The 288,358-nt window shown below is 35.5% G+C and overlaps 2 protein-coding genes and 1 long non-coding RNA gene across 13 annotated transcripts; 1 reads left to right on the top strand and 2 right to left on the bottom strand.

Moving 5' to 3' along the window:
* Positions 1-23,822: 23,822 nt before the first annotated feature.
* LOC130682701 (uncharacterized) lies at positions 23,823-34,664 on the bottom strand. The gene is made up of 3 exons (XR_008995991.1): positions 34,553-34,664; positions 28,697-28,780; positions 23,823-24,080 (listed from the first exon to the last, which is right to left on the bottom strand). It is a non-coding gene; the product is annotated as an uncharacterized LOC130682701 (long non-coding RNA).
* Positions 34,665-62,361: 27,697 nt separating this feature from the next.
* On the top strand, positions 62,362-176,936 carry RASA1 (RAS p21 protein activator 1). The gene is made up of 25 exons (XM_036888047.2): positions 62,362-63,348; positions 116,760-116,912; positions 117,894-118,029; positions 118,646-118,716; positions 121,896-122,013; positions 125,050-125,081; positions 128,952-129,004; positions 131,337-131,487; positions 135,426-135,504; positions 145,785-145,905; positions 146,672-146,828; positions 155,241-155,328; positions 157,322-157,399; positions 159,050-159,207; positions 159,689-159,765; positions 161,041-161,213; positions 161,538-161,697; positions 162,967-163,109; positions 164,514-164,629; positions 165,404-165,490; positions 169,208-169,275; positions 170,882-170,970; positions 172,439-172,516; positions 174,735-174,869; positions 175,806-176,936. Exons 1-25 carry the CDS (start codon positions 62,831-62,833, stop codon positions 175,887-175,889), a joined length of 3,123 nt encoding a protein of 1,040 aa, XP_036743942.2. The 5' UTR covers positions 62,362-62,830; the 3' UTR covers positions 175,890-176,936.
* CCNH (cyclin H) lies at positions 175,876-195,846 on the bottom strand. 11 transcript variants are annotated; one of them, XR_005025342.2, is made up of 11 exons: positions 195,604-195,846; positions 193,442-193,570; positions 191,350-191,423; positions 190,074-190,284; positions 186,480-186,643; positions 185,270-185,340; positions 182,618-182,729; positions 179,718-179,793; positions 179,066-179,155; positions 177,750-177,880; positions 175,876-176,013 (listed from the first exon to the last, which is right to left on the bottom strand). XR_005025342.2 is itself a non-coding variant. In XM_036888054.2 (10 exons), exons 3-10 carry the CDS (start codon positions 193,520-193,522, stop codon positions 179,117-179,119), a joined length of 828 nt encoding a protein of 275 aa, XP_036743949.1. In that variant the 5' UTR covers positions 193,523-193,570; positions 194,136-194,219; positions 195,604-195,736; the 3' UTR covers positions 178,998-179,116. The 11 variants fall into 11 exon arrangements, 6 of the variants coding, with proteins under 6 accessions (XP_036743949.1, XP_036743950.1, XP_036743944.1 ...); XR_005025341.2 differs by lacking the exon at positions 175,876-176,013 and having other exon boundaries at positions 176,241-177,880; XR_005025343.2 differs by lacking the exon at positions 175,876-176,013 and having other exon boundaries at positions 176,241-177,880; positions 179,733-179,793.
* Positions 195,847-288,358: the final 92,512 nt, after the last annotated feature.

Genomic DNA, 288,358 nt, shown 5'->3' with positions numbered 1-288,358 from the left:
TTATCCCTTTTGTGCTGTAACTGGTATCATTTTAGTTGCCCAAGGCTTTGTTTGTCCTCTTTCACAGTTGATGTTTTTAAGGATGGTCACTCTCACTCTATAGTTGAAAATTGGGCATACATTCTCTTTTCTCCTAGAAGGTCTATTACAAGGCTCTTCAGATTATTTCTTGTTAAAAACTTAGATGAATAAAACACAAAAGCTTTGGATTGTGTTACTTATCGAAACATATATGGTGTAACAGTGTCTGCCAAGATTTCTATCTGTTCTTAGAATTGATTTCTATTTGTAGAATTCTAGAGAAAATACTCTTTTGATTTTTATGGCATGTGCCTTTTGGTCAAATGCAGAAATTGTTTATACATATGAGAAATTTTATGGATTGAAATTTATATAAAATCATCTGTCCCTAAACATGCTTGTGTATTTGTCTTCATTACTAAAACATCCAGAATTTTTATCTCACCCACTGCTCCCCAGAGCTTCACCACACTTAGAACTGTCCTATTGATCACTCTTCACCATTAGGAATTTAATTATATCATGCCCCTAAATGGATCTTAAGAGTTTGGAGTTTTTAGGAAGGAAACTCCCCATTCCTAGGGAGCCCTTTTCTATCTGCCCCCAAATGTACTTGAAAAGAGAACCGTAGGAAACGGTGAGGTAGGAAACCTGTATCGACCAATTATCAGTTTGCAGACAGATGCCTTTATATTTTTATTCTATACTTAATTAGAGCCTTTCTTAGTATTAAAAATATAGGATTTGCAAGTTTAAAAGCATAAGAAGAGTGGAAATAAGTCAGACCAGAGAAACTTTAAGAATTTTTCAAATACACCATGGGAAGCTTCTTCTAGCCTTCCACCTCCACCTAGTCAATAACACAATCCAGATGAGCAAAAGGAAGAATAGGGGTCTTTGCTGTTGTTGGGAGACTATTTCATGATACTGATTTTCCTGTCACTATGAAATTCCATGGTGGCCAACCTCCTATCTGTAAGCTTGTGAAGTGGGCATTAACTCTACGTTTGTAAATAGGCAAGTAACCTGGCTTATTTAAGGCTGGGACATATGAATCCAAGTGAATTTTCTTCTTTGGCCAGAGTAATTCTTTCTTTCCTTCAACAAATAGTGACTAATAAACTTGAATAAATCATGGTCCCTGACCTGGAATACTTAACAATTTCATGAGGAAGACAAATGTGTGAATCAAATCAGGCAGATAATCTATTTTGAGCCTGGATCAAATAAGTGGAGGGAGAACAAATGTACTGTGATATGATCATTTTGATACTTTGGGCTCTCTTGAATCATTCCAAGGACAATATAGTTGTTATTGATGACTGTGTTTATACCAAGGCTGAATATACAGGCCTCACGACTAGCTTATGGCCAAGAAGTCAGGTGATGGGTGTACAGGTTTATTTACTCTGCATAGTTTGTGCATGTCTGAAATATTTCAGGAAAAAGGAAATAAAAGAAAAATATAATGTATTCTTTTTAAATCAAGACAAAACTCAATTTCAGTCTGCAACTTATTGGCTGTGGGACCATAACCAGCTACACCAGCCTGCACCACTGTATGGAGAATCACAGTTTCGGTGATTTCTCTGGAGGATATTCCCACATGCTATATTTGGCTCTCCAAATCACTTCAAAACCTGTTCTACTTATTCCTGCAATACCCAGGAGGTATTGCACCTGTGTTATGGACCAGGTCCTCTTATGTTTGACATGCACATTGCTGAGCATTTCTTCAGTTGAGGGTTTGGGATTTCTGAAACAGCCAGAAGCAGCCCATTGTCAGCACTTCCTGCCAGTGTGGCCCCCTGCGTTAATCAGTCGTGTTCACTGAAATAAAATTTGCTTTCCAAGTATTTCTTTTTTTTAATGAGTTCCGTACACTCTTATCCCCATATTCCAAGTTAGATCTGAATGAAAATCTAGTGGCCTCCTAAATAGAGGAAAAATTACTATGAAGCTGGAGAAAGTATAGTTTCAGGGACATTTGAAAGGCTCTGTACTAATTCTGTATTATTTTCGTAAAGAAGACCCCTGGGTCCAACCATGCTGTGGACTGAATTATGTACCACCCCCAGCCCCAAATTCATGTGTTGAAGTCCTAGCCTCTAATATGATTGGATTTGGAGATAGGGTTTTTAGGAGGTAACTAAGGTTAAACAAGTTTATGTGGCTGGGATCCTAGTCCAGTGAGATGGGTGGCCTCATAAGCAGAGGAAGAACACTTTCTCTCTCTCCATGCACACAAACCAAGAAAAGCCACATGGGACACAGTGAGAAGGCAGGCATCTCCAGCTCAAGAAGACGGCTCTCTCCAGAACCTAACCTTTGTTGAACCTCCAGAACTGTGAGGGAATATATATTTTTATGCTCAAGCATTCCTTCCTAAGAGATACTTGTCAGGCTTCAATGCTTTCCCTTTCCTAAATCAAGGGCAAGATTTGCTCAATTTCTTTTCCAAGATTACAAATTACATGAAAGACTATGTCTACTTTTGCTCACCATCATATCTCCAGTGCCTAGTAGAATGTCTGGTTCATATATGATACTCAATAAATATTTGTTAAATGAATAAACAAGTGAAGGAATGACCAGTAGGGAAGGGTTCCATCCATTTTGCTGTTCGATGTTGTCTTTACTCTTACTCTGACACAATATTTTCATCATTCCCTTAGGCCAATATGACCTGGGAAACATGAGTTATGGGTTTTGTAATTTTTCCTAAGTCATATTTAATTATCTACCTTTATTAAAATATTTAAAGCCACAATTAACAAACTTTATCTGAATGCCTGAATGCAAAGCAATATATACAAACAGTTTTCTTAAAGGTATAAAACTCAGCTGTACTCTCTACATTGAGTCTTGGACTCACATGAATCCTTAATTAAGACTCAGTTTCACTTGCAGGATTCCTGGAGCTACAAACATTCCCTTCATCAAACAAGTGCCAATATCAATCTTTGAAGATTTCAGAAAATAAAGTTTGCAACTGGAGATAGCTTTGATTGGTACGTACCATTTTTTTTTCCTGTAGTGCTGAGAAAAAGGAAAGGTATTATTTACTGAGCAGCACTTAGAAAAACATTTATTGAACAGAAAATATATTATTTTACCCTGTAAGGTATGATGATATGGATAAAGTTGTTTCCATATGTAGAAATGGGGACTTAAAAAAATGATTGTGATCAGATTGTCTCAGCTGATAATAGTAAAACTAGGTTTCAAAATTCCGGGTCTTTTGACTGTAAAGGATGGGCTCCTGGCATGCCATGTTGCCTCTGCCTTCAGGGTTGCCAAGAGTCATCTGCTGCCCACCTGGCCAGGAGGTAGGTATTCAACACCCTGTAAGAGCATGGCTTAGTGCTGTACAAGCTCGAAGATCCCTCCTTCCTACTCTCTGTGTCTGCCTTCCTTCCCTTCCTTCCTAGAGGAATTTCTGCAGTTATTTAAGATGAGTTTTCTCTCTCTTGCTGTTTATTTTTTCATGTATGATTTTCTTGTATATTATCTAGAGTTACATGACATTAAGAGATACTCAGGAATTGTGGATTTAATCCTTCATGCTTTTTACAAAATCCATTAGTATTCCAATTCTTTAACCCTGAAATCATTTTCTACTCCCTCCCAACCCCAAACCCTGAACAAATTGTGTGCGTGGGCACCTCAGTTATCTACACATGACCCCCCTCCCCATATTGATTTATTTAATTTTAATCCTGGAGTAAGATGGGAATGCATTACAACTTGGGTAAATAGTGATTTCATTGTTCCTTTCTCATATAATTTACTGAGGATTGGCACATCTTAGAGTAAATTGCAAAGATTAGAATTGGATTGAAGTGAAGAGCAGCTGTCACACTTCTGTGTACAGACAACTTCCAAATAACAGTCTGAATAGTTTTCCAACAGTGTTCTATGAACTCACCTGCAATTTTTCTCATTGCCCTGAGATGTAATTGAGCTGAGGTAAGAAGCTCAAACTCCATAGGCTGCTTTTTAAAAAACCTTAAAGTTATTTTTAAGATACAGAAAATGGCCTGAAGCTTGGTATATACACATGTATATATGACATTGATTTTTAAACTCTGTAATTTTTATTCCATTGTGTCAGTCTCACATGTCTCCTGGGATCCATCTGACATAGAATTTGTTGGTTTTCCAAACTGAAAATTACATATAAAATCTGAAGTCTAACTTGAAATATTTTATTTTGTCTTAATGATTATCTTTATAGCAATACTAATCATGGTAAAATTCTGAGATGTTACTCAGTTTATTTATGACTGTGCCAATAGCTCTATCTATATGTACAAACAGACATATCTAAATTCCATTTGTTTTAAACAGTCTAATTTAGCTAGGCTGTGAAATGGATTGAATTATTCTCATGTTTGTGAGTGTGTAGGCAGTGGGAGGTAGGGAGAAATAATGATCTTAGTGATCATTACAGATTGCATGACTGATACAGATAAAGAAAGTTTCATTAATTTTATCAGTGTTAACTGAGAACCTAATGGGCCCCCGTTACTGTAGTAGGGTGGGGACGGAAGAAATGAAAATGCTGTGTCCCACTCGGAGCGTTCAATTTCTTTAGGAGACAGCTACACAAATAAAGAGAAACCATGATGGCCGTTATAATAAATGTATGTACAAAATAATCATGAAATAGGAAAAGGATGACCTAATGACCTAATGTGGAGCTTTTAAGTTTTACTACATCTCCACTTCCATAAAAAATACTTTGGTAACATTTTACTTAACAACCCTCCTCTACATTTTAGTTTATTTCCACAGAATTAATTCCAAAAAATAGAATTGCTATGATAAAAGACAAAAAATTTTAAGGCCCTTCATAGATAATGCAAACTGCTTTCTTGACAGGATGCTGAATTTAGACTTTTGCTAGCAATTTATGAGAGTGTCCATTTTGCTATACCAGCAGGGTAGTAGACTGTCCTCTTTAAAATTACTCTCAGTTCCCTTCAGTGGAGACAACCACTGAAACATGTTTCTTGTATTTCTTTCCAAAAATACATTATCTGTATTTATAATTTTTTTAACATATGGAAGTGTACTTATTTTTATAAAGACAGATTCCTTATATAGTCAAATCTGTTAATAGTTTTCATGATATTTTTTTCTGGTGGCTTTCAAGGTACTGCACTTTTTATTTTCCTCTATCCTTTATAATTTATTAACTGTTTAATGTGATAATTTTGATCAAAGAAGAACTATAATTTTCCTAAAAAGTGGCAGAAGAAAATCGTGTTTGTATTTGCCTGATCCATTTCACTCATCTCAAGGGATCCCAAAGAGTGGCGCACACACAATTTAAAGTCCTGGGTTTTCCAGACAAAGAAGAAATATTCAGCTTGTTCTCCTCTGAGGAAAAGGCATCAGGAAAAGAAGTCTGTCTATTGCTTAGAAGTTTATAAAGTAATGACAATTCTATCCATTGCCATTAGAGAATATAGCATTTCCCATAAAGGAAGTTGTGTATGGGGAAGGAGTGATTGCATGAACAAAATGACGCAAACTGGTGGTAGAGACTAGGTAAAAATATACAAAACCATGAAGTTTCAGGGTTCTTTCCTTAAACTGCACCAATTAACAGCCACTACTTAGCAAAGAATGCCAGATCTCAAAGGCCTCCCTTATACTAGAATTCTGCAGTGACATGACCTTCTATTATGTGTAGGATTGCATCCATAGAAACCTGCCAAGGAGGAAGGTTGTTTTCTCTTTGTTCATTCTTCTTAAAACATTCTTTTAAGTTATTTTGACATTCAGCTACTTAAAAGTGGGATCCTAAACAAAATAATTTAGTGCCAGATCTATATGATGTCAGGATTTGGATAAAGTTAATTTTAAAAAAATCTATTTCCCTAAAGGGCTGTAAAACAGCAAAAATGATGTATTACAGACGGTGTTAGAATATAATAACTATTCAAAAACTTGCCCTAAAGATAATATAGTTCAAATTTTTAAAAATAATTATGTGATCCACATGAACTGGGGAGTGTGTAACAGCTAAGAAACACAATAGATTTCAATATACATCTGCTTTTGCTGAATTTGGGCGGTACAGAAACAAACTGGAAGCCACAGACTAGAGGGTTTTTTTTGTTTCCTGGGAGAAACACTGCCTAAAAACTGCTACTATTTCACTGTATTTCCCAAGATTAATAATATCTTGCATTTGGATGGTGCTTCTAAATTTTTTCTTGTAAGTCTGTGTTATGTTTGCTTGCTTTAATCCCTATTTATAATATATAAGAAAGCTACAGCTCGGAGAGGCCAAAACTTACCCAATGTGTCACATTCAGCAAATGTGACTTCACAGCAGGGTCCTCAGGCTTTCTAATTCCACCAGCTCTCTCTTCATGGGTGAGGGGTGGGAGAGGCTGAGAGAGAGAGACTGTGTATGGGAGAGTGTATGAGTTTGCTGGCTGTCATAGACCACGGTAAGAGGGCAGAACAGAGACAGACTGTTAGAGCTGAAGGAGAACAGTGATGTTTACAATATTCCACATTTATTGTTCAATATTCAAAACACGTTTTAAAAGCTTAAAATGATGTCTAAAGTATATTTCACAGTGCTCATTTGTGCTTTAAATGCCATAAAATTTTGACTTTGTAAGAGGATATATTATTATTTTCTCTGTTTTTTATCATTTAACTATAACCTGTTTAGAAAATTAAGGTCAATACTGAACTCTTGTTATTGTTTTTCAGTAGTTCTCAGCCCTCTAGCTATGGAATCTCAATATTAGATGGCAATTTTTGCTCTTTGTGTCATGTATTTGTCAGATATTTTATTTCTGGGATACACAGCTGTTCACTGCTTTTAAGCACTAACCTTCAATCATTTAGCCATTTCATTGCTGTTTTTTCCCCTAGCAGCTGTTCTATTGATTGTCTAGAAATTGTCCCTTCTATATTTAAAGTTAAAGCCAGAGGTGCAAATTAAAAAGTTATATGTAAAGATGGTAAAGTCATAAGAAAACCAAGTGTTGTGCTCTAAGAAACTGAAATGTGTATGTCCTGTAAACTTGCACACATGCACGCATGTATTTGGAATGCATATGTGTTCATTAATATTGGCCTTATTGAAATAATTCAGGAAAAATACCAAATACCTTAAGGGAATACTACATGCTTATTACTTTGCTAAGTGCTGAAACAGTTTCAGGAAGTAGGAGACCTCATTCAGGACAGCATGATTCTAATTTTAATAGTTAAATTTAGACTAAGATATTATTCTCCCACCTCTGTTAAACTCTAAGAGTCAGCCCTGAGTAGAGTATCTATATATTCTCTTTTTCTACCAGTACAACTCTAAGTTTATCCCCTGTGTTAAGATGACCAACCATCAGTTTGCCCAGGATTTAGGGCTTTTCAGGGATGCAGGCCATTCACTGCTCTAACCTGCACAGTTTGGGCAAACCAGGACACTTGGTCACCTTAAGTTTAGTTCCTATCCCAAGAAGGCAGGAGATTCCTACTGGGTAGGACCAGAGAAAATGTTGTCCCGGTGCCACCGAAACAGGGTGGCTGGCTGTAGTAGGTAATCCTCAGATCTGATTTCACTTAGAGCTATATCTTCTTCCTTAGACTCCTGAGAGATAAAGGAAGTCCACTGTTTGAAAGTTTGGAGCTCAGAGTGCCTGTATTAATTACAAAAACAAGTGGCAGGCCCACGGCTGTAATTTGCTGGTTTGATTTTTAAAGAAATTGCTTTAAATTACTATTTATTTTGATTACTGTGTCTGGGGTGCCCTTTTTTTTTACTCCTGAGGCAAATACCTCATTTGCTTCACCCAAGTCTAGCCCTACCAATAAGTAACAGGCTTAGACCTCAGATTCCAAGTAGTTCCTGGTTGCCAGTCACTGGCCCCCAGTAGTGCAGTATCAATCTCTCTCTCTCAAGTGCATCAAACCCTTAGTTAGACTAAACTAATGTGGGGTCCCACCAGCCTGCCAAATGTGCCCTGTAATATTCAAATACATAGTAGGTTAACGATGTGGTGCTTATGTTCTAGGACCCTTACCACGCTTGTGTAAAGTCAAATGATGGTGATTTGATTCTTAGAATATAAATGTACAGTATGTATTTTTAATTCCAGCAGAGGTGTATAATCTGATGCAAAAAACTGCATGGTGTTAGAAAGAGCTCAGTTCTTGAAATCCAGTGAGATGTCCGACATTAACAACTATAGTATCTTGGGCATGTTAATTAACTTTAATGAATGTTAGTTCTATTAACTGTAAAATAAAGATAATACCTACCTCACAGAGCTGTTTGTGAGGATTATATAAATTAACACATATAAAATGTTAGGCGGCCACCAGACACAGAGGGAGCACATTGTGAACGCAGTTCTTTCCTGCCCGGTCTCCTCACAGCTTCTCACCAAAGCCCTTTTTGTCACTTTCATGTTTGTAGAACTTGAGTTTTGTCCTAAGAAGTAAATTGGATGTATTTCCAAATATTTTTAGAAGGAAAACAGTTATTTTATCATTGTCCTATTAGGTTCAAAGTATAGTGTGCCTTGTATTCCCCTGAACTGTTTGATGTCTAAAAAGTAAACGATCAGGCCAAAGGCTGCTAAAATCCTGTATGACTTAAATATATATATATTTATTGAGTACAGCAGTTTTTCTCCTCATGCTCCCCGGATAATATGGGTGCCCTACCTCACAGTTTCCAATGAAGAATGTTAAGATTAGAATGCTGCTGTGCTCAGTGCTCTCAAACAAGAGCTACGCTTGGGCAAAAGGATTTTCTCCTTCACGCTTTCTCCTGCCCCTGAGCTCACTGTCTCCAGTTATTGCTTCCACAGTTATTTCTCTGCAAGTTAAAGCCTTTCCATCATTATCACATGGCAGAAAAATCGCTCACAGAATAATCGCAAGTATTTTCATACACATACATGTGTATATATATATAGATATGTTTATTTAAATATGTATTTTCATATATATATTTAAAAACCCAACAACTTGATTGAGAAAGTGTGTGATAAAAGAAGGTAGCAGTGAAATAGTGACTGCTTCTCGGCTACTACCTTATGCAGAATTTAAGGATACCTCTTATTTTTAACCTCTTGTGCCATAACAAAATCTTAAAGAACACTCCAAACTTATCATCTATTAATAAGGTCTACAGTGTGAAATATATTATGTTCAGAATATAGTTATTTTCTTATCATTCATTTCTTAATGAAATTCTGTTATCCTCCAGCAACTAATAGACTATATACCAAAGGACTGGTGCCATCAAATGCATTCTAGAAAATTACTATTCTATATGAGGGGTGTTATGCTATTTTAATTGATGGGGCTTGCATTAAATTATCAGGAAATAGATCTTTTTAAGGAACTAGTGATCATATGTTTGCATATATTTTTCCAAATTTATGTCATCAACTTTCAAATAACTTCTGTATGAGAAAGACATGTATAAGAGACCTCATTTTATCCTTGATTTAAGGATGAGGGATTAAAGCTAGAAGCGAGATCTTCTAGTTCAACACCTCATTTTACAGTGAACATTTTAATGACTTGCCCAAGGCCAAAAAGCCAGGGAGAAACAAATCCAGAGCTAAAGCCCCAATTTCCTGGTGTCCAGACCAGTGCTTGTTTCGCCCAACTATAACTCCATGCTTGCTGCATTGGCCTCCCTGCATCTTCCTATCCACAAAGGTGCTTATAAGATAAGGAGAATGAGCTACTCACATCATAGTCCCCTGCAAAAGGAAGGGGGACTGCGTGATAGCTTCAAAGTGGAAGGCTTAAAGAAATGAATTCTAATAAAATAGACAACACAAAATATAAATATTTTTTGAAATTTCGGGCAAGAAGACGGCCTCCTGTCTCTTTTTTCTTGTTCTCTTTAAGAAACAGAAAGAAAAGAAAAAATTCGAAATGTCTTGAGCTTCAGGAAAAATGCTCTATTAGTGAGTCAGACTCTCAAAATAATGTTAGCAAAGGAAGTGACTGTCAATGCGTGGGAGGGATTTTTTTTAGAAGTCACATGAAAAAAAATAGCTCTATGTGTACAGTTCTGAAACATTCTTCCTCTACTCTTCAGGGCTTCCTTGAATGTCCAAGCTGCCAAGGACTAATTTAGATTTATTTTGCTTTCTTCCCTCCTGTTTCATGTACCCCAAGATCTGGCTCAAGACACTCTTATTTTTTGCAGTAGTCCATCTACCTTAACACTTCCATAACTTTGCTATTACTCTTTCATTTGCCTGAAATGTATTTCCCACCTTCTCCTTGGGCATCCTTCAGTATCTGACTTAATATCACCTCCTCCTTGAAGCTTCTGCCAATCTGTAAATTAATCATTAGTGACTACTTCCCATAGCGCTTTTAGAGAGAGTACTTCTTAGAGAAATTAATTCAATCTGCCTCATTCTATAGAGTACATGGCTGTCTTCCCTGTTAAATTCAGATCTACTGAGACCTAGGAAAATACCTCATTTTTATTTTTACATATGCCGGGGACATGTTAAGTATCAGGGATTCCAGACTAAACACGAAAAAGCCCTTGGCTTCAAGAAACTATCTAAAATCTAGCGTGTAAATATAGCTGGTTATATTCTCCTGTCAGAAAGAAGACCTTGACTCAAGGATTTGGATGCAAGTCCAGTTGACATTTGTACAACACGAGTTTGAATTGCACAGGTCCACTTATATGTGGATTTTTTTCAGTAAAATATTGGAATTATTTTTGGAGATACACAATTTGAAAAGTTATATAACACATATAACATATAAAATATATATTAAACACATATAACATAGTAACACAAAATATTAACACATATAACATACAAAATACATATTAAACAACTGTTTATATTTTTGGTAAGGCTTCTCAGCAGCAGTAAGTTATTAGTTATATTTGGGGGAGTCAGAAGTTATACATGGATTTTCCACTGCACAGGAAACAATCCCCACATTGTTTAGGGGCCAACTGTAGTTTGAGAGGTAAGGAATGAGGAATTGAGATAGTAAAGGAAAGACAGCCAAAAGGGGGCCCATTGATAATGAGCAGGTTCCCATGGAGACAGAGTAGCCTGAGTGGTGTGGAAAATGAAGTGGTGTCAAAGGCTGTAAACTTCAGTTATAAGATGAATAAGTTCTGGGGATCTAATGTACAGCATGGTAACTATGGTTAATAGCACTATATTGTACACTTGAAATTTGCTAAGAGAGTAATCTTAAGCATCCTTGCCATATACACATACCCCAAAACAAGGTGACTATGAGAAGTAATGGATGTAATAATTAACTTGGTTGTGGTAATCATTTCACAGTGTATATGTGTACCAAATCATCACATTAACATTTTAAATACACACAATTTTATATGTCAATTATACCTTAATAAAAATGGGAAAAAATAATGAGCAGGTGTTACAGTGGGACCCAGTCCTGTTGAGAAGGCCATGTAGAACACACCTCAGATTATCCTGAGATGAGGACACTGGGGTGTAAATCCCTTGGTTCTACCCTCCTTGTTTGAGGGTTGCTCCTGGAGGGTTATCTCCAGCCAGCCCTATTCTTAGGCCAAGTATTTCCGCAAGAAGCCAGAGAAGTACCTGAGGCAGAGATGTAGGTGCTCCAGGCAGGAAGCTATTGGCAGGTCCTGCAATCCAGCCACCAAGGCTGCAGAGGACTGTCAGGACGGGCCAGGGGCATGTGGGCCAAGCAAGGAGAGCATCAACTACAGGCCGTAAATGGTCACTACTGAGTTCACGGAAACTGTTGCATTTAAATAAGTCTCTCTGCTACCACAAAGAACTGTAAATGCTGAGAAAGTACTGACTTTACTCTTTCTATGGAAACTAAGAGCATTTTTTAAGCATAATTTCCTTACCAACAAAATGTATATTAGATTTGATGTTCCATGAATTACTGAATTACAAAAAACATTTACTTTCATGAATAAATTAGACTGTTCTTGATACAGGCTACTCTCCAAGAGTAAGTTTGGAAACTCTTTCTTGTTACAAATATACTCTTTATTTTCCTTGAGATTTTACCTTTATCATTTTAAAGAGTAATCCATGCTAATTAAAGAAATTATAAAATACACAAGAAAAAAGAAAAGAAAAGAATTTATTGGTTCCACCAAATACTTGGACAGGAAAATAGCATGGAATCATCCCAACTACAGTGCCCAAGCATTTCCCTTACTGGGATTATCTACTAAACATTGCCTCACCAATGTTAGATTATGGATAAACTTGTAGTATTAAAAGACACACTTATTACCTGTCATGTTTTTGAAGACTTAAATTCCTTGAACAGAATCAGCAGACTAGAAAGAATATTTCTGCTTATCTTACAAACATAGAATTTTTAAAGTTATTCATTTGTTGCTGATTTCTAACTACCCCACACTTTAAGAGAGCATAGTCAGTCTGACGTTAATATTTTCAAAATGTTGAAGTTTCATCTTGGGACTGGTTCGTGACAATTTCTGTGACTATTCTATAGATTCTCAAAAAGGTTCTGCCATCTCAGGTTTTTTGAAGAATATGCTTGTGCTACCTTCTTCACACTGAAATCATGAGGATTTCTTAGGTGGCAGCATTGCATATTATCTTGCACATACACTTATTAATCAAATGCTTCTATGGTGTCCTATAAGTATACCAATTTGGTCAATTATGATCCCCTGAGAAAAGTCCTACTCTTTACAAATGTGAAGGAAGAAACTTCTCTAAATGTCATCCAAAACATGTCGAGACACAGATTTTTCCAGGAGGACAAGGGAATAGAGGAAATGTAGTTTCAGAATATATGCAGAGAAATATATGTTTTTAAATCCTTGTGCACACTGTGGAGGACACAGAGAACATGCTCTGTCAGAAGGATTCCTCTGACGAAGTGTATTGTTCAAAATCAAACCACACATTCACAAAGCATTCCTAATGTTTGTCATGAGGCCAACTGTATTCTTCTGGCAGCCCCATGCTCCCTAAAAGTGTACAGAGAACACAGTATTGGCAAATAAAGTTGCGAATGTAAGACAGTTACTCCTAGCCTCTTCTAGTCATCATCAAAAGGGGATGACACAAAAACTGGGAAATAATCTGTATCAAAGCATGCAGTTCGCTAGAAACATGCATTGTTGATAGTTTTCAGTAGATTTTTTATTACTTTCTCTGAAGAACCAAGAGCTTATAAATCCAGAAATGTCCCTGCTACTGTAAGAACAAAATTTCAAAGAAGAATATTTAAATGGAATGAACTTGGACCCTAGTGAAATATATCATTTGTGATACTACTAAAGGTAAAGCTGAATAGTAAGGTGGAACACATAGAGACCACAAGTGGATTTATGAACAAGACACTTTAAGTAGCAATGAAATTCAACTCCTATAGACAGTCAGTTACTTTCTGTTCTTTCTGGAAGGAAAATCTTTGTAGGACTTGACCTTGCTGGAACTCTGACAATGCCGTCTTTGCCCAGGTTTTACAACCACACTGCTGTCTATATGACAGAAAGCCCTATATTTAATTATTTTATCCTGAATACTTTAGCTATCTGTCACTAAAGATTTCCAATTTTACAACACATCTACTATTGGTCTTAATATTAGAAAATTGCTTCTCTCAGAATATATGTTTTCTTCACATTCACATAGCAAAGTCACAAACAAACTTCTGGACAGTAATCTGTAGTTAAATTGGGAACTGAGGATATTAATTTCATCAGACAGACAGAAATTTTTTCACTCAGGATAATAATGAGTCAGCAGATGACACTGCTTCATAGTTTAAGAAGCTGATTTCCTATCCTGAAAGAGTTAATTATTACAGTCTACTGCAAAATTCAGATTTCAAGAAGGTAATTTATAAATTAGAACACTCCCACCATTTTCTAACATAAAATCTGAGATACATTGTCCAAGGCCTATGGAAATTAGTATCTATGGGTTTGGGTGGGTGGGGAAACATATCCACCAATTTCTTAGACACACATATATGTATGTACATGCATAGTATATATACACACACACACACATGTTGCCAAAATGGAAAAAAAATTTTCTCTCCTGAAGAGCTGCAGCTTTCATCATGAGAGGCAGAGCGAGAGGCAATGAGAACTGGTTAAAATTTTCTCCTCTCTTGTATAATATTTTGCTATCACTGTGGGTTTAAGGAAGCTGTGCAACTCTTTTGCTCCAACAGCTTATATTCCAACGATGCCATGCTTAGGGAATGATTTCCTGGACCTAATTACCAAGAACATCAGAAGCAGTAGTTTGATTCATATCTAAAACACATAAGGTTTAGAACTGCAGAAGCAAACAAAACACACAAACAAAAAGCAATGATTAATGCAGTCATTTGCTTCAATCCAACAAGGTAAATTAAGAACATCCTGAATGCCCCCCCCCTTGTTCTACCTAAGCTTTCAAGGGTCCTGCAATGTTCCTGCTATAACCAACAACAATTTACATGAAAAATATCTAAATTTTTCCTTAAAGCTGAGGTAAAAGCATGGCTCATAAGGGGAAAATATGACTGAAAACAAAATATATCAACAATTAAATCCTGCTCTCAGTTATATTTAGTAGTTTAGAATGAAGAAATTCTTACTGCCTTTTCAAATTAACACTATTGAGAAGTTAGAGTGACATTCTTAAAAATTTCATTCTTAAAAATAAACTTATAAGTCTACATTATAGATCCTATAGGCTAAAAATCCCATGATTTAAGTAATTTGGCTAGTCTAATGTGTTCTATGGTCCAGAATATTCTGCTTCAGTTATACTTGCCATATTATTTTATTTACTCTGTATTTCCCCAAAATTCTAGGTATTATAAACAGGCATGTATAAGACACCTTATTAAGTCAGGTCCATTTAGTCAAAAATACTCACTGAGCATCTACCATGAGTCAGGCACAGTGACAAATCTCTTCAACTAAATATTGATCCAGAGGGTAACTTTGTATCATCAAATCGGCATTACACATAAGTATTTAGTATATATGTGTGTATACAGAGAAAATTCCATATGTATTAATTTGTATTCCCTTATACTCTACACACACACACACACACACAACATATATGTGTGTGTGTAGAGAGAGAGATGCAGCATATGCCAAAATAAATTTAAATTGAACAGTTTGAAATTACATTTTATTACCTTTCTGGAGAAAATACATGCTGTTATAATTTATTTCAGATAGATAAATCTTAATTTAAGAAATGCTCACTTTTCTATCACAAAGGTAGATTTTTATTCAATGAATTTTAAGTGATAATACTACATATTATATTGGTGTGACTTTAAGACACAAAACTTAAACAGAAAGTAAAATAACTTCTTATTAATATGTAATAAGTCTAAGCTCGGTTATTCAACAATATGTATTCAATGCATATTCTCTTCCAGGATTTGTGAGCCCTGAGAACGCAGCAGTTAACAAAGAGATTCCTGCCTTCACGGAGCATAGATGGCACTATTATGCAATACAGAGAATCAGTCTTCCATTTTCCTTATTCTCTTTATCATAAACTCTTAGAACTTTGATTACCCCATCTTAAAATCAGACCATATCCCACACTAACCAGACTGTTCATAAAATCAGTCAAGGAGACTTATAAGTCCTAAAGATGGAAAGCTTTCTATCCTATTTTTTATTAACTATACATGGTAATGCAGATTGACGACTGTGAGACTTGCATTATTAGAAGTGTTACTTGGTTTTATAGTAACAAAATTACATTATGAACTTTAAAAGTAAAAGAATCAGGCACCAGCGTAAGAAAATGGGTCTATCAAATGTATTCCCATGTGGTTGATTTATTTTACAAATAGATTTGTAATCTTTATAAAACCATTACTAATTGTCCAACTTGCATAACATGTAATTAGAAGGAAAGTTTATGGCTCCAACACTATTACAGTGCCAGAAAAAAATATCCAGCCATAGGGCTAAGAACTGGAAGTTGGCTTTGATTTGAACAATGATAATTATGCTACCAACATCTAGAAATAATACAGACTAAACTTGGAGCTTACTCATACTTAAAATGAATCATTATAGTTAATAACATTTTTTGAACACCAGCATTTCATGCACTGTGCATTTCATATACATGATCTTTAATCTTCACAGTAAGGCTCCTACATTACTGATAAGGGAACTGAAATGAGGGAGGGGAAGTCTCCTGACAGATTGCAAGGCAAAGACAGCACTCAGGATGTGCATTCTGAAGCACTGTATCATTTGCCCCCAAAAGTACTAACCTCACTGATACTTATTTAGTCTACTAGGCCCACTAAAGCAGGCCTAGAGGTCAAAGTATAAAGTCTGTAGTACAGTATATAATTCAGTGAACTAGAGCAATGCAAATAATTAATTTTTAATTTTAAGTATGTTAGGGTCCGAGACATTTAGATAAGGCCTAGCTGTTTCCTTAGCTTTCTAGTTTCTTTTCTTCACATTCATCCAAAAAAGGAATGAAACTAAAAGCACAAACAATCACTACTAAGTCATTGTTTTTTTGTTATGAATGTACTTGGATTCATTATTTATTATGAATGCCTGTCAAGTTCTCTGAGTTAGCTAAACAATTCCAGAAAATCCTATACTGTGACCAATGGTCAGAAATAAAAATAAAAAAATAATATCCATAAGCCATACTTGCAGTATCATCTTAAACTACAACTGAGTATAGCTGAGTAAGTGAGTGTAACAACAGTTTCCCAAATTCCACTTCTACCCTGCCTTGCAGCATCATACTTGCTACCCTAGTCCAGCTGTATATGTGAATCATTTACCCACAATGAAGTGAAAGTTTGGCATGATAGGATACATAAAAGGGAGGGAGGCTACTTTTTCCATTTATTGCCAGTGCTCTTTGGAGATTATTCTACTATAAATGTTTATTTTAGGTGATTTATATTTGCAATGTTTTTCTTAACTATGCCTGAAAATGCTCATAAGAAATGCTTATATGAAAATGTTCATAAAAATAATGGAGTATGCATAAGTCCTCACTGAAGTCTCATATTCTAGATTTTAGCAATTAAGTGGTGAGAAACAGGCTGAATTTAGACTGACAAATAGACAATGAAAAATTTGGCAGTAGACTTTACCATGGTATACATTCAAGACAGCAATTTCAAAATCCATCTGCCTTATTTTGCAAGAAGCCTTTGATGGAGCTATTTCAAAATGGGTGAAATTCATTTAAATCCTTTCCTCCACCCAAAGAACCTGACCTTGACAGACATGGACTAAACGAATCTAACCTGTTTTTCAATATCAGGAGCTCCTGGGAAGCTAGCCAACTAAGAAGAAATAACAACTGTCTAGTGTAGCAGAAACAAATCACATATAGTAGAGCCAAGTGAAAACAGAATCAAGGGAGACCATGCTGATCTCAGTTGAAATTTGTGCAAATACTCAGTCCCCAAACCAGTCTTTGACTAAGGGTGTGGAGGAAAGTAAAACGTGTATCTGGAAAGAAAAGAAAATTGGCCTTTCTTTAAATTGTTTAGAGAATCCTTCAGAGGTCTGGCTGAATGCCAGAAGCAACAAGGAAAATTTCTGGCAAATATTTTGCCATTCATACCCAAAGGCTGGTATACCTATGTGATGGGGCTGCCTTGGGATTAGCCTTGGGGCAGAGAGGGTTCTTTAAAATTAATAAATAAATAGGTTTGAGGCAGAAGTAGGGCCAGTACTGGAAATTCTATGTTAAAATGAAGTCAGGAAGAGAAATGATACTTTCATTTCCACTTTCTGATAAATACATATGAACCTTAACAATCTATCAGTAAGCTTTCAAAGAACTTGAACATCTAGAAAGCATGAAAATACCTTTGTATAAAGTCTAAAACCATGAGAATATAGTGGTTAACAAAACAAAGGGAAAAAAAGGCATTGCCTGAAAGAAGAGAGGGTATATGTTCTATTCTGAACCCAAAATCTTTCTTCTATTTAGAACCCAAGGTCTTTATAACTACATTGGTTTTCTCTTTGTCCTGTAATTAGATGAATTCAATTTTGTTAAATGTAAATGACATGGATAGTTGCCTAAATGTTATTTAGGAGTATTAGAAAAGCCACTCAAAATTTCTCTCAAGGCCTGATATTCCATTATTACAGTCATCCCTTGGTTTATTGGATTGTCATTCCTAAGGATACACAGTTAAAACACACTAATATTCCAGAGGAGGCTAACCCAATAAGCTGTTATGTGGCATGACCTTTCATTGGTGATGTATACATCAGACTGCATTCCATAGTAGCAGCTCTCTGGGAGGGAATTCAAGTGGTGGTAAGGTACAAGTAAACTCTGATTAGAAAGAAAAGGAAGGCAGAAGGTAGACTTGATCAACAGGACTCACTCTAAAATCAGGGATGAAAATACATATGCACATAATCTAACAGCCCTGAAAACACAATTCCTGCCAACAAAATGTAGCTTAACTCACCCTTAGCTTTCCTAATATTATAATTATATTCCAGGTTTTGTTGCTACAAAAGACCTTAGAGATTATCTACCCAAATTGTTCAAATAGAGGGTTGGGAAACTGGGACCCAAAAATGTTAAGCAATATGCCCACAGTTACTAGCCTCCTTAGTGGTAGAATCCCCTCCAGACAACTAGGCCAGCTTTCCTCCTGTCACTCTATGCCAGTGTTTGCCCATCTTCAGGCATTTCTATTTCTTCTTCACTTTTTGCCTCACCTTGGTATCACCAGGACTACCATATTTCTTTTATGAAATTCATTGTTTTTCACTTAATACATTTATATAAAATGAAATTTTATATGACTACCACAAATAGAAAACCAGAATCATTTGTCACAAATAGAAAGTAACAGTAAATACTAATACAATAGGTTCAAAATAACAATGCATGGTAATATATTTTATCCAGTGTCTAACGTGAAAACTCTTTGTCAGAGGCCTTGCTCTGCCTTGTTAAAATGGAGGATTTGAGAAATTTAGACACAGAATTACACCAAACTATGACTTTCTCCTTGATATATTGACAAGAACTGTTATATATTTGCAGAGAAAATAACATAGTTTTTATGTGATTCGATGCTAATAAATGCCATATCCATGAACCTTATGTCATGTCTGGTACCTTTTAATATCTCTTGGATATTATCAGTGGTAGATATCCCATACCTCCAGTAAATACTGCTTAGTTATATTTTGGATTGATAAACTGAATTATACAATACTGAAATTCCATAGGATAATTTTGATTGAATTTCAGTTCCAAAAAAACAATTACCTAATTTGAATGATCTGGAACTAACTTAAAATTTCTTAATTACCACCTGTGAAGGATTTAGGAAACATAGCTGTCTGGCTTGTTGGGATGATCAATATCTTTAGAACTGATTTATGGCCCTCAAGGCACCTAGCATGGAGGTACTTGGTCCAGGGGCCCCATCCTAGTGGGGTCATGGCTATTTACCAGGCCATGTCTGGAACAGAAATATACCCACATCCTAGGCTCTTATTCCACTTCTTCAAACAGAATTGTTTAAAATAATTTTCTTGAGCTTTGATAGAATACAACTTGTGAGCAATAGGCCAACAGACAGACAATAAAAAAGTAGATGATGTTTTAAAATACTGTTAATAAACTATATAATGAAAGAACTGAATTCATCCTTATAAATAATAAAACTCAGCAAACTCAGTCATTTCAATAATATAAATTAAGGAACTAGAGACTATTTGTAGCACAGTTACAGGTTTTGGGAGATAGGAAAGAATACTTCAGAACATCCTGGGAATGGCATATATATTTGGGGGTGTGTGTGTAAAAATATGTATACATGGAAATAATATGGACCAATCAAAGAAGAACATTTAGCCTAGTATAGTGTTACAATTGAGAACAGATTTTCTTATCCTATCTTAAATTATGTTCCATTGTCTTTTCTGATATTTAATACTTAGGCTTTAAAATACTTCTTAAAATTAAGTGTAAAAATATACTTCTATCCTGCAGCACCTTGGAATAAAACCCTTACAAAAAATCAAGAAATCTACTAATACTCCTTTTTTCCTGTGTAAACATCTCTTTTTGAATAACTGCTTATTAGACTCTAATTTTAATTTTCTCTTTGCATCAGCTCTTGTGTTTAAATCAACTCTATTGTTTTGTTTGAATTCCAAAGTTGAACAAATATACTTGTTAAAAGTATATTTAAATAACGCTTAAGTTTCTAGAGTGTTTCTCAAATTGTGTTTTGGCTGTTTTTCTTAGAATAATTGGAGTGATTGTTAAAAAGCAGTCTCCTGGACTCCACCACCTCAGTTTTACTGTGTTAGGCAGAATAATGGTCCCCTAAAGATGTCCACATCCTAATCCCAGTACTGTGTTATGTAACCTGGCAAGGGAGAATTAAAGTTGTGGAAGGAATTAAAGTTGCTTGTGAACTGACCGTAAAATATGCAGATCACCCTGGATCATCCAGGCAGGCCCAGTGTAATCAAAAGGGCCCTTAAAAAAGTGGAATGGCAGACAGGAGAGAAGAATCAGTCTGAGGAAAATATGACTACAGAAGACAGGCACAGAGAAATGCAGTGTTGTTGGTTTCGAAGACAGAGGATGGGGCCCTGAGCCCAAGAATGTGGGCAACCTCCAGAAACCAGAAAGGGCAAGGAAACAGAATCTCCTCTAGAGCGAAATGTAACCCTACTAAACACCTTGATTTTTTAACCCAGTTAAGATCTGTGTTGAATTTCTAACCTGCAGAACTGTAAGATAACTTTGTGTTGTTTAAGCCACTACATTTGTAGTAATTCATTATAATAGTAATAGGAAAATAATGTACCTACTAAATCAAAATCTCAGTATGAGGTTTAGGAATTTGTTTATCAGTCTCCTAGGTGATTCCTTTGAACTCTAACATTTGAAAACCCACTACCAGTTTTGAGTTCAAGTATAAGTCTCAAGTTCCTTTTTTAAAAATTGAAGACATCTAAAAGAAAGGTTGATTTCCCACCTGAGTCTTACAGGCAATAAAGAAGGAAAAGAATCATCAGACTTTTGTTTGAAAGACCTACAAAGTCAGAGAAGTTAAAAAATGACAAGTTAATCAATCAGTACAGTGATATATACTAAACACTCCTCAAAGGATTATTACACTTTTTTTTTAAGGATAGACATTATGGTTTCTCTCTTCAAGTCTCATAGGATTTAAAGAGAGAAAGGATTAATGTTGGTTGGAATAGATGGGAAGGATTAAGTGGATATTCAATGAGAAATGGAATTGAACATGTATGAAATGTTAGGGATGAGAGTACCTAGAAAAGCAAAGATATAATATTAAGAACTACAGTTGAACATTTTGAGGGACCATGAAACTAACTTGATTAATCTGTGGTGGGGGTGCAGGAATTGCTGTGAAGAAAAAGTATAGTAGGGAATTCTGGGAAATAAAGTCAGGTGGTTGCTGTGGATGCTGATTATAGAAAGCTTTATAAGTGAAAGATTTCTGCCCAAACTGTAGATAAATGTTATTGAATGAAATACTATTGGGCATTTCTAAGCAATCATTACCTAATAAAAGTGTTCTTTAAGGAAAATTGGTATACTAATGATATATACAATAAATACAGGACAGAGCCAGGCAATCACTCAGGAGGGTTTATAATGCCTAAGTCTGAATTTTTAAAAATGGCAGATACTAGTTTAGAGTTGGAGATGTATGAACTCATGTTTAGTTTAATATAGATACAGATGGATATATATATATATGGAAATGTTTATAGATATATATATATACATGAATAGTATACATACATATATTTCCTTGCTCTGTCAGTTTGAGAGGGTCTAAAAGCAGCAGTAGGCACACCTAGTGCCCAAATCTTGATCTCTAATACCATTTTCCAATAAACAGGACTAGAAATCCTTGGAAAAATGGTTGGGTCTATAATGGTGACAGGAAAAATCTATAATCTATAATATGTGATAGGAAGAATAATGCCCCCCCAAAAGATGTCTACATCGTAATTCCCAGAACCTGTGACTATGTTATTTTAAATGGTAAAGAGGAATTAAGGTAGCAGATGGGTTTAAAGTTCCTAATCAACTAACTCTACTATAGGGAGATCATCATGAATTTTCCAAGCAGGCTCAATGTAGTCACAAGGGTCCTTAAATGTAGAAGAGGGAGGCAAAAGAGAACCAGAGAAATGGCAGCATGAGAAGGAACTAAGCTGACATTGCTGGCTTTCAAGATATAGGCTGTGAGTCAAGGATGCCAGCAGACTCCAGAAGATGAAAAAGGCAAAAAAAAAAAAAACCTCTCCTAGAGCCTCTGGAAGGAATACAGTCCTGCCATTCCTCAATTTTAGTTCAATGAGACCCATCTTGGAATTCTGACCTCCAAAGTTACAATATAATAAATGTATATTATTTTAAGTCATTAAATTTGTAGTAAGTTTTTACAGTAGTAATGGGAAACTAATGTAGGCAGAAAATATACATGATGACCCTAGGGCATCTTATAGTGCCAGAAAGTAAGGAAGTGTTTAAAATGTGCAGCATGCACACACACCCCCCCCCCCCCCAAGGAAGTATATGTCAAATGGACATAAGAACTAAGTGAGAGATCTACCAATGGCTAAAGATGGAACAATTTGAACAATAAAATAAATAAATAGTATCCAAGAGACATGCTGGTATAAATAGATTAAATAAATAAATAAATTTTTTTTTTCCTACACTGCTGGTGGGAATGTAAGCTAGTTCAACCATTGTGGAAAGCAATATGGAGGTTCCTCAAAATGCTCAAAATAGAAATACCATTTGACCCAGGAATCCCACTCCTTGGAATTTATCCAAAGAATACAACTTCTCAGATTCAAAAAGACATATGCACTCCTATGTTTATCACAGCATTTTTTACAATAGCCAAGATATGGAAGCAACCTAAGTGTCCATCAGTAGATGAATGGAGAAAGAAGATGTGGTACATATACACAATGGAATACTATTCGTCCATAAGAAAGAAACAAATCCTACCATTTGCAACAACATGGATGGAGCTGGAGGACATTATACTCAGTGAAATAAGCCAGGCGGAGAAAGACAAGTGCCAAATGATTTCCCTCATTTGTGGAGTATAACAATAAAGCAAAACTGAAGGAACAAAAAATAGCAGCAGACTCAGAGACTCCAAGAAGGAACTAGTGGTTACCAAAGGGGAGGGTTGTGCAAGAGCAGGTAGGGAGGGAGGGAGAAGGGGATTGAGGGGCATTATGTTTAGTACACATGGTGTGGGGGATCACGGGGTAAACAATGTAGCACAGAGAAGGCAAATAGTGAATCTGTGGTATCTTACTACACTGATGGACAGTGACTGCATTGGGGTATGGGTGGGGACTTGATAATATGGGTAAATGTGGTAACCACATTGTTTTTTCATGTGAAACCTTCATAAGAGTGTATTTCAATAATACCTTAATGAAAAAAAAGAGTAGAGGCTGTCAGCAAGACTTGTTGTTGACAGTCTAATCAAGAGAAAAACTTTAGACAAACCCCAACTGAAGGGAATTCTACAAAATATCTGACAGTATTCCTCAAAACTGTCAGGGTCCTCAACAAGAAAAATGAGAAACTGTCACAGTCACAGGAACCTAAGGAGACATAACTAAACATAATGTGGTTTTTTGGATGGTGTCTTGCTTGAGGGTTTCAGCCCCAAGCAAGTTCACTATGGATTCGGTGAGACCAAGAAATGACAACAGAACATCCCTGGGGTAGAGGGTTTATACCTGGCTTTATTCTCATGGTAGTAGGTCAAGCACTAGAATCATGTCTACATCCAGCAGTCTGCAGGTCTGTAATCCACTTCTGTCTCTGCCTCCACCCAGAGCACTGGGTGGAGCTGCTTATATAGTGACTCAGTCAATAACAGCTCATTCCCTGTGGGTGTGGAAGCAGTAGGCCAGTTACATCATTTGTAGTTTAGGATCAGGTGAGGATCCTGGCCATGGAATTTCCATTTTCCCCACAGATGGGATTCTGAAACAGAAAAGACATTAGGTAAACAGAAAACCAAGGAAGTCTGAATAAAGTATAGACTTCAGTTAATAATAATACATCAATATTGTTTCATTATTTGTGCCAAATGTACCATACTGATGTAAGATGCTAATAATAGGGGAAACTGGATATAGAGTATAATGGAATTTTCTGGACTATCTTGGCAACTTTTCTGTAACTAAAGATATTCTAAGATTAAAATGGTGTTTTTTAAATGGTGGTGAGATTTCAGGGGGAGAAGTGTTTTATGCAAGATTTTAAAGTAAGTAACAACTGGTTTGATGGTTAATTGGATAAAGTAAATGAAAAAGTAATGAGTCACAGATAATGCCAAAGTTTTAGGCCAGAATGATCAGAAGAATGTAATGCCAGTGACAAAGAGGGAAAATGAGAGAGGAAGCTTGCTGGTGGTTGAGTGAATAAGTTTGGGACACAACTAATTTGAGACAAAAATGGATAATTCAAGTATAAATATAATCAGCAGCTGGAGATAAAGAATTTGATATTAGGCAAAAGTTCATGAATGGAAATTTAGATTTAGATTTAATTAATCAACCAGCAAATATACAAAGAACAATTGCTTATAAGGCCCAGTTTGGAGAAGGGGAAGGGAGTGTATAATGAAATGCAAATCCTTGAAGAGTAGTCAAGGTTTATTTACTAAAGATAACAACAGAAAAAAACGCACAGTGTCAAATGAGACACAGCAAAAATAAGCAGCAGAGGAGTTCAATATAGAGGCCGCAGCATGCACACTTTGACAGTATAAATGACATCACTGAGGAAACATATCGTGTTACAAACTCTGTCTACCAAGCCTCTCTCCCTCACCCCCAAATTCATGTGCTGAAGCCCTGTTACCCTGATATGGCTGTAGTTGGAGAAAGGATCACTAAGGAAATAATTAAGATTAAATGAGGTCCTAAGGGTCAGGCCCTGATCCAATAGGATTAGTATTTTCATAAGAGACACCAGAGTGCTCTTCCTCTCTCCCTCTCCCTGAGCATTCACCAAGTAAAAGCCATGTGAGGACATAGTGAGAAGGTAGCCATCTGCAAGCAAAGAATAGAGCTCTCACTAGAAGCCAAATCAACTGAAACCTTGATCTTAGACTTCCAGCCTCCAGAACTATAAGAAAATAGATTTCTGTTTAAACCTAAAGTATTTTGTTATGGCAGCCTGAGCAGACTAATACAGATTGTCATAAGAGGGCAAATGAGGAAATGTGAATAACAGAGTTGTAAGAAGAAAACCAAAATAATATAGCACCAAGGAAGCCAAGGAAAAACAAGTCTTCATTTATTTCTTCATAATACTTACTGAGAATTTGTCTTATGCTAAACACTGTATTATTAGATCCCAAGGATACATAATAAATAAGACACTTATGCTCTGTGATGAATCACAACCAAGAAATACTAGACAAACATATAAGCCAGAGATGCTAAGTGTACTAAGTGCTATGAAGGGAGATGCAAAAAAGGGTACATACGGTACAGGTACATCTTGTTCAGTCAAGGAAGAACTCTCTAGGGCGATAACATTTAAGCTGAGACCTACAGAATGAAAATGAGCCAGCTGTGCAAAATGCTGAGGTAAGAACTTTTGTAGGCAAAGAGAACAGGAAATGCAAAGGCTGTAGTATCAGAAAGCACTTGGGGAATTTGAGAAACAGAAGAAAGGCCAGTGGGATTGGCATATCATGATTAAGGGAGAACATGCGAGGTGACTTACGGGACAGCCTTAGAAATCTGGATCTATTTCCAAGACAGTGTGAAGTCACTGAATGAATCTAAGGAACAGGTGACATGGCCTAAAAACATGATGCATGTTTTTGAATGGTAGCTCTGATTGCTATGTAAAAATTATTTTTAAGTAAGAACAAAAGAAAGCATCTCAAGAGACCAGTTGGTAAGCTATTTCAAACACTACAGAAAAGAGATTATGGTGATTTAATTTAGATGGTGGAAAGTAGCAAAATCAGATTTTTTTTGGTGGTAGAAACAAAAAAACAATGATGGATTTGATGTAGGGAATTGCAGAAAGAGAGGATTAAAGCTAATATCTACATTTTATTTATGAAAATGAGTGAATATTGGTGCCAAATACTCAGATGAAGAATAGTGAAAGATTAGATTTATGAAGAAAATCAGAAGCTGCGTTTTGGGCATTGGGCTAGAAACTTAATTTTGAAAACTATTAGTATATACAAGATTCTTAAATCTATGAGACTGAGATCACTTACAGAGAAAGTTCTGGCAGAATTGAAAAGAGGGCTAGCTCTGAGCTTTGGCAAAGAGAAAGAACAACAGGGAGGTAAGAGGAAAACTGGGGAAGTGCTGTGTCACAGAGCCAAGGGAAGAAAAGATTCCAAGGAGAGCGTGGCTGTGTCAGAGGCTGTTAAGGCACCAGATGAGAGGACAGGAGTCAGGTCAGGCAATGCAGAGCTCGTGGGAGACGGTAACAAAGGGACTTTCAGTGCAGAGGTGGAAATGGAAGCTAGATCAGCATGGGGTGAAGAACTAATTGGGAAAAATAAAGAGGAGATGGTGAGCACTGAAAACATGTTCGGTATGTTTAATGGAAAGATGCACAGAAATTGGGCGGTATCTGAAAAGAGTGTGAAATCAACAGTAGTGTGTTTACTTTCTTTTTTTTTTAACATGGGCCATTGGTATGATCCAGTAGAAAGATTGAGAGTAGAGGAGATACAGATCTTGGTCCATGAGAAAGCAACAGGGATAAAATCCAGAGAAAAGTAGAAGGACTTGCATTTGATAGGAGCAGGGGTATTTCCTTGACTATAACTAACGGCACAGGTTCTGTTTGGTTAGATTTAGAGCAGGAAGATAAGGGAGTTTACCTTTGATGCCTCCTGTTTTCTCAGTCAGTTAAAGGGGGGGATGTTTAGGGTGAAGAGAAAGTTTGACACAGTCATCTGAGAAAGTGAAAAGCCAATTTACTAGGAAAAACATATAAGAGTACTAGGCAGTAGGGAATGGAGTTTTGGTTATGAATTTCAAGTATTATCAGTCAGTCAGGTGTTTTCCACCAATGTTTAGCTACCAGAGTGCAGACAGGCACAGGGGTCCATAGATTGGAGGTTATGGTGGCAGTTAAAGAACCACAGCAGTGGGAGACCAGGATGAGAAAGCTGGAAGAGGAGGTGATGGTCATAAAGTAGGATACTTTGAATAAAGACAGGAGATGGTTTCTTTACTGGTGATGTCAAATTCCAGTGCTTATGTGAGTAGGTGACCAAGGCTGAGTTGAGAAAGAGAGTGAAGAAGGAATAGTCAAGGAACAGAGGGGCTAAACCATAGAGTACTCATCCATACAATTCTTGCAGTCACTAAAGAACGATGACAGGAATTAAGATGTATAGGGAGACTGAGTTGGTTGTTCAAGTCTTAAGTGAATGAGGAGAAATGATTAGAAAGGTAGCTAGGAGTTACCACTGCAAAGAGGTCATTGGTAGTAACACTAGATAGGAATTCACAGAGTGCCTGTTCAGCTAGATATTGTCCTAAACACAATGCAGCACAGCTCTGTAAAGGAAAATATATATCCTATTTAATTAATAACAGTTTCTAAAACAAATGTCTTTTTTTAAATCACATACATGCCTATCGGTCAAGAATTTTGAGTAAAACATAAGCTACAATTATGCCTCTCTAAAGATATTCTATAAAATAAAATGTAAAGGATAAAAATATGTATGAAACCACATTTAAGCCTATTATTTAATTTTATTATTATTATAAAACTACTTGCTCTTACCAGAAAATTATTATTAATCATTTTACTATGGAAAAGACATTTTGCAATCCTGATTTCAACTTTGTAGCTGAGTGATTTCAAGATCTGGCAGTAAATTTAGCTTATAACAGTGAATAATTTTAATGCTCTCCTAACTGAAAAAGAAACCTCACAAAAAAATTTCTATTGAAATGATAGTAGTATATTGTTGACTGTGTTTACCAAATTCTGGAACTCATTTTCCCCATCCCATCTACAAAATATACAAAGGTTTTCAGTAACTTTTACACAGTAAATTTCAATTTACCCTGCTATCAATCAGCTTTCATAAATCAATCAAAAAGTATATTTTAAGAAGTGAAGTTTGTAAGAAATGAATTTAAAACTGACTTAAATTCTTTATTGAGATAATGTAGAGTAAGTTGAAAAATTCTTTTTAAATGTGCAGATAAGGGAGATATAGATGCTGTACTTAATCATTTTCAGTTATATCACATAAAGATGAAAATTTTCTAAAGGTTCGCATTCAAAATGTTTTCCCCACAACACAAATTTCTCTCAAAAACAAGTTACCACATAAGAAACTAACAAGTCTCTCACTAATTGCTAAAATACTATTTTTATCTTTAAGAAACAGATTAAATACAAGCTTTTTTTTCCCCCCCTAAAAAGCTACTAGGTAAAATGTACATTTGGAACATTTGTCTTTTTGTAATGGAAATTGATTTCCTAATGTGGGCTTTGCCAGTCTCATGGGCCTCTGTGCCCTTATTCCAGCAGCAATTCCAGCAATATGTTCCGTGGACCTCAACCAAATTCTTGTGGGTACAACCTACCAGCGTCTCTCTAGCCTTGTGATTCTCTTGAGATGTTGAAGCATCAGCTGCCATGCAGCTGCTCCACAGTCACACATGCACAAGCTAGAAGCAGGAGAAAATTAAAGCCCACAGCATGAATCTTTGTATGAGTTAGGGTTCTCCAGAGAAGTAGAATTAATGTATTTCATATATATATATAATATGTACATATAACTATATGTGTGTATTAATACCTATATTAATATATAACTATATTAAATGTTAATATTATAATTTAAAAAATAAGATTTAGTATAAGATACTCGCTTACATGATGATGGAGGCTAGGAAGTCCCATAATCTGCCATTTGCAAGCTGGAGATAGAGGAAAGCCAATGATGTGAGTTCAGTTTGAGTCTGAAGGCCTGAGAATGGGAGCATCAAGGGTAGTAGAAGATGGATGTCCCAACTCAAGTGCTCAGGTAAACAGCAAATTAAACCTTTATCTGCCTTCTGGCCCTACTGATTTGTAGTGCCCACACATTGGGGAAGACAGTTTGCTTTAACAGTCTAATTCAAATGCTAATCTTTTCTGGAAACACCTTCACAGACACACCCAGAAATAATGCTTAACCAGATAACTGGGTATCTGGTCAAATTGACAGATAAAATTAACCACCATAACCTTTGATTAACAGAAGGGGGCTAGAGGATTACTACTTCCCCATTTCTCCTCCCAAGGGACAATGGAGGGAAGATGACATCACTTATATAGTCTCATAGATGATCACCAAAGACTGGGCTGTGATATTTGATACTAATCGCAGAACTTGATAATGTCCCTGTATGTTGACTACCTGTCATCCCCTGCCATGCTCCCCTTTTCTATCACTCCTAGGCCTAGAAGATTGCATTGCTAGATGAAGATGTAACATGTAAGTTTTCCCTTCAGGTGCTGAACTTAACTAAGCTAATATTATTTTCCTGGGATAAGGTATGAACCTTTTATTTTACAAAATATGTTCATGGTAACACCTCCTCTAATTATATAATATTTCAGATAATAGAGAAGATACAATCATCTGGTCTATTGAACCAAGAATATATGAACTGCATTATGGGATAATATGTTCCTACACCAAGTGGGTGCCAGTGTAAAATCTTCCACACTGTGGTATTCTTTCCTTAGTCATATCTTACATACCATGTATAAAGTGCGAACATCTGACAAAAGATCTGATTATATAAAGTCATATCTGTTATGGGGTTGAGTTTATTCTCCTCAGTCTTGTCCCCGCTACAACAAAGAACTGAAAGGCAGAGACACAGTAGCAAAGCAGAATGAAAGTTTTATTGAATATACCCTCCAAGGGAGGAGCAGGCCAGAGTGAAAGTAAACAAAGGCAAGAAAGGGAAGCTCATCAAACTCCTACTTGGCATTGGGCAAATCCTTTACCAATTCCTAAAGCCAGGGTCACCTGGCATCCAGTGTCCACTTGAATCTGCACAGCATGGGAACTAAGTCCCAACCACCCAGGATTTGGGGGAGCCACAGAGCACTGGATGGAGTGAGATTATGTTCTGAGAACTTCCCAAAGGCAAAGAAAGGAATCTTTCAGGTAGGCTACTAAAGAGCATGATCCTACAAATGCAGTCCTGTCTGGGTCACCCAGGTGATGGGAACTTGCAAACCTAAATCAGTAGCCCCTCCCTACTTATCTGGAGTAGAACAGAGAGTAGACACACTCAAAGAAAGGGGTTTGTGGGCAACCTCAGAGAGGAGGTGTGCTTAAGGGTTTAGGGTTTGGGGTTTTATAGGGCTTTATAGGTAGGAATCAGCATAAGGCATGATATATACAGGTGACTTGTAATTCCTTTGAAGTTTTGTCTTAAGAATAGGGTTATTTAGATGACTGTGTTAGTCTGATCTCAGCATTCTTTATCCACATAGATTTATTTACACTTCGGAGGTCTGGCTGGTACAAAGTTGATTAATTAAGGGACTGGAAGAAGAGAAAAAACAGCATATAGATTAAGTTAAATAATAAACTGGACTTTTTTCACCCACTAAGTAAATTTTACAATGACAGGACCCTTGTCTTATTTCCCTGCTCTACCTCATGGGGTAGGACAGAGAAATCCATGATTGACTTTTCTCTATCTGAGGAATATCCAGACATTTCAACTCACTCCTGGCCTTTGAAACTTCAACTAATTAATGCATTAACTCTGTGAGTCCTTTCTGGTTTTCTGGTTTTTATTTTTCATATTCCTGATTACTGGCATATTTTCATAGTCTTTTGTATAGTCATTGCTGTTTCTTCTGTGAATTGCTTGTTTGTGTTCTTTGCCCATTTTTAATGAGTTATCTCTTTCTTGTTTATTTGTGGGTACTCTTTATGTAATATAGATACTAAAATTTGATAGCAATGTAGTACAAATATTTCTTTACACCTAATGCTTTGTCTTTCAAGTTTTTCAGTGATGTTTATCTTGCAGACATTCTAAATTTTATGTAATCAAATCTGTCAACATTTCCATTATTGTTTCTGGTTTCTGAGTCTGGCTTAATAAGGATTTCCCTACATAAAGATTATGAAAATAGTTTCCCATATATTCATCTATTTAATTTATTTGTTTTACTTAATGTTAATTTGTCCTGAAATATTTTTGCATCTGTATGGAGTAAAATATCTTCAGGATTTTTTATTCAGTTTCATTGATGTATTTACATATTTATGTAATAATTTCACACTTCTGTTTTTCCTTCACTTTTTAATTTTTAAATAATTTTATTTTTTATCAAAGTAATATATTCTCAATATAAAAAGTTTAAACATTAAAGTAGAAATAAAAATATCTCAGTTCCCATTGTCAACAAATTTTTACTGAGCACCCACTTTGTGCCAGGCACTGGACTAGACACTGAAGATCTAGCAGTGAACAAATCCAATAAATTTTCCTGCTCTAGTGGTGCTTATACTCTAGAGGGTCATAAATCATTTTTAACATTAGGGTAATAATCACTCTAGACATCTATTTACATAAATACACAGATAAAAGGATAGTTTGATACAGAGAAAAGTGTAATGGGATTACACCAGCTATTTCAAGTAAAAATACTGAAGTTAACTTTAATGGAACTTAACAAAGGTGAAAGGTACTGTGGTGACTAGAGTTAACATCAGATAGATGTTTCTTGATCTCCAAAGATATTAGGGGCATTTTAAAAATCATTCTAGCTTAAAGAAATAATATTAAGATCATTGAGCTTGAAGTCATTTTGTATTTTTTTAATTTCATGTTTCAATTTTAGCCATTGTTAATTGACTCCCTAGTAATAAATAGAGGAAAACAGGATGTCTGGAAGCCTCCTCCTTTCTCCCTTTTATCACCTCTCAATTCCTATTGGTGTTTACTTCAACTTGAATCATATCTACACTCTGTCCTCTGACATAATATCCACATTATTTAGTCTTAGTTCTATATTTAAATAGATTTAATATTCACTAGAATCCTTTTACTTCAATCTCCTCATTCTAAAACTTTCCTATCTGGTAATATGGCTCAGAGAGTGGGGACAAGACTGTCATGATGGAGTTAGACTAGTCATGAGTCAACATTGGAACTCACTTCTTTTTGTTCTGGACAAAATTGTGCTTGTATTCTTTAGGAAGAAAGAGGGATGGCTATTGCATTTGCAGCTAAGAGTATCTGCTACAGTGATTTTACAAATTCATGCTCCTGTTGGTAGATTTTGTGGTTTGGTTTGGTTTGGTTTCAAAGTGTGTCTGTTGTGTGTGTTTTACATGTTAATACTTTAAGGCTTTTTTCTTGTCATTTCAAATTTTGTGTATCTATCCTATCTATCCTGTGTTATATGTAAAGTCAAGTATTCATATGGCATTTTTCTGATTCTAAAATAGTTAAGCACTTGCTTAATAAATTTATTAGCCATCTGGGTCTCCTCTTCTGTAAACTGTTTGTTTTTGTCCCCTTTTGCTATTCATCTGTTTGAGAGCTCTTTATATTGTTTAGATATGAAGAATTTTATAAGTCACATATACACTGTAAATATTTCCTCCCTGTGTGTGATTTGTCTTTTAATTTTATTTTGATATCTTTTATGCAACATAGGTTTTTAATTTTATCAAACTGCCAATATTTTCCTGTATTGTGTCTGGTTTTTGAAATTCTTTCCTACCCTGAAGTCATAAACTCCCCTATAGTGTTCAAAAGTTTAAAAGTCTTCCTTTTTATATTTAAATCTTATTCATTTGAAACATATTTTATAAATAGTGTGAGGATGCATAGATTTAATTTTTCCCACGTGGCTAATAATTGTCCTGACATCATTTATTGAGTAGTCTTGTCTTTTAACCCTAAATTGTAATGCTGTGCCTGTCACACACCAAGTTCTCACATATTATATGTGTGTCTATTCCTGTTTCTGGGTTTTTTTTTATTGGTCTATTAATTTATTCCTAAAACAACAACACAGTTTTATTAATATAACTTTAGGATATCAATATTTAATATGGAAATATCAGTGAGCTGATTATGCATTGTGTGGAAAAACATTAACACCACAATTTATTAATAGAACTTTGGAATATCAATATTTAGTGTGGAAATATCACTGACACTGATAATGCATTGAATGGAAAAACATTAAGGCATCATGTCAGCCTCATTAGTGGCTGGCATACGGATATTCTAGTGAGTTTGGTATTTTATGTATCTAGTGAGTGCTGTTGTATGCAGAAACTTTAGTTAACTATTAGTTTTGGTTGTTTGGTTGTAGATTTTATTTGGATTTTCTAGGCAAATAATCTTCAACTAATAAATATTTGATTCTTCCTAATTCATTCAGCTGTTATTTCTTCCTTATTTTATTTCATTGGCTAGAACCTCCAGAGCAATGATGGTTATTAGCGGAGATAGTAAGCAATATTTTCTTGCTCCTAATACTAATGGGAATTTTATAATGCTCAAATATTATTCCTGGGTAAACCATCTTTGACCATAATGTATTTTTAAAAACACTGTTTTGATACAGTTTGTCAATACTTTAAGATATTTGCACATATACTCATAAGGGAGGTTAACCTACATTATTTCTTTCTCTAATTTGTTTTTCTACTTTGAGTATCTAGAATATATTAACCTTATAAAAGCTGCTATAGAATTCCCCTCTTTTTTGTATTTTTTGTAATATTTTGTACACAAGAGAAATATTTCTGTCCTTTGAAGTGCTGGTAAAACCTGCCTTTAAAACTGTCCAGTTTTGTGGTACCAATAGATTTTTCCTTGCTGATTCAATTTCTCTGATGGCTGTCTCCTCAGATATAGGTTTACTCTTCTTGAGTTAATTTAGGTAGTTAAAATTTTTATAGAAATTTTTCCAATTGAGTTAGTTTTAAGATTTATATTTATAAAATTTCATAAATATAAATGTTATAAATAATTTTCTTGTGACTTACGGTATTTTAATATATACTGCATCTGGAATTATTTTTATTCCTAGCATCCTCTCTTTGCATTATTGATCAGTCTTTCTGAGGAGTGTTATTACTCTTTGGGAAGAACCAGCTTTTGGTTTATTGACCAAAGCAATTAATCAAGAATCCAGCCATCTTTCTTCTTTGGGTACAAAATTTCATCATGTTGTCTCCAAGGTCACCCAAGAATGGAAACAGAAAATGAAGGATGGGACATATAAATGATTTTTATGCATCAGGACTAGATGTATCATGGATCACTTCTGTTCACATGACCCCAACCCAACTGTAAAATAATTGAGACATGTATTTGAACTAATTTATAGGAAGAAAAGGAAAAAAGCAAGGTTCTGTGATCATCTTATTCTCATTTCTACATGAAGAGTAAACTTACCTTCTCCCTAGGAAAGACAACCCGAAGTCCCTTCCAGTGAATTCAGCTCAAAGTCCAAGATATCCAAGGAATGTGAAGTCTTCTCCAATATGTGAATATTTGACTTCTCCTGAAATGAAGTCCTGTGAACTGAAGATACAATTTATCTTCACCACCACTTCCAAACACACATTTAATATAAAATAATAGATCACAGACAGAATAACTATAATAAAAACTCTGACCAGTAAGATGCAAAGAAGAAAGCATGTAGCAGAACCTAGAGCATATCCATCTTTAACATTTCTCCAAAATCACTGCAGAATGCGAGGAGAACCTCAAAGGTCACACATCCAAAGAGTTAACATGCCAGACCTGGAAGTGCCAAAGGTCTGTTGGACATATTCCATTGGTCAAAAATCAGATACAGGATCCCAATAAAATTATAAAAAGACTATGAAGTATTTTAGTTGTGTGCCAAGAAACAAGAGGAGAAAATCAATATTGATGAGTTCTAGCAGTTCTTGTCATCATGGTAAATTGGTCCTTTTATTAGTAAGTAAGCAATTTCTATAACCATAATAATAAATGATATTGCTATAAAATGTTTTTTCTAACATCGATATTACTCTATCAGGTTTATTTTGGTTGGATTCATTGTGTAATTTTTTCACCCATTACTCTTTCACTCCATTACTTTCAAACTTTTGAGATTATTTTGGGTGTGATTCTTGAAAGAAACATATATCTTAAACTGATATGTTTTTTAAATGCAAGCTGAGAATCTCTGTATTTTTCAAGTAAATTTAACCCAGTTTCATTTTTACAAGTTTGATGCTAGGAAACAAATATCTTCAGAAGATGGAACGATGCAAGATTTATTGTAAAATAAAGACATTTATCAGAAAAAGATTAAGTTTACCACTTGCAGACCCTCCTTAAAAGAACAGCTAAAGTATGTGATATGCAAGAAGCAATGTCTGAGTTTTTAAAAAATGGTAAGTCTGATTAAACACTGTAAAAAAATGACTAATTTGGGGGTACTTAAAAACAAGGAGGATTTAAAATAGAGTAGATTTATATCCAAGGAGGATTTAAAATCAAAGGTAGGAGTGAGATATCAAGCTTCAACTATTTCAGAGTACTTGAATTTGAGAAGGAACTGAACAGAAATATTTGTGAAAAATATGTGCTACAGGAACAGATTTGGCAACTATTAATAAAGAGAGAAGAAAATCACAGGAGTATTTTTGACAAATCACTCTCTAATAGATCATGAATCTAATTGTAGGTAATATAACAAAGTAGGCAAACATCTCTAATGAAAGGACTCAAAGTATACAGTGGCTCAAACAGAATAAAAATGTATTTTTCTCATATGTAAACAGCCCAAGACAGCTACAGGTCAGTAGGTAGAGCTGGAAGGGATTTTGTCCATACAGTTATTCAGGAACCCAGGTTGAAGAAGAGTTTTTCATGTCTTCCACTAATAGCTTCCAACATCACTCTGAGCATCATCATGTAGCCATTCAAAAGGAAAGGAGCATATCTGAGCATGTTGTGCCTTCTCAGTATATCACAGCAGGAGGCACATGATGTCGATATGTCTTATTACTGATAATACTAACTTTGAAACATAGCATCATGTACCTCCTGTTGTGATGCACTAAGAAGGGTGCATCACTTCTTTGTGATGCCAAATGCCTAAATTAAATGTAATCATGAGGAAACATCAGACAAACACAAACTGACCAGCACTCTTCAAAATTGCCAGTCATAAAGACAAGGAAAGACTGAGGAACTCTCATATTAGAGAAGACCAAGGAGACATGGCAACTAAATGCAATGTGTGATCAACTGCCGACACTGAGTAAGTTCTACAGATTAGTTAATAGTATCTTCTCAGTATTAATTTCCTGCTCTGTAATTGTCCTATTAAGATGTTAACATTTTCACCAGCTAGGTGAATACAGAACATCTTTGTAATGGCTAATAACTTTTTGTAATCCTAAAATTTGTTCACAATTAAAAGTTTTAAAAAGAAATGAATAAACAAATGAAGTCCCATTATCCTCCCACATAGATGGACCCGTGTTGCCAGAGATTTAAAGCATTCTGAAGACCACTCTGGTACCACTATCACATTTTTCATCCTATACCTAAAGTCTAATGAGATTAGCTCATGGGTGTAAATTTACTTATAACTAGGGCTCACCCTACCCTTTTTGGAGTGTAGCCAATATGTACATTTACCTGAGAGTATAAATGTTTAGTGCCCCCACCGTCCTGCAATAGCAGGCATCCAGATCACACATCTAACTTCTTGGAAGTTCCCACACTCTTCCAGCTGTGCCTCCAGTATTCCTCTCTTCAAAAGTGTATTGGAACACTCAGTTCTAGTTCCTGCTCTGCCGCTTAGTAACTATGAATTTTGACAAGTTAATGTATCTCTGCATATTTATTTATTCATCTGTAAAATGAGGATAACAAGACCTGCCTTGCCTTACCAGGGTGTTATGAGATAGAAATGAGGTGCTATATATGACAACTTTATAAATCACCACATAGATTACATTTTTACATGATCACTAGTGGTCTTAGGATCAGTAACAAGGAAACCCGGGTGTTTTCTTATTTCTGACATTACCTCATGCTCTTGGCCACAGTTGTTGACTTTCAGGGCATTGTGCCAGAGATACCTTTTTGTGTTTTTATTCCATTCCTGGTTTCCTGCTAGGATGTTTTTTTACTCTGTTTTTTTATGAAAAATTTCATTCTTTAGCAAATATGTTTCAGTTCAGTTGTAATTTTTGTTTTTTACACAATCAGAGCTTGGTCATATAAGTCTATTTTATTTAATTTAAAAATCAATTAATATAAAAAATGATTAGATAATTTTAAAACACTGATAGAAATGCTCAAAAGGATTTGCAGAAAAGGAAATCATTGCTGTGTCTCAATTATGAAAAACTGATAGTTTGACAAAATTTTGTTAATATGAAGACAAAAAATTGTAACGAAACAACTAAATTTCATCATATGATCAATAGTAACAAAAAATATGTATGCAAATCTAATGATTTATTATAAGGTAATGAAAAATGTATGAACATTGTTTTTCATACCCACAAATATTCCTTTATTTTCAGATCACTGCTGTAGAGTTACTGGTTTACTCAGACTTTCCCTAGGAAACAGTCACCATCTGCCTGATTAGTCTGTTTCCTTGGTATCCTGCCCATTCTAGCTATTTAAGTTTTTACACTATTTCAAGAAATGCACTCATTAGGATGGTCACATCTGTTATCATTTGCAGAGAACACATATTCAAAAACATATAATAGAACCTTGATATTTTATTAACTATAAACAGGAAAAGTCTCCTTCCAACTACCTTACCCTTGAATGCTAACAAAGGATGGCATGATCTTTAAGGTCCCTCCTTCAAATTCTATGAATCTAAGGTAAAAAAGGAGTGCTCAAATAGTACAATTTCAACTCAGACACATTGACAAGCATATACAGAAAAAAAAAACCATATTAAAGAGTTAATACTAGCAGAGAATAATAAATACAAAACAGGTATCTTAGCCTATTCTGATGACTATTTATATAAATTTTCCTGTAAACTTTCTAGAATGTATGCTCCACACGGACTGTATTTTTATTATTTTTTAAATCTAATGTGTCCCATATGATGAGACAGAGAGTAAATATCTGACTCTTAGGGAGAATTCTAAGATGGCCTTCCAAGATTCCTGGCTCCTGATGCACATAATCTCCTTCCACTTATTCAGCCAAACACTAATCTATATATTGCTGTGAAGGGATTTTACAGGTATATTAATATCCCAAATCAGTTGACCTTAAGATAGGGAAACCATCCTTGTTATGCCTGACTTGATTGTTAGTCTTTAAAAACTGAGAGTTTTCTCTGCTGATCACAGAAAAGGAAATTAAAGACACACATTCTGACTGGCCTAGGAGAATGCCGAAGACAGGCTGATAAGGTCATGTGATAGGGAGCAGTGGGCAGCTTCTAGGAGCTAAAAGCAGCACTGAGAGCCAGCAAGAAAATAGGGCTTCAGTCCTACAACAACAAGGAACTGAATTCTGCCAAAAACCTGAATGAGCTTGAATAAGAACCTGAACCCCAACATCACCTTGGCTTCAGTCCAGCAAGACCTGACCAGAGAATCAGTCGTGTAGTGCCTGGACTTCTGAAATACAAAACTGTGAGTCATAAATTTGTGTTATTTAAAGCTGCTAAATTGTGATAATGTATTATATAGCAATATAAAACTAATACATTGCCCTACAGTAGATATTCAGAAAATATTTGTGGAATGAAAGAATTAAATTTTGATAGGATACCTGGTAAACGTCAAATAATTTTGTAAAAAGGGCAAAGTGTGGGACTACATACATAAATAAAGTAATGAGTGAAGCCAGATGGGACAATGGAACAGCATCATGCCCCGAGCTGCCTCTATACCCCTCCCTCTCTGTGCCGCACTTATCCCTTTAGCTCAATGTACTGTGATAACTACTAACTCCAACTAGCAACTATACTGGAATCTGAGGAGGTTATAGTTGTAACTGCAGCCAGGCGAGGCAGGATACTCTCCATAATATTCTTGTGATTTTAGAACTAAGTTCCTGATTTTTTTTAGTAACCATACATCTTGTTATTCATATTCATTTATGTGACATTAATATGTTATATTTAAATAGAAAATAAATACTAAAACTAAAATACTAATGACGATGCAAGGAAAAGCATGTGTAAAACTAAGTACATCTCATTAATATTTCACACTTAAATGCAAAAAATATTAGGGTAAATGGGTCCACAAATCCATCTCAAATCTATTTTGAATATATGTGAGCTATAATTTATATATATTTGTACATAAAAAAGCATTTCATTTAGAATTACTATACTATTAAGTTTAAGGTTGAATTTGTAATTGATCTTATGGAGTTTTGCCCTTCTTTTCAAATATATGGCATATAAAATTGGAAAAGATTCAAGTAAATATACAATCCATGTTCTTAGTACTGTAAAGTTTCAAAAAGCTATCAGTGAAAGTTTGGCCACAGTTGGTTAGAACGAAATTAAATCAGTATGGTTATCTTGGTGCTACATAGAGAATAAGGTTACAGGATCCCAGGGGAAAATTTTTAATAATGATACATAGCCCTTTTTAAACATAATGGCTTCTGTAGTATTATGGTATTCTAAAAAATTAGTAATAAATTATTGGTCTTAACAATATTTATTTATATACCACTGTTTCCTAAAAAGTATTTGAGGGGACAAGATAAGTCATTTGTGAACTAAAACTTAATAAATATGTATGAAAAAATTAAAATGATAAGGAGAAGCCAAACTTTTCATTCAATGTCTAATATAGTAGCTATAATTGAGCATTAAGTGGCTCTGGATACATATGTTGTAAGGAAGGAGATATACTATGAAAATAATATTAAAGGGAAAATATAAGCAATCTAACAAGTTCTCTTTGATCTGGCCACTCTCATGATTTCTTTTTTTTTTTTTTTTTTAATAAGAAAGAGGTTACATCACCCTTGGCAAATATATTTTGGGCAACTTTATATGTAGCTATTCAAAGTAGAAGAGCATGTTATGCAGGTGTCAAAATGGTGCAATGAAAAATATTAAGAAAAGACCAAGGCAGGAAAAGAATTGTTAACATTCTGATAAGGGATATGGTTTACTTAGTCTTGCCCACTCTGACTACCAGAAGATTATCTTAATTGAATTATTTAACTAAAATAATAGCTTGCTGAATTCTTTAACTGTAATTTTTATAAAGGAAAAAGTACTTTTGAGAAGTGCTATATTAAGTCTTTTTTTCATTTATCATATTACCAGTCACTTTTTATGCATTCTGGATGTGAATTATTCTTAACTATGTAAACAGCAAATATATTTCCCACCCTATAGCTTGCCTTTTTACCCTCTTACTAGTGTCTGTCAACAAAGAGAAGTTTTAAACTTTAATGTAAGCCAATATATCTTTTTCTTCCTTTTATCACCTTTTGTGTCCCATTTAAGAAATCTTTGTCTTCTCCAAAAACATAAGATACTCTGTTTTCTTCTGTAAGCTTTATAATTTACCTTTCACATTATCTCTACAATTCACATGGGACTGATTTTGGTAGATAGCATTTTGGATATTCACATGAACATCATATCATCTGCAAGAAGAGATAATGTTATTTATTTCCCATCTTTGTGTCTTTTATTTACTTTTTTGCACAAGTACGTGAAAAGAATTTGTCTTCTGATGTCATTAGAGGCACTGTTCTGTTTATGCTAATTAGTTCAAGTTTAATTGTACTATTTAAATTTTCTGTACCCAGACTGATAATTTGCTATTTTTATTGACTTGAGAGGGATTTATTAAAGTGTCCTCTTATGCTTGTGACTTTGTATCCTCCTCCTTTGAGATTTGTCAATTTTTGCTTTATATATTTTAAACTATATTTTTAAGTGCATATGGTTTAGAATTATGATCTATTCCTTGGGGCTGATTATTTTACTGTTAGAAAATTTCCCTCTCTGTCTCTAGCAATGCTTCTTGCCTTTATATCCACTTTATTCTGATATTATTATAGGGGTGTTTTAGTTTCATTTCAGGATCTGTTTGATTTAGACTGTTTTAAGGCTAGATTCCCTCAATATGAAAGGTAAGTATGTTTCATGGTACTATGAGGCAACATAATATATTTAAGTGCAATGCTAATAATACCTTGTTTTACATGATGCTTTTAACTTTTTTCAAAATACTTTCATACACACTGTATTATCTTCATAACCTACCTTTCTAGGCCAGGTTTATTTGAAGATACTAATATCCAGTGACTATAGCCAATATACTTAACTATTAGTAATGCATGGATAACAACCAATCAGAACAGATATTGTTAAATAGAGCATAATGGTAGATGCAGACTGAATAACAGCTCAGGGTACACCTAAAACACCTTCTCTTCAATTATCAAGCACATGCTAGTAAAATAAAAGCAGTTTGAATATCTACATAATGAGAGATAAGATCAAGATAGGGAATTAACTGAAAGTGAATTAATGGAAGGTTATGGTATGAAAGGAGAAATTCAGAGAAGACCACAAGAAAAATTACCTTTATCTTAATGATAGATTTTCAGTGTTTTGTATTGAAGAGGACCCATTGGGTAGCCTTCATAAGCAATTTGCTTCATTCATATTTATATACACACATACAAACTACTTAATGAAATATGATTATTTTATATAGCTTAAGAAATCCTTAAGAAATCCTTTTTCCTTTATAAAAATTATAGTTAAAGAATTAAGCAAGCTATTATTTTAGTTAAATAATTCAATTAAGATAATCTGGTAGTCAGAGTGGGTAAGACTAGGTAAACCATATACCTTATCAGAATGTTGTTTAACAATTCTTTTTCTGCCTTGGTGTTTTCTTAACATTTTTCTTTGCACCATTTTGTCACCTTCATAGCATGTTCTTTGACTTCGAATAGCTACATATAAAGTTGCCCAAAACATATTTGCCAAGGGTGATATAGCCTCTTCATTGATTAAAAAAAAAAAAGTCATGAGTGTCCAGATCAAAGTGGCTGTTTCACTATCCAAATAGGCAATGAAATATGAAGAAAGGCAGCAACTTAATTATTTGTCAAGCTAAGGCACATTAAAACCATAAAGAGATTCTCCTCTATATCACTAACATTGCTAACATTAAAAAGGGACATTATCAAGTGCTGGTGAAAAAGTGGAACAACTGGAACACATACATGCTGCTGAGAGTGAAAACTGGAACAACCACATTAGAAAACTGTTTGGCAGCAATTACAAAAATTGAATATATACATACCGTATGTTCTAGGAGTTCGACCTCTTGGCATAAACACAACAGGATGTGTAGATATGTTCAACAAAAGACATGGGTCAAAATGTTTATAGTAGCACTACTTGTAATGACCAGAGCTGAGATCAAGCCAAATATCCACCTACAGTGATACATCATTGTATATTCATCCTATGGAAGACTATATCACAATAAAATGAATGAACCATAACTGCAACAACATAAACAAATCTCACAAACATAATGCTGGCTCCAGGTATTGAAGAGAATGTACGATATTAGTTCACAACAGTCAAAATGAATCTGTGGTGTTGGAAGTCATGTACCACTGGGGCAAGAGGTCTTGAACTTGGAGAAGGGTTTCTGAGATTCTTTTGTCCTATTGATTGATCTGGTTGGTGAATACTTGCAGTGCTCATTTGGTGGAAAAAACAACTGAGCAGTACGTTTATAATGTGTATACACTTCTGTGCATATGTTATATATCAGTAATATCTTAATAAAAAGAAAAACAAAGTCCCATGCACCTTGCCACCAAAAACCTCAACAAAATAGCACTCCTCTGACCTGTCTCTATGTACCTGAAAATGTAGATTAACTAAAAGTTAACACTTAAATGATTGTTAAGCCTGTTGCTAAACTTCAGATAAACTACATAAGCACTAAATATCCATTTGAAATCAAAAAGCATGCTAATAACTTATAGACATCACACATACACAGACATGTTTCATTCTTTTGTAATATCAAATATGATTACTTATAAGTGTTTAATATCCAACTATCAATTTGTATTTTTAACATGTGACTAAAAATATTATCAAATTGTATAATTGGCAAAAATTGAGGAGGAGGTTATGGCTCATCATTGATAATTAATCTTCCAATAAAATGTTTTAAAGATTAAAAATTAAAGTAATAATCCAGAAAGAATTTAGCTACTAATCCATGTAGTCTAAGATTTGAATAATTAAGGACAAAGAAATATATAAACTCGGGTCATCAGTGTCTTAAAATTCAAAAATAGGATACGATACAAATATTTAATGTAAGATAAAGAAACATAATGGATTATAATAAAGTCATAGATGCTGATTAGTTTTCTATTGCTGTATAACAAATTATCACAAATTAAGCTGCTTAAAAAGAGCAAAAATTTATTATATGACAGTTTTTATGGATCAGGAGTCCAGGTATAAGTTAACCAAGTCCTCAACTCAGGCTCTTAGTCTCACCTCAACTCAGAACAAGTACAGTGAACAAGAGAGTGGAAGCCCCTACCCTCAGGAAGCACATGTGTACTAGTGTGAAAAGGAAGATACCTATGTCAAGGAATATACCCTATAATAATATCTAGCAGTATAATTATTGTATAAATTCTGTTTTACTATGTCTCCCATATAGATCTTCATTTGTTCTTAATGCTTAAAATGTAAGTCCTTCTTCAATGTACTTTTTCCTCCTTTTCATGTTTTTTATAAATTACCCCCTTTATTTAGGCTAGTCTACTCAGTTCTTCATTTTACTGCTTCTAGGTCCATGCTTATCTTTTTTACCCTCTCTTCTGGCTTCCTTCTTACCCCCCAACTGATTCCATGTACACATTTACTGTAAAGTATTTTCTGACTAATTCAGCCCAAGGTGCTTTCCCTCTTCTGATCTTCCCATAGTATTTATTACTTGTAACAACTGTTTTTCTTTTTTGAAGCACATATTTTCTGGTAATAGAGTCAGCTGCTTTTTTGAAAGTATGTATACATTTCATATTTCCACAGATCCCCAGCTCCTTTAGAGCAAAAACTGGTCCTTTTTTTGTCTCAGTACCTTCGATACTCATTTTAACAAAGATATGGGTGAACTTTTGCTTCTTTCAAATTAGGTTAATTTCCCGTTCAATACATAGTCTCTTTAGACAGTGGTCATTCTTAGATAATTAAATTCTATTTTCAATTTTTATATTCATCTTATATACAATTTGTCTTCACAAATAGGGAAGAATATTTCATGTAAAGAAAAGAATTATAATCACTCATACAAAAATAGGACGTTTTTGAAAAAAAGTTCTGATAAATTCCTATAGAAAGTCTGCAAAAAGAGCAAGACCTCTGAGTCCAACTGTGTTTGCATTCACCAGAGTGCATCCTTTCCAGAGGTTTGTAATCTGCAAAGCACCATGGTTTTGACGCCGTATTCACTTACCGCATAATGACTCTATGTATTGAGCCCTAACTATGCCCATTTCACTTACAGGAAGATAGACTTCCATTACCAGCAACATGGCAACCTTTATCTGAAAAAAACTCCAAAAAAACTCCACAAGAGATCCTAGATAAAATACAACAAACATCCTTTTAAATGCATAGCTGAGCTTGCAAGAAAGAAAAGGAACCCCCCAGAGGGCAAACTTGAAAGCTAAAAACTAGAGCTGAAAGTGTGGACTAATGGTAGGGCTGTCTTAGGGTAGGGCACCGGTGGTTTATGCACCGTAAGTGTATATAGGGAGACAAGCCCTGGACCAGGCAAGGTGGGGGATTAGAATTGAGACGTTCTGCAGAAAAACAGACTCATTGCCATCCAGGAAAAGGGCGAAGAAGAAAAAAAATTAACTCAGTGATACCAAGAGGCGAAAAAGCTTGTCATCTCTCTGCATTCTGGTTCAGAAACAAAGTCTCCTTAGAATTTGCCTCAGGACAGCATTCAGATTTGAGATCAGAATTTATACTTTCTGTAGGGTCTGGAAACGTTTAAGCCAAGAAATTCTCTGCCTTGGTGCCAACTCCCTGCCTTTTGCTTATCTAAGGCCTACTCTCTTCTCCCTTGTGTCCATTAATACCAAAGTTAATAATATTCAAGGGGAGACTTGTAGAAGAAATGCCAAATAAGACTTAAAATGATTCTCTTTATTCTTGATAATATTCTTTGCTTTGGAATCTATTTTACCTGTTATTAATATAGCCACTCCAACTTTCTTTTAGTAAGTGTTGGCATGTTATGCTTTTTCTATCCTTTTAAAGTGTCTTATTACTTAAAGTGAGTATTTTATAGATAGTTTTTTTATAGATAGGTTTTGCTTTTTGACCCAATCTGTGAATCTCTGGCTTTTAATTAGGGTTTTTAGACTTAAGGAGACCCTCTATGTATGTATGTATGTATATAGTTCTCTCCTCCTTGATATTCTTATTTATAAACTCTAACCTCCTTGGCTTTTCCACATCCCCAGTTCCATCTTCTCACCTCAAAAAAGCTGCTGGGCTTCTCCTGTGTACCCTTTTGGATCATTGTCTTTGTTGATAAATGTTTGTTGTCTTTAAAGATTATTGTTTCATATATTTTGACCAGATACTTTTCATTTAAGGCAGGGGTAAATATAAATTTCTGTTACTCAGTCTTTCCTAGATGTTAAAGTACAAACCATTCTAGAAGGATACACCATGCAGGATTCCCACAAATAAAGCTCTAATTAAAATGTACTCACAAACCAAAATTGTAAAACACTCTATCCCAAGTTAAAGTCAACAAACAGCATGCTTGGACACAAGAACTTTATAAAGTAGAATTATTAGATATTGACTATAACATGTTTCAAATGATCAACACAGATATTTTTTTAAAACTGGAAAAAAACATGACATTCTCAAACAGCACAAGGCAAGTTTGAAAATTACCAAATACAATGTCTAAAACTAATAAATATAGTCACTGAAATTACGTATATGGAATAAAAGTTCATTAAGTTTGATTTGCCTCATGTCATTCAACTTAATATGTGGTGGATCTGAACTACAAGCTGTTCTAGGTAGAAACAATGCTGTGATCTTTTTGTTATACTCTATCCTGAAATTGGAAAAATGAATGAGCAACAAGGGCCTCCAAAATATAGTGTCTCCTCCCAGTCTTTTAATTTAACATTCACTAATATTTGAGTCATTGATAATGAAATTAATATCTTTATAATATTGACCTTAAGGAGCAGCATAAATGTACATGTTTTAGGATAACATAAGTGAAGCTCATTTTATTTAACTGAAATTTAATAAAACTGGGCCTACTTTATTTCAACTTTAGACCCATGTTAACTTGGAAACACATCCAAAATAGAGATTTGATTCTAATAGCAAATTATGTGCATTCCAATCACCCTCTGAAACTTCATAAAAACCTGCTTTACATGTCTTTCTTTCCCTTCTCACTCTGCTACCAAAATGAAACACACAATAATAAAATACAGCTCTCCTCCTCACCTACATACTGTTTTTTCCCTATCCCTTCCTTCTTTTGCCACTTCTTTATCACATAAAACAAGTCAGTCTTGTTATAGTTCTTCCCATTTGCACCTTTGTGACATGTTTGAAAACAGTTGAGTTTTGAATTTTCTTGGTCCCTTCCACCCCACTGTCTTCTTTTTTTATTTTTGGAGATGGAGATGAGAATAAACATAATTTAACTTCTGGCCTCAATCACGCAGAGGAGGGATCTGGCTTGGGAACAAACCACACCACATTCACCAACACTTTCTTGCTGTTTTGATTAACATTTTTACAGAAATGAATACTGATAAAAATGAAGCTATAACATTAGAAAAATTTGAGTGAGAATGCAATACAAATGTGACTTTAATGAACATCAAACTATTTCAGTCTTAGTTCATTTCAAATCAAAGAATATTTGCATCTTAAAATTGAAATGAAACCTCAGGAATTTCTATTGTGGTGTGTATATATGTTATACATATACATATATATAAAAAACATAATATATATATAAAACATATACATATATACATACATACACACACATTTGTACTTTATTCATTTTGGTCCTTACTAATATAAATGCCTACTGTTTTTATTTTAGATTCTAAATTTGCCTTAGCTTAAAACTTAGGGAAGAGAAAGACCCTTTGTTCACAATAGAAATAATAAATAGCTACAAAACTATGACATAATGTCCTAAAAGTTGGGGTGTGATATCAACTCATAACAACTAGTCAGCCACACTAGGGGAGTGTTGTAATACAAATTGAGTCTAATGGAAAGACATTGTGTTTTCAAGAATGGTAGATGTCTTCAGATACATTTTGTATTGTCCTCCTTTCAGGCTTTTCCTTCCTCTTGGTTGAGCAAATGCTTGAGAAATGATAACTTTATTTCCAATTGTTGATTTATATGAAAGCATCTCTCTGAGGTGAGATCTCCCAACCTTTTGCTAGAAATTCCTCCCATATTGTTCTAAGTATGTTTGTACAAAGAAAGGTATAAATGACTAACAGAAGTTTAAAATGTTATTCTTTTTTTTCATTATGTAACTTTTCAAACATACATAAAAGTACAATGAATAGGATAATAAGCCTCCAAGAATCACCATCACCCATCTTCAACACTTGCGTTTTGCCAGCTATATAAAAAGTTACCTTTTCTCAAATCTATTAATAAGGATGCATAATTCTTTATTTCAAAGGGGATCTTCCTATAAACCTATGTTCCCAAACTACATTATAACTATAAATGGCTATATTCAATTTCTATCTATAAAAAGAATCATGATCCATTCAAAGGTAAAGGGAATATTTGAAGCATATCTCCTCTATAGAAAGAGATTCCTTCCTTTGTTAAAAATACAATGTTTAACAGACCCCAAGAAGGGACTAGTGGTTACTAGGAGGAGGGAAAGGAGATGGGGAGGGCAGGCAGGAAGGGAGGGAGAAGGAGATTAAGGGGCATTATGATTAGCACACATAATGTAGGGGGGGCATGGGGAAGGCAGTATGGCACAGAGAAGACAAGTAGTGACTCTATAGCATCTTACTGCACTGATGGACAGTGACTGTAATGGGGTGCGTGTAGGGTACTTGATAATAGGGGGAACTGTAGTAATCACAATGTTGCTCATGTGAAACTTTCAAAAGATTGCATATTAATGATACCTTAATAAAAGAAAGTACAATGTTTAACTACAAAAGACCTTTGTTTAACTTTCAAAAAGTGTGGTACCAGAAGTCTTTTTGACACCCAAGAAATTTTCAACAAAATTTTGGGTAAATCATCATATTTCACATACATTTGTGGAAATTTCTCTTTTTTTTGTTGGCATTTTCACACTAAAGTGGATGTTTGTATAAGGTGGAGGAAGGAAGAGGTATTCCAAGCAGTTTGTTCTTAATCACTCATATGCAAACTTAAATATAATAGCAGTTTTCCCTGAATGCCAAAGATAATTAAAATATCAAAATCCTAAGCTTACTTCCTCCACTTAGTAGTACCTCACTCTGAGAGTTAAACATAGAAAATAAACTCACTCTGAGAGTTAAACATTTTTTTAACTCAGGGTAAGTATGTAATGGGAGAAAAGCTGAAGTAGAGACAATAACTAAGTATGTGAAAGGAGATATATTTAGAAAGAAAAAAATGGTTGACTACTTCACTCCTTATACCGAAATAAAGCCTAGATGAATTAAAGATTTAAACAACATGAAAACTGAAACCATAAAGGGGTGAGAAGAACTTGGGAAAATTTCCAAAAGTAGTCTTAGAGAAGATCTTTTTAACTAAGAGAAGATCCAGAAGCCATAAAGGAGCCCAACTGGATCACATGACTATGCTAAGTTGCAAAGGTGGCTGAGAAATTAACTGTCTGCCAAAAGGGAATAAGACTGAAGAGTCATTAGGGTTCATTGCTTAGGCTGGACGCATTGCCATCCTGAACAAGATCTGCCATAATCACTGGGTCCTTTCCCTGCAGAATCCTTAAATCTTTTCATAGCATTGCCTGATTTAATCTTCTCCTAACATTTTTATCTTAATTACGTAAGTAAAAATAAGTGTTAATTTATTAAAAAATATAAGAAAAATATAAATAATACTACTTTTGCTATGACAGAATATGACTAATATTATAGTTTTAGCAATAAGTACCATTGTTATAACATGGAACAACAATATACAGAATAGTCTTATTTAAAGGAAACATGTAGTATATATAAAATGAAAGAAAATGAAAATGTTATTTTATTATCAAAAAAGAAAATAGAAATCAATTTAAAAATAAAAATAACTATATTAAAAAAGCAAAATTGTTTTAGATTAAAATGAATCACAGATTATTATTGCTTTAATAAATCTCAGAACTTTTCTTCACATCAGAGGAACATAAGATATAAAGCCTTTATAGTAGTAAAATATATATTAAAGGAAATAAATATAACCAAGTAGTCTTCCAATAATTACTTAATTAGGTGGATATATTTCTGTGATGTTATGTTGATTAGTAGAACATTTAAAGAAGTTAAACATACTTTTCTCATCTAAGAATGAAGATTATATAAGCAGTGCATTATCCATGACCTCAGTCAGAAAGCTCAGGAAATAAGATCATCAATACATAATGCATTTAAGAAACTTCAGGCCAAAATCATCTCATGGTTTAGTTAATGCCAAATCTTAAAAGACTGATTATTTTACTTGGGTAAAGCACAGTTTTAAAGAGTCAGGCTATGTGCATAAATCATAACTTTTTAACTGACTAGGAAAATAAAATGTCACTGTAGTTTTCAACCTACTGTATTTATTTTGATTTTTCCAAACAAAAAAACCTTGACATATTTTTCTGGTTGATTTAAGCATCTCAAAAGGTATAGAAATTTAATGGATATCCTATTCATTAGCCAAGATGTTAAAAAATATTTATACCAAATAACAAAGTAAAATTCAGAAACTTTCTCAACTTTAGGATTTATTAATAAACAAAGCAAATGGAGAAATGGCAAAAACAAACATATAAAATCAACTCTAATACCTCAGTCCAAAAGAACAAAGAATCCCCATCCTAAACAAAAATCTAATTAACTATGCTATCTTTGACAATTGCTCAAATTCTGTAGAAAATTAATGCATTTTCACCTATCTATGGCTATGTGGACAGTTATCTAGAATTAGCTTGATAATCTTACAGAAGGTATTTTTGGTTCATAATTTTATGGAAGATATTTTTGGTTATTTCCAAATGGGAGCAAAAGCTTATTTGTAATTCAGATTTCAGGCTATAAAAACCTGTGGCAGTCTCCAATCTATTAACATAATCTAAATCACCATTGCTTTTCACAATATTTAGTTGTATTTGTTATAAATTCATTACTTTTTTTAGTCAACTTTGCTTCAGTAACAAATGATCCTAAAAATCTGTTACTTAAAATAATAGTGGCTTATTCCTTGCTTACATTACATGTTGGCTGACAGGTTTGCCTCTGCCTTTGCTCCACAAATCTTCTTATTCTGAGACCCTGACTGAAGGAACAGTCTCTGTTCTTATGGTGATGGAAAAGAGCAAGACTTGGTAGAAATAGGCTATGATTTATGTCACTTCTGTTTAGATATCGTTGGCCAAAGCAAATCACATGGCTAAACCTGGCAATGGAGAGGAAAGCATTCTCCATTGACAGATGCACTGAAATTCAAGAGGCAATGGATGGGGATGTATCATCCTTTTACAGATAACTGGGGTGTAACTCATGAGGAATATAATCTACCAGACCTATCCTCTTAGGCTTAGTATATTGAAATAAATAAAAACAAAACAAAACAAAACTGTCTTCTTTGCTTTTCACATCCAATCAGTTATAAACTCCCTTCAGTTCATTCCTCCAATCTACTCAGGGGATTGCTTGATTGGTGATCAACCAAGAAGGATCTGTGATCTAAGATAAGTTAGAGAATACTAAATGGGAACATGGCTGCTTCAAATCAGCTCCAACAATAGCTCCATTAAAAAATTACATCTTAGTTTTAGTCTACTGAAAGAATGTACAGATGTGATAATGGATTCCCTGATAAGTTGGATGAGTTGTAATGATTACAAGACAAACCAGAAGGTAAACATCAAAAGCATGTTCTGATTAGAAGAGTACTCTGATATAGTGTGACTTTAGCAAATAGTTAACATTTGAGTGTTTTGTGTTTCTTATTTACTGAATAGGAATAATATCTATTCTGTAAGGTTGCTGATAGGATTAAACAAGACAGATGACACATAACAAAGAGAAGAATTTTCAAATAATAGCTCTTACCTCTATTAAAAAAAATTCCAGAAATGCTAAGCAAATATAGCAGTGACTAACAAAACTCTAGAGAACATCATTAATGAATTGTTTTGAGTAAAGAATGGGAAACAGTTATGTTCACCAGGAAGAAATATACCAAGCTCTTCTTTATTTTACTTTTTGGTAAGGTTATTAAATTGATAGAAAAAATGCTCCGGAGACATTCTTTTTAAAATTAGCAAGGTATTTTCAAAAATCACTTATAATATACATGGAAATACAATAAAGGTAGGTTGAGAGAATTTATTGCTTATTGAACAAATACACCTAAATAGTATTTAATAATGGATTCATGTCCACATAAAGAAGTTGCTAGCTTTGTACTTGTTCTGTTCATTGTATTACTGATTTGAATTTGAGTGATAATATGCATGATCTGCTTTTCACATAATTGGATACTGTATCAGTTAGGGTTCTCTAGAGAAATAGGAACAGTAGGAGGTAGATAGATAGATAGATAGATTGATAGATCGATAGATAGATAGATAGATAAATAGATAACTTTACCTATCTATAACCTATAATTATCTATAGATAATATCTATATCTATTTCTCCAAAGAGATTTCTATCTATATGTTTCTTTATCTCTATGTATCTCAGAGAGAGAGAAAGAGAAAGTTTTTTAAGGAATTTACGTACATAATTATGGAGCTGGCAAGTTTGCAATCTGTAGGGCAGGCCAGCAAGATGGAAATTTGGTAGGACAATTGAGTCTATAGTCCTGAGGCAGAATTTTTTCTCCAGGAAATCTGTGTTTGCTCTTAAGGCCTTCAACTGATTAGATGAGGCCCACATTATTGAGGGTAATCTCCTTTACTTATTGTGGTTAATTGATAACCACATCTTCAAAATACCTTTGCAGCACCAGCTATATAGTATTTAATAAAATAACTGGGTAGCATAGCCTAGACAAGCAGACACATAAATTTAACCATCATAGACAGTAAAAAGGTAGAACAAGTAGTCAATATATTGTATTATATAGTGTAGTTTTTTTAAAAAAAATTCTTGAAAGCTTGAAATATTCAACACAAACAAAAAGAATTTATAGATTAAATACTATAAATTGCACACACAGCAGTGGGGAGATGTGACTTGATGAACATTCATAGGGAAAATACTTAAATAGTAATTGCTGTAAAAATATTTTTTAACAGTAGGATGTGAATTGTCAAGAATTCGAATTCCTTCTTTATTTCCTTCCTTCCTTCATTTTTCCTTCCTTTTTTTCTATTCTTTTTTCCCTCCAAAGAAATTTATTGAGCACTTACTATGTGTCAGACACCATCCTAGGCAAGAGGAATATAGCAGTTAATATAGGCAGAAATCATGCACTTGTGAAGCTTAGAATCTCTTTGTTGGGGTAGATGATAAACAAGCAAGCAAACAAACATATGCCATCACTTCAAGAACTGAAAAGCACTAAGAAGAAAAATCAAACAGTGTAACTGGGGAGTTTTGTGATTAGAGTGGTCTGTAAAGAACTTTATGAGGATATGATGTTTGAGCAGACTTCAAGGAAGGGAGGAAGCAAGCCAGGCAAACTTTTGTTGAAGAGTATGTCATGCAAAAGTTGTAGTAAGCTAATAGCTCTGAGATAGCAGGCTGCTTGGAACGTTCAGGACACTGCAAGACATTTAGTATGACAGGACTATAGTTAGAGGGGTGGAGGTGCGCATTGGAGTTGAGGCTTGTGAGAGAGGCAGAGGTCATGTGTAGAGCCTTATAGATTGGAGAGAAGCTTGACTTTTATTATGTGTGATGGGAAGGCTTTAAAAAGGGATATGAGGGGAGTTGACTTACATTTTAAAAAGGTTATTCTGGCTAATATGCGTAGACTAGGCAAGAGGAGTGAAAGTGGAAGCAGGGGGACTGCTAGAAGATTCTATCATAGAAGTCTAGGTAAGAGATGTTAGTGGGTTAGCTGGGGTGGTAGCAAATAGGACTGAAATGTAATCAAATACAAGATATATTTTGAAGACAGAGCTGACAGGATGCATTGATGAAGTAAATGTGGGATTTGAGAGAAAAAAAGGAATCAATGCTATCTAGGTTTTTGGCTTCTAGGATACCACTTACAATATGAGCATACTTGGGGGTGGTTTATGTGTAGTTAATTCATGGATTCTGTTTTGGACATGAGATATTCTGATGGACATGTCATGGTGCAGTTGAATTGAGAGGCTGGGTTTGGAGATACTAATTTGGGAGTCATCTGCGTATATATGCTATTTAAAATCATGGATCTAGATTAACTTATTTAGGAAGAGCAGTAGGTAGTGAAAAAAGCCAGGGTTACTCCCAACATTTAGAATTTAAGATGTCTTGGTGGACTTGTTAGCTATCTTCAAGGATTTTAAGGGCTCTGTGTTTCATATAAATTTAGAAACGTAAACCAGAAAGTCACCTGGAGCACATTTCTGCTCCATGAAGGGAAGCACTTTCTAACACTGACAGATATGCCACATCATAAGAACATCAAATCACTGAAAATGCTCACGTTTTCATTGTCACAGACTTTCTAGAGAGGCCTTTTGTATTGGGTGGAATGTACACTAGACTCCAATGTCCTTTTTAAGATGAGTCTCAGTGTTCATCCTTAGATTTTTGTTTCCATGATGGTTTTCCTTATTCAATAATCTTCAGCCGCTGCCTGTTTGCCCCATGATAAAATCCAAATGCGTCTGATTAGTTTTTAAAAACTCCCATAACTTTGTCAGAACCTACAACTGTATCTTCAACTTCTTTTCTGATTGTGAATTCTCTGCACTAATAAGTTTGGCTTCTTCCTTCCCTAATACAGAAAAATTTTCATCTTGTCCTCTCACTTGTCTTTTTCTCCTTTCCTGGGAGATCCAGTCCCTCTTCTTTCCACTGTTAAAAGAGTTAATAGAGTTAACTGAAGCTCAAGGACAAATGTTGCCCTTTTCTTTAGGACACAAACTATATGACTCCTCTGAATTGCCACTGAAATAATCGAACATGTTAATACATGTTAACAATTATACATTGAATTTTACATTGTAGTGTTTTATAATGTTTCCATCTCCTGAGTGTGTATCTCGTCCTCTCAACAAGCCCTTTTTACTTAGCTCCTACTTTGTTCCACTATCTCTTTATCTCAAATCCTCATAAAAACCTTCCAAAGGTAGGTGTGGAAGCTGTCAGAACTCCACCTATATTCCCTTGTGACTCACAATTTTAGTGCATGGCCATGGAGTTCAGACTACTTGTGTGGGAGCTTTTTCCCTCCTGTGAGCATGGCACATCTCAGAAGTGCAGGGAGTTAAAGAATCTAGGAGCAGCTTTCACCAATACAGGAGTTGGAGGATAAGTCCCCTCAGCTTCCTCACTCCTCATGCAGGATAACTCTGAGACATAGCAAACATGGTTTCCCACAGTTCCCCCCATGGAATTGAGCTCTCACCCCTTGTCCACATGATTACCAGTTTGATGACACACCTTTTATTGGCTTCCTTTCCCTCCCTGTTTCACTTCCCCTCTCTGCAAAGGAGCTTCTTGGGATCACCTCCCAAATAACTTACAATCCAATTCTAGTCTCAGGGTCTGCTTCTGGGAGGACCCAAATTAAGCCAAGAGCTGTTGCTATCCATATATAAAACATGTTTGAGAGAGGGTGAGCAACTTGACCAGAGTTACAGACTTAGCAGTTGTAGAGGAGCGCTTTAAATTCAGTCTATTTGTCCCAGCATCTCAGGTTTGGGGCTGATTTACCCTCTGCATTATTATACTGTAAGACTCTACAAACACTCAACAAAGACTCTGTCAAGGGACTATAAAAACCATACAGATTTCAAGTCAGTTTAATTTTTCTTTTCTGGGTATAATCTATCTTAGTGTTAAGTGCTGCATTTATTTATACGACTAGTTGATTAAATGTCTGCCTCTCTCTAAATTGTATGTTCCCCGAGCATGCCTATTTTGGCTCACCATTGTTTCCCTGGCATTTAATAAATATTTGTAAGTAGAAGCAAAGAAGTAGTAGAAGCCATGAGTAAGCAGGAATCATGAGGGACAGAGGTGTGCAGAGATGGGTTGATGGTACTGGGGCTGTGTCAGGATCGTAGAAACAGTGGCTATGTGGAGCAGAGAAACAGAACAAAGCAGTGACAGAGCCTTTGAGTCATGGGAACAGTGTCACCAACTGAAGGAGTTAATAACATGGTCCCCATTCTTCAGTCATGACCACAAGCATGCCTGTTAGTTCCCCAGAACTGCCTCTGGATCCTGAACAATGAAAGACATTACAGTTCCCAGTGAGACCAGACGTTTTATTGTGGAGTTTTCTCATTCTGCCTTACGTACCTAGGAATCCTTACAATAAACTTTCATCACTTGAGTGAATTGACCACACCTTTGGAGCTCAAAAGCTAACAGATCTGTCAATTGAGAATAATAATATTGTCATACTTTCTCAGAGTTGTGGAAGAGAGTGCACAAGAAAGCAGTTTGACAATTTAAAATTTTTCTACAAATATAAGGCATGAATTTTGGACAACTTTTAATAAAATATATTATAGAATTATTCCTTCAAAAATGCGGTTGTAATATTCGTAAGTTGTTCTTGAGTCTTTCCAATTTAGTGATCATTAAACTATTTTATATCCAAGGCACAATCACTTTTGCTTTTACTATCTAGCTCAAAGTACATGTTAAAAAAAAAGGGAATTACATTTGGAATCAAGCACTAAATAGATTGTCTTAGAAAACCACTGCCTGTGGACAGCATTGCCACAGTATAATACCGATTACTGGGATGTGATGAGTTCTTATCCCAATCACACCATGACTAAAACTGAATAAGTTTCTTAGCCAACTGTGCTAAATAGCCTTTTAGTAGGTCCAGGAATAGGCTAAATTAAACATAAAGTGGCTCAAATATAACCAGTAGCATTCCACAGTACCTATATTTAACAGAAATAAGTTCTTCATCACAGTGGTTCTCAAACCCTATGTAGTAGCTACTGTCATGCAAAGCCTGCACCCCCTTGACACTTACCTACTCTGTACGGGCAGTGGCCACTCACTGCAAACACTGGTAACTCTTGCCTTGCCAATGGATTTCAGCCCTGGGCAAGTTCACTATGGATTTAATTTGACCAAAGAAATGACAGTAGAACATTCTTGGGGTGAAAGGATTATACCCAACTTTACTCTCACTGTGGCAGGTCGATCACTAGAGTCCTGTCCACTCAGAGCGAGTCTGCACACAGCAAGCCGGTGTCTGCCTCTGGGCCTCTCTGCCCATGCAGCCGTCTCGGTCTCTGTCCTCGGTGCTACCACCACTCCAGCCTCTGCTCTCCTGCAGCCTTGCCACCATTTCACCCAGAGCACTGGGTGGAGCTCTTTATGTAAAGCCAATAACAACGTATTGCCCACACGTGTGCAGTGAGCTAGCCAACCAGGGCCAGGTGCGAATCCTGGCCACGTGAACCTTCACTTTATCCACACACTCTACCTGGAGGACTGTCTCTCGCCATGGAGACACTCCACCTGTACACAGGGCAGTGTGGAGATATTAGAGAGGAGATGATTGCAGGAGCAGCCCTTGACCAGTGATAAATGGGAGCTGGTGAGTAAAACCCAGTTTCTTTGTCCATCACGTGTGACAAATCTTGGGGGTTCTGAGCTCTCTTTCAAAGCTCCCCATTGGAAATGAGTCCTAGTTGGTCTTAGCAACACATCCTGTATTGGCTTCCTTCCCTTCCCTTCTTTCTTATTAAAATTTCCTGGAGTTACCTCCCAAATAAACCACTTAATATGCAGGTCCTAGTTTCAGAGTCTGCTTCTGGGGAAACCCAAACTAAGATACCTGGTCAGCAAACCAAGGCGAATTTTTAATAAATCCATGGAACAATAAAAAAGGACATAAAATATGATGCATAGTTCATGAAACTAAATTTATGTAATTCAAAAGATTTTTTTTTTCTGGATTATTTCCTTCCTTTTTCTTTTTTTGCCCTCCCTCCCTTCCTCCTCCTTACCTTCTCTTATTTTCTTTTTTCCTTTTTCTTCCTCCCTCCCTCCCTTCCTTCTTTTCCCTCTTGTTCTCTCTCCCTTTCTCTGCCTTGAAATGTCCTTCCCTTTTACAAAGTGCAGTGGTAGGAAATGATAGTTACTAACAACAAAAAAATACTCCTCACTTCATAAAATTTAAAGTTAGTGAATTCATAACAATTTAATAGTCTTTCAATTTTGTTGAACATTGAACATTTAGTGGTTTGTAAAACCCCCAAGTCTGGAAATTACTGTTACACTATGTATAATATTTTATTGTTATTTTAACAATTAGATAAAGAATGAAGAGCAAGCCAAAAACTAAAAAAGCTGTGTTAAGATAACAGGTGGAGTTGCAAATTTCTTCAAAAGAGCACGTGAATTGAGAAATAATTATAGTTAGAAATATCTTAGAAAGGTAGTTTTGGTTTAGTAAAATTATCTTACTCAAAATTTCTCCTGATGTACTTAAAACTCACCTTATTTTATCTATAATTATCTCAACTCAAAGCTCCACTTAGCCCTTTAATTGTACAGCTATTTTGAAGACTGTTAAAGGGGCTTGTGTATTAGATGTGCTACCTGAAGTCAGAGATGAAGGGGTTACCAGGAGACACTCAGGTGGACCTGAGAATGCAGCCAGGGCTAGAGACTCAGCAGGATCCCTATGGTGAAGAGGCCAAACATTAGTTGGATTCCATGAATGAGCTTCAGGTATTTAAATTGTTGCTGACATAGGCAAAGATTGAGAGTGTAATAATATGGAAAATATGAACTGGAGTCCTACTCACTCTGACTCCCTCACTTCCCTTGCCCTGAAACCATTCCTCTTCCTTTTTCGCTTTTACTTCTACCACGGGGCACTACATCACGTAAAGTAACCAGGGAACAGACAGGAAATATGCAATGTTCCTAGTCAAAGGAAAATAGAGGGCAAAGAAAGACTAGGAATAATGAAGGGGAATCAGCAAAATAAATCTAGAAGAATAGGATAAATTAAATAATAAAAAATACAGTTTTTCTATTCTTTCAAGAATAGGAATATTAAGATCCAACTGTTCTACACTCCTTTAACCATATATAAGTTTGCATGTTTCAAGAGGGCTCCTAATAATTTCTTTGATGTTTATTTTACAGCCTCAGAGATCAGTGTTTAATTTCTCCAGAGTGCTTATAATTTTCATAAATGGTATTCAGCTATATCACATACTATAATCTCTGCAGTTATTTACTTTTTAATTAAAATAATTCCTTTTAACCTGTACCTCAATGTTATTTTCTCAAAACATCTCCCTAAAAAGAAAATTTATGCTCTTAAAGATTTTAAGATGAGGTTAACAATCACAGTAGAGATATTAGGGGTCAGGAGTAAAGGCTTCCCTTCAAAATTTTTGAGTAAATGAAAACCTTTTGACACCATTTAGATAAACTTGGAAACCTATTTATATAGCTGAGTAAGAACTAGGACATGAAACACAAGGTGGGAGTCTTCAGACACAGCTCTTTATCATGTCCTGGTAAGTCTTCCCCTCAGAATCTACTCATATATTTGCTCTAAGCGCCTTGAGGTTCTCTAAAATTGTATTACTCCCTCAGAATTACCTTTTCATATATTGAGGCATCACTACAAAATATTTTAGAATGTATTACATTCATATTTGAGTTTCCAATAAAATCAGAATGAGCCAATTTTTAAAAATTAAATGTCCAGATCATTTTCATTTGCAAGTCTTTGCCCAACCTTTGATTATTTTTTCATTAAAAACTATATTTAATTCAATATCTGAAGAAACTTTTCTTAAATCACAGATATTAAAGATGTTTTACTAAAGGTATAAGTTACTTGAATTTTCCTCTTTTGTATATTGTTCTGTTTTTCAGAACCTCCTGTTTAATATTATCTGTGAATTTAATTAACAGACTGTTTACTTCCCTTTGTTAACTGATGTTACATAACACCACACCTAACACCAATTCCTGGAGAATTCCTGTAATGCCTCTCTCCACATAGATATTTTATAGTTTAAAAAAAAATTGTTCTTCAGTTTTGACTCATGAAACTCCATGAAACTTGAGGGGTGAATTGGCAGGAAAAAAGAACATGAGGCTATAAATGAGAGATGGGCAGAAGACCAAGGTGAGTTGAAAAAGAAAAAGGGCAATAGAAAAAAATTAAGAAGGTAGAAACATATAACCCTTTTGAAAAAAATAAAAATTCATTGATGGTAGAAGACTGATTTGAGGTAAAAGAAGTACACAAGGAATAGTAAAGATCAAAGCCCAGATCTGCCCAATAAAAGGAGTCTATAAAATATTTGAAAACACTTCATCAAAAATACACAGTGATCTCTGGATAAAAAGGACAGTAAAAGTCTAAGACTGAATATAAAGTAGGATACTGATATTAGGTTGATATATAAATAGACATGGCAGGTCTTTCTTACTAGTTGAGCAATTGATGTCCAACGACATGAGTTGATCTAATCCAGTATTTGTTAAAAGGATGATCTGTTCAAAGCAGTTGGCCAGGATGCATAGCACTGGGCTCGGCAACAGGATAGATCAAAGGTTGTATTTGCAGTATAGTTTTATAGATTCATACACCTAAAAGTATGTGTCTTTTAGAACATAGAAAACAGTAGATCTCAGTATATAATTGGTGTCAGACTGCAGTAAATATTGGTTTTTAATTCCTAAACAATTTCAAAAGTAGGAGGAGGTTATTCTGGGAATTAGAGTGATGAACCTGACCTAGAATCTCAGGCAGCATACTCATGATGTGTGAACACTTAAGGGAAGATCAGTGGTGATAACCTGTGGGTTCAATATCCTACATTCAAAGACTGATCGTGGTAACTGGGGTGGGAGTGTTGCAGGACTGAGATGCTAACATACTATAGGTTTTCAAGATCAGTCTACATGAAAATTTTTTGGCAGTGGATGGAATAGGCACTAGGACGGTCTCTTCTTCCAGAATAGCAGAGGGCTTAGCACCCCAGGCTTACCTACATATCCTACCCACCTACCTAATGGATGACATCGGGTTGACTTCCTCATCTGTTTGCTCTTTCAAAACCATTTTTACATATTGCATATCTCCTTCTTGCTTAGCATAATATACTGCAGTGGTGCTTAAATGTCAAAGTGTAAGCTTGGAGGGCTTGTTGACACATAGGTTGTTGCACAGTTTCTGATTTAGAGGGTGTGGGGTGGGCCCCAAGAATTTACATTTCTAACAAGTTCCCAGTATAAAGATGGTCTGAGACCGTTCTTGGACGTGTCCATCTTCACTCTCCGAAGTGGTACACTGCATAATAGGTAAACACAGTGTAGTCCCTAGGATTACTGTTTGTTTAAATTTGTCACTGATTTTGCAAACTCATCATTCTAATTCCCAGAACTTACCCAGACTTCTAAAGTAAAGCAAAACGTGTGGAGCGCACGTGGCACCTCTGTCAGTAGTCTTTTCCTTTTTTCTTGGGCCTCTATTATAGACCCTTCCAATCCCCAGTATGCTCCCATATTGATCATCCTTAGCAGAGAATATATTGATCTAAATGATCATGACTTAATGGTATTTAATGTGGGATTCCTCTTCAGAGCATTTAAAAGGTAAGAACAATACATGAATCTAAAAGGGCAAAGTATCTGATCCTGTAATTTCAAACAATGGGAATAATTTTTCTATTCCACTTATATGAATGCATGTAATGGTTTATATATTCCAGTATAAAAGACAAAACCCATCTCTGGCTATATTAAAGGTGAGATTTCATTTTACTGACGATTTTTGAAACAAGACATCATCATAACTGGCACTTTGGGATCTTCTTGACATTTGCCTTAGAGATGCTTTATGCGGTCTCACGTGATCATGCAGCTTGCCCTGCCGTGGACAAAGGTGCGTTGATTCGTGTCGTCTGAGACACCCCTCCACTCCACACTTCCAAAGGATTTGCAGTGTGGCACAGGTAAATGCGTTCGCGTCAGTAGTTAAGAGAGCCTGTTGCAGAAAATAAAACGTGTAGTCTTAGGAATCTGATTTTACAACCACTATTTCTACCAAAATTCTTAGCTCTCCCCATTTGTTCTCCTTTATCTATTTGGTTTTCTTTTGTTTCATCACTTAGATTTCATTTTACTCTTTAATTTTTAAGTTATATAGTGATTTATATTATGCAATGAAAATTAAACCTTAACAGTACCGCGTCAACTTTCGAAGCATTTCCTCTCCCTGATCCCTGGGCCTCGACCAGTTCTGGGTTTCTGCGCCGCCGGCTAAGGGTGTTTTCTCTATGGGTCTGAAAGCAGGGAACTGGCTTCGCGGCATCTTCCTTTCCCTTTCCCCTTCCCTTTATCCTCCTCTCCGCCCCTCGTCCCTCTCGTCTCTCCTGCTCTCACGGTGCTGGGCGGCCGCGTGCTCAGGTTCCCAGTCCTCTCCTCTGCCCCACCGGCCCACTGGACAAAGCCCAGGCGCGCGCCGGCGGCAGAACCTACGGGAGAGCGGCTGCGCCGCCACGCGCTCACACTGGAGCTGCCCAGCGCGCGCTGCCGGGCACACGCCGCTTCCCTTCCTCCCGACTCTGCCTTTTCCTCTCCGGGCCCAGTGCAACCCCCCGGCGCCGGGAACGCGCCTGCGCAGAGGCGGCCTTCTCCTCCACCGCCCTTCCTCCCCTCCGCTCCTCCTCCCTTGCCCCGCCTTTCTTTCTCTCGGTCAATTTCGCTGAGCGCTCCAGGTTGGGAGCAGTTCAGTCGATTTCCCCACCACCCCGCCCCCCTTCCTCTTTTCACCCCACCCCTCCCATCTCCAGCCCGGTAGAGGATGGAGCGGGTGCAGCGGCTCCAGCCCCAGCAGCGGCACCGGCGGTGGCTGCGGTGGGGGCGGCAGGAACTGGGGTGGTGAAGAAGCGGCGGCGGCGGCTGAAGGAGCGGCAGCCGCCCCAGCCGCTTCCCTTGTGCTTCCCTTCCTCTTTAGTGTAGCCAGGAAGTTTCTCGCCTCTGTGCATGTGTGTGTGCGTGAGTGTGGGTGTGTAGGGTGAAGGTCTGGGCGGCGTTTGTGCAGGCGTTGTGTTTTTTGCCCAGTTCGCTTCCCGTAACCCGGGCAGCTTCGGAGTCTGGGCTGCGGCCCGAGGAGGGGGCGCGGCGGCGGGCTCTCTCCTTTTGTTGTTGTTTCCTCCGCCTGGGGTGCTGAAGGGGGGACGCGCCTGGGTGGGGCGGCTCGGAGCCCGGGCCTGCTGGCCCCCGGGGCTCCCGGGCGGGCAGGGTAGGGCAGAGGAGAGCGGGCTTCACCATGATGGCGGCCGAGGCCGGCAGTGAGGAGGGCGGCCCGGTGACCGCCGGGGCAGCAGGAGGCAGCGCGGCCGCGGGCTCGAATGCCTACCCGGCGGTGTGTCGGGTGAAAATAGCCGCGGCCCCGCCTGTGGCAGCCGCCCCCTACCCGGGGCTGGCGGAGGCCGGAGGGGCCAGCACGCTGGGTGGCGGAGCCGCTCCGGGCTCGGGGTGCCTAGGAGCCGGGTCTGTGGCGGGAGCCCCGGGGGTAGCCGGACTGTCATGGGGAGGTGTTCCGACCGGCGGGGCGGGTGCCGTCGCCCCCGGGCCCGGCGGGGAGATGGATCTCACCAAGGGGACCACCTCGTTGCCCGCTGACACCTTCGGAGCTGGCGGAGGATTCCCTCCTCTACCGCCGCCGCCTCAGCTGCCCCCTTTGGGCGCTGGCCTGGGAACAGTGGACGAAGGTGACTCTCTGGATGGACCAGAATACGAGGAGGAAGAGGTGGCCATCCCGCTGACCGCTCCTCCGACTAACCAGTAAGTGAAGACCGCTGTTCGGGGACTGGGAAAGCTGGCTCCTGGAAAGAAATGAGAAAACACACCTCACTTTTGCAGCCGTGATTTGTTCTGAAAAGTTTTGAAGCTTCAGGTTCCATGCTTAGGGATTTAATTTGATCACTCATCTTCCCTACAGGCATACTCCCTGGCGTCTTTGTGTATTTATTGCTCCTCTGGGAAGATGTAAAGTTTTTAAGATGGGAAGCTTGGGAAAATACGCATCCAGCGAGAACCGGATATGGTTCTGCCCCTTCCAAATTGAGGTGGCGTCCTGCGATTCAGCTGAGCTTGCAGCTACCGAGGCATTCATAGTCTGTGTTAACCTGTATGTGTTCCTTGTTGAAGCTAAATGATTAGTGAGAAACTTTGAGTACAAGTATTTGGGTATTGTATTTATGCCTTTTGAAACAGACATGGGCCAGAACGCATAGTTTTTGTTGTCTGCATACCCCAGCTTTTGCCCATTGAAAGCATTGTGATGCAGAGAAGTGTTTGTATCACTTAGGAAAACTTGGGTCAGGGAGAAAGGAAAGAAGTTCTGTACATTGCAGGTGTCGTTAAGGACCCATACTCCAAGAGCTGTAACATGAGTGTAATCTTTTATAGTTAAGACTTTTTAAGTACAATTTTGAAGTACAAGAAAATAACTTGCTTCCCTTTAACTCTTTGTTGGTGGCCAATACAGTATTCTGTTTGAAAATTAATTTTGACAGCTCCTGCAGACTGTATAGACAAATGACTTTTACAAAGAAAGTTACTACTTTCCCCTTATTTGTTCTTTTCATAAGTGCACTTAGGTATGTATTTATAGACCAAGGTGGACCTTGAGGGAGAGGAACATTTTGATGGCAAGTGGTAATAGTTGCCAAACAAACAAAAAAAGAAGTGTTTATAGCTCCCTCACATCAGTTTAGAATTTCGATAAGTTAGGTGAGTATCAGGGAAAAAAAGATTTGATTCATACTTTGAGAGTCATTGAACAATTGAAAAAAACATTTTTTTGGATAAGGTTCTTTGGAGGATTTATAAAGGACTTAAAAAAAATTAGGAAGAGTTTCTGTAATAGTAACCCATTTTTGACTTAAGGCTACGTATTCTGATGCTTAAGGTGGAAATCTAAGGCTACTCATATGTCAGTCATTGTATAGGGGTATTGGGTTCCTTTTGTATTGTTCAATATTTTTATTTAATTCCAACTTATGCAGTGTCTGTGTGTCGCAGACTTTTCTGAAGGTGTTCTGGGAGTGGTAAAAATTAGAATTTACAGAACTGTTTATACACCTTCATGCCTTTTGGAAAAAATCAGTTAAATATTAAGTATGCACTACATGCTCACCACTGTGGTTATAATAACGTGCAACTTTTTATGCTGAAAGAATAATAGTCTTAAACCAGTTCATAACTGAATTGAATTAGGCATACTTAGTATATTGTAGTTATAAGGTTTTTTAAAATAGAATTTATTCAGTAGAACAGTTTTAGAGTCACAGCAACATTCAGCAAAAAATATAGAGTGTTTCCATTACATTTTTTAATAAACATGAATGTGTGCTAAGGAAAAATTGTGTTTGTGAGAAGTCTATTGTGTGGGATTTTCATCATTATATGTATTTGGGAATAAAAATATTTGTATGAGTATTATATGAGAATTGTTCATGTCCTAAAATTATCCTCCATTTCTAGTATGTTTTTTAAATCTGCCACTGAGAAGTACAAATTTCCCTCTTTTCTTTATCTTAGATATCAACCCAGAGTCACTGGAGGCAATACAGTGTAGTGGTTAAGCGTGCAAATTCTGAAGTTAGACAAGATTTGGGTTGGAATCCTGACTCTGCCACTTACTAGCTGTGTGATCTTGGAAAGGTCAGTTTCCCCATCTGTAAAATGGGGATAATAATGGTACCTCCCTCATACGTCGTTTTTAAGGTTTAATGAGAACCCTGAACATATTCAGCACAGTGCCTGGCACATAGTAAGTGTTCAATAAATAAATAGTATTCCACAATAATAATATAATTTTATTGTCATTAAATTGCTTAATTCTATTGGTAGAGGGACTCCCTTACTAATAGCTATTTTAGAGAATGTTTTAAACTTGAAAGGCCTGCCTACCATGATTAATTATATTAACCATTTTAATTTTAACTTCATAAAGGCTTCCAGGAGGCTAAGTAGGTTTAGAGATGGAATTCAAGAGTTTTCTATAAATTCCTATTTTTAAATGAAAGGAAAAAGCCTTAATTTGTTAACTTAGTAACAAATCTTTTGTAAAAGTATTGAAGAAATGTTTTTGGACTAAATATTTGATTACTAGTGACTGGACACCTTAGTTATTGATAGCATGGTTTACTCACAGGATTGAGTCCACTGTGATTTGTCAGGCTAGGGTTCCCTGGTCACAGAATTCAACCTTGTATCCAGCTAGTTTGCTACCGTTGGTCACAGGAGAATCAAGTGACAATAAAGAGATATGTAGATAGATAGACCAGTGTAAATACATTTTTTGTGTGCATGATGAATCATTTATCTCATGTCTATTACAGTCGGCTTGGTTAAGGCTGGAAAAGTTTGTGTAATTTTAACTATTACATATATTTGAATATTTTCCTTTTTTGCAAGCTTTGAGGGTAAATTTTTATTAAAAAATTCTGTCCATATATTTTTATGCTAAGAAGGTTCTAGATCTACAACTACTAATAGATTTCTTTTTCAAGATAGAGAAAAATTAAAAGAGTTTGTCACTGGTAACTTCTTGTAATTTAATGGAGCTTCTTATCATGGTCCTCATTATTTCTTTCTCTCTTCTCTAGAGATGAGGGGTGATAGTAAAGGAGTATTGCTTCTTTAGTCCACCTTCAATTATATAGAATATAAATAAAAATAGGAGACCACCATTTAAAAATAGGAGGACTTCACATTTAATAAGTCTTGATTTCTAGCACCACTTGAAAAATCACAGGACTTGGCACTATCTGGCTGCTGTTTCTGCTTGAGAGCAGTTTACTAAAGCTGAGTAGTGGTTGCCCCTTTTAGGTGAGTTCTGTGTACTCCAATTTGCTGTAGTCTCTATCAGGCTTTTAGTTTTTGCCTGGCATCTGTCCTAGATTCTACCCAGAATCTAATATACAAATTAAAGGACAAAGAAAAAAGGAATGTAAATAAAATAGTTTTCTTTTCCCCCCAAAATTCATCTTACTGTCTCTACAAAAGTAAAATCATTCTTAATTAAGTCAAATAATTGTTAAAGGTTAATATTAGGATGTGTAGCATTCATTAACTTTGTCACTAATTACATTATGATTATTGGGGAGTCATTATTTCTTAATAAAAAAGGGGGTGGGGTTGAGAATTGCAAAAATTAGTTACGGACAGGGTGGTTGCTGACCAGTACCCAGATATTTTTGCCATACTTGAGTAGTAGAGCAATGTAGTAAGGTGCTTAATTTAAGGAATACAGAACACCCCTTTCTCAATGAGTCTCCCAGGATAGTTTTAGATCTAGTAGGAGGTTAGTTAGCCAACTGCAGGCATATCTTGTTTGTTTTGCTTTGAAGATACTGTTTTTTTCTTTGTTTGTTTTTTGTTTTTACAAATTGGAGGTTTGTGGCAATCTTATGTCGGACTAGTCTTTCGGTGCCATTTTTCCAGCAGCATTTGCTCACTTTATGTCTATGTCACACTTTGGTAATTCTCAAAGTATTTCAACCTTTTTCTTTATTATTTGTTATAGTGATCTGTGATTAGTGATTACTACTCCCTGAAAGCTCAGATGAAAGCATTTTTTAAAAATTTAATTTAATTTAATTTAATTTTGGTATCCTTAATATACAATTACATGAGCAACATTATGATTACTAGATTCCCCCCATTATCAAGTTCCCACCACATACCCCATTACAGTCGCTGTCCATCAGCATAGTAAGATGCTATAGAATCACTACTTGTCTTCTCTGTGCTATACTGCCTTCCCCGTGCCCCCCCCTTTATTTGTGCTAATCGTAATGCCCCTTATTCCCCTAATCCCTCTCTTCCCATCCACTCCTGCCAGTCCCTTTCCCTGTGGCAACTGTTAGTCCATTCTTGGGTTCTGTGAGTCTGCTGCTGTTTTGTTCCTTTAGTTTTTGCTTTGTTCTTATGCTCCACAGATGACTGAAACCATTTGGTACTTGTCTTTCTCCGCCTGGCTTATTTCACTGAGCATAATATCGTCTAGCTCCATCCATGTTGTTGGAACTGGTAGGATTTGTTTTCTTCTTATGGCTGAATAATACTCCATTGTGTATATGCAACACATCTTTATCCATTAACCTACTGATGGACACTTAGGTTGCTTCCATTTCTTGGCTATTGTAAATAGTGCTGCAATAAACATAGGGGTGCATATGTCTTTTTCAAACTGGGCTCCTGTATTCTTAGGGTAAATTCCTAGGAATGGAATTCCAGGGTCAAGTGGTATGTCTATTTTGAGTTTTTTGAGGAACCTCCATACTGCTTTCCACAATGGTTGAACTAGTTTACATTCCCACCAGCAGTGTAGGAGGGTTCCCCTTTCTCTGCATCCTCACCAGTATTTGTTGTTCCTAGTCTTTTCTATGTTGGTCATCCTAACTGGTGTGAGGTGATATCTCATTGTGGTTTTAAATTGCATTTCTCTGATAATTAGAGATGTGAAGCATCTTTTCATGTGCCTGTTGGCAATATGAATTTCTTCTTTGAAAAATTGTCTGTTCATATTCTCTGCCCATTTTTTAATAGGGTTGAGTTCTTTATATATTTTGGATGTTAACCCCTTGTCAGATATGTCATTTACAAATATATTCTCCCATACTGTAGGATGCCTTTTTGTTCTGCTGATAGTGTCCTTTGCTGTACAGAAGCTTTTTCGCATGATGTAGTTCCATTTGTTCATTTTTTATTTTGTTTCCCTTGCCTGAGGAGATGTTTTCAGGAAAAAGTTGCTCATGTTTATATTCAAGAGATTTTTGTCTGTGTTTCCTTCTAAGAGTTTTATGGTTTCACGACTTACATCAGATCTTTGATCCATTTTGAGTTTACTTCTGTGTATGGGGTTAGACAATAATCCAGTTTCATTCTGTTGCATGTAGCTGTTCAGTTTTGCCAACACCAGCTGTTGAAGAGGCTGTCATTTCCCCATTGTATATCCAAGGCTTCTTTATCATATATTAATTGACCATGTATGCTTGGTTAATATCTGGACTCTCTATTCTGTTCTACTGGTCTATGGGTCTGTCCTTGTGCCACTATCAAATTGTCTTGATTACTGTGGCTTTGTAGTAGATCTTGAAGTTGGGGAGTTTAATTCCCCCTGCTTTATTCTTCCTTCTCAGGATTGCTTTGGCTATTTGGGTTCTTTTGTGGTTCCATATGAATTTTAGAACTATTTATTCTAGTTCATTGAAGAATGCCATTGGTATTTTGATAGGGATTGTACTGAATCTGTAGATTGCTTTAGGCAGGATGGCCATTTTGACAATATTAAATCTTCCTATCCATGAGCATGGGATGAGTTTCCATTTATTGGTATCTTCTTTAATTTCTCTCATGAATGTCTTGTAGTTTTCAGGGTGTAGGTCTTTCACTTCCTTCGTTAGGTTTATTCCTAGGTATTTTATTCTTTTTGATGCAATTGTGAATGAAATTGTTTTCTGGATTTCTCTTTCTGCTAGTTCATCATTAGTATGTAGGAATGCAACAGATTTCTGTGTGTTGATTTTGTATCCCCCAAATTTGCTGAATTGAGATATTAGATCTTGTATTTTTGGAGTGGATTCTTTAGGGTTTTTTGTGTACAAGATCATGTCATCTGCAAACAGTGACAGTTTAACTTCTTCCTTGCCTATCTGGGCCTTTTACTTCTTTGTGTTGTCTGATGGCCATGGCTAGGACCTCCAGAACTATGTTGAGTAAAAGTGGGGAGAGTGGGCATCCTTGTCTTGTTCCCGATCTTAAAGGAGAATCTTTCAGCTTCTTGCTGTTAAGCATAATGTTGGCTGTGGGTTTGTCATATGTGGCCTTTCTTATGTGGAGGTACTTGCTCTCTATACCCATTTCGTTGAGAGTTTTTATCGTGAATTGAGGTTGAATTTTGTCAAATGCTTTTTCAGCATCTATGGAGATGACATGTGTTTTTTGTCCTTTTAGTTGATGTGGTGGATAATGTTGATGGATTTTTGAATGTTGTACCATCCTTGCATCCCTGGGATGAATCCCACTTGATCATAATGGATGATCTTTTTGATGTATTTTTGCATTTGGTTTGCTAATTTTGTGTTGAGTATTTTTGCATCTATGTTCATCAGGGATATTGGTCTGTAATTTTATTTTTTTGTGGTGTCTTTGCCTGGTTTTGGTATTAGAGTGATGTTGGCCTTGTAGAATGAGTTTGGGAGTATATTCCCTCCTCTTCTACTTTTTGGAAAACGTTAAAGCGATGGGTATTAGTTCTTCACTAAATGTTCGATAAAATTCAGCAGTGAAACCATCTGGTCCAGGAGTTTTGTTCTTAGGTAGTTTTTTTATTTCCAGTTTAATTTCCTTGCTGGTAATTGGTGTATTCATATTTTCCATTTCTTCTGGTTCTGCCTTGGAAGGTTGTGTTTTTCTAGAAAGTTGTCCATTTTTTCTAGGTTATCCAGTTTGTTAGCATGTAATTATTCATAGTATTCTCTCGTAATTCTTTGTATTTCTGTGGTGTCCATAGTGATTTTTCCTTTCTCATTTCTGATTCTGTTTATGTGTGTAGACTCTTTTTCTTGATAAGTCTGCTTAGGGGTTTATCTATTTTGTTTATTCTCTCGAAGAACCGTCTCCTGCTTTCATTGATTCTTTCTATTGTTTTATTCTTCTTGATTATATTTCTGCTCTAATCTTTATTATGTCCCTCCTTCTACTGACTTTGGGTCTCATTTGTTCCTCCTTTTCTGTTTCATTAATTGTGAGTTTAGACTGTTCATTTGGGATTGTTCTTCTTTCCTGAGGTAGGCCTGTATTGCAATATACTTCCCTCTTAGCACAGCCTTCGTTGCGTCCCATAGATTTTGCAGTGTTGAATTATTGTTGTCATTTGTCACCATACATTGCTTGATCTCTTTTTATTTGGTCCTTGATCCATTGATTATTTAGGAGCATGTTATTAAGCCTCCATGTGTTTGTGGGCTTTTTCATTTTCTTTGTGTAATTTATTTCTAGTTTCATACCTTTGTGATCTGAGAAGCTGGCCAGTAGAATTTCAGTCTTTTTGAATTTACTGAGGCTCTTTTTGTGGCCTAGTATATGATCTGTTCTTGAAAATGTTCCATGTGCACTTTAGAAGAATGTGTATCCTGTTGCTTTTGGATGGAGTGTTCTGTAGATGTCTGTTAGGTCCATCTGTTGTTCAGTGCCTCTGTCTCTTTACTAATTTTCTGTCTGGTTGATCTGTCCTTTGGAGTGAGTGGTGTGTTGAAGTCTCCTAAAATGAATGCATGGCATTCTATTTCCCCCTTTAATTCTGTTAGTATTTGTTTTACATATGTAGGTGATACTGTGTTGGGTGCATAGATATATGTAATAGTTATATCCTGTTGTTGGACTGACGCCTTTATCATTGTGTAATGTCCTTCTTTGTCTCTTGTTACTTTCTTTGTTTCAAAGTCTTATTTTGTGTGATACAAGTACTGCAACACCTGTTTTTTTCTCCCTATTAGTTGCATGAAATTTCTTTTTCCATCCCTTTACTTGCAGTCTGTGTGTGTCTTTAGATTTGAAGTGAGTGTCTTTTAGGCAAGATATAGACGGTCTTGCTTTTTTATCCATTCAGTGACTCCATGTCTTTTGATTGGTGCATTCAGACCATTTACATTTAGGGTGATTATTGATAGGTATGTACTTATTGCCATTGCAGGCTTTAGATTCGTGGTAACCAAAGTTTCAAGGGTTATTCTCTTATTATCTAACAGTCTACTTTAACTCACTTCGTATGCTATTACAAACACAACCTAAAGGTTCTTTTTTTTTTGTCCTTTTTCTTTCTCCTCCATTCTTTTATGTTAGGTATCATATGGTATCATATTCTGTACTCTTTGTCTATCCCTTGATTGACTTTGGGGGTAGTTGATTTGATTTTGCATCTGCTTAGTTATTAATTGTTCTACTTTGCTGTGGTTTTTATTTCCCCTGGTGACATCTATTTAGCCTTAGGAGCACTTCTATCTATAGCAGTCCCTCCAAAATGCACCATAGAGGTGGTTTGTGGGAGGTAAATTATCTCAGCTTTTGCTTATCTGAAAATTGTTTAATCCCTCCTTCAAATTTAAATGATAACCTTCTGGGTAGAGTATTCTTGGTTCGAGGCCCTTCTTTTTCATTGCATTAAATACATCATGCCACTCCCTTCTGGCCTGTAAGGTTTCTATCAGGTAAAATCTAATGATTCTATCAGGTAAAAAATAATTACAAGTTTAATAAGTATGAACTCTTGACTGTTAGTGAAGAGTCTGTCCTACTGAACTCTTAATTACTGACCTGTGTTCTGGAGGGAGGTTGAAGTGGGTGCCTGTAGTTCTTGAGAATAAGAGCACAGCCAAAGGCTAGAATTGGTTTGATCATTGATCAGCCACCTCAGGGAAACCAGACAAACATTACTGACAGAGACAGAAAGAAAAAGGAAGCTGTAATTTAGGAAGAAGAAAGGGAAAGTGAGGAGTAGTAATTTCTAGTTGCTTTAATCCTGTTTCTTTATTGGCCCTTAGGGAATGAGAGAATGCCTTTAAGAGCAGCTCAAATACCTAAAACAATGCCTTGGGGTGGAGGGGTCTTACAATGATTATTCACAGTAACAGTTATTACTGCTGACATTTATTGGTTGTTTACTATCTAATAAGAATGTCTTAATTGGTTGACATGGAATATATTACTTACATATTACTTCACTCCAGAATTTAATTGCTAAAACATTTATGCTCGATTCTAAAATTTGAGCAGGGCTTATGTGTCATCTGTTGCCTATAACATCCAAGGTGGCTTAACTAATAAATCTGGTGTCTCAGCTGGATGGCTGGAACAGGAAAGCTGGGCAAAATTCTCTGACTTTCCTCTCCCTCCTCTTCCCCATCTTCCCTTCCACTAGTCTCTCTGCTTCATTAGCTTGAGCTTCTTTGTAGCATGGCTGCTGGGTTACACTGGGGAGTATTTCAGGAGGACAAGCCTCACTGTGCCAGTTCTTATGACTCTTTGTTCTTTATTTTTGCCGATATTCCAATGGCCAATATTAAGTGCATGATCCAGTCCAGATTTAGTATGGGGAGAACCTTATAAGGGCATCATTACTGGGAAGTGAAATTTCTTATTACCAAAGTAATAGCCATTGCATGTATTATTCATTTATATGTAAATAACATCAGAAAATACTTGAATACTAGCAGTGAGGGAGAAGGTGGGAGAATGCGCAAGTACTTACAGGTTCTCTCCTTAGGCTCAGCATCATAAATTATTTTTCATTAAATGATTTGAGTATCCCCACAATAGGTTTTGCATCTGACCACCATCATCTTAATTTTAAACCAAAAATATTGAATAGGGATGTTGGCTATAGCTCATTGTTTGAATATGCAAGCGTATGTACTTTAGGTGTATCATCTTGAAGTCACCTGCAATACATTTCAGTTATAGGCTAAGTTAAAAGTAGTTACCAGATACAAATTACTGATAACTTTTCCATTTCTAATCACATCTTAACAAGATTTGGGGTATGATTTTAGGTGTTCAGTGGTTATGTGATTTTTGTGAGTAAAACTGAACAAAAAGAAATACAATGTAGAATAGTCCAATCTAGTTGGAAGATGAGGCATTAGCGATAGAGAAAAAAGATGATGAAAATCTTACATTGAACAGATAGTTTTTTCAGATTAGAGGATAGTTGTTGAAGAACTGAAAAAATGAAGTTATATGAAAGAATGATTTGAATTGTTTTGTACTTTTGTCAAAAATCAAGCACATATGTGAGGGTTTAGTTCTAGGTTCTCTATTGTATTCCATTGATCTATATGTCTTCATCTGCTAATGTCACACTCTTGATTACTGTAAACCTTAATACTGGGTAGAGTTTTACTCACTTTTCAATATGGCTTTAGTTATTTTAAGGCTTTTGTCTTTACTTACACATTTTTTTTATTGAGGTATCATTGATATACACTCTTATGAAGGTTTCACAAGAAAATGTGGTTATTACATTCACCCTTATTATTGAGTCCCTCCCCCCCCATACCCCATTGCAGTCACTGTCCATCAGTGTAGTAAGATGCCACAGCATCCCTGTTTGTCTTCTCTGAGCTACACTGTCTTCCCCATGGCCCCACACACACCATGTACACTTTGGTTTCTCTTCAGATTGCATACATCTTTCGCCTTTTACTTACAAATTTTAAAACAAACTTGTCCATTTCTTCAAATACTTTGTTAAGATTTTCATAGGAATTGCATTAAACCTAAGATCTGTTTTGGGAGAATTTATATCTGCTAGATTGACATAGTACGTGTCTCCATTTATTTTGGTCTTTGATTTTTTTAATCAGCATTTTGTAATTTTTATAGCAAATCCTGTACATCTATTGTTAAATTTGTACTTAATTTTTTGTCTTCTTGGGAGTAATTTTATCAATATTACATTTTAAATTTCAGTTTCTACATGTTCATTTTTAGTATATGGAAATGCAATTGATTTTGTATGCTGATCTTATATACTTACCTTTTAGTTCTGAGAAGCTTTCTGCAGATTCCCTGGGATTTTCTGTTAGACAATCATGTCAGTTGCAAATAGGGACTTTTTTTTTTCTTTCTAAATCTGTATGCCTTTTCTTTCCCTTTCTTGTCTTACTGCAGTGGCTAGAACTTCTAGTATTATATCGAACAAGAGTGGTGAGAGTAGACATCTTTGCTTTTTTCCCCTGTTTTATGTAGAAAACATTTTATGTTTTACCATTAAGTATGATAACTATAGGCCTTTTTTTTGGGGTGGTTGTGGGTATGTAGGTAACTCTGGCAAGTCAGGGTAGATCACCTCTTTTTCTAGTTTACTCAGTTTTTATAAAGTGTTGCTGGATTTTGTAGAATGCTTTTTCTTAGTCTATATATATGATCATATGGTTTTTTTTTTCCTTAGCTTGTTGATATGGTAGATTACATTGATTTTTAATGGTGAGCCAGCCTTGCATATCTGGAATAAATCCTACTTGGTTATGACGTATAATGTTTTTCAAACATTGTTGAATTTGGTTGGGTATGTTGAGGATTATTGAGTCAATTCATAAGAGATATTTGTCTGTACTCTTCTTGTGATATCTTTGTCTTGTTTCAGTATTTGGGTAATACTGGCCTCATGGAATGAGTTAGGACATGTTCCCTCTTCTTGGAGATTTTGTGAAGTATTGGTATTAATTCTTCTTGAAATACTTGATGGAATTCTCCACTTAAAACATCTCAACCCAGGATATCTTTTTTTGGAGATTTTAAATTATGAGTTTGATTTTTAAATAGTTGCAGGATTATACATATTATTATTTATTTTATTTTTTTTTAAATGTTGGTAGTATAGGCAGATGATCCCCAGCTTACAATAATTTGACTTAAGATTTTTCAAGTTTATGATGGTGCGAAAGTGATAGGCATTCAGTAGAAACAATACTTTGAATTTTGAATTTTAGTCTTTGCTTTGGTCAGTGATATGCAGTTCTATATTCTTATGATTCTGATTTTGCCTTCCTGTGGGTTACTTGAACATCTGTTAGGATTTCATCCTGATTTATTTGTAATGTTTCTAGAATATGTAGTTTTCTTAGTGTTTGTTCTACATATTAAAATATACATATGTATGTAATTTACTGCAGTCTCTTGATACAAATGTTTTATCAGTTTGAGTTAAGTGTGGGAACTGTCCTTTCATTTAGAACCCATTACCCTTCCACTTTGTAAATAGCATTATCTTGAATAGTCTGTGTGTATTGAGCAGCTGATCAAATGTTTTTTTTTTTTTGTGGCAAAATATATATGACAGAAAATTTACCATTTTAACCATTTTTAGTGTACAGTTTGTGACTTAGGGTACTTTCACATAATTGTGCTACCTTTATCACCATCTCTGGAACTATTCCATCTTCTCCAACTGAAACTCTGTACACATTAAAAACTAACTGCCATTCTCCTCTCCATCAGCTTCTGGAAACCACCATTTTAATTTTTGTCTTTATGAATTTGACTACTGTAGGTACCTCATATACATGAAATCATACAATATTTATACTTTTGTTACTGACTTCACTTAGCATAATGCCTTCAGGTTTCATCTGTGTTAATAGCATTTGTTGGAATTTTCTTTTTAAGGCTGAGCACTATTCTAGTCTAATACTGCATTTTTTGTTTATTCATTTATCCATTGAGGGATATTTAGGTTGTTTCCACCTTTTGGCTATTGTGAATAATGCTGCTTGAACATGGTATACAAATATCTGTTCTAGGCCCAGCTTTCATTTTGGGTATATACCTGGAAGTGGAATTGCTGGATCATATAGTAACTCTTAAGTTTCTGAGAACTGTCATAACCTTTTTGATAGTAGCTGTACCATTTTTACAGCCCCATCAGCAATGCATGAGGGTTCTTATTGCCCCACATCCTTGCCATCATTTGTTCTTTTCAGTTTTTTTTTTAATAACCGCTATCCTAATGAGTGTGAAATGGTATCTGGTGGCTTTGACTTGTATTTCCCTAATTAATGAGCATTTTTCTATGCAGTTATTGGCCATTTGTGTATCTTCTTTGGAGAATTATCTATTCAAGACTTCTGCCTATTTTTAAATCAGGTTTTTTGTTGTATGGTAGGAGCTCTTTATGTATTTTGAATATCAATCCTTTTTCATACAAATGACTTAAAAATATTTTCTCCTATTCTGTGGGTTGCCTTTTTACTCTGTTGATAATAGTGTCTTTTGGTGTATAGAGGTTTTTAATTCTGATGAATTCCAGCTTATCTTATTTTTTTTGTTGCCTGTGAAATTTTTATTTCATTCATCAACAATAATTTTAAAAACTTAAGTAGAAGAGTAGTCTACTGAATTTTGTTTTTACCCCCATTTTTGCATTTCCTATTCATTCTTCTTTCCTGATGTCCAAAGATTTCCTCTTTTAACATTTGAGGAGCTGCTTTAGCCATTCTTTTTTATAAATTAATTAATTAATTGCTTTTCATCAAGGTTTCACATGAAAAACATTGTGGTTACTACATTCACCCATATTAGGAAGTCCTCCCACACTTCATTGCAGATACTGTCCATTAGCTAGTAAGGTGCTGCAGAGTCACTACTTGTCTCCTCTGCTGTACTACCTTCCCCGTAACACCCCCTCACCCCGCACCCATATGTGCCAATCATAATACCCCTCAATCCCCTTCTCCCTCCCCCACCCACCTTCTCCCATCCCTCCCCTTTAGTAACGACTAGTCCCTTCTTGGAGTCTGTGAGTCTGCTGCTGTTTTGTTCCTTCAGTTCTGCTTTGTTATTGTACTCCACAAATGAAGGAAATCATTTGGTACTTGTCTTTGCCTGGCTTAGTTCAATGAGCATAATACCCTCTAGCTCCATCCATGTTGTTGTAAGTGGTAGGATTTGTTTTCTTCTTATGGCTGAATAATATACCATTGTGTATATGTACCACATCTTCTTTATCCATTCATCTACTGATGGACACTTAGGTTGCTTCCATTTCTTGGCTATTGTAAATAGTGTTGCAATAAACATAGGGGTGCATATGTCTTTTTCAAACTGGGCTCCTGCATTCTTAGGGTAAATTCCTAGGAGTGGAATTCCTGGGTCAAATGGTATTTCTATTTTGAGTTTTTTGAGGTACCTTCATACTGCTTTTCACAATGCAATGGTTGAACTAATTTACATTCCCACCAACAGTGTAGGTTTCCTCTTTCTCTGCATCCTCTCCAGCATTTGTTGTTCTTTGTCTTTTCTATGTTGGCTATCCTAACTGGTGTGTGATATCTCATTGTGGTTTTAACTTGCATTTCCCTGATAATTAGTAATGTGGAGCATCTTTTCATGTGCCCATTGGACATATGAATTTCTTCTTTGGACAATTGTCTGTTTATATCCTCCACTAATTTTTTAATCAGGTTATTTGCTTTTTGGGTGTTGAGGTGTGTGAGTTCTTCATATATTTGGATGTTAACCCCTTGTCAGATATGTCAATTATGAATATATTCTACCCTACTGTAGGATGCCTTTTTGTGCTACTGATGGTGTCCTTTGCTGTACAGAAGCTTTTTAGTTTCATGTAGTCTTATTTGTTCATTTTTGCTTTTGTTTCCCTTGCCCAAGATGTGTTCATGAAGAAGTTGCTCATGTTTATATTCTAAAGATTTTTGCCTATGTTTTCTTCTAAGAGTTTTATGGTTTCATGACTTACATTCAGGTCTTTAATCCATTTCGAGTCTACTTTTGTGTGTGGAGTTAGACAATAATCCAGTTTCATTCTTCCATGTAGCTGCCAGTTTTGCCAACACCAGTTGTTGAAGAGGCTGTCATTTCCCTATTGTATATCCATGGCTCCTTTATTGTATATTAATTGACCTTATATGCTTGGGTTTATATCTGGGCTCTCTATTCTGTTCCATTGGTCTATGGGTGTGTTCTTGTGCCAGTACCAAATTGTCTTGATTACTGTGGCTTTGTAGTAGAGCTTGAAATCTGGGAGCATAATCCCCCCCTTTATTCTTCCTTCTCAGGATTACTTTGGCTATTCGAAGTCTTTTGTGGTTCCATATGAAATTTAGAACTATTTATTCTAGTTCATTGAAGAATGCCATTGCTATTTTTTTTATCTGTTTTATTTATTTATTTACTTACTCATTTTTTGTTTTATTTTGTTATCATTAATCTACAATTACATGAAGAACATTATGTTTACTAGGCTCCCCCCTTCAGTACCCCCACACACACCCCATTACAGTCACTATCCATCAGCGTAGAATCACTACTTGTCTTCCCCGTGTCGCATAGCCCTCCCATGCCCCCCCACTACATGCTAATTATACATGCTAATCATAATACCCCCTTGCTTCCCTCCACCCCGATCCCTCCCTTCCCACCCATCCTCCTCAGTCCCTTTCCCTTTGGTAACTGTTAGTGCATTTTTGGGTTCTGTGAGTCTGCTGCTGTTTTGTTTCTTCAATTTTTCTTTATTCTTATAGTCCACATATGAGTGAAATCATTTGATACTTGTCTTTCTCCACCTGGCTTATTTCACTGGGCATAATACCCTCTAGCTCCATCCATGTTGTTGCAAATGGTAGGACTTGTTTTCTTCTTATGGCTGAATAATATTCCATTGTGTATATGTACCACCTCTTCTTTATCCATTCATCTACTGATGGACATTTAGGTTGCTTCCATTCTTGGCTATTGTAAATAGTGCTGCGATAAACATAGGGGTGCATCTGTCTATTTCAAACTAGGCTGCTGCATTTTTAGGGTAAATACCTAGAAGTGGAATTCCTGGGTCGTATGATATTTCTATTTTGAGCATTTTGAGGAACCTCTATACTGCCTTCCACAATGGTTGAACTAATTTACATTCCCACCAGCAGTGTAGGAGGGTTCCCCTTTCTCCACAACCTCGCCAACATTTGTTGTTGTTTGTCTTTTGGATGATAACGATCCTTACTGGTGTGAGGTGATAGCTCATTGTGGCTTTAATTTGTATTTCTCTGATGACTAGCGATGTGGAGCATCTTTTCATGTGTCTGTTGGCCATCTGAATTTCTTTGGAGAACTGTCTGTTCAGCTCCTCTGCCCATTTTTTAATTGGCTTACTTGCTTTTTGTTTGTTGAGGTGTATGAGCTCTTTATATATTTTGGATGTCAACCCTTTATCGGGGCTGTCATTTATGAATATATTCTCCCGTACCGTAGGATACCTTTTTGTTCTATTGATGGTGTCCTTTGCTGTACAGAAGCTTTTCAGCTTGATATAGTCCCACTTGTTCAATTTTGCTTTTGTTTCTCTTGGCTGGGGAGATGTGTTCATGAAGAAGTCACTCATGTTTATGTCCAAGAGATTTTTGCCTGTGTTTTTTTCTAAGAGTTTTATGGTTTCATGACTTACGTTCAGGTCTTTGATCCATTTTGAATTTACTTTTGTGTATGGGGTTAGACAGTGATCCAGTTTCATTCTCTTACATGTAGCTGTCCAGTTTTGCCAGCACCATCTGTTGAAGAGACTGTCATTTCCCCATTGTATGTCCATGGCTCCTTTATGATGTATTAATTGACCATATATGTTTGGGTTAATGTCTGGAGTCTGTTCTGTTCCACTGGTCTGTTGCTCTGTTCTTGTGCCAGTACCAAATTGTCTTGATTAGTATGGCTTTGTACTAGAGCTTAAAGTTAGGGACTGAGTTCCCCCCCCACTTTATTATTCCTTGTCAGGATTGCTTTGGCTATTCAGGGCTGTTAGTGTTTCTGTATAAATTTATGAAGTATTTGTTCCAGTTCGTTAAAGAATGCTGTTGGTAATTTGATAGGGATTGCATCAAATCTGTGTGTTGCTTTGGGCAGGATGGCCATTTTGACTATATTAATTCTTTCTAGCCAGGAGCATGGGATAAGTTTCCATTTGTTAGTGTCATCTTTAATTTCTCTTAAGAGTGTCTTGTAGTTTTCAGGGTATAGGTTTTTCACTTCCTTGGTTAGGTTTGTTCCTAGGTATTTTATTCTTTCTGATGCTATTGTGAATGTAATTCTTTTCCAGATTTCTCTTTCTATTGCTTCATTGTTAGTGTATAGGAAAGCCACAGATTTCTGTGTGTTAATTTTGTATCCTGCAACTTTGCTGTATTCCGATATTAGTTCTAGTAGTTTTGGAGTGGAGTCTTTAGGGTTTTTCATGTACAATATCATGTCATCTGCAAATAGTGACAGTTTGACTTCTTCTTTACCAATCTGGATTCATTGTATTTCATTGTTTTGTCTAATTGCCGTGGCTGGGACCTCCAGTACTATATTGAGTAACAGTGGGGAGAGTGGGCATCCCTGTCTTGTTCCTGATCTCAGGAAAAGCTTTCAGCCTCTCACTGTTCAGTATGATGTTAGCTATGGGTTTATCATATATGGCCTTTATTATGTTGAGGTACTTGCCCTCTATACCCATTTTGTTGAGAGTTTTTATCATGAATGGATGTAGAATTTTGTCGAATGCTTTTTCCGCATCTATGGAGATGATCATGTGTTTTTTGTGTTTCTTTTTGTTTATGTGGTGGATGATGTTGATGGATTTTCTAATGTTGTACCATCCTACATCCCTGGGAAGAATCCCACTTGGTCATGGTGTATAATCCTTTTGATGTATTTTAGAATTCGGTTTGTTAATATTTTGTTGAGTATTTTTGCATCTACATTCATCAGGGATATTGGTCTGTAATTTTCTTTTTTGGTGGGGTCTTAGCCTGGTTTTGGTATTAGGGTAATGTTGGCTTCATAGAATGAGTTTGGGAGTATTCCTTCCTGTTCTATATTTTGGAAAACTTTAAGGAGAATGGGTATTAGGTCTTCTCTGTATGTCTGATAAAATTCTGAGGTAAATCCATCTGGCCCGGGGGTTTTGTTACTGGGTAGTTTTTTGATTACCACTTCAGTTTCTTTGCTGGTAATTGGTTTGTTTAGATTTTGTTTTTCTTCCTTGGTCAGTTTTGGAAGGTTGTATTTTTCTAAGAAGTTGACCATTTCTTCTAGGTTTTCCAGCTTGTTAGCATACAGTTTTTCATAGTATTCTCTAATAATTCTTTGTATTTCTATGTGGTCCATCATGATTTTTCCATTCTCCTTTCTGATTCTGTTGATGTGTGTTGATTCTCTTTTTCTCTTAATAAGTCTGGCTAGAGGCTTATCTATTTTGTTTATTTTCTCAAAGAACCAGCTCGTGGTTTCATTGATTTTTTTCTGTTGTTTTATTCTTCTCAATTTTATATATTTCTTCTCTGATCTTTATTATGTCCCTCATTCTGCTGACTTCAGATCTCATTTGTTCTTCTTTTTCCAATTTCGATTATTGTGACATTAGACTATTCATTTGGGATTGTTCTTCCTTCTTTAAATATGCCTGGATTGCTATATACTTTCCTCTTAAGACTGCTTTCGCTGTGTCCCACAGAAGTTGGGGCTTGGTGTTGTTGTCATTTTTTTCCATATATTGCTGGATCTCCATTTTAATTTGGTCATTGATCCATTGATTATTTAGGAGCATGTTGTTAAGCCTCCATGTGTTTGTGAGCCTTTTTGCTTTCTTTGTACAATTTATTTCTAGTTTTATACCTTTGTGGTCTGAAAAGTTGGTTGGTAGGATTTCAGTCTTTTAGAATTTACTGAGGCTCTTTTTGTGAGCTAGTATGTGGTCTATTCTGGAGAATGTTCCATGTGCACTTGAGAAGAATGTGTATTCTGTTGCTTTTGGGTGTAGAGTTCTATAGAAGTCTATTAGGTCCATCTGTTCTAATGTGTTGTTCAGTGCCTCTGTGTCCTTACTTATTTTCTGCCCAGTGGATCTATCGTTTGGGGTGTGGTGTGTTGAAGTCTCCTAAAATGAATGCATTGCATTCTGTTTCCCTCTTTAGTTCTGTTAGTATTTGTTTTACTTATGCTGGTGCTCCTGTGTTGGGTGCATATATATTTATAATAGTTATATCCTCTTGTTGGACTGAGCCCTTTATCATTGTGTAATGTCCTTCTTTATCTCTTGTTACTTTCTTTATTTTGAGGTCTATTTTGTCTGATACTAGTACTGCAACACCTGCTTTCTTCTCCCTGTCGTTTGTATGAAATATCGTTTTCCATCCCTGGACTTTTAGTCTGTGCATGTCTTTGGTTTTGAGGTGAGTCTCTTGTAAGCAGCATATAGATGGGTCTTGCTTTTTCATCCATTTTGTTACTCTGTGTCTTTTGATTGGTGCATTCAGTCCATTTACATTTAGGGTGATTATTGAAAGATACGTACTTATTGCCATTGCAGGCTTTAGATTCGTGGTTACCAAAGGTTCAAGGTTAGCTTCTTTAGTATCTTACTGCCTAACTTAACTCGCTTTTGAGTTATTATGAACACTCTGTGTTGATTCTTTATTTCTCTCCCTTCTTACTCCTCCTCCTCCATTCTTTATATGTTGGGTGTTTTATTCTGTGCTCTTTTTTGTTTCCTTTAACTGCTTTTGTGGGTAGTTGACTTTATTTTTTGTCTTTAGTTAGTATATGGTTGGCCTGCTTTCTTCGCTGTGATTTTATTTTCTCTGGTGAGATCTGTTTAGCCTTAGAGGAGTGCTCCCATGTAAAGCAGTCCCTCTAAAATACCCTGTAGAGCTGGTTTGTGGGAAGCACATTCCCTCAAGTTTTGCTTGTTTGGGAATTGTTTAATCCCCCCTTCATATTTAAATGATAATCGTGTTGGATACAGTATTCTTGGTTCAAGGCCCTTCTGTTTCATTGCGTTAAATATATCATGCCATTCTCTTCTGGCCTGTAAGGTTTCTGTTGAGAAGTCTGTTGATAGCCTGATCGGTTTTCCTTTGTAGGTTACCTTTTTCCTCTCTCTAGCTTCCTTTAAAACTCTGTCCTGGTCCTTCATCTATGTGTGTTGGTGTTGTCCTCCTTGGGCCCCTTCTGTATGCTTCCGTGGTCTGAACGCTTATATCCTCCCACAGTTTGGGGAAGTTTTCAGCAATTATTTCTTCAAATACACTTTCTATCCCTTTTTCTCTCTCTTCTTCTTCTGGTACCCCTATAATGCGAATATTGTTCTGTTTGGTTTGGTCACACAGTTCTCTTAATATTGATTCATTCTTGGAGGTCCTTTTATCTCTCTCTTTGACAGCTTCTATGTGTTCCTGTTCTCTGTTTTCTATTCCATGAATGGCCTCTTGCATCTTAATCCATTCTGCTTATAAATCCTTCCAGAGATTGTTTCATTTCTGTAATCTCCTTCCGGATGTCATACCTTAGCTCTTCCATATATCTCTCCAGCTCCGTCAGCATGGTTATGACATTTATTTTTAATTCTTTTTCAGGGAGATTGGTTAGGTCTCTGTCCCCAGAGTCCTTGTCAGAAGAGGATGTCTGGGTTAGTCTGGTCTGTATCAAATTCTTTTGCCTTTTCAAGGCGATAGAGGTATTTTTGAGGAGCTGGCACTTGTGTTGGCTGGGAGAATGTCCCTTCTTGCTGGTTTGTGGCTTTCCTCTCCTGGGAGAACAGCGACCCCTAGTGGCTTGTGCTGGACAGCTGTGCGCAGATGGGGTTTCTAATTCTTGCCCAGCCGTTGTGAAAGAAGCTCTGCCCTATTGCCTCAGGCTGCTTCTCCATTTTGACAGAGCCAGATCAGAGGGGAAATGGGCGGGAGGCTGTTTATCTCCATGAGGGGCTTCTGAGCTGCGCTACCACCCAGTGGGTTAGGGCGCCTGGAGTTCCCCGGGATTCCCAGTGGCTGGGCTAAGTGTCCCGGGACGTTTCCGTCCAGCCATGGGGTCCCTGTCCCTTTAAGACTTTCATAAAGCACTCGCTTTTCTTTGTCCCATAGGTGCCAGCTGCAGGGACCTGCTCACAGGTCTTACTGTCCTGTTTCCCTAGTTTCCAGCACCCAAAGCACTCACTGTGTGTCTGTGCTCCGGTGCGGATGGCTAGCTCTGGGTGTTTAGCAGTCCTGGGCTCCTTCTCCCTTCCCGCTCCGACTCCTCTCCTCCCGCCGGAAGCTGGGGTGAGGGGCGCTCGGGTCCCTCCAGGCCACGGCTTATATCTTAGCCCCTTCTCGAGGCGCTGGGTTCTCGCATGTGTGGATGTAGTCTGGCTCTTGTCCTGTGTCTTCTAGTCTCTCTTTTAGGAATAGTTGTATTTGTTGTATTTTCAAAAATATATATGGTTTTGGGAGGAGATTTCCACTGCTCTATTCACACTGCCATCTTGCTTGTTGTTTTGCCATTGGTATTTTGATAGGGATTGCATTGAATCGGAAGATTGCTTTAGGCAGGATGTCCATTTTGACAATATTAATTCTTTCTATCCATGAGCATGGGGTGTATTTCCATTTATTAGTGTCGTCTTTAATTTCTCTCATGAGTGTCTTGTAGTTTTCAGGGTATAGGTCTTTCACTTCCTCGGTTAGATTTATTCCTAGGTATTTTATTCTTTCTGATGCAATTGTGAATGGAATTGTTTTCCTGACTTCTCTTTCTACTAGTTCATCGTTATTACATAGGAATGCAACAGATTTCTGTGTATTGATTTTATATCCTGCAACTTTGCTGAATTCATTTATTCTAATAGTCATTCTTGAAGGATACATCTGCTAGTGACAAATTATTTTAGTCCATTGTTTGTCTACGTCTTTATTTCCCCCTCTCTCCTAAAAGATAATTTTGTCAGATTTAGAATTCATGGTTGACAGTTCTTTTCTTTCAACACTTAAAAAATATTTTATTACTTTCATCTGACTTTTGTGGTTTCAGATGAGCAATATGCTGCCATTTGAATTGGTGTTCCTTGTTGGTAATGCATCCTCTCTGTGGTTACTTTCATGACACTTTTTTTTGTCTTATGTTTTCAGACGTGTAATGATACATCAAGGTGGAGTTTCTGTGGGTTTACCTTTTTGGGGGGTTGCTCACTTGAATCTGTAGGTAGGTTTATGTCTTTCTCCAAATTTAGAAGTTTTCAGCCATTACTTTCTGAAAACTCTTTCAACTCCATCCTCTTCCTCTTCTCTTTATGGGACTCCGGTGGTAGAGAGTTGAATCCTCTGTTATTGTCTTACACATCTTTGAGACTTCACTAGTTTCTTTTCTGTCATTTTTCCCTCTTTTGTATTGATTTGGTAACGTGTATTAATCTGTCTCCAAGTTCACTAATTCTGTCCTCTGTAATCCCTACTATTGAGCCCATCCAAATTTTTTTTCCCATTTATTGTAGTTTTCAGTTCTATAATTTCCGTTTGGTTGCTTTTTTTTATTATTTCTACTTCTTGGCTTGGATTTTCTATTTGTTTTGTCTGTTTCAAGATGTGTAATTGATTGATGAGGAGTTTTTAATAATAATTGCTTTCAAATCTTTGTCAGATAATTCCAATATCTATTTCTTAGTGTTGCCATCTGTTGACTGCCATTTTCTCATTCAGGTCATGATTTTCTTGGTTCTTGGTGTGATGGGTGGTTTTTTATAGTATGGTGGACATTTTGTCTTCTTTAATTTTTAAAAATAACTTTCTGCCTAAGTATGATTATATATTTACTATGGAAAATTTAGAGACTGTTGGAAAATACACAGGAAGAAAATCACTCTTTTCCTACCAAAGGTAGCTATTAACTTTTTTTTCTAATATGTGTGTGTGTGTGTGTGTGTGTGTGTGTGTATGAAAGAAAATACGTGTATATTTCCATACCCCCAAATATAATTATAGGTAACACATTTCTATATGGGGAAATTGGGGTAGAGAGGGTTTAGGTAATGTTTCCAGGTCACAAACTATCAAATGATTCAAACCCAAGTTTTTACTCCTAGGTCTATACTTTTTACCACTCCCTTTTGTTTTTTTTTTTCCTTCCCCCTTTACCACTTCGGAAAACTTGTTTCAGTAGGAGAATGAATTTCTTTTAGAAGGAGTAATCAAGAGATTAATAGCCCTCCTCAGACATTTTGCTATGTTTAAGTAGTTGAATATATATACTTATAGATATTCAAATATGTTTAGATATATCTATCTGTACATGCAATTTGGAAGATTTTTTTAGGTAGTGGAAAAAGGAGCTTTGATACCTCAGTTTATGCATTCACTTACTGATATTTAAGTAGATAAATACCTCTTTATACTTGAATGTGAAGCAATGGTAGGCCTTTTCTTTACAGGTTTTTATCTCCATCTAAGAGATGGTGTTTTGTTTTGCTTTTTAAAACTAAATCATTAGCTTCCTTACTCCTTTATTGAGCAATAACTGTATAGAAATAATTCTACACATTATCTCACCTAAGTCACTATAAAGTTCACATCATATGTATGTAATGAGCTGGGTTGTTTATGCACGTCAGTTGAGTTTTAGGATGGTTGCTTGAACATGGATATTTAGAGGAAATTCCTAATTACTGGTTTAAATAGTGACTATATGAGGGCTTAGAAATGTTTAACTGTCTTTTAGTTCCACCTAAGACAACTAATTCTGGTATGTGTAGTGAAATGGCAATTGTACTTATATACTTAAGGGATGCAGCAGTCCTTATGGTTGGTGGAAAGACAATTAAGATTTAAATTAGTTTTCAGTAGTTCTTTAGAATCCTATAAAAATTTTCTGCATTTTGTCATTGTTGGCAATTATGGATGAGTTAACTATGTGGTTTTGTCTTTCCTGTTAGTCATTATCTGAAGTTAGTTTTTCATGAAATTCAGAAGAAAGGAACACAGATCTCACATTGAGAGGCATCCTCTAGTTAATAGTAGAGTTTGAGAATATCATCCTCAGAATGTTTTGATCATGAAATTGTTCTTGAAGTAATTTTAAAAGTGATAGAAAATATCTAACATTTGTATTTTGTCACTTTTTTAGGGACCTATTCTCTGTAATGTGACAAATTAACATTTAACTCTATAGTGTCAGAAATTATACAAAGTTTTAGGGACTGTAGAGAAATTAGTACCTTTTAATAAATTAGAATCAATTTTTATTGAAATGGTATTATTTGCCTATTACTTGTGGCCTTTAAGTGACTGCAATGAAGTTGAAATATATTTGGCAGACATACTGTGGTATGCTTTAAATGTCACTGTTAGGAGCTTGTGCATTATAGTGTATGTATGTGGAATCCGTAAAGTACAATCTACTTAAATTTTCATAAGTTTTTCTTTTTTAAGATTTCAGTCAGTGTGCCTTTCTTAACTTCTTTCTCTTTTTCTTTTTTAATCTCATATGACTTCGAACCCTCATTTTTCTCTTCCTCCTGCTGAAGTAGTCTTAATTTTCTCCCTGTCCCTGATATCTTTATATGCCAATTAATAACTCTTTTATCATAGAGGCCTTCAAAAATTATTTGTTTTATCCAAGTAAATATTAAGAAATTCATTGTACATTGTGACCAAGAACTTTTATGTGTGTATGTACAAATCAGTGAAACCAAAATTGGATGAAAAATACCCTTTTTAATCGCTATTTATGATGCATTTTCTTTTTAACTCTTTTCTACCTAAAAAAAGCATACTGGTGGAAACTAAATTGATTTTTGAGAAGCTTGAAAAACTGCTTTATCTTACTGCCTCCATGATTTTGTAAAGACAAATCTTGTACTTGTATTATAAACCTTTCCATGAGTCTCCATTGTCTGGAAAGTAGTGGCTTTCAAACCTAATTTTGAAACCCACCAAAAGAAAGAAATTTTAAATCTGTGACCAAGCATACATATAAACAGACATATGTAACAGAAACAAAATTTTAATGGACCCATACTTACCCTTACTACCTGTGATGCACACTTTATTGTTCTGTTCTCTTCTATTTCACTTAATTTCCAGTGACCTTCTAAATTGACTTCTTGACCCAATGGCTTAAGACCTGCAGGTTGAGACAAAAAAATTAAAGCTTACTTTAGTATGACATACAACACCATCTTACCCTGTTCTCTAATATTTTGTAATTCATGTATGCTATACTGTTTATTTCTTAAACATCTATTGTTTTTGTTTCTCCATTTACTATTTTTTTTTGTTACGGGCACCCTTCTCCCTACCTTGATTCTGTGATGAACTCTCATTTATTCTGAATACAACTGAGACATTACTGAAGGTGGTATATAGTGACAAAAATAAAGGTTTCTTTTCAAATAGTGACAGTAGTGATCTCATCAGACAAACTTGGAAAGAGTGTTTTCTCAGAGAATTAAATTGTGATATCTCAGCTAAATTAACCTGATGAATTAAAGATCCTTCCTGGTTAGAAAGATCTGATGGTAACATAATTGGTAGTATTGACATATTTAAATAATAGGGATTGTAGCAAATAACCTGATCATAATAGACATAGAAAACAGAGCCTTATTAAGGGTAGGCTTGTCAGTGATAATTAAATTCAAGTTAGTAGGCTTTTTTTTTTTTTAAGCCCACAGATGAAACCTGTTTGTTTCTGGTGCAGTTATTATTTTTTTTATTACATAAATGATTTCATTAAATACACGAATTATCTATATCCTTTTGTCCAGATTTCATGCTCAGTAAGCAACCCCCCCCCCAAATTTTTATGTTGAAAATTTCATACCTGCAGAAAAGTTTTCAGAATAGTGTACCAAGGAACCATATATCCTTTTACCTTTATATTTAAGCATATTTTGTTTATCCCTTTGTCTTTATATATTTACTGGACAGTCTGAGTTACTTACAGAGGTCATGTCTTTTCTTTTTTAAATAATTCATGTTTTCCTAAAATCAAGGACAACAGCCTACATAACTAAGTATAATGAATTTAATCTTACTGTAATATTCATATTCAGATATCCTCAGTTGTTCCTATAATGGCCTTTATATCTGTTTATTTTATTTTAATGAATTGCATTTACTTGTTATGCCTCTTCAGTCTCCTTTCATCTAGAATAATTCCCCATCTTTTTTTTTCCTTTTATGATACTGACATTTTTGAAGAGTCCAGGGCAGTTGTTTTGCAGAATTTGTCGTGATTTCTATTTGTTTATTTTTCTCATAATTAGATTCAGGTTAACCATTCTTGGTAGAAGTGCTCCATAGATCATGAGGTCTTGGTACATCATGTCCATGGGCACATGATGTCAGTAGTCCTACTGATGTATGTAAATTTGAACTTGGTTAAAATGGGTCCCATCAGATACTGCCATTAAAAAATGGAGTTAATAATAAGTACCATTGAAGATTTTTACTTCTATCAATACTCTGTTGTAAGGGTACTATAAATGATGATTTATGTTTTATTCCCTTGAAATTTATTAGTTGGCATTTTTCATTACACAATCTTAGGATTACAGTTTGGCTCCCCACTTAACAGGCTTGGAGGAGGAGAGTAAGCTAGGAGGAGAAATGTGGACATTTTTTGGTAATAGAAAAATTGTTGTGTTTTCTGTATTAGTCACTTGTAAGCTTTGTTAGAATGGATTGACAACCTCAAGTCCAGTCACCTCTTGAAACTTGACTAACTTGAATTTGAGTTGCAGACCCTGGAGAAATTACCTTGGCTATTGCTATTTCTTGAATCTCTCGGCAGCCAGCAAGTTAATTTAGCACCTTGCCTATTTGTTTCATGGTTTTATAATGATCGCTTCAAAATAATAAGGGATAGGAGGATGCATATCAGAAAAGGCATTTGATTTAATGGTTAAAAGTGATGGATAATTAACAGCAATCCTGTTTGTGTATGTTGGTGAATGCTTCTAGACAGGAATAAAAAGAGTGCTGTTTTTTTCCAACTCAATTTTTAAAGCTTTATTTTGTAGAGTAACTTTAAGTTTAAGGCAACAATGAGCAGAAGTATAGAGAATTCTTATATATTCTCTGTCCCCACATATGCACAACCTCCTCTGCTGTCAGCATCCTGCAGCACAATGGTACATTTGTTAAAAATCAATGAACTGAATCATTATCACCCAAAATCCATACATTAGAATGTACTCTTGGTGTAGTACATTCTGTAGTTTTAACAAATGTGTAATGACATACATCTACCATTATATTATCATACAGAATAGTTTCACTTCCCCAAAGATCCTCTGTGCTCCACCTATGTATTCCTTCCTTTCCCTAACTTTTGGCAACCTCTAATCTTTTCACTGTCTCCATAGTTTTGCTTTTCCAGAATGTCCCATGATTGGAATCAAATAACCTTTTCAGTTTGGCTTCTTACACTTAGTAATATGTATTTAAGGTTCCTATATATTTTTTCATTGCTTGATAGCTCATTTCTTTTTAGTGCTGAATATTATTCCATTGTCTAGATACATACCTCAGTTTATTTATCCACTCACTTCCTGAAGGACATCTTGGTTGCTTCCAAGTTTTGGCATTACCAATAAAGCTACTATAAACATCTGTGCAAGTTTTTGTGTGGACATAATTTTTCTGTTCATTTGGGAAGGTACTAAGGAGTGCAGTTGCTGGATTATATGGTAAGAATATTCTTAATTTTTAAGAAACCCCAAACTGTTCCAAAGTGGCTATACCATTTTACAGTTCCATTAGCAATGAATGAAAAGTTCCTGTTGCTCCATATCACTAGCATTTGGTTTCAATGTTTTGGATTTTGGTCATTCTAACAGGTGTCAGTTTTTTGTTAGATTTGTCTTTTGCAAATATTTTCTCACATTCTGTGGCTAGTCTTCTCATTCTCTTGATGTTGGCTTTCACAGAGCAGAAATTTTGAATTTTAATGAAGTCTAGTTTATCTAGTGTCTTTTTTATGAATTAAGCCTTGTTGTGTCTAAAAAGTCATCACCATACCCAGTTATCTAGATTTTCTACTGTGTTATCTTCTAAGAGTTTTGTAGTTTTGCATTTTGTATTTAGTAAATCCATTCTGAGTTAATTTTTGTGAAGGATTTAAGATGTGTGTCTAGATTTTTAAATTTTTTTATTTTTTAAATTTTGGTATCATTAATGTACAATTACTTGAACAACATTATGGTTACTAGACTTCCCCTATTATCAAGTCCCCACCACATACCCCATTACAGTCAGTGTCCATCAGCGTAGTAAGATGCTATAGCATCATTACTTGTCTTCTCTGTGTATACTGCCTTTCCTGTGTCCCCCCCTGCTGCATTATGTGTGCTAATCGTAATGCCCCCTTTTCCCCCTTATCCCTCCCTCCCCACCCATCCTCCCCAGTTCCTTTCCCTTTGGTAACTGTTAGTCCATTCTTGGGTTCTGTGAGTCTGCTGCTGTTTTATTCCATCAGTTTTTGCTTTGTTCTTATACTCCACAGATGAGTGAAATCATTTGATACTTGTCTTTCTCCGCCTGGCTTATTTCACTGAGCATAATACCCTCTAGCTCCATCCATGTTGTTGTAAGTGGTGGGATTTGTTTTCTTCTTATGGCTGAATAATATTCCATTGTGTATATGTACCACATCTTCTTTATCCATTCATCTACTGATGGACATTTAGGTTGCTTCCATTTCTTGGCTATTGTAAATAGTGCTGCAGTAAACATAGGGGTGCATATGTCTTTTTCAAACTGGGCTCCTGCATTCTTAGGGTAAATTCCTAGGAGTGGAATTCCTGGGTCAAATGGTATTTCTATTTTGAGTTTTTTGAGGAACCTCCATACTGCTTTCCACAATGGTTGAACTAGTTTACATTCCCACCAGCAGTGTAGGAGGATTCCCCTTTCTCCGCATCCTCACCAGCATTTGTTGTTGTTTGTCTTTTTGATGTTGGCCATCCTAACTGGTGTGAGGTGATATCTCATTGTGGTTTTAATTTGCATTTCTCTGATGATTAGTGATGTGGAGCATCTTTTCATGTGCCTGTTGGCCATCTGAATTTCTTCTTTGGAAAAGTGTCTGTTCAGCTTCTCTGCCCATTTTTTAATTGGCTTATTTGCTTTTTGTTTGTTGAGGTATGTGAACTCTTTATATAATTTGGACGTCAACCCCTTATGGCAAAGGACACCATCAGTAGAACAAAAAGACATCCTACAGTATGGAAGATGTGTGTCTAGATTCTTTTTTTTTGCATTTGAATGTTCATTTGTTCCAGTACTGTTTTTTGAAAAGACTGGCTTCGCTCTGTTTATTGCCTTTGTTACTTTGTCCAAGAGAGTTGACTATATTTATGTGGGTTTATTACTGGGCTCTCTGTTCTGTTCCCTTTTTCTATTTGTCTGTTTTTTCACTGATATTACCCTGTCTTGATTACTGTGATGATCCTTGCTGTTGTAAATCTTGAAGTCAAGTAACTTAAGTCCTCCAAGCTGTTTCCTTCAATATTGAATTGGCTATTCTGTGTGTTTTGATTATCCATATAAACTTTAGAATGAGTTTGTCTGTATCCATAAGATAGCTTGCTGGGATTTTGATTGGGATTACCTAAGTTTAGCGTATATCAAGTTGGGAAGAAATGACCTCTTGACAATATTAAGTCTTCCTACCCATGGACATGTAATAGCTCTCCATTTATCAGTTCTTCTTTGATTTTGCAGAGTTTTGTAGGTTTTCTCATATAAATCTGTACATATTTTGTTAGATATATACCTGAGTCTTTCATTTTTTGGGGTGCTAATGGTAATGTGTTGGATTTAAAATTCCACTTATTCATAGCTGCTATTTAGGAAAGGTATTGGTTTTTGTTTATTAACCTTGTATCTTGCAACATTGCTGTAATTTCTTTAGTTCCAGGAGGTTTTTTTTGTCAATTATTTTGGATTTCTACATAGACAATTATGTCATCTTGAACAATAGCAATTTTATTTTTTCTTTCCTAATTGTATACCTTATATTTCCTTTCCTAGTATAATTTGTTGAGATTTCTAATGCAATGAAAAGTAATGGTGAGGGAAAACATTCTTGCTCTCTTCCCTGCCTTAATGGAAAAACTTGAAGTTTATCACTATTAAGTGTGATGTCAGTTCTAGGTTTTTTATGAAGTTCCTTCAAATTCTAAGATCTTTTCCACACAAGTTCCCTTGTACTTTTTATTTGGGGGAGGTTTATCTTATCATTAAATGGGCATTAGATTTTATCAAAGGTTTTTTCTGCATCAATTTATGTGATTGCTATGGTGACTTTTCCTACATATGTGTGTGTGTGTGTGTGTGTGTGTGTGTGTGTATATATATATATATATATATATATATGCAACAATAGTATTATACATAGCAGTAAAAGGAATTTTGGGTCCCCAGACCCAATTCCAGTGTGTGTAAGTATGTAGGAGGTGTTCCCACACAACACCAAACAGTTCTTGAACACCAGCTGGATATCCAAGAACTCAACTCAATTTTGATGCTATCTGGCTGGGGACAGGACCAGATTTCCCCAGGTTAAGCACCCCCCTGCCCCCCCCCCCCCCAACAACCAGATGCTGGGTTGCAAGCTCCAGGCTGTTACCTGTGCTTCTGACCTACTCACCACAGACTGGAGTTTCCAGTGACTGCCCCTTTAGTTCAGTTAATTTGTTAAAGTGGCTCACAAACTCAGGAAACACTTAGGTTTACCAGTTTAATAAAGGATACTATAAGGAATACAAGTTAACAGCCAGATGAAGTGATACATAGGGCAAGGTCCCAAATAAAGGAGCTTCTATTCCCATGGAGTTTGGGGTCTGGCTTGGTGGCATGTGGAGGTGTTCTGGATACCCGAGCATAGAGGTTCTCCCTGACTGAGAAGCAGGATCCAAGAGAGTGATAAGCTTTTCTCAGGGCTTTTTGTGAGGGCTGCATTGCATAGTCATGATTGACTAAATTATTGGCTAGCCCTCGTCCTTAGGTGGGGCTTCCAGAAGTCTCTCATTAGCTTGACAAGACACCTATTTCACCTTTAAGACTGCAGTGTTTTCAGGAACTATAGATGAAGACCAAATATACCTGGGAATTATGTATTTGGTCATATGAATGACCAAATATGTATTTCTAATAACTCATTATATCACAGAGATCATGTGATTTTCCTCTTTAGCTTGTTGATATCATTGATTACATTAATTTTCATAGTTACACAATAATTTATGAAATTATGTTAAAAACATTATCAGTTACATGGTTTTCAAATGTTGGACCAGCCTTACATACCTGGGATAAATCTCACTTGGTCATGGTGTATAATTGTTCTTAAAATTTGGATTTGATTTGCTAATACTTTGTTGAGGATTTTTGCATCCATGTTCATGAGAGAGATTGGTCTGCAGTTTTCTTGTAATTTCTTTGTCTGGTTTTGGTATTTGGATAATTTTAGCCTCAGAGTATCAGTTAGGAGGTATTCCATCTAGAGATATTCTGAAGAGATTATGGAGAATTGATAACATTTCTTCCTTTAATTCTTGGTAGAATTCACTAGTGAACCTACCTGGATGTGGTATTTTCTCTTTAGGAAGGTTATTAATTATTGGTTCAATTTCTTTAATAGGTATAGGCTGATCAGATCATCCATTTCTTGAGTGAGTTTTTGCCAGTTATGTTCCTCAGAAGCTGGTCTGTTTCATCTACGTTATCAAATTTGTGGAGATAGAGTTGTTCATTGGGTTTCTTTCTTTTTTATTCTTTTTATGTCCATGGGCTCTGTGATGATGTTGCCTCTTTAATTTCTGATATTACAATTTGTACCCTCTTTTTTTTTTTCTTAGCCTAAATAGAGGCTTTTTGATTTCATTGAGCTTTTCAAAGAACCACCCTGATTTCATTGATTTTTCTCTGTTGAGTGTCTGTTTTAAATCTTAATTTCAAAATCTGTTTTGCTCTAATTTTTATTATTTCTTCTGCTTACTTTGGGTTTTATTTGCTCCCTTTTTTTTTGTTTCCTAAAGTGGGGGCCTAGAATATTGATTTTAGATCTTCTTTTCTAATTTATGCATTCAGGTTATAAATTTCCCTCTAAGAACTGTTTTGCTCTATCCCACAAATTTTAAAGAATTGTATTTTCGTCCAGTTAAAAATATTTTTAAATTTCAGATTTCCTCTTTGACATGTGTTATTTATAAGTGTGTTCTTTAATCTCCAAGTATTTTGGGACTTTACTCTCTGTTAGTGATTTCTCTTTTAATTCTGTTATCTAACACCAAGCATTGTATGATCTCTATTTAAAATTTTTTAATGTTTTTTATGGTCTATAATGTAGTTTATCTTGGTGAATGTCCTGTGTGAATTGAGAATGTATTATTTTCTGCTGTTGGGTGAAATAGCCTATAGATCTCTGTTGTATCTAGTTGATTGATGTTGTTGAGTTAATTGATGTTGTTGCTGATTCTGCCTGCTGCATCTGCCAGTTTCTGATAGAAGGTTGTTAAAGTCTGACTGTAATTGTGAATTTGTGTATTTCGTCTTGCAGTTCTGTCAGTTTTTACCTCACATATTTTGACACTGTTTTTAGGTGCATGCAAACTAAGGATTGTTGTCTTCTTGGAGTACTGACTCCTGTATCATTACATAATGTCTGCTTTTCCCTGGTAACTTTTCTTTGCTTTGAAGTCACTCTGTCTACTTCAGCCTTTTTTAAAAATTGGTGTTATTAGCATATCTTCCTCTTTACTTTTTTTATTAAACACAAATTTTTTTTCTTGTGAGACTCCATGTCTACCTTTGGTATTTATGTGTCTGTATAAAGTTGGTTACTTGTAGATACCATATAGTTGGGCCTTGTTTTTTTTTCCACTCTGATTATCTTTTAATTGGTGCATTAGACCATTTACCTATAAAGTGATTATTAACATAGTTGAATTAATGGGTGTGATATTTGTTACTGTATTCTAACTGTTGCCCTTGTTCTTTGTTCCTGTTTTCTTCCCTAACACAATTTTTTTGCCTTTTGTGCTTTTAATTGAGCATTTTATGTTTCTAGTTTCTTTCTTAGCATGTTAACTATACTTCTCATTATTTACTTTTACAGTTCTTTCCCTATAGTTTGCAGTATACATTTACAGCTATATAAAAGTCCATTTTCAAATACTGTACTGCTCCACAGATAGTGCAGGTACTTTATAATAATAAAATATTACTAATTCCTTCCCCCTGTTCTTTTTGGCATTGCTGTCACTCATTTTGCTTATATATTATTTTATATATGTTAAATATACATGAACATACATAATCAGATACATTGTTGGTATTATTATTTTAATCAAACTGTCTCATAGATCAATTAAGAATAATGAAAATAAAACCTTTTATTCTGCCTTCACTTATTTGTTCTCCAGGGCTCGCTCTTTCTTTATGTAATAGATTTGAGTTTTTGACCTATATCATTTTTCTTCTTTCTGAAGAACTTCTCTTACCATTTCTTGCAGAGCAGATCTACTGTCAGCAAATTACATCAATTTTTATTTGTCTGAGAAGTATTTGTCCTGTTCTTTGAAGGATAATTTCAAAGGGCACAGAATTCTAGGTTGGTGGTTTCTCTCAACACTTCAGATATTTCATTCCATTTTCTTCTTGCTTGCATGGTTTATGAGAAGTTGGATTTATTCTTATTTTTGCTCCTTTATGTATAAGGTGTTTTTTCCCCTCTGGCTTCATTCAGGATTTTTTCTTTTGTCTTTGATTTTCTGAAATTTGACTATGATATGTCTAGATATAGTTGCTTTGGCAGTTACTTTATTTGGTGCTCTTGCGTTTCCTGCATTTATGGTTTGGTTGGTGTCTGGCATTAATTTGGAGGCATTCTCAGTCATTGTTGCTTAAATATTGCTTCTCTTTCTTCCTCATTTTCTTTTCCTTCTGGTACTCCCATTGCATGTATCTTAAATCTTTTGTAGTTGTCCCACAGTTCTTGGATGTTGTTTTTTTCAGTCTTTTTTTCTCTTTGTTTTTCAGTTTTCATAGTTCTCTTGTAATATGGTCAAGTTCAGAAATTCTTTCCTCAGTTATTTCTAGTCTACTAATGAGCCCTTCTAAGGCAATCTTCATTTCTGTTACAGTGTTTTGACCTAACATTTGTTTTTGATTCTTTTGTGGAATTTCTTTTTTTTTTGCTTACATTATCCTACTTTTTTTGCATGTTGTCTTCTTTTTTCCATTAAAACTCTTAGCATATTAATCATGGTATTTTAAAAACGATTTCTTATCTGACAATTACAACATTACTTCCATATCTGATTCTGATTCTGATATTTGCTCTGTCTCTTCAAATTGTGTCTGCCTGTTAGTATGCCTGGTCATTTATTTTTGTTGAAAGGTAAACGTCATGTACTAGGTAACAGTACCTGTGGTAGACAGGCCTTTAATAGTGCGCTAAAGTGTCAGGGAAGGAAGTGTTCTATAGTCGTATAATTAGGTCTTAGTCTTTTAGTGATCCTGTGCCTTTGGACTGTGAAATTCAGTGTGTCTCAATTGTTTTTTTAAACCCCTGGGGTGGGACTGGATGGCTATAGAAGGTTGGAGTTGTGTATTTCCCTTCTCTCAGGTGACATGGGCTGTTAAATAAAATCCTGGCTGGCTAGGCTCTGGTAGATTAATTTCTCCTGGGGGTAGGCCTTGTTAAACCAGAATGCTCTGGTGTTTTTCAAAATGGTCTCTTTCCCCCCCGCTCTGCAGAAGCATTAGGTGATTTTTCTCAGGTACTCACTGTGAGGACCTGGTAGAGTTCATGAAAGTAAAACTCCAAAAGCGTTGGAGCCCCCTATGACTGGGTCACCCTGGAGTTTTCAACTCTCAGAGTTGTCCACACCAAGCTTCCAGTAAGTTGTCAGTCACAGTTGAGGTTTTCCTACTCTAGTGCTGATATCTGGGGAGGTTTCCACTCCTGGCTTCTCTCCATCCACTTGTCTGTCTCTGTTGTTGGGGCATCAGTTTGCTTTGTGACCTCACTCCTCTGATGGAGCTAAGAAAAATTGTTGATTTTTAAGCTTGTTCAGCTTTGTCTTTATTGGTAGAACAGAGTAGTGACTTCTAAGTTCCTTATATACCTGACTGGAAACTGGAAGTGGTACAAAGGAGTTCTAAATTAAAAGTTTTAAAGAGGTTAAAAAAGAGCAGCTTGTGGAAATTTGGAGGCTCAATCCTTTAAGAGAATGATGGAGGGGATAGCAAAGGAAGCAGATTTTTCAAAGTAGCAAAGTAATTTGTGAATATTTTTATTTCTTATAGTAAATATTGAAGTGTCTTTTTAAGCAGTCATTTAGCTTAGATTTCTAACTTTTATTTCAGTATATTTAAAAGCAAGTTATGCTTTATTTCTTCAATATAAATATATTTAATCAAAACCTAGAGAATTCAGGTAGATATTTTATCATTAGAAGAAAGCAGTTTTGAACAAATAGAGGGAATTACTAGCCATTCAACAAATGGCCACTATTTCTTAAGTGTCTTTCCTAAATTGTGCACTGTGTTGTTTAGTTACAGGAATTTCAATTCTGTGACTTTGACAGTCAAATAATTTGGGTCCATGTTTTGGAAATCCAGAATGTACTTGGTATAGGATTATATGAGTCTTTACTGTACTAAACAAACTCTTTTAACTCTCCTTTTTATAAACTTAACTGCCTGCTTAGTGAACATGCTTTGCAGAGTATGTTTTGAGAAATGTAGTAATAGCAAGTAGCTAGGTTTCTGTCTACCCTGGGCTTGCAAAGGAAGTAATATAGAGGAGGAACCCATAGTTTAGAGATTGGAAAACCTGAGTTTCTGTTTTTCCTTTTACTGAGTCACTCTGTTGGAAAATTAATTCCTCATTTAGTTTTTCCTTTTGTGAAATGTAACTTTTCTCCTTTTCTAATTCACAGTGATATTGATGTTTTATAGTTATCAAAAAAGCTTTAGTAAAGCACATATATATATAAGGTTTGTGTATGGTCCTTAGAGAAGAAGGTGAATATTTGATGCCTACTTTCTGGAGGCAGGTGACATGATATAAATTGTCACAGAAATCATAAACTTGTATAAATAATGAAACAGTAGATGAATGAAGTACATAAGTGAATGACTTGTTAACTTTATGTAGAGGCAACAGTGCAAAGAACTTATGTTTTCATGTAATTTTTTTCTTTGCACACAATATATGTGGCTAGGATGAGATGAAAATAAAGCAAGAATAAATATACATTTTAGTGTTACTAATTAAGATTTTCAGATATAAGAGGAAGTTTCCCTAGTAGAGAGGTTATTCTGCTCATTAATAACAGAAATATGATAGAAACATGATGGAACATTTTTAGATAAAATCATATGCAGTTATTTTTGAGATAACATCTATACTTAATTGCTTTGTTATAAGGAAGTTAAAACTGAGTTTTAGAGTAATGTCTGTTAGTTGGGCATGGAAGAGCTTTTTATAGGAAGACAGACTAAAGCATTCAACTTTTTTAATTATTGAAAAAGTTAATGATGATTATTAAATAAATTTTACATAATTAATAGAGAAAGCAAAAAATGGGGACAGAATTCTGAATGGTATAAAAATACACTTGTCAAAGAGGCAGAAGCATGTATTCCTGTCACATCTCTGATCTCAGTGGTCATGAGTTATTAGTCCATAGGAAGATGACAAATGAGACAGGGCTGGGGCCTTGCTGTTACCCACTAGCTCGGCTGTTGGTACTGATCATAGAATCTGAGGTTATTGAGCAGAACACTGCATAAAACACTGCATAAATTTGCAGGTGTTACCACAGTCTTGACCTATGCAAATATTGGGCAGTGTTTGGGTTAAGGGAGATTGAATCCAAGATGATGTAATAGATGAGAGGGAGGGCAACAGCTGGATTAATACTATTTACTAATAATTACTACATAGTCCCTCTTTAAATCAAGGACAGAATATTACCAGCATCCTGAAAGCACATGTACATAAAGTTTGTGTATGGTCCTTAGACAGGTTTGTGCCTGCTCCCAGTCTAATACCCATGCCATCTCTCCCAAAGACAAACAATCCTAACTTTTTGTACCATGGATTATTTCTGACTTTTTGAATTTTATTATGAGTTAAAATTCTTTGTAAATTGAATCTGTGGTATGTATTCTTGTGTTTATGAGATTTATCCATGTTGCAAGTAGCAATATTTCACTCACTTCAGTGCCTGGAGTGTTACGTTGTGACTATAGCTGCTTATTATCTTTTGTACTATTGATAGATCAGACATTTGGGTTGTATCCAGTTTTGTCTATTATAAATAGTGTTAGTGTGATTTTTTTTTTTGTAATTGTTTTGATCAACTATGCAATTTACAACTAGGCAATTATATTAGTTGTAAACCTAGGATTAAAATTGCTGGGTCAGATAAGCTTGGTGTAGATATTGTTAAATAGTTTTGCAGTTGCTTGTACTATTATATTCTCAATTGCAGTGTGTGAGAATTCCAGTTATTCCACATCTTGCCAACAGTTGGTATTGTTTATCCTTTTCATTGTAGCTATTTTGGTGGATGGTGATGCAGTAGCCCTTGTGGTTTTAATTTGTATATTCCTGATAGGTTGAATAATGATGGTGTGTATCTTTTTTCTTATTTATTGGCTATTTGGATAACCTCTTCCATAAATTGGCTGTTTAAGTCTTTTGTCATTTTCAGTGGCTTGTCTTCTTTTTTCCAATTGGTTTCTAGTTGTTTTTTATCCTGGCTATGAGTCCTTTGTTGGATGTATACCTCAGAGAGAGCAGTTTTTTTATCTTGCCTTTACACTTCCTTACTGCTGTCTTTAATGAACAGATGTTTTTAATTTTAATATATCAGTTCTTCCCTTAATGATTGGTGCTTTTTTTTATCATGTGAAGAAATCTTTCTTTGCCCTGAGGGCCTGAATATATTCGCCTATGTTTTTCTAGAAGCTTTATTGTTTTACCTTTCACTTTTAGAAGTAACATACATACGGAATTGATTTTTGTGTAGGAAACAAGGAAGAGGTCAAGATTGTTCTTATTCTTCTTTTTAAAAATATGGATATCTAGTTGACCCAGCAACATTAACTACAAGACCATCTTTTTCAGGTTTATCATTGTCATAAATTAATAGCAGTCTGTGTAAGTCTGTTACTTACATGTCCGTTCTCTTCCTTTGGTTTACCTTTGTGTCTTGGCAATGTCTTGATAAGTGATGGTAAAATTAACTGTTCCTCTCTATATTGTTACTGCAATGCAGTTTTCTATATAAGGCACTACATTATGTTTATGAATCTTGGTCAAATCTTTTTATATTTACTGAGTCTTTTTCTTTGTACATTTCTTAATCAACTGTTAAGTATGTTAAAGTTTCCCAACCTACAATGGTGTATTATTTTGATGTTGCATTATTGGATATATGCTGTTAGCTTAGCTTGAATTCCTGGTGAGTCATTATGAAATTCCCCCATTAATGATACACTTGTCTTAAAATCTAATTTGTCCGACATCATTTTTTGTTTGATTAGTGATTTGTTTGATTAGGGTATAACTTGCTAACTCTTTTACTTTCAGCCTTTCTGTGTTCTTTATAGGTGTGTTTTACGTTTATCATTCTCATAATCGTGATCTTTTAGTGGTTGCCTTAGAGATTACAACACATATCATTGAATAATTGCAGTTTATTGACAATACTTACTTCTACCACTTCCCTAACAATGTTAAGAACTTAGAACACTTGAACTCTACTTAAACTTCCCCTGCTTTTTACATTATTGTCCTGAACTTCCATTGTACATATGCTTTAATATTCATTAGAATTATTATTGCTTTATATAGTCAGTGGTTTTTTAGACTTATCCATATGTATACCCTCTTTATACTGCATATTTGCATGCTTTCCTGTGGGAACTTTTTTTTTTGTCTATAGAATTTTTTGTATTTTTTTTGGTAAACATCTCCAGTCAACAAATTTACAATTTACTTTTTGTTTATCCAAAAACTTATTTTAAGGATGTGAAGATACTCCATTCTCTCGGGTTTGCAGTATTTCAGTTGCAAAGTCAGCAAAGATTTTTATTGTTATTTCTTAGAAGGTAATGGCTTTGTTCTGACCACTTTTAGAGTTTAGTCTTGTCTTTGTTTTTTCACATCTTTATTATGATGTATCTAATGTGATCAATGCTACTTGCTTTCCTTTTTTTTGAATCTTTTTTGGGGTATACTGAGCTTCTGGAATCTTTGGGTTGATATCTTTCATTGGATCTGGAAAATTCTGGCCATTGTCTCATCAAATTTTGCTTTTGTTCCATTCTCTTACTCTCCTCCTCTGAGACTTTACGTATATTTTAACACTTTTTTTTATGTTCCCATTCATCTTTTATGCTCTTTTCTGTATTTTCTGTCTTTTTTTGTGTCTGCTTCAGTAAAGATGTTTTCCATGAAATTTGCCCATTTTATTACCTTTTAAAAAATATGTCTAATTTGCTATCAATCTCATATATTTAGTTCTTAATTTTATGAATTTGCTAACTTTTTAATCATTCAAATTTTATGGTTAAATTCCATCATTGTATCTATTTTATCTTTTCTTATATATTTTTTAATCTTCAGAGTAAATTTCAAGTTTATTTGCCTGTGGGTCTGAAATTGATAACTTGTGGTCTTTTTTCATCTTTTGATTTGTCTTGCTAGAATCTGTTGATTTTATTAGTTTCTGCAAGAACATGCTTTTTTTTCCTGAAGTTTTATATTATTATACCTTATTTATTTATTTATTTTTTGCTTGCTTTTCTTTTGTTGGTTCCTGTCTCTTGGCATGCATAAGCATAATTTTTTATTAAATATCAAACATTGTTTTTGACAGTTTATAGATGTGAGTGGTAATTTGCTACAATGGATGATTCACCCCTTCCTCTACTAAACCAATAGCACATGGTCAAATCACTTGAATCACAAAATTTCCATTTTCTATGCAGAGTCTGTGCTGAGCTTCTTATCCCTATAAGCTTCAGAATTCAGTACGTATCTCGAGTGGAACTAGTTCAGCCTATGGTTTAGTCTAGTTCTCTGTCTCTCTCTCTCTTATGACAGGAATCCTGACCCTTCAACTTTCTAATATGTGTTTAACTGGCTTTGTGAGACTGCCAGAAACTCTCCTGGATTCCTTTCCTCCCTAATAGGGCCCAGGAAGAAAACCGGGTCTTCTGATTGGATTCTCAGTTTCTTACTTTGTAACCACGACTGGCAAATACAGAGGGAAAAGTGGCAAAGTGTATGCTGAATGGCACTCTACTTTCTTTGAATTTTGGCTTTTCAAGTTCTGTTGCCTCAGCAATTCTTGTATGACTTAATATGGATAAACTTTTTTCTTGTGTTTTATTTGCCTTTTCAAGTTACTCTTGGTGGAGAATTACTGTGCTACAAGTAATATTATAAGTATTACATTAATATCTCTTATAAAACAAAACAAAAAACAAAAGAGTATAGGAAAGAATCTCTACTCCTTCATATCTCCCTAATCTCACTGTTCTTAGCAGTAACCATTGCTCTTATATATGTATGTTCATTCATGATTTTATATGTATGACATGTGATTGTTATGAGTGTTCAGGTTATTAAGTTTCCAATAGGAAATACATATTTGCACACAGGGAAAAAATGCAATATGTATAGGAAGGTATAAAAAGTAAAAAAAACCCTCCTATTACTGGCTTTCAGTTCTCTAGTTACACTTTCTCAGGTCACCTATTTACCACTTTTTGTATATTTATTTAACAGATACATTTTTAGGACCTTTATGTATGAGTAATAGTATGAGTAAATATGTATGAGTAAAGGTAGATGCTTAGGATAAATGAATACATGAAGGTACCTGCTCCTTTGGAGATTACATTTTGCTGGAAGGAGAAAAACAATGAATATAATACATAAATTGTGCAAAGTGCTAGAGGTAATCAGTGCTTTGACAATAAAGGAAGAAAACATTGGGTGGGATAAAGGGGATTAGTACTAGTGCCAAAAGGGAGGGAGCAATATTTTAAATAGGGTGTTTGGAATAGGACTCATTGAGATTTTTGTACAGAAACTTGAAGGTCGTTCAGCTACCTGCATGTCTTTACATCTGTGTATTGGTGTATATTTGAATTACTTCATTTTTTTAAACAGTTACATAGTTTTCCATTGGGTATGCATAATAGACTTATTCAGCTCTCTAGTCATTAAATAATTTTTATCTAATCTTATACTGTATAAACAGCTGTAGTGTGTGTTACAGTCCTTGTGTGTGATGTCAGCATGTGTGCATGTAATCTTTTGCTTGCTTTTATTCTGAAATAATTTTTTTGCTGTCAAATTTCAAACTTCTTTGTAGTTTTTTCATTTTTGGCCTTTAAGTATAAATTGTCATATCAGGATTTACATATATAAACCTATAGTTTTTATAGTTTGGTTTTTAAAAATAAGTACTTTTCTGGCATTTATGTTACTGTTTGGGAATCTAAGTTGATTACTTTCAGAATAGCTAATCATTGTAGGACTACTTATTGAATATTTTTTGTTTTATACCTCCTATTACATATTAATTTTTTCTATGTGATAGGTTCCTTTTCAGGAATTGATGTGTAACATGTTGGAAGATGTGCTGCTGTTTGGATGACTTGGAGGGAAAGCTTTAGTGGGGGAAGAAAAGGAATGAAGTATGTGTACGTAGTGTTTGATTAGAGGAAAGACGTATATTGTTGGTCAAAGCAAGCAATGTTGAGGAGATTATTGATTTTGAAGTTCAGTTTTGAAGACCTGAATTGGCTGGCTTGAAATGCCTTTCTTTTTGCATAACTTAGAGTGTTCTGTAAGTAAGACATTCCTAAATAATTGTTGAAATTATGTTAAAAGTAAGGAAGATAGCTAACCATAAAGTAAGAACTAAGGAATTTTAAAAGAATTTTAAAGAATCCATAATCCTATGAATCAACTAGAGAAAAATTAGTAGTCTAAAGAGATGGAGTTGATCATCAAAATATTAGTGGAAGAAAGATGTCAAAACTAGGAAGTTAAAAACATCTGAAACATATCAGTAAATATAATGTTTCATCTAATAAACATTTGGGAATAAGGTTCTTTATAACAGTTTATTTAAAAATAATAAAATTCACAACTAATGGATGCTAGGTGGGCTTGGCATAAAGAAATAGGGAGGAAGGAATTAAAATTTTGGTTATATTGGTTGATGGCCTTGTCATCCATATAAAAGCTGACAGGCTTAGCTGAGAGACTGTTCAGGAAAGAGGTTGGAATAGATTCCCTAGGATTGATAGACTTTTCCAGTCTGCTTTGAGGAGGATATTGGTTCTGAACCTTGTCGTTCCTTGAGACCCTTTCAAGAAGTCTTTAATGTTAAAATGGTTTTCATAATACAGAGCCATTATTTATCATTTTCAGTGTGTTGACATTTGCACCGATGCTGCAAAGTAATGGGAGGTAAAACTTCTGATACCTAAGTATAAATTAATGCAGTGGCACCAGACTGTACTAGTTAGTAGTCATTTCATTATATTCATCACTGCCATACAATTGCAGGAAAAAAAAAGGAAAAAGCCGGTTTTAGTTAACAATGTTTTTGATGGAGCAGTAAAAATTAATTTTATCAAGTTGCAATCCTTGAGGGTATGCCTTTCTGATAGTCCGTGTGACAAAATGGAAAATACACAAAATGCCAAGTACACTGTCTTGAAAAGCATTTGTGTGATTGAGTTGAGAGCTGAACTAGCCACTTCTTTTATGTCACACAATTTTTTACTATAAAGAACCAACGGCAGATAAACTATTGTTATTCAGACTTGGGTATTTGACAGATACTTTCTTGAGAAAGAATAGTGTCACTTTAAGGAAAATAACAATATTTTTTGCTTTTAAGCAAATTTGAGGTTTCAAGGAAAAATTAGAATTTTGGAAACTTTGCGTCTGCATTTGTGAGTTTTAGAACTTCTTGAATGCCAAATAACTTTTTGATGATATTGACCATTGCTGTTAAAAGTCCCTAATACCACTGTCATCTTCAGTGATTTTCTAACTAATACTGTGTGGGTCAAGGCCCTAACATAAATAACAGTGTTAACATAAATGGCCTGGCATGGCCCAAGGTGTTCTCAATAAATAAAGATACTCTTATTGGGCAGGGATTTTGAGGGCTTAGAGGTTTTCTCCCAGGAGCTGGGCAAGGGCCAGATGTGCCATTTGAAAAACTCAGGCCTGCTTTACTGCAAGGTGGTGATATAAAAATGTGACATTTTGATATTATAAAATAAAACATATTTACACTTGGAAGATCTTCATAGAGCAGTGGTGAGTATTACCAAACGACTACTGCATGATGCTATAAAATATGTATGAGTAAATGACAGAACAATGGGTTTAAATGATGAGGAGTACAGAATGTTTACAGGTATGGTCCGGTTCTACATTTCATCTGACTTTTAAGTAACTACATTAAGTAACAGTCTTTGTATACTATGAACCAAAACAATATGCATCAACTGATTGCAGAAGTAGATATGAAAATCCAGCTGTCTTCTACTAAGTTAGCTATTAAAGAGTTATATAAAATCATAAAATAATGCTACGCTTCTCAATAAATATTTTCTGGAAAAGTATAGTTATCTTACATAATATATTTTATTTATTATTAACCATCATAACTCCATTATGTATTAATTAAAAATTAATAAACATTTTTAAAACTCTCAAATTTAATTACTAGTACCACTAATGTTGATAGCTATAACCCACATAAACAAATTTCTTCGGGGGTGCAGGTAATTTTTTAAATTTGTGGAAGGGGTTAAAACCCAAAAAACCTGATCTTTTAAAAGAATGAGATGACTAAATTTAGGGACTAGTAGGCTTGTTAACTGGGATCTCAAAGATAACTGTAGCAGGGATTTGAATGTTATCATGAAATCTCCATGTCCATCTCTCTATCTGTTTGACCCTGTTAGTCTCATTCTTTCTTATTATAGACTGGATCTTCCAGTGGTAGAAAACCTAGCAAACAAACAAAACCCTTTCTTTAACCTTGCATCCTTTAGCTTTTGCCTACAGAGAAAGACTACTATTTTTCCTCAGTTTCAGATGAAGAAAATACTAGCAGTTTCTACTGTGCTTGGTTCAGGTGGTTACTATGGAATGATCAATTTTGACTGGGCCAAGTTCTTCAAATGAAATAAAGGCTTCCTTAGCAGCTGTGTTGTTGGAACTGGGAAAAAGAGTTCCCAGAGAAGGGTATATGAGTGTGTTTTCTCTGAATGGGATGGGTGTTGAACAGACAACTCCCAGATCAGCATCTTTTGAGTGTCAGCAAGTGGCACAGATTGCAAATATTATGGGAATTCAGAATAAGGGTGGCTGGGTTATTTAGATGAGGGAATAATGTACTTTAGTTTTTCTACTGAGAAAATCCATGTTATCACAAGGTATTATGTGCTAGATGGTTTTTAGAATTAAAACATCATTTTGTCCCAGTGGTCTTTAGATGATTCCTTCCAGGAAATGGAAATGTGGCCTAAGCTGGAGGCCTGGGTATTCCCTGGAGGGAGGAGTGATAAAAGACCTCTGGAATGGGAGTGGAGGACAATGTAGGTTGAGGAAATAGTTTGAATGGCTAGATACATGGAATCCAGTAAGGGGTTTATGACTTTATAGTTTCAGCGGAGGCAGGAATTTTGGCACATTTATTTTTCTCAGCCTCCTGCCAGTCAATGCCTACTGTGTTCAAAGCATTGTGCCAGATGTGACCTAGAGAATTGTGAAGATGACAGTGCCCTCAGTATCCTCAAGAACCTTTCAGTTTGATGCAGAAACTATATGTGAAAATGACTGACTTATTATTGATAATAATGATAAAATGTTATTAAGGTTTACTGGCATGTTAGGAATGCTTTACATTTATTCTTCATCATGACACTAGATAAATATGACAGGTATATGACCTAGGTTATGTAAGTGGCGCTTCCCTTTTTGTTTTGGAGATCTAAACAAAATCTTCTTGAATATTTTACCTGTTTTTGAAGATAGATATTGGGGAGGTAGGCAGAATGAGGTTCCTAAATTATTTAAAATATAAAATATTTTATATGAAAAAGGATGTATTCTGATTTTCATATTCACTGTATTCATAAATAAGTAGAATTATGTTGCAGCTCTTATGGCTACAGGGAAAGGTTCCTTTTAAACAATCTTTGTTTTTAAAGAAGTAAGCTATCTTCTGGAGTTTCTAGAGAACATTTCAATCTGGAGGAAGTATAGAGTACTACTGTTTGATATCTTCTGTTAGAATGCTTGATATGGGAGAAGGTTGAATAACTGCTGTTGGTATAATTATGTTTTATCTACTATTAAACAAGAACTGGCAGTTTGAGAATAATAGCTTTATTTTCCATTTCCTAGGTTAGTAATCAAGCAAATTAAGTACTTCCTAGAAATTATGGCTATCTGTTTTCCTTAAGAAGCAATGTTGATATACAATAGTACATTACAGGTAAAAAAAACAAACCTAATTTAAAAAATGAACAGTTAGGTGATCCTTTGACTTCTATTAATAAAAGCTCAAAATTTTAGTCAAAATCTTCTGTGATTTTTTTTTGGGTAATTCAGTGTGTTTGTAATCTCATGAAAATTTAAAAAAAATGACAAACTTCAGAGAGCTATTGCTCACTTTATTTGTGCTAGAATGCCTTGAGATCAGATTTATTTATTTGAAAAGAAAAGTTAAGAAGGGTATAAATTTAAAGCAAATATGAGGAACAGTTATTAGCTTGTGCCTTGGCTCTTCTGCCTTTAACAGATGCTCTCAGATATCATTGTTCTGGTTATGGTACCTGGAGAACAATTCTTTCTTTGAATGGTTACTATGATTATCTTATTGAGGGCCTCTTGGTTTCATAATATACTTGAGGAAGTATGAAAAATAGTTGTGGAACCTTTTCAAAAGTCAATGGATAGCTTATTCTGATTCCAGGTAAGCATACACAATAGTTAAATTTGACAATCACACACATACTTCAAAACCTAAACCTCTTTCTTTTTCATCTTTCTCATCTCTAAATTCTGCACTTCTCTCCCCTTTGTGGTGGCCTTTGTTAGGTTCAATAGCTTGTATACCATTTGATAATGGATAACCATTTGTAGACTTCTGAATTATTAGAGTAAAATGATTAAGCCTGTCGTTTAGGAAGAGCCTGTTAGGAAGATGAATCTTCCCATGGTTGTGGAAAGGGTTGGAGCAGTTTTGAGAGGAAAAGAGGGCCTGAATTAGTGTAATCTATGAGGGAATGGAAAAATAGAGAGTAATTTGTACATTGCAACTCCAGTAATTAAGTTAGAGATGTCATATAGTGTTAATGGCTAGAGAGCTAGAAGGAAAATCAAAGTTGTTCTGAAGTTTTGATTGTGAACACAATCATGTGACCTAGATTATGTAAGTTTTGGAGATCCTAAACAAAATCTTCTTGAATATTATACCTGTCAGCATATTAACAGGTATATGAAGGATGTCAGCACCATTAACAGTATAGAGGAATAAAGAGGAAGGGGGTGTTGTATGTCTGTGTGTAGGTAGGGGTCATTGCTAATGTTTAAATATGGATATATTCATGTTAAGGTGAAGATTCTTAGGTACTTGTTAACATAGCTGAAGCTTAAGAGGAAAATCAGGTTTAGAGAGAGGAATTTGGAAATCATCCTCATTGAAGTTAGAGTTTGAGCTGAAGAGGTATTGATATTTCCATAAGTAAGAATAAACAGAGAAATAGAAAATTCTGAGGAAAAAACCCATAGGAAACACCTTAATTTTTGGATGACCTTTGCCTAAATTGCATAATCTTTTCACCCTCATTAAAAAAAATATATTATGTAGGAAAAACATCTTGAGAAAGCTTAGAGAGAGAAAAGCAGTGTCTAAAACAGTACCTAAAAAATAGTAGGTGCGTAAAATATTTGTTGAATAAATGTAATTTGGTTGGGATAAGAGGACTTATAGGAGCATAATGGGCCTACTGTGGAGAACTTCGAGTACTATGATATTAGTACCGCCACGCCCCAATGGGTTATTGCTGGGACCAGATGAAAGGATAGATCTGAGAATATTTTGAACTTTAAAAATGTTCTTTGAGAGAAATATTTGTTTGAGGAACTGAAAGAAGTTCAACAAGTAAGGTTGTAAATCTAGTTTAATTCAGGAGCTTAAATTCTATTTTATCTGATAAAATTTTGTAGATTTTGAAAGTTTAGTGTTCTCCTTTTCTGTATCTGTATAAAAACTTTTTTTTTTTTTTTGCCTGTACTTTAACTTCTGTCTGTGACATCTTTCTCACCTTTTCAGTCCATTGCTTTCTCTCAATCAGTTGCAACTCATCTTTTAGATTTCCATTTAGCCATTGGTTTTTTTCAGGAAGTGTATACTAAAATCCTAAGACTGATGTTTTTCAACGTGCCGCCATAGTCTAGAATACTTACCTGCACCAGATTGCAGTTGCTTGTTTTGGCTGTATTCTCTACTTGGTCATAAAATTCTTTGTCATGGTGTTTGTTTTGTGGTGTTAACTTGTTTTTCTATCATGTAGCACAATGCTTGGTACATAGTTTGTTGGAGATGAACTAAAGAAAAAGCACTATTAGGCCAAAGTTTGCTTTTAACTTTCAGATTCAGTGTTTTAAAAGTGTATCTTGAAGTACAGGTTAAGAAATGTTTTGTTGCATTAGAAAGCCACTGAATTACCATTACTTCCAAAGTTTTAGCTTGAGCACTGTGAAATTTTAAGCAAAACAAAACAGTGTTAATTTTTTTAGTAGATTGCTTCGAGGTAGTTTGCAACTATGGTGCAGCAATGCATTGGACCAAATGGCCACAAGTCATTTCCTTGCCCTCTTTTCATGTACTTAGTTACTGGCATGACAATTAAGATTTGGTATTTTTGAGAAATTAAATTATACAGATGTAATAAGAGATGAGGGTGTTTGGTACAAACTGATGTTATCTTCCTGCTAGTAGGTATTAAGCATTTTCTTGTTTTTTTTTCCCCCTCCCATCTGGTTTGCTTTTCAAACAAGTTTGATCACTGCATAACATTTTTGGAGTAGGTGTGGCTTTTTCTACACTCCATTGTCTGTTTTCCACATGATGGGAGTTAAGGGATAGTGAGAACAAGACTGTCTTGGTTGAGTGCTTCTCAATATAAACTTCTCCTATATGAGGATTGTGTTGGTTTCCACATTCACATATTAGACTTTCAGTAAACTGAATTTTTGGATGGTAGAACATGTGATGGTGCTAGTTCTTTAAAAATACTTGCATAGAGCTAAAGCTTCTTTGGGACTCTAAATATGTTACCTGTGGCAAAAGGAAATAGAATTTCTACTTTTGCCTTAAGCTAATTTGATTTGAGATATATAACTACATAAACACACACATACTTGATATTTACCTGAACACACAAATATATTCAAAATACCTAACATATACACATGTGATTTTTTCCCTAGTTTAAGTGATGTAGTTGGTCTAAGGGGTATTGTAAGTATTCTACTTAGTCTAGTAGTTTGTTCAAGTGAATTTTCTAGTGACCATATTTTAAACTCTGCATGCTGATGTGAAAAAAGACCAAATAAAGTCACTTAATATAAGTTATATTTACTTTACTTTCCCTTTGCTTTAAAAAGTCAATTTCTTTTTCTTAACCATCAGTTCGGACTGTATGACTATAGGAGCTATGCCTGTTAAAAGGAAATGTGGGCTTCAGGAGATTTATAGTAGACTTAGCAGGTTTATGTCTTCTTAGCCTGAAATAATGAATATAATTTCAGAGAAGGGAAGATTGTGTAAGAAAATCTGATTAGCATCTTTGAGAGTTTACATCGTAATCAGGCACACAGAGTCCCAAGTGATTCAGGTGACAGAAGAGATTTCTTGGCAATTGGATTTCTGCATATATGTTTTTCTGTTAAGCACTTTGGTGCCTGTCAGAGATAAAACTAAGAGGAAGAGCATAGTAGAAAGTAAAAGCGATCTGCTGGGAACTTCAATTTATGTTTCTGTTTTTGAATAAGGAAGTCTGTTGCTGGTAACACTATTTTAATTGTTTTCTACTGTTGTAGACAGTTTCCATTTGGGATTGTCAAGTTAGTTGTAAATAATTGAGTAGTTTGAATGAAGGTCTGTTATCTGTAGTCACACCGAATTGTTTTCTCATTGCATAGATATCTGTATTACTCTTCCTGATCAGGAGAGACAGACTAAAAAGCACAAACACTCCTCTAAAGCCCCTCAAATGTGCTTCACCAATATACAACATATGTTTATAAAAAGCAGTTCTGGGATTCCACATTTAAAAGTAAAATGATTCCTGCAACTTGCACAATTTGTCTCTTTTATTGTTGACCAATTTAATATGTAGTTTCATCTTGGATGTTAGGATATTTTAGATAAACTGTATAGTTTCTAAGAAAATGAAATCAAGGGACTCCATATCTGCCTGTAACATTTCTCAACAACAAAAAATTAACAAAGCCAGCAAAGAAAAATGCATTTAGTTAAATTTCTTTTCCCCATCTTCTTTAAAACAGAGAGAAAAAGAGAGGGATATTTTTAAGTAGGAATACATTAGATATTTTATTATTAAAGTGTTATATCAGGCAAATTGAAGTCACAGTATCTCAAATGCATGCTGTCCTTGCTATCCCTCCAAAGAATATATCCATACTGGGGAAAGAGTAACATTATTTGAGGGTTTCCTTCTAGAATTACTTAGAGAAATGGAAGAATTTTTAGTTCATGGATTCTGTGGTGCCTTCAGCCCCAGTTAATAGATCTGTAATGTTCATAAAAGGAGTTTTGGGAAAAGAAATTTCCTAATAAAATCAATTCTTTAGTAGAAACAAGGATTGGTTTCTCCTGTTCTCTTCCCCACATTAGATGAAAAGTAAACAAGACTGGAAAATAGGAAGATAACTGGGGCTTAGGTGGTCCACAAACTAATCATCCATTATGCAATAGTCATAAAATTCAAGATTTTCATTGATGAAGTTGTATTACTCAGTATTACAGTCTTTTATATGTTTATATATATATAATTCATATGCATATTAAGTCCACTTAATAAACATCAAGGCAACCTGTGAGGTAGGTACTGTTATTATATGCCTTTTATAGATGAGGAAACAGAAATTAAGCAATGTGCCCACATTTGTTCAGCCAGGTAGCAGAGCATGTGCCAAAACATAAGCAGTGACTCCAGAGTCTTTACTCTTAACTATTATACAATATAGCTTATATAGTACTTTCTCATTTTTTATATTTTTCTTTGAAGAAGTTTAGGGCAAATAATTTAATCTGATCTTGAGATAGAAATTATTTTCCCTTTTTTACAAGTGATGGTAATGAGGTACGAAATGTAGAGACTTGACTATAGTTATGGGGTTTCTGTGCGTCTTAGTCTCTGCAGTTGGCTTAGTCTCTCTTAAGTTTAGAATGTGTCAGTATACCCATCCTTTAAACTCTGTCAACCTAAATTGTTTTTATGTTTTCAGAATACAAAGCAGTCCTCATAGGTCAGAACTTACTTATCGGGGACATTAAAAAAGGTTTTTTTTTTAAAACAGTGATAGGGAGGTCAAACTAGACTTCTGAAGTCTTTTCCAATGTTATGTTTTATGAATTGACACTTCTCCTTCACTCAGCAAATACTTTTAAAATTAATATTACTATGTGCCAGGTACAGTCTGTGAGTTTTAATTGCCACAAATATATGCAAGCAGAGTAAAAAATTTAACTTAGGTGATGGAGCCCATAGGTATTTGGTAATCTCATCTTACACTCAGATTACATTTATACCCCTAATATGACACTTCAGTTATTCTGTGTGCCTTTGAAGTATTCTAGATACCAGCTGCATTTTTAAAAACTTACTTGAAAACAAGTACCAGCAAAGCTATCCTTAAAGAGATAATAAGGCTTTGACTGTAAAGGCTTAGAAGAATAGTGGGGGTGATTAAATGTTTTCTTTCATTTCCTTGTAATGATGCAACTATAATTATTTACAGTCAGAAAGGATAGCATTTTGTAAAATTGAATCTTTTAAGTGAATATCTACTAGGGAATTGTCTCCTTAGGGGAGTGTCGTATTTTCGGTGTGGTGGTATGTGTTGGAAAGGCATATTCCGCATTGTTTTTTATATAAAATGAGTTACCAATTTCAGAAAGTTAAGGTAGATAGTCTGCGTTTTCTTGGCTGCTGGGGTTAAATAGAATCTCTAAAAATTCTCTATGAGAAATTGCTACCTTCAAGACTATGAATCTCCTAGTAGGTGAAATTTTTATGTTTGTATCAAAAAGGTAAGTTAAAAAAAACCTGAGAGACATTGTTTTAAAATAGACCAAGGACTAATGCTCAGTATAGAACCTTTACTTAGGTTCTGTAAATTTGGGAAGTATTTGAATCAAATCCTATCACACTGGATTTGTGATTTATTTATAAAACACTTTAGCTGCATATCATGCTATATCCAATTTAAATAAAATGATTTTTTTATCTAGTGTGATACTGATTTTTTTGATTTCTAAGTTTTAAATGGGATAAGGATTACCTACTGTATGTTTAATTGGAGTACTTTTTATACTTCAATAGTAACTTTAAGTTTTCTCTGCAGATAAATTTAAAATATTGTTATTATGATTTACCTTGATAATTTAAAGTAATTAAAATCAATAAAGATAATTCAAGAAATTCTGAACTTTGATAAAAATATTAATTTTTTTTTTCTAGACCAGCCAGCCGGAAACTTTTAACAGTGGTCTGTTCTAACAGTTTTTGAGGATTAGATTCAACTACATATGCGCTCACAAGCCCATTGTTGGATAGTTTAATTTCAGTTTATAATCATAATCAAGAATTGACATTTTTTGTTTTTGTTCAAAGCTTATGAGCTTTTGGCATAAAGGGAATTATTAATATTCGGGAAACAAAGTTGTTTTACTTTGATTAATGTCTCTCTTGAACTGAATACCTGTGTTAATGCAGAATCTTACAGAAAGCACTTAGATTTAAAAACTAAAAATCACAAATACATCTTCCATGTATCAGTAAAGATCTTTAGTCAGGTATTTATTAAAAATTAGGAACTAACATCTCATGTACCTCTGTATTGGCTCATAATTCACAAGAGCAAGGAGATTAGGTAAACTCTTTTAATCTGGACATTTTGCATAAAAATACAAGTTTAACAAATACCAAGTACACAAAAATAGGGACTTCACTTAAGGTTAGGGTTAGGGTTAGGGTTCACTTAAAATTGTTCTTAATTTTGTCTGGCCAGTGTGTAAATCTGAACTGTGGGATAGCCCCACTGCTTTAGGTAGTAAAGAGTGTACTATTCTAAGGATGTCCCATATATTCTTCACAGTCTGAAATTTCAAAATTTTATCCTAATCAGATATCATCAAATTTTAGCTCTTCAAGGAACTTCTGATGATCATTAGTCTAAACTCTTTCTTTTTGGATAGAAAAATAGCTCTTGAAAGTTAAACTGACTTGCTCAGGAGTCTCAAAGATAACGGTTTGAACTGGGACTACAATTTTAGAAGAATACAAAGTTGGTTGTTCTTTCCTTTCTTCCTCTAAGATTAACAGTCTATGATTATGTATTTACTATTAAGTTATAATGAAGCTCCATGATTAAGTTTTTCATTATTTTATCTTAGCCTTATGAACAAACTTCCAAATAAATGGCTTGATTTTTAAAAGACTAAAAACAATTCTGAGAATTTTTAATAAAAATAAAAATAAAACAAAATAAGGAATCAAGAATAGTAAGTTTCATTGCAGCAGTGTTACAAAAATAGTCATAGTAATAGTTTTGATTTGATTTATGGCTAGATATTAATTATATCAATGTAATGTGAATGTTTGTTTTCCTCTGAATGTTTCAAGATAGACAAGTACCAAAGGATAAGTCTGAATGACTAATATATTCAAAGTGGAAAAATATTTAATGACAGTTTGTAGATTTGTTACCATGATTATAAGAAAATTCCAGTCTGTTTGTAAGTATGCTTTATTTATATCTATCCATGAGGCTTTTCAGGCATGTGGATGAAGCTAGAGTTACAGCCATATAAGTAGATCGTGTGTAGTATGGTAGGTGGAGTATAGTTGAGAGCAGGAAAGTTAAAGGGACAAAGGTATTATTTATTTTCCACATGCTTGTTAAATGAGTTTGAGGAGTTGAGTTCAGATGTGTGGTTAGGGAGTAGATCATCTTAGGACCAAAGGGAATAATCAGCTTCATGTTGAAGTAGGAAATTAGAATAATGACTTTTTAGAGTATCATCTCTGTTTTCCTATTTTAGGGCACAAACACTAAATAAAATTATTATTTTCTCACAGGCACCATGTACCTTATCATGTGTAGTCTTGGCTCCTAGTATATGGAGAGGCAGTAAATTAATCATTTGTTTCCATTTGTCCTCTTACTATTATTTTTCTAAGTAAGCATTTGATTGTAATAGTGTTTGTAACTTGAACAGATAGTCCTGGAGGTAGAGATTTGGGTAGAAACAGAAGAGATTCATATGTGAGATCATAAGGCCTGAACTTACAGAACAAATTAAAAATTGAGTAAATGAATTTTTTTGAAAGACTGAGAAATTAAAAACAATTGAGTCAAAACTGCAATAACTGGTTCAGCGTAAAATGTAAATGTTTAAGTTTTATATAGGTGTTTAAAACCTCTAGTAGTATGTTTTCATCCCCTAATAGTAATTAAATGGTTGGTTTTTTTCCTAATCTCAACTTTTTTCCCCTTAGGTGGTATCATGGAAAACTTGATAGAACTATAGCAGAAGAACGCCTCAGGCAGGCAGGGAAGTCCGGCAGTTACCTTATAAGAGAGAGTGATCGGAGGCCAGGGTCCTTTGTACTTTCATTTCTTAGTCAAACAAATGTTGTCAACCATTTTAGGTAAGTCTTTATTCCTGTTATGAGGTTTACATAATATTGCTGTAGTATTCATAAGTATACCTGCTTTAATAACATTGAATAAGTCCGTGATATTTAAATAATGGAGAAAGATTTGTTTTCAGTCAAATGATTTAGTCAGTGATTTAGAGTAGATATTATCAAATGTTTACATTTTCATTTAGCATAGTAATGCCCAATACTAGTATTTTTAATCTCAAATATAATAATCACCTATAAGAAATAGAAACTTTGAATGGAAAGCAGAAATAAAGGAATGCATACTTTTAGACTATGGAGTAACAGAAAATACAGGAAATGGTATTTAAGAGCCAAGGTGTGTGCTCTTTAATTCATTTTACTTAACAGTTCTGAAACTCCTTGCATTCATTGCAGTTAAACAGGCATGTAGATTTTCAAGTACAGGTAATTGAAGTCTGTATGTATGAATATATGTACATATATTATTGTATTTAATTTCATATTTAGGAAGACATTGTAAAAAACATTATTTAGTGCTTATAAAGTTTGCTAAGATGTTTGTGTACCCTTGACTTTTAGATTTTAAAATAAGCTGTAAGAGTACTGTGATACCATGTTCAATATGAAATTGTTACTATCGTCTGTAATTATTTCAAGAGATCTGTAAATTCCTTTTAGTCATAGAAAACTTACTAAAATTGCTATTCAGTCTTAAATATGGAAAGTGAGAAGAAGTGTCTGAGTACTGACTTGGAAATATTTTAATGAATTATGTAATGGAGGTTTGTAGGTTATGTGCTTCACATAAAATGCATAATATATTTATTAAAAAGTAACCAAGTAATTTGTGTATGGTGAAGACATCAATAAGTTGTATTATAATACAAGGATTCAGTTAAAGGAAAAGAGTTTGAAAACTGTGGATTTATAATTGTTAAAGAATTTATTATTTCAAATTGGCTTTAAGGGTTTTCTTATACTGTATTTTTCCTGTACAAATAGGATTATTGCTATGTGTGGAGATTACTACATTGGTGGAAGACGTTTTTCTTCACTGTCAGATCTAATAGGTTATTATAGTCATGTTTCCTGTTTGCTTAAAGGAGAAAAATTGCTTTATCCAGTTGCACCGCCAGAGGTAAGTAAAACCTGAATAAAGTATCTTTCAAAACTCTGTTATTTCACTTTACTAATGGGGTTAACTCTTGTTAAATGATAATGTTTACTATAATTCAAGAAGTATTTGTTGTATGAAATTTTTAATTCTGGTTGTAGTGTCAAAGCAACATAGCTTCTTAAAAAAAAAGTAATTTTTCTGTAATTTGTATTTAAGTTACTAGATTTTTTATAGTACTATATGGTGATAGCCTAACAAGTATTTTTTAATGAATGAGGAGTAATTGCTGATATCATAGTGCTAATGCTGAAGTTGCTGCAGGATTCTGAAATACCTACTACCTTATTAGAAAAAAGTTAATTTATACATTCTCTGTAGTTTGTTTAAAATTAAATAACTTAAGTTACTTGGTAAAAATAAATTTGGCTATACTGTTAAAAGAATTTCTGTAAAACCAACAAAACAAGGCAAACATTTCTAGGCTTGGGTTTTTATAGCCTAAGTGAAAAATAGTTTGAATGGTCCTATGAAGTTTATAATGTGGATTTTTATTGACTTTATGTGGAAACACATGATTTGACATTGACATAAAAAGGTTTTTTATCCTTCATAAAACTTTTTTTTTTATGGTTTCTAGCCAGTAGAAGATAGAAGGCGTGTTCGAGCCATTCTACCTTATACAAAAGTACCAGACACTGATGAAATAAGGTATGTATAATATATTGTCATTAATGGGCATTTAAAAGATTTTGAAAATTTATTGTGCTTGGACTTAAGGTTTTGGAATTTGAGGGAATAGCATACAGCAAGGTAAAAGTGCCTTTAATATTGAGTCCATTGTTCCTGTACTTCTCTGTTGACTTATCTGTTCAGAACTGTGGATTTGAATCATAGCGGCCACAGTGAAGATGATAGGAGAAATACTTAGCTCTTATTAGACTATCTCTGGCAGAGTAAGAAGAGTTGTTATATTCTATTCTCTATTTTAATTTTTATTACTACATGACATTTGTTTCTCAACTGTAAGTGCTATTCAAATGATGATTAAACTTCTATTTTACATAATGGGTGAATAATTTTAAGTGTTATTAATGGTGTAGAACTGTAGGACATGATGTTTTAGTTATTTTTATATTTATAATTTGTTTTTATATATGATTTGATGTATTAGATAATTCAGTGATTTTAAAATTAATATCTTTCTTTAAGCTATTTAACTTTCCAATAGAAAATTTGTTTCTCATAGATAAAATCTTTACAGACTCTGAGTATATACCTTCTTGAAACCAACAGTAGCAATTAAGATATGGTACTAACTTTTTGGGGTACTAAAAGTTCTGGAAAAATAGTATTTTAAAAAACAAAGATTTCAGATATCTAGAATCCCCAAATAGGAGTTCCCATTTTATATGATTGTCAGCAAAATAATGACTCCTCATCTAGTTCTTAATGGCACTCCTTTATTTGTGATGTAACAGGAAAACCCAATGAAAGAAAGAGAAGGGAGGAGTTGTATACTATATAGAAGAACAGCACAGTGTACTACAAATTCAGGAGCTATGGATAATTTATAAATTTCCAGTGGGATAATCTAGGACAGCAGAGCTCAAGGTGTGATCTATGTACTCTTGGCAATCTTTGAATACCCTTTCAGAGGGTCATGAGATCAAAACTGTTTTCATAAAAATACTAAGGTTGCCTTTTTCACTAAGACACACTGATGATACTAAAGCAGTATTGGGTGATCAAACTGCTGGTGTCTTAGTGCAGATCAAGGCAGTGTTCTTCACTGCCACACATTTGTAGTTACACATGAAAGGCCAGTTTTATTTAAGAATGTTCTTGGTGAGGCAGTAAAAATACTTACTTAACTAGATCTCGACCCTTGACTCCCCATCTTTTTAATGTTCTGTGTGATGAAATGGGAAGTATAAATAAAGCAGTTTGCCATGTGTCAAAGTTCAACATCTTGAGGAAAAGCAGTGAGTTGAGAGATGAACTAGCTGCTGCTTGTTGAATTTTTGGTGTAATATCATAGCATGTCTGTAAATATCGGAAAGGCCATTAAAATATTCATCCCTTTCATAACTACATACTGTGTGACACTGATTTTCTTCATATACTTTAAGCAAAAAACCATATAGCAACAGATTGAATACAGAAATGGATATGAGAATCCAGCTGTTTTCAGTTAAACCAGATATTGGGATTTATAAAAATAGAAAACAATATATTTTGTGATATATTATCACTAAACTTGTTAAAGTTATTTTTCATATTCTTTGTTACCACATAATGGGGTATATTATTATTTTTAAAGGAATTAAAAAGTATTTAAAAACATTTATATTTCAAATTCTAATATGGTCAAGTATCACTAGATACAATCATATAAATAAAAGCCTTTAGGGTATCACCTTTTAAGAGTGTAAAGGGGTCTTGAGAGATTCCCCCCAAAATTGAGAACCAATCTGTGAAATTTTAAACAAGAATTTCTTCTTAGAATGAGTAAATTTTAATTTGATGTAAACATGTATGGAATTCTGAGTCTTTTTTAACTTGTATATACCTATGAAGGATTTTTTTAAGGTAAAAACATCTGAAGATTAATGAGATTTAATAAAGCATTTTAATCTCTTTCAGGGAAGAATACAAAATAATGCAGAATGAATCCTGTGACTATGTTGTTAGTGTTAGTAAGCTTTTTACTTTCTAAAAAAGGAGTAGTATTGCAACAATAACAAATCAGGAATTTTTAAAATATCTTTTATGACAGTTTTAAACTAAGAAATGAAACTTGTCATTTGTCATTTCTCTTTTATTGTAACTCCTTTTTTACTCAGTCATAATTTTTTTCTTCTGTGTATTTATTTAGGTGGTTGGTTCTAGAAAGGAGTAATTTATTGGTTAAGTGGTAATATCTATTGCTGTTCAGTTAGTGGTATGTTGGTCACTGTTAAAAAGGATTGTAGAATCAGAATAGAATGTAATATTCTGTGCTTATTCAAATAGAGTGCATCTGAAGTGTTGTGTACTGTTTCTGTTCTACGGTTTCTATTGAACTTGCAAAGGTCTGAGAAGAGAGGTAGTAGAACATGAATATTAAGACTAAAAGGAAATTGATCTTAAGAAATGACACATATGGATATAGGATCAGTGGTAGCATCCAATCAGTCTTGAAACCCTAAGTGTTCATTCAGGTTGCTCATTCAAGCCTAAAAAGAAAAGTTCAAGAAATTCTTGATGGTTTTATATTGATGACATACATCAACAACTGAACTCTTCCTGTGATTGTGTGGAGAATGAAAATGCCTTGAATCCAATGAAAGGAAACTATGTTGTGTATGCATCCTTCTAACCAGAAATTGGTACTAAAAAGAACATGTATGCATTCTCATACTGTAGCTCTTGGTAATACTTTCAGAGAAAGAATACTATACTTGTATCACAGATGTTTGAGTGAAATAATGTTTTGTTAATTATTTTAAGCATCTTTATGATAAGGCTAACTGTGCTTACTTAAAACTTTCTCTAAAGTATATCTTATATATATATAATGAGTTTTTTTATGTTTATGGTCTTGTAACTTACATCTGGAAGAGTAGTAACAATGAAACCTAAGTTTTTAAATTCAGTTTTCTTGGAGTTATATCTCAAAGATGTAGATAGTACAGGTACTATTATTAAACCCATTTTACACATGAGGAAATTAAGATTCAGATTTTTAAGTGTCTTCAGTGTTTTACATGTAGTAATACCAGAAATAGGGCAAAAATAGGGTATTTGATTTTAATCTCTTAGATTTTTCAATATATTGTCTCTGTGGTGGGGGTAAATTATTACTCAAATTTCCATGCTTATAATTTTAATGTAATTGCTATTTTCAGTTTCTTAAAAGGAGATATGTTCATTGTTCACAATGAACTAGAAGATGGATGGATGTGGGTTACAAATCTAAGAACAGATGAACAAGGCCTTATTGTTGAAGACCTAGTTGAAGAGGTGGTAAGTTTTGTGCTTTTCTTCTCACTCTCAGAATTACAAATATTTTGTAAAATTTTGGAACTTGCCCATAATCATGGAAATTAGCTGTGAATACATTTCTTTTATGATAAAACCTCAATTCATAGGTATAAGAGATTTTTCATTAAAATGTATTTGTTGTTACTAAATGTTTTTTATTTATGAAGAGATAACCATGCTAGCATGTTTAAATCTGTAGTTACCAATTTTTGGAAAGTTTTCATGAGTTCCTAAGAATTAGAATGTATTAACATTTGTGCTTATTTGTATCCCTTTTGGCCATCTTGGTCTTCCCATAAATGATGTTATGTCAGACTGACCATGGAATCTCAAATAGTTGCATGTTTGCTTTCAAATTCCTTATCTCCCAAAAATATGTATAATTTTCTAGTAACTTTGAAAAAGTTATATTACACATGTATTACCACATGGTGTTCTACATTTTGAGTATTCCTTGTTTTCATTGTCATCACATAGTAATACATTATCAGTAGTCTTATCACATAGTATGATTGTGTTTATGCATTTTTAGGTAGCAAGTCAGCATTTGAGAAGCATTTGCATTTCAGAGAGAGTACTCAGTATCACTGAAGCACATTAAACATTATATTACAATTCTGGAATTTGCCCTTCCCTTTTGCATTTGTCCAGTGGGGATGGAATGTTTTTCTGTTTCCTTTTACACTCTTCAGAGCTCCTGTTGTTAAATCATGCCATGAACCTGGTAATATGCTGAAACTTGTGCTCTAATTACTGTTCCAGAAAGACAGCAGTGAACAGTGGAGAATATTTTTCTTTGCTATTAATTCTCTTGTTTGTGTATTCTGATAGCCAGATCTTGTGTAGAGGAAAAGTGGGAGGAGTTGAGGAAATGGTATAGTCATATAGTTACATAGTTACTTAGTGGAAGAGCTGAAATTGGAATTTGTATATAAATTTTCTTTATATCTTAACTCTGTATTCTACAGGAGAGAGATTTATTCCATACAGGCAAGAAGTGTTCAGGCTGAAGAATTTTACCATCTGTGCTGGTTTTACTACAGAATTTCTTGGTTAAAACTTTTATGTTGGATTTTCTTCTCCCTGCTTTAATTCCCCTGCCCCCATTATTCTGATTATTTAAAGGAATTACAGCACAGTTGAACTTTCTCAAGCTTTTAGTATTCTAGGTCAGATTTAACAAGGTAAACTTTGATAAGAATAAGTGAATGTTATCCAATGAGTACAGAAAAAAACAGCCCGATTTAAGATAAGGAGACATGACTTAAAGGGAAAAAAAAGAACAAGTTAACAATTCAGTGTCAGTTAAGCAGTGATATGGCTGCTAAATATGAATATAAGCATACTTTGAATTAACAGTGGAACAGTTCCAGGTTAGTTATAAACTTCTAAATATTAGAGTTTTTACTCAAAACTCTAATATTTAGAGTAAGATTTTATAACGATCTTCATTAGAACATGTAGTTTCTTATAGGTTGAAAATCCGTTTAGATGTCTAGATTTCAGGCAGTTGGTTGGTGTTTGGATTTCCCATTCTAAGATTCTAATGACTGTTCTCCAAGCATATTTATACTTTTATGCCTTAACTCTAGAATGTAAGCTCTCTGAGGATTTTTGTCTTTAATTCAGTGACATATCCTCATTGCCAAAAATAGGGTTTGGCATTAGCAGGCATTTAGTAAATGCTGAATGAATGAATGTCTCTGTGTCAGTATTTTTCTCTTCCTTGACCCTCCTGCCCTGCTGGACTGTCTTGTAAAACTAGATTCATCTTATCACTTCAGCTCAGGTGTCACCCCTTCTTTCACAGTGGTTTTATGCTTTTCTTAGAATGCTAAATTGTTTCCTCATGTGTTTCCATAGCATCTTGTTAATTTTACCTTCCATTACATTGTATAAAATAAATTGTGTAAACTCTTCTATAGAGGCTAACTCCTTTTGGGCAATGATAATGCATTTTGTTTTTATGTAATTTTTGTTCAGCATACTGCTTGGTAATATAGTAGGCATTCGGTGAGTTTTAAATTTTAGGTATTTGATGAATGAGGACCAAATTGAAGAAAATTCACATATAGTTAGACTGTCTGCTCTTTCCTTCATTATTCAGTGAAAATTTTATGCCCAGTATTGTGCTAGTGTGATGGGTGTGAATAAAGAATGGCTGAGAGCTTAAGATACTTACAGGCACTATAATGGAATTATAATACTAGTGTATCTTAAAAAATAGAAATATCAAATAGAGTAAGGTAAAGTTCAAAAGATGGTAAAAGAAGGGTGTCTTTTGTATTCAAAATAAAAGTTACTTATACCTATTTACATTTTAGGGACTCAGTGTCTCACACAGGAGTTAGTATTTGAGAGATCCTCCCTAGATAGTTTAGGTTTTAACTAACAGGTAGGAAGCAGTGAGTGGGAGGGACATTTTAAGTCATAAAGAACAAAGCTACAGGGGTGGGAGGATGCAGATTAGCTAATAGGTAGTTATGTGTGACTATGGTACAGATACCTAGAAAATTAAAACAGGAAATATAGAATGAGTCACTTGATGTGGATTTGGGTCACAAACTGAAGAACTTGTAGGCAGTAGGGAGGTATTAGAGGTTTGGTTTAAAAAACACTTTAGAAAAGATTTAGTTTTCCTTAATGCTGGGCAAAATTGCAGTTGAAATTGATGAATCCAGATTGTAGTGGTGGGGTAGGGGGGATGGGTCGCAGAGGTACTTTTACTAGTTGGGCTATTGTGATAGTTGAAGAAAGGGAGCAAAAAATAAAACAATAAAAGAAAAATGGGAAGAAAAAGGAAATAGAAAAGGTAGGAAACAGGCAACAAGGGGAGAAGAATAGTGAGAGAGAGTCCTGGAAAAACATTTCTTGAATGGAAACATCTTTTCTTATGTATATATGAATAAATAAACAGACTGGAGATACGTTTGAATGTATGATTTTTTAAATTAATTTTAATAAAAACAGATTAATAGTTAACTATAGAAAATACTGTCTTAATGTCTTCCCCTTTAGGGCCGAGAAGAAGATCCACATGAAGGCAAAATGTGAGTTTGTGTTAATTATAAAAAGAAAAAAATCTATTGTAAACCTACTAATTGGAAAACCTTAGCCAAAATATATTTTAAAAGAAAATTGAAACTTTTGGGCTGACCTAGAAACATTTTTTACTTAGCTCAGAAAGTGATGTGTAATATTTTCTAAATCGACAAACTAAAGACTTTTTGACAAACATTATATTAATAACAATATGAATGTCATGATTCCTAACATTTCTCTTTATTTTGATTTATTCATAGTATTTCTGATTTTCATCACCACATCTTTTATATATTTTATGGTTCAATAATTTTGGTCAAATAATTTCCCCAAGATCTTGGTTCTTTACTCTGTTAAGGTTCTGTAAGAACTTTCTTTTCATAATCTTTTCAGGTTGATTTTGAGTATCTTGTAAAGGCTAATTCAAAGACCAGGTATACTACATTTACACCTAATTATTACTACACCTACACCCCTACTGTGCCAAATTCTTCTCTTCTAGTCTAGAAGTTATGAGCTATAACCAGTAATCTTTTACAGGAAATGATTCTATGTGGTGTTTCAGCATTGCTCTGATTTTATTACTGTCCTAGAAGATCTTTTTAGTGTCCTTTTCATCCCTTGTGACATTTATTTGTATATCAATTTTCTTTATATCTTAACTCTTTATCTCAGTTCCCTTTTACTCATGTTATTTTAATAGGCTGTCATCTTCTAGTATCTTTTCAGTGGAACATTTTTTCTTACCCTCCTGTCAGTATTTATGGATGAAATTTAAGGCTTGCCTCTCAAGTGTTTGCTTATTTTATTTTCTAACCTTTAAACATGAAAACATTAAATTGAATACTCCACTTTCAGTCACTTCATTTAATTCCCCACCCTTCCTTAAGTGGAACATATGGGATATTTTCTGAGTTCATTTTCCTTATTGTTCTATGAAGCTGCAAAATGCTCCATCAGTGAGACTATTAGTTTGAAGTCTTCCCACTGCCTATATCAGGAGTCACAAAAATACTAATTAAAACTTGGAAGAGGCATACAGATAATAAGCAAAGGAAGTGGGTCGTGTGTTCTATTTATGTTTTTCCCAAATTACAACAATCTTAGTCATACTTATTTTCCCTCTTTGATAGAAATCAAGGCATGGAAATATTTCCCTACTGTAAGAAAGCAACACCTGAACTGTGTTGATAAATGGCAATTAACATTCACTCTTTGTATTAGGGAAGGTGGTAGGAAGTCAAAAACTAGAAATTGTTTGCCTGCAGTAAGGTGACTTCTCTGTCTAATTCGTGTGTGAAAAGAATGAGTCTAGTGTTGTGAAATTGTCCGGATTTTCAAGAGAAGCTAGAAATTGATATTTTTACCCTTATTTAAAATAGTACCATACATTTATTTAAAAAGAGAAGAAAAATTATAGGTCAAATGCCAGTAAACATTTAAAACTACATCTCGTTTTCTCATAGCATAAAATGACACTTTCACCAGGAAATCTTTCTTTAATACCATTGTGATTGTTCCATGTTCTGAACTGTATTTTTTTCTACTCATTTGATATTTAGCATAGGCTTAGTTTGCACTGTTAGTTTACGTATTTGTCAGCTCTAATTTCTTACCGTGAACTCTACTGAAACATCCTCAGTGACATCCATGAATGCCCTCGAAACTAAATAGATGGTATAATTTTAGCTGTTCCTTTCCAGCTCCCTCATTTCATTATGTAGGTCCAGTCCTGTTAATTTTATCTCCCAAAATAGTTCTTAAATGTGTGCTTCTTCTCAGCCTTAAACAACCAGGTTCTCGTTCAGTTGCTTTTTGACCAGGACTTGGTGTGGCAATAACGTCAAGTTGGTCTTCCTTGATGCTTTTATCTTCTCAAGTTCTGTCCTTCAGTAGCCAGAATAATCTACCTAAAACACATATCTGACCATACCACTTTTTCACTTAAAATTCTTAACTAATTCTCTGCCATGTTTACCTTAGCAGAACCTAAAAAGATCCTCTGAATAGTTCTTGTGTCTAGTTCTATTTCTTGTCATTTCTAGTTGTATCTTTGGCTTTCCATCTTACAGATCTTCGAATGCATAATACTGTTTTTCTCCTTTGTTTAAGCTTCTTCCTAGGCCAGAATTCCCCTCCATTGTGTTTAGTTAGTTCCTAATCTTACTTAAGGACTTAAATCATTTATCACTCTTACCAAGAAGTCTTCCTTTAATTTCTCCTTACACACTCTACAGAATTAGTGCCCTTCTCTGTTAATCCAGAAGTGCTTTTGGTTCATACTTACCACTGTGCTTTATTGTATTTTCAACATTGTTATAAATTATATGGTATTTTTGTCCCTTTTTTGCACTAGAAGGGGACTTCCTAAGACACTCATCTTTCTATCATTGGTACAAGCCTGTCCTTCAATTATATACATTTTATATATGGTAATAAATGTGTGAATGAGGAAACTCATTTTTCTCTAAATTTGCTCTCTAAACTTCATTTGTTGCCCACCTGTTTGAATTCCCTTTTTTCCCTTTATTTCAGCTGTAAGAATATAGGATTGGCTTTGAGGTCATTTAATCAACTCTGTTCCAGAATATAGAAATCTGGTTCTAGAATTTATAGTAAATGGTTGTATATATTATACTTGAATGCAATTATGGAGGCTTACTACCTTTTAAGACAGGCTGGGCTGCTCCAGTTGTTATATACTTGCTTTATATTATTTATAATTTGCATTGACAGCACCAGGAAGTCTGAATTAGTGAGTTAATGATTGGAATAGAATTAAAGACAGAATTTAAAAGTTTAACAGTTCTTTAATGTGAAAAGGTAAAAATTCAGTTATATTTTATACTTTGACCAGTAATAGTACAGATGATTTAAAACAGTATTAATAGCCTCTAAACCTGTAACATTGGATTTTAAAGCATTTTTATATGTTTTAATCTTGTAGTGTTTTTACTTTCCAATGTTTGTTCTTTAAGTCACTACTACAAATAATTGTAGATTCTAGATACAGTAACTGTAGGGCCTAGATAAGAATATATGGCAGAGTGGTAGAGAGCAATCTGAAGGTGTCAGTGTGGGCATTAATGTGTGTCAATCAGCAAGATTGTCCTTCATGTGAGAGCAGATTTTAAGTAATTGAATTATTAGTAATTAATTTTTAAAATCAAAGACATTTATTGTAAGGTAAAACTTAAGTAGTAATTATATGCAATGGATCTTTACTATAATGCCATTTATAATAATTTCTAAAGACTTATTTTAAGTGTACAGAATATAAAATACTCTAGCAATGTAATTTACTAGGCCATTACCTCTAATAGAATTAGGAATACTAAGCCATTCTTTTCTTTCAGTTCTTGATGTTGGCATCTAATCTTTCTCATTCCTCAGTCGTGTTTTCTGACTTTCAGTAACATATGAATCAGCCATGTTTATTTCATTTCAAGAGAGAGAACGTAACACATATTATAGGGAAATTCACTTTGAGAGAGAGATGAGGAAAATTACCTCACTGATTTTTTTTTCTGGGCAGTTCTGTAGTGGGCTCTTCCTCTTCTCCCCACCCCTGCCCCAGAAAAAGAGAACACTAGCTATAATTTAAGCATAAAGTCCTTGCTGTTTTTGTACTGGTAATTAATATGGAAGTTATAGTTCATAGTAGATAATCCCTAATTTTTCTATATATTGCTGAAATTAGGTGTTTTTACAAAGTATAATATAAATGTAAAAGGAATAAGATAATTTGATCAATTGCACTGTATTTATTTCATTGTGCCAACTTGAATTAAACTTACATTATGTTGGTTGCTTAGTTTTGATTGTATAATCAACAAAAAGACTTCTGATTTTCATATTTGATTTGTTCTCTTTTTAAGATGGTTCCATGGGAAAATCTCCAAACAAGAAGCTTATAACTTACTAATGACAGGTACTTAAAGACAAAAGATATTCATTTGCCTATTCTAACTTCTTTGTTTGAAAAGAATAAAATCACCCATTTGTAGTGTATTTGCCTTCAGCATTCATTTTATATTAATGCATATTGTAACTTTTTGCCCAGTGCAGAGAAACTGGTGTGTGGTTTGTTTTTTGGTATTTGGTATTTCATAAATAGTATAAAATATGTAGTATAAAATTCAGTTAAGTGTGTTTTCCTTCTGCTCAGGCCCCTGTCCTCTTCTTCAAAGACAGCACCAGATAAAACTTTTTTTCTGTGTCTCTAGAAATTTCTTACATCTGTGTGTATCTCTCTTCCTCATCCCTACACATACCCCTATATACACACCCTCACAGGAACATGCAAAACACTTTTTTCATGTTAGAATATATTTTGGGAGATCATCCCATATCTGCATATATAGATTTTCTCTATTCTCTTTAATGACCGTAAGCTTTCCATTGTATAAATCCTATAACTTACTATCTGCTCTCTATGGAGGAAATGCTACATTGTTTTCATTTTTTTGCTGTTCAACTGCAGCAAATGTTCGTGCAATTATCTTTGTGTATTGTGGAATTATAATATTGGGCCTTATTTAAAATATATTAATTTCAACATATCCCAAGACATTGTGGATATGGGGATAAATGCAAAGTAAAAATTGACTTGTATTGCGGGCTTATTATCCAAAACAGAAACCATCCTGTCATCATTGATCCTAACTAAACATTTAAGACTGAAATAATTTAGCTATTAATAACCTCTCCAGTAAATCATACCTTATAATGATTTAAGACAAGTTTAAGCCATAATCTGCAATTTAGAAAGAAGTCTTAGTTCTTTAAAAACAACCAGAGTTCTCTAGCTTCTGTATATGGTGAATAAATTCTTAATTACTAAAGATGTTGTCTGAGTTAGCTGTTTAAAGCCATAAGGTATTGCATTTAATTGTAATTAATACTTGGCTCTTTTGAAAGATTTGAGGCAATTATAGAAGTGTTCAATTTTATTTTGAGAATATAGGTTAAGTGGGTTAAAGATAAATTGAAAAACATTACAATTTTTTTTGTAATGAACATTTGCTGCAGTTGAACAGCAAAAAAATGAAAACAATGTAGCATTTCCTCCATTGCTCTGTGGTGAGAGAGACCAAATGCTCAACCGAAATGACATGTTAATCAGTTTTTCAAAATAGGACCAAAATATTTATTTTAGTGAATTTACTGAATTTTGAATATAAGTTTATATTTCTGAACTTGTACCACCAAATTCTTGAGGTACTCATTTTGATTTTAGGCATGTAAAGTTGAAAAGGAGCTGAACTTAATTTCCCTACATTATTTTTTATTTTCTTTGGATCATTGGTTTTTAAGAATCTGCCAATTTTTCTCCCCTAAAAAGTACATATAAACCCTTGCATGCACAATTTTGCAGTAATTCCTATTTCTGTATTTAACATGAAATTACTTAGTAGTAAGTGCCTTGTTTAAATGATTGGAACTATTAGTAAGTTACATAAAAATTACACTTAGTGTTCACTGTGCTTTCCTAAAAGCAATCCAGTTCTGATTTCTGTCAGCAATTTTGCTTAATCTATATATAATCTGCAGGACAGCAAAAAATCTAAGAAAAGGAAAATATATTCCTTAAATAGGGAAAAGGCAAAGCATCTTAGGGTTAGGAGTCACTGTCAATTGAAGATAACAAAAAGACTTCTAAAATTAATATGAAGATATTCAATGTATGAAAATTCACTTCTACATGACTTTTCAGGATCATACCTATTCAATAAAATATAGTGCATGTATATTGATTTGGGCAAGGTACACAGATATTTCAGTTGTTTTGAATCTACTTTGTAAGCTTTTGGTGCTATTTTATTACAGTTGGTACCTTTTAATATTTAAGTAGTAGTGCTAAGTATTGAGTATTCCTAAGGAAAAATCACTTTTTTAGACCCTTCTCATTAAGGGGATTTACAAACAGAAAGTGGCATTTTAGTCAGTAATCCCCTACCTGTGGTTGATTATTTATTTTCAAGTTATGGCAAGTATAAGCATTATTAACTAGATGTCACTGCTGCAGACGCCTACCTTGTATTTTTATGTAATAAAGACAAGCAGCATCATGGGTGGCTGTGACTCATAAATGGGAATTTCTTTTTTTTTAATGTCTTAAAATTGTTTTTATTATAAAATAAGTTACTCATGAAAATACATATGTTTATGACCTTTGAACATACTTTGTAATTATACTACTCAACACTTTTCCTTTTTTATTTGATAATTAGGAAATAAAACTAACAGCTTAATTTTTACAGTTGGTCAAGTCTGCAGTTTTCTTGTGAGGCCCTCAGATAATACCCCTGGTGACTATTCACTTTATTTTCGGACCAATGAAAATATTCAGCGATTTAAAATATGTCCAACACCAAACAATCAGTTCATGATGGGAGGCCGATACTATAACAGGTAAGTTGTAAAAAATTTTTAGTTATTTTTTACTTTTTGGCAAAATAGTTGAAATTTCAATATTATAGTATATCAGATTCAAAATTACATGAGTTTCTGACTTTTTAAAATTCAAAATTATAAGACCTTTAATATAATTTAATAGTAGTCATATCTCTGAATTGAGACAGTGTTAGATTTGAATATAAATTAGTAATTTATAATTTGTATTCCTTCCAAAATAATTTGTCAGTTTTTTTTATTGTTTATGTACAGACTGTTTGCAGTAAATCTGCTTAACCCATATATAATCTGCAAGACAGCAAAACATCTAAGAAAAGGAAAGTACATTCTGTTCTTTTATCAGTGAGACATTTTCTAGGAGAAAAAGGTTCTTGAAGAGTAACCTGCTACTTATGCAAATGTCACCCTGTAATTAAGTCCTCAAATTGATACTTATTTGTAATTACTGTTTCCTACTTCTCATCTTTAAAATTCTAAGTAAATGCTTTGCCTATCTCAGCACTCAAAATGGACTTTAGTTGCTTGCTTAGAAAAATAATAGAGAAAAAAATGATAGAATGTCAGCTTTTTTTTTCTGTATACTAGAAAGCAATCTTTCATTTTATTTCTGAATGTAAAGGTTTTCCCATACTGGAGAACTCAAACATTATTTTTCTCCTTTGGAGGCTTGCATAAACTAAAATGCTGGCATTGGCCTAGTTTAATCCCTTGTACCACAGAAGCATTCTCCATCCTATTTACAATTTCTCTTAACTCTGCCTTGACCTTTGATTATGTAGAAATCCAGCAGCTGGTTTATGTGGAAAACAAAACAAAAACCAAAAACAAGTTCTAATTGCTTGTCAGAAGTTCAGTGGACAGTCGTCTAATTCAAATGGAAGATGTGAGCCTCAATAGTTACATCCTTTTTTTTTTTTGCACATATGCTAGCTGCTTGTACCCTCTTTAGTAGTCTAATCTCTAGGCATCCTCAACTGAATAGCTAGCTGCAGTTTGAGCTCTTTATGAAGATAAATTAATTTTTCCCATTGTCTAGTATTCTAGGGATTTGGAATATATAAAACTATAAGTTGAAAACATTCTTAACTGAATTGAGAAGTGTCCATCTAGAGACTTTTTTTTAAAGATAAAATATATAGATAATATTTGGAGGGGAACTTGTTTTGCTTATTGATTTAAACTTCCTTATGATACACATTCTGCAAAGATGAAAATTATTGCTACATAATAGAGGCAGTTTGTAAAGTATAAAAGGTACTCTTCTATTGATAAAGATGGGAGTGAAATAGGAAGAAAGAAGTATTTAAAGTATATTTCTTTCCAAAATCCTGCAGAATTATTAGTCCACTTGCAAAATTATGACTTAAGAAATTTAAAAAATATGTTAGTGTCCATGATCTTTCTCCCAAATCTTCCATAGGGATATGTTGATCTTACGAGGTTTAGTAGTCTTCTTGTTTCTAGCTTTAATATTAAAAACAGTTTTTTTAAGGAAAGTCAAAATTATGTGCATCCAGTATTTTGAAAATGGCAGTTTTTATGGTTCTTATGGGAATATATACTCTTATTTCAGCATTAATATCAGTAATGAAGCTATTCTTAAAAAGATACACCTTTGTGATTATTATTTATTGTTGAGATATGAAAGTGTAAAGTTGGGTTACCCAGTAAATCTACATAACGGCCATTACTCTGCTGTTCTGTCCCCCCATTAACTCTTCATTAGTCTTTAGGTAATCATTTAGAAACTGCTTTGTTGAGACATAACTTTAACGTTCCTATATACAGAAAATTTTAGAAAAGCAGGAGAGGCATTTAACAGCAAATATAATTCAGCAAATATTTATTGACCAATATATTTTATAAACTACATTGTATAGATCCTATGCATATATATTAAAGAAAAAGATACTATTCCTACATTATTAGTGCTCAGGTCTATTAGAAAATATGGTGGGCTGACTGTGATAAATTCAAAGATATATAAATATGCATAGGAAGATTAGTGGGAAGAAAGTAGTTCAGATGGTGATGAGAGGACAGGGAGGATTTTGGGAGACTTGAAGATAACAGTATTTATCCTAGGATTCAAGAAGAGAGAGACATGATTTTATTATTAAGTAAATCACTAACATGAAAGTACATGACATAGTATTTCTAGAAATTCATAATTTATTTCACTTTCTATAATGAACATGTTTTTTAGTTTTCTGAGATGTAAATCTGTCTGCTTTCATAGGTAGAACTTTTACAGAATGTCTAGGAAATTTTGGTTTGTTACGTTTCCCTTGACTGTTTCTTCACGCATATGGATAAAATGTGAACTAGAGAGTAATTTTTTAAAAATCTTGGAAGTCTAGCTCAATGGTAAAAGTATGTCTGATTAGTTGCCACCCTGTTAAATTTGCTCCTGGTCAGTCTGAACTGCTCTACAACAGTATCCTATGCTTTCAGCTTCTGAACAAGAATTACATTGAACATTGAGGTGCAGTGTAGGATCAGTTTGCATTTTAGTTACCAAGCTAGAAATCTTTGATATTTATTGTTTTTCACAGATTTGATGTTTTTTGCTTTCAAAGACACAGTCATCTCTGGTGGTATCTAGCTGTCTTCAAATGTATTTTTCCTGGTTTTCATTTTTCCTTTAAAATTTCTGAATTTTTGTATGGTATACATTTTTTCTTTAGAGACTTAAAACCGGCTTTGTTCTTTTTATGAAAGTACCTCTTTATTTGTCTTATCCCTCCCCCTACCTGTGTTAAATGCTGCATCTAGTATTTTTTAGTTCATATTCATTTATACTTATTTTTTAATTATTTTCAAGTCTTCTATATTTTGCTTTTTAATATTATTTATATTTGGCTTAAATTAATTTTTTATAGTGAAGATATTTTTGGATATATGTATATGTGTGTGGATGTGGATGTGTTTATTTTTGGAGATAGAGATGTATGTATATGTGTATGTGCCGTACACACACACACACACACACACACACACACACACATACATATACATATATATTCCAATTATTCTATGGACAGGAAGAACTGTAAAAAAATCAAATGAGATATATATACACACACACACTATATATTCTAGTTATATCAGTAAGAAGAACATGAAAATCAAGTGATAGGTTAAACAAGATCTGTTTTGAGAAATGTTTCCTAGGTGTCCCTAAAATGCCATTCCTTCAGTGTGTTAAAGGAAAGTTTAAAGTTCTAGGATTTAAATGTTTAGGACTATAAAATAACCTATTATGGAAAAATACTTTTATATTAAAAAAAAACCTAATTTTACCATGTTAAATTTGTGTTAAAATATATTCTATGTCATTGTCAGTTGTTTGACTTGTAATATTTCCCAAATATTGTTTAGCAACTTCTATCAAAGTCATCAATAAGCTTTCCTGCCATAGCAGTAATACTACATGTAAGACTAGTCCCTGGTTTTCCTTTTTTTTTTAAATTAAATTTGCTTCTGCTTTCACCTTCTATTTATATCTTTTATGATCAACTCCATCTGATTACTATAAAAGCAGAATATGTAAATGTTTTGATAATAAATATTCTTAGTTTACCTGAACTATTTGCTATATAAGTGCCATTTCTCTGCCATCTCTTATTTCTCAATCTCTTAGAAATACTCTTGTTTAAAAAAAAAAGGTAGACCTTTTAATCCTTTTTCACTTAGTGACTTTTTCAGTCTTTGTGTATGGAAAATTGGAATTTCTGGCTCAGGTATCTGACCTGTAAACCATTATTGTTTTTTTAAAATAATGTGACTGTTATCATATATGCTATTAATGTACTCAGGTTATGTACTTTGGGAAAAAAGTTGCAAATAATCCTTGCTAACAAGGTTTGTGTGTACAAATTTGCATTTTCTGTGAGACAAATCATGCCAATGTTAGTAATTTTTATTTTTAACAGCATTGGGGACATCATAGACCACTATCGAAAAGAACAAATTGTTGAAGGGTATTATCTTAAGGAACCTGTACCAATGCAGGTCAGTGTTGTTTTTCTTTCTGTAGCATTTTATTTTGAAATGCATTTTTGGTGGTATGTTTATGCACATATTCATGCATTTAAAACCAGATAAAATTGAAAACTGCAGAGTTTTCAGCTTTCAGAAAGTGAATTGGAAGAGACTCTAAGCTTTTATTTATGTTAGTTCTAGATAAGTAAAAGATCTTGGTGGTGTTCTGAGAACAGAAGCAGCGCTGAAGGCAGAAGCCAAGTGCACTGTCTCAAGGTTTCTTGAAGGCAAAAGTGAGCCAAGGAGAAATGCAGCCAGCCTTTTACCTAAGCGAGCATGGAAGTAAGGAAAATAAATAAAAAATGATAGCTAGAAGAAGATGTAGGGCCAAGAGTGCTTTAAGCTTTTTTACTTGTTCATTTATTTGCCTGTTTTATGGCAAGAGACTTGAGCATGTCTGTATGCTCTGGGTAAAACCAGTAGTAAAGACAAGAGTCATTGTGGGGGAAGGATAGGGTAGTGGCGATACCTGATAATACAAAGTCCTAGAGAAGACAAGGTGACTAAAAATCCGTAACATGAGAAGAAAGACTGGTTTTGAACAAGAGGGCCTGTTGAATATTAGTTGCTTAATGCATAGGGCAATTGATTAACCTTTGTTTCTTATACTTTCTTCTGCCAATGTGGTGGGAAAAGTTTGTAGCGGGGATTAGAAAAAGGTTACAGGCGTAACTTAGAGATATTGTGGGTTTGGTTCCAGACCACCACACTAAAGTGAGTCAGGTGAATTTTCTGGTTTCCTAGTTCGTATAAAAGTTGTTTATATTGTTGCCTATTAAAGTATGTAATAAAATTATGTCTTAAAAAACAGTGTTCATACCTTAGTTAAAAAACAATTTACTGCTAAAAATTGCTAACCATTGCTGAGCTTTCAGTGAGTCCTAATCTTTTTTGGGGTGAAGGGTCTTAGTGTTGATTGCAGCTGACTGACCAACGTGATTGTTGCTGAAGGTTGGGGCGGCTGTGGCAATTTCTTGAAATGAGACAGCAATGAAGTTTGCCACATCAGTTGACTTCCTTTCACAAACTATTTCTCTGTAAATCTTGTGATGCTGTTTGATGCATTTTTCCCACAATAGAACTTCAGAATTGGAGTTGATCCTCTTAAATCCTGATGGGTGATTTATCAACTATATTTAATACTATATATTCTTTGTCTCATTTCAACAATCTTCACAGGAGTAAGTTCCCTTGCAAGCAACCATTTTCATTTTCTTTGCTCATCCATGAGAAGAAACTCCTCATCCATCCAAGTCTTACCATGAAATTGCAGCAGTTCAGTCACATCTTCAGGCTTCACTTCGTTCTCTTGCTGTTTCCACCACATCTGTAGTTTGGCCTCTGAAGTCTCAAATCCCTCAAAATCGTCCATGAGGATTGGAATCAGCTTCTTCCAAACTCCTGTGAATGTTGATATTTTGACTTCTTCCCATGAATCATAAATGTTCTTAATAACATTTAGAATGATGAGTCCTTTCTAGAAGGCTTTCAGTTTATTTTGCTCAGATGCATAAGGTGCCACTGTCTATGGCAGCTATAGCCTTATGAAACTTCTTAAATAATAATAAGACTTCAAAGTTGAAATGATGCACTGATCCACGGGCTACAGAATGGATGTTGTGTTAGCAGGCATGAGCAACACTAATCATATTTGTCCATCTCCATCTAAGTCCTTGGGTGACCAGGTGCATTGTCAATAAGCAGAAATGTTTTGAAAGGAATCTTACTTTTCTGAACAGTAGGTCTCATCAGTGGACTTAAAATATTCAGTAAAGGATGCTGTAAACACATGGGTCCCTTAAGCATTTTCTTTTTTTTAAATTTTATTTTGGTATCATTAATCTACAGTTACATGAAGGACATTATGTTTACTAGGCTTCCCCCTTCACCATGTCCCCCCCACATCCCCGTTCACAGTCACTGTCCATCAACATAGTAAGATGCTATAAAATCACTACTTGTCTTCTCTGTGTTGCACAGTCCTCCCCGTGCCCCCCACACACTATACATGCTAATAATAATGCCCCCTTTCTTTTTTTCCCCACCCTTATCCCTCCATTCCCACCCGTCCTCCCCAGACCCTTTCCCTTTGGTAACTATTAGTCCATTCTTGGGTTCTGTGCTTCTGCTGCTGTTTTGTTCCTTCAGTTTTCTTTTGTTCTTATACTCCACATATGAGTGAAATCATTTGATACTTGTCTTTCTCCGCCTGGCTTATTTCACTGAGCATAATACCCTCTAGCTCCATCCATGTTGTTGCGAATGGTAGGATTTGTTTTTTTTCTTATGGCTGAGTAATATTCCATTGTGTATATGTACCACATCTTTATCCATTCATCTACTGATGGACATTTAGGTTACTTCCATTTCTTGGCTATTGTAAATAGTGCAGCGATAAACATAGGGGTGCATCTGTCTTTTTCAAACTGGAGTGCTGCATTCTTGGGGTAAATTCCTAGGAGTGGAATTCCTGGGTCAAATGGTATTTCTATTTTGAGCTTTTTGAGGAATCTCCATACTGCTTTCCACAATGGTTGAACTAATTTACATTCCCACCAGCAGTGTAGGAGGGTTCCCCTTTCTCCACAACCTCGCCAACATTTGTTGTTGTTTGTCTTTTGGATGGTGGCCATCCTTACTGGTGTGAGATGATATCTCATTGTGGTTTTAATTTGCATTTCTCTGATGACAAGCGATGTGGAGCATCTTTTCATGTGTCTGTTGGCCATCTGGATTTCTTCTTTAGAGAACTGTCTATTCAGCTCCTCTGCCCATTTTTTAATTGGATTATTTGCTTTTTGTTTGTTGAGGTGTGTGAGCTCTTTATATATTTTGGATGTTAAGCCTTTATTGGATCTGTCATTTACGAATATATTCTCCCATACTGTAGGATACCTTTTGGTTCTATTGATGGTGTCCTTTGCTGTACAGAAACTTTTCAGCTTGATATAGTCCCATGTATTCATTTTTGCCTTTGTTTCCCTTGCCTGGGGAGATATGTTCAAGAAGAGGTCACTCATGTTTATGTCTAAGAGATTTTTGCCTATGTTTTTTTCTAAGAGTTTTATCGAATGCTTTTTCAGCATCTATGGAGATGATCATGTGGTTTTTGTCCTTCTTTTTGTTGATGTGGTGGATGATGTTGATGGATTTTCGAATGTTGTACCATCCTTGCATCCCTAGGATGAATCCAACTTGGTCATGGTGTATGATCCTTTTGATGTATTTTTGAATTGGGTTTGCTAATATTTTGTTGAGTATTTTTGCATCGACACTCATCAGGGATATTGGTCTGTAGTTTTCTTTTTTAGTGGGGTCTTTGTCTGGTTTTGGTATTAGGGTGATGTTGGCTTCATAGAATGAGTTTGGGAGTATTCCCTCCTCTTCTATTTTTTGGAAAACTTTAAGGAGAATGGGTATTATGTCTTCTCTGTATGTCTGATAAAATTCTGAGGTAAATCCATCTGGCCTGGGGGTTTTGTTCTTTGGTAATTTTTTGATTACCACTTCAATTTCGCTGCTAGTAATTGGTCTGTTTAGATTTTCTGTTTCTTTCTGGGTCAGTCTTGGAAGGTTGTATTTTTCTAGGAAGTTGTCCATTTCTCTTAGGTTTCCCAGCTTGTTAGCATATAGGTTTTCATAGTACTCTCTAATAATTCTTTGTATTTCCTTGGGGTCTGTCGTGATTTTTCCTTTCTCGTTTCTGATTCTGTTGATGTGTGTTGATTCTCCTTTTCCTCTTAATAAGTCTGGCTAGAGGCTTATCTATTTTGTTTATTTTCTTGAAGAACCAGCTCTTGGATTCATTGATTTTTGCTATTGTTTTATTTTTCTCAATTTTATTTCTTCTCTGATCTTTATTATGTCCCTCCTTCTGCTGACCTTAGGCCTCATTTGTTCTTCTTTTTCCAATTTTGATAATTGTGATATTAGACCATTCATTTGCAATTGTTCTTCCTTCTTTAAATATGCCTGGATTGCTATATACTTTCCTCTTAAGACTGCTTTTGCTGTATCCCACAGTAGTTGGGGCTTTGTGTTGTTGTTCTCGTTTGTTTCCATATATTGCTGGATCTCCATTTTGATTTGGTCATTGATCCATTGATCATTTAGGAACGTGTTGTGAAGCTTCCATGTGTTTGTGAGCCTTTTTGCTTTCTTTGTACAGTTTATTTCTAGTTTTATGCCTTTGTGGTCTGAAAAGTTGGTTGGTAGGATTTCAATCTTTTGGAATTTACTGAGGCTCTTTTTGTGGCCTAGTATGTGGTCTATTCTGGAGAATGTTCCATGTGCACTTGAGAAGAATGTGTATCCTGTTGCTTTTGGATGTAGAGTTCTGTAGATGTCTATTAGGCCCATGTGTTCTAGTGTGTTGTTCAGTACCTTTGTGTCCTTACTTATTTTCTGTGTGGTGGATCTGTCCTTTGGAGTGAGTGGTGTGTTGAAGTCTCTCAAAATGAATGCATTGCATTGTATTTCCTCCTTTAGTTCTGTTAGTATTTGTTTCACATATGCTGGTGCTCCTGTGTTGGGTGCATATATATTTATAATGGCTATATCCTCTTGTTGGACTGACCCCTTTATCATTATGTAATGTCCTTCTTTATCTCCTGTTACTTTCTTTATTTTGAAGTCTATTTTGTCTGATACTAGTACTGCAACACCTGCTTTTTTCTCTCTGTTGTTTGCATGAAATATCTTTTTCCATCCCTTGACTTTACATCTGTGCATGTTTTTGGGTTTGAGGTGAGTCTCTTGTAAGCAGCATATGGATGGGTCTTACTTTTTTCATCCATTTTGTTACTCTGTGTCTTTTGATTGGTGCATTCAGTCCATTTACATTTAGGGTGACTATTGAAAGGTATGTACTTATTGCCATTGCAGGCTTTAAGTTTGTGGTTATCAAAGGTTCAAGGTTAGCTTCTTTACTCTCTTACTGTCTAACTTAACTCGCTTATTGAGCTATTATAAACACGGTCTGATGATTCTTTATTTCTCTCCCTTCTTATTCCTCCTCCTTCCTTCTTCATATGTTGGGTGTTTTGTTCTGTGCTCTTTTTAGGAGTGCTCCCATCTAGAGCAGTCCCTGTAAGATGCCCTGTAGAGGTGGTTTGTGGGAGGCAAATTCCCTCAACTTTTGCTTGTCTGGGAATTGTTTAATCCCTCCTTCATATTTAAACGATAATCGTGCTGGATACAGTATCCTTGGTTCAAGGCCCTTTTGTTTCATTGCATTAAATATATCATGCCATTCTCTCCTGGCCTGTAAGGTTTCTGTTGAGAAGTCTGATGATAGCCTGATGGGTTTTCCTTTGTAGGTGACCTTTTTTCTCTCTCTGGCTGCCTTTAATACTCTGTCCTTGTCCTTGATCTTTGCCATTTTATTTATTATGTGTCTTGGTGTGGTCCTCTTTGGGTCCCGTCTCTCGGGAGTTCTGTGTTTTCCCGTGGACTGAGCAACTATTTCCTCCCCCAGTTTGGGGAAGTTTTCAGCAATTATTTCTTCAAAGACACTTTCTATCACACTTTCTCTCTCTTCTTCTTCTGGTACCCCTATAATGCGGATATTGTTCTGTTTCAATTGGTCACACAGTTCTCTTAAAATTCTTTCATTCCTGGAGATCCTTTTATCTCTCTCTGCATCAGCTTCTCTGCGTTCCTGTTCTGTTTTCTAGTCCATTAATGGTCTCTTGCATCTCGTTTTGAAGTCTTCCAGAGCTTGTTTTATTTCTGTATTCTCCCTCCTTAGTTCTTGCATATTTCTCTGCAAGTCCATCAGCATGGTTATGACTTTTGTTTTGAATTCTTTTTCAGGAAGACTGGTCAAATCTATCTCCCCAGGTTCCTTCTCAGGGGAAGATGTAGAAGATGTCGAAGTTGTCTGGGTTAGTCTTGTCTGGATCAAATTTTTTTGGCTTTTCATGTTGGTAGGTGCAATGGTGACCTATTGACTTTCTGTCAGCTGGGAGAGCCAAGGCTTTCCAGTTGCTCCTGGCCTTTCTTTACTGGGACATCTGCGACCCCTAGTGGCTTGTGTTGGGCAATTGCGTGTAGACTGGGTCTCTGTATCTTGCCCGGCCGGTATGGAGGAAGCTCCCTTGCTGTGGGCGTGGCCAGCCTGAGGCCGCTGCTCTGCTATGGTGGGGCCCCGGAGGGGTAATGGACGGGGGGCTGTTTGGCTGTTTACCTCCGTGAGGGGTCTCAGAGCTGTTGTCCAGGGGGTTAGTGGGCCCAGAGTTCCCTGGAATTTCCAGCTGCTAGACTGTGACCTGGGATGCTTCCATCCTGCTTTGGGGTCCCTGTCCCTTTAAGACTTTCAAAAAGCACTCGCTTTTCTTTGTCACAGGGGCGCCGGCTTCGGGACCCGCTCACAGGTCCTACTGTCCTGCTTCCCTAGTTTCCAGCACTGCATGCATGCAGTGTGTCTGCGCTCTGGTGCGGATGGCTAGGGCTGGGTGTTTAGCAGTCCTGGGCTCCCTCTCCCTCCCTGCTCCAACTCCTCTCCTCCCCCCAGGAGCTGGGGTGAGGGGCCTCGGGTCCCGCCGGGCCGCAGCTTGTATCTTACTCCCTTTCACCAGGCGCTGGGTTCTCACAGGTGTGAATGTAGTCTGGCTGTTGTCCTGTGTCTTCTGGTCTTTCTTTTAGGATTAGTTGTATTTGTTGTATTTTCAAAAATATATATTTTTTTGGGAGGAGATTCCCACTGTCCTACTCACGCCGCCATCTTGGCTCCGCCCCGCCTCCCTTAAGCATTGTTCTTAAGGAACCTAGGATTTCCGGAATGGTAAATGAGCATTGGCTTCAACTGAAAGTCACCAGTTCTTTAGCCCCTAACAAGAGAGTCAGCCTCTCCTTTGAAGCTTTGAAACCAGGCATTGACTTTATAGCGCACAAAAGTCAGAGGGATCCATTTAAAATGTGAGTGAGATCATTTCACTCCCCCTTGAAGGTGGTCTCCATTTCTCTCAGAGTAAAAGCTAGAGTCCTCACGAGGGCATACAAGACCCTAGAGTGGCATCCCATTGCTGGACTCATCTCATTCTACGTTCTCTCACTTGTCTCCACTCTTAATGGCTTCTCTCCTGTATTTTAAAATATGCCAAGCTCTTTGCTGAATTAGGATCTTTGCTCTAGCTGTTCACTCTGCTCAAAATGATTTTCCTTAAAGTATCCGTTTGTCTCACTCTTACTTTTTTCAAGTTTTGCTCAAAAATTAGCTTCACAATGAGAATTAGCCTTACAGCTTATTTAATGCTGCTCCTTGCCCTACTCTGTAAAGCACTTACCATACAATTTACTTATTGTTTATTATCTCTTTTTCTCATTAGACTGTAATTTCTTTGGTGATAGGATCTTTGATTTGTTCACTGATATATCTCAAGAACTGGAATAGCACCTGGCACTGAACAAACAATTATTGATTAATTCATTAAATGGAGTTTCCCTAGCCATTGAGTTGAAAAGGTCAGGATTTACAACTGCAGTCTGGCTTTAGGAGACTGCATACCTAACTTCTATGCAAAAGCTTGCTTAAATGACTGTCAGACTCTCAGTGAGACCATATTATCTCCTTCTCATGGGGAGGAATGTTTTAAGAGTTCCTTCTCCAAAACTGTAGAGAAAAGGCTGAGAAGCCTATCCTTCTATCACAGTTATTTACTAGAATTTGGAAAATGAAGTTGTGTCCTTGCCAGTAGTGTCTTCTTATACATGAATCCTTTAGGAGTTGTAGATCAGTATATCAGCCCTTACCTTAATATAATCCAGAAAAGACCTAAGAGATTATCTTGATCAGATATTTAAATCCAAATATTGGTGAAGTAATATATCCTAAATAACAAACTTAACAAATATACCCCATTCTAGAGCTAATACTAAATATTATCATTATTGAAACAAAGACTGCTAAGTATAAATCTATAACCAGAAAGGTAGTTACCACTATTTGTCATCTGGGTCTGATGTATCCTTTTTAATTTTTTATATTCTTAAGTCCCTGCTATAGATCCTAGTTGCAGATTTCAGGTATATCCCTAACAAGTTCTTGCTTATAATTACTCTGGTTCTTCTCATTTTCCACTGTCTGAATGCAGTAGTGTTTCCAGATTTTATATATAGCTCTGCTGGGTTCTAGTTTATGATTATTTCCTGTTGTTTCCGTACTTGCATCAAATGCAATCCTTTTGAAAACTTTGATGACTCATAATTTTGTTTGAGAGTATAGTTTTCTTTGCTCCATAAGACATAAAATATTTTTAAATGTCAGTTTATAAATATCATTTAGAATGATCAGTACTGTGAATTTCTATGTCATATGTTCCCTTCCAATAACTTTTAGATACAGAGCACCTTTTGTCCACTTACAAATCATATTAAGTAATCTTGGTGCACAAACATAAACATTTAAGGAACCCTAATTTCTTTTTAGGAAAACAGGATAATCTAGATTGTTGTCACAAAATATTGCATGATGATGTCCTTCCTATTAAATAATGAACTAGGTGAGAACACCCTATTTCATTTTTTCTCCTAGAAATATATTGTTCACTCAGTGATTCTTGAGTTTGAGAAAATTCATCAAGGATATTATCATCTGAAGAGTTATAGTCTGAAATTTTGCTTATCAAAATCAACTTTATCCTCACAGTAGATCCCAGAGTGCTGCTGTTCCTCACATTCAACCTCTGATTAACAACTGTCAAGTATCATAATTTGTCAGTTTTTTCTTTTTGCTATTAAGAGCAGAAAATTAAGAGTTCTGAATTTTCAGCTTGTTTAATAAAAGCTAAAAAGGTGCTGAAGATGGTCTTTTATACTTTTTTGAAAGATGCTACAATACTTGGCAACACAGTAAAAAAAAATTCAAAGGGTGATGCAGTGGAGATGATTTATTTCACTATTGCATCATCCTCTAGGCCAAGGGTTGGCAAACTTTTCTGTAAAGGATCAGAAAATATTTTAGGTTTTGTGAGCCAGTAAGTCTTGGTCTCAGCTACTGAAAACTCTGCCTCTGTAGTTTGAAAGCAACCACAGACAGTATGTAAAGGAATGAGTATGGTTGTGTTCCAGTTAAACATAATGTCCAAAAACAGGGGCTGGATTTGGTACATATGCCATAATTTGCCAACTCCTGCTCTGTAGCGTACGTGGGAATAAGTATGCATTATGATGAGCTGGTTCCTAGGATGATGAAAATTTCAAGATATACAAAAAATAAGATTCTTGAAAATCCCAAAATTTATGAAACGATCAGGTGGACCCATGAAGTCTCTAAAAAAATAAAGTCATAAAATATTTTCCTTGCAAATAGGTAGAACTGTCCACAAAAGACACTAATGATCTAAAATTGTGTCCAATGGACCCTGATGGTAAATGAAGATTAATTTATTTTGGAAAGATTATTATAAAGGCACTCTTCTCTTTATATAGTCTTCCCACATCATAATAATTTTTGTTATTTGGGGGGGTGGATTTAGCAGTTAAGAGACAATGCATTTCTAATAATGTTGTGCAAAATCACCAATGGGTATATGAGAAAAGTGGGGCTAGGGGTACAGCACTCAGTCTTTTTATCAGTGACACATAAAGGTAAGAACCTAATAAAATGTAGCATAGTTTTTGTAAATGCTAAATGGTTAAATATTTAAATGCTATAGTAAATATGGCACTTTACTTTGAAAAAGTCTTGAAGCTTACTTGTGGAAGGTTTGTGAATATGGTGAAGTGGTAGGAGGACGATTATATGAAATCAGATAGCATTATAACACCACATGTGGATGGATGGCTGTGGCGTATAGCACAGTGAACATAGGGGGCTGTTAGTTATTTGAGGTGTGTTTTGTATGTTCCCACGTATCTCAGCTAGGTACAGTTTTCTGCAATCATCTCGTGTTTCTAGCACATGTAATTTGTGCATAAGTAAACATGAATTTGCTCTGTGCTTGAACTGGTTCCTAATTCATCAGTTATGTTGGGACAGATCATGTTTTTAAAACAGTTACTTGCTGCAAAACACAACAAAACTGTTTTTGAAAATAGCTTATTGTCCATGTTCTTGAGAAATGGTAAGGGAACCTTTTTGAAAGCAAAAGATCTCTTAAATATATGTTAAAGTATTTTAGATTTTAGTATTAAAAAGATTTTTTAATGTCTCAGTGACACATCTGGTTTTTAGGTGGTAGGTAATTCAGTAGATTTTACTTTCATTTACATCAAGAATTCATGAAATAATTTTAATATTTTAAATTCAGGATCAAGAACAAGTACTCAATGATACAGTAGATGGGAAGGAAATCTATAATACAATTCGTCGTAAGACAAAGGATGCCTTTTATAAAAATATTGTTAAAAAAGGTTATCTCCTAAAAAAGGGTAAGTAGAAACTTTTAAGACTAAAAATTCAGTTTGAGTTATTTTACTGATAACATTTAATAGAAGCATTGTAAATACTGGGCATAAAACTTACTATAGAGTTATGTATTTAATTGTTTGATATGAAATATTAGTCATTGACCCTTGGTTAGCCTTTTATCTAAGCGTCCTTCAAATTCTAGAGTCTAGGTATATTAAGTCCACATTTCCAAGCAGAGTTTTAGAAAACAAACCTATATTTTTCCAAGTAAGTCTTCAAATCCTGAAATCAGTTCCAGTGCAAGTTATTTGATTCTTTGTCCGTTCTGAAAGACCCCATACTTTTTTTTTCTTTAAAGAGAAACTTCTAATGGCACTTGGCACATTTCATGGAATCGATGTTTCTATTTTATAGATTTGCCTCAATTTGACATTAAGCAAGGTTAAGGGGTTTGAAGAACTTATAGTTAGAGGAAGAATTTTTTCTTATGACTAAAAAAGAATTACTCCTAAGCAAGATTTTAAAGATTTTATCATAATGAACTCCAAAAATAGTTAAGGTACTCTTGCCACAGTCTATGATTCACTGAAACAAGCAATATAATAAAAGTCATTTTTCTACATATAAATTACAGATATTTTCTCTTTTATAAGGACTAGTATGTAATTTAAGCTTTGGAATAAAAACAATTAAATTTTTATTTTCAGCTACAGTTTTTATTACTTTAATGTATATGACTTCAAAGTTCATTATTTGGCTAAGGGGAAAACCTTTTTATTTAAACAGGTAAAGGAAAACGGTGGAAAAATTTATATTTCATCTTAGAGGGCAGTGATGCTCAACTTATTTATTTTGAAAGTGAAAAACGAGCTACAAAGCCAAAAGGATTAATAGATCTCAGTGTTTGTTCTGTCTATGTTGTTCACGATAGTCTCTTTGGCAGGTAAGAATGGTTTCCTCTTTCTTTTTGGAATTGTTATAGTACCAGTGGGCATATTTAGACTATTTCAAAGCATAGCAAACCAATTCTGAGAGCCCTAAAATCATCTGAAAATGTTAGATATACTTTCTCAGGTAATTTTTGTCTTCCTTATTTATTTTAGACTAACCTGTGCATAAATTCTATTCCACTGTTATTAATTAGAAATCTTTGGAATGACATTTCCTGTAGTAAGACTTGATCTGTACTTGGCATGTTCTTCCCTGCCCCTAATGACAAGTCTTTTGAGTGAGTGCCTTGGAGTCTTACCATCTTAACCCTATTTTATCACATTTTCTGTTACCTCAGTGCACCTGATAGTACAGGTACACTCAGTTAAACATGTGGCTAAGAAATCTGGCTTTCAGAAACAATCATAAAAAGTATTTCACTAGAAGGAGAATATTTCAGATATGAAGTTAAAACATTTCTCTTTAATTTCAAAGTTTTTAAAAGAAAATAAATATAAATTATATATAAGCTGAAGCTAAATCCTGAATGTCACAAGGCAAATCCAGCTCGATTTGTGTTTTTGCTCAACAACAATGGCCTTTGTAACTTTCAGAATAATCAATAATCCATTTCAGAGTCCTTTCATATAGTATTTATCACTTTTATTATCTATTATTATGATTAAGAAAACATAAAACAAAAATGTTTTTAACAACTTCCTTATCTACTGTAGGATGGCATTTCTGCTAGGCAAATCTAGTTTTATCCTATTCGTTGGAAAACCTTTAAGTACTTGTAGAGCATACACCTTGTTGTTTTTCTTCAAACTGTTTTTAGAATCAGGTCAGTGTTTGTACTTTTAATAGATAGTGTTTTTTTAATGGCCAAATAGGTTTGATAAATGCTGAGTCAAAGTTTTCCTTACAACAGGGTTCTTTTTTAGTCTTAGCCCATGTGTGTGTTGTGAATCAGTCACTAAGAAGGAAGTTTAATGTGAAATATTTCATGAATTCTTTTGACCTTGATAGTCCCCTTTTTCCCCATAGCACATAAAAACCAGCAAAAAAAAGCTTGAATAAATAGGATTTCCTAATTTTTTTTCTACTTTAACAGTATGGGAATCTTGGCCTTCAGGTATGGTTAAATCAGACCTCTAGGTCCTTTTCATTTTTCTGCTCTTCCTTCGTGTGTGCTGCATTCCTTGCAAATCAGCTTCCTTCAAGATAGCAAAGTGGTAAACAATACCAGAGCTAGGAGAGTGAGCATTCCCCTCCAGTAACCTGAAAATCCTGTAAATGCACTAGTTAGCCACCTCTTAATCAGTCTTCACTCTTGGGTTATCTGAAGTAGCAAAGGAGTGGGATTACCTTCACTAAGTAAGGCCATTAGGTGCCCAGTCCTGCTGCTAGAGAGAGATTCCACACAAACAGTAAGGCTGCTGTACCCTGTGGGAGAATGAAATGGATGCTGGGGAGATGACAACACTATTCACTACCAAATACAACTTCTTAGTGCTATTAACAGTAAGAAGAGGGAGGAGATTGTGGGGACAAGCTTAATGAGATAATATGAAATAGGTTCTTAAGATAAGCCTTGGAGGATGGCTATGGATTCATTTAGATAGATAGAGCAGAGCTTCCCAAGTTAAGAGGTGTCCCTTGAGATATTGGTCATAAAATATAATTTTTTTAAAACACTAAAACAAATGTCTTATTTACATTTCAAAAAATTATGCAACTTGAAATCGTATGACTCCTTCTAGAAACTGCTCTAATTCATCATTTTATTGTGGCGAAAGAATTGGTGCATAATACTTAACAGACAGAGAAATTCTCTGTAGTGACCATACTTCATTCCCTCTGTCTTCTTATTCACCCAGTTACTCTGAATATTACTTTATTTCAGTTTTTTCTTGATCATCTTTGAAATTTTTTGTGTTTGTAAAATGTAGTTTAATTTTGTCTTTTATGTTTTTTCTGTTACTACATAAGTTAAAATTGTTTTCATTATTGCAAAATATAAAAGGGAGTTCTTGAAAAAGTAAGATATTTTTCCTTGTTCTTTATGATCATCTTTCATGTACAGATACTTATTTTCCCACTATAAAGGGCAGTTTGGTGATTAAAGCTGGAAAATCACTAAATTCAAAAGATAAAAATAGTAGCTTTAATTTTAAAAATTCAGCCCATTAATTAAGACCACTTAAGAAACATACTGGATTAGCTATCCAAATTCAGTATCTTCTCTTCCTCAGCCTAAATATTTTATTTGCATATAAGTTATTGAATAAATCAGTGGTGCCAAGCACATTGTGCTGGTACCATGCCACTAAAAAACTGTAAGCTCTTTGTTAGCAGATCATTAAATTAATAGCTAAAGCTAAAACCAAAATGATTCACACAGAGTTGGGGAATTGCTTGTTCTACCTGTGTGCATGGACATTGCCAAGTCTATGTTTGAGGCCAAAAAGCAAAGGAAATTAGATGAGGTACCACTTTCAGATTGTATTGGATTGTGTTCAGACAGTATTATCAGTAAATGCATTGGTGAATCAGATAATAGGCTGTATACAGACCCAGAAATTACATTCTCATACAGACTGATGAATCTACAGACATTAGAGAAATACTTGGAAATAAATTATTGGTCATTCAAAGAAATAACAAAGGACATTAGTAAGGATAAAGTATTCAAATAAATCTTTTGAAAGAAGTACTATGGAAATAAAGTATTAAGTTTATGATTGATAAGGCAGGCTTCATAATAGGAACATTTAAAGGTTTTACATAAAAAATGCATTCTGGAAGCAGCACAGTCAAGAATAGTTGTTTCCATCATTACCTAGTTTGGGCAAGTTAGTTATTTTCAGTAACCCTAAATAGCCACATTCATAGAATAACAAGCTTAAACTACTTTGTTTCCTTCTAAGTCTTATAAAAACGTTGATTTACTGACTTCTATTTTAGTGTTTATAAATATCTGTGACTCCAAATACATGTAAGATGTTCTGCATTCCTTCTTAAAATTTATTGAGTAGGGAAATTAAAGAGGACACTAACAGATGGAAACTCATCCCATGCTCTTGGCTAGGAAGAATTAATATTGTCAAAATGGCCATCTTGCCCAAAGCAATATACAGATTCAATGGAATCCCTATGAAATTACCAAGAGCATTCTTCAACGAGCTGGGATAGTTCTAAAATTCATATGGAACCACCAAAGACCCCGAATAGCCAAAGCAATCCTGAGAAGAATAAAGTGGAGGGGGATTTTGCTCCTCAACTTCAAGCTCTACTACAAAGCCACAGTAATCAAGACAACTTGGTACTGGCACAGGAACAGAGCCACAGACCAGTGGAACAGAATAGAGTCTCCAGACATTAACCCAAACATATATGGCCAATTAATATACGATAAAGGAGCCATGGACATACAGTGGGGAAATGACAGCTTCTTCAACAGCTGGTGTTGGCAAAACTGGACAGCTACATGTAAGATAATGAAACTGGATCACTGTCTAACTCCATACACAAAGGTAAATTCGAAGTAGATCAAAGACCTGAATGTAAGCCATGAAACCATAAAACTCTTAGAAAAAAACAAAGGCAAAAATCTCATGGTCATAAACATGAGCGACTTCTTCATGAACATATCTCTCCAGGCAAGGGAAACAAAAGCAAAATGAACAAGTGGGACTATATCAAGCTGAAAAGTTTCTGTACAGCAAAGGGCACCATCAATAGAACAAAAAGGCATCCTACAGTATAGGAGAATATATTCATAAATGACAGATCCGATAAAGGGTTGGCATCCAAAATATATAAAGAGCTCACGCACCTCAACAAACAAAAAGCAAATAATCCAATTAAAAAATGGGCAGAGGAACTGAACAGACAGTTCTCCAAAGAAGAAATTCAGATGGCCAACAGACACATGAAAAGATGCTCCACATCGCTAATCATCAGAGAAATGCAAATTAAAACCGCAATGAGATATCACCTCATACCAGTAAGGATCGCCACCATCCAAAACACAAACAACAACAAATGTTGGTGAGGTTGTGGAGAAAGGGGAACCCTCCTACACTGCTGGTGGGAATGTAAATTAGTTCAACCATTGTGGAAAGCAGTATGGAAGTGACTCAGAAAGCTCAAAATAGAAATACCATTTGACCCAGGGATCCCACTTCTAGGAATTTACCCTAAGAATGCATCATCCCAGTTTGAAAAAGACAGATGCACCCCTATGTTTATCGCTGCACTATTTACAATAGCCAAGAAATGGAAGCAACCTAAGTGTCTATCAGTAGATGAAAGGATAAAGAAGATGTGGAATATACATAATTGAATATTATTCAGCCATAAGAAAAAAACAAATCCTACCATTTGCAACAACATGGACAACATAGATGGAACTAGATGGTATTATGCTCAGTGAAATAAGCCAGGCGGAGAAAGACAAATACCAAATGATGTCACTCATATGTGGAGCATAAGAACAAAGAAAAACTGAAGGAATAAAACAGCAGCAGAATCACAGAACCCAAGAATGGACTAACAGTTACCATGGGAAAAGGACTGGGGAGGATGGGTGGGAAGGAAGACAGAAGGGGGAAAAAGAAAGGGGGCATTACGATTAGTATGTATAATGTGGGGGGGGGTACGGGGAGAGCTGTGCAACACAGAGAAGACAAGTAGTGATTCTACAGCATCTTACTACTTTGATGGACAGTGACTGTAATGGGGTATGTGGGGGGGACTTGGTGAAGGGGAGAGTTTAGTAAACATAATGTTCCTCATGTAATTGTAGATTAATGATACCAAAAAAAATTTTATTGAGTGTCTTTGGTGTAAATGCTTGACTATATTAAGAATGTCCGTTAAGTAAAAGATTCTATTGAGTATCTATGATGCAAAAAGAGAAAACATCTTAGAAGAACGCTATTCTGTACTCACATTTTTTTATACTATAAAGTGTATCATATATATATATGTATTAAGTAATAGTGCCTTGCAAAAAAAAATTTATTCTGGAAAAATTAAGTAATGCAAGATGCTTTCATAGGTAAAAGTTTGTCAGCCTGAATTCCAGATTAAATATTTTTAAAAGGAGACTCTAGTAAAATGCAACTACTTCAGCTACATGTGATTTTCAGTTTTATGGGAGGAAGTAGAATCAGATACCACTGCAGTGCTTGATACTAAATTGTGTAAACTGTCTAGATTTTTGCTAAAGTTTATCTGCAAGGAAAAACTATCTAAATCACTTCGCAGATTTATTGAAAATGGGTGAACTTCCTCAAATTTAGAAGTATAGCACAAAAGGATATTAATGTGTTGTGAAGGTTTATGTATTTAAAACAGAAATCCAGCTTTGGAAAAGTGAGGTTAAAAATGATACATTAGAAAAATAAAATGATACATTAGTAATACTTATTTGAATAATATGAATCTAAATACTAAGACCAGTAAAACAGTATCTAGCAAGTTTGGGGAAAAGCTTTCCATTATTTTGATGTACTTTATATGAACAGGTACAACTGGATTGAAAACCTGTTTGCACTTTCATAAGTGGTCAGCATTACAGTTGTGCCTACTAAAGAGCAGAACTACTAAAGTTCAGATCTTTGGAGTATAATTTAAAGAGAGTCATTTTGGTTAATATCAAGGAAGTTTGGGAGCAAAAAAACAGTAAATACACATTTACCATTTTCTACACGATCATAGCTTCTTGTGTACAATTTCTTGTGGAAGGTGACTTAAAAATTTGAAGACATTTTAAAAGGTCTTGGTCATGAATTGTATTTAATGATACAAAGTCTAAACCTGATACGAAAAAGTTAAATCCACAGGAACTAAGCACAAATCTTTTATTTAAAAAAAACCTGATTTTTCAAAGTATGCCAGTTTACAATCAGTTATTTTTGTGTGCTATGTGAAATAGTTGGGAAACAGTGAGAAACACTGAATGCAAAGGAAAACAGCATCAACAAAATATATTTCAAGGAAGTGAAAGGACATCTGTACCAGATTCTAGTATTAAGGAAAATTAAGTTGATAAATAACATATCATAGAATGCAAATAGCATAGCACAAAAGGGGAAATAATGGGTGAATGCTATTGTCTTTTTCTTTGAAACATATCCAGGCATCCAACATTTCTTGCTTTGTGTAAGCTCAGAATTCAATACACTGGCCTTTGCATTTCAATGAAGTTTGAGTTAACAGCAGCCTTCTCCAGTAGAGGTAATTGGTGTGCATGCTCAGCCTGTAGTGAAGGCATTTTGGACAGCACAGCTCTTTGGGCTGATTTCCTGCCTTGCTTTAGTAGCACAGTTCTACAATTTTACTGGGTTATTTCTAGTATTATAAGAGCTCTCTAAGCACTCTATGTTAAACTAATGATGTTTAGTACTGCTTTACTTTAAATATTAACCATTTCAAAAGAACAAGCTGAAAGCCATTTCTGTCATACAGAGTTATTGTAGTGAATTATTTGTGTGGGAATTTTTACCCCTTTCCCTGTTCATAGGCTGAATCTTTCACTGTGCCTTATTTATCTTCATTTAGGATGTTTTTGTTGAGTATTAAATTCTAGATTGGCAATTATTTTCTTTCAGCATTATAGATTATTTTTGTCTTCAAACATTTTTTCATTCTAATTGCTGCTCTTTTAGAGATAATGTATCTTTTTTTTCTCCTGGAGGTATATACTGTATATCATCCTTTCTCTGGATACTCTGAGATTTTTTCCTTAGATTTTTCAGCAGTTAAACCAAAATGTTCCTGCTGTAAAAAAATTATTTTTAATTTGTCTGGTGTTTATAGAGCTTCTTCATTGTGAAACCTGCTCTTTTGTCAGTTTTTGGAAAATTCTGTTAGTACTTCTTTACACAGTTCTGCTACATTCTCCTTAATAAATGGGATTCATGTTAAACTTTTACAATGTCCCATGTGTCTATTATGTAGTTTCCTATGTTTTTCATAATTTTTTCCTCTCTCTGTCTCTGGGTGGATATTTTCTTGTGATTTGTCTTTCAGTACACTAATTACTCTTCTAGAGTTGAATCGTTTGTTGAGATTGTAATTTTATTTCTTGTAATTTTCAATTTAGAGTTTCCATTTAATTATTCTTTTATAGATACAGTTATCTGGCAAAATTCTCTATTTTGTTAGCTCTTAAGCATTTTAATTATAGTTATTTGAAGGTTGCATCTAACGTCAATTTCTGAGGTACATGTAGATTTTTTCCTTTGTTTTTCTTTGTTTAGCTTTTCAGTCATTTCTCTCCCCCAGCACTGTGAAACTTCTGAACATGCTTGTTAGCTTTTTAGCTTCTTGTGCTGCTTTTTGCTTAGCATCTGTTTTTTGCTCTACACAGTTTAGGAATTGGTAAATGCCATGAAAGGAAAAGCTGTAAAGCATCTCAGTCTTGCGTCACTAAGATCTTGGCCCCTCAATTCTTAGCCACTTTATTAGTTCTCCAGGGACTTCAAACAGTTGTGTTTTGTTTTCTTTGCATTTCATCCAGTCTGATTCAAGCTACTTTCATGATAAAAATTTTTCAATTTATATTTTCCATTATTTTATGGCATTCTCAAAGCATGAAAAGATTTTTAAAAATCTTTAATAATTGTTAAGCTTGCACTCTGGGTATTTTGTTGTGACTCCTTAACACAAGTATAAGATAAAATATTTGGTTAAAGCAAAAAAATAGTTTCAAAAATATGAAGGCCCTGACTAAACACATCATGAAAATTTTCTAGTTGGCAAGATAGCACATCTTCAAAAAAGATATAAACTACTATCTTATGTTATACTTATGTGTCAAATGAATTACACTTTGGTGCATACTATAGGAGGACAACTAATACTTATGAGTAGATGATGTTTCCATTTTAACAAATGAGGCAAAATCGTCAATGTGAAAAATTTTAAAGTACATAAAATTATAAAGACAACGATTAAAATCGCCTGCAATCTCCTGAGAGTACTGTTAAGAACATTTTGGTCTGAGAACATATCTAAGTCTTTTTCTAGTACATATAAGTGAATATTATGTATCACCCTGAAGCAGTGAGGTTATTAATATTTTATTTGCTTTAAAAGTCTTTAAATTAGCTATGTATAGTTCTAGTATTTCTGCTTCAATTTCTTTGTAACTTTTCTAATATTTCTTGTAAGTAATTTACACAGTACTTTAAACTTTGAAAGACTGATAAAATTTCAGTAGTGCAGACAAAAGTTTTCTAAAGTACATGCAGCTAACATTTTCTTGTTGGTAATGATCTGGTACAGTGGAGTTTCTGTAAATTAAGAATTATATCGATTATATAATTAATTATAGTGGTTTTTTTTTTTGTAAAAGTTGGTGTGTTACCATACTTTTTGTTATGCTTCCTAATTATTTATTTGTATTTTAAAGGCCAAATTGTTTTCAGATAGTAGTTCAGCACTTTAGTGAAGAACATTACATCTTCTACTTTGCAGGAGAAACTCCAGAACAAGCAGAGGTAAGTTAATCATTTATTCAACTAGTGTAGACTTGTATTTAGCTTGTTTTCTTTTTAACTGGAATAGAAAACTATTACATTTAAGATAAATAAAAAGAATGCCTGAAAACTAATCATCTTTTTATTTTAAGGAATGAGAGCTTTCATGTGTAAAAAATTTTTTTGAAAGAAATGCAGAAAATCACAGTGAAGGGTTATTAGGAATGAAACTCCATTTTTAAGTTGATCTTTACTCTATGATGTTGAGTCCAACGGAGAATGCTCATTTAAAATCCTCTCTGCAGAAAGGTTATAGATATTCTTAGTACAATCAAAAGGTAAGCCTGTTAGTTTTGCTAACAAGCATTGTTATTCTTCACTGGTTGAATTCCATGTCTAAGAATAGAAGTTCAGTCATCAAAAGGAAAAATATTTTAGGACTTTTCTTATTTTCTCTATTTCTAGGTAGAATGTCTATTTTTAGCACTAGCCATTGATCCATGTGCAATGCCCTTAAAACTTTTATTAAGTTTTAAGTAATGCTATGAAGAAATACTGTTTTAAAATATATTTTAAAATATATTTTGACTTCTTTGAGCCACAGTATTTCTTGGGCATTAGTGGTATTTTGTAGAAATATGGCGATATTTCTTCTACTTTTACTAAATGGAAGGAACCATAAGAGGTCAGAGAAAGCAATTTTGTTGTAAATAGAAGATAATCAGCCAAGCCTGGATATGAGACAGATGCTCTTAAAACTGTGGATCCTGGCAGGGCCCTTGACTCACAGATAATAAAATATCTTAGACTCTAGAGTAAACCTGATGAATGAACAAGTATGTTTGTTCCATGTCTCATAATTAATTGTGATGTTTCAAATCTTTGTAATATATCTCAGTTAAATGCCCATTAACATATAACACACATAAAACCTTGTTTTGTGGTTTTTGACCCTAATTGTAGGACGCAAAAAGTAGGGCTAAAAGCATTTTAACTTAGAGACTGTTTTAAAAATGTTAGAGCCTGAGTTAGGAAAAACATTTAAACTTCAATATCCACTTCCTCAATTATTTTACCATGTTGCCTCTTTCTAAGTAAAGATGTGTTACATACCTCCTTGACATTTCAGTATGCTTTGCATGTCTCTTAGCTGTATAAATTAAGCATTTTCTTATTGCATTTATATACACATTTTCCACACTCTGTATTTCCACATACCCCCTAAAGTCCAAAAATAACACTGTCATTTCCAGTTTTTATTACTTTAGTGGCCTTTGGGAATCTCTAGGTACTCCCCTCCTTCCTAAAACTGTGGTAATTGATTTGGTCTTAATTTGCTCTACAATAAAGACATTCTTAAACAATGACACAGTTCAGATTATTTGAAATAGTCAACAAATTAAAGACATAACTGAGTAAAGCAATAGTATATAGCTTCCTAGAAACATGTAAGCTGAAGTGAAATATTTAGATTTTTGATAAACCTAAACTTTTTTCTGCTATCTCTGGAGCACTAGATAAACATTTTAAAATATAGCTGCAATTTGAGTATTAGGCTGAAAAATTTTTTAATCCAGTATTCTATGTGAGAGGCTTACAAATAACCCAGATCCCCTTATTTTTTTTCTAAGGTAAAGGTTAGAATGCTTGTCATCAAATCAGTCATCTTACTGGTTTTTGCAGTCAGCCCTCTCTCCACAAATGTATCAAGTTAAATTCTGCTTTAGCATCAAGTGTAGCAGTTTTCCTATACATAAATTTTATTTTTTGGCTAACTAATGGCCATTCATTGGAGTACTTAACATTAAAAGTCTACAAAAATACAATTTATAATAGAATTATTGTTATAATTGTTTTATTTCATTTGGGGCACAAATATATTAAAGTGCAGCATACTCTGAGAATAGAAATGGCAGTCTACAGAAGGAAAGAACTACTGAATTTGAAAAAAATATATAATTGGAAGCTAAATAAAAACTGTGTAGTATATTCGAAATGATGTTATTTTTTGTAGGACTGGATGAAAGGTCTGCAGGCATTCTGCAATTTACGGAAAAGTAGTCCAGGGACAACTAATAAACGCCTGCGTCAGGTGAAACTTAATTTCCTTTGATTTGTGATTGTCATGTTTTGCTTTATCACTTTGCTATTAATTTTTATTTCTATATGAGCTGTTTTATACATTTCAAACACTTTAGAGTTCCTGAAAAAGAGATTAATCTTTTCAGACATTTTAAAGCCATGCTTCCACCTGGCTTTAGTAGCAGGAGAAAGTTATTTCCTTCTGAAAGAGAATGTTCTTCATACACCTACCGAGTATGTAGTCCATAATGCCATCTTTTGCATACATATTAAGGGTTTTCTTTCTTCCATTTTAAATAACAATACCAAACAACAAAACCATTCTGTTGGGCACTTTCATTATCTTTTTCTTTGAAAAAGTATTTCAGCCTATTTCAACAAAGAGATCAAAAGTCCTTACTGAAAAGATCATCTGGCTTACAGTACTAATCCAGATGAACTTTTGGGTTTTTCTTTTCATAGTAATTGCTTTTGAAACCTGTTGCATAACTCTTAGGTAGTATTCTCTCTTATTTGAAACCTTACTGTATCCTACATGTTCATTTATGGAGAGTTAAGCTAGGCTTTCTCTTTTTTTCTAGGAATGTAAAGTCAACTTTGTACCTTCCATTTCTTTCTTTATTCTTTTAGTTATCTATATAATTGGAAAATATTAGGTAATTTTAACATTCTTGGAGTTCTGACCAAAGTGATTGTTTTATTTATGGAAATTTCCAATAAGCTTGATGAATTTACAATATTGTTCTATTGGAAGTGGATATAAGGTAAATATTTAGATGACTACAAGTTACATTTCCTATAACAAAAAGTCTGACTCTTTCCCCAAAGGCATTTTATTATACATATAATCACTATATGTTATGAAAGCATTTTAACATTTTGTAAGCTATGGAAAATCAGATTGGATTTTTGCAAGTTGTATCTTGTGTGAAGTTTCAGCCATTAGTTAGCATTTGTATGTGTAACATGATACAATCATGGCTGTTATCTCTTAAAGCTTTTTGTGTGTTGATACTCTGCTGTGTGCTTTCACACACATAATTTCTAATCTTCACAACAACTTCCAGTGTAGACTTGATCCTAATTTTATATGAGGAAGATGAGGCTCAGAGAGGCTGACTTAACCAAAGCCATGAGTAGAGTAGGTGACAAGAAGGAAAGAGGGCCTGCTGCTAGAAGGTAGATGGTTTAAGTTTTGACATCAAGGCTGACAAATAGGTTCTTCGGATCTCTATCCTCTTCTATAAAATGAAAAGGGTAGTATCTGTGTCTTAAAAATATTTTCTAGCTCTGGAACACTATACAGAAATAAAATATCTAGATAAGCATTATGTAACAGGATTTTGGTTTGGATGGTGACAGTTACTATTTATAATAAAGAATCCTCTACTTCATTTTATCTGAACCATAGTTTTATAGTAGAAAAGGTGTTATTCATTATTTCTGCAAGAATATAATTGGAGGAATAACCTATAAAAAAATATTGCTTTTTTTTTTTAAGTGTTAAGAATTATTTTAAATGCTTGAATGTTGTCTTTTACATGTCACATACAAGGGAAAAATAAGTCACTATTTAGGGTTTTGATTTTATAGTAATTGCTTTTGAAATCCTATGCATAATTCTTGAAATCTGGAGTGACAGTTTTTGTGTTTTCTTTAGGTCAGCAGTCTTGTTTTACATATTGAAGAAGCCCATAAACTCCCAGTAAAACATTTTACCAATCCATATTGTAACATTTACCTGAATAGTGTTCAGGTAGCAAAAACTCATGCAAGGGAAGGGCAAAACCCTGTATGGTCGGAAGAGTTTGTTTTCGAGTAAGTCTTATCATTACATTAAATTATTTTCTTTTAAAACATTGCATTTTCTTTCCTTTTTTTTGGCTCTATCTAAACTTTCAAAATAAGGTACCAACTCCAGGTATTTTAACAGTAATACATTTTTCTATTGTATTAACTTTTATGGGTAGAGTTCCATATCCTGTTTTTTCACCTAGTTATTAATAAGAGTTAGCATTACTCACAAATTGCAAACATTTACTAACACACACACACACACACACACACACAAAATGTTTACAAGAGTTTCTCGGATTTACTTAGGGAAGTAAAAGCTGCTAGGGAAAGTAAAATTTGTCTGTATTCCTGTGTTTCAAATAACAAAACATGTTTTGAATCTGATTTTAAAACTAGCACATTCAAGTTGTTTAGTAGCAGAAATAGGGGGCTTGATACTAAAAATAATTAGACAGCTTGATACCAAGACATTTTGTTGATTCTTTTTTTCCTTGCTCTTTAGTGATCTTCCTCCTGACATCAACAGATTTGAAATAACTCTTAGTAATAAAACAAAGAAAAGCAAAGATCCTGATATCTGTAAGTTGATACAAAAATTTTTCTAAGTGAATAAGTATGTTTTATATATTTTTAAAATTCATAGCAAAAGGTAGTAAATGGAAATTGAAAAATAAAATAGGAGAGCAGGTAGTGTAATTTGAGGTAGTTTTTCTTTATACTTCTGAAAGTATTGATTATTGAGAAAGAAAAAAAGACCAAAATGGCTAATCTGTATATACTGTACACTTAAACCCTTAAGATTGAATTATGATGTTACCCTCCCCTCTCCCTCAATGAATAGGAAGAACAAGGAAACAGCAGTAGTGGTCATCTATCCCTTCTTTCTACTTTTCAGATTTTTCCTACTTTCCTATACTTTGCATGTAAGTGAAAAACACTCTTAAATTTTTTTTCTTTAGAGTACACTATTTATTCACTTCTAAGTCACACCTCCCAGTTCTTGTTCTCAGCAGTACACCTTTTCCCAGCCTGTTGCTGAAACAGGTGGTAGTGGGATTTAGCATCAGAGTGAATTAGATTAATACCTTCTTAAAAGTCGGGTTTAGAGAAAGAATATGTATTAACAGATCAAAGCCAGAATTTTTTTTTGTATAAAATGTTCATTTTTTAACTTCTATGTAAATGCTTAACGTTTTTCTTAGTGAGTCCTTGATAAAATCCAACCCCCCTAATAATGACACACAAGTGAGGCCCTTTCCTAATTTACTCCTCTCTTTTATGTATTTTTATATATTTTTCTCCCCATATATACTGGTTTTCTTAAGCTCTTATTACTCTTGGGTTTTAAAAGCACCCCCTTACCTTTTATTTGGACTATGCTGATTCTCATATAAATGCTCGCTGTCTACTTAGCTGCATGCTCAGATCCTGTTACACATCAGTTTGAGGGTTCCTTGTTTAGACTGGATTTCTAACATACACAGCTGAATTACTTCATATTATTCCTATGAACTTCAGTAGCATTAGCCACTGTTACAGCACCTACCACACTGTAGTATAAATGATTTCTTACCTTTCTGGCTGGAGTGTGACCTCCATGCAAGTCAGAGACCGTGTCGTAATCATGCCTGTACTTGATGTCCCTGCCAGTCACGGAGTCTGGCACATAGTAGTCATTCAGTAAATGAAGTAAAACAAACATCATGTGTTGAATTTGGGGTATCAGTGAAAATTCCTTTAAATGAAAGCATTAAACACTATAGAGATGATGAAACATCAGGAAAAATTTACTTGTGTGACTAATTGTAGTGTCATCTTTTTAGACAGTAATCATTTGATGTTTTTCTATCAAAGTATTTATGCGCTGCCAGTTGAGCCGATTACAGAAAGGGCATGCCACAGATGAATGGTTTTTGCTCAGCTCCCATATACCATTAAAAGGTATTGAACCAGGATCCCTGCGTGTTCGAGCACGATATTCTATGGAAAAAATCATGCCAGAAGAAGAGTACAGTGAATTTAAAGAGGTATTATTTACTAGTCTAATTTTTTTGATATTATTAACAGAAATACTTAAAACTTAATAAAAGATCCATTAAGCTAAATGTAGTAATTTCATAGCTTAGTGGCACTCTAACAGGAGAGCAAGTGAAAAAGCCTTACAGTAGTGTGTTGCTGGTCTTAGACTGTAAATATAACATATAGGTTACAAACTCATTCTATTTTTAGTAAGTTTATTCAATAGAACATACTCCTAAATATAAGAATGTGTAAGAATATATTTCCTGCTAATCTCATTGAGAATGCTTAAATGCTGAGAACTTTCAAGTCTTTCTTGATGTCATTTACAGCTTATACTGCAGAAAGAGCTTCATGTAGTCTATGCTTTATCACATGTATGTGGACAGGACCGAACACTACTGGCTAGCATCTTACTGAGGATTTTTCTTCATGAAAAGCTGGAATCATTGTTGTTATGTACACTAAATGACAGAGAAATAAGCATGGAAGGTATGGTATGGATGTGTTAGTATGATACTTTAAAATAATGGGGTAATAATTAGATTTTATATATTAAGTATACAGACTCTAAGAGAACATTATTGTTTTCTCTTCATTAAAAATCAGAGTTGAAATGTCAGTTCTGATTCTTATGCTGATATTAGGGAGTGGGAAGTATTTCTCACAGATTTCTGTCACGGCAAGTATAAGAAGCTATAAGAAAGTAACTTCCATGTCCAGATCAATGGCTCATAGTGCCTGATTATAAAGAATAGTTTATATACTTATCATGTTCTCTTTTTTTTTTGTACTTACTGATTTATTGCATAAAAGTTGGATGTCAACTACATTTTAATTCTAGTTTCTAGAGATAAGTAGTTTCTAGGCAGTATAGCCAGATGTATACATAGTGCTTTGTAATACCTTACAAATATTTCAGAATAACATATTTCCAATCAGCACTTTGACTCAGTACCTGCTTCTAGTTTCCCAAATAAACTGCGCAATCTAGATATGTACAATCTAGATATATTTCCTCCTAATCATAGAAAATGTAAAAATACAGATTTATCAGGAAAGATAAAAGTGATGGTACGTATTTTACACTAAGATTCTTTTCTGGCAATACTTGTGTTTTTTTTAGGATCTTATTAAAAGTCATGAACAGCTATGTTTTAAGCTAATAAGTTAATTTATAGTGGAATTTTGTGGTTTTATTTTCATTTTCTGCATTTTTATTTTGAAGTATAATTGACATACAAAATAACCTGTTAATTTCAGCTGTATATTATAGTGATTTGATATTTTCACACATTATGAAGTGATCCCATGATAAATCTAGTTAACCATGTAAACCATTATGTTACAATTTTATTTCTTTGGAAATTAATTCAGATTATTTTTAACGCAGGGGCTCAATGGACAGCAAACCTGGATTCTGGTCCTAGTTTTGTGACTTACTTTGATCTTAGAAGTTGTATGACCATTTTAGGGCTTTTGTGTTAACATTCATATGAGTATGGCAGTGTTAATTCCTTCTCCTGTTTATGACCTAATGAAGTGAAGTAATATATGGAAAGTCTTCTGAACAGTTAAATTCATAGAACTACAGGATGTTCTTAAAATCAGTACTTCAGTGTTGCATGCAAATAAGCATACATAAATGGTTATAATAATTGAGGAAAAATGGTTGAGTGAAAAATGACATCATTGAATTTCCAATTTCTTTCACATTAATACAATCTTTCATAAATAATCTTAATGTAAATATTCATTTAGATGAAGCCACTACCCTATTTCGAGCCACAACACTTGCAAGCACCTTGATGGAGCAGTATATGAAAGCCACTGCTACGCAATTTGTTCATCATGCTTTGAAAGACTCTATTTTAAAGATAATGGAAAGCAAGCAGTCTTGTGAGGTAAGAACGTAATGTTTTAAATATCTCAACAGAGTGTGTATTTTAATAGGTAATGGCTTATAGCTAATTGCATTTTAAGGGAAATATATAAGCTTTCTAAAGTTACTACACCTTTTACATTTAGAAAAATATACAAAACAGACTAAAAAAAAGGGTACTTTATTTTGGGATTAAAAACCTCAAATTGCACCAGTAATTCATGAAAGTACTTTAATCATTTTTCCTGCTGTACTAATGATAAAGTACATGCTACTTTCAGAGAGTGTGCATAATTTGAAGTTTCTGGTAGAGTCTTGTTGTAGAACCTAGTTAAGGTCTATGAAGCACCTCATAACATCTAGATTTGTCCTTGAAGGTTTTTTTGGGGTTTTTTTTGGGCAGGAGGCAAGTGTATGCATGAGATAATCCCCCCAAAAGTAAACATAACAACCTCTTGATTAATTTATCAATAGTGATCCATTAGGAAAAAGAGGAATCTCACTTATACGACTATTCTCTTATTTTATTTTGAAGGCAGGGCAACTAAAAAAAGAAGATATTAAATATATGTTTTAGATCTGATACCAAAATTAATAAAGTAAGGAACTGCTTTTGATAGTGTATACTGGAGACTGTCAAATGTTAATTCTGTACTAAATTGTCAGTTTATATTAATTAAAGGGAAAAAACTGATGATTTAGTGTTGAAAACCTGGGATAAAGCCAGTCAGCCTACTGTAAAGGATATAGAAATGACAGCAAATGTGCAGTTCCTGGATGCTGGATATAGGCTAAGGAATTTAGACTTGTATATTTAAATCTCCATTGGTTAATGGGAAAGTTTTAAGAAATGTTTATGATTCTACCTAAGGAATTTGGTATTTTATTAGTCATGAAATAAGTCTTATTCAGAAAAGCCTTTCTATTATAATCATTTTTTTCCTCAAATTTATTTTAAAATAATATATGGTAATCTTTCTTCCCATTTAAATACTCCTAGTATACTTATGAATACATGGCCACTAAAGCTGGATATTTTTATCTTCTACTTAAGAATACTATATTTAAAATAAAGTCTTACCCAATTTTGTGTGCTTATAAAAATCCATGGTAAAGTGTGGTAAATGAAGAGTTTTAATACTGGCATTAATCCCAAAACAGCTAAAAATTGTTGAACTATCACTGCTTGCTCTTCAATTAAGTAATTGGGAATTAATGGTTGTTTAGTGAACCCATTTGAAGGAGTTTCCACACAGCAAGCAAGCAACTTAAAAGTTCTCATTTAAACTTTGATCCCACCACAAAAACTAGTAGAGACAGAAAAAAGGAAAAAATAGAGAACCTTGAAATCAGCTGTTGACTACCTTGATTCATGATTATTTATCATTACCAGGATGCACTTATATTGGTTTGTTCCTTCTCTTAGTTAAGTCCATCAAAGTTAGAAAAAAATGAAGATGTGAACACTAATTTAGCACACCTATTGAATATACTCTCAGAGCTTGTGGAGAAAATATTCATGGCTTCAGAAATACTTCCACCGTAAGTGGTTAAATTTTAACTTGACAAAAAATTGTATATCTGCATTTTGAAAAATTTGTATTTCTAAAATATGTATAAGCTTTTCCACTGTCCTGATGTTGTTATACTCTGAAAAAGACAGGATTTTTCATCTTTACAAGATCAACTGTGTTTAATGGAAAAGAGTGACTTGAAGAAACCAGAATAAAATACTTATTAGATTAAGTAATAACAAGCCATGTTTCTATGCAGGCCCGTATGTCTGGTTTATAATAGTAACTTGCAGAATGAATAGAGGCTTACAGTCTCAGGTATGAGGAGATCATAAAAGACATGTATCTATCCAATCTATACTTGAATATCTTACTCAAAGTGTGCACCAGATAATTACTCAGTATCTGCTTAATAGCTTCCAGTGTTAGTGAACTCATGTATTCAAGCAGAAGTTAAGAACTTAAGTCAAAAATCTGTCTCCCAGATCCTGTACTCATTAGTTCCTCTCTATCTTCATTGCAGTATTTTTTAATACTTTTCATTAATATAGAAATAATCTAAAAGTCTAAGATCTCTTCCAAAGTAAATGTAAGAGAATTGGGTAATGAACTGATGATCAAAACATATTGGATAAAGGTTTTCTTAGCCATGGCTAATTCTCATTTTGTAGCAAAGTGCTCTTTGAAGGAAGAGGCCAGTTGCATTAAAATGTTGAATATGTGGTAAATTAAGCTTTTGGTTGTAATGAGATCAGTATTTTCACTTGCTTTCTATATTGAGATAACTATATTATTTTGGCAGGACACTGAGATATATTTATGGGTGTTTACAGAAATCTGTCCAACATAAGTGGCCTACAAATACCACCATGAGAACAAGAGTTGTTAGGTAAGCCTCATCAGTTCATCTGTTACATCACTGATACATGGCACACACTGATAGTCAAGTGGAGAACAGGAAATTTGAAGACTGACAGTATATAGGATACAATTCAAAACCTTTCACTTTTATGTCAGAGCCTGTTGAATATTTTTTGAGTTCAAATGGCTCCTAAACTAACTTACTGTGTTTTTTGGGTAAGGTGCTGTAAGATATATAACTGCATTTTATATTTTTAAAAAATCTGAACATTTGTTTATATTCATTTAACTTTTTAACTTATATAGAAAGATAAAGTCATATAACTAACAACATCTGTAGCTAAACACATATACACACTCATAGGCATTACATCCATGTGTACATATGGAGAGAGAGAGGAGAGAAAAGACTCATCTGGTGCTGGACAGGAGGAGCAATGATCGAACCATTTAGATACTGATTTAGATATTAACTGGTTTGTGACACAGTCTGACTCTGGGCTAATCTCCATCCAGAGCTTCTAGTTCTGAAGCTGTGTTTGTGTGTGCTCATTGTATAAGAATTAGTACGAATTGCCCTGGCACGTAATAGCAATTTTGTAGCTTATGTAGGAACTTCGTGAGGAAGCAGATCTGTAGAGGCTAAATTGTTTGCTTAAGGTTATTTAGCAAGTTAGTGACAAAGGCAGAACTAAAGGCAAAAACACTATGGAAAACAGTTTGGAGGTCCCTCAAAAATATTAAAAATAGAAATATCATACAACCCAATAATTTCAAGTCTGGGTATTTACCAAAGAAAACAAAAATCCTAAGAAAAGATATATATACCCTTATGCTTATTGCAGCATTAATTACAATAGCCAAGATATGGGAGCAACCTAAGTGTCCATCAATAGATGAGTGGATACAGATGATACACAAACACACCTGATAGATACCCAGTGGAATATTGGTCAGCTATAAAGAATAAAATCTTGCCATTTGTGATAATATGAAGAGACCTAGAGGGTATTAATTCTAAGTCAGAGAAAGACAAATACCATATGATTTCACTTATATGTAGATCTAAAAAACAAAGCAAAAACAGAACAGAAATACACATAAATACAGAGAACAAACTGGTGGTTGCCATAGGAGAGGAAGGTGGTTGGACTGACAAAATAGGTGAAGGGGATAAAGAGGTACAAACTTTAAAAAAGGAAAAGGAACTAAAGGCAAACCTTCTAAGATCCCAATATAATATCTTTAACACTATTGCAGGTGTTTTAAAGCCCAACCAGACCCATTCAAGACAATTGGAAATTTAGTGCAAAACATCAGAGAATATAGCAGTCTAATAAATAATATAATGTTACGTAGAAAATATACTGTCAGTCATTATATCCCATAGTAAAGTACATTAGGTAACCACCAAGGACACCAATACCATACAGTTAATTTTGAAAATATGTGTTAATTTTGCCCCCAACCTAAATTTTGTAAAGAAACTTCTATTGTTTTTTACAGATAAAAGTTCTCTTGGTTAGTAATGATATGACATTAGTATTTAAGAACTGTAGATTCTATATTTTTTGGCTTTAGTAGTGATTGAGAGGAATAGTGAAGATTTATAGGCACATAATGTTTTGGCCCAGTTAGATGTGTGATATAACTGTTCTAGAAACTATAAATTTCAAACAAGTATAATTTTTAAGCAAACATCATAGGAAGTTCTGCTATGTGAACTGTTTGATATTAAAGGGCGTTTAAGGTACATTGATGCCCAAGGTGATGACTTCCATCCCTAGTAAGCTTTTAAATATAAGTACCTAGTATTCCTCTTAAAGTCATCTCTAAAATCTCACAGGACATGGATTTGCATCTTGAAATTCTTTTATGATACAATGTTGCCTGTTTATATTTCAGATTCAAAGACCTATTTAAGTATTAAAATATTCTCAAGCAAAATTTATACAAGATTATTCATAATTAAAATCTAAATTTAAAGACATAGTTGTATTGCAGTAAATGCTGAGAAGTAACGTTTCATTTATCAGTCCAAAAATTAACTGTTGTGGAAGGTAAATGCTGAGTTTTCCACTCTTAACAGAGAGCAGAGACTGTGTCTCTATGACTGTTACTTTAATCTCTAAAAGGAATTCTGTCAACTGTTTTTAGAATAATGCTTAACTTTACAAGATGGGGCAGGTGAGAGGTCACTTATTACTGTAGATTCCTCTCAACAGGGAATTAGAAAAAAGTCTTCTCTCTACTTGTAGTTTTATATTATACATTGATCCCACAGTAAAATTACAGGTAAAATCATATAGGACAACTGTTAAGCCATGTGTTTTAATACTAATTTTTGATGTTGCTATTATTTTGTAATTAAAAAAATTTTTTTAAATTAAGATATCATTGATATACACTCTTAGGAAGGTTTCACATGAAAACAATTTGGTTACTACCTTCACCCATGTTATCAAGTCCCCCACATACCCCACTGCAGTCACTGTCCATCAGTGTAGTAAGATGCCACAGAGTCACTACTTGCCTTCTCTGTGCTATGCTGTCTTCCCCATGACCTGCCCCCCCCCATACCATGTGTACTAATAATAATACCCCTTAATCCCTTTCTCCCTCCCTCTCCCCTAGCTCCTCCCCTTTGGTAACTGCTAGTCTCTTCTTGGAGTCTGTGAGTCTGCTGCTGTTTTGTTTCTTCAGTTTTGCTTCACCGTTATACTCCATAGATGAGTGAAATCATTTGGTACTTGTATTTCTCTGCCCTGGCTTATTTCACTGAGCATAATACCCTCTAGCTCCATCCATGTTGTTGCAAATGGTAGGATTTGTTTCTTTCTTATGGCTTACTAATATTCCATTGTGTATATTCTTTATCCATTCATCTACTGATGGACACCTAGGTTGCTTCCATATTTTGGCTATTGTAAGCAGTGCTGCAATAAACATAGGGGTGCATATGTGTTTTTGAATCTCAGAAGTTGTATTCTTTGGGTAAATTCCAAGGAGTGGGATTCCCAGGTCAAATGGTATTTCTGTTTTTTGAGGAACCTGCATAATGCTTTCCACAATGGTTGAATTAATTGACATTTCCACCAGCAGTATTGGAGGGTTCCCCTTTCTTTAAGAGCTTTTTTAACTTCAGAAACCCTGTTGTCTTTTTTATTGCCGTAAAACCTTTGCAGCATTGTATTGTATACATTTTCATTTATCAAGAGCCACTATTTCCCTAGTACAGTGGATTCTTATTTTTATATGAATCATCAACAAAATCAATGTAAACAACTTGATAAGAGAAGTGAGAGAATGGAAGTTTTAGAAACTTATAAAGACCATGTATCTATAGAAAGGTTTACTTATACTAGTATTTCAGAAATGCTTAATGTTCCTAAGGGCATTACTTCCTCAAAGTATAAAATGCACTACTAGATTGTAACAAAATTAATTAGTAGCCAAGGCAGTAAATGCCACAGAAATAAATCTTTCCCAAAATAATTCTAAAATGCCTAATTTAGTAATAGTGAATAATATTTTTAAGAAGCAACTATGTATATTCTTAAAGTAAGATACTTCAGTTTACTATTTCCTTCAAGCTGTGTTTGGGCTTCCCTACAATTACTTCCAAGTTCCTGATTCTGTGAGCATTTAAAATTTCTGTTTATTATTTTTATGTAACATACATGTGTACAGGTAGATATAAAACATATATGTAGTTTTCTAAAAACAAAATTTTCCTTCCATTCAGTGGTTTTGTTTTTCTTCGACTTATCTGTCCTGCCATCCTGAACCCACGGATGTTTAATATCATCTCAGGTAATCAGCTTTTGATAAATTTTGAAATTAAGATTAAAGTTTCAGGCAATTTAAGTAAGTTACTCATTTTTTTCTTTTAAACCTGATTTTGTCTTTAATTATCCAGTTTTATGACTTACTATAAAACATTCCCAAGCACCCTTTTCTTCTTCCTTTGACTACTTTACCTTTTCTTCCATTCTCTCTCTCTCTCTTTCTTTTTTTTTTTTTTTTTACCTCAAGAATGTCATCTTTCCAATACAGGATCCACTCATCTCTCTCTTTCTTATATTTGAAGCCTGAGATGCATGATTAGACACACAACACTTTTCTTTCCATCCCTACCTGTGTCTCAAAACTTGTATTTTGATGACTTTTCCCATTTTGCAACTTGGCATTTTCAGGTTGGGAAGAGGAGCTTCCTCTGTGCTTTTAAGCACATACTAGACCGTATCACTACCACTGCAGGCTGGATTTTAAGATCGAATTAAAGTTATAGCTACAGTTGCGGCAGTGCTTCATGAATCCTTACGAAGAAAAAGGCCCTTTTGCAGTTGAAGATTTCCCATCACTAGTTATCTAATGTTAATTGTGCATTTTAAACTCAAACAAGGTGTTGTTTTGTTTATTACCCATGTGTCCCTTAAGGAACACAGGTAGGCTTCTTTCAAAGAAAAGATGAGTGATTTTGTTGTGACTATTAATGTAATAATGAGCCATTATTAACAGAAGGAACCCAAACCATTTTTATCTTAATAATTTGAAACTCAAATTGTATTAAAAGTATTTTAGAATATCTTAAGTTTTACCTTTATAGTCATCACATCTCTATCTTCTGTTGCTACGAAAATGATTAAATCTATATAGGCCTATTAAGAACTAAGCGTTTAAAATTCTTCTGGAGAGATTTATTTATATGAATGTTGACCTCTGAAACACTAAGCAATACTATATAGTTCAGCAGCTTAAGATACAAAGAGTACAGTCTAAAATTAGGTAGGATCACCTATAGGTTTTTACTGTTAAATAACTATCCTACTTTTAAGGGCTTCTATTTAATGGCCATAGATACTTTTCATTTTCATCCTATTTATATGCTATAGGGAAATGTTTCCTGACTAATCTCTAAAGTATTTATTAACTTGAATGTTTCCTCCACAAAATAAAGCAGAGGTCCCAGACTATCTTTGTTATTGATCTTTAAAGTGAAATATTTGTAGCTAATGGAGGCTGGAAGCAGGGAATTGCTTAGATTGCAAATTGCTAACCCAAGTGGCTTGAAATTAGCTTTGTGAATTGTCCTGAAGGATGTGTGCAGTGACAGTATTTTTAGTGATAAAGATAAAGCTTTGAGGTATTTTGAAGTATTAACCCATTGGGAATTGCTTTGTGATGTAGTACTCTTTTCATAAATTAGAAGCACTGATATGTGTACTTAATTTTTCTCTCTCTAATCCAAGTGCTTTTGAATTTGCACAGGTTATACACTTTTCAAAAAAACACTGTTCTGAATGAAAGACTGTTAGTATACTTAATAGTAAAGAAATACTAAGTACAAAATTTATAATTGTTTACCTGGAAGTACTTTTGGAGTTAGTGTCATTTGCCATGCCTAATTCTCTTATAGATTCCCCATCTCCTATTGCTGCAAGAACTCTGATACTAGTTGCTAAGTCTGTCCAGAACTTAGCAAATCTTGTGGAATTTGGAGCCAAGGTAACAACATTTTGATACTTTAAAACATCATTTATGAAACTTTGTTATGATAAAACCATGAAATATAAATTATGCAAAATCCACTGTTGAAAATTTACTTAAGCTATATATTTTTGTTGGTATGTTCCTATTTTTTGAATCTTTTACTTAGACTTTACATTTTAGTTAAGGGAATTTTAAAAACCACCATTGCAGCCAGTATAAAAACTACTTTATAATCTCCAATATACTCAGTCTCTCAATTTAAATGTAAAAGTCAGCGAGCATGTTTTAAAATGTAGCTCAGTCCATTTTATTTCACAACCAACATTCACCATAAATATTAAAACTCAGATATCTGAGTTTTTAGAACACCTGTATAAGTGATCTCACTAAATATGGCTGGAGACTGTTAGTAGTATCATGGTAGAGAACATAACTATGTCACCTACTTTTGTCAGTATAGGTAACAACTTCTTGGTATACTTGGAAACATACAATATTTTATTATTATTAGAGATTATTTACTATGCCATCATGTAGCTAAGTAGTCCTCTATTGGACGTTTAGATAGATGGTTTCCAATTTGTCACTGTTGGAAATACTGCTATAACAATTATCCATACATACTTCTTTCAGACTTGTCCAGTTATTTAACTTTGGAGTAACCAGATGGTTAAATATATACTTAATCATGGTCAATATTTTGTACTATATGTAATTGTTGAATCACTATGTTGTACACCTGAAACCATGTAACATTGTATGTCAGTTATCCTTCAAAAAAAAAAAAAAAGGTTCCTACAGCCTTGCCAAAACTCAATGATTATTTTTCTTTACATTTCTGTCAATCCAATAGGCATGGTGTTATTTTATGTTTCATTATTTCATTACTCTTAGACTGAATAAAGTCCATTCTTTGGAACTGACTGTTGAGGTCCTTATCATCTTACTGATTTTAAAGGGAGCTTGTGTTAATACCAACCTTTTTTTGCTTTATAATGTAACATATTTTTAAATAAGTTTAAGATTTTAGTATAAAGAATAGTTTGTAGTATGGCTGAGCTTTGGCATTTATCTAAATCCTGGGGCAAATTATGAGTAATATATTTTTCCTATCACAATGTATAATTCCCTATAGTCTGCTAGATTCTAACTTCTGCACTGGGCCCATGTTTGTCTCAGTGTTTGTCAAATAATAGTTTCTCATAAATTCGTTTTTAAAAATTACATCTAAGCTGTATATGTCCGCTTGGCTGTTTTGTTTTCATTCAGGATTTATTCTTTCATTAAAAATACTCCAGTTCCTCAGTGTAGCTGTTTTTTATTTAAGAAGGAAAATACTGTCATTGTATGATTAAATTAACTCTTGTGAATGTATACTGCTGATGGAAATTAATTTATAATTTTTGCTACATGTGTGGTTTTTGTTATAGGTCAGTGTTTCTTTTTGATGGCCTATGGTAAGCTTTTATTTTTATATTTTTAGGAGCCCTATATGGAAGGTGTCAATCCATTCATCAAAAGTAACAAACATCGTATGATCATGTTTTTAGATGAACTTGGGGTACGTATATAATTTTTCAAGTATTTTCTGAGACCTATAGTTAGTAGAGCTGAGAGTTAGCTCATTTAAGCAACAGCCTTTAGAAATTTATCCAGAAAAAAACAAGAAGCTGTGTAATTTGGGCTGCCTTCCTAAACTATTTCAAATTTTTCATTTGATTATAGGTATAGCAATTTATTCTTACAAGTGGTTTACACAGAGCATACACTATTGAGGCTTTTGGACTTGGGTAATTTTTAAGTTTTTCTTACCCCTCATTATCCTCTTATAACTGTTCCATTTCTACCATGACATTTTGCTGACTACAGAAACAGAGATGGATGACCCACAGTTCTGATGAGGTTATTAATAAGTAAATGGACTGGAGAATGAGTGTTCTTGTGGCTTTTCTAGGAATAAAATCATGCATTTGGTATTATACTTCATTCAGTGGAATTGCCTTTGCCTTATGTAGGCCTTTATAAATTGTGATCATAAACTTCAGAATAGGGGACATTTAGAAATTATTTGTAAGACCCTGGATTTCTTAGCAAAATTTTGACTGTTAACAGATTTTCAGATACTGAATCAATTAAAACTAATTCAGTACATATATATAGAAATTGGAGAAGGGGCAGGTATCTATAAACTTAGGCAGGTATATGGCAGTAGGGAATGCTAGGGCAGAGATTGAGGGGCCTGTGTTCTGCCTGAATGCATTCAGATTCAGTTAAAAACACAATCTCCACAACACTTTTTGCGGTCACACCAATTAGGACTACTTGTGAGCCCCTAGTTTGTTTTGCATCCTCAGGTATAAAAACTAGTGTATAGGAAATTGTTCATAGTGTAGGTCCGTATTTATATTGAAATGGAGAAATAAAGGGGCAAATGCTGAATGTTCTATGTGTGAACTCCTGGGAAGTTCTTAAGTTACCAATATTTCTAATTACCAAAAAATACAGTCAGTGATTGAAAAAAGCCATTTTACTATTATGCTTGTTTAAGGAGTTGTATGGAACTGTCCGGTATTTAAGGCTATTAGTTTTATGTGCAGCCTAGAAATATTTATATTAGGTTTTTAGATTCATGGTTAGGACTCTATTTATTTTCTATAATCACAAGCATCTATTGTCCAGCTTTCTCTTACTTTCCCAGTTATGCCTTTCAGACTGCTTAAAATCCCAGTACTCTAATCCTCTTCCAGTTTCCTCATACTCTTCTATTTCTTTACTACCTGTATAAATCAAATTATCCTTCAAGACTCACCTGAAACATCTCCTTCAGGGGGCTTTGCTAAGCCCTAAGCCTGAATTAATTAAATTCTTTTGTTCTGCTTTCTAAGTGTCCTCTGTATCTTTGATGTATATACATAACTCACTCTGTGTTGCTGTGATCAGTTTACTTCTCTGTTGCTCTACTAGATGGTAAGCTATCTGAAGGTTAAATATGTCTTTCATCTCTAATCCTTTCACTGAATGAATTTAATAACTGAGTCAATAAGAATGATTTGTATTCTAAATGTGTTTTATAAGTAAACTTAGAAAACTGAAACTGAACTTAGGAAAGCTCAGAAAACTGAAGTGTTTTGCAGTTTTTAGGACTGTATATATCAAGAACTGTCACCATTAGAGAAAGGAATGGATTTATTCAAAACTACTAGTAATCTGAGCCCATGTTAAATTTTATTCCAAGGCTAAAAACATTAATATTTAGTGCTAATAAAGTACTACCAATTTATTTACTAACAATTTATTTATAGTGACTCAGTTATTTACTTCATGAAACTTATCTGAAAATACCATAATTACCGCTGATCATTTCCACACATTATCAGGTATTTTGGGCACAGCCCACAGGTAATTAATGTAATTACTACTTGCAGATGCTGATCAATTTGGACAGACTATAGCAGCCTAGTAATGAAATTCAGTATGAAAGAGGAATGTAGGTTGCATTTAATCCAGATTAGTACTTTTAATTGTTTATTTGGCATGCGTTGTGGATCAAAAAGTAGGAAAACTCTCTACAGATAAAGTTTAAGAAACCCATTTATTTAGAAGAGCAGTACTACTACACTAAAAATGGAACCTGGTTTTGATGTGAACACTGAGGTTACAAATTTGATTTTAAAAGACTATTTAAATGTTAAAATTCAGTATGTTAAAACTTCTATTATAACCAATGAGGTAACTATAAAGATTGTATTTCTAAATGCAGTTTTGTGATTCCCTTAAAGAATGTGCCTGAACTTCCAGACAGTATAGAACATTCTAGAACTGACCTGTCCCGTGATTTAGCAGCATTGCATGAAATTTGTGTGGCCCATTCAGATGAACTGCGAACACTCAGTAATGAACGTGGTGCACAGCAGGTAGGTTTTGGCCAGACTTCATTGAACAATGATGTTTCATTAGCACTTAAGAAGACTGAGAGGCAGTAAATAGCTGAATTATGGTCAACACTTTGTTCCATTAAAGTCTTCAGAACCTGAGTTACAATCCAGAAAGATCTTGGCAGATAGGAATAATATACCCAGACTTTTTTATTCTGCAAATTGTCAAACCTTGCTAGAGTCTAAATTAATGTGAATTCCAGAAGGATGTGTGAAGAGAGTAACTACTGACTTAGTAGTTACGTGACTTGTTTCTCTCACACACACAGTGCACTGCCAAGTGATCCACAAAAATATTCTAAGCTCCCAATCTTCCAGAGTGTGATCTTGTAAACTGCTAGTTGCAATAAGCTCTTCCCGAATACTATCACCACACTGGCCAGCCATTTGTTAGAAGAGACTAAAGCACTGAGTTTGGTGATTCTGAGTTTTCCTCAAAAGGTTTTTTTCCAAGTTTAGAAACTTGGGCAGAATATATCCCACGGGGCCTACTTGTCATATTTAGGCCAAATTCTCCAATTAAAAAAATTCAAGAAAGATATAGGACCTGTTTGATTTAATTTTAGGCACAATATAGTTATATTTCTTACATGATCTTCTAAGGCATAAGGTGTATGTGTCATTTATAATGATAGAACATAAGATCTGTCTTAGCAATTGTTCTGGCCTAAGTAGTTATGAGAACACCAAACACAAATGAATTTCTGTTCACTTGGTTCTTAATATATTTTGGTTGAGATAAAATTTTTGTGCACTAATAAATTTTTATGATTTGAGTAGAATGGTAATATTTTATGAATTTCTTTGAGTTAATAGGACTTTTTTCAAATGCAGGTTCCTACCCTCGAAATTTCTAACCAGGCTTTCATTTATTTACTAATTATGTTTATACTATTTTTCCTTATCCTTATCTAGCATGTACTGAAAAAGCTTCTAGCTATAACAGAACTGCTTCAACAGAAACAAAACCAATATACAAAAACAAATGATGTCAGGTAGCAGCCTTCACCCATGTGTTCTGCATGGATTCAGCATGACCTACATGGTAAATCTCATCAGTATGACGTCTTCTCTGCTCTTGCCAAAAAATAGCACACCTTTCCACATTCCAGTGATGTGTGAGCTATGCAAAAAAACAAATCCAAGATTCTGCTGGTGAATAAGTGTGCCAGTAGCAACTTTGTAAGCTATCTGTGCAGGATATTTGCACTTTTTCCAGATAGGGAATCAATCTTTACCAACCTCTGAGCCTTGGTGTACAGATCACCTTCACACAACAAAATGCTATGACTGTACTCCTAAACTTGGAAAATATATTTTCAATACATTCAATTGCCAAAGTTTTCTGTCGTCTCTTGGAAAGGAAAAACTAAACCCAACTGACAAGAAAAAGCATTCTCTATTGACAACTGAGCATAAAACAACTGGATTGCAGACTGTTCTATAACTCCTTCCTGATTAGGAATATGACCGATTGACTGTTCAATGCCTATTTGTATTTACAGTTTCCAGAGTTTGCCATTATAACGGGAACAATCTTTGCTGTATACTTTTTAAAAATACCGTGCTATTTCTCTTGCTGGAACTTGTTGAAAGAAAATATACAGAATGGATCTATTGCTCATCAGCTTTATTTTTTAAACATACCACTTATTTTGTTGGAATTATCAAAGACTGTATTTAGATTTCATAATGCTTCTGTTAAATGTTTACAACAGTAAATAGTTTGAATTCAATAAATATTATTGGTCGTTGTACTGGTTAGTTACCCATTCATCCATTTTATAGATTACCAATTTCTTTTACATGTTTTTTTAAGGAAAAAAACCCTAGAATGCTTTTATTCCACGTTGAACTTTTTTAATTATTCAAAAACAACCTCATCAGCAGCCTCTTAACAGCTATCCATCTTTGAACTTCTGACTACTTGTATCTGCTGGATATTTAGTTTGTTATGTATAGTTTTATTTGCTTCTGTATATGTATTTTTGTGAAGTATTCACAAGAGTTAAGTTAAAATAAAACAAAGGGATATCTTGAAAATTACTGATGTCTAAATACAGCTAAGCATTTAATTTCATTATTTTCTTCCTCTTTTATAAAGGGCAGTTCAAATTTAGAACCAGAGCAAGGCCCAGGGAGAAGATTTCTTCAAGTCATATTTTTTAGCTAATGGTCTTTTTTTAAAGACCATAATTGTGCAGCAGAGAGAAGTCATACAAAATGTGGCAGAAAAGCATTTCCCATGAGAAAAAAATTTCTAAAGGCCTAGATTCTGAGAGCAACACTTTACTGTCTCCCACTGCTGTTTAAAATATACGAAAAAAAACACAAAAATAATGAGGGTTTCCAAACTTTGCTGTATTCCTGTGGAGGCAGCTATACCAGACATGGGTGCCATCACAGTTGAATAATCGTAACAAAACATTCAACACCACCTCCTTTTCCTTGATGTCAACTCGATTCTATTTTTTCCCTTCTTGTCTGTATCCTTTTGTATCCTCTTACTTTCCTCTCTTATCCGTCCCTCCTGCCTTTTAGCTGGACTACCACAGTAGTATCCTATTTGGTCGCCTTCCTTGGCGTTAGTAGACCAGAAGGATATGGACTTGTGACATCTCTAAAAGCATGTCAGTAATATGCAAAAGGGTCCAAATTCCACTGCTGGGCAAGTTGGCTCTCCCATAAATCACATCTCAGTCTTCAGCCATACTGACCTTCTGGCTATTTCCCAAGCTGAAATGCTCCTCACTCTTGTTATTAAAAAAAAACAAAAACCCACAAATGTAAAGACATCCTCTTTTTATATCTTGACAATATGTTTATCTTTTAAGCTAGAATAGGAAACTTGTTATTTACCTTTTTAGGCCTTGCAGTAATTATTAGCTGGTCAATGATGAAATAAAATCTCTAAAACTTTTTTTTAAAGGGCTGGGTAGGAAATTTTTCAGAGAAATGTGGACCTTGCTCTAATGCCAAAGTTTAGTGACCTAAAAGAGAAATGAGATAAATTATGAACAGTTGGCAATTCTATCTAGAGCCTAGCAGCACTCTACCTGACCTGAAGTGCACTGGAGGACATCAACTTCCAACTGCTTCCCACTCTTTTATAAAATCACGTTTCAGGAATTTTAGAAGGAAACTAAACCAAAAACTCAATAAAGAATATGAATATGCATACAGTAAGTATTGCTGTCAAATACTGAGATGTTATAAAAATGGTCCTTATATTAATGGGATGCACTGGCACTGAGAAGAGTTATCTGTAAAACTTAGATTCAGTGCAGTTGACTTTTCCAGAATTCCCTCAACCCAGTTTTCCAAAAAAAATTCGACAGATATTTATAATAGGATTCCAATTTAGAGACTGAAAAAAATCAGTTAAATAATTGAACAAATACTGTAATAGCTAACTTTTACTGAATACTTCTTAGTATATGCAGCAGGGACTATTCTAATTAATCCTGGGAGAAGTAGGCATTTTCCCCTTGGGAAACTGGCACAGAGCATTAGTAACTTAAGATCACGAAGTGAAGTAGAGGCAGCCATGATTCATACCCATGTAATTCGGTCCCACAGTCTGCTTTTATATCAGTTCATCTCAATTTGAATTTTTTTGAACATATCTATTTATATGGATTCATTTATGTAATCTAATAGGTTAATTATAATACAATATATAATTTGCTAAAACCTACTTATCTAATTACTCAAGAATGCATATTGATTTTTCTTTTTTAAAAAATCCATTTGGAAATCTTTTCAGATAACTGAAGAAAATACATTATTCATGGGTGACTAGTTTTCTGTAGCTGAGCAGTAACACACTAACAGCTAAATACATCAGAATGACATTTATGAAGGTTTCTGCAGGACAAAACACATTTCCTTAGCTAAGTTTTGTGGTGCCTTTTCCTAAAATGGATAGGTTTGCTTTTAATGCATTTTGTTTAAAGCAATATAGGCCAATAAGTAACGGCTTAAATTTGACTACTATAGAAAGACAAATTTGATATTAGTCATTGGGGGCCAGATGCTATTCCCACTTCTTTGAAGATCTTATTTCATATAAAGCTACTCTGAAAGGAAAACACTTTAAATAACATAAATAGAAAAGTATAATATATTTTGATGCTTTCGCATTTCATTTTTAAATAAAGTTAAATGCCAAATACACTTCATCCTTCCGTTGGTTAAGTCAGCATTGACAAATCAGTTTCCATCGGTTATAGAGAATCTACCAGGTCATCGTCAGTCCATTCTTCCTGAGAAGGAAAGAAAATGCAGTAAGGATAACATTATACTAAAGCATAGCCAGTATTGTTTACTTCTTTGCCTCTCCTTAGAAAAAATGTTCTTTTAGCAATGCTGATTATAGAAGGTAAATAAATTAAGAAAACATGTGGTAGTTTTAATCTTAAGAGTAATATGGCATGATCTCACCAGACTACTCCAGTGACACGAATAAAAGTTACAGCTGTGACCTTCTGCCTCTTATTCATCTGATTTGCCAGGTACTACTTTTTTTTTTTTTTAAGGCTAGGAGAAGAATCCTTGGAGAGTTAAACAAAGCAGAAATCTAGCATGTATGTATATACCCCTGCTGCTTTCTGTGACCACAGGAAGGATTTTTCATCAATTAATGGTTATATTGCTTCAGGATAGGCTGAGAGAGAAGTGAGAAAAATCTCTGTAATACTGAGCAATGTACAAAACAGGGCAATGTAACACAAAAAAGGAAGGCTTTCAAAAAGACCTGCATCCTGGAATAATAAAACCTTAACAAGACGGTCACACCACTATGTCCAAGAATAGCTTAAAATTTACCTTTGGAAAACATACCTCCTCATGTTTCGCTTTCTTTGAGACATAATCATCATCTTCATAGCCTTTCCTCTTTTTTCTGTAATTAAGCAACCATCAATAAGCAATCAAGACTGTTCACAGAAACTGTAAAACAAACTACCAAGGCTGTATGAAATATCACAGGTCTGCCGAAGAACAAAGCCTCCGTCAATGCGAAGAGATGAATTATGAAGAGAAAGACAGTATCTTTCAAACCGATCTTTAAATTCAATACAATTCCAATTAAAATCCTAATAAACATTTTAATGGAACTTGTCAAGTCCAACTCTGACTTGGAAAAGATTATGCAAAAATAGCAAAATAGATTTGAAAAGAAAGTGTAGGGACCTTGCTTGTCTCAGTTACTTACATCTATAGTATACTACAAACATACTGTATATATAAAAGCTATGGCAATTCAAAGGGTATGTTACCAAAGAATTATAAACAGATCAGGGATCAGAGCAGATAGGTAAAACACAAGTATGTATATACAGGAATTTAATCTGTAATGAAAGAGCTTTTAAAATAGGGAAACTTATGAAATATTTTAAGATGGCTGGCACAACAGGTTATTTATTTGAAAAATAGGAGACTTCTACCTCACATCATTCAGTTTTAAGTGGTTTTAACAGTTGAACAGAAGGCAAAATAAAATACAGATTAATGTGACGTAAGAAAAGGTATTCAGGTGTAGAAGCATAAAGGGAAAGACAAATTTCCTATGTATTACAAAGTGAAAGATATGGAAGAAGATATCTGATACATGTACAAAGATGACTAAAAAAAATATAAAGAACTACAAATCAAGAAGATGTCAGAAAACTGGGTAAATGTTCTTAGTAAGCAATACAGAAAAAATGCAAATGACTTAAACATAGAAACATCAATGCCTCAGAAAAGGAGAAACGCAAATTAAAATACCAGTGTGATGTTATTTTCTCACCTGGACAGGGAAAAGTTAAAGACTGACACTGTTAGTGTTGTACAATATATATGAAAACATTAATGAAAAAAACCAAACTTGATTTCATACACAACACTTATGCAGAGGAATGTTGGCAATGAGAAATACCAACTATTTTAAGTTCTCAACTGGGATTTGGGTTTTGATCAAAGGGATTGTTTACCTGCACTGACTGACTTTAACAACAATAATATAGTTTATTATTGTGTGATAAAAAAGAAAGAAGAATTTTACAGACCAAGGAAAACAAATATTTATCCTAAAGTAGTGCTTGTAAGTGTGGTCCATGGACCTGCTAGTCTATGAACTATTTCCAGCATGCAAAGACCCAAGTACAGAGATTGTTTAGAAACTTTTATAGCAATCTGATTAATTTTGACTGTTGAATGTAATAAACTTTACACTTCTATTTTGTCTATTTTATTTCATTTTCCTAGTAATGTTTATTTTATTTTACAAAAGTATGTCTGTAATGCAGCTTAAGAAGAAACAGTCCTTTACACATTGAGAAGCATCTCTCAAGTACTCAGAGAAACAGAATTTGCTTGGCACCCTACAAAAATGACAGTAACTTGAATATGTAAACTCTGGCAATTAGGGATATGGCCCATTCAGTTATATATCTAGAAAGGTCTAATCTGGAGGCTGCTAAATTTTCCTTTTAAGGGCCAGATAGTAAATATTTTATACCTTGAGGTCATACAGTTTCTGTCACAGCTACCAAACTCTTCAACTGTAGTGTGAAAACATTCACAGACAATATGTCAGACAGTGGGTGTTCTAGTAAAACTTTCAAAAAACGGGCAGTGGCCCCAATTTGGCCTACAGTTCAGTTTGTCAATTCCAGGTCTAAGCCAATTTCCAAATCAATGTGAAAAAACATAATTAGTACTACAATACTTCATTTATTCAAGTCAACATTTATTTCTCTATAGCCACTCCTTCATTCCTCAGTTACCACTGAAACCCAGGAGTGAAATCTACCAATTTTCAGTTCTATATAAGGTATGCTTTGCAGTTACAGCTTTAATTTTTAAACTCCCATGTTCTACATACTGCGTAAGTCCTTGGATAGTCTCCTACTACAACTATATAGTTGAAGAATTTGAGTCCTGTGTACCTGATCTGAAGGCCTTGGGGTGCTGTTCTGACTTCTCACATATTATCTAATAGCATACACTCACCAATTACAGAGATCAAAAACATTTCAAATGCATCTTAACAGTAAGAAGCCAGAGCTAACTCCCACTAATGTTTACAAATGAAGTCGAATTTCTGAATTGGAATGCATTCCACAGAAAAATAGAAAACAAATAGTTTTACCATTCCTATTACTTGCCCATATCCCCAACTGTTTAAGTAGATTCTCAATTTGCAAAGCATAAAGAGCTTGAGTGTGGTGATTTACACATCCAGCCTACAAATCAGTAAAAGACATGATAGGTGTTCCTCATGGCTGCAAAAGGAGTTCTAACAGCATATTTTTCTTCTGATTCCATTTTCAATATAAAGTTTACCAGTGAAAGAAAATATGACAAGTTTCCCTACTCTAGCTAACTTGAACAGTATACTTGCTTGTTCCTCAGATAAAATATCAGACCTACAAAGAACCCAAAGACTTAAAAGCTAAGAAGTTCAGGGATTCCCTAGGAAGGCTCCTGTGGGATCCCAAAAAATAAGAACGGGACAGGGCCTGCATGTGAAAGAACACATTAGTCACAGCAGGTACAAACTTTACTATAAAAGCCAAACTATTCATGTTTAATCCTGTCAGAAATGTCCACTCAAAAAAACCCAGTTGGATGTCAGTTATCCCAAGTGTGCAAACATTTACCAATTAAGTGATTTACTTTAAGGACCAGTTGGACCCAATAACACATCTATCATTGAATATAACACTGTCACATCTACTTACGTGATTATGTTAAGGGCAAGCTCAGCAGAGTGACATCTCTCCAACTTCTGTTTTAGAACAGCAACTTCTTCAGATCTTGGTGGTTCATATTTTTTTACCAAGTTTCTCATACCTATGTGGAAATAAAAGAAGGATTTATACTAAATAAAAAGTCTTGTTCTCAATAAGAGAGTTGAATAATATTTTCCCATCTTGTTATACAACCGGTAATAACAGATTCTTGGAATGTGATTATTATTAACAGGATTTTTCTACATTAAAATCCAGTGAACACCATACTTGTAGTTCAGGTTGGTAGAGTTGTCTGCAGCTTGGCCAATACATGTACAGCATAAAGATAAGCAGGCTGGTACAATCCTGTCAGTTATTTCTTAAGTCCTACCATGGTCACTTTTTACTTGTTAGAAGGCTATAAACCAACCATATACACAAAATTCTAGCCTATAGCTAGCTGGCAGGCCAAGAGTGTACATTTTGCTTATAAAGGAAATCATTACATAACAGGAATAAAGGGAGGATGCTTAGTAAAAATATGTCAATGGTCCTTTGCTTTAACAAAATGCAGAACCTATACAATGAAGCATCACCAAGAACAAAATGTCCTCTTTAGACTAAAAGCAAACCATTACATCAGGAACTTTATAATTACAGAAACATTCTCCACCTGGTATGTTTGTGTTACTAAACTACAATAAACTAAAGAATATAAATCTCAAGATTTATTACAGGAATGATGAGATAACCATCGCTTATTAGCCGCCACATGCTCCAAATGGGTGACTACGCTACAGCCTTATTATATAATGCAAATAAAGCAGTGTTTTCAACTGAATTAATACTTGTGACTCCACAACACCCTTAGGACAATAGCTTTGTTCCAAGTAATTATGGATAATATACCTTAATATCATTAAAGTTCTGAGTATCAAGAGCTATTCTTATTTTGTATTAAAATAAGCGAAGTAATGGCACTGAGAAGAAATCAGTAGCAACTGTCAGCTACAATATGAGCAGTCAGTTATCTTTAAGGCTCCTTCTAACTATTAAATGCCACCACCACCTTAAATATCTACAGCCAAAATGCAATTAGCTTTGGAAGTGTACCCTCTAGTGGTGTAACTTTAGACCTGCAGTTCTATGATTTCATAAATCACAAATAATCATTCTCAAAGAGAAGCCCTCAAGATCATTTCAGTCAGAGAATCAAGAAATGATACCTGAATTATGTTAGCTTTTAAAACTAAAACATAAAAAGCATACCTATTTACTACTATCATCCAAGCACAAGATCTTCAATCTCTCATTCTATTGGTCTATTCAATATTTAAACCACAAATTTAACTAACAAGGGCAACTGGCATAAGAATTTTTAGGGAAAAAAAACACGATCGACTTTTAATTCTGACAAGAACTCTAGTAGCCATGAGCGTTTAGTGTGACATGGATAAGAAGGAAGGAGTGAAGAATGGTGAGGGCTGGCTAATCTAGACAATCAGTTAAGTGGAGATTTCTACTCAACCACTAAGACAGGGTCTCTCAGAGATGCCAGTGTTGACAGTTTGGGCTGGATTATTCTTTGTTGTGAATGAGCATTAAATTTCTTAAGGCTGCTACTAAATATGAACACACAGTAAGGCTTTGCTAAAACAACAGAAATGGATAATCTTATAGTTCCAAAGCCCAGGAGTCTGAAATCAGTCTCACCTGGCCAAAATCAAAGTGTTGGCAGGGCCATTCTCTCTGGAGGCTCTGGGGGAAACCCATTCCTGGCCTGGTTCCAGCTGCTGGTGACTGCCAGCATTTCCTTGGCTTGTGGCCCTATCACTCTAATTTTCAAGGCCAGCTTCTTCACATCTCTTCTGCTCTGTCTTCACATTGCCTTCTCTGTATCAAACCTCCCTCTGCCTTTCTCTTAATAAGTACTCTTGTGATTGCATTCAGGCCCTACCTGGATAATCCAAGATAATGTTCCCGTTTTAAGATCCTTAATATTATCATATCTGTAAAGGTTTTTTTATTTTTTTGGCCATGTAAGGTAATAGTCACAGACAGGTTACAGGGATTAGGACATGGTTATCTTTCGGGGAGCCATTTTTCAGCCTACCAAGGGGATAAACTATGAATTTTGTGTTCAGTGGCCTTCTTACCCCCAACCACGAGTTGCTGGTAGCAGCCACTACCACCTCAAGACTTGTGGCATCCAAAAATTTCTCCAGGTATTGCAGAAATCACACCCCATTGATAACCATGCCTTTTATAGTATCAACTAATAAAATGACTAGCACATGACTTATTAACTAGTTAAAGCTGATTTATCTCCAGAATAGAAGCTTCAATTTAAATATTGCCCTTTAGACCTTTCCTGTTCCTGTCATGTATCTGTCTACACTTAAAAGGGACCCTGGCTTTGATGTCAGCCCTTTCCGAATCTGGTATTTTCATTTTCTTGGTAAATTCTATGTGTGTGAAAACTACTTCCTCTCATGTACCTTTGATTTGTTCCATCAACATATCCTTCACACCTCCATGATATAATAATTCAACAAAAGTAATCAATAATCTAAATTTTCCCAAGTTATACCAAGATGGTATTTATTTAGAAAGTAGCTTTTTAATAGAAAAATATTTTATAAAGTGTTCTGTCTTACTTACTTTTCATTGTCTCTAGTAACTGTGACAAGCAAGTTCGGTTCTCTTTCAGCATCAGACTTTCTGTTAAATAACTGGTAAAGAAAAGAAAGTTTTGATTTATTTAACATATGCAGGGTCTTGAGAAAATATGACATAAATTATAGAATTATAATTTTCCTCCATGTTCATTTCATCATCAGTGACGGCTGCGGCAGTACAGGCACACCTCAAAGACACTGCTGGTTCTAGACCACCACCACAATAACGTGATTCCAATGAAATTTTTGGCTTCCCAGTGCATATAAGTTATGTTTATACTATAGTTTATTGATGGCATTGTGTCTAAAAAAAAGGAAAATGCCTTAAAAATTTCATTGCTAAAAAATGCTAACCATCATCTGAGCTTTCAGCTAGTCATAATCATTGACCACAGATCACCACCACAAATGTAATAATGAAAAAGTTTTAAATATTTTGCTGCCAACATATCAATGAATTTTGAAACTATTGATGAAGGATTATAAACACATAGAACACTAAGTTTAGAAAGTTTTATCATCTTTCTTCCTCAGCTATTTCTAGGAACAAAATCAAAACTCCAAGTCATAGAGAAATGTAAAAATTTTAAAGCCTAATTTGCTGCTAGCATGTGTTTTAGCTGTAAATGAAAAAGGTAATAAAGTAGCATTCAATTATCTGTGCACAAGATACTGTTGTAAAATCAAGTGAGTTTAATTCATGTGAAGTGCTTATCACAGAGCCTGGTTTTCAGTGTGCATTATGGACCAGCTATTTCTATCTAGAGCTCAACTGCAGTTCATTTGGACATTCCCTAAAGTAGTATTTGTTCAGCAAATCTTAACTGATTCAATATGCCCCACATTCTCCACAGCAGAACAATAATAAAACAAGGCAGATGTTTGCTGCACTCATGGTGCTTACCAGTTCACAAAACTCAATTTGCCAATATACTGACAGCTACACTGGTCTTTTGAAGATCTTCCTTCTACTTTAGTCATAAGTGGATCCTCTTCACTCAAAGGTATCTTACTCAGTTTTTAAAGATTTCCCTAAAAGATGGTTTCATGTGTTTCCCTCACTTGCCTACACCAACCTCCCAACCATAGGAGATAAAAGTCTATAGTCACAAAGTGAACCTTAAAACCTCAGACTCCAGGAAGGAATAAACTGAGTGAGTGAGTCTGATCTAGGTTAAAACACAAATTAATACCTTTCCATAGTAATTTCTGCTCTGGATGCACTGGATAAAATGGCAGTCAAGGCTATTTGGGAAGGTGTGTATAAAAGGTAAGCATCTGTCAATGCAATTCTATTAAGAAAGTCATCAGCTGTTTTCCTCAAAATCTCTGGATTCTCCAACATGGGATAGCGAGTCTAGAAAGAAAGTTTACAAATGTTATCACTTCTCAGGAGTCAGTGGAGTAATCACAGTTGAAAAGTATTTTATATGAACCAGGAAGTGCCTAATACAGGATTCTTTTATAGAAGTAACATCCCAGCAACAACAAATAATCATTCATGTAGACTGTTTTGTACTCTGCATGAAAATGTAGCCAAAGTGCCATCAATAAATTCTGCATGTTTTAGAAATCTTCTACACAGTGGCTTTCAAACTTTTCTGGACATAATCTATAGTAAGAAATATATGCTCTAAGATAATATATCTAAAGTTCCCAGTATAGTATTTTGCACTATTCTGATTTTTGTTGATCCCTCTCTTTGCCCTCTTCACCTGAAAAAGGGGAAAGAAGGCTCTTAGAGACTCGACTGGGTCTGAAGTCGACCTAAGAAATATTTGATCCCTGGTAAATGCTTCCCAGGCAATCCAGGTGATCCAGATATAAGGCCACAAAGCACCATCTTATTTTTTTATTTGAAATTCCTTCAACTTACAGTTTACTTCTGAAAAGAAATAAATGTAAATGAATCTTGGTTTGATTTCCCAATTATTTTTAGACATGCCCAAAATATATGGAAGATCCCATATTTCCTGACAAGTCTTCTCATCCATTAAGATCAACCCTAAAACCTACATAGATTCCAGATATCCACAGCCCAATCCCAAACAGTAAGAAATCCTTTCTATACTCTGAACAAAATATCCAGAGTCAACTGTACAGTCATTTGTAGATCTTGTCATTATCCTAAAATGCCTGACCTCTAATATGACAAACTCAGACATTCCACTCTGACCACAGTGCTCTGTCTCCCTGTACATTTGCTCAGTTACTTCACAGCTGTTCTTCAACTTCCTCAGAACCTTTGGTCCCTTATCCCTCTATGTGCTCATCAGTGTCCGCTGGTCCTCATTTCTCTACTGAATTCCCTGCCCTAACATGCTGCCAACACATTTCTGCCAACAGAACCTGCTTTGCAACCACACCCAGACTTCTGCGTACTGCTACAGAAAATACAACCAGGTCGTCTGGTAATATTACTATAAATTCAAGTTCACTGACCTCAGCAGGGCTCTCTACACTGCCCAGCTATAATAATGTTCCAGAGAAAACGTTCTCCTGTTTTTCAGTGACTATGTTAAACATTTTGACCTGTCTCAATGTCTTTGATAATTCTCAGAAACTTCATCACTCTCGGAAAATGATCTCTGCTCTTGAAAAGACAGACATCCTTTATTTCCTGCCATCACCGACCTCCAGGCATAACTCTGTCCTCACCTGTGCTTTCCTCTTTCTATCTAGAGCTATTATTCTGAGGCCAATACTGTCATGCTTTGAATTCCATGCCAGCCACTTCTACCTTACTCCAAAGAGAAACTTGAGCTGCGTTGTTTTTTCTTTAAGCTTTCCCTACTAGTTCTCTGCATTAGTTTCTTCCACAAAGCAAAACATTAAACTGTCCCTTTCTTCTATCTCTGGTAGTTTTCCCATTTTCTCAGTCATCCCATCATCTTTCACCACTTCAAAGACAAACTGTTTACTCCAAGTTATCATACTTGTTTTCTCACCTTCTATTCATTCTCCAATCAGCTCCAATCTACTTTCTTCCTCGTCTAGAGACTAATTTCACCAAGATCACAAGTGACCTTTCTGGCACTAAATCTACCAAGTATTCTCCATCTACTTTTACTTTGCCTGAATTCTAAGCAGGATTGGTGAGTTACCCATGCTCATCTTCTACAAGTAATCTACTTCCCTTCACTTCTCCAAAAAGTCCTAGTCCTATGGATGTTCTTCTGTCTTCTCTCTAGATCCTTTTATTTCTCTAACTGTCCTTTACATGGTCCTCAGGGCCAGTTCACATTAGATTTTCCAGGGGCCGTGACACCCTGATCTATGCCTCCAGCCTAGCTATTTTCTCTGACTCTGGACACAAATGACTTCCCACCTGGATGTCTTGCAGGCAGTGGAAATTTATGTTTAAAACCAAATTTATCACCTCCCACACCTCCACCATCAAATCTCTCCTGTGCCAGTGTTTCCTCTATCAGTTAAGCGTACCACCATTTACCTATATGCTCAGGTCAGAAAACCAGGAGTTTCCCCTTTGTCCTCACTCTGTATATACAATCAATTCTTAAGATCTACTGATTCTGCTTATTACCTCTTAAGTCCAGGAAACTCTCTGTACCCATGCCACCACCTGAGTCAAATCACCTATTTCCCAGACCACTCTAACAGCATCTTAACTGGTATCCCTTCATCCATTTTAATCCATTCTCCACATTATGCCTGACACATAAAGATGTGCAATAATTATCACTGTAGACTGATGCATGAGCTTGCCAACATTTTTTTTTAAGCTACAAACCTAATTATCCCACTCTTCCAGACTTAAACCTTTCATTGGCTTCCCATTGCTCTATTCAAACTTATTACCACCACCTCCAGTCTAGACACTGACACCCATCCAGGCAGCACACTGTGCAGTCTTTCCCCTCTATACCTATGTTGTTTAGGTTATTTAGTACACCAGTTTTCTGACACCAGTTTTCTGGTCCTTTTACCAGGTGAGTCTTTCTGACCAAGGTCTCTTTTACCTATTCTTGCTCTGAATTGCACTTTAAATGACACATTCTCCTAATGTCATTTCTTCCCCTCAATTTGCTATCTCCTTCTAAGCATCCTTTATTTCCCCTTCTGAAACACTTAGCACACTGAATATGTGATTGTCTTTCCCATTTGATTGTAAGGCCATTGAGAGTTGTGGCTGTTCCGTCTTGTTCTGGCTACATCCTCAAGCACAATGTTTGGCATACAGAAGGTACCCAAATTTTGCCACTCACTTGAGCTGAATGAACCAGTTTATGACTTCTGATTTACTTTAGTCCCTCTATCCAAGTAATCCTTCAGGGCCCAAAGAAGAAAATTTTAATTGCTTTTGTCAGTGTTTATTTACTTTCACTTTTTATGCCTACATATTCATTTGAATTCACAATGCATGAAAAATAGAAGGCACTTAGCAATCCTCTAGTTTAAAAGTTATGGTTCTTTAAATCAGATCTATGACAGTATACTTCAGAGTTAAAAGATCTTAAGTCTTTAAAAGCATTACTCTAAACTTACACTGGTCCTCATTATGATCCCTGGAACAGTATCTGCAGATCTACTAAATCAGCATCTCTGGAACTGCAGCCCAACAATAAGAGTTGACAAGCCCTCCAGGTGACTGTGATGCACACTAAAGCTGGAGAACTAATACCCCAGAGGTCCAAGCCAAACTCACATTTTAGCTGAGCCCATGTTGTAACAATTAGGATGACTACAGTACAATTTTGGAGCTTCTGGTTAAATAATAATAATGAAAGAGTACACTTTACTAGTTTACTTTATAGCAACAAGATTACCTTTAAATCAATGAGAAAGCCCTCAAATGGCCTATAAGGATTGTGGACAATAAGGTGGAAATTAAGTTGCTGTATAAGAAGTAATTCATATTCCAAAATCTGTTCAAGTGCCTTCTCCTGTCCAAGAGGGCTCTCCCGTAGATTTCCAACAAACTGTGGACTAGACACATTGAATTCATCTACTTTGCAGGCCAAAAATGCACAAGTGAGCCTAGAGAAAAAAAAAAAAAGTATCAGTGTTACTTTGAGAAATATCTAAATAATCTATTTCTAAAAGTACATTCTAAAATTACCTAATATTCACAATTGATTATGCTAGAAATCACAGGATATTTACTTAAAAAAGGGGGGGTTTTCCTATACCTATTCAAACTTTCTATCCATCAGGAGACTATAAAATTAGGTTGAACCACATTAATATTGCCACAATATGCAACCATAATTGACCTAAGGGCAAACTCATACAGTTCAACTTAAATATCTTGAAAAACAAAATAACTGAGGAATAAGAGTACTCTGTACTTCATGAAATGTAGATAGAAGAGAAAAAAAATACACACATATGTACATATGAGCATGGGAAGAAAGGCAGGTTGAAGGAATATAGTGGAAAGCCAAGTCAAGTCTCCAAGTATATTCGAATAGGATTACCTCAGTAACAAACCTATGAAATGCTCATGGCTACTACCATAAATTTCAGTGGGAAACTAGTAATAAAATTACCACAAAAATCAAAATTAGAAGTAATAAACGCCTGACCCAGACTGGTAGAAATGGAAATGAAAAACAGAGGAGAAATAAACATGGACAATATGAATGACAGTAAGCTTTCTGATGAGTGTCACACTAATTTCATCTTTAGCGAGAAGCACAGTGCTTAGCAGAGAGCAAAAAAGCAACAAACCTTTGTCCAACTGAAATGAACATGGAGCTGTAAGACTTGTCAACTGACTGGATGTAAAAGTGAGGTAGTTACCACAAATTATCATATGGAGCAACTGGAAGGAAAAAGGTGCCACTAACAGAAAGGGTATTATGGAACTAGTTTAAGAAAACCAGATTCTGAATTTGAACAAGTTGAATTGAAGTTCAGATGTCAGCAGTATTATAGGAAGTACTATAAATACCTAAGGAGTATAAGGAGGGATCTTAAGTTCAGAAGAGAATGCAAGTCTAAATTACCCTGTATTGGGGGATCATTTTTTCACACACAGGCTCAAATTGTGGAAAGGCCTTCTTGAATGAAAATCAATACATTAGAGAGAATTATACTCACATTATTATCCGGGGGGGATATTCCATTACTGAGTTATTAAGATAAAAACGCTTGAAATACATACAAGCTGTACCCTAAAGGTTAAAAATACATATATCAGAATCTATTCACACATACATGACATGTTAGATTTTGAGAAAAAAAGAAAAACAAAACTTTTTTTAAAGGTTTTTTTTGAATAAGCTACCTATACAAAAACACCAAGACTTGTCAAATCTTCTTTAATCAAAATAAATAGTGATGTATTACTATGGAAATGTCACAGCCACAAGACCCTCTGTTCTTCCCCACCCCCTCTGGGTTATCCTTCCTATGAACATTAGCTTAATTTTAAAAATGTGTGTGTGTGTGTGTGTGTGTGTGTGTGTGTGTGCGCACGCGCGTGCGTATTTTAGAACTCAGAATTAAAAAGGTCCGTGTGTGTGTGTGCGCGTGCGTATTTTTAGAACTCAGAACAAAAGTGGCCCAAATTTTAAAAATTCAAAGAGAAACATACACATGTCCAAAGCTAGTCGGTGTTGTAAAATACATTTGACAGAATGCTGCAGTTGGGGCAATAAGCCTTCTCTCTAAACCTACTCCTGATTTGTGATATACCCTAACCACTGCTGCCAAACTAAACATTAGAAGCAGCAGCCATCATTTACTGACTGCACCTCATGTGCCATATCCTATACCAAGCACAAGACTACCATCTAATTTTAATCCTTACAACAGCTTGGTGAAGTATTATTATCTCCGCTTCACAAGAGGAAACTGAGTATCTGTGAGATTAACTGTCTTGTTCAAGGGCACATAATTATTAAGGGATGGGGCTGCATTCAACTAAGACTTGCCTGTACTTTTAACAACTTCATTTGGCTGGAACCAGTGAAATAAATATTAATCTATTCTATGATAGAACACCAGAATATTCTCTTTTAAATATTTTAAAAGTTTAGTTTTGTCATTGTATGTGAAATAAAACTTCATCATGAATAAGCTTGCTGTATGAAGACAAATTCCACAAAACAGTTCAATGATCCAGTGTCTTCACCTTCATCACTTAAACCTATTACCTTATGTTATAGTTTTTTAATCAGAAATAGAACCATATCTGGAGACAGAAACTAATAAGGCATATCTAAAATTCTTCATGAATTTTTTGATCTGATTAAGGTCTGTAAACTGAGAAAACACTATGAATACTTCGGACTTGGTATTTTCAATATACTCCAACTTTTTTTCAACTATAAAAATAGAGATCATTTCTTAGATGATATTCTCTACTGGGTTATAAGTTATTTATCCTAAATAACTTTAAAATTCAAGACAGACTTTCAATTAAGACAGACTTTCATATTTGATCTTCACAACAAACTTGTACTATGGGGAAAAAATCTTATAATCCTTCCCCTTTTTGTATCTTTCAGCTTTTTAATCTCAGCTCATTTTCTATAAACAAGAATACACACAATAAGAACAGTGACAGTGTAAATCCATGCAGCCAAAAATTTCTACCTGTTTACCCTCACCACTGCCCCACCTCAGTAAACAACACACACACAAATGCCATCCTCAGAACTATAAACCTAAAATGACCACAAGACAATTTTTTACCCAAAGATGAATCTCCAGCTTATACTAATCAAGGTTCAAAAATTTCTTACAGCATGAGTTTCAGTTGGGGCATATGATTAGAAATGATGCATGAATGCATTAGAGCAAACACTGTGTGTGATAAGAGTAGAAAAAGCACAAAGTCTGTTTTCTGGACCCAGTTCTACTGCTCATTAGTAGAGAACATGGAGGGTCATTTAATTTTTTCTTTCTCTATAAAATGAGGATGAAAGGATCTGTCTAGCAGATCTCAAATTCTTTTGATTATGAAATGAGACTTGAAACACTTCGTAAGATATGATAGAGGAAATTCATAATTTAAGGGATTTATTTAAAAAATATATGACTAAAACTCAAAAGCATAAATTACATATTTATATAACAAGGTGCATTTTTTTAGTCAAGTGGTTAGAGATCTGAGTTACAAATTTAGAAGAGGTCAGATTTCAGAAGTCAGCTAAAGGACATTATACTCATCACTACCACAACTTACCACAACAGACCTTGGCATTGCTGGCTTAAACACCGAACAGAATTCCAACAGTCTTTTCTCATAGTATTTGCACAGCATCATTTCTTCATGAGGCTCCAGAAAGATTGGATCATTTGGAAGAACCTTTAGCTCAAACGTTAACATATAAGTTCAGTGAATTAAGTAATCTTAAAGAATTTTTCTTTTGCAGACTAACTTTAGTTTATAACTTCAACCAAAGAGAAATATACACCTCATTTTCTCTTTATCAAATTGATAATTATTACACAAAATAGCTTTAGGAAAATATTTGATAAACTGAAACTACACCATCACTTAATTTCTCAGAATGTCAGTTGGACATATACTTCATTAAGGTTTAAGCAATCACGAAAGAGTGTTTGCATTATGTTCAGGTTTGATGTCATTATTTATAAATCAAAAAGAAGATATACATGGTCAATGGTTGGCTTCCAATATCCATTTCTCAGTCATTAAGTCATACAGGTTGTGGTAAAAATCACCAAGTGTCTCAAGGATAATTCTGAGCCTTAAAATATCTTACCCATCTTTGAAAATGCTTCACAGAATACACTAAAGGAAATAAGTACTACTGGTTACAGCAATATCTGTTAGGTGTTACTGGTTTAATTACCACCACCAATAAATGTTATGTTGGAGTCCTAAACCCCAGTATACCAGAATGTTAACTTACTTGGAAACAGGGTCTCTGTAGACATTAGTTAAAGTGAGGTAATACTGGAGTAGAGTGGGCTCCTAATCCAATATGAGCAGTGTCCTTGTAAGAAGAACAAGTGAAGATACAGAGACACAGGGACACAAAGACACAGGGAGATACAGAGACACAGGGAGAACACTATGCAAAGATGGGTGTTATGCTGCCACAAGCAAAGGAACCCCTTGGGGTCACCATAAGGGAAGAGGAAAGGAAGGGGCCTCACCTGGAGGCTGCACAGAGCACAGCTCAGCCAACACCTTGATCTCAGATTTCTAGCCTCCAGAACTGGGAAGTAAGCTCTATTGTTTTAATCCACCTGTTTGTGGTAATTTTTTTATGGCAGCCCTAGAAAACTAATACAGGTGCTATTTTTATAGAGACAGCATAGCATTGTGGTTTAAATTCCTGGAACAAAATTCTTTGCGTTCAAACCCTGGCTCTGTCCCTTATTAGCAATGTATCCTTGAAAAGTTATTCAATCTCTGCATACCTCGGTATCCTCAGCTGTAGAGCAAGTATATTAATGGTATCTACGTCATGGGGTATTTTATGAGGATTAATGAGCTAACACTACTAAATACTTAGAAAAGTGCCTGGCAAACAAACAATATGTACAACTTCGTCCAGCACACACAAAAATTAAGTGATTATGAAACACAGGAGTTAAAGGTAGAAGTACTTCAGTATCAATAGATCTTAGACATGGAATACTTGCTGGAGGGAAGATTGTGATAAGAATGGGTAGTAGTCTGAGAAAAGATTAAACAGATGAAATGGGAGCTGTAACAGGAAGGACTTGGCTGGCAGGCCACAGTCAAAACCATCTTCAAATTAGTTTGTGCTGAAGGTCTCCTCTATCCCTGCCTTCACCCTGCCCTATACAATCCACTCAACATTTCTATAACAGAATATAATGTTAATCTCCCGTTCAAAATCTTTCAAAAGTTCCCCATCTCATTATCGTAAGTTCAAACTCCTTCTGCTTACAAGTTTCTGTGTACCTTCCCCAACGTTTTACTCACCTTCCACCAACCAAGATGCTGAGCACCCCGCGGCCCCGCCCCACACCTTCCAATCTCCCACTCTGCACCTGTGGCTCTGTCCGCCTCTCCTGTCCCTTTCCTTATCCTCTACGCATCCGCTACCGGAAAGTCTTCCCCAACATCCCCTCTTGACAAATGCTGTGGCTCTTGTCCCGCACTACCCTAGCATCTTAAAAGTCTTTCCGCCATGTTGCTGGTAAGTACGGGTACGGCGTTGTTAGCCTCTGTACTCAGCACCAGGCAACGTGCTTGCCCGTTTATTGAATAAATAACGCATTACGCGCCGCGGGGGCAGCGGCGGGAGGAAGGCGGGTGTGTGGGAAGCATCCGGGGACGGAGAACCCAGCAGCTGCGCAAGCTTAAGAGGCCGAGTCCGGGGAACGGCCGCCAGCAGCGCTCACCTTCCCGTTCGCCACCGCTTTGCATTTGAATTTACGGTTGGCGTCGGCCCGCAGTCGTGCCAGCTGCTCCTCACTTGAGAACGTCCAATGCCGCTTCTGGCTACTGTTGTGGTACATCGTGAAGTCCAAAACCAGACCCACGGAACCTGGAGAAAAACGACCCCAAACTCCACGATCTGTGGCGTAAAACACTTAAAACTTCACCAAGATCCCGCGACAGCTGAGAGTATCAGTCCGGCGCGCTAACGTCAGAACACGTGATAGTTCCATACGCATGCGCGTTTCCTGAGCGAAGTAGCCTGTCTCCTGCGTTGTCTTACCACCGCCAGCTACTCAAGCGGGCGGAGCCTACTATAAGCTTCTCCTTTCTGCAAGCCCTGCCCCTAACCCCGCACCTTCCGGCAAGATTTAAAGGAAAAGAGCCAGGGTTGTCCGAAAGGAACGTAAATTGCGAGTACGTGGACAGTTCGCGGCGGGTAATCAGGTGGGGAAAGCACTTGGGAGGGTGTCAACTTTTAAACAGGGTGTTCAGAGTAGTCCTCAAGGAGACGATATTTGAGCAAACACTTGAAGCATTTGAGGAAGTAGGCCATCGGTCACGTGAGGGGATCTGGGGCGGATTGAACAGTCGAGGTCCTACGGCAGAAGTATTCCTGGCTCTCTTAAAGAAGGTGGTTCCTGGTGCACTTATAAAAATTTTGGCCTCAGAGAGGATGGAACATGGTTGCATGTAAACTGTTCCTTATTGTTCTGCCACTAACGTGACCTAGTCTGTTCTTGTTATGTGCCTTTTCCCTTCTTCTGTATTGCTAACTAGCCAGTCCTCCTTCCCTATTTCCATTACCGAGGCGACAATGTATGGTGAGTTTGCTGGAGAATCCCATCTCTGTTATTGCCCAAGGGCAATTTTTATTACTAGTACTTTCAAATTTGTATTTGAGTTAACAAAATTTGCATTGATGTCAAAGCCCTAATTGGTTTTAATATTTATCTCATTTATTCATACCATATTCTCCTGTTAGAAAGATAAAGAAAAAGAAGATAAAAATGATGAGGCACAGAGAGTCTGGGTCTTGAAAAGGTCACACAGCTAAAAAGAGATAGCAGGATATCTGTGCTTTTTATGAAAATGTTTTTGGAGGTAAGAAAGGGAGAGCTTTTTCTAATTTTTTTGTTTCATTTTGGTGGGTGCAATTGAGGACAGAGTTTGCCGAAGTTATTTGAATTTTTCAAACCATTTATAGTTTATAATTTTGGTGACCCAGACACTTCCTGAACATGTGTTGGTAACTTAGACTAGTAAATTAGCTGAGAAAAGGGAAAGAAGGAGAAAATGTGATGTTAAGGAAGGACACAGCAAGTTAAGAGTCCAGTGGATTCTGAGTACCCTACAATCTACACAAAAAATTGTATAATGGGGAAGAAGTCAAAAAGAACAGTTACAAAAGATAGGAAAATAAGTGATTCAGATAAATGAGTGTACGTATAAAATCTTAGACCCATGATAGTTATATATACCATGCCATTTCTTTTTTTTTCAAAGGCACTTGACAACTTTCATTTTATGTAAAGGGAAATAAAAATGGGCATTTGGGGAGATGGCAGAATATGATTTCCACAGGGATCTGAAGTAATACTGATGCGTGTCACAGTTCATTTAGGAAGACAAATTTGAAAATCCTGGTGTTCCTGGTGTACCTAGTGTTTTTTAAACCTTTAATACGTCTTAATCTATGAAAATTAACACTGACCAGATCAACTACCTGAAGAATAAAGTTATTGCTGGTGCCCTAATATAAGACTCCTGTATGATTTCTTCTTATTGAAGTGAGCAGGCTGGATGCCACCTTAGTCAATCTGTCTGAGTGGCATTCCCCTGCTCAGCCTGTTGAGCACAAGTTTGTATCTTGTGCTATTTCTACAGTGGAAGGCAGACTATGGACTTAGAACTTGGAGCCTTCACCTATTTTCATTTCTAGTTCCAACTAAAAAGTCGGTGTTTCTGTCCATTTTATTTTATTCTATATTTTTATGGAAAAGTTCAGACATATAGTCTAGAGAGAAGTGTATTACAATTACTAATTCATGGTCAAATTCCCTTCCACTCCCCAACCCAAAACCCAAAGAAGTAGCACTTTTAACTACTTCCCAGCTGATTCTAGGAACTTGGATCACACTTTGAGAACTACTGTTCCAGTTGAGTCAGTGCAGTTGATTTTTACATCTCTGGTGATGGGGAGAATGAAGTGTCCTTATCATGGAGAGTCTCACCTTTTCTGTTGACTGAAGGAAACCATACTTCTATTCCAGCTTATCTTCGTGAGAGAAAAGAATGGAAGATGCTTAATCATCTGTTGGCCTTATGTTTGTACATATATACCATGACCATGGTGAAATTTAATAACCATTTGAAAAAAAGTATTCTTCCTGGCTAAAAAAGATGAAGAAAAATGTATTCTCCCACAGATTTAAATCGTTTTGATTATAGAGTAATAAAAATTACCAACCTCTTTAGTTATTCTATTGTTGTAGAATCTAGAATTTAGATGATAAAAGTAATTGAAAGACTGGTTTCAGGATCTCTATTGACTGCTTGATGTCCTAAGACAGGAGTGAGTAAACTATGGCTAATAGACCAAATTCAGCCAATGTCTGTTTCTCTATAGTCTGCAAGCTAAGAATAGTTTTTAATGCTAATGGTTGAAAAAATCAAAATAATAGTATTTCATGACACATGAAAATTATATGAAATTCAAATTCTGATGTCCATAACTATTAGTAAAGAGTTTTCAGAGCAACAGAACCTATATAATCTTATAACTTATTATAAGGAATTTGCTCATGCAATTATGGAGGCAAACTGGAGAACCATGAGAAATGGTGTAAGTTCCATTCTGAGTGCAGATCAGTGCCCTAGTTAGAGAATAGAAAGGAGAGAGTCAAAAAAAGTGAATTCACATTTATCCCTCCTTTTATTTCTTGCAGGCCTCCAACAGATTGGATATGGCCCAGCCACACTGGGGAGGGCAATCAGCTTCATTCAGTTTACCAATTCAAGTGTTATCCAGAAATGTGCTGACACACCTAGAACAATGTTCAAACAAATACTTGGGTACTCCCGGCCCTCAACATATTGACAAATAAAATTAGCCATCATAATAACAAAGTTTTATTGGAACTCAACCAATGGTCATTCATTTTACTATTGTTATCTGTGGCTGCTTTTATGCAAGTAGCGGAACTAAGGAGCTGAGACGGAGACCTACGCATAGTAAAGCCAAAAAAATTTATTTTCTGCCCTTTACAGAGAAAAATGTTGCTGACTGATAGAGTCTAAGAGAGTGCTTTAAAATATTTAGTGTAAGTACAAATCTCCTAAGGTTCTTGTTAAAATGCGAAACTCGATTCAGTGAGCCAAGACCAAGATCCTTCATTTCTAACATACTCCCAAGTAGGAGTGCTGCTGGTCTGCAAACTGCACTGTATTTCTCAGTTTTTACTCTTGTCACCATTACTGACTGCAATGCCCTAAACTTTTCCTGCCTATACAGATTTCTTTGAGGTCCATTTAGCTTGAATACTATTACCTCTGTTACTGCTCCTAACTATTCCAGCTCACTGTGATCTTTTTTCTTCAGTGCACTTACTTTGCTTCACTTGGGCCACTAGGTGTAACCTGCGGTGCCTTATTTGAATTTTTGAAGTTTTACTATCTTCACCTCCCCACAAAGACTTAAAGTCCCTTAAAGTGGGGATGCTGTCTTTAGACATCTGTCACCTATTATGCTCACATAGTACCTTACTGTCCTATATCTAGAAAAGACTTTTTTCTGTCAACAGGACATCATTACAGTAAGTGAGGCAATATTCTTATCCATTCACATTTTTATGATGTCTTTTTTTTCTTTAATAGATTTTCATACATTTCAGTGGAGGGGATTAATGGTTCTTCCAGAACAAAGACACTTTTTAAAGTAAAATATAAATCTCTGGATTGATATATTAAATCAGATTATAGAACTGAAATTTAAACTTATTTCAAACCTTTTAGATGAAAAGTACAACTTAATTATGAACTGAAAAAGTGCTTATTGAGCAAATTGGAGGCTGAATAATTAGAAATGCAATGTTAATTTCACTAGTTTAATAATCTCATTTACAGATTTTGCTTGAAGAGATATCGATAAATTACAATATCCAATCATGTATGAAAGTTTACAGACTATGAATATGTTTTATTTTTCCATTAAGAATAACACAGTCCAAGCTTTTGAAGAGAATTATATGAATAGTTAAATAAGATGAGAAACTTCTACAGTCATAAAAATTTATCAATTTATTGTGCTCTTTTTCTAATCAATTTAAAATTTCTATCTGAATTATTTCAGTATATATCCCAAAAATAAGAATGGTATAATTATGAAGCTACTTTCAAGGACTCCTATAGAGATATAAAGCAATTATAAATGTTTTGCATTTCAAGTCCTCAAAGCAGAACTCTTTATGTTTTACCCAAAATCAAATGTGATAATTTTACTATTTAATAATTTTAGACTTAATAAATGCAAATAAATACCTTCTTCACAATAAATGTTGTGCCAAGGAAAAAGTATAAATATATGTAAAGTATTATATCAGATTTGAATAAAGTTTTAAATCTTTTCAGTTGTCAATAAATATTTTTCTTGTAATCAATGCACTATTTTTGGCTTTTATATTTATTTCTATTAATATCCTCATGTTCACAGCAAACAATCAGAAGGGAAAAAAGCCATCAATTGGTTTCATACAACACAGTTTATCCACATGGTGGAGCCCTGTGGCTAGATCCTAGAGACACCGGTTTTATTATATTCACCGTTTTGAAATAACTCATGGTAAACCCAACCATACAATGTTCCTGCATGTAGTTTCCTCTGGTACTAGTAGTTTAGTTACTTATGTCTCACTTAGCATAGTGCAGGCTTGTTCCCTTCCAGGCTTCTATAGCAGTGGTTGTGCAACTTTGGCTGCACGTTAGAATCACCTGGACAGTCTTTAAAAACCCTTATGCTTGGGGCTTTACCTGAGGCTAATTGAACAGGAATCTCTGCAGGGTGGGGCCTGAACATTGGCAAGGTTTAAGGTTGTGCAGGTGATTATATCCTAAAAGCACGGTTGCAAACCAACATTCCATACTACCATTATAAACATCTTTCTAAATTATAAATTTAATCACACTATTTTTTCAGGTAAAATCAATCACTGCCACATCATCAACTTCAGGATAAAATGAACTTCCTTAAGCAAGGGAAACAACCATCTTCAATATTTGACCATTGCCTTTCTAGCATCCCCAACACCATCTTCCGCCCTCCACCACGCATATAGACACTCAGCCTATAGAATTACCCACAGGCTTGGTCTAAACTCACCAGGTTTTTCCACACCTCCAGGTTGGGGCTCATATCCCTAGCAACTAATTCAGTAGGCACTAATTAATATTTATTGAATGACTAAATGAATAATGTAAAATGACTTCATCTTATTTAGAACTGAATGCTTATTTCTGTCAAACAACTCACAAGTGTTTGCTTACCTTTCAGTGCCTTAGAGTACAGAATGTGGGGCGGGACAAATCAACAAATGTTAAATGTATTCTAAAGCAGACACTGTGTTCTGCCAACTTATTCCATTTGAAGGGAACATTGTCCTTAGGAACAGCTGCTTCTACATTGTACTTTCTATCTAAATTTTTCAGCTCTAAAGTGTATTTAAGTCAATAGAGAATGGATGGTTTGCCTGTGGGTGATGGCACTCTGCAGTCATTCTTTTTATTTAAATTAGTGGATCCTTGGACTCACTGGCTGGCCTTTCAGAATCTCTGGGTTTATGATAGTTCTCACCCTAGAAGCGCCAAGAACCTACCAGAAGTAGATTTTCAAGGCTGGATATTCTTGAAAAGTAAGAGGTGTGGTTTTAGTCAGGGAACCTTAACTACTGGACATGACAGGCAGAGCGCCTGCTGACCACAATGCTTGTAGTGCTCTATGAACATGTTTTAATGTCTTCTAAATCAGAATTTAAAATAGACTTTTAGGTCAAAGAAATGTTTTAGTATAAATAGTAATATATTCATCTTCATGCCAACATAATGATAAAATACAATTTTAAATTATTTTTAATGGAGGAAGGGGCCCATGAAGGCAAAAGTGCCTAGGGCCCAGAGTTGTCGTTTGGCCCTGATTTCAGGGAAACTAAGGAAGGCAGCTTCAGCCCTAAAAATATCTCCCATCTGTGCCTACCTGATGACATAGATGCTGACAGTGGCTACCAGGGTGTCTTGGTCTTTATTTTCAGGCCATCAGTATCTATCCTAATACAATTATTGTTTTTTGTCAGGAGCAGCGGAGGTAATTGTTGGTACTGACATGTCAAACAGTTGCAAAATGTCCCTCTAGTCATACCATTAACCTGCTTTGCAACTGTAGCATGTAGCTTTCTTAAGTCCAAGTGAGTCAGGTGGCATATAAAAGCCACTTTTTTTGAACAGACACATCTTGATGTTACTTTAACAAAAAGGTGCCAATACTAGAAATGGTTCTGAACAGTCATAAACATAATACAATTCTATCATGTGTACTCTGTCTTCAGAAGCAATCCTTTAAAATGCCCTCTAGTTAAAGAGCTTGCCAAAAGTTTCAACTTTATGAAAATGAATATTTTTGAAAGTATTAATAATTGCAAAGAGCTCACATTTAGCTGAGTACCTTTGATGTTAAAATCCATGATTAGAATATTGGTGGTATTTATGTGCAATGATAGCAAGCAGTTTTGCCTTTCTTATGTAAATTTGAACATGCTGCTGAATCAATTAGTGTTTCTGTGAGATTGGATGGGCCTAATATAGTTATTAAATATAAATAATAAACTCTTCTGCCTTTATTAGCCTTACCACACAATCCCTTCCCGCTTCACGGGAAGGTCAATTTCACTGGTTGAAAGTGAGAGACAGTAACACCATCCTTTGGCTTTGGTGATAGGTATATTTAAGGGTTGATCCTCAATAACTACAGTGTGTATAGAATACATCTCTTGGCTATATAAACTATCATTTCTTTTTTTTTTAACCTCAGTGTCATGCTTATAAATAGTAGGAGACTCTCAGCTACATGGGTTCTGGCTCCTTGGATATCTTTCAAATTGTGTACTTGAGTAACGATTGATCTGCTTTCTTTGAATAACTAAACCAATGATATTGATAAGGTTAGTTCATAATTTTTTAAGGTAAGGACAGATCCATAATTGTCTGATCTATTGCTGTGGATATTTCTTTGCTTCATTTGCCCACCACTGTTCCTGTGATTTAAACCTAGCATTTAGTAAGGGTTACTGATCATACTAACTGTGACCACAGTCTAGAGCCCAAGGAATGAGCACATGGTATATGTAGGGCCAATTAGACTACTTCCTAGGAATTTAAATTTCAGTTAGAGGGATGAGCCCTTTTATCCCAAGAGGTGAATGAATATGTTATGATAGGAGTCTAGGAGGTGCCAGAGGTGGTGATTCAGCCTTGAAAGTTCTAAGCAGACAGAAGAAGCAAAAGACAAGGGGGATCCAAAGAAAACGCAAAAACCAAGAGTCCTGAGGAGGACATTCATTACCTCCAGTTCCCGTTCCTGATCCTTGAAAACCCTGGTTTTTGCATTTGCTGGTCTCTGTTTTCTTATCCAGTCTAATCCAGTGTCCTTAAACACACCCACGCTCTCCTTCAACACTAGCTTTATCCTTAAGCTTCATTCTGTCTGTCTCTGTAAGTAGAATATTTAAAAATATTAACTAAGGATGAAATTTCAGACATGCTGTTGATTGGATGAAAAAACTTGAGGATAATAGGATTTTAGGATTAAATGAGATAATATATATCAAACATTTGATCAGTGCTTTGCATTTGATAATTAGCTATCAGTTTTTAATTACTATCTTTCTTGGTTACTTATACAACACATGCTTTGAAAATTGTAATAATATATATGATTACAATTTTCCCCTACTATCCAAAAGTAGAGAGGTCCTATGAAAACTCACATAACCCAAAATGGTATAAAGCAAAGCAGCAATTACCATTAATTTATATGGAAAAATATTTGAGCATTGTCAGAACCAAAAAATAACCTCTCTTGGGGTTTTCTGATACCTTAGGACACATCTTTCTGACAGATACATGAAATAAATCAAGATGCACATACCTTACACAGTTCAGAGCTAGATAGCTTGATGCTGAGAGGGTGAGTATAGCTGCCAGGGAAGGAGTTTGGTGGGGCCACTTGCTGTCTGGATGTGAGTCACCCCTATAATGGCTTACTGCAGAACAATAACGGACCATGAATTTTTGATTTTCCTTTTTTCGTATCAGTGAAAACCCTCTTTGGATTTCTTTCTGTTAGTGAAAACAGGCACTAATCTAGATATTTCATAAAAGTGAAGCAGTCTAAGCTGAACTTTCAAAAGGCAGGGAACACTTGTATATTATTTTAGAATTCTTAGTTTCACAGACAAAAAGCCAACTTGGATACATTTTCTACTGAACAGCATAAGTAGCCATTCAAATAATTACTTACCTAAGGCCATCCTTAGAGTTTCAGAGTGTACAGAGTCCAGGGAAAATATTTTTTGTCAGGACCCCATCTATGTGACTAATTTGATTTTAAAATGTACTACAAAATGCACTGGCCCATGTGTGTTTTAGCGATATATTGATGAAAATTTAGAATGAGTAAAGAAGGGATTTTTATGTATTTGTTTATTGTCCAATTAAAGCAACTGAAAATTCTTTGTACTATCTGCCAAGAACTGTGAGAGCTGTGAGAGTTTACCCTATTTGTGATCTAACAAGTCAGTTCATTTCTATTTCAAGGATGCTAGCAAGAGACCGGAGACTCCTGGGTCATAGACAAAGGACTTATTTGTTCACAGCACAGAAAACAGCATGATCGTGAGCATATTTGCTTTGTCTCTCTTTGCTGATTCCCAAGGGGTGATACAATGGGCCCGGCTGACTCCCACAATGCACAGGGTGGCATCACAGGCAAGTACCCAAGAAGACAGAACATTGCAAACAAGTTGTGAAACATTGAGGAGGGCAACAAACCACTCAGCCCTACTCTCCACCCCACAGTCCTGCTCATCACCTTAACCAACTTAGTCTCTGTGACTAGTCACAGAAATTTATCCATATCAGGAGATGGATAAACCTTATAATCTACCACACAGAGAAGCAACTGCTTATGGCCCATGGCAGATGGCCTTTCCTAACAGTATCCAGGCATTATCTCTTCCTGTTCAGGTCAGAAATCATCTCTTCATGTTCTCTGTTGTCAAGTGATGCACCTTTACTGGCTAATTTCATATCTCTCACTGAGAAAAAAGGCATTAACATTACTATTTATATATATACATACATATACACACATAGAATTAACCTGTAGTTGATATACAATATTATATTGGTTTCAAGCATATAGCATATTGACTCAACAGTTATCTACATTATTAAATCCTCAGCCTACTAGTGTAGTTACTGTCAACATAGAAAGATGTTACAGAACTACTGTTATTATTCACCAGGCCAAAGCTCTTTGGAACCTACTTGTATTGAACTGTCTCTGCAGTTTCCTAATACCATTTATTTAATTCTGGTTGCATGAATACTCATGACTGTATCATCCTTAGTGCCTCCTATGATTGCTGGCTTCAAAGGACTCTCTCAAATATTACAGTGCTTCCTTGATAGTGAGCACAAATGTAAGTCCTATGCAGACTATGCAGGAAAATGTGAACAATTCATTTTTCCACTCACACTAAAGTTACTATTTAGAATTTTATAACACAAATACAGAAAACATCTCTTCTAGCCATGTCTTCTCTTGAGTACTTTATGCAACAATCACTGCATTCCTAGGATGTGATCTCATTCATGCTGACTGCCTTAGTGGAGAGTATAGGTAAGGGGCTTGGGCATAGGGAAGAACAAAAGAACAGTCCAATTTGGGCAAGGAGATCATCTCGGAAGAGCATGGCATTACCATATTGATCAAAGGCAAGAGTGGATATTGACCCAAAGCCCTTGGATAAATAAGTTCAGCCACATCCAGAGGGCTGACAGACATGTGGCATGGAGCCTGCAGAAGGGATGGGTGACTAACCTAGGGACAACTAGCCACCAGTGCATGGATTAAAGCATAGCCCTGGATGCTAGACCAGGGATGGTACTATGGTCAGAAGAGAGTTGAGTGGCAGCTCACTCACAAGCCCGTAACATATAGCTCAAGTTCAGTTTGGGCTATGGATCCTTGGCAGTCCCACCTTGAATATTTCTTATATATGATGACAGAGTCAACCAACATCTGCTGCTTTTAAGTGCCATTAGGGCAATCCCATTCAAAGTGATCCTGCAAAAAGAAATGCCTGACCATCAGGAGTTACCCACTCATCAGGCTGCCCCCTGGGGACAGGGACCAACTCTGGGGTGCAGGAAGACTCCACAAGTATGAGTCCTAGAACTTCACAGCATATTTGGTTGACTTCACACTCTGGGAAGAGGGTCAGGGTGTTCCCCAAAGTGGGAAAGGGGGATTGAACCCCTTGCTGTTCATGATTTTGGCTCATAGAACACTGTCTGGATGGCACCACCAGTGCTGGCCATTACAGGAGCCAGAAGAGGCTTTAGAAAATTTAGAGAAAGGTACTCCAAAGTGTTGGGCCCTTCTGGAACTGGAAATATGCAAACTTACACATATTCTACAGCCTACTATTACACTGTTTCAGTTCTAACTTTTTAAATTTCTAAGCTTTTAAGTTTTTAGATTAGAAAATCAATTCATATTTGTTTATTATTTGTATTAGTTTCTCTTTAAAAATATTGCAGCACTCAGAATTTAATGTTAATTGACATTTCTTTTAAAATATCAATAATTTTCCAATAATTTTATTCACTTCATATGTGAAACTAAGACACTCCACATCATTGGAATGAAAATTGATTCAGCATTTGAAGCTACTCTCAATAAATTCTGTTTCAATGTTTCTCTCACTCCTATTTAAATACTCAACATTCCATATCTGTATTTTCTTATTTTACATGGATGGCTCAGTGGATCTGTAGGTTCTAATTAAAATAATTCTGCATTTAATTAGTGGAATTTGCCTATAAGGGATGTATTATCTCATTAAGCCATTAGACAAACTTATATTTTTATAACAGTTTGCTGTGATCTTGTCCATTATTTTATTTGCTTCTCACATAAAATTAGCTTCCTTTGACAGATAAGGAAACTCAGGTGAGTGACTTACGGTTGTCCATGGTTATATATCTGCTGTCACAGCCATGAACAGAACTGAGTTTGCTGGACAATTCAAGTGATTCTCTTGTGCTTTTAGTAACTACCACATGCTTTCCCCAGACACACCTGTCATGATTAAGTTAGTATTTATTCTGAGTCTTTTTCAGTGTTCACTACGTCAAAAAAGATAACATGTCATTTTTCTTTCTTTCTTGATGTCTTATTGCTTCAAGGGAATTTGGTTTTAATATTCAATAGTGAATATTAAATACATCTATTAAACATGATATATGACAAGAAATCTATATCCTGCATTCAGGATTTTACTGTTACCCAACATTCTGATATGTGTGTCAATGCAGTGAACACAATGGATCCTCCTGCCAGTCACCTTTAAACTACCTAAATCTCACAGTTTCAGGGCTGCAGGCAGGATGATCTTGCTGCATGTCAGATTTAGTGCCCCCATGTCCCTTTCTTATTTCTGAATAAAGAACAAAAAATATAAGTATCCTCATTTGGTTGGTAACTGATAAGTAGAACTCTGCTCCAATATTTTCAAAAGAAGTGATGCTGTCACAACCTGCCCTCGGGCTTCCAGCAGGGCTTCTTGTCACTGTACAGGATCCCAGGGAACTGAGAGGTTCATTATGATCTCTTAGGTGTGCAAGCTGACTTTATACAGTTAGGGGGGTGCTGCAGTGTAGTGGGGCACAGCAGGAGCTCTGGAGTTGACAAAACTGAGCAGGCTCTTACTTTGTTATTTACTAAATGTGGGTTTTAGTCAATCTACATGTTTATTGTCCATTTGTATTCATATACACGTACTTTATTCAACAGAATTTCCCAAATGAATACTATTTCACACTCTTCTTGAAGAGACTTGAAACCTTGACTTCTTTGGCATTATACTTTCATTATCAAAATCACCAAGGTTCTAACAATGGTTTTGTTAGAGTCTGTGTTCATCTGTAGAAGTCTGGGGGAGAACTAAGTTTGGTAAGTCCTGGGAACAGAAGTTGAACATTCTACATTATTCCTTTCTAGTTCTTTTTTCCTTCCCAATTTTGATGATAAAAGTTCAGTTTAAAAGCATTTTTTCACAACACCTTATGTAGTATATGGGAAGAGATATGGAAGACAATGGCATATATTAGAAAAAATAGATGCAAGACTTCACTATGACTTTTTTTTATCATGTTCATACACTTCAGGTCCCCTCAGGAAAATGGTGCTACTTGATGAAATCCTCTATAGAAGATGTGTGTGGTAAAAGTAGTGCAGACTCATCTGCCTTTATGGCCATGTTCCTTATTTACTTCTACCTCGCAACCACTACAAACAGTTAAACCATATTTGAATTTATTAAAGGCTTGAAGAAAATCAAAATTTACAATAGGTATGCTAGATGCTAGGTACGGCTTTCCCATAGTCCAGTGGGAAAGCACTCAAGGATTTCCACCTTTCCTGAGTAGCCTGGTAGGAAGCTGTCCCAGTTCCCATTTCCATTCCATCTTCAGATTTCTAATTTCTTCTTGGTAATCTCTCCATCTACTTATCCACAAGAGTTAGTTTTACTCCAGAATCCACTGCCTTTCCTCCCAGAAGTATATTCTTCCAAGAATGAGTTAGAATAATCCCATCAGTGTTCTGGAAGGACTATTTAGATTTGGCATTCACACTCCAAATCTCTTAGAAAGGTCTAGAGTGGGTGTGGCCATTCCAAGCTTAGTCTCTTAAATGGTGTGAGTTGAAGATGGGCATCTTTACTCTTAATGCTCAGTGAGTAGCTGTTGAATCAAATACAAATATAGATACAAACAAGCATACACACACTAGGTATAAAATTCATATGTTTCTTATGGCTGTTCCCTTAGTTGTACATAACCAAACCAAAATATGGACATTATTGCTCTTAAATAATGCTCCTTCTCTCCGGTCTTGGATGGCAGATGACAGTGAAAAGGAAAGGAGTAAGAGATGAGGTATCATTCTTCCTAGTTAACAACTGAAGACCTGAATTGTTTTGGCTAGTGTACATATGCAGATAATGTTTGAAGTAATGGTTAAATAAAATTTGTTTTTTTAAGAATAATGGAAGTTAAGTCAGTGAACTTAACAGTGTAAAGTAAGCACTACACTTGACTCTGAATTTTAGCTATGCAACTAGAACTCACTTAACAGAAATGCAGTAAAGGAGCAGAACCGATTATTTGCGTTTTGTTAAAGGACAAACTTCTGTTTTATGATAAATTTAATTACTGAAATAACAATAAAGAAGTAATATATTGTTTGAGACAACACAGGTCAGAAAATCTGTGAATCTGCTATATTAAAGAGTATTTACTAGTTTTGTGTGAACTTCCCTTTTGTTGAAATATTACAAATATTTCCATGCAAAAACATGGAAAGACAAGGACATTGACTAATCAAATGCAAATTGCCTAGCCAAGGTGAAAAAAAAAAAAAAAGAAGCTGTAATTATAGCTCCAGATGATGTCTAATTTTCCCATAACAAGTAACACAAATCCCTGAATCAGGACCAAATGAAAGCTAAATATTATACTTGGCCAGAGAGACATAAAGTTCCTTTGTGATTTTATCAGCCATTAAGCCTTTTAAAAAAATGTAACATAAAATAATAACTGAACTTGAGAATTTCACCTTAATTCTTTTATTCTAGGTAGAGTTTAGATATAAAGTTCAATTTTTTACTAAGCTATTGATTTTAGAAATTTATAGTTCTGTCACTTTCTCAGTGTTGGGGATAACTGTGTACATATTTTATCATCTCTTAATATATTTTTTGTAAAAAACTCTTGCTCTTTCCATGACCTATATCATGACTGCATATAATTTTGAGTGTTTTTCATAGAAGGTTCTCAAATTTTAATTCTCTGGCCTGGTAGTTTACATATTCCAGGCAGAAGCTCTCTTAAATGATTTGGTCTTATTTATGGGGTGGAATGGTTTGGGTTTCTTGTGCAAACTAATTCACTCACAGATGTTTTCTTGTAAAAATGACTAACAGACTAAAATCAAATATCTGTTCAAGCCTATACCCTGTGCTATTCATTAATGTAGCCAATTAATATGTTAATAAGCACTTATAAAAGTATCTGACATACAGTCAGAACTCAAGAACTGCTAGGCTCAAGGAGTTAACGATTTTTTTACTCTCACCTAACTGTAAAATAATGATTTTGAACTACTGCATTGGTTTTCAACTTAAGCATTATCTGGGGAGTTTCAAAAAAGTGTCTATGTTTAGGCTCCACCCTCAATTAAATTAATTAAATCAGAACCAATTGAATCAGAAATTCTGGGCATGGACTCAGGCATCAATTCTTCTAACACTTACTTTGAAAAATTGTCAAGCTAACAAAATATCCACTAGAAGAGTAAATCAACATCCATATACCCTTGCAACATTTGCTTTAGCTATTTATGTAATATTAATCTCTTTATTCTTGAAACATTTGAAGTAACTTACTCTTAAATCACAAAATATTACCTTGAAATATTTCTTCATGTAACTTGAAAAATAAGAACATTTTTTATATGAGCACAATGCAAGGATCACACTTAGGGCTTAAAATATTTCATAAACTTCATTGATCAAGCAGCATCTAGGATTTGAGAGTACTGGCTTCAGTTTTGAAAGAAGTTCTACTGTGGGTAAAATGCTATCAAACAGCATCGCCTGCTACAGAGAAATCAGTTGTGAAAGGAACAATTGATGTGGTAAACCTCATTGTTATCTTATTTTAAGAAATTGCTACAGCTACCTCAGCCTTCAGCAGCCACTACCCTGATCAGTCGGCAGCTGTCAGTACTGAGACGAGACCCTCCAGCAGAACGAGTAAGGCCTGCTGTAAGCTCAGATGACGGTGAGCATTTTTTAGCAATAAAATATTTTTTAATTGAGGTACGCATATTGGTTTTTTTAGGCATAGCACTATTGCACACTTAATAGTCTACAATATGGTTTATACAACACTTTTAATGGCACTGGGAAACCAAAAATTTCACTTCATTTGCTTTATTGAGCTATTTGCTTATTGTGGTGGTCTGGAACTGAACCCTAAGTATTTCTGAGGTATGCCTGCGATGTTTCTCAAACTTCAGTCATGGTTTTGGCCATATGTGTTATCACATATTATTTTAATATTTTAATTTAAAATGATTATTTTAAAAACTGGTAGGTTTGTTTTTAACCCCACCCAAAGCAATATTAGCTATGACAATCATGGCTTTGATGTGATGGTTAATTTTTTCCTAATGTACATCAGAATATATTCATGGCAATTAAAGATTGTTAAACTCTTTTTCTCTATATAGCAACTAAAATAAACTTCTCTGTTTCCAGTGGTACACATATTATTCTTTTGAAATTTTCTCTGTTTTTAAGCTTAGGCAATTCATAAAAACATACCACCACTGCACATTTTGTAGCTATGAGGTAGATTTTATGACTTTTGAGTTTAGAAAACCAACAAAAATTTATAGGCCAAATGATTCTCCTATTCTTGATACTTAAAGTTAGATTCAAGAGATATACTGCCTAACCAACATTTTTACTGGCCATCACATTTTTATTAGCCTCATCCACTCTTTGTAATATCACCACAGTTGCTCTAGTGGCAGGAAAAATCATCCAGATGTTGCCACATCAGTCAATCACATCATTGAATCAAGCAAAGCACATACACTTACACATATATGTGTGTGCCAGGTGATGTGCAGAATACTTCAAATCATAAACTCAACATTTGTCTTCCAGGAATGTAGAGTTTAACTGGGTATATTAGTTATACTAAAGACAGTTAATCAGATGATTACGTGTAAGTGTAGTAAGCAAGAATATAGGATATCACAATAGGGTATGGAACTATTTTCAACTATGTAAGTCAAGGAAGCCTTCTTGATGGAGTTGACATCTGAGCTGAGAATTAAAGAACAGATGAGATTTAGACAGGCAAATCTGAGTTAAAATACCAAATAAAAAAACATAAAGTATGTGTCAATGATGAATAGGCTCTCTCATTTGATTCATTCATTTGCTCAACCATTTAATTATGTATTGAACAACTACATATTGAGCACTTGGTGTGGGCCAGGTGCTCAAGCAAACTGAGATAGAATGGTAAATAAAATGGCCCAATGCCTGCCATCATGGAGTTACAATAGGGCAAAATAAGGGAATGGGAAATGAGGCTGAAGCTTGACCACAGGAGCTTGTTGTGCTAAAGAACTTTGTCTTTATAGTAAGAGCAATAGGAAACAGCAGAAGGACTTGAAGCCAGATGGTGACATGATCAGATTTATGTTTTGAAAGTAATTCTGGCTGTAGTATAGAGAATCGTGGATTGGTTAGTGATTATAGAGGACACAGGTCTTTAGAGGTTGGTACAGAGTAAAAGCAAGAGATGATGGTATTCTAGACCAAGACTAGTGTGAAGGAGCTGGAAAGAAATAGAAGTAGGAGCATATTTAGGAGATAAGACCAACATAATGTGATGATGAATTAGATATGTGGGCTGGACAAAAAGAAATATCAAGGATGGCTCCCAGTTTTCTGACTTACACACTAAATGGATGCTATGACTACCCACTGATACAGAATATCAGAACAGGAAAACAATTTAGGAGAAGATTGCAAGTTCAGTTTGGCCAGGTTGCACTTAGGTGTCTTTGAGAGACCCAGGAGATGACTTTAAATAGGTTTATGTAATTGTAGGTTGGAAACTAGAAAGACATATAAATCTGTGAATTATCTAGTATGTCATTTTGGCTCCTCTGAGAAACAGATGCTGATGCTGATTTGAAGTTAGAAGTGCAAGAGGTTTATTGGCCAGAGATGTGGAATGTTGAGAATGCCTACAAAAGGTAAAGGAGTGAAAAAAAAAGAGTGGCCATGGAATGCTTTCACATTATGATGTTAGTCTGACACAACCGGAAAGAGGCCTTCAACTGTGATGCATGTATGAAAAGCCTTGGCCAACTCAGTGACAAGCCCCAGATGAAAGACCGACTAGAGGAGTCCCTCATTGGGTGGAAGTGGCCAGACCCAACCACACCCACTGTGCTGAATCACTGACTGGGTGATTCCCAGGAAAAGTGTAGCCTTGGCTCAAATCCTGGGGTAAGTTTGGAAAGAACAAACTGGGTGGCTGTCACCTAACAGCCTTTCCCTTTGCAGAATGACAAGTTCCTTCTTGAAGGGAGATCTGAGTGGCACACCTCCCTGGCTGTGACATCTAGCATCGGTGCCAGCTGAAGACATGCAGTGGATGACATCCCTTAGCAAGAAAAGTAAATGTGAGAAAAGTAAGTCTGAAGAAGGGTTTATTAAATAACGATTGTATTTAAGTGAAAAGTGAAAAAGTTAGATGAAAATCATATTCTCAAGTATTGTAATGACAAATAAGAGGTTGCTTGGTACACTTGTATATTTATGTACTTTCCAAATTGTTCTCAAGAGTAATTAAGTTTATTTATACAAACATGTTTTGCAATAAAAAATTTAAAACATGATGAAGAAAATAAGACAAAGAAGAGAATGAAAATATGTGGAAAATGATATAGCAGGGGTAAATTATTTTAAAAATCAAAGTCACAGAGTTACATATACTGAACAGAAGTAAATGCAAACATGGCTCTGAACTTCCTAGTGCCAATGGAAAAGGAAAACATAATCAGCTATATAATTCACAGTGTCCATAAGACAAATATAAATCAGTTGCTTAAGAGAAAGCCATTGTTTTTCTGACACATAGATAGAGACCTATGGGTCTGCATAGAGAGCACCCACATGAAGTAATGGACAACATCTTCACATCGCCCTTTCAACAAATGCAGGAAGGTGTTACTTAACTCTGATTCTTAAATTTCCCTCCAGGAGGACTAGCAATTCTATATGGGGGACTAATGACTAATTCAGTAAGATGTCTAAGAAAATTTAGAGGAAAGAAATAGACAATGTTTTATAGACCAATCAAAAAGAGATTAGGATTGAAATCATCTCATAAAAATCTGAGAACACTGGTCAGAAATATAAGCCACCCTACTTCCCAGAGAATTGACCTGAGGGGCTCTCGGTGAACCCAACCAAGAATCTACCAAGAAGTAGATTTTGTGGTTTTCAGTACACAAATAAGAGCTTCTTGCCTGAAACATTCCGTACCTTTGATCACATGGCTGCAGAAATTTCAGCATTGAAGAAAATTTGAAACAGGTAGTGAACTGAATATTTATCTCTTTTTTTTTTTATGAAAATACTTGAAAAGAAAACCCCTAATCTCTGTAAGTGTTCTTAGGACATCTAACCTATACTTTTTTCTTCAACTCATGAAATCCTCATTAAAAAAAATCTATAGTTAAGATTTTCAGTTGATTACATTTTTCTTTGCATAGTGGTTTTATATTGTGACAACAAATTGTTTGATTCTCCCTTCAAAAGGTAGAGCGTAATTCCCCTCCCTGTCAGTGACTCACTCCTTTCTAATGAACAGAGAAAAGCCCAAGTGATGGTACACTTTAGGGAACATGCTTCTTAAATATACTTAGTAAATATGAATTTGTTCTCTTTAAAGTCTAGTTAGGGGACGTATCTTCCTTAGCAGTATTTTAAAAAATATTCAAGTTTTGAAAAGCAAAGTCACAACTAATTTGATCTCCCTATTTTTTGATATATTCAATACAATCTTAAATAAACTTGTTAATATAATTTCTGTGAATGTCATGTTATGAGGCAGTATGGTACAGTGAGCCAAATTTGCAGTTTGTTGGCTGAGTAAACTCGGGCCAGTTACTCAACATGACTGTGCCTCCCTTTCCTTCTCTATAAATGGGGATAATGATAGCATATATTTCATAGGACTGTTGTGAAGGATAAATAATTAATGTTAAGTACTTAAAATAGCACCTGACATATTTTAAGTCCTCCATGAATCTTAGGAAAACAGAAGGTTACATTTAGTAGATACTTAAAAGATTCACTTTCATTAACTACATTCTAAAAGAATATTTCATAAAATAAGTTTTTAGTAAATTTGACCAGCAAATTTTGCCATTCAGGAATTGATTATTAACCAAATTGATTTTAATAGATAAGTTTTCTCTTAATTTCTATGCTTCCTATTGACCATGATTCTCTATTTGTGTATTTATTACTTGTGATTATGCTTTAAAATTGTATTTCTCTAAAAATCAAGCCCTAGATGCTGTACTATGATTAAGTATTCAATTACTGTTTTGAAGGCAGTAATTAGTATAAAAAGTCCTTGAAGACTTCAAAATATGTTATTCAGTGCACATGCGATTAGGTATCTGATTCATTGACCAAGCAAATAAAATTTATCTGATACTTTACATTTCCAACTGAAAAATGAAACATTAAGAACATGTTATCTCCAAATTTGTTAATAAAGTTACAGAAATAGATATGGAAAGTGTGAGTTACAGGTAAAGTATAAGAGTCTGTTGAAGGAAAAATATAAACCCTGAAATAACAATTAATCCAGAGTCACAAGAAAATATCTTAAGCCTTACAGTACTATACAATGTTTTCTAATTGCATTTAATGGAAAATCTTTATCAGATCACTATTTATGCTAGGGGAATGAAAAGATAAATCTCTGCCTTGTTTGGTTTTGTTGCCAGCCTAGTGAAGACCATATATTAATTAACAGTTAATAGCTGAACAATTCAAGCAGCGTGTTTTGGGTCCACAAATACTCTTAAAGATGGGAGAGCCATATTAAGTGCAGTAAGCTATAATATCCAGCTGGTTCTGCTGATCCCAAATCATAGGATTTTTGCTTTGCAAGGGGCTCTGTAAATCATCTAGCCCAAACCTTCAATTGAGGCTATTTAAGGGAATTTTTAGAGACTTCAAAGGCTTCATAAAACCGTATATTTGGTAGGACTTCTTATTACAGTTAAATCCTCCAAGGCTTTTGAGCATACCCATGTACTGAAGAAATTATTCAGCTTGTTGAAGGTCACTTATTAAAATGTGACTCTGAGATACTTGGAGAGAAAGAAAAGTATAAAAGGCAAGGACAGGCTGGAGGAAGTTCTCATGTTAGGGAGATTCGGCTGCCGCCCAGGCTGTGGCTTGAGTGTGCACAGGCTATTTTATATGCCATGGGCACGAGGCTAGGCCACCAGGAAATGGTTGTCATGTGAGCATGATGCTACTATATTTTTCCAAGTTATGGAATTGTTTTGTGATTTTCTTTAGCCTTTTCTTTTTTCCAGAGGAATCACTGAGTTTAAGGCATTTCATCTAAATAAATTCATGACCTGCATATAATGAGTATTTACTATCATGTGTAATGCCTATAAAACTGAACCCCAAAGGGTCTAGTCCTGCTTTTGTGTAGCCCTTCAAGAACACCCCAAGCAGGGATTCCAATCTTCTCCCACATCCTCTCCTTCCCCTAGATTCTTATGCTCCCTGAATCCGTGCTCCATCCTTCACACGTGGAGCCACCAGAAACTTCCCCACCCACCACCACATTCAGCCTCTTGTGAAGGATTGTTTGGCTTTGGTTTTTACTGTTTCTCTAAAGATTTGCTTGAGTGGATTTCAACGTCTCTCTCTTTCTGTCTCAAAGTGCAGGGAGCAGAGGAAGTTAAATGGGACATGACCAAATGCACTTTCACTGGATGGGCATGAAGTGGCAAAGAGTACACATTTCACACATAAATTCTTGTCTCCTGGTGAGGCGGGGGGTGTGTGGTCATTAAAATATTAAACATTGCTTCACTGTATATGCAGTCTTCTCAAATAGCTGTTGTTTCCATGCATTGATGACTAACACTTGAAACAATCAACTGACCACTGTTACTAAACTCTACGTGTGGGTCCTGCCTAACAGTAAAGTAATAAGGTTATACCCATATTAGGAATGTTATGGGTAGAAGAGTAACAACATCATAAAGGGCTGTACCCTTGCATCAGATTATGGAGTGAAACAAAAGCAGACATCTTCGGGAGAATGTAACTTGTCTTGTGTATGACTGCCTTTGGTGCTGTGATGTTAAAGCAACATTTGGGGGAACAGAAACAGGTCACATTCAGACAGTTTTGAATGTAACCTGCATTTTTTTTCTCTCTCTATTGACATGAACAACTAAGTAGCTCCTCCGCAGCATGGGGATTGAGTATTCATTACATTTGCAAGTAATTTCTCAAATTTTCAGGTAGGGAATCTTGTATTTAATTTTGAGTCATTGGGAATATATTCTTTAGGAAGAAAAGAGGATTAAAATTAGTATGATCAACAGCAATTTACTATTTTCCTTTTCAGAATTCTTTAAAAATGAATTTGGATTTCTCTCAGATATATCGAAAATTTCAAAGCTGATGATATAAACATGTAAGAAGAAAGTTCCAGAAAACAATTTGGGTATGTCTAAAGGAGGAAAATTTAAAGGCATCTGTTTTGTGAGACCACCTATAAAAATGGTCAAGAAACTGATGGATGAATTTTGGTTCAGATTGGGGTGCTAGAGATTTTGAGACAAATTGCTTCTGTTTTTATATTTTGGATTACTATTATGTTTTGTGGTGGTGTTCTGGTGCTTGTTTTGTGAGATTGCTCAGTGTCACACTTGAAAGCCTACAAAAACAACCTTCTAAATTAGTATGGTAAGCTGAGGAACTCTTGATGGGTGCTCTGATAGTAGCAATGTTGAGACCGCCCTCTCTTAATCATTCAAGAATATTTAAGCATATATATGTTATAAGACAGTGAATGAAGCACAAAGTGAAGTCCCAGGTTTATAAAAGAAGAAAATAAGCAGACTGACTCTGAATAGAGTCTTTGAACATGGTCTTATACCAAGCAGTACCCACTAGTACGTCTGGCTTATAATTAGTAACTTTTGATTTGTGGTTCTTTCAGATTAAATTCTTTTGACAGTTTCTTATCTGAGTAGTTGCATAATTACCTAGTATGGCTATAGTTTTCTTATACCAACTGATTTCAGAATTTGGTAGACATTGTTTACCCTTTGCCATACTAAATCTTGTACCTTCAGTTCAATTTAGCAAATGTTTACAGAACACACATGGAGTAAATACTAGAAAACCAGAGTTAAACAAGAAACAGTAGAGGAACTGATTATTTGGTATCTTCTTATAGATGTATAGATGATAGACCTGTACTTTTAACTTTATTCATTCAAATTAGTTAATGTATATGATCACTTTTCATAGTTCTAGCATTCTTTTGTTTTGTAGAGCCTATTTGGGTCTTCAAGTGGGTTGCTAAGATGTCCAAGAGGAAGCCAATATTGGATTTATAAGAACAGTTGCCTTCGTAGCCAAGGGTTCTTTTACCAGCACATGGGTCAGCTTTGTTATTATTTACTCATGATGCTCTTATTTGGTTAGATGGTCTGTTTCACACTTCAGCCTGCCCCCAGGACACAAGGGGTCACAGTCCTTTTTGTACTGGCTTCAGAATCTACTCCTACAAAGTCCTTTCACTGACCACACTGCCTGACAGGGACTCTGCCTCTCAGGGAGATCACAGGCTTCATACTGACCCAGCAAGCCTTGGGACTCTGATCTACCAAGCCCTGTCCTGTCTGGGCCTGACACATTATATTCTCTTCTGCAATCACAAGTGTGACTTGGAAATTGGTGTTTTTGCATACTTGTACGTGTGAATGCAGTACCTTGTAGCCTCTAGCACGTGTGCACATAGCGGTTTTAGGGAACTGGTTCTGCATTTCGTTTCCCAGAAGTCACTACCATGTAGATTTTCTGAGAAATGTCTGTGTGTTATAGGATAATGTACCAGTTTTTGTCCTTTTTGTTTCCTGTTCTTATGCCATGCTGTGATGTTGCCCTTCTTGAGAGGCAATGATGCCAGAGAGTGGGATGGACAGGCTGAACACAAGGATTAGAAGGAAATGGTTTCCCTAGCAACAATAACCATGCAAGGAGAGCCACACTACTTATCCATTACTCCTGTCTCTTTTCCTTGGTTTAAATAACAGAGGATATGAATGCTAAGTACGTATCTGATTCTGATTCATTTCTAGTGAATGGAATTACAACAAACCAGCACTGGCTGAACAGAATTTGGAAATTTGAAGAGTGTGAGATATACTTTTATGTGTTTATAGGCACCTTCAAACATATCTTTCTTGTTACTGTGTCTTTGCTTTTTGAACTTCTCATGACATGAAGCTAAGGAATAGTTTTCTTTCTCAAAGACAAAGCAGATAAAGAATTTGCAAAAACCAGATTTAAAAAAATTAGAAGAAAACTCCCATTATATCTTTAACTTTTAAAAATTATCCTTTCTATACCAGTGGCCTAAAAACAATCTGTAGATTAAGTGATATGAAAAGAAAGTCACACTAATTTAATAACTTCATTCTAGTTCTATGTAGAATTTCATTTGAAAAGACTTTAAATTATTGTTTTCTGAATTCTGCACTTACTTTCTTGGTATCTTGAAATTAGAGTACTAACAATTTGATGTGATTGTTAGTCACTGTTTGATATTTATTAAACGGGAAGTAGCATCCTGTATACATATGGCTCTCCATATTTGTTGATCAGCCCTTTACATTTACATTATCTGATACCACACATCCGGACATAATTTTGGCATTTGAGTATTACACACAGTCTAAGTTAGAAAATTGTCATCGTATCTGAAAACAACTATTGATGAAATAAAAGATCACTTGCCAAACTATTACCTCTCAAACACTGGTCCATCTTTGAAAAAAATCAGTCATTAGCCATTGTTTTCTGACTTACTAATATTTGGTAAAATCCAGAGTCATGAATACATAGTTACACTTTCCTGAAAAAATATTTATTATTTGAGCAAAACTGGGTGAGATTATAGAACAATGCTGTCTAATTGAATAGAATGTGAGTAATAAATATAAGGAATACACATAATTTTAAACTTTCTAATAGTTGTTTTTATAAGAAATAAAAAGAAACATGTGAAATATTAATATCTTATTTAAACATATTTAAATATGATTATTTTCATATATAACCAATATAAAAATTACTGAGATTTTTACATTGTATTTTTCATATTCAGTCTTTAATATCTGACTTTTATTTTACATTTAAGGACAACTCAGTTTGGACTAACCATATTTCTAGAGCTCAATAGCCATGTGTGATTCATGGTTACTATACTAGACAGCATAGGTCTAGAACATAAAATATCACCACAGGCCTTTGAGGTTCAGTTCCCTAAAAGTTAATATGCTGGCCCTACAGGAATATTATTTTCTTAGTATGATAAAAAATATATATCTTGAGGTGTTTGGAAGGGTTCATAGGTTGTCAATGTCTTCTGTATTTGGTATTACATGCTCCTGAAAAAAGGTTTAAATGCTCGTAAGAACTTTTCCAAGGTTCTTCTTGGAGACTATAAGTTATAAAAGTATGATTATAGAGACTAGAAACCAGTGGCAAACTTAGCTAATTCTGTTAATCCCATAAAATATTCTTGGGAAAAACTCTTTGCAGATTTAATATATTGGTTTATTGTATTAACATAACAGAATAGAGAATATCTTGCAAATATCAGCTCTTTGCTGAATTTCTTTATAACAACTATTTTTTTGGAATGTAAATGTACACTGTGTGGATTCAGAGAGAGTACACTGAGGAAACCATAATTTTTCTAAAGGAGATTTCATTTCAGCTCCTTGATTACAGAGACATACTTGCCTTCTCTGAATATTACAGAGAAGTAGAGAAAGGAAGGATGTGAATGGTTTGTCTCTTAACAACTGGCTGAGTCAAGCAAATTTCTTTTTCTCCTAATTTCCTGTAATATTTAAATATTATTCTTAGAGAAACTGCCTAGCAAAAATCACAACTAAGTTTTTAATAATTTCTATCAATGAAAATAGCACAATTGCAAACATATCTAGAATAAGTAACTATTATGTGAGCTCACAAACTCACTAGCTCTCCATTTTCAAAAATATTTGAGACAAGTGTTTCATTTGGAGATTCTACCCCTTATCATTTATTAATTCTATCAATGGCTCAACTAGATTTCTGAGAATCTATTCTTATTAGACAACTTGAATAAGTCCAAATTGTTAAAGATTCACAATAGCTAATTTGTGAATTAAAGTAAAAAATTATCTATTATAAAGTGGATCAGACTAATGGGAGAAATAGATTTCTACATACAAAGAGATGAAAGTGGCCTGTAAGATACAGAAGCAAGCAGTAACAAATAATTTATGGTATTTACCGGTATACAATCATTTGTTTAACTTACTGAGTCTATAAATATTTTTAGAACTACTATGTGCAAATTGCTCATCTTAGATGCAATAGGAACTCAAAGACAAATCAGATGTGAATTCTACATTTAAGAATTTATGATTTAGTGAGTGGAAAAGACCATAAATAGCTATAATGGAGGCCCAAGAATCTTGAGATCTGAAGAGAAGAAGTTGGCTTCAAAGGTAGGGGCTGATATTGTCAGGAAACAGAGCAGCTTCCCAGAGGAAGTAGATGTGAGCTGGTCCTTGATGAACAGGAAGGATTTAGTCTCACAGAGAACAGGAGGGCATTTATACAGACAAAATACCAGCAAAAGCAAGGCTCTTGAAGGAACAGAGGAAAAATTTCATTCAGAAGTGGTGATACATGTCTGTGCATTTCTCAAAGGTTATACTCTACATGGAAAGAAGTTTGAGCACATTAATAGTGGTGATTCTGTGTCTTTTTCAGCATCAGTTCAGATTTGACTCTTTAACTAAGGAGCCTCTTTTGATCACAGCTCACAGTAAAACAAATTTGCAAATCACAAACATTCATCTGTTTCTCAAGTTTGACGTTGTCAGAGAGTTGGAGTCATTAATTTATCCATTGTTTTTGTCAATATTGATATTAGTGGCATTAATGTTTAACCAGCAAAAATAAAAATGATCTATTTGTATCAATGAGAAAGAGTAGTTAAAATAATGTGAATTATAATTTGATTTTATCAGTAAAAAATACAAGCAATTTTTTGTCCAGTAAATTTTGGCTTTGTATTTTGTATCTGATGTTTTAGTTATATGTTGTCCATATCTTATCTATAGACACTTTTCTTGGTGATTTATTACTTATAAATTTAGCTTTAGCCCCCTCTACCTGTTCCCCCAAATTTGGAGAGCATTCAATTGGTTTTATTCTAATTATTCTACAGCTTGATTGTATCTAATTTGTAATATGTAAGCTTTTCACACCTTTATAGCATCAAGACTGTAGAGCAGGCAGGGAGGTATTGGTTCTATTTTCTTTGTTGATATCAAGGTCCTAATATTTGGGATTCATTTTTGCCTCCCCCACCTCCATTATGCCATTTCCCTTTTAATAGGTGAGGACACTTCTTGACACTGTGAACAGTATAGACACTCTTTTTACACTGGTAACATATGTATTAGTAGTAGATGTCTTTTGTGCCCTGTGTCACTTTCCCTCAGACTGCCTTTGACTTGAGTGACAAGCTATAGTGGACAGTTGCTACGCATAGTACCACAGCCCCACCTCAAGTGCCTATTAGGTCTCTCTGCTGTTATATTTTAGGTTTTTTGTAAGCATAGGGGCATTCAACCAGGAACAGAGAAATGTGGAACTGCTGGGGAGTTAACACCTCCGGGAACAGGCCTCAGGACGGGTTACACCAGACAGTTCTAAGGTTATGGTTTCTCAGAGGGTCCCCAGTTGTATGGAGCCCCAGTTGTTCACAACAGTAACCAGTTCCCTAACATACTCTTTACCAGCTTTCTCTCTTTCCCTCACTCCCACTTCTGGATATCACTCCCCAAATAAGCCACCTGTCCCCAAGTACTCATCTCAGGCTCTGCTTTGTGAAGGTAACAAATATCACCATTTATGGTTTTGTCTACCAACACAGTTTGAAGAATTTTTTTGGACTACTCTTTATTTGTTAAATGTTAACTGCTAGCACAGTACAAAAAATTCATATTGAAAATTTTATTCTTTATGCCTATGCCAGTAAGGAAGCTTATAAGCCTAAAGATAATTTCTTTCATCATATTCTTAGCATGAGTGGATTTCTTCTTTTAAAGCTTATCAGTTTGCTTCAGTGTGGAAAACATAAGCAATAAAATATTTCTCTCTTGATAAACAAGTTGAACTTTCTCACCTCCAGTTAGCATGAATAGTTTTGTTTGGTTATTGACAGATAATAGTTTGAGGATGGCATAAAAAAATAACCAAAGAATGCACATATTTAGCTTCACTAGACTTCTTTTATAGTTGATAAAATGTTGCAAAACTCACAAGCTATGAGCCATGTATTTATGACTTGAGGTTCTGCAACTTTATTTTTCCTTGTGGGAAAAAAAGACAATAGCTATAATAATTTGTCTTATAGATAGACTTCGTTCTTTTACAAAGATGTTCTGTCTAGTATGTGGGTTACAGCACTTGGCTGTCAGGAAATTATTTCTTAGACTACCTTCAAAAGCAACTTTTTCTTTATAGATATGCATCAGGAGCTTGAAACTCTGAAGGAGGGTTTTTTTTCTTCTTTAAAACAAAATTTGTTCTGCAAATGGCTAGTGAGCCATCACCTTCTTAGGCTTATGAAGTCTGTTGAAATTGTTGCTTACTTTTTTTACATACTTAAAACTTGAGTATGTCTTAACATGTTGCTACACTGGAAGATGGAGGAAGACCACAAAGTTAGAACAGATTCTTTAATGCAAAAATGAAGAACAGGGTGGAGCAAAGGAATGCTACTGGTAAGAATTTATCTTTAATAAATAAAAATTATAAGAGCATTAAATAAAAAATTCAAATAGTCTTATAATCCCCCTTTAAAAAATTCTTTTATTCTCACCAATTGAAAGAGTTCCCAACTTTTTTTTGAAGTGAAATTTATGGAATAAATGCATTTGTTTTAAGAAAAATTTACATATAATAAATGCATTAATTTCAAGTGAACGCTTATGAATTTATATATACACTCATATAACCATCACCATCAAGATATAGAATATTTCCAACATTTCAAAAGCTTCACTTGTGTTCTTTAGTTAGTCTTTCCACTGCTCTCTGGCCAGAAACCAGTGGTCTTTCTATCACTATAAATTAAATTTGCCTTTTTATTGTTTCATATAAACAAAAGGTATGCGCTCTTTTGTATTTAAAGTATTTCACTCAGCATAATATTTTTGGTATATATTCAGGCTGTTGAATGTATCAGACGTTCATTCCTTTTTAATGCTAAGTAATATTCCACTGTAATGGATATCTGTCCATAGACAGTAGGTTGTTCTGACCTGGGGCTATTATGAATAAATATATTAAATTTCATAAATGAGTCTTTGTGTGGACCTGTTTTCATTGCTCTTGGGTGAATACCTAAGAGGGCTGGATAATAAGTAGATGTTTAATTTCATAAGAAACTGCTCAATTGATTCAATATAATCCCTATCAAAATGACAATGGCATTTTTCAGAGAACTAGAGCAAATAATCCTAAAATTTGCATGGAACCATAAAAGACCATGAATAGTCAAAGCAATCTTAAGAAAAAAAGAACAAAGCTGGAGGTACTATACTCCCTGGTTTCAAACTACACTACAAGACTCTAGTAATCAAAACAGTATGGTGCTAGCACAAAAATAGACACATAGATGAATAGAACAAAAGAGAGAGCCCAGAAGTAAACCCACAATTATACAGTCAATTAATATATGACAAAAGAGGCAAGAATATACAAGGGGGAAAAGAGTCTTTTCAAGAAATGGTGTTGGGACAACTGAACAGCTACATGCAACAGAATGAAACTGGACCACTTTCTTATCATATATAAAAATAACCTCAAAATGGATTAAAGACCTAAATATAAGACCTGAAACTGTAAAACTACTAATAGACAACATTGAAATTTTTAATTTTTTTCTGGATCTATCTCCCAAGGCAAGGGAAACAAAGGCAAAAATAAATAAGCGGGACGACATCAAACTAAAAAGCTTCTGCACAGCAAAGGGAAGCCATCAACCAAAGAGGCACCTTACTGAATGGGAGAAGATATTTGCCAATGATATACTTGATAAGCTGCTAATATTGAAAACATATAAAGAACTCATATGACTCAATGCCAAAAAAATGAATAATCAGATTAAAAAATGGGCAGAGGACCTGAACAGATATTTTTCCAAAGAAGACACACAGATGGCCAACAGACACATGAAAAGATGCTCAAGATCACTAATCAGGCAAATGCAAATCAGAACTACAATGAGATATTATCACACACCAGTCAGAATGGCTAGTATCAAAAAGATAAGAAATAATGAGTGTTGGCAAGGATGTGGAAAAAGGCAACCTTCACGCTCTATTGGTAGAACTGTAAATTTTCCACTATAAAAAATAGTATGAAATTTCCTCAAAAAATTAAAAATAGAAATGGTTTAGTAATTCCTCTTCTGGGTATTTTCCAAAGGGAAAAAAAAACTAATTAAACAAGATACACGCACCCCTATATGTGTTGCAGCATTTTTTACAATACCCAAGATATGGAAGCAACCTAAGTGTCCCTTGATAGATGAATGGATGAAGAGGATGTGTTTTATATCTATATATATCACTGGAATATTACTCAGCCATTAAAAAGAATGAAATATTGCCATTTGCAACAACATGGATGGACCTAGAGGGTTTTATGCTAAATAAAATAAGTCAGACAAAGAAAGACAAGTACTATATCATTGCATTTATATGTGGAATCTAAAAAAAATAAAACAAATGAAGAAACAAGCAAACAAAGCAGAAATAGACTCATAAACATGGAGAACAAACTGGTGGTGCCATGGGGGTGAAGGATGGGTGAAATAGGTGAAGGGGATAAAGTGGGACAAACTTCCAACTATAATATAGTGATGGGATTGAAAATTATAGCATAGGAAATATAATAAATAATATTTTAATATCTTTGGTGACAACTGGTAACTACACTTATCATGGTGAAAGTTTTGTAATGTATATAATTGTCAAATTATGTTGTATGTCTGAAACCAATATAATATTGTATATCAACTCTACTTCAAAAAAAGAAAAGAAAAAAAGGCAACCAAGAGAAGTAAAAGGCATTACAGATTGATAAAAAATAAATAAAATCATCTTATACTCTGATGAAATGATTATCTATTTTGAAATTCCAAGGGAATCTACAAAGTCTACTAGAGTTAATAAATGAGTTTTAACAATTTTTCAGGATACAATGCTTACGTACAAAATCAATTGTATGTCCTTATATTAGAAATGAACAAGTGAGAATTGAAATTGAGAAATCAATACAATGTAAAATAGCACCAAAGCCACGATAATCTTAAATACAAATCTAATAAAATATGTGTAAGTTCTATGTGCTGAAACCACATAATCCTGTGGAATTTTTAAGAGAATTAAATAAAATGTAGATATATACTGTAAGCAGAGCAAAATGAAACTGCCCACCTGTTTCCCACAGTTATTGTACCATTGTGCATCTCTACCAATAATATACAAGAATATTCTTACTCCATATTCTTGTTTAGTCAGTATTATCACTTTCAAAATATTTTACCTACTCTAATAGGTTTGTGGTTTTATCTCAATATTCTTTTAATTTGCATTTCACTAATGACTAAGAGCATCTTATTTCCTTCTTTGCCATCTTTATTTTGTGTGTGAAAATTCTGTTGAAATCTTTGCCTAATTTTAACTAGATTGCTTCTGTTCTTATTACTGAGTTTTAAGAGTACTTTGCACAGTCTGAATCTAGTTCTTAGTTGATACAATTATAAATATTTTACCTCAGTTTATGGTATGTTTTTTAATGGTGTCTGAACAGAAGTTTTAAATTTTGATAATGTCCAATATATTATAATTTTTCTGTCCTATCTACAAAATTTTTACCAATCTCAAGGTTGTAAATATTTTCTCCTACATTTTCTTTGAGAAGTTAAAAAATTTTAGAGTTTATATTTAGTTCTATGGCCCATTTCGAATTAATTGTTGTATATCACATGAGACAAAGAACTGTTTTTTTTTCTCCATATAGCTATCTAGTTGTTCCAACACCATTGTCGAAAAGATTATCTTTTCCTCATTAGATTACTTTCACGCATTGTTGAACATTAACTGAGGATATATTATGTGGTTCAATTTTTGCATTTCAATATAAATTTTATAATCCATTTGTTAATTTTTAACAAAGGCCTATAGGGGTTCTGACTGGAATTTTGCTAAATCTATAGATCAGTGCTGAACAATGGGTTATAATGTGTCTTAGTTCATTCAGGCTGCTATAACCAAATACCACAGACTGAATGGCTTGTAAACAAAAGAAATCTATTTCTCACAGTTCTGGAGGCTGAAAGTCCAAAATCAGGTTACCTGTAGAGTCAGGTTCTGTGTTTGGTGAGGGCCTGCATCTGGTTCATAAACAGCAGTATTCTACCTGCAACTTCACATGGCAGAGGGACAAGTGAGCTTTCTCAGGCTGCTTTTATAAGGACACTAATCCCATTCAGGAGGGCTTTGCTCTTGTGACCTAATCACCTCCCCAAAGTCCCACCTCCTAATACTATCATCTTGGGGGTGAGGTTTCAACATATAAATTTGGTTGGGGGTGGTGGGGTGGTGGGGACACAAACTTTCAGACCATAGTACTATCCAAGACAAAATACATATATGAGGCATGTATATAATTTAAATTTTTCTGGTAGCCACACTAAAATAGAAAAAGCAAAACCTGTGAAATTAATGTTAATATATTTTATTTAACTCAACATATAAAAATATTATCATTTCAACATGTAATCAATACAAAAGTATTGATGCAATATTTTACATTCTTTTTGGTAGTAAGTCATCAAAAGCTGATATATTTTTGCACTTACCAACACATCTTAATTCAGACTAGCCACATAGCAAGTATTCAACAGCCTCATGTGGCTAATGGCTACCATACTGGCCAACATAACTACAGACCATTTTGGGGAGGATTGACAAATTAACAGCATTTAGCTGTTAATATTATAACATATTTAATATATTGTTTTTATTTTTATTAAGTTCAAACTAGTTTATCTCCAACAATTTCTGTTTCTAGTGATTTCTTCAGTTCATGAGTTATATAGGAGTATGGTAATTTCCAGATATTTGGGGATTTTCCAGATATCTTTCTGTTATTGATTTTTAATGTAACTCCATTGTAATCACAGAACATGGTATCAGTTTGCTTCTGTCTGAAGAACTTTTAACTTCTCTTGCTATGCCAGTCTTTTAATGACAGATTTCTCAGCTCTCATCTGTTATTTTCACTGAATAGCTACTTCTAGGTTGACCTTCTTTTCCCTTTCAGTTCTTTAAAGACATAATTCTTTTGTCTACTAGTTTTTACCATTTTTGATGAGCAGTCTGTTTTATAAACCTAGTCCAGAGAGAACTCACATACTCTGGCAAGGTGAATTAGAGACATAATAATCCTATATTGTGTGTTGTTTCCTAGTATACCAATAACTTTTTCACTCAATGCAATTCTACAAGATGTGCGTATTTGTACTCCTTCCTGTTAGACTGTAACCTCTGTGAAGGAAGACTCTAAGCCTTATGTATCTCTGTGGAAAGTAAATCCCCAGTCAACATTTTAAATTAATAAATTTCTTTATACTCATTATGCTACAAAAGATATCTGGTTAAGACACCTTAGTTCTATCTGCTATAAGTGCCCAAAATAGTGTAACTGAGATATATAGTCATTGAATTCAAGGTGTAATAATAGTAAAGGTGTAAAAATAGTATTATTTTTGAGTTCTTTGTATGTGTCACACACTGAAAGAATCCTATGAGGTATGTTTTATTATCTCTATTTTACATATGAGAAAACTGAGGCTCAGGAGTTTATGGGGACTGCTCAAAGTCACATGGCTAGGATGTGGCAGAACCAAGATTCAGATTAGGTGAGCAAACCTCATAATCTGAACATCTTTATAAATGTCACTTTTTCCTTAAGACAGATAACAGAGCAGTTATTATATTATTATAACATTATGTATCTTGTGTATATGGCATATCATATAGGCTTAGATGCAAGAATGACTTTCCTTTAAAACATTTTTTTAAGGCTCAATAGAAGCTAGTAGACTTCCTGAAAATTATCAAGACTTCCAGGTATTCTAGGGTTCAGACCTCTTATTTAGTAATTTAGAATGCTTAGAGCTGCAAGTGACAAAAACTCACCTAACTTAAGCAACTATGAAGAATTTATTGTCTCATGTAACCAATCAACAGCAAATTCAAGGGTGGAATTGGACTCAGAGATGATAGGGTTCATGGACTCAACTCAATCAGGTTGCTTCCTCTCACTGACTCTTGGGTCTGACTCTTTTACATACTAGACTTTTTTTCCTCCATTCCAGATGAATTTTCTTCATGACTGAGAACATGGCTCTGGACCACTCCAGACTAAATCTCTTCTATCTATATAACTCAAAAAGCAATAGGGAGATTTTGAGAATCTCCAATTTGATCCTAATAATAAGTCCTCCAGTCCACCTTAAGTCACCCATTTGGTGTTGGAGCAATCCTTATAACCTCAGGGATGGAGCAGTATATTGGGCTCACTATGAGTCAGGGACGCAACAACCTTTTAGCTAAGGAAGTGGTATACTAATGGCAGTCCTCAATAGAAACACGTGGATGGATTGGGGAAGGAGAAATTCCACAAAAGAATGGGATATTACTCTTAGGATGTGGTATTGTGGGCAGGGCATTAGTTTAAATAAATAGCTACTGTATGCTCTATCATGCAAGGATTTCTAGACATGAGAATTTTGTTGGGTTCCTCTTTCTTAGAAAAAGGTTTATATGCAAGGGGTTGGTGAATTGAATGGTTATTCACTTTCTCTTTAAACTTAGAGATTTGGTTTCATCAGCTATGCAAGATGTAGAATTAAAAACACTTTAATTCAATAGCCAAACCCTACTATTCCCAGAAAGGCAGAAAGGTAGAAGATCTGGTTAGTTTGTCAATAAACAAATACTTGAGATTAAGACTACTTAAATAACAACACTCATATTTCAGATAAACCACAGAAACCATTTTGTACTAATAAGTTACCCCTTTCTAGAAATAATTTTAAAGTTAATGTCAAGAATTTGCATTTTTAAAATGCCATCAGACCTAACAATGTTACAGCAGGGTTTAGTTCTTCACAGAAACTCTTATCTTATGCCAACCTACAGGTCAAAGAATGTATGACTTTGAAGACTGAACTCTCAATTTAAAATTCCTCTTTAATTCATGTTAGGTTACACCATAATACAAGAAGAGAGAGAGGCTGCATACGTTGTCTAACTTAATGGCAAAAGTTACATAGAATTGGCTAATTAAATAATAAGTGGATTCTGACTTATATTGAGGTGAATGTCAGAACTCATCAGTGTGAGTGTTATTTGACAGGGGTGATAAATCTTGTTCTCTAGGGTTGATATTTTTTAATACCCTTGTGCATCCTAGGGCATTTCAAATACATGGAGAGGGCTGGATTAGCAGCAGCCTGATTTACTGATACCTTTAGGGGAGGCACTCTAATTAGCACATATCTAGAACTTTATTTAAAGAGCTTAAAATGGATTCATGCAAAGTGAAAAGAGGTGGAGAAGATAATAGTATGGGGCTATATGCATAAGGACACTTCATATAGAAGGAAATGCTGATGGAGGCTGGATGGAGTAAGAAAACAAAACTATTATATTGAGAGAGCTTCCAAGAATGAAGAAAATGGAGACAAACTATTTTCAGGATTTGCAATTCACTGTCAGAACCTCAATGAAATGAATTTCAAGTCACCAATATGAACATTTTACAGCAAATCATGATCTTAAGTGGTGCAAGGAAGTGAAAACACAGAGATGTTTATATTTATGTTCTTCTGATCACTCTTCTAGTTCCCCTTTTCCTCCATCCATGATCTTTTCCCTCGGTTATCACCTCCACTATACTCCAGACTCCACTCCCAGAATCTGTTGTTAGAAATAACAGACCACTCACTAGCCTGCAGGAAATGTTACAAGCTCATTTATTCTTAATACAAAAACATAGAAACTTAAGATAAGAGAAGAAGAAATAATATGTTATTCATATTGGGACCTCTCCACTCTTGTAGCCTTAGTCTCTATGAAGTCACATGGATAATCCAGTAAAGATTAACCAGTCTGAATTACAGAATCCAAGGAAATCTACTGACCTCATGGTGTACAGTGGAATCATGGTAAATATGATGTAATATATCAAACTGAGTTCTCAGAAATTTCACAAAACTTTCTATGTTAACTCTTTGCCTATTCAAAAAGTTTTCACTTTGCCACCTAATTTAGCCTTCTTCTCATCATTAGTAAGGATGGAAGAGGAAGCCTGCAAATGAGAACTTCATTTCCAATTTGGAGGTGATTGTCTGTCAGTAGCCCCATCTTCAGAGCATTGTGGATGGTGACCTCTGATAGTTCCAGCCAATTCCACACTTAAATGCTATAGGACTTCAGTACCTGGGGTCCAGTGATACCATTCAGGTTATATGTGTTTTCCCTAAAATCCATCACCAATAAATAATTTGAACATCAAAAATATAATGGAACTCCACAGCAGATATGTTGAATCATAAAGAATACAGGTTGTTAATAAGAATGTTTAAAGATCAGTAATATTTGTCATAAAATACATAATCTGTAAAAAGCAAAGGGCTGAGGGTATTATTTAAAGTATCAGAACAGAAAGAAATTCAGGCCAGAGTATAAGAGGAATGTGAGCTATCCACTATAAGATCTTCACCTTTTGTCTGGGCACACAAGACTGCCCCCAATTCATTTTGCATAGCCCCCTTTTTAAAGTTTTTTCAATAATACCACCCAAAACTAAAGCTTAGATTTTTTTTGCTTTATTATTCAGTATTTTCAGAACTCTGTCTTGGCGATCATTCAAATATACATTAACTTCCCCAGGTTATTGAAGAGCAACAGAGTGAAGCAGAAAGCAAGATGCTTTTCTTACTGATTTTAATGACAGTGGAATGGGCAGTGGCAGCAACAAGTGAGGTTTTTGTGTCCAGCACTGAGGATGGAGGGAAGGATGTAGATGGCCCCTTAATGCGCTTACACTTAACTTTTAAATAGCCTTTGTAAAAGGAAGGGTTTGAGTGAATTAGATGCAAAACAAAAAAAATTACTATTTGAGTGGTACTTTTAAACTCATGTTACTGAAATCTTAAATAATTCTCATCATTTAGAATCACCTTCCTAAAAGATGGCGGCATGAGAGGTGAGACAGAGGCTTCCTCCTAAAACCACATATAATACAAAAATATAATTAATATAGCTAATCCTGAAAGAGAAACAGGAAAGAGGACTGTGCCAGACTGCATACACCTGGAGAAAAGAGCAGACCTCACAGAACAGGGTAACATACCAAAGCTGTGGCCTGGTGGGACCCAAGCCCATCCCCTAACCCAGCTCCCTGGTGGGAGGAAGAAAAATGGAGCGGGGAGGGAGTGGAGGCCTGAGACTGCTGAGTACCTAACTCTGGAGATCTGCTCTGGAGCATAAACCTACATTTCATGGTGCTTGCATGATACTCTCATGATTAGGAGTTTGTAAAACTAAGACAGACAGAATTCCTGGAGAGATTGAGATTCCAGCCACTTGTGGAAAGCAGAGATCCATATCTGGCTGCACTGGGACAAAAGAAAGGTAGGAAGTCTGAGAGACTTCTTAACAAGGAAGCCCTTAGCAAGATGGCTGCTAAAGGGGCAAGGATTGCACAGAGCTTAATGTTCAGGAGAAAGGACAGATAGACAAAATTGTCTGGGTGCACTCGGCCCAGCAGGTTGGGAACTTTCATGATCTTCAGGTGCTCCAGCTCCCTGGCTGCCTACGCAGCTCCAAGGACCCCCTCCATGATACTCAGCCTACTGTGCCTTTCTCCCAGCCAGCCCCACCTGGCTCACAAACTGGCAAACCCTACCTTGGCATAAGGCCAGCCAGAGGGGAGATATGTCTACAGCAACTACAAACACAAAGCATAGAGGCTTATACCTGTGTGCTCAGGGCACTGGTTCAGGCAGTGGAGACAGGCTTAGCAGCCGGGAAGCAGGAAACAGCTCTTTCCTCCCCCCAGGCACAAATACCACTCCCCTGTGACACCCGACATTGCTTGATGGTCTGAGCAGCTCCAGAGAGTAGAGCTTCTGGGCACTAGATGGTGCCATATACAAATATGAAACACAAAAGGACCTGGTTCAGAGTAAAATTATTAATACAACCCTTGAGAAAGAGTTAAATGACATCATCCTCATGACTCTACCTGAAAAGCAGTTCAAAATAAAAATCATTAAAATGCTAATGGAGGTATGGAAAGATATTAAAGAACTCAGGAATGAATTCCGGTCAGAGAAACAATCATTGAAGAGCACAATGGAGGGTATTAAAAGCAGATTGGTTACAGTGGAAGAGATGATAAATGAAATAGAAACTAGAGAAGAGCAATATAAAGAAGTGGAGGCACAGAGAGAAAAAAGGATCTTTAAGAATGAAAGAATATTGAGAGAACTGTGTGACCAATTCAAATGGAACAATATCAGCATTATAGGGGTACCAGAAGGAACAATATCAGCATTATAGGGGTACCAGAAGAAGAGAGAGAGAAAAAGGGATAGAAAGTGTCTTTGAGGAGGTATATGAGGCCCAAAGTCAGTAGAAGGAGGGACATCATAAAGATTAGAGCAGAAATAAATAAAATAGAAAAGAATAAAACAATAGAATGAATCAATGAAAACAAGAGCTGGTTCTTTGAGAAAATAAACAAAACAGATAAATCCCTAGACAGACTTAACAAGAAAAAAAGAGAGTCTACTTGCATAAAAAGAATCAGAAATGAGAAAGTAAAAATCACTATGGACAACACAGAAATACAAAGAATTAGTACAGAATACTATGAAAATCTATATGCTAACAAACCGGATAACCTAGAAGAAATGGAGAACTTTTTAAAAAAATACAATCTTCGAAGGCTGACACAGAAAGAAACAGAAAATCTGAACAGACCAATTATCAGCAATGAAATTGAACTGGTAATCAAAAACCTACCTAAGAACAAAACCCCTGAACCAGAGAGCTTGACCGCTGAATTTTATCGAACATTTAGTGATGACCTAATACCCATCCTCCTTAAAGTTTTCCAAAGAGTAGAAGAAGAGGGAATACTCCCAAACTCATTATATGAGGCCAGCATCACTCTAATACCAAAACCAGGCAAAGACACCACAAAGAAAGAAAATTAGAGACCAATATCCCTGATGAACATAGATGCAAAAATACTCAACAAAATATTAGCAAACAGAATTCAAAAATACATTTAAAAAATCATCATTCATGATCAAGTAGGATTTATTCCAGGGATGCAAGGATGGTACAACATTTGAAAACCCACCAACATCATCTACCACATCAACAAAAAGAAGGACAAAAACCACATGATCATCTCCATAGATACTGAAAAAGCATTTGACTAAATTCAACATCCATTCATGTTAAAAATTCTCAACAAAATGGGTATGGAGGGCCAGTACCTCAACATAATAAAGGCCATATATGACAAAACCACAGCCAACATTATACTTAACAGCGACAAGCTGATAGCCTTTCCTTTAAGATTGAGAACAAGACAAGGATGCCCACTCTCCCCACTTCTATTCAACATAGTACTGGAGGTCCTAGCCATGGCAATCAGACAACACAAAGAAATAAAAGACATCCAGAGTGGCAGGGAAGAAGTTAAACTGTCACTGTTTGCAGATGACATGATATTGTACATAAAAAACCCTAAAGAATCCACTCTAAACCTACTAGATCTAATATCTGAATTCAGCAAAGTTGCAGGATATAAAATTAATACACAGAAATCTGTGGCATTCCTATACACTAAGATTGAACTAGCAGAAAGAGAAATCAGGAAAACAATTCCATTCACAGTTGCATCAAAAAGAATAAAGTACCTAGGAATAAACCTAACAAAAGAAGTGAAAGACCTGCATTGTAAACACTACAAGACAGTCATGAGAGAAATTAAAGAAGATACCAATAAATGGAAACACGTCCCATGCTCATGGATAGGAAGAATTAATATTGTCAAAATGGCTATCCTGTGTAAAGCAATCTACAGATTCAATGCAATTCCTATCAAAATACCAACAGCATTCTTCAATGAACTAGAGAAAATTGTTCTAAAATTCATATGGAACCACAAGAGACCCCGAATAGCCAAAGCAATCCTGAGAAGGAAGAATAAAGCAGGGGGATTATGCTCCCAGACTTCAAGCTCTACTACAAAGCCACAGTAATCAAGACAATTTGGTACTGGCACAAAAACAGCCCCATAGACCAATGGAACAGACTAGAGAGCCCTGATATAAACCCAACAATATATGGTCAATTAATACATGATAAAGGAGCCATGAACATACAATGGGGAAATGACAGCCTCTTCAACAGCTGGTGTTGGCAAAACTGGACAGCTACATGCAAGAGAATGAAACTAGATTATTGTTTAACCCCATACACAAAAGTTAACTTGAAATGGATCAAAGACCTGAATGTAAGTCATGAAACCATAAAACTCTTGGAAGGCAACATAGGCAAAAATCTCCTGAATATAAGCATGAGCAACCTTTTTCTGAGGGCTTCTCCTCGAGCAAGGAAAACAAAAGCAAAAATGAAGTCATGGGACTACATCAAATTAAAAAGTTTCTGTACAGCAAAGAACACCATCAACAGAATAAAGAGGCATCCTACAGTATGGGAGAATATATTTGTAAATGGCATATCTGATAAGGGGTTAATATCCAAAATATATAAAGAACTTACATGCCTCAACACCCAAAAAGCAAATAACCCAATTAAAAAATGGGCAGAGGATATGAAGTGACAGTTCTCCAAAGAAGGAATTCAGATGGCCAACAGACACATGAAAATATACTGCACATCACTAATCATAAGGGAAATGCAACTTAAAACCACAATGAGATATCACCTCACACCAGTAAGGATGGCCAGCATCCAAAAGACTAAGAACAACAAATGCTGGTGAGGATGTGGAGAAAGGGAACCCTCCTACACTGCTGGTGGGAATATAAGCTAGTTCAACTGCTGTGGAAAGCAGTATGGAAGTTCCTCAGAAAACTCAAAATAGAAATACCATTTGACCCGGGAATCCCACTCCTTGGAATTTACCCAAAGAAAACAACTTCTCAGATTCAAAAATATATATGCACCCCTATGTTTATCACAGCACTTTTTACAATAGCCAAGATATGGAAGCAACCTAAGTGTCCATCAGTAGATGAATGGATAAAGAAGATGTGGTACATATACACAATGGAATACTATTCAGCCATAAGAAAGAAACATATCCTACTGTTTGCAAGAACATGGATGGTGCTGGAGGATAAAATACTCAGTGAAATAAGCCAGGCAGAGAAAGACAAGTGCCAAATGATTTCCCTCATTTGTGGAGTATAATAATGAAGCAAAACTGAAGGAACAAAATAGCAGCAGACTCAGAGACTCCAAGAAGGACCTTGTGCTTACCAAAGGGGAGGAGTGTGGGAGGGTGGGTGGGTGGGAGGGAGAAGGGAATTGAGGGGTATTATGTTTAGTACACATGGTGTGGTGGATCACAGGGAAAACAGTGTAGCACAGACAAGGCAAATAGTGAATCTGTGGCATCTTACCACATTGATGGACAGTGACTGCATTGGGGTATGGGTGGGGACTTGATAATATGGGTAAATATAGTAACCACATTGTTTTTTCATGTGAAACCTTTGTAAGAGTGTACATCAATAATACCTTAATAAAAAAAAAGAATCACCTTCCTAATTGTGACTTTAAACAATAAAACAAAATGTTTCCGTATACAGTTGCTCAACCCAGCTTATCATGGCCTCTTACCTTTCTTAAAAGTATAGTCTAACAATTAAAAAACAGTGATTAAGAGGCTTTTCAACTTTTATAGGTCACTTTATCAGTTACTTAAAAAAGGAAATTTATCCTTAAAAATATTTAAACAAAATTCAAGGAGCAATTTGGATACCTGTGAGAAATAGATTTATTATTCTGGACATGGAATGCTAGTATGTTACTATTATAAATATGTAGAAGTCCAGTTTAAAGATATACAAAGCCCCATATGTTGAAAAGTTTTGTAAGTTTACATTTGGAAAGTAGCATTTAAAATAAGATGTATAATATGATCTTGATTTTGGTGGACTATACGTGTGCATTTATGAAGAGAAATATATTGAAATGTAAAGTTCCTGGTAGGCTTACACATGAACATTATTAATTCTTCATAATTTCCTTTGTTTTCCAAATCTCCCTCAATAAATAAATGCTATCTTATGTTAAATGTTATTAAAAATAAAATTGTTTATGTATTACAAGTACACGTGGGTTGATTAGTTAATAAATGATTTAGGGAAATTGTGGGTGAAGTCTGAACTTTGTGCAGTAGGTTAGCCCTATATTCATTGTGAAATGCGGCACCAGTAGTGCAATGGAATTTTCAGCCACAGTTGCACTGCCAATCATAATATATAACTTAATAGTGTCATAAACAAAGAACAGCAAATAGATTTAAAGAGAAATATTATTAAGATTATAAGTATTGACAAGCAATTCAATAAGAATTAAACCAATATTTTTCCATAAAATTATTAAGTACATATGTAGGTGATGACAGAGTTGGTTATAATTGATAGTTTTTTTTTTTATTTTTAAAATTAGAACCAGAGGTCCCAATAGCCAAGAGAAAAAAATACTAGGGGAAAACAGAACTGCTGAAATGAAAACTATAAATTTAAAATTTAAACAAAGATCAATAACCTAATTTTAGACCTTAAGAGACTAGGAAAAGAAGAGCAAATGAAACCAAAAGCTAGAAGGGCACTTCCTCATCATGATAAAAGGCATTTATGGAAAACCCACAGCTAACATCAAACTCATGATCAAAGAAGGAAAGCTCTTCTAGATTAGGAACAAGACATCTGTCAGCTTTTACCACTGCTATTCAACATGGTACTGTAAGTTCTGACCAGAGCAATTAGGCAAGAAAAATAAATAAAAGCCATCCAAATTGGAAAGGAGGAAGTGAAACTATCTCTATTCCTGATAAAATGATACTATGTATAGAAAATATCAAAAATCCACACACAACAAAAGACTATGAGAGCTAATAAACAAATTTAGTAAAGTTTATGGGTGTATGGTTAATGCCCCAAATCAGTTCTGTTTCTTTACACCAGCAACAGAGAATTTGCAAAAGAAGTTAAGTAAATAATTCCATTTACAATAGCATCCCAAGGAATAAGATAACTTGGAAGCCAAAGAAGTGAAAGATTTATACACTGAAAACTATAAAACATTGCTGAAAGACATTAAAGAAAGCCTAAATACATGGAAAGACATTTGTTTTCATGAATTGGAAGACTAACTTGTTATGATGTCATTACTACCCAAAGCAATCTATATAATCAAAGTGATTCCTATCAAAATTCCAATGGCCAGTTTTAAAGAAATGGAAAAGGCAGTCCTCAAATTCACATGGAATTGCAAGAGGCCTCTAATATCCAAAACAATTTTGAAAAGAAGTTGGTGGACTCACACTTTTTGACTGTGTAAGACATCCTATAAAGCCACAATAAAAACACTTTTGTGTTGTAATGACATAAGGATAGACATATGGATCCATGGAATAGAACTGAGATTCCAGAAATAAACTCATGCAACTGTGGCCAATTGATTTTCAACAATTGTGCCAAGACCATGTAATGGGAAAAGAAGAGTCTCTTTAACATACACTGGTAGGACTGGCTGGCTGGGGAGCCTGCTGCTGGTGGACATCTTTATGAGCCAAATCACAGCCCTGTCCTTGGATGAATGAGGGTCTGTACTTGCCTAGGAGTACTGCCATGACCCAGATAGCATGCCTTTAAATAGGAAACAGAAAACTCCATTCCAGATCAAGACAAAGATTGTGGGAAAAAGAGAAAACATTTTACATTGTAGTACCTCTTATGGCATATTTTTCCTGCTTTTTGACTAAGGGACCCCACAATTTCATTTAGCACTTGGCCCCACAAATTATGTAGCTGATGCTGGTGTCAGGAAACACAATATAAAGAATCTGTAGTTTATGAGCGTGAATAGAGCATAGTCAAATTTCATCTTACGTGGGACCTTTGTTTTAGCCTGATTAGGCAGGCAATGCATTATGTTCAAATTCATGGACTTGTAAATACTTTCCATCTTCCTTTTCAGTATAGAGAAGGGCTATCCGTAGCAAAGCTTCAGAATAAGCAAAAGTATTTTTAAGTTCATGAGGTTATTTTTTCCCTGTGTAAGACTCCTGGTCCATATCAAATTGTGATTTGTACTTTCTTACTAATTAAGGCTACACAAAAATCTCAAAAGAGCTTTCTTTTAATCATAAAAATGAAAGAACTATACTTAAATATGGTAAAGATTGTGCAAAATAAACAGCAAATATCACTCTACATAGTGAAAAGCTGAAGTTAAAATTAATGAAGTTCACCCTCATTTATAATTCAGCTTTTTTTTGGGTCCTAGTGAATGTAATAAATCAGGAGAGTGAGTCTTAACAGAGATCCCAGTACATATAGAATTAGTATATATGATACTTTACTATATGAAAGATGGTTTATCAGTTCTTCAGGGAAAAGGTACATTTTTAGTAACTGGCACAGTAGACTATCCCTTTGGAAAAAAAGGAATTATCCCTTACCTTTTGTAAAGTACAGAATATAATCCCAGATGGAGTAAAACTTGAATGTAAAAGCAAAACAAACTTTAAAGGAAAAATCTGAGAATAAATGCTAAAGTACTAGAGATGATGTTTTAATTAAGAACCCCAAACCATTAAAGAAATGTATACTTAACCAAGTGAAATCTTTAAAAATAGCAAAACCAAAGTAAATATACAGAAGAGAGAATGTGAAAAAATATTTACAAATTAAAGTTTTTTCTATGACACAAAGGATGCATAAATCATTAACAAAACAATTAAAAATGGAAAAATGAACAAGGGCTACAAAAGCAATTCACAGAAAAGTAAATTAAAATTGTTAATAAATGAACATATATTCAACCACTTTTATGAAAGGAAATGCAAAATAATATAAAAATAGGTTATTACTCTATATGTGGCAAAATTTACGAAGAGAGGTAACACCTACTAATGGCTAGAATTCAGGAGAAAGTGTATTCTCAAACACTACTGGTAGGAATAAGAATTATTTGTGGAAAATTCTGTCAATGTCTATTAAGATTGAGAATAGCCCATGCCCTTTGGCCCCCCAAATTCCATTCCACACAATTTATGCCATAGGAAATGAAGCACTAAAATGGAAGTATATACATGTAAGGAAATATATATAGTGACCAAAACATACATGAAATATATGATATAAAAATACACAAAACAAATCTCTATCAATAGGAGAATGGATGGATAATTTCTAAGTATCTTTATTATGGAATATTATGTAACTGGGATAAATACTGAGTTAGGCCTTCACCAATTGATTTACTGGGTTTCTGTGATGTCTACAAAAAGCAGAGGCAGAGAAACACATATATCTCAGCCCTCAACATATATAATACACACATACACATCATATATATGGTTATATGGGCATTTGTTTATTGAGAAGCCAACTTTAAAAAATTATAGCCTTTTCTAAAAATTATAAAATTGCAAAATTTGATCAAAATTAAAACAAGATTTTGTTTAAATGGGACCATTTAACCCATTTTACTCAAGCAGGAGAAGTTTAAATATGATACTCTAGTATCCAGTTTAAATATAAAAATTTCCTTTTTACCCTTCCCATGTCACTGTTAAGAGTTTGATGTGCATTCTTCCAGAACTTTTTCTGCATGTACACACACACAGACATGGCAGTTTTTCTTTAAATATAGAACAGGATCTGGTTCTTTGTATTATATTTAACATTCTTGCCCCCTCCCCCAGTAGCATGTCTTAGAGATTTCCCCCATTCTGAGAACTTATATGTAACTTATTTTTAAAGGACTATTTCAAAAAACAGATGTGCTGTAACTTAATGATATTTCTGAGTAGATATGGCATTTCCAATTTTTGCTATTACAAATATTTATTTTCTTACAAATAACACTCTTCCAGGAACTATTCCTGTCCTCCTGCCCAAGACCACCAGAAGTAAGCCCAGCTTACTGCTTGTTGCAATAAGGGAGCAATTTAGCTGAACTAATTTCCTACAGCATATATTTTTTGGTAGATAAATTTACCACCCTGGCTTGCACTGTATAAAAGATACCTGAATTCCCTTAGCATTTGATGGTCTTCAAAGGAAAATAAAGAAACATTTTATTATATATAGTTCTGATGCTACCTGGTCTCTTGAAAAATGCTGTTCTCTATAGTTGTAAAGAGATCTTAGTTTGAGAGTCATCGTAACCACAGCTTTAACGTATAAGTAGTGATTATTTTGTTTAATTCTTTCTTATGCCAACAACTTTTTTTTCTTTTCTTTTTCTTAAACAAATAGTTCTCATGGCACTGAAGTTATAGCAAAGTGATCGATCATTCTACTCAAGGGCTTCTGAGTGTTTAAAAATTAATTTTTGCCACTCTTAATTATCACCTATCTCTTCTTTTTACCTGGTCATTACTTTGATCTCTACCTATCATGGTAATAAAGAACTCAAAAATAAAGGTGGGTTGAGGACTAAGCTTGTTTTATTTAAAATGCATTTGTAAGATAACACTCACCAATTATCAAGGCCTGCCTACCTATTCATTTTAGAAAACTTAGAGCAAGAATGTCTTCTTTCTCCATTCAGGACTTAATTAATCAATTAGTTATTTTCACAGTCAGTTCACTCTAAAACTCAGAATTTTAAGAGGCAGAAACAAGTCAAAGGAATTTTCTGTTTTAAAACAAAGCTTTTTTATTGTTACCATAATTTTTTAAATTGTACTGTGTGGCAACATTTATCATTTTAACCACTCTAAGAGTAAAATTTGGTGGCATTAAATACTAACTTGAGTTAATTTTAGGTAATAATTAGATAGTGTGGATGTTGGGTTTTGGCTCTTTGCTGTTTTTTTTTTTGGTTGTTTCAAAAATTCCAATAAGTAAAGGTTCATTATCAGTGCTCTTGAAGGGCTAGCAGAAAGAGCCTTTTGACCACAGCCCAAACTCAGGGGAAATGATCTGCTGACTGCTTTCAAAGAAGTTGAGGTGATGGGATCCCTCTTTTACCAATATGAATGAGAGTGATACCATCCAAATATAACTGTCCTTAGAACAGTGGGTTTTTTTAATATCTAATAGAAATATTATAACATAGAAAGCAGACATAATGTCCTCCAAAGGAAAGTATGACCTTCAGGGTATTTCATGCCTTTGTGTTCCTTCCACTGTTAAATCATGTGTAAATTATCTTGTGGGAGGAAAGGCCAAGGCCTTGGTGATCCTCTATTCTAAACTTAATGAAAGGTTTTCAAATCAAGTATAGAGAAGATATTTTTTCACAATAAATGGTCTCAAGAACAGATTTTCCAAGTCATTTGGCAAAGTATTTAACCTATTTCCCATTAGTTTCCACAGACAACCTCTATTCTATACTCAGACAATTGTCCCGTACTTGTACTTTTAAAACTTCCTTTTTTTCCTACTTAGATTTTTTTTTTAGTTGAAAAAAGTGAGAGCTGTAAGGTATATTAATTAAAGGTAGTTGGCGATTGGGGTGGATGTCCAGGGCTGAAATCAGTGCTGGGCCTGGAAGGCTGGTCTGGAAATACATCTAAGGACTAGTCAGTCTTTCAGGTTTATGTCGAGTCTTTTCTTGGCTCTCATTTCTACATCATTCTCCGCTTTACAGACAGGAGTCCTTTACTTAAAAGTCAGTGCTCTCTCACAACATTGCTTGACCGTTAGGCTAATTCATGGCACATTTTCATGGCCTATAGGCTGTAAAGTAGTTTGGTTTTTAATTTCACCTTCCCAAGAATGTATTGCTAGCTAGACTTACCTTTTCCCAAGCTCAAGGAATTGAAAAAATCATAGTGCAAAACCACAAACTTACATGCGTGCATTGTGTTCACAATCTCTAGGCAGAGCGATGTGTTCTCAATGACCCTAAGATCATTTCTGCTTGGATTAAGACTATAAAGGAGGTAAACTTATATTTCAATTTTTGCAGTTCAAATTCTTTTTCATGAGGCTTCTTTTGGGGTTAGGATTAAATTTAGAGTTCCTTCCAGTTATTGAGGTGCTTTCTGCAACCCTAGCAAATGGTAGGAAACTCACCTGATACCAGAGGCTCTCTTTTTCACCAATTTGTTCTGGAATGTCTGTGAGTGTCAGGATTGAATGGTGTTAAGGTTTAACAAACAGTGTTATCCTCAAAGGGTTAATAACTGTTAAAATGTGTTCAACAATCATCAGAGCAAGATATTTCCTTCTTTATACTTAAAAAATCAAAAGAAATTGGCTTTACTAAATAAGAGGAAGAAGGCTCTAAGTGGTGTGGTCTGACAGTAATTTGTATTAGTCTAGAAGAGCACATTTGTAATGTCTTGTGGTAGTACATTTATCTCTTGGTGACAGAAGGAATAATTGCTTTAGAGAGCATATCAGTGGCTGTTTAAAAATTTAACTCTTTATTTCCTCATGCCTAAAGTTACAAAATAGAGAGGAGAAAAACATTATGAGAAATACAATCCAGGTAGAAGAGTTATGAAATATTGGTTAAAAGAAAAACATATACAGTATCCATTTTCAAAGAATGGTAAAAAAAGCTGGAAAAGTAATGAAAATACTTTTCATTATATTTAGGTATGTATTATTTGTTTATGGGTATTACTATCATGTGCTATTATCATTTCTGCTTGTTTTGTCTCTGGAACATGGTTTTCAGGTTAAACATCCCTATCTAAAGTGGCTTTTGCTCAAAGATGAACTGTCTAATAAGTTGTCAATTAGTGTTTGCCTGTCCTATGTTCTCAAATTTAACAGGTTTAATAGTTTCTTGAGTACTAGCTCCCTTTTATCTACACCTTTGTGTGAAGTCTGTTCATCCTTCAGGTCCTTTATTTCCACTGAAAAGATCTGTTGATATTTGTGTTTCCTGGTGCCCAGCCAAGTTCTCAAAGGGAGGAATGGCATCTTATTTGACTCCTTTAAAAGGTGCAGTGCTTGGGTATGGGTGAACAGAACCTCGAGGTAGTGAGATCACATAATTTATTGCTTAAATTATCACTTCTGTGAATGAAAGAGATTAATATTATGCTGGGATAGCAGGTGTGAACTGTCCGATCAAACCAGGATGCATGGTTACTCTTCTTCAAGGCAGCCAGGGTGAAAACAAAGATCTGACACTACTGGAATCAACTTTTTAAAAGTGAATTGAGTATTCTTTTCGTAAGATAAAGATTAAACCCATAAAATCTTTTTAATTGCTTTTATCATAACCTTATAGTAAGCTGAAGTTACACATTTAATGTGATTTACTTTTGTCTCCCTGAAGTGACTCATCTTTTTATACACACACACACACACACACACACACACACACACACACACACACGTAATAAATGTATAATGTACAAAGATATAATAAAGTGTGATATGCTGGTATTTCTTGAACTGCTTGTATTTTTTTTAAGTCTATTGGTTTTGCACAAAGTTGGAACACTACAATTTTGAAAGGGATTTATTTTCTAAAAGGGGCCAATCATGCATTGAAGGAGGGGGCAGATTTCCAAACTAAAAATGCACTTGTAATAAATGATATTCATCCTGTGGCTGGTGCATAGTAGGTATTCAATAAATATTTGATGAAGGAATACATAAATGAGTGATGAATTCTAGCTTAGATTTTTTTTTCTTGTAGGAACTGTGGCTAGCTAGTATTTTCATCTGGTTCATGCTGCTTCTTCAATTTATTGAGGTCGCTTTGAATTCTGATCTTTTCTTCTGAAGTGTTAGCAACCCCTTCTAACTTGGTGTCATCTGAAAAATACTACCTGTATGAAATGTGTGACTGAGTTAAGCTAGGAGTGCCATGTTGGACATTTTCCAAAATGAGAACACAGCTGGCAAATTATTACTCAACCAAAAGCTTACTTCATTTCAACTTTATCAGGCCAGCCTTGCCCACATTTGACATATTTTTTTTCTTATCATCTACAACTGATCACTTAGCTTCTTCACTAAATAGAAAATAAATTGTGTTGATGGAGCCTCATGAAAATTAAATGACAAGAAAGGTAATAGGTGATAGGTGAGAGCATTATAGAAATACCTTGTAAGCATACTTTATAAATTATACTCCATGCATACCTGGTTATATGCCTCCATAGGCAAGTATTGACATATAATGTATAGAAACAACCTACTATAGATAAATTCATAAGGCAGATGTAAATTCTCTAGTATATTTATATGCCCTCTTTCAAAAGTTTGATAGAAAAATATCTTACTGCTGAGAGCATAATTCTCTTCAATTCACTATTTTGTTATCAAGAAAGCTTTTATGATCATCAAGAAAAAATAATAATCTCTCATGTTAAGTTCAAAATGCTTAGTCTTCTAAAATACACAGAGAAAATTTTCTAGTTTATTTTAGAAACAAAGATAAATAGTAGGAGATAAGCCAATCAGTGACTATGTATGTAATATGAAGGAAATAACTGAAATAATTATTCAGGTAATTTAAAATAAAATTCTCTCTTCCCTTTTTATTTACTTATTTATTTGATAAATAAGGTAAAAGTTGGCCTACTTGAGTTTATATTTGTTGATTCACATCACCATGGAAACTATTTAACCATTGCTCAGAAATTAGTGGATCGTATCTACATTTTGATTTTTCTGTTTATTTTTAAATTTAAGGACTTAAAAATTCTTTTCCTGTTACAGAAAAAATACAAAATGCTGTTTACAAACATATCAAATAATTTAAAAAAATTATTTTTGTACTATATGCTTTTTTCATTTGGGGAAAATGTGACAATGTAGGTAAAAGATATATATTTCCATGGTATAATTTTATAATTCCCTCTGTTTACATAACAAAGGATAAAACATCCTTCTAATGATAAATACCACTTCTAAAACATGTTTAAAATTCCAGTAGCGTGATGTGCTTTAATAGCTGAGGACTGCAGTCGCAACACTCCCTTTGATCCCTAAGTGGCAGTGTGTATTTGTATGAGGTACAGTTGGCAGTGTGAATTCCCAATGTTGATGATGATCTGTATGTCACAAGCTTCATTTCCAGCAATGCCATATGCAAATTAATTATAGCTTCATGCCGCTGTAGAACACCATTCATAGAGTAATTGCCAGCATTTTTTCTGGTCATTCTATACATGGAATGAAAATAATAACCCTTTAGGGACCTATTTCTATAAATTAGTAGAATAAAAGCATTATACTGTTCACATTCCTCGCATTATTTTTATCACAATTAGAGATGTTCATATTTTGTTACATATTTAATATATAAAAGTAGAATTTTAATACATTGTCAATATTTAATATATTCTTTCCATTTTTAAAACACCTAGTGATTTTATATAGGTTAGTGTTAAAGGACTATTTCAAATAAAATAAATTATTTTGCAAATGATTTGAAAGTCTTTAAATGCCATGAAAAAAATATATGATGATTAGATGTCTGAGAAATTACTCTCAGTTACTGTGGTAGTACATGGAACAAAATGTTTAATTTTTGCTTCACCTAAGTGTTTGCTATTTCTGAGATTTCTTATGATTTCTAAGAGGAACAGTACATGTGGACCTAAACACGAATAATGGAAAGGGTAATTGTTTCTAATGACAAGAGCTTAAAATTCTTAGGGAGTAAATTCAGCACCAGGTCTTAAAAGTCTATGAAGTGAGAAAAAGGTACTAATAGGTGAAATAGAAACAGAAAATTTCTATTATAGCATCTGTGGGCTTTCCTTGTTCCATTTAAATTTTCTCTCATTTTAGAAATCTAGTGATATGTACTCCTCCTTTTCAGCTTCACATGTAGAAGTGCTTTCCTCCATACATAAAATGATTTGTAAATGCATTCTGTGAATAAAACACATTAAACGCCATTTGCATGTAGTACGTTAACACATGTGAAAAATGGTTCACACAGTACATTAGGAAGGGAATAAACAGAAATGACTTTAAAATGTCTGCTATATTTATAACAATTTAAAAGATAACAGAGCAATGAATTTTAGGTGCATTGGACTTGATGCAGTGACAATGTTTTCTCTGGAAGCCTTATTTATTAATTATTTTTTTAACACTCCTTTGCCAGTTGCAGTGCTAAGCTGCCAAGATTTTCAGAGCTGACCAGGAGGTGGAGAGCTCATGCAAATGAGCTCTCCTCCTCTGCTGGCAGCCCACAATGACTGATTCAAAGAACACTTTAACCCAGAAGATGAGTCTGCGCTGAATATCGCCAGCCAGAAACCACTCCAGTGTTCCATGTTAGGTGGCAGGATGCCTTCCAAATAGTATTTTACTTTCCAAAATTAACTGGCTCTGTTTCCAGTGATGGAATAGTTCATTTCCTCCCTTTTTAAAGTGGAAATCCCCATGCATTAAAAATCTTCCTATCTTGAAATTAAATTTCTAGGCACTGTTTCTATTTCTTTCAACTTATATAACACCCATTAACAGGAATATTTATGTACATCTTTATTCCCAGGCTGTCTAAATTATATATGGCTAAGATTCAGTGTTTAATAATATATTGAATCTGAAAGAAATATTGAAAAATATACAATGTGTGTAAGCCTCAAAGTTTTATTAGATTTCCTAGTGTGAACTGGCATATGATATAATTTTCAAGAATAGTATAAGGGGGTATGTTGAATTGGAGAGATGCAAGTAGAGCAGTATATTATAACATCGTCATTTTACTTCAGATTCTGGTTTCGTATATACTTCCGCCTCTGGTAATTTACATAAACATGCATAGTCTATGAATTATGCATAAACCTTATTTTAAATGCAGAGCTTTCAACTCTCACAGTGCACTGGTATACACACCCATTTGATTGGCTCTACCCTGTTTTCATTACCCGCAATTTCTTGGAACACAAAAGAGGTTGAAAAGGCTGACAGGAATGGACAGTATTTTTTCTTGTGTGTGGGGGAAATATTTGTTTCCTTTTCAAGGCAATTGGTGTTGCAAAGTTTTGCCTGTGATTATTGTTCCTAGTTGTTAGTTTTTCCAAGGAAGAATGCATTAAAATGTCTGAACCTACAAAACAGCAATCACAGTCAGATACTTTATTTATTTATTTATTATTAAAGGGCACTGCAGAAATTGTTCTCTTTTTGAATAAATCTGAGCATATGGCTGTAAGTAGAAAGCATTAGATTTTGGTGGGGAGGGGTATATTCCAGTTAAACTTGAAATAAGTAGGCAATTGAAAGCCTAAAGTAGGTATCCAGAAAATATAAAAATTTTAGCATTATAATTATGTTTACTTAAGTGGAATGAATATTCTGATTAATGTACACCCATAATGAGCCCTGTGCATTTGAGACATTGTGTGATTACTCTTTTCCTATGAACTTATTTATATGAAATAATCCATCCAATGATATAAGGAAGGAGATACAGACATTTTTACTAGCATAGTACTATGCTAAAAAGCAATACAGTGAGATGTAAATAGAATATAAGAAAGAAAATATTTTATCTCTGTTAACATCATTCTGTGATTTAATATTCTTATTAAAATAACAATGCTATGCTTTAAAAAGGGACAGGAAATAACTGTTCTCTCTTTTTAAAAAACTTACTTCTCATTGTTTTCTTTCATTTCTTTCTTCACTTTCTTCCCATGTACCGCTTGGACTTTGTTCCTTTTACTCTTCTCTGCTTTTTTCATTTTTTTGCACAACTTTTTACTCCCTGTTTTAACACCCTGGTGGACATTAGTCATCAAATTATGCCTGATATTTTCTTCCCTTTTATAATTCTTTCTTTTAGCTTATTTCTCTTAACATCTTATTAAATTATTATGAGAATTTCTTTTTCTTGATAAATTCTTTATTAAAGCTGCAAGAAAATGGATATTTGGTTTGAGTGAAAAAGGAGTTTGTGTGCTGCTCAATTTACTTTTGGGAGTACTACCTTTAAAGACAATGAAATTTAGATTTCCTTCTGTTGCAGGGAGTTACCAAGTTCTCCCTTTGTGAGTTTACATTAGAGAGGGACATTTGGAGATTAATGACCAAAAGAAGCCTTGGGGTCATTTTGTCACAATTTTATGCATAGCCTTAATGTAGCGAGTATCTATTCCACAACAAAATGACTTAAATACTAGGAAAAGTGTGAAGCTGAAAACAGGTTCCCACTTTGTGACTGGTGCATAAAAGGGCCAGAAGCAAACTCAAAGTAGTGTACTACACCTAAGAGAAGGTGAAGAGATTTCCTTTAGCATTCACTCCTAAAAAGAAAATTACACCTGGCAGACCTTGCTTGCTGATTTCAAAACTGACAGAGAAGAGTCAGGTATGCTCCCTTGTTTCAAGTTATTCAATTTATGCTTAAAATTTGAAAAAGGCTATCTACCTATCTATCAACCTACCTACCTAATCTTTATGATATTTGGAAGTAAACAGTATGTTTCTATTTAAATAGTATGTCTTTGCTTCTATATCTTTCTTTGGCTTTACTAATCAATGTTCATTCTTTTAATCCAGACTCTGTAACAGAAAAAGCACTTAGATGGCATTTGGTCATTTGATCACAGCCAAAATTTCTTTCATGATATCAGACTCCCTAGAACTATGCTAATTCTAGTACAATGTTCATATCCACGCTGACATAAGCTTTGTGAAAAAAAGGATTCTTTAAGCTAGGGAAAGCTTTCCTACACTAGGCCCCTCTATCTTGCCTGTAGTGGTCAGTTGGCATATGTTAACATGGAATTCTCTGACTAAAAATATCTGGAAGAGACTCCTTTAACTTGGAATTTTATAAAAGTGAAAAAGTTAACTGAGAATAATTAAATCTGTACTATGAAATGAAACTGTTCATAGTTCAAGATATTTTAAAGACTTAACTTTTAATTAAATTAAATTCAATGTAATTATGTTTTGTTATATTATGTTCCACAATAAAAATCTTAAGCACCCATATGCTACTCTCAAACAATTCTTTCCTATCCTCAATATCAACCTCATTTCTACTACATCTGCTTTCTGAACTCTTAGATACATCATTTTCTTGGTTCCTATATGTCATTATTTATACTTCTTTGGGATTTATTCACTTTTTCCTGCCTGGAACTACATGGTTGAAAATCTTATCCACTCTCTTTCATCAATATCTCAGCTATTGGATGTTTCTATTGCTTACTGCATTTGCTTAGCAAAACCACAGCTCTGAATCAATTCTTCAATCACTTCTATGCTATTGCTGGCATAGAAGTACTGCTAAATGTACCAAGCAACCACAGCTCAATCCAGATTTACATCTGTACAAATTCATGGTGGTTCAGCACATCTGGATCCTTAGTGAACGTAAGCAGCCTTCATTTTTCATGTTTGTGTTTTCCTTTTCATAGTTCTCTGACCAGTTTTTTCTTGGATTCTATAAGTTCATACATACATCTCTTTCCATCCTTTACATATTAGCATCCAGCAGGCTTCCATCACTGCCTTTATTTTATTGTTCTTCTCACATGCTTTCTTTGGAAGTGCCCATCAACCTTCATGGTTTTAACTTCTGTATCCATACTAAAGACTTTTTTTTCTACATCTTCCACACTACTTTTATCTACCCAGAGCTTTGAATTCATTTACTCTCAATGCAAAGCAAGAATGATCCTGTTAAAATGCAAGTCAGATTACAACCAATTCTGCCAATATCCCCCAGATTCCCCATCTTCATCAAAATTAAATCTAGAATAATTATCTGCCTCTGGGAATTTGCAGTCCCCTTTCCCCTCTGCGTTGAACATGTATGCCAATGACTCACTTCTTCACTTTGTACAGTGTTCAACATTACACTTTTCAGTGTGCGTTCTCCTGACCATTCTAAAACCACACCTTTTCCCTGGCCTTCATAAACACACTCTCTACTCACACTTCCTACTTTGTTTTTTTCTCCATAGCATGTATTGCCATCTCTATATTTCACTTTTTAATGTTTTTATTCACCTTCTCTCTCATACCCCTATACACCATAGAGTATAAGTCCTATGAGAACAAGAATATTTGTCTACTTTATTGACAAAGCCTATTATAGTGCCTGAGAGATAATACATAGTCTACTAAGCAGGTAGAAGAATGGGAGGTCATGGATTTGAAATTAATAGAGTTCACTAATGACATTCAAAAGGTTGGGCTGAGAAGGGACTTTTTTAAACCTCAGAGAGAGGAGGGGGCCAAAGATGGTGGTGTAGGGAGATCCTGATCTCACATTCTACCATGGACACCCCCAAAACTCCAGAACATATGGAGCATTTCTCTTTGAAAAAGATCTGAAAACTAGATGAACTACTCTCCACAACAAAGGATAACTGGACCACATCAAGACAGGTAGGAGAGGCAAAGACACGATCTCACAAAAAACCCCACCCCAGACACAGTGACACACAATAGGGAGGGATGTCATCAGACAGGCAATTCTCCTGGAGGAGTGGGAGTGAGGGATTGGTGCCCCATATGGGCATCCCGGCCCCTGGGATGTGTGCTTGGGAAATAAGACTCTGAATGTTTGCCTTGGAAAATGAATGGGGTTGATATCCAGGGGAACTGAGAAGCCCCTCTTGGGGGGTTCACATATAGTCTTCCTCTCCCTGAGACTGGGAGAATAGAAACCCCTAAGGCTATCAGCAGATTTCTCAGCAGAAACCTTGCAGGCCAGAGCAAGTGGCATGACACATTCCAAGTGCTGAAAAGGAAAAAGTTTCAACCAAAAAATACCACTCCAAAATATATAAAGAACTCCTACAATCCAATGCCAAAAAAATGAAAAATCCAATTAAAAGATGGGCAGACGACCAAAACAGACATTTTCCATAGAAGATACACAGATGGCCAACAGACATACGAAAAGATGCTCAACATCACTAATCATCAGGCAAATGTAAATCAAAACTACAATGAGATACCATCTCACACTAGTCAGAATGGCTAATATTAACAAGACAAAAAAATGAAAAGTTTTGTCAAGGATGTGGAGAAAAGTGAACCCCTGTACACTATTTGTGGGAATATAAATTGATATAGCCACTATGGAAAGCAGTATGGAGGTTTCTCAAAAACTAAAAATAGAAATGAAAAAAAAATACCATATGATCCAGTCATCCCACTTGTGGAAATTTATCAAAAGAAAACAAAATAACTAATTCAAAAATATATATATACACTCCTATGTTTATTGCAGCATGATTTACAATAGCTAAAATATGGAAACAATCTAAGTGTCCATCAATGGATGAATGAGTGACGAAGTTGTGGTACACATACACAATAGAATAATACTCAAAAAAAAAGAATGAAATCTTACCATTTGCAACATATCATGGATGGACCTGGAGGGTATCATGCTAAGTGAAACAAGTCAGACAGAGAAAGAGAAAGACAAACACTGCATGATCTGACTTACATACAAAGCTAAGAATTGAAACAAACAAACAAACAAACAAAACAAAACCCAGACTCATAGATACAATGAACAGAGTGGTTGTTGTTAGCGGGGGAAGGGATTTGGAGGGTTTTGAAATTGGTGCAGGGGATCAAGAAGTACAAAATTCCACTTACAAAATGGGGATATAAAGGACAGCATAGGGAATATAGTCAATATTATTGTGTTAACTTTGTAAGGTCACAGATGGTAACTAGACTTACTGTGGTGACCATTTTGCAATGTATACATATGTTGAATCACTGTATTATTATACACCTGAGACTGAGACTAATATAATATTGTATGTCAATTACACCTCAATAAATCAGCAAAAATAAAAAGAGACTTGTAAGAAGGTATCTGGATAAAGGGAAGTTTACAATGAGCCTCTTTGGTAACTGCTGGCATAAGAGGAGGAATATTAAAAAGGAAAACATTGTGATTCACATTACATGGAAGACTATGTATGCATTAAGAAATAGTAATAAGAAGGAAACATAAAGGTGCTGCTATTTCATTAGCAAAACTTGGTTTCTTATCTCTGTTTTGGTCCAGAACCACTCTGTGGCTCTAGCCATGCCATCACCACTAGCCCTTTCCTTTTTCTTTCTCCCCTCCAACTCTCATTCACTCCCACTTTTCTTTTCCTCCTCTTCCACTAATACTCTTACACAAATGTATTTGTGCTACCATAAAAATACTGTTTTTGCATATAATCCAGTCTTTGCAGGATTTAATTACGCTGATGATCTATTAGTATAACCAATTCAAGAATAGCCAAGAAAAGATATTCACCGTATCTGAACTTCAGTGCTACTGGAAATAAACCCAGCAGTCAAACAAAGGAAGTAAACAAAGACTCCAATTCTAAAGATATTTTTACTTCGGTACATTCCTTAATTGTCAAGGAATTTTTACTAATCTAGGAAGTTGGGTGGAGTCTCTGAACTTGAAAACAAAGCATGTAAATTGATCGCTCATGTAGCCTCAAAGTGACAAATATTTTTTTCCTATGCTATGAATATGTAATTCTTTCTTGAAAATTTGCTGAGGTATTTCACTCACTAAAATCCTGTGGAAATGAGTACTGCAGATTTATTAGGCACTCCATAGAAATGTATTTCCTTTGTGTTTTAAATTAGTTGCATTTTAATGTCACTGAACATGCCCTTGTTCTTATTTCTATTTGTGGTCTTGCATCCAGTGGGAATTTATAGGGCTCAGATTTATTTAAATTATGCTGATGTATTTGATCTTTCAACATACAGAGCATGATAAAAATGGGTGTCTGTCCATATCCATAAATGAAATATGAGCAAAAATGCATGCTGATAAATTCTCCTCTAAATCAGGTTTAATTAGATATCAAAAAGGGATAAAGCCTGACAAAGTTTGCACTCTAAGTGTTTCAGAGATCTAAGATCAGAAAAGAAAATAGTTATTCAAACATGTATTATGAAACATTTTCTTAGATTTTTATAGATGACAAAGCAAGAAAATACTTCTAATTAAGCCTACCCACTTGTTGAGCAGAAACTTCCTCTTCATTAATTCTTCCAATTTCACTTTACAAATAGCTTAGGAAAACTTCTCTATCCACCAACAAGATTATAGGCATGAAAATATCATTGTGCTTGCCTATATTAGACCCTAGGAACTGTAGAAATATTATTACTGATCCACATTTGGCATAGCTATTTTTCTGCTTTTGGAATTTGGGCAAAATTTGGTACATTTCTAAAGCATTGGGTGTAAATCAATTCTTATATTTAGTGCACTGGGGTTGCTTTCTAAAAATAAACTCAAGAGAAAACATGGAATCAAATAGCCTTTTGTAAGATAAGTAACAACTTGATTTGTGTTTTTCACATGGTAAATATTATTTTTGTATACTGAGTTTACTTAAACTGCAATACAGTCTTAACAAGTTTCAAGGACCCATGTACATATGCATAAAATACATTTCCTTGTCACAAAGGTGTACATTGTCTCTTTTCCCTTTCTCCATGTATCTGTCCACTCTTTCTATCTGCCTTCTTCTATAGCACCAGTCAAAGAAGAGAAAAGTCCTATTAGAATAGTTGTAGGCATGGGTAGGACATGTCAGGGTATGTGGAGGATAAATGTCATGTGTCGCTCTCATTCCATTTGTTCCCCATGCTCACTCTTCACCCTAGCCTCACCTTTCCTTATACATTCCGTTTGCCAAGTGATTTAGAACATGACAGACATGAGCAGGATTAGTAGTAACTAAACTTTCTGAAATTATGCTTGTGGTTCTTCTCCATGTCTCTTTTTTGTTATTAAAACAGAAACTAAAATGCAGGGGTCTATAAATAATGTTACATGTCTTAACTTCATTTAAAAACAGTAGTAAATGCAGTTATTATTATGAATGCCTTTTAATACAAATTAAATACATGTCATTCAAAATGCTAAATGTTTATACCCAAAATACAATGTCTCCATCCCTTAGAGATTTATGTAGATGGTTCATTTCATAAGTTCCATTATTTCCCATGTTGGAAAATAGTTTAAAAATCTCACTAAAACTTCAGAGTTTCTTGTAACTGATTAATTTAGCACAGTCTTTCTTAAGATTCCACACCTAGATTTAACTTCCCCTCATATCTCCACAATTCTTTTTAACTTTCCTTAATAGTTCTGAGACTGCAATTTCCTCCTGTCCTTCTAATGCCCTAATTTGTCATTCAGTATGCTAGCCATACTCCTCTCCTAAGCCACCCTGGCAATTGCTCCCTTCCTCTGTATCAACTATATGTGTTCTCAGTACAAGGGAGGTTTCAAACTCTGGAGTTATTCTTTGTGGGTTTTATTTCTTTCAGAATGTTGGATCCATGCTTCAAATCCTATTTGGAAATAACAGTTCCCTACCACCCCATTCTGTGCTGAACCCATCTCCTTTTGTCCCTCTGGTATCATTTTCCATCAGTCACCCTCACAGTCCAACACCCCTTCAGTCTTTTGTCCACTGATACCTTTTCTCCATTCTGTAAACTTACTAAATACTTTCATTCTAAAAACATTTCTTTCAAGCCTGCTCCCACAAGTTAATCTACGTTGTCGTCACTCCTTTCTTTTCTTGCATACTGGTTTAAAGTATAAGCATTTTTGTTGCCCCCACTTTTCACTTCTTATTAACTTGAGGACTCAACATTCAATTATTCTTTGGTTCTGTCTTCTCAAATGTGAAAGTAACATATCAGTTGTTTCCCTTCATTTCTCATCCATTCCTAATTTAAGAATATCAAACATTTCTTCTTGGAAAGTGCTCCTCAGTACTTTAATAAGAACAGCCAACTCTTATTTTTATATATGCTTTGAGTACTTTACATTTGCTAGACACTAGTCTAAGGATTTTACACATATTTGCTTGGCTAATGCTCCATTAGCTACTGGTACTTCATAGATAAGAGACTGAGATGAAGAGATTAATTACCTTCCCAAGGTCACACAGTGTCAGAAAGACTTGGACTCAAGAGAGCTGGTTCCAGAGACCACTCTATAACTATCCTGTCTTCAACGACAGCTTTTGGACTCCCTTTTATTGACCAGTCTTGTGCTATCCTTTATATATATTTTAGAAGATATATGTTATGTGTATGTGTGTGTGTTTAACAATTACAAAGTATTCACTAATGCATTCTTTAAGGAATGAAAAATGAAATCCTCTATTATCTCCCTTCCCCAGTTCCAATGCCTCTCCAAGAGGAAACAATTTTATGTTCTTCCAGATTGCTTTTCATGCACTTACTTCAAAGATGGGTATGCATATTTACTTAAGTTTTGAAAAATATTTCCAAAAATGGGATCATGCTATATATTTACCCATGAGTTTCATTTCTTCACTTAATAATGTGCTCAGGAATTAGGAAGATTAAGTTTTTTATTTCAGAATATGCCAATTTGCATCATTCTATTTAATGACAGCATAACATTCCATAAGATGGAGATGCCATGTTGACTGACTTTTAGTTTGTTTCCTATTTTTTTGTTATAAAGAATGATGCAATGAATATCTTTGTATAAATATCTTTGTGATCAAGTGTAACAAGTAAACAGGTCCTTACAGAAAGTAAACAAGTCTTTCTTGTAAAGCAAATTCCTCCAGATGAATGGTCAGGTCAAAAGGGTCATAGACACTTGCAATGTTGGGAAATACTGACAAATTTCCTTCCAAAAAGGCTGCACCAACTCAAACTTTGTCAACAGTGTATCAGAGATCATTATTGTACAACTTTTCTATCACTTCATGTTATCAGTAATAGATTTTGCCCATCTCATGAAAAAATTGTTTTATTTTCTTATTTTAGTTTGCGATTCCTTCATTATAAATGAGTAAGCATATTTCTATGTTTCTTGCATTTTCCTATTAGTCATCCATTTCAATAACATTTATTTGTCATTTCCTTATTAATTCATAGGAAGTAGGCAAAATTTTATTAGTCCTTAGTATGTTTATTATATTTATTGTAATTGTTTTATCCTATTTTATTTTTTGTTATCTTTTTCCTTTTCAATACAGAATTAATATTCCCATTGGCTCCTTGAATTAAAAGTTGAAGTAATCTCTTATTAATTGTTGTTGTTTGCCTTATTTTCTAACAAAGACATTCAAACTTCTGAATTTTCCTTTCAATTTTATTTTGTCCACATTTCATAGATTCAATATGTAGCTTCTTCTTACTGCTACTCACTTCTGAATGTTATGTTTCTCAGTTTTAATTTTCTCTTTCACCTAAGAATTGCTTAGAAGAACATTTAAACTTTTTCTAAGAAGATACATAAAATAATACTTGTATAAACATATATAAATGTCTGTTTTATATATATGAACACGTTTATTTACAGCGTACTTACGATTTGGTTATAATTCTTTTTGGGAGACATTTTATAATTCGTTTAGTGTTACTTAAGTTAAATGTTAAGTTGATACTTTGTTTCAGTAACAATAATCAGATTCTGAGTCTGTGTCTCCTCAGAATATGTACTAATCACAGTCAGCCTACTGACTGAGAGAGGCTTATGAGGAGGAGGAGGAGCAGTGGGCAGTGGTGTTCCTAAGTGTCTAACTGAAGAGCAGATCATTTTGAAATACCTTCCCTCCATTATTTTCAATAATAATCATAAAATAAAATGAATATATTTCATGAATAGTCATGCATATTTTTCACATATATAAAACTCACATTTCCCAAACAAAAATCTTTGTTTACACACTGTTTTAGTTTTAAACATTTAAGCGCAAATAAAAATTCATTCCATGTGGTCACACAGAATGACAGAATTGAGGTAACTCAAGTTCTGTTTATCTTTATAATCATTGCATTATCACTGTTTATTTTGAGTCTACTCTGAAGGCAGGGATATATGGCACCTCAGGAGATGAAGACACCAACAGCACTGGAAACAAGTCAAAGACCCACAACTTTAGGATATTACTCTCCTAACAAACTCATGTAGCTGAACCCTATCTACAGGGGAGGGGTCTGTATAACAGGGAGGTCTCTCAATTAACTTCTGAGGACAATACAGTGTTTGTTTTGATGGTAATAAAACTGTGCTAATTTGAAGCTTAGATATAAATTATAAAAACCCGCAACTGCAACAGTTTTTTAGAGCATATACAAAATATTTTGGGGCAGTAAGTTTTATCACTGACATTGTTTAGAATTGCCAGAGTGCGGTGATAATTGAAAGCAGATCCACTCTGACTAGGTTTTATTACTGTTTTGAATTCTCTACAGACACTAAACCCATATTATTCTCTACACCTGCAGAGATCTACTTACTCCCATTGCCAGTGCTCGCTATACTTCTGAAGGAAACAGGAAAGGGGAACACACACACAAACTATAAAATAATGAGGGACTGAAGATAGAGGTAGGCTTTTCCATATAGGCTCCTAAACCAGCCTACTCTGAAAGAAGGTAAAAGGGGCAGAAATTTGTGCTATGCTCTTCACAACGTTTTAGCACAGTTGAGCAAAATTTGACAGCATAACTTTGCAGTATGATAAATCATACCTACTTGAAACTTCAAGTTAACAACTAATTAATTAAGACTTATCAGTATATAATTTGCCTTAAGAAATTACATAAAAGAGGAAAATGTTATCATTAAAAATTTTTTCCTAGATTCATTAGTAGGAGGTTTACTGTTTTTCTTTAATAGAATATCTATTTCTGATATTTCCCATTGGTGAGAAGATGGTATAGAAGCCTTGAAAAAGCCTGTATCTTAGTGTCTCAAAGAACCTTAAAACGAGGATTTGAAAAATCCATGTTTATTCTTTGTCTTCAAAGAATTTGAGTCTTCCATCTATGTTCTTCTTTTTAAAGATTATTTTGGCTATTCATGCTTTGCATTTCCATATGAATTTTATGACAAGCTTGTCAATTTCTACAAAAAATAGTTAATGGAATTTTAATGGAAATTGCATTCAATCTGTAGACCAATTTAGAGAGTATTGCCTTCTTAAATTTCCCAGCCAAGAAACTCGATGGGTCTTTCCATTTATTTAAGTCTTCCTTAATTTCTTTTCACAATATTTTGTAGTTTTCAGGGTACAAGCCTTGAACTTCTTTTGTCAAACTTATAAGTATTTTATTTATTGATGATGTTATAGAGTTTTCTCAATTTCATTTTCAGATTGTTCATTGCAAGTGTATCAAATCAGTTAACATGACAAACATCTTTGTGCAAAGAATTAGTTAATAAATTTCTGACTTTCTTAAGATAAATAACTAGAGTGTCAATTACTAAGTCAATAGGTGTGCATCTTCTTAAGTAGTTCTTGAAATTGGATGTATATGAGCCAACATACATGACTATATATTATAAGATACTTGGTAATAGGGTAATTGGCTAAACAATGTTATCTCAGAATTTTTGAACTTATTAAAAAATTTTAAGTGAAATTGAATTTCTCACATTTATTTTTAGTTTTTAAAATTCTCCTTTGCTTAGTTATCTAAAGTTATCTTATTGCTTTCTAATTGTATATGTTTATTTGTTTTAACTTTGTAATAGCTCTTTGATAGATTTTCCTTGCACCCTTGCCAAGGTATTCTCAACTTGGCAGTTAGAGATCCTATTAAAATGTGACTCAATTCTTGTCACTCATTTGCTTAAAACCCTCCATTGGTATGTCATTTTACCCAGAGCAAAGCCCTTTCAATGGCCTACACAATCTGACCTCATTTCCTCTCTGATCTTATTCCTACTGCTTTCCCATTGTGACTCTATTCCTCATTCATCCCCTTCCTCTTGCACTGGTTTTCTTTCTGTTCCTTCAAGCTCTCAGGGTCCTTGCATATCCCAGGGCTGCAGTGCCCTCTGCCTGGAATGATCCTCCCCAGATCTCACTGCTCCCTCACCTTCTTTAGGTCTTGGCTCAAATGTCACACTCTCACTGAGATCTTTCTTGAACTTTCAATTAAAAATTATAAGTACACTTGATTTTGACTAAAATTGCATTTAATCTATAAAATAATTCTTAAAAAGTGGAATTTTACAAATAATATTCAGTTTCCCTATCTAGAGAAAGGTATAACTCTTCATCTATTCATCTTTAATATTATTTGTAAGGTTTTCTTCATAAAGATCTTACTCATGTTCTTAAGTTTACTCTTAAGATATTTATTTCTTGCTGCAGGAGTAGTTGCTATTGATAAGCTTTACTCATATTTTCTTTCATGTTACTTGTGTTATATGGAAAAATTATTTGTTTTTATATATTTATTTTACCTTCCAAATAGTTTTAAATTTAATTAATCTAACTTTTAATTTTATTGTTTTCTAATATGCATTCAGATGATACACAAATCATATTTTGCTTCAACCTTTTCACTACTGTATTTCTTATTTTTGTTATATATCTTATTACATTGTAAGAACTTCCAGAATAATGTTGGAAATAATTGGAGGTGGGGTGAGGTTCACCTCTTATTAGAAATCAGAAAAACATAAACAATTTTTACTCATGCTATAACAACAAGAAATTGCCAGATAAACCTAACACACACATCTTCCTAAAAACTATGGAAGAGTTGTAGATACAAAGAACCTGAAAGAACTAAATACCAGTGGGAAGAGCAAGGGACAGAGGCTGCTTTTATACTTGGGACCAGCTTCTGAGGTTGGTGTTGAGTAGGCAGACATGAAACTGCTATGAAAGGTCAGTCTGCTGGGATGAGGTGAAATCAGTCAAACTTTCAACAGAACTATGGCCTGTCATGTTGGGTTTAAATCTAGCAGAGCCCCACATGCAATATAATCCTCTCTGCTCAAAATTTTCCCATGCTAATTTTGCTGAGATAGTAAGGATTAGGGAACAGGATGAGAAAGTAAAGAGATCTCCTGGTCTTGTATCTGCAGCCTCATAGCCCTGAAGTCTCCAGGTTACAGTCTTTAATCTCGAATACCAGGCAGTAGAACAAGAGAATAATGGAATCAATTCTCCCCCTCCTACCAGCCTCTCACTCTTGATACCAAGAGAAGGGATTCCGACAATTATGGAGTTTCCCCTCCAACGGTAGTGTCTGATCATGTTAATAAGGCCTTGTGGACCATAACTTGACTTTGCTTGAGGCCTGTTTTTAAATTAACTGGCTTGCTTTTATGAGGGAATTCATGAGGCTTAAGTTGGATTTCAAAGACTAAAGTAAATAAAGCATGATGTGCTCAGCAGTAAAACTAACTGTAACCAGGGCTCAGACTATAGGCTTAATTTTAACTTTTGTTATAGATTAATTTTCTAACAGATAATACATTCACCAGTGTTTTAGGTCTGGTTCACTGGAAGCAGATCCTGAGGTGAGCATTCTTGTGTACATGGTTTACTAAGCAGTGCTCTTAGGAAAAGGAGAGTGAGCGAAGTCAGACAGAATGGTCTGGACTGGAGTCTGGCTTCAGTCTGATCCCAATAAATCTCTGGAGCACAAACTACACTGAGTTCCTCCCACCATGAAGCAAATGAGGTGGCTTTTGGATATTTGTCAGCTTTCCATCATAGATGGCCTTCTCCACTGTGAGATTATTAAGAATAGTGCAGGTTCTAGTACTATAATAGTTTCAATTTTCTTCTTTAACTTTTCTTTTTATATTTAAACTTGTGAACCACCTGGAATTTATTTCCTTGTGGGATATGGAGTTTCCCAAACATTTTCCCTAACATTGTTTATTGAATTACAAATCTTTTCCACACTGATTTCTAATTTAGCCTTTATATTAAATTCTCATATATATATATATTTGGATCTAGTTTGTACTTTTAAAGTGTTGTCTTCTAGTCATGAGCCAGCATTAAGATATGAGCCACAGTCTTCTATTCAGGATGCAGTATTCCTAAGTACTTACTACTTGTATAGTTTTATAGTATAACTTAATATTCAGCAGGGCAAGTCCCTCCTCATTATTATTTTATTTCACAAGTTCTCTGGCTATTATTGCTCAGTTATTTTTCCACATTAAAAAACTTCAGATTCAGTCTGTCTACTTTAAAAAAAATCTCATTTCTATCTTACTAGAATTGTGATATTTTAATAAGTTAACTTAATAAGAGTTGGAAACAACATAATATTGAATCTTCCTCTCCAATATCATGTAATGCTGCTCTATTTGTCCACATGTTCTTTTCTTGACCATAGCAACCTTTTACATTTTTCTTTATATAGCTCTTGCTCATTTCTTATTGTAGCTTCAGCCTATATATGGTTCCTTTTTGTACAAATAAAAGCCAATGATTTCTGTTATTAATTATCTATCAACCTCCCCAAAATCCGTTGTAATAGTACAAGCAGTTCTATTACATTTCCCAAGATGCAATTATATTATTTACAAACTATGACACTCTGCTTTCTGAATTTGTACTGATAATTTCTTCCTCTTTTTAAATCTGTCAACTGGTTTCTTCAGAGAAGTGTTAGGGACTTGTTATCCCTACTTTTATAGGCACGCTTTAGCGTTTTTCATCAAGCATGATGTACTCAGACATTTAATTAGCAAACCCTTTAAATTCTGAGCACAGAGCCAGGGGACCCTCTTGCTGGGCTTCCCCAAGGCTGTTTATGAGAAGCGTCAGTCTCAATTATCTTGCTTTGACTTATTTACTTTATCAGACACAGTGCTCACTGGTCCTCTCAAATTTCCCTTTTCTGAGGGAAAAAGATGGCTTTTTCCTTCTGAAGATACATCATTATCACTGTTGAGGTCAACTAGTCATGTGCCCTAGGAATGATGCTTTCTAACCCTTGGCTTCCACAATGCAGCTGCCATACTTACTGTGGGGCCTGGCATGTAGGGCAGCTGCTGAGAGGGGCCAATAATGAAATCTGAAAGTGCAGGGATATTAGCAGTCTTTGTGTTGGACTCTGACCCCTGGGGAAACAGGTGGCAGGGGCCCAACAGGTACACTTCCTACACTCCCCTCTCCCACAGAGGGCTTCCAGGTACAGCTTCATGCAGCCTCTCCAGAAAATTCCCGTGTATTGAGCTAATGCAGCTGCCATATGCCTTGCTAGCTTCCTTGTCACTCTCGTGAAGCAGTATTCAGCATGGTCATGCTTCACTTTACAATGTTTCTCATCTTTCCTTGCTACACTTCCCTTTTTCCCTCATCCTTGCAGTCCTGCAAGTCTTTCCAAAGAATATATTAGCATTTCCTTCCTTGTTACTGTCTTCGCTTTCTTTCTCAGAAACCCAACATAAAACACTTCTCTCAATGCATACTTAGTCCTAAACCACACTTAAAGTGATAAAGGTTTGCCTAGTATTGTCTCAAATTCTCTTTTACTTAGGGAGACAAGATTTAGTAATTCTAGAAATAAAAATATCTTTTTCTTTCCAGGTCATGAGTGGCAAAATTCTCTCTTTTACCAGCCATGGTTTCAACATAGAAGCAGGACCACTGGGAATAATGTGGAATAACAGGTTTATTATAGGGTTGTGACTTGAAGAAAATGGCAGGAATTGGTAGAAACATTCTTAGTTTGGCTGCTTCTTTTGTATCTGCTACTGAGTCTGAAAACATGGTGGGCTACTCGGAAGTGAGCCCTCACACAACTCCCCGGGGCCTCTCTCCATATCAAAGCCTTGACCTTGCTTCTATGAATGACCTGCAGGGGAAGCTGTTTTGCAGAGGAGCCATATCACACCTGACCCAGAACTTTGGGAAGCTGAAAGAAAAGCTTTAGCAGTGGCTGGAGGAGCTGTGGGCTCTGCTGCGGCTCAGGCCAACAAAGCCAGGCACTAGATCAGGGAAAATGTGTGTGGACTCCAAACAGGCCTGAAGCGCCTTGACCCTCAGATAGTAAGCCATAGCTATTTCTTCACTTCTGCTTTCTAGATGTCATGCAAGTTTCTCTTGTGGCAGCTCTAACTGGCAACCTTGAGGGAATTGAATCCTGGCAAATGTAGTTTAGCTTAGCCAAGTTTTTACATCACAAAGTCAACTAACATGATGAAGTAACTATTTCATGTATAAATGAAACTTACACATACACATATATGTATATACATATATATATATATCTTATGTTAGATGATTGGAGGATAAGAGAAGGAAAGAAAAACTGAGTAATGTGCTAACAAATATATTCCTGTCACAATAGGGAAGGAATATGCATAACTATTGCAGTTCTCATTTTTGCAACTGTTTATATCATTGCAGTTATTTATAAAATTTTCAGCCACTACCTAGTCTACATTCTCTTTGCCCCAGCAAGCATCTCAGCTGGTTGTGGTTCCTTATCTGGGAGGGTGATGAAAATCTTCATCTGTCCTATCACTGCAAGATGTTGCCACCCAGCCAGCAATTAACTGTCTTCAAAAGGTCATTTCATTATTCCTTCAAGCCAGCTGCCTTCAAGGTGTGGTAAGAATACTATGAGTGTGGACACACCACTAAGATTTTATTTGCTAGAAAATTATTTCCTTGGTCAGAAATGATTCTGTGAAAAATTCTCTGCTGGTGGATGAGACATTCTATAAGTCTGCAGATGGAAGTTTTGGCTGAAGCATTCCATGCAGAGAAGGCAACTCCACTATCACAGTGTCTATTCCAGGAAGAACAAAAACTCCACTATCACAGTGTCAATTCCAGGAAGAACAAAAACTCCACTATCACAGTGTCAATTCCAGGAAAAACATTGTTCCTTCCATGAAGGAAGCAATCCGATTTAATCAACCAGTGACCAAGTAGATGGCTGGTTCTTTTGCAGAATGGTGCTGTATTAGGGGTTCAGTGTCGGTCTGTGCTTTTAGAAGGTCAGGTACTCAGTAGCTGGATGGAGCCAGATGGGTGTTAGTGAGTAAAAATCATGCTGCTTCCCCCAGGTATAAGCTTCCTCCTGCTTCCCTGGCCACTTCAAGAGACCACTGAGCTATGAATTAAGTGGCAGAAAAGGGATATGGACTTATGTCCTTAGGTCTAGTACTCTTCCACCAGATTATTGAAATCTTCTGATGAAGTCATTATTTGGTGAGTGCTTACATGGGATACAAATATCTTCACATTCTGTGCCCATTCAGAAAGAGTTTCCAATAGTTTTCTTATAAATCTCTGACTATCTACTAAACTGCTAATGACAGCTCATGTATTGGTGTGGACCTATATATCTGACTATCCTTTTTTCTAGGCAAACGAAACCCCTAGGTGTACATTTAAAATTGGCCTCCCTTCACCAGTGTCCTTCAAAGCAACCCTGGGGTGGGGTTAAAATGCTGTAGCTGTACACTTCCAGGTGATGCCTGCACATTGTACTGAGCCATCTGTATACCAAGACTGTTTTCTCTTCTTCAGTTTGAATGCCCTTTTACATCTTTTTTAGCAGTTGAGTTTTCCTCTTCTTTAACTGGCATTTCATAGCCATTGTCCAATTTTTCATTGGTGATCTCTGAATAGGGAGGCATATATCTGTTGTGAATCCTTTTCTTGCCAATGTTTTTTTAAAAAACATTGATACTCTGGTTGCCAGAGTGTTTATGAATGAAATGTTGGTATAAATTTCCTTGAATAAAGTGGTTTTCTTCTTTCAATAGTCATTAATTTTGAGGGAGTGGGTCAAGGAGGGTTAACTGTGTTCTGTGCTGACAGGTGAGACTGCCTGTGCATGCATGTGGAGCAGGCAGGCTAGTGGTCTTGCTAACAGCAGAAGTAAATGGGACTTTACTCTGGGTGTGAATAGCTTTAGAGTATTTGATGTCTGAGTAGATCTGACTTTGCTTTTTCCTTTTTCTTTCACTGTGTCATTGAGGGTCTTACTTACTTTTTATTATTCCTATCCCCGATATCCACTGTGCATCTCTCCCCCTAAAGGTTGTCCACTGCCTTGAGAGTGGTTGTATCAGTATTAGGTTGTATCATATGCCTAAGCTCTACCCCTGCTGCCCATTGTGATCGGACTGACACACGGAAAGCAGAAAGAGGAAAAGGGGCTCTCCAGACTCAGCTGTGCCGAGACCAGCTTTCTAATTAATAATGCTGTGATTGCTCCTGCTGTTTGCATATGTTGACTCTGAACAGGGAGCTTTTATGTGACTCCCTTTGGAAGGACCCATCTTAACCCTGGACAAACATCCTATATCTGAAGCTTGATATAATAGTTTATAAGGATCAAGAGAGTTTTTATTTGAATAAAGGTAGTCTTAAAGCAAATCCTAGAGAAAAATTACTCTGCATCAATTACATTTATATATGGCTAGGGAGGATATAAATATTTTATATAAATATAATACCAGCTTTGCCACTTACTCTTGGTATAACTTTGGGCAAGTTATATAATCTTTAGGCACCTCAGATTTGCCTTTTATAACCTTCATATTGTGCTGTGGAATTAAATTAGATGATACATGTTAAAAAATCAGAATTATGTCTAGCAGCGACATGCTCTAAATTATTTTCTATTACTCTTCATAGCACATGATTTAGGTTATACAAATATCTTTGTATTTGTTACTGTTAAAGAGATGCAACATTGACATTTTTAAAGCAATGTCTTTTTTCTTTTGAAACAACCTTGAACTTACAGGAAAGTTGCAAGTAAAATAAAAAATAACCTTTCCCTAAGCCATTTGAGAATTATTTGCACCCCAGGCCGCCAAATACTTCAGTGTACGTTTTCCTACGAGTCCATTCTCCAATATAACCACAATACTATCATCAATATTAAGACATCAACACTGATACTTCACCTGTAATCTTCAGAATCTAATCAAATTTCACCAATTATTGTCCAAATAATTTTCTTTAGAGTAAAAGGGTACAAGTCAGAATTATGTGTTGCATTTAACTGTTCTGCTTTCTTCATTCAGACTATCTCCCCAGTCTTTCCTTTGCTTTCATGACCTTAACACTTTTGAAGATTACAGAACCATTATATTGCAGAATGTCACTCAGTTTGGTTTTGTCTGATGTTTCATCATGATTAGATGCAGAATTATAAAGTTTGGCAAAGTATCACAAAAGTGATGCTGTGTTCTCATCATTTATCCTGTAAGGTGGTACACAAAATTTGATTTATCCCATTACTGCTGAGGTTCCCTTTGATCCCTTGATTAAGATGATGTTTGCTTGGTTCTCCATTTTCAAGTTCTTTTAAGCTTTGTAATTAACAAGTATTTTGGAGAGATGCCTTGTGAAGCTAGATAAATATCCTTTTTTTCAAAACCTTTCTAGTTAATCATTCATCAGAATGGACTGTGGTTTTCTATGTTATTCAATAAGCTATAATCTATAGTATCATATTTGTTTGCTGTTCATATTGACAGAGATTTGACTACCGGGAGCTTCTTAAAGATGACTCTTGTGTCTTTTTTGACATGATCCCATTACTCCTGGAGCACTTTATTGCTTTCCAGCACAAGAATATGTTTAGACACATCAAACGTATTTCCTGTCCCAGCCCTGGAATCAGACATTTCTCTTGAGAGCCCTGTTTCCTTTAAGTGAGTAATGATACAATCAAGATCTGATGCTCCATATGTTCACTGCTTTGAGGGATTTTTACTTTTACCTAGGCTTCTAAGTGGGGAAAGCTAAGGAACATGTGTATGTATCATACATGTTTATCTATATTTCTATTTCTCTTTTTATATACTGAAAACCAGTAGTTCACTGAAAACCCTGAATCCAGACCAACAACATAAGGTGCAATATAATTTTAATCCCTTTTATATTTGCAATTCCCACAGTGAGAAATTTGGTCATATGTACGTATTCCATCACTCCCCCTGTTGTACCTGTGTCCCATGCACATGCCCATCTCATCCCACCGGCTCTGGCAACCTCGGTAGATGCCCTCCTTACCCTATTGTTTCAATCTTCTGTCCCGCTCTGCATCACTGTTCAGGAGCCCTCCTTACCCTATCTTGGCCCTGAAACTTACTCTGGGCCAACTTCCACCCCATGCAAATTCCCTCCTTATCACATTTGAGCTTTGATTCTCCACACTGAGCCTCTTCTCCCTGCTGTCCCACTCTTACCACATGTAGAACCACCTAATGGCTTTAGTACTGAATTGTCCCAGGAGGCAAAGGCTTCTCAAAGGGGAATCTCCTTAAAGGGCTTTGGCCAAAAAAAAATCGATGTGGGAGTTGTCAGCAAACAAAATGTTTATGGATGAAATCATTCATTTTTTTATAGCTTGTGGTTACATACCTACCCCAATATAGTCACTAGCACCCTGGTCCTATAACTGGTTAGAAACATCCACAAACCTGCAGAAGTTTCAGCTCTAGTTTTATTTCTCTCTTCTTTCTGATACTAGGGAATTTCCCTTGTTTTCATTTTGAACTTAACTATGTATTTAAAGTTTTTGGCAATAATGTATCCAGCCTATCTATGTATTTGTAATGAGAAAAAAAGATTTATATGTATCAGTTTAGCCCACCATGTTGCCAGACATCCCTTTGATAGAATTTTAAAACACTTCTCAGTTAGATTTATGTGATCACTTTCTGAACAATATCCATCAAAGGACAGAAATAGAAGATGACAGATGTTTCTATTTAGCATTTACCAAAAATGTTTCCAGCAGTTACTATATTTGGTGCAGTTATCATAAAAGTAATTTAGTTTGAAGCCTTATCCCTTAAATGGAACAATCCAATGTACTATCAAAATGGCACACCTCTCATTACAATTTACAAGTCAGTATGGAAAAACATTGTGAAATATTAAAATAACAGGACTGTTCCTACCTCCATATTCAGGCTCTTATCCAGGCAGAGTTGCCATGGGCAAGAGGAACAAGAGAGCAGAGAGAGAATGCTAGGTATTAGATAGGTATTAGATAGGTATAGATAGGCATAAAATCAAGGATTGCAAAAGGTGAGCCATCTGGTTGCCCAGTCAGACCCAGAAAACCCACTATACTCCACTCACATGAATGCTGTACCTTGTCTATGCTAATGGAGTCTGCAGTTGTCCTTCCTCATACCATGTCACAAGGACAATATCAAGTCCTTTTTCAATGGTCCAGGACCATTGAAGGAACAGCCTTCACCATCAGATCAGAGGAGTGGAGTCAGACTCCCTAAGGTTTGGTCAGGTTGCCTGCCACATAAGGAGCCATGCATAAGGGCATACTGGGCATCTGACAGATGTCTTTAGTAGTTGGAAAATGTTTGTACTTGTATTAAAATTTGTCTCCACCTAACAAGTGATTTGTTTATTTATTATGACCATCTTACAGCAGATGGCAGTAGAGTGTATTATTTGAACAAATTTAGCATATTACAATAATTTTCTGACAAATGAAAGCAGAGTGTGTTGTTCTAACAGAATTGGTATTTGTTTTTTGTTTCCTAGAGGAACATATCCATTAATTCAAATAAATTTTTGATATACAAACATTTCAGTAAGTTTTTGTCTCTTTTCCCACTAATGTTCTGCTTGGTATCTTAAAATGAAACAAAAATTTAAGAAACCCTTTTAATATTTAGTGTACTGGTTAAATTGCCGTTTTGTATTTCAGTTTACATTATCTACCACTGATTTACTAAATACCCATTTAAAATTAATAAAGTACCTCAATTATGACATGAATCACTATGCTATAATCCACAGACATTTACCATTAATAATCTACAATATAGGTATTAGATAGGTATAAATTAAGGATTGCAAATGATGGCTAGCTGATTATACTGTAGAAATTATTTATTTTTAATATGGAAATTTCATTAGTATAAAAATTAACTTTATTAATATTTAGCAGCTTAATATTTACATTTTATTTTTAAAAGCTACAAGTTCTAAGATAAAATACTAACCCTTCTTTAAAGAATGCTTTACAACATTGGAAGAATATTATGGCCTTTCTATGTGGGCTACAGACCAACAAGATTGGCATCCTGGGAGGTTGTTAGAAATGCAGACTCTCAGGTCCTGAAACATAAACTGCATTTTAACAAGATCCCATATGATTTATATGTACATTAATGTTTGAGAAGTACTGGACCAGATGACATATATAATTTGAAGAATTACTTGAAAATGAAATACTACAACTATATAATTTGAAAAATTACACAAAAAAGAAACACTATAACTATGTAAAAATTTGTATTTGACATTTAACAGTGAGAACAGTAAAGGAGTGTGATATTGATGAGCCACTGATATTTAAGTAATTTTAAAATCTGCAGTTGTTTTCTAAAATTTGGTATGACTCCTGTTGAAATATTGTAGTACATTTGGAGTAATCACTTAAAAGACAGATTTCTAAATACTTTCATAGTTTTTTATCTATTTGATTTTTCCAATATCATTTCTCATTGCAGAATAACTCATTGGATATTCCAGTTCTCATTAGAGAAATTTCTAATAACTCCAGTTCTCATTGGCAATATTCCTAATATCTCAGAATTACAAATTATTAAAAACTTAAAATCAACTTCCACAAAATGGTGGCAAAAAAGATCCTGAACTCACCTCTTCCCATGAATACACCAAATCTACAGCTACATGTGTATCTTTTCCTATTAAAAAAGATCTGAAAACTAGATGAATTACTTCTCTGCAACAAAGGATACAAAGACCATATAGAGATGTGTGGGAGAAGCAGAGACATTGTATAACTGAAACCTGCCTCTGACCCACCAACATATAACAGGGAGGGATCCCACCAGTTTGACGCTTCTCCTGGATGAACTGTGGGTTGACTCCCTACATCAGGCAACTCAATCCCTGAGATGCCAGAGGGACAAGCCCCCAGAATGTATGGCTTGGAAAACCACTGGAGTTGACATCCAGGGACCCCAAAGTGCTATAGAAAATTGAGATACCCCTCTTGGGGCTCATGTACAGTTTTGCTTGCCCTGAGATCACACCAAAAAAAAAAGCAGTTTGAAAAGTACCTAGGATACATGTGGGGGAGATTTATTTGCATAGGTTGTAACACTTTCCAGCACCCTGGCTGGGCCTGGCAAACAGGAGAGGTTGTGGTATATTCTTACTCCAGTCTGACCAGCATGTGCATGCAGACAAGGCACTCTCCCACAGCATTCCTGAAGCCCGAGAGTGAGCATAGTCAAAAAATTTTCCTGCTGCCTTTCTGATGCCAGCAAGCATGGCCCAACCCTTACACTCTCCAACAGATACCCAAATTCCCCACAGGGGATGTTCCTTGATTGCACTGGCCCTGGTGGCCAAGGGAGCTGGCATTCTTGAGCTCCACAAGAATGTAACAGTTATAAAGACAGTTCTTGGCAGAGCAGCCCCCTGGGGCACTGCATACACAGCACACTGAAACACAACTCCAGTCTTCCTATGAAAGATAACTTTTCACTTATCATGAAGCTTCAGCCTGAGGGACAGACTTCAGGTTTTCCACACAACTAGAGGTTAAGGAGGTGTTCCCAAGGGACATAAGCAGGGAGACACCATCCTTGTGTACCCCCTTGGCCTCACTATAGCTAGATGAGACCTCACAGAAAAGAACTTATACACTTGTCTGGAGCCCAGTTCTTACAACTGTTGCCCAGGAAACATCTCTAGATATGGTCAGGTGGCCAGCAGGGATTACAGTTGTCCCACAGGACCATATATGTCTGCATACTTTTAAAGTTGGTGCCTGAGGGTCTGGCTTCCAATAAGAATGAAACTAAATGCTAAATGAGATTCTTCTCCTTGGAACACTGACATGTCCAGGCAAAACCTCAAAGTGGAGACATATCAAGAATAAATCAGGCAGTTTAGAAAAGCAACAAAGATTTAAGAGACAACCAATTGCTAGGGCAAAGTTGAACAAGAAGTTTCACCACATACACAGGCTACCTACCTACTCAGTCTACCACATACTCTGGTTGAGTGAGGTAACTGTTTCACCTAATACAAAGACACAAACACAGTCAAGCAAAATGAGGAAACAGAGACATATGTTCCAAATAAAAGAACAAGACAAAACCTCAGAAAAAGACATTAATGATATGAAGATAAGTAAACTACCTGATAAAGAATTCAAATTAATGGTCATAAAGATGTTCATAAAACTCAGGAGAGGAATGAATGGACACAGTGAGAACTTTAACAAAAAGAAAATATAAGAAAGTACCAAACAGAAGTCATAGAGCTGAAGAATACAATAACTGAACTGAAAAATATACTAGAGGGGTTCACTATCAGACTGGATGAAGCAGAACAACAGCTCAGCAAGCTGGAAGACAAACAATCGAACCCACCCAGACAGAGCAGCATAAAGAAAACTAATTTTTAAAAATGAAGATGAGATAATGGACCTATGGGACAACATCGAGCAGAATAATATTTGCATTATTGGGGTCCCAAGAGAAGAGAGAGAAAGAAAAGGACAGAAATCTTATTTAAAGAAATAATGGCTAAAAACTTGCCTAACCTAGGAAGGAAACAGACATCCAGATCCAGGAATCCCAGGGAATTCCAATAAGAGGAACCCAAAGAGGGCCACATCAAGATACATTACAATTGAAATGTCAAAAGTTAAAGAGAGAATACTAAAAACAGCAAGAGAAAAACAAATTGTTATGTATAAGAAAAACCCTATAAACCTATCAGCAGTTATCTCAGAAGAAACTACAAACCAGAAGGGAGAGGCATGACATATTCAAGGTGCTATGAAGAAAAAACTTCCAACCAAGACTACTCTACCTGGCAAAGTTATCATTCAGAATTGGAGAAAAGATAACAGTTTTGCAGAAAAGCAAAAGTTAAAGGAGGTCATCACCTCTTAACTGGCCTCACAAGAAATGTTAAAGGGACTTCTTTAAGCTGAAAGCAATGGTATTAATTAATAACAACAAAATATAGGAAAGTAAAAATCTCACTGGAGGAGATATACAGTAAAGGCAGTGGATTAATCACTTATTGTAAAGAAGTGCAAAGAGCAGCAAAAGTCAGGAAAAAGAACTAATAAAACCTAGCTAAACCCCAGAGCAAGAGCCACCCAGTTTTCATAGAAACTGCCTGAAGCTAACACGCCTGCCCTAAGTTAGATAACCAGAGGTGGGCAGTAGCCTCGGGACATAACCCATGATAAGTCACGTAGACACGCTTGTGTGAGCTAGAGATTATGAGAAGCGGTTAGGTAACCGGGGCGTTCTCGTTTCAACTCCATTGGTTAAAATATAGAATATATAGAATGTGTTTTAAAATTATTGGTTGTAGAAATGCGCGGGCTTCGGTGCAATGGCTGTGAAAACCCTATATAATCCATACCTAAAGTTGCCTAGGGGTCGGCAGCTCGGACTCGGCCTGCGTGTCAGGGGAGGTGCTGTTGGCCCCAGCTAGCTGGCTGAATAAAGACTTTGCTTGGATTTACATCTCCATGTCCGTGTGGTTTGCTCTCTGGGGAAACCTCGGAGTCCTGGATCCTAACATTTTGGGGGCTCGTCCGGGATTCGAGCGGCTTCCCTGGGAACAAAGGACGGCTGGAGGCAAGGTCTAATTGTCTGGACGGGGCAGTGTAATTCGAGGGTCGCCCCCTTCTGTCTGCATAAACCCATTATAAAGCGGGAGTCGCCATCCCATGTATGGTCTCGGGTTAGTGACCCCAAGTGAGGAAGTCCGGGTTGGTAGTCCGGGCCCCCAGGTTAGCGACCCTGGGTGAAGTCCAGGTAACCAATCCTGGCCCTGGGGTCCGAGTGACTCGGCCTTGGGAAGGCAAGTCCGATTGGCAGGAACCTGGTGCCCAAGGAGGAAAAGATCGAGCTCGTCACCCTGCGGCAGTCCGAATGGATGCCTTTCGGGAGAATCACGAGAGTTTTTGAGGATCCTGAAAGTGGTGAGTGTGGTGCGCACCAGAGTGAGAGAAGGACCGGTCCGAGCGAGTGCGATCAGATGTGGTGTGTGTGTTTAGTGTTATTGTTGCTTGTTTTATTGTGTTTTGGTTTATATTTCTTTCTGCGCTTATCATTTTAAGTTTCCCCTATTCTGAAGTTCTCCTGTTCTTTCCGTTCCTCCTTTCTGCCACTAAATCATTCCTCGCGGGCACGGGTCGGGCAATTAAGAGCCATTAGGGCGCCCGCCACTAGAAGACTCCCGTGACAGGATAAGGGGGTCACAGCCGCGAATCCCAGATAAATTCGCGTCCCCCGCAGAAGAAAAAAACTGTGCAATGACAGGCACCCGTTCACAAGCACATACACCAGTTATCTTGTTTTAAGTGGCATCTCTATCCTTCGCCTTTGTCTTCCTCACAATGGGCCAAACTCAGGCTACTCCTAAAGGTCTGATCCTTTCCCATTTTCCGAAGGTCAAGGAACAGGCCTTAAATATGGGTCTTAGCATCAAGAAAGTTAAGCTCGACACCCTTTGCTCGGCCGAGTGGCCTTCCTTTGAAGTAGGCTGGCTGATGCAGGGGTCTCTTTCCTTGGACCTTATCGGCAAAGTCAAAGCCATTATCTCCCGGCCAGACCCTGAGGGCCACCCCAACCAACTTCCCTATATTCTTGTCTGGGAAAATTTGGCCGAGAATCCCTCTTCCTGGCTGAGGCCCTTTTTGGTGGGGAAACCTCACACCGACCCACTAAAGACTTCCGTCCTAGTTGCCCGGGAAGATTTAAAGCCCTCTGATCGCAGGGCCAGAACCCCGAGGCACCACCCATTCTCCCGGACAGTTCTCCCCTATACCCCCCTCTGCCAATTGAACGGCCACCCCCGTATGCGGCTCCGAGGGAGGAATGGGGTGAAGCCGCCGGGGGGCTAGAAAACGAGGTTGGGGAGCCCAGCAGGGACCAGGCGGCCACAGCTTCTCCAGATTCTTCAGCAAGAGAAAACAGGAGGCCAGGGAGAGCGGGAGGAATGGCTGCAGCTTTTCCAGGCTCTCCAGCAAGAGAGGGAAGGAGGCCAGGGATAGCGGAAGGAATGCGGTTAAGGCCTCAGGGGGCCAGGGAACAAGAAGGGGAAGCTCCCTCCTCCACCTCAGAAGGAGCAGTGCCGGTCCTGCCTGTGCATGCCATAGGTGCAGGCAGTCCGGACGGAGCTCAACAATATCAGTACTGGCCCTTTTCATCTAGTGACCTCTATAATTGGAGGACTCAGAACCCTCCCTTCTTAGAGGACTCCAAGTGTCTTATAGGTCTGGTGGAGTCCATTATGTTTACCCATTGTCCCACATGGGACGACTGCCAGCAATTGCTCTGCACCCTCTTCACAACGGAAGAGCGAGAGCGTATCCTCAATGAGGCCAGGAAAAATGTCCTCGGAGAAAATGGAAGACCCACTACCCTCCAGCCCATCATCGATGGGGCGTTCCCACTTGCACGCCCGAATTGGGACTTCGGGACTGCAGAAGGTAGGGAGCGTCTCCGGGTCTACCGCCAGACTCTGATGACTGGTCTCCAGGCGGCTGCCAGGCGGCCCACTAACCTGGCTAAAGTAAAAACTATTGTTCAGGGGGAAATGGAAAGCCCGGCCGCGTATCTGGAAAGGCTGTTTGGTGCTTACAGGCAATATACCCCCATAAACCCAGAAGCAGAGGAACATAGATCAGCTGTAGTCCTTTCATTCATCAATCAGGCAGCCCCCAATATCCAGAGGAAACTCCACAAGTGGGATGACCTGGGGGAAATATCTATTAGAGAAATGCTGCAGCAAGCGGAGAAGGTCTTCAATGCTAGGGAAACTCCAGAAGACAGAGAGGAAAGGCTGAGGAAAGAGAAATGGGTAATGCAGGAGAAAAATAGGAAAGAAGACAGAGAATTTCAGAGGAGGGAGAATAAGAAGCAGAGGGAGGAGATGGCCAGGATATTCCTGGCCGGGGTGAAGGAGAGCCCTAGATCACCTCGAAGAACAGGGCCCCGCCAATCCCGACTAGGACGAGATCAATGCGCCCTGTGTAAGAGATATGGGCATTGGAAGAGGGAGTGCCCCAAAAGGAGGGAACAAGGTGGAGGGAACCCTGTTAAGACCCTACACGTAGAAGAGGAGAATTGACGGGGATGGGGCTCGGCACCCCTCCCCGAGTCCTGGGTAACCCTGTGCGTGGAGGGGACTCCCATTGGAGGGGACTCCCATTGGGTTCATGGTAGATACTGGGGCGCAGTATTCAGTTCTCAACCAAGCCCACGGTCCCCTAAACCCAGGACGCACAAGTATAGTCCAAGGAGCGACAGGGTCCAAGAGATGTGCCTGGACTACTAACAGAAAAGTGGACCTAGGAAGGCATCAGGTCGCTCACTCATTTCTGGTTGTACCCGAGAGCCCCACACCATTGCTGGGCAGAGACTTACTAACCAAGGTCGGGGCACGCATCCATTTTGAACCCGAGGGGATAAAGATCATGGACAAAGAAGGGCAGCCCTTACAACTGGTACATATTTTGACTCTATCCCTGGCCGATGAACATCGCCTGTTTCAGGCGGATCAAGAAGAGGGGGGCCAGGGAGAACAGGGAGAAATTGACTTTTGGTTGTAGAGGTTCCCTTCCACATGGGCCGAAACCGGAGGAATCGGTCTCGCCAAACATCTGCCCCCGATTGTTGCTCAACTCAAAGCCGCGGCCCTACCAGTCCGGGTCCGGCAGTATCCAATACCAGAAGAGGCTAGGAAAGGGATAGCACCCCATATCCACAGACTGTTGGAGACAGGAATCCTTAAACCCTGCCGATCCACATGGAATACGCCCCTGCTTCCAGTAAGGAAGCCTGGCAGTGGGGATTACAGACCGGTGCAGGACTTGCGAAAGGTCAATGAGAGAATAGAAGACATCCACCCTACAGTGCCCAACCCTTACACCCTACTCAGCCACCTGCCACCCTCACATGTGTGGTATACTACTCTGGACCTGAAAGATGCCTTCTTCAGTATCCCACTCTCTGAAGTTAGTCAGCCTTTGTTTGCCTTTGAGTGGCAGGAGCCAGGGGGAGGAAGAAATGGGCAACTTACCTGGACTAGACTGCCACAGGGCTTCAAGAACTCTCCCACCTTATTCAATGAAGCCCTAAGCCAGGACTTGGAGCCCTTTCGCAGGAGCCACCCCCACGTGACACTGTTGCAGTATGTGGATGACCTGTTGCTGGCCACAGAAACCTGTGAGGAGTGCGAAGAAGCCACGGGGAACTTGCTGGCTGAACTAGGCACACTGGGATATCGAGCCAGCGCCAAGAAAGCCCACATCTGTCAGAGGTCAGTGGTCTACCTGGGGTATAAAATATCTAATGGAGCCAGGTGGCTAACGCAGGCCATGAAACAAACTATCCTGACTATCCCCATCCCTTCCTCACCCCGGGGAGTGAGGGAATTTCTTGGCTCAGCCGGGTTCTGCAGGCTCTGGGTTCCAGGATATGCAGAAATAGCCCGACCGCTATATGAGGCGACCAAAGAAGGGCCAGGCTGGCAATGGAATCAAGAACAACAAGAGGCTTTTGACAGACTGAAAGAAGCTCTCCTCCGGGCCCCCGCCCTATCTCTGCCAGACCAAGAAAAACCCTTCATCCTGTTTGTAGATGAAAAGAAGGGAGTGGCTAAAGGAGTCCTGGCTCAGCAGCTGGGCCCATGGAAGAGACCTGTGGCCTATTTGTCCAAGCGGCTGGACCCAGTGGCCTCTGGGTGGCCACCTTGTCTGCGTATCCTAGCAGCCATCGCTCTACTAGTAAAAGAGGCAGACAAGCTGACTTTTGGCCAGAACCTGAGAGTAACAACCCCACATACTGTAGAGGGGATCCTCAGGCATCCTCCAGGAAAATGGATGATGAATACAAGACTCACCCACTACCAAGGGCTCCTACTAGATTCTCCACGAATTGTCTTCTCTGACTCGGTGACCCTAAATCCTGCCACCCTTCTGCCGGACCCAGATCTGTCGACCCCCATCCATGACTGTAGAGACATCCTTTTCGAAATTATACAGGTGCGAGCAGACCTGAAAGACACACCGTTACCAAACTGTGAGCTAAATTGGTATACAGATGGGAGCAACTTTGTGCAGGAAGGGATCAGGAGAGCAGAGGGCAGCGGTAGTGACCCATGAAGGGGAAGTTGCTTGGAGCGCAGCTCTGCCCCCTGGCACCTCAGCACAGAAGGCGGAACTTATTGCTCTCGCTGAGGCTTTGGAAAGAGCCGAAGGCAAGCGGGCCAACATCTACACAGATAGCAGGTATGCTTTTGGCACTGTCCATGTCCATGGTGCCATCTCCCAAAAAAGAGGATTCCGTTCTGCGGAAGGAAAGGAACTGAGGAATCTACAAGAAGTCCAAAGACTACTAGCCACTATCGAAAAACCAAAGGCGGTAGCAGTTATACATGTACCGGGCCACCAACCAAAGAAGATACCTGAGGCCATCGGCAACAACCATGCTGATGCGGAAGCTAGGAGGGCGGCCCTCTCAGACTCCCTTGTACTTGTAGCCCTCGAGATACCCATACCTGAACTGCCGGCCCTGCCACCCAAACCTGAGTATTCCCCTCAGGACCTTGAGTGGATTAGGAAACAAGTCTCGGGGAAAGTGTTTGGGGAAGGAAATTGGGGTAGGGACCAAGAAGGTAGATTGATTCTGCCAGAAGCATTAGGACAGTATATGCTTGCTAATCTGCATAAGTCCACCCATCTAGGCTGGAAAAAGCTGCTCAGCCTTTTCCAGTCTGCACAGTTGGTGTTTCCCCACCAGAATGAGGCAGCTCGTCAGATCATGAAAGAATGTAGTAGCTGTGCAATGCTAAGACCAGCCCCAAGAGAGCTGCACCCGGCAGGTACTCGGGAAAGGGGGAGGGCTCCAGGGAGGAATTGGGAAATAGACTTCACCGAAGTAAAACCAGGGAAGTACGGATATAAGTATTTGTTGGTTATGGTGGATACCTTCTCGGGGTGGGTGGAGGCTTTCCCAACCAAGCATGAGACCAGCCAGGTGGTAGCAAAAAAAAATAATTGAAGAGATCGTCCCCAGATATGGGGTCCCTGAAGCCATGAGTTCCGATAATGGCCCGGCTTTCGTTAGCAAAGTCCTGCAGGGACTAGCCCTGGCTTTGGGGGTAGATTGGAAGTTACATTGTGCTTACAACCCACAAAGCTCTGGGCAGGTAGAGAGAATGAATCGGACCTTGAAGGAGACCCTTTCTAAATTGGTATTGGAGATTGGCGGGGACTGGGTGACCCTCCTTCCCTTAGCCATCTTCCGCGCTCAGAACTCCCCCTATGTACATGGTTTAACTCCATTTGAGGTAATGTATGGGGCCCCTCCACCCATAACTCGGCGAGTGCAGCTTCCTGGTGCAGAGGACCCGGTCCCTGACTATCTGAATGTGTTGCAAGCTCTTGCTAAAGTGCAGCAGGAAATCTGGCCCCTGATCAGAGCATATTACGAGGGCGGGAAAATTCCGAGCCCGGAACATGGCATAGTCCCAGGGGATATGGTATGGGTCAAGAGACACCAAGTGAGGATTCTCGAGCCCAGGTGGAAGGGACCTTATGTTGTATTGTTTACCACCTCCACTGCTCTCAAGGTTGATGGTATCGCTCCCTGGGTGCATCACACCCACGTTTGGAAGGTCCTGCCTCATAAAGATCCAGGGGCCCGCAAGGAAGAGAGGAAGGTGCAGCAGCATCCTGCGAATCCCCTAAAACTACACCTAAGCCGAAGATGAAGGGGATCCTGCTGATAAGCACCTTAATATGGACCTTCAAGGGAACCACGCTCAAAGGCAGCAACCCCCCTCAGCCATGGGACCTGACCTGGATGCTGGTTAACGGCGAAACTGGGGAGGTCATCAGTACCACAGAACACACTGCGCCACTCGGAACCTGGTGGCCTGACCTGTTTTTCTGTCTTCGACGGATCAACCAAGGTTACCGAACCCTTTGGGGACAGCCCAATGTCCCTCAAAACTTGGCTCGCTCCCATGGATTTTATGCTTGCCCAGAAGCAGGTAAAGGAGAGTCATGTGGGTGGGGGCCCTTCTGGTGTGCCAACATAGGGACTGTGTGACCTCGAACGATGGGGATTGGAGATGGCCAGTTACAAAAAGGATGCTGTCAAATTTTTTTATGTCAACCAGAGCATCTCTTGTCACGTGCCTATGGACAAGGCTTGTGACCAAAGGGACCAGGATTGGGTACGAAGTCAATTCACCGAGACAGGCAAAAAGACTGAGGTATCGCATTGGATAAAAGGACTAAAATGGGGGATAAAGTACTATAAATATGGGGGACATGGGGAACATGAAGGCTCAATCCTCACCATCAAATTAGCCGTGTCAACTCCCAGCACCGCCGTAGGTCCCAACCCGGTTATACATCCTCAGACACCTTCGATCCAGGACAAGGGCCTGGGCCAAAGGGACGAGAAAATGTCGACCAGACGTACGCCTGAGCCTCACGCCCGGCTCAGCTCCCCGAGGGGCACCCTGGTGGGCACTGACAGTTACATCCGCCGGCCAACCGCCGGAACACATGCCCCGGACCCACCTGTAGTAGTAGCCGGGGCCATAGCCATAACAGCCATGGGGCAAGTCGTCAGAGCCACCATAGCCTGGCCCATAGCCCTGCTGGTAGCCGTAGCCCTGGTTCCAGTAGGTGCTGTAGCCCTGATTCCAGAGCCCACAAGAGGACCGGGTCTGGGTCCCTCTGAGTCAGATAAACCCATGTGGGAAATGGTGCAGGCAGTAGCAGAGACTCTTAACCACACCACTCCCTCCCTCACCTATCCCTGTTGGCTATGCTACCCAGGTTCACCCCCCTTCTATGAGGCAATCGGGATAAATGGCTCCTACACTATCAGCAACTCCCATCCCACTTACTGGGACGGGAAACTGTGGGGACTTACGATCGCTCAGGTTTCAGTCGCTGGTACGTGTGTAGGCACAGTCTCGACGGCCCAGGGCCAGTTATGCTCTTCCTACGCTTACACCATGTGGGAGCAGGAAAAGTGGATTATACCCTCCTCGGGCTGGTGGCTCTGTTCAAAGACAGGCCTCACTCCAGCCCTATCCACCTCTGTGTTCAATGCTAACAGTGAGTTTTGTGTGCTGGTGGCCATTCTACCTCGCCTAATGTATCATTCTCATGAATCTCTCCTTTCTTATTGGGAAGAAAGGCCGAGCCCCCACCGGAGCAAGAGGGAGGTTGTTACCGCCCTGACCATTGGGACCCTCTTCTCCCTAGGGATAGCAGGGGCAGGCACTGGGGTCGCAGCCCTTGTAACTCGGGAAAAAGGGCTCACAGCCCTGAGGCTGGCAGTTGACAGGGACCTAGAACAACTCCGACAGTCAATATCAGACCTGGAGCAATCCCTCACCTCCCTGTCAGAGGTGGTCCTACAAAACCAAAGGGGCCTGGACCTCTTGTTTTTAGAGGAAGGTGGACTGTGTGCAGCCCTAAAGGAAGAGTGCTGTTTCTATGTAGATAAGACAGGTGCAGTCAGAGATTCCTTAGCCAAACTAAAAACGGATCTAGAGAAGAGGCGTAAAGAATATGAAAATAACGAAAGCTGGTTTGAGTCTTGGTTCAAATACAAGCCTTGGTTCACTACCCTCCTCTCGGCCATTGCGGGGCCATTAGTCATCCTGTTGTTGTTGCTTACAATCGGTCCGTGCATAATAAACAGGCTGCTTAGGTTTGTACGGGAGAGGATTAACACTGTCCAACTTCTGGTCCTTCGTCAAAAGTATCAGGCCCTAGGTGCCGCTGTGGAAGATTCCTCAGTCTGATCAAGAAAAGGGGGGAATGTAAAGAAGTGCAAAGAGCAGCAAAAGTCAGGAAAAAGAACTAATAAAACCTAGCTAAACCCTAGAGCAAGAGACACCCAGTTTTCGTAGAAACTGCCTGAAGCTAACACGCCTGCCCTAAGTTAGATAACCAGAGGTGGGCAGTAGCCTCGGGACATAACCCATGATAAGTCATGTAGACACGCTTGTGTGAGCTAGAGATTACGGGAAGCGGTTAGGTAACCGGGGCGTCCTCGTTTCAACTCCATTGGTTAAAATATAGAATATATAGAATGTGTTTTAAAATTATTGGTTGTAGAAATGCGTGGGCTTTGGTGCAACGGCTGTGAAAACCCTACATAATCCATACCTAAAGTTGCCTAGGGGTCGGCAGCTCGGACTCGGCCTGCGTGTCAGGGGAGGTGCTGTCGGCCCCAGCTAGCTGGCTGAATAAAGACTTTGCTTGGATTTACATCTCCGTGTCCGTGTGGTTTGCTCTCTGGGGAAACCCCGGAGTCCTGGATCCTAACATTATAAAGCTACCAAGAAGGTTAAAACACAAAGGTAGTAAGATTGACTAAAACTTCAATAATTACTTAAGGGATACATAAAATAAAAAGATGTAAAAACTGATATCAAAATGTAAAAATGAGGGGGAGTGTAAAAATGTAGTTTTTTAATGTGTTCAAATTTCAGTTGCTATCAACTAAAAACAGACTGTTATATACATAGGGAAGAGAGAAAGAAAAGAAAGGATCACAAAAACAACCAGAACACAATTAACAAAATGGCAATATATTGACAAGTGGTAAGTATCAATAATTACTTTAAATATAAATAGACTCCAGTCAAAAGACAGAGTGGCTGAATGCATTAAAACCAAGACACATTTATATACTACCTACAAGAGACTAACCTCAGAAGTAAGGACACACACAAAATGAAAGTAAAGGGTTGGAAGAAGATATTCTATAAAAATGGAAAAGAAAAGAAAGCTTAGTAAAGCTGTACTCATATCAGAAAAAATAGGCTTTGAAACAAAGACTGTAATAAAAGACAAAGAGGGGGACTAAATAATAGTAAAGGAGTCAATCCAGCAAGGAGATATATATTTGTGAATATAGGCACCCAATACAGAAGCATGAAAATATATAAAGCAAAAATTAACAGACCTGAAGGGAGAAATTGACACAAATCTAATAATAACTGGGTAATTTAACATCCTTACATCAATGGCTAAATCCTTCAGACAGAAAACTAATAAGGAAATATCAACCTTAAATGACATTAGACCAGATAGATCTAACAAATAATAACAGAACATTCCATCCAAAAGCAGTGGGATATACAATCTCAACTCTACAGGGAACATTCTCCAGGATAAATCACATGTTAGGCCAAAGACAGTTCTCAGTAAACTCAAGATCATTAAAGTCATAATAAGCATCTTCAGTGACCACAATGGGATGAAACTAGAAATTGATTACAAGAGGAAAAGTGGAAAAACTACAAATACATGGAGATTAACCAACATATTATTGAACAACTACTGGGTCATAAAAGAAATCAAAGGAGAAATTTAAAAATGTAGAGAGACACAAATGAAAATTGAAACATGACATAACAACATCTATGAGATGCAACAAAAGCAGTTATAAGAGGGAAGTTCATAGCAATAGCAATACAGGCCCACCTCAAGAAACAGGAGATCTGAAATAATTTAACTGTATGCTTAAAGGAACTACATAAAAAAGCAGAAATGAAGCCCAAAGTTGGTAGAAGGAAGGAAATCATAAAGATCAGAACAGAAATAAAAATAGAGACTAAAAGGGTGATAGAAAAGATCAATGAAGCTAAGAGCTGGTTCTTTGAAAAGATAAACAGAACTGACATATCTTTAGCTAGACTCACTAAAAAAGAAAGAGAGCTCAAATAAATAAAATTAGAAATGAAAGAGGGGAAGTTACAATGGATACACTAGAAATACAAAGGATCATTAAGACTACTATGAACAATTATGTGCCAACTAATTGGCCAACCTAAAAAAATGGCAAGTCCTAGAAATTTACAATCTTCCAAGAATGAATTATGAAGAAACAGAACACCTTCTAGTAAGGAACTTGAATCAGTAATAAAATTCCCAAAAAACAAAAGCCCACAATCAGACGACTCTATTGCTGAGTTCTACCAAACACTCAAAGATTTAAATCTTATTCTTCTTAAAGTCTTCCAAAAACAAAATTGTAGAAAAGGGAAAGCTTCAAAACTCATTTTACAAGGCATGTGTTACCCTCATACCAAAACTAGACAAGGACACCACAAAAAAAGAAAATTATAGACCAATATATCTGATGAACATAAATGAAAAAAGCCTCAAAAAAGGTACTAGCAAACTGATTTCAATAATACATTAAAAGAATCATACAGTACAATTCCAGGGATGCAAGGTTCAAGAGCTACATATTAGTCAATATAATACACCACATTAACAAAATGAAAGATAAAAATCACAGAATCTCAATACAGAAAAAGCATTTGAAAAAATTCAACATCCATTTGTGATAAAAACTCAATATAGTGGGTAAAGAGGGAATGTACCTCAACATGATAAAGGCCACATATGACAAACCTACAGCTAATATGACATACAATTGTGAAAACCTGAAGTTTTTCCTTTAAGATCAGGAGCAAGACAAGGATGCCCACTCTCACTATTTTTATTCAACATAGTATTGGAAGTCCTAGCTATAGCAATTAGGTAAGAAAAAGAAATAAAAGGCATGTAAATTGGCAAAGAAGAAGTAAAACTGTCACTATCTGCAGAACATGATACTACATATAGACTACCCTAAAGATTTTACCAAAAGCCAATAAATGAATATAATAATGTGGTAAGATACAAAAATAACATACAAAAATCTGTTGCATTTTTATACACCAACAATGAACTATCAGAAAGAGAAACCAGGGAAACATTTCTATTTATGAATGTATGAAAAAGAATAAAATGCCTAGAAATAAATTTAACCAGGGAAGTTAAAGACTTGTACACTGAAAACTACAAGATATTGATGAAATATTGAAGAAGATACAAATAAATGGAAAGATATTCTGTTCTCATGGGTTGGAAGAATTAAGAGTGTTAAAATGACCATACTAACCAAAGCAATCTTCAGATTCAGTGTAATCCCCTTCTACATTCCAAGGGCATTTTTTGCAGACCTAGAACAAATACTTCTAAAATTTATATGGATCTAGAAAAAACCTTGAATAGCCAAAATAATGCCGAGAAAGAACAAAGCTAGTGGTATCATATCCTCTGATTCAAACTATATTACCGAACTTTAGTAATCAAAGCAGTATAGTATTATCATAAAAACAGACACATAGATCAATGTAACAGAATACAGAGCCCAGAAATAAGACCATGCATATATGGTCAATTTATTTATGACAAAGGAGGCAAGAATATACAATGGGGAAAGGACAGTCTCTTCAATAAGTGGTGCTGGGTAAACTGGACAGCTACATGCCAAAGAATGAAACTAGATCACTATCTTACCTTATATATATATGTTATCTATCTTATATAAATATCTTATGTATATATATATAAACTCATATATAAAAAAACTAACTCAAAATGGATTGAAGGCTTGAATGTAAGACCTGAAGATAACATAGACAGTAACCTCCTTGACATCAGTCTGAAGAGATGATTTTTGGAAGTTACTCCAAAAGCAAGGGAAAAAAAGCAAAAATATATGAGACTATATCAAAAATCCTTCTAAACAGCAAAGGAAAATGAAAAGGCAACCTACTGAATGGGAGAACATATTTACAAGTTATATTTCTGTCAAATGGTTAATATCCAAAACATACAAAACTCATACAATAACAAAATTCAAACAATTTCAATAAAAATGGACAGATGATTTGAATAAACATTTTTTCAGGAAAGACAAACAGATGGCCAAGAGGCACATGAAAAGATGCTAAATATCACCTATCATCAGGGAAATGCAAACAAAATCACAATGAGATATCACAGTATACTCAGAATTGCTGTTTTTGAAAAAGAAGTAACTAATGAGTGTTGGTGAGGATGTGGAGAAAAGGAACCCTTGTGCACTACTGGTGGAAATATAAATTGGTGGGTGCAGCAATCATGGAAAACTCAACAAAGATTCCTCAAGAAATTAAAAATAGAACTACTGTATGATCCAGCAATTCTACTACTGTATATCTATCTGAAAAAAAAGGAAAACATTAATTTGGAAAGTTTTATGTGCCCCTATGTGTACAGCAGCATTATTTAAAATAGTCAATATATGGAAATAGCCTAAGTATCCATCAGTAGATGAATGGATAAAGAAGACATGGTATGCATGTATCCATGTATGTATGTATGTACAATGGAATACTATGCAGCCATAAAAATGAAATCTTTCCATTTGTATCAACATGGATCAACCTTAAAGGTATTACATGAAGAAAGATAGACAAAGACAAATACTGCATGATTTCACTTATATATGGAATCTAAAAAGCAACACAAATAAGCAAAACAAAACCCAGACTCACAGATACAGAGAACAGATTGGTGGTTCCCAGAGGAAAGAGGTTATGAGTAGGCTTTGAAATCGGTGAAGGGGATCAAGAAGTACAAAATTTCAGTTTTAAAATGAGTAAGTCATGGGGATGTAATGTACAGCATAGGAAATATTGTCAGTAATATTTAATTACTTTTGTAAGGTTACAGAGGGTAACTAGACTTACTGTGAGGATCACTTCCCAGTGTATACAAATGTTGAATCAGTGTGTTGTATACCTAAACCTAATGTAATATTCTAAGTCAATTATACCTCAATAATAAAAAAATCTTAAAGACACTCATGTCTTAAAAAAGGGTTCTGTGTAGTTACATTTTCTATAAAACTATAACAACCAAGCATAAGTACAGCCATAAAGAATATTGTTTCCATTAAAGTGAGAGAAATAACTATTTTATAACAAATTATTATATCTTAATGATGTGGCTCTTAATTCCCAATTTTCTTTTCTCTTAAATTCAATTATTTGATTTGTATAATCTATATGAAATGAGTCTCTCCTTATCGTAGAATAAATAATACACTACTATAAAATTTCCATACTGAGGATGGAATACTTTTTTTTTTTAATATTCACATGGAGATACCATAAACATTAACAATGGTCCAGGAGAACCAGTTGGTCATAATCAAGAAAAGAAAATTCCCTAACATGGCCAAGGTGAGCCTAGAGGGACTCAGCTTGCCATCTCTCTCTAACAGAGATGGTTGCAGTGCCCCCTCCCCCACTGCCATTCAATGGTAGTAATGTCTTAACTAGTTTATACTGTGACTACTATGCTTTGCTACTTTGGGACTGTTAGTGTAACAGCTTTGAAGATAGTCACTTTGTATCTCTGTGGTATCTTTCCTCTCTGATTATCCCCACTTACAGAAATCAATTTTCTAAAATCATTTACATAAAACAACATTCCAGTTATTTCTGCCACAACTTAAATCTCTTTAATGTGGTGCTGTCTCTGTGTATGTGTGTCTGTGTTTGTTTATGTGTTTGCTTTATTTTCCAGTTTATTTTAGGAACTTGGATCCTAAGGTACAGGGTCATATTTTCTCCCAAGTGTTTTGGAAAATCATGCTGGTCAACACAAAGAACCCAAGGAAGACAACACCAAGACATATAATAATTAAACTTGCAAAGATCAAGGACAAGGAGAGAGTATTAAAAGCAGCAAGAGAGAGAAAAAAGATCACCTACAAAAGAAAACCCATCAGGCTATCATCAGACTTCTCAGTAGAAACCTTACAGGCCAGCAAGGAGTGATATAATATATTCAATGAAATAAAACAGAAGGGAATTCATCCAAGAATACTCTACCCAGAAAATTTATCATTTCAATTTGAAGGAGGGATTAAACAATTTCCAGATAAGCAAGAGTTGAGGGAATCTACCTCCCACAAACCATCTCTACAGTGTATTTTAAAGGATAGAAGTGCTCCTAAGGCTAAATAGCTGTCACCAGAGAAAACAAAACCACAGTAAAGGAAGTAGACCAATTAATTACTAACCAAATACAAAATTAAATCAGCTACCCACAAAGTCAGTCAAGGGATACACAAAGAGTACAGAATATGACACCTAACATATAAAGAGTGGAAAAGGAAGAAAAAGAAGGGAGCAAAAAAAAAAGAAACTTGAGATTGTGTTTATAATAGCATAATTAGTGAGTTGAGTTAAACTGTTAGATAAGGAAGCTGCCCTTGAACCTTTGTTAACCAACAATCCAAAGCCTGCAATGGCAATAAGTACATATCTATCGATAATCACCCTAAGTGTAAATGGACTGAGTGCACCAATCAAAAGACACAGAGTTACATAATGCATAAAAAAGACCCAATTATATCCTACCTACAAGAGACTCACTTCAAACCCAAAGGCA

The sequence above is a fragment of the Manis pentadactyla genome, chromosome 2 (genome assembly GCF_030020395.1).
Source record: "Manis pentadactyla isolate mManPen7 chromosome 2, mManPen7.hap1, whole genome shotgun sequence".
In the NCBI taxonomy this organism is placed as follows: Eukaryota; Metazoa; Chordata; class Mammalia; order Pholidota; family Manidae; genus Manis; species Manis pentadactyla.
Note: the sequence above shows the minus strand (reverse complement) of the source record. Positions and strands in the feature narration are given on the sequence as shown.

Excerpts from the sequence above, each read along its gene's own strand:
- RASA1 (XM_036888047.2), top strand. The coding sequence starts at position 62,831 with ATGATGGCGGCCGAGGCCGGCAGTGAGGAGGGCGGCCCGGTGACCGCC. Across the intron at positions 161,214-161,537 it reads AGTACAGTGAATTTAAAGAG|CTTATACTGCAGAAAGAGCT; the intron begins GTATTATTTACT and ends TGTCATTTACAG. Across the intron at positions 170,971-172,438 it reads TTGTGGAATTTGGAGCCAAG|GAGCCCTATATGGAAGGTGT; the intron begins GTAACAACATTT and ends TTATATTTTTAG.
- CCNH (XM_036888049.2), bottom strand. The coding sequence starts at position 195,720 with ATGTACCACAACAGTAGCCAGAAGCGGCATTGGACGTTCTCAAGTGAG. Across the intron at positions 186,644-190,073 it reads GCTTTCTCATTGATTTAAAG|ACTCGCTATCCCATGTTGGA; the intron begins GTAATCTTGTTG and ends CTTTCTTTCTAG. Across the intron at positions 185,341-186,479 it reads GCAGAAATTACTATGGAAAG|TTATTTAACAGAAAGTCTGA; the intron begins GTATTAATTTGT and ends TTTCTTTACCAG.